Here is a 287,562-nt window from a genome sequence, read left to right on the forward strand (position 1 = left end):
TAATAATATTAATTGGGGAAACAACATGGCTTCTCCCATATAAATGTGTTACCCCCATTAAATAGAAATAATTACAATACAAAATTGGACATAATATTCATCCCACTAACAACTTTTGTCCCAAGATTTGTGGTTCTTGATGATAAATGTGAATTATTAAAGAAACAACCAAACATCTATGTTATGAATGACAGTACACATTAGGATTCTCATCAAACCAATCATCCAATTAAGCTGGAAGCCAAGGATGTCATATTATACTATGAAAATAAAAACAACAACAAAAACAGAAAATTCAGCAGATTGTCAATTTATTTATTTTATTGGAGAAATTTCACATCCATAAAGTCAAGTTCTCAAGGTCTCGCTCATCATTTGAACCCTTCAAGATTTTATATTTTTGTCTTTCTATCTTTTAGAGACTCTTATAATTACCATAATGTCCTGTTCTGTTTTATCATGTTGTCACACATAGCTGATGATTTCTACAATAAAGAAATGTTGGGGAAAGCCCTGACAGAGCCTCATGGCAGGGGCTCCCAACCTGGCTCCAAACTAACTAACTAAATACTACACCACTTAAATGATCTCACCCTGAAAGTTGTTTGGGCTCATGACAACATATTATAGTAATTGTGTGCAAACATTTAAAACTGCAATAAAAAATTATTTATAACATGTTTTGTATAGTTTGTATATTGTTCCCAAATGATGTAGGGGAAGTATTTTAAATGATTCGTTATGATGTCAATGATAGATCTAACATTTGTGCTGTAGTAAATGTTGTAGATGACTGCAACTTATTTCTTATTGTATAGTGACATCTTCTGGCCAAAAGCTATATAGGTCTACTGCTGCTGGCTACCTGTAGGCAGTGTATGCACACACTTATATACAGTATATGTATACAATAAAGCTATTAGTACAGTATGTCCCACCGTTATATTCAGTGATACAGTGGTACACTGCTATGCCCTACAGTCAGCGGTCATCATATAGCACCAATCAACTCCTCTACTCCGTTCTTTTCTTTTCTACATCAGTGATGTAGATTAGATTTTTTTAAGAGTCAAGTGCACTCTCCTAGGAGAAAGCTGTATGGTTATTATAGTGACTTTTTTTTTAGGACAATGAAAGGCACTTATGTCATATTATTTGAAAGCCAAATCGTACATATTTAATAATATCCATTTGGGACTCAGGAGGAGTATTAGAGAGGATTAAAGGTTAACGAGCAGAAAGAGCAGAAAGAGTTTCAGGGTCATATGATTCTCTTAAATCTTAAACCTCCCCAGACTTCAGTCACATATGCTAATAAAGCAAGCCAGCAGAAAACAATGTTGCATTAACACTAGCATAGAAACAATAAAAAATGCTATTTCCATTAAAGCCAGACGACATAACCTTTGCTGAACAGCCCCCACAAGCGTTGATTACAAGATAATGGCACAGTGAATTTTGCCTTAATTTCCTCTTGAGTCAGCTCAAGAAGGGAGGAGAGATGAGAGTGGGAGTTGGATTATTTACACATCCAGCAGACACGGAGCAACATTAGCATTCATTTGTGTTTCTGGCCTTCAGGTGTCCAACGATCACTCTCCTTTTAGCTCTGTTTTGGTCTCCACCAACTCCTGAGAGAAACATCTGTCTCTTTAGCTGCTAAATGCTCCACTGTGTTCACCAGCTGATGGTCTCTAACTGTCTGTCTGCTGCTGAGCTGGCAGTGGACAATGGGTTTCACAGTGACGTCATGCTCTACCCACGCTGCTGCCTGCTACAATGCATATCATGCACCTCCACCTCCAGTGTTTGCACCTCCAATAAAAATGGCGCCGCCCCAAATGCCCGTATGTGTGTGTGAAAGGATGAGAGCGGTGAGAGTGAACCAAAACTGTAAAGTTGCAGCCTGGAAAACCAAAACAAAGAGCTGAAAGAGCTCCGTAGAGCTGAGGAGAGCTGAGGAGAGATGAGGAAAACTGCAGCCCTTTCACATACAGTCATGTGACCCATGTGACCCATTGAAATTAAAATTGATTCCAGTAGTTTTAATGTCAGTTACACAGCTTCTATCTATCTATCATAACTTGACTGGTCATACTAACTGTGTATGACCAATTAGTATGACCAGTATGACAAAACTGGTTCCCTCACTGGTGTCCAGCAGCAACGCCCCTCAGTGTGATGAGATGAAGAAGGGAAGCGTGTTTCTTCTTCTTCTTCAGAACTTACATAGACTGCCTTTAAAGCCACCATGTCACCATTTACTATGTCCACCAGAAGTCTGCTTTCTTATCACCTCTTTCTTTCTCCCCCTGGTGACTTCCTCTCCTCCTTTATGTCCCGTCCTTATTCTGGTGCATCTCCCCTCTCACATCTCCTCCTCTTTTCAGTCTCACAACTGGTCACAGCTCTCTTTCTTTCTTTTCTCTGCCTACTGAATCATTCAGTTTCATCATTTTCTTTCTATCAATCATTTGGACTGTGTGTGTGTGTGTGTGTGTGTGTGTGTGTGTGTGTGTGTGTGTGTGTGTGCATGTGTAGCGAGGCCGTTCTACCTGCAGGAGGCACTAGTAGTAGGTGTACAACCATCTCTCTCTGTTGCCTCCCCCTCTCTCTTCAGTCCACCCCTCTCAAACCTGACCCCCGTTTGGTCTGTGCCTCCCCCCTCAGCCTCCCCCCCACCCCCCTCCATCACCAGCACTGCAGAAGAGGCCTCTTGTCTCCCCCGCAGTCTGTAAGGCCTTTCTTTAGCCTCCCTCTCCCTCCCTCCCTCCCTCCCTCCCTCCCTCCCTCCTCGGTCTCTGTGCTGGTCTCATTGTCCTGGTGTGTGTGCCACCCTGATCCAGATGACCTCCAGCGACATGCAATATTCAGAGGATGTGAAGTACATGATGAAAATGTTCAACACAACAGGACAAGTGTCACCTCCACTAGCACACACACACACACACACACTCGTGCACATTTGTTATTATTATTATCATTTACTCCCCCCCCCCCCCCCCCCCCCCCCCCCCCCCATGGCGGTTGCTGCCAGTTTCCTACGGGGGGCGCCATCAGCGACTCTGCCGCAGCCGTTTTTCCATTACAACCTGCTCACGACCCCCTCTGCCTATCCCTTCTACCTCCTCTCCCCTCTCCTCACCTCCTCTCTGACTCCCTCTCTCTCCCCCTGTTCTCTCCTCTCCTCCTCTCTCCCCCACTGATCCTCATGTGATCACAGCTCAGGTGGGCAAATGCTGAACTGACCTGTGGCCAGTTCAACCAATTAGCTTCATGTTTTGTCTCAGCAGCCTGCACCTCTTTGTGTCTGACAGCACGCACACACACACGCACACACACACACACACACACACACACACACACACACACATCAGGGCCTCGCTGTGTCTCTCCTCCGGCTACAGGGGGCGCCAGTCTCTACACCATCAACTCCCCCCCCCCCCACTCCTCCTCTCCCTTCTTTCCATCTCTCCTCCTTCTTTTCCCTCCCCCCTACACCCCTCCTCAGTCTGCCCCTAGCACTTCCTCCCCCCTTCCTACTCTCCTCTCCTCTTTCCTTCTCCTCCCTTGTGCTCCCATCCCTCTCTGACTCCCCCTTCCCTCCCCCCAGCTCCTCTCCCCACCCCTTCGTCTCCCTCCCCTTCCTCCCCCGTTGAAAGGCTGTTAAGCGCTCCTTCTGCACACAGCACTGCAGATGAGGCCTCCGCCTCCCCCACAGTCTGCCAGGCCTCTCACTCTCTCTCTCTCTCTCTCCTTCAGCCTCCCCCACCACTCCCTCCCTCACTCCCTCCCTCCCTCCCTTCCTCCCTCTCTCTCACTCCTTACAACAGCATAGCAACACTGACTAGCCAGCCAAGGAGAGTCTTGCCTCTCTCCCTCTTGCACCGGGGTAATTTCCCTCCATTTTAGATTCCTCATCCCAGGGCGGCAAAGGATGGCACTTTAATTAAATACTCGGGAGGTATAAAAATATATTAAGTGGATGTACGTATCTGACCTCACTCACTTTACCTGGGTTGGTAGAATGTGATTGATCTCTACTCTGGGAGAGTGCCATTCATCCAATGGTGCACCTCAGCAAAGGGTTAATAATGTAGTGTAGTATCTCCGACCAAGGCTGCTCCTCATCTTATCATTGTAACATGCAGACAGGCTCCATATTGCAGCTCTCTGACACATGCATCACATATTCTGTTTCATTGTGCACATATAGAAACCAGGTTTACTTCAGATGTGTAGCTCATCACATACGTGTTCTGGTATGAGGCTGGACAGCAGTGGGTGAGGTGTTACACATACAGGTGCTGTACTGTATCATCTTTTTCCATTATTTCACAGATATTTGAAGTTATCATGATGATGTCATTGACTCCTCCACCTGCCATCTCTATCTGAAGGCAGCTATCTGTCCTCCTCCATCACACCACAACACTGCTCTGATCATGTGAGGCTACACTGGTGGGAAACTTCAGTTACCAAGCAATGCTGGACATTCCTGTATATGTATTTTTGGCTATTCAAAGACACTAACTGCTGCCTAACAAGTCTTAACTTCACTGTGATCAGCATCCTTTATGTTGGGATGGACAGACAATACTGTATATAGATTAAAGAACTGGGAATACCATCATTCCTGAGTTGATATTCCTCACTCACAATCTCGTTAAGGTGTGCTGATTGATACGGAGGTGGTCAAGATACGTCACACCAATTAGTGAATTAATTATTCAATTGGTTAATTTTAACTGTTCATTACATAAGATTCAATTAGCTTTCTTGCACAACAAATGGGAATACCATCCCACTTTGATGTCAACAAAGGATTGTAACCTACAAAGACATTACATTCACAAATGTTAGAAAAATAGAAGACCAACAGACAGGCATGATTTGTGTTGCTGTATGTAACCATGGGATCCATTTCCTGTAATATACAGTAGCTATTCTAGTCACACTTTAAATTGCCTATTCACCTTGGTAGCTCAATGTAGACACACTTTAAAAAAAAACATAATTTTCTGACCAGAAGGCACGCTTGCCGGTCTTGTCTCTCCAACAGTAAAGAACAAAACCGTCCCTGTATCCCTGATGTCCCTCTGGTTTACACTTCTGAATGACCCCTACTTCTGAGCACCACTGTCTACTCAATGCAACAAAAAAAAAACTGCACTGGTTTGCAGTGTTTTCCTAGTTGAGCATTATGTTTCAACAATGTTCTGCAACAGAGACATTCATTAACATTTGGCCGTTTTGGATATTAAAACTCTAAAACCTTTTCGTCTTGTGACCCTTATAAATGAATCTACTTGTGACCCTTCATTACAGGTTATGGCATTAGGGTGGTAATGGGCTGTAAGCAGTGATCTTATTCTTTCTTGGACTTCGTTTTAAGGACATTTAGAGACCTGAGGCGGTGAAAGATTCCAGCCATCATTGCCCCATGGAGTGCATTTTGCACCATTAGCCTCCAATGACAAGTACTCTAGAGCCCCTTTTCGATCGCACCGGAGTTACTGTGGTACTAGTTAACTAGGACGGACACTTGGCAACAGGATGTTTAACCACTTGTGTATATAACGTTTTGCTATGGTCCCTAGAGTTTTAGTGGGACACTGTTTTAGCATGCAGGGCTCTGCCTGTGGAAGCACAATGTCACAACGGGCTAGTAGATCTAGTAACTCACTCTTTAACTCGCCCGATTGAAAGAACAAATCTTTATTATTTTTTTTCCAGAGCTGATGATGGAAGTAGCAAAGGAGTGAGCGATCTCACTTCCTTCTCTTCTCTGTTGAGAGTTGCACATGTATTTGTATGGTTTCATTAGGTGTTTAGATGTGAAGCATCTGCTATAGCCTGAATACTCACTCACTCACTGTCAACGAGTTCATCTCTGGGGAGAAGGAGGGGGATTGTCACACTATTTACGATATGCAAGAATGTTTGTTGCTTCACATCTGTGACGCACTGTGTCCTTGTTGTGATTCAATAATTGACTTAAACTTTGTTGTTTTTAGATAACCCCTAATAAATAAACCTACATGTATAGGTGGTGGATTTCTGACCCACTTGCCCGACAAGTGAAAAACATTAACCCTAACCCTGGCATGAAGTACATATTGCAGTTTTAAGAAGCAAGTTTAATGAGAAAGTATAAATTTAGACAACAGCTGATTAATAATACTCCTAATCTGAAAGAAATAAAAGACATTCAGAGCTTGTCTAACTAGTGCTCATTTGTGTTCCTTTCATTGAACAAAGAAACTGGCATTGCCATCAGTTCTGTGAGAAGCACAATTACAGCACTTTATTGTTCATAAATGCTTAAGTGAAAAATGAAAACATAAAACAAATACACACATTTTCAAAGAACACAAATTGAACACAACTCTCTTTTTTGGGAAACAAAATTGCTTTCACTATTGTGGAAGTCAGTATGGTGGTTACTGTCCAGTCTTGTGGGGTCAAAGAAACATCATCAAGTTAAAATAGTGAAAATAGAAAGTAGAGTACAGTCAAGGCTAATGAGCATAAGGCTGCAGAAGGTTGATGAAATGCTCCTTTAAACCGAGAGAGAATGAGAACAGAAATCATACAAAAAAAAAGAAAAGGAAATTAAAAAAATAAAATCTAATCAAGTTTAAAGCAAAAACAAAATCAGTTCTGTTATTTCATTTATATATAGATATATTATTTTGCAAAAAAACTAGGTTTTTGTTAAAAAATAAACTTAAACGTACGAGAAAATACCAGCCACCAAAGCGACAACTATCATTAAGCATACCAATGTAGAACATATGAGGCTACCTTACACACAGGTAATAGCAAATATTTAGGGGAACATGTACGGCAACATGTGTCCAAACATGTCTAAAAGACTGTACAAATGTACACTACCCATCTCAGTAGAACTACGTGAAAAATGATGGATTATCTCGTCAGCTTAAAAGCTTTACCTCACAACAACTCAGTATTTTAAGCCACACTTAAAGTTCAGTGGCTAAAGCAACGTTAAGAACTCCTTATCTCAATGTAATAAAGTATATAGAAGGCAAAAAACTTTCTATTTGTTTGGTGTGACTTCTCTGTTGTCTTTGCTCCTCCCCTCCCAATCGGGGAAGAAACATTAAAACTTTGTTCACAAATCTTTACATCAGTCCTAGCTGCTCGTTGAGTCCTGCCTTTAAAAGTCATTGGATGGCTTGTTTTAGTAGAGTTCCCTCCTTCACAGATACCCAGAGTACCTGGGCGGTGTCCTTCAGTCCAGGCGAGGCAGATTTGTTGGCGTGGATCAAATCTAAAGTGTCTCCATCAGTCAGACCTGCTGTTGGCCCAGCTGGGCCCCGTCTCTCCTGCTTCTGGCAGATGATGGTACAAACTTGGGAATAATGATGGGCAGAGGGTCTCTTCCTTTAGCAGCCGGTCTTCCTGAGCCCTCTGTGGGCCCAAAGCCATTCTCTGCATGTGCCTCTTCGTCTTCATCGTCATCATCATCATCGTCGTCGTCGTCGTCCTCATCATCCTCATCGTCATCTTCGTCTGACATGTCGTCTAGATCTGAAACTATCTTGGTCTCTGTCCCCGGCTCCCTTCTCTCCATAGCTCCAGTAAGGAGTTTGTTACCATGGAGATGTACCTCTCCCTCGCACTCCTTGTTGTTGTCCTTTTGCTGCTCTTCCTCATCACTGTCAGAGTCGATGGCGATGGGCTCCGAGAGGTCCAGAGGTATTTTCTGTGGTAAGGTGCTGTTGATTGTCTTGGTTTGGTCTCTGCTGGCACTGTTGGGTTTGGGGGCAGATGGCGTTGCTTTAGTAGATTCCACAGTCCCAGTTGTCTTTCCCTTCCGTGGAGGAGCCACACCGCCATTAGCAGCTAGCTCTCTATGTTTCCGGAGAGCCTGCTCCGACACCCCTATATGTGTCCTAGATGTCCGCCTCTTGCTGTGTCTGCCCTCGTACACGCCATCCTGGGCGAACGCCAACTCGTGACTCACTTTGCTGAGCTCGTGCATACTGAACCCGAGCAACACGCTGGCATTCTGGGCTTCGCAATCCTGTACGCATTTCCTTCTTTTGTTGCCAAAGTGGCTGGAGATGTCCGACTTCCACAGCCATAGACTGGCTGCCAGCTTCTCCACCTCCCGGCGTGTGGGATACGGCGCTTGATTAAAATACTGCGTTAGAAATGCCTTCCTAGATTCGTACGACTCGTTTTCGTGTTCTTTGGGGTCAAGAGCCAGAACTACAGGTTCATCAGGATTTTCTACAAATGCAGATGGACCGTTGATGTCCCGTGGGTTGGCCCTTTCCCCAGGGGGCCTCCTTCGTTTTGGCGCACTAGTGTCAGAGCTGTCAAAGCTGGTCCGTTTTAGAGCGCTGCTCGGGGCCTGGCTCACCCGAGAGTGAGCTGCCCGGCTGTCCTGCCCATTTTGGGATTTCCCTACACCTCGACAGTGCACCAAGTGTAGAGTGATGGTGGAGGCAGTCATGTTACTAGTATAAACCCCCAAGCAGTGAATACACTTGTAGGTCAGTTTTTTTTCTACGGGGTGGACAGTCTGGATAACCTGGTGCCGCTCTCTCAGGTGGTGGGCCAGTGAGTCTGAGATTGGGCCCTTGAGGATAGAGAAGCAAAGAGGACACAGGGTCTTGCCCACATCCCTCTTGTAGGGCACCGATGCCTGTGGAGCACTCTTGGCTGGTGCACCGTCAGCAGCCCCTGACGGTGTTTTGGGCGGGTGCTGAGGCAATAGCCTCTTGCCTGATATTAGAGAGGCAGACAAGGCAGATGTCACAGAGGTGTTGTTGTTCTGAGCATGAAACGCCACCGACTCCTCAGGGGCGTCTCTCATGTTATAAGTAGTGACAATCAACTGAACATTCTTGGGATTGCCCTGCTGCAAAGTGAGGTCAAAGGTCAAGGGAGAATCTGTGCGTGGGCCGACGCTCTCATCGGGGTGCGACAGCCGCATGTGGGCCACCATCTTCTCAACATCATTGAAGGTTGCACGGCAGTGTGGGCACGACAGGCCGTGGATCAACATGTGGTTCAACAACGTGTCACTGGGGAGATAGCGGTTGCAGTAGAGACACTTGCTGGTGAAGTTGTGGATCTTCATGATGTAGTTGGCGACAGCGGGCACCTTCTCCGCTTTGTGCTCCTTCTCAAAATGAGAACTGTACACGTTCTCTGGGAAGAGCTCGTTGCAGATGGTGCAGATTTTCCACTTCTGGGTGTAGGATGTGCCGAGGACTGAGGAGCCACCTTTCTTGGCCGTGACAGAGGCTACAGTAGTAGCTGCCGCCTGGACACGTGAACCCAGAGGGTTGGATTTGAGTGAAGAAGAGGCACTAACCACAATTGGACTCCGCAGGCTGCCGCCAGAAATAAGCTGCTTTGCTGCATGTGACTGCTGGGGGACAGAAACCTGGGCGTTCCCCGGCAGAGTAACCCTCACCTGCTGGCTGCCAATAGAGAAAGACTGGGTGGCCCCGGCCTTTAACCTCACTCCATCATGTTTCATCCCAGAGAGAAGACTCTGAGCGCTGAAGCCCGTCTTTGATGCGATGATAACTCGACCCAGCTGCTGGGAGCCAGGAGACCTGGTCGTGGCCATCACTGCACCTTTAGGGCCCATCCCAATGATGGTCTTGTCTCCCTGGGTTTTGGGGGGGATCATGATGATGGGTTTGGGACGGGGGACGATCACACTGGTGTGCCCAATCATGGCAGTCACCTGGTAGCCAATCCTCTCGTGGTCCTCAATGACGTGTTGGACAAGTGCCTCATAGGTCCTTGGAACAAACAGACACTTCTTGCAGTGAATCTGGTTACTGTTAACAGTGTTTGTGTTGTGACTCTCTGTGGCACCATTCTGAGCGTTTGTCTTGTCTCCTGGTTTCACTATATAGGGCTGGGCCACTTGCTGGAAGTGTTCCCTGTAGATGTGCTTTCGCACAACATTGTACAAAGGGTCCCTGTAGGTGCACTTCTTGCAGTAGTACACCGCCTGTTCCACACTGTCCCCGGTCCTTTTAAGCACCCCGTCCTTCATCATGATCCCACCAGCTCCCACCACCATTCCACCGGGGCCCTGCCGCACAGTGCTGTTAGGCATGTGGAACAGTTTGATGTGCGTTTCCAGAGTCTTCTTGTTACCATTGTAAGTGCAGTAGGGGCAGTTGAGCAGAATGTTGTTCTCAAAATCCTCGCTGTGGACGTTGCGGAAATGGCTCTTGTATGCAGAGAAGTACTTGGATGAAAAGAGGCAGCCAGTGCAGCAGAAGGGCTTGGATCTGTAGTCCTGGAGACACACAGGTGGGGACAGCATTAGCATAGATTTGTACCTTTATACATTTTCTCTGTTTTTGTGGTGTGAACTTAACAATAACAAGAATTCAAAAGAATAGATTCAAATATCAGTGTTGCAGAACCACACAACACAACAGGACAAATATGTAAGAGTTTGTTACACACCTGGACTTTGGTATGTGATGGTTCCCACATGCACACATCGTCCCAGTTAGTATGCTTTATGTACACCTCTGGAGGAGTGTAGTCTTTATAGTCCTAAACAACAAGGAAATTTTAGATTAATACTTGATGATGATGAAACAATCAACAAGGGAAATATACATCAGAACTATTCACGGGGCATAGACTGCCTCTATGGACGCATGAGATACATGAATAAATGGTGGAATCATTCCGGTTTTCTTCCTTTGGGTGATGACAAACTCACGATGCTTCACTAATGATGCATGTTTACGCAGGGACAAAAAAAGAAGGGGTTTCTGGGTAACAACAAGCAATCTCAACTCTCAGTTATTAAACCAAAACTATTTTCCCATATGTACACCAATTACATTACCAACACACCAAACCATTCTCAAACCTCAGCAAGAGATGAAAATGATGGTGGGAATATGAAGGGGTAGTCAGTCATCATTATAAAAACACCAAAGTGTGGTCACGCTCACCTCTAGGTGATCTCTGCAGAACTCCAAGCCGATGTCTCCCAGGACCCTCTTAACATTTTTCCTCGCTTTCCGCAGACTGCCCAGGTTATTGACAGGGAGCTGGAACATTCTGCCCACCTGAACAGAAAGACACAAACAACAGCATGTTATCAACAGGTGTAGAGTACAATTTGAACAGGTGTCTGTTAACTGACCCCCCCCAAGCCAGGAAATGAACAGTTCACTGAAAAGGACCTTTTCCTTGACTTAACTTGCCTGGTAGAACGCTTAAAAAGGGAAAACCCCTTTCACACATGAAATACGCAAAAAAAAAAAAATAGTTGTCTGTTACGTAAATCTTCATTGCCAAAGTGCCTCCTGTTGGCGGGTATTCAGAGCTGTTTAGCGCAGGGGGGCTGCGATGGTGGGGGGGTCGTGTTTTTAGGGTACTGATGACACAATGAAAAACGACCCAGGAAGTCCAGTTTGAGCAACAGACAAAGGAGTTTAAAGGCTCATCAGATGCCAAAACACTGCACAACGGTTTGTGATACTCACAGACAGGATTTAACAACACTGAAGTTATCACAGAGGCAACTATTCATGCATGTGTGCACAAGGACACACGTGCACGCGGGTGACGTGATACACATTCCTACCAATGGTTTCGAACTATTTCACTGATTGACACGCGGCGGTAATGCACCAAGATACACAACAATGCTCCTGCAGACGCAGGCTAGAAGAAGACTGCTGGCTGGTAAACACAGATGTAAACAATGAAGGTTTCTTTAGAGTATAATCACCTGATAATGGGAATCGTTGTGTTTTCGTTACCTTAGAATGAGCCGTTTATATCTACATAGGGAGCGGGTCGTCTCCACGGAGCCGGCAGCCATGTTTCTATAGTAGCCCAGAAGGGACAAACAAAACACGGGCTCTAGTGACGGACATTCACGTCTTCACATCGGCCACCGTAGCTCTCCTACACGCTTGGCACACGGGAGAAGTTTCGTTGATTGCAATCTGCAACTTTGCCGCCAGATACCACCAAATCCTACACACTGCACCTTTAAAAGAAAACTCTAGGGCATCTTTAACTACAAAGTCACAAGCCAGTGCTCAGTGGATTATTTATAATAACTACAGTTTAGTTTCTTTAGTTGCCTGTACTAAAGCTGAAAAAGTGTTGAAATTTGACCAAACCTCACTTAGAGGTCTGGTGTAGAAAGAAGAAAGAAAGGTTGCTCACAGAAAGACAGACCCACTCGTTCCATACGATCATACCCGCTGGTTCCATACGATCATACCCGCTGGTTCCATACAATCGGACCCGCTGGTTACATACAATCAGACCCACTGGTTCCATACAAAATACAGCTGAACCACCATCCACTCATTCATTATGCGTTTATCACTACCAATAAGTTCAGCATTAGTGAAGGCACCTCTTGCCAGAGGAAGCCATAAGGGCTGGTTAATTCACTGTCCAAAGTGTCTCTATTCAAATCAGAGCTCCATGTAGTGAGGTCAAAGGTCACTGATGCAAGGCATAAAGGCAGCTCAGTGACAACAAACGGCACAGTCCCAAACAAACACCTCAGCTCATTTCCCTTCTAGAAAACACAGAACAGAGAGGGGGAACTGTGGGAGTGTGGTTCCACCAACTGTTGGCCTAGTGAAGAGAGAACCGGAGACATTACTGCCGATCCGCCTGGTTGGATGTCTGTCTTGCCTGCCTGTCTGTCTGTCTGTCTGTCTGTCTTTCAGAAATGTGCAAGTGCTAGAGGGAGAGAGAGAGAAACATACCCTTGTCCACTTCCCCTCTCTGTCTCTCTTTCCTGCTTCCTCCCATTACTTGCAGATGGCGCTAGAGAGGAGCTCCATTATGTAAGCCTCCCTATCCTCTGCCTGCCCCCTTTTTCTCCCTGCCTCGCAATACCATCACAGAATGGCGCCTCCTATTGAGTCAGCAGCAGCCTCTACAATATGTCTGCAGTGGAAGGGGAGGGGAGGGAGGGAGGGATGTTGGAAGGGAGGAAGGGGAGGGACAGAAGGAGCTAGAGAGATCAGTGAAGGGGGAGGGGGAGTGTGAGAGAGGATGAGGTGAGGGGGGTGAGGGAGCTGGCAGGAAGGGGAGGGAGAGAGAGGTGGGGGGGGAGCGAGTGAGCGAGGGTAGAGGGAGTGTGAGGGGAGAGATGAGAGGAAAGGAGAGAGGACAGAGAGGGAGCTACGGAAGTGGAGGGAGGGAGGGAGGGAGAGGATGGGGAGGCAGGGAGGTCGGACAGACAGGCTCAGAGGAGAGGGAGGGAGCGAGGGAGGGAGTGAGGGAGGGAGGGAGGGTGAGGGAAGGAGGGGAAGAGGCTGGGGGAGAGAGAGAGAAAATGGAAGTGGGTGAGAGAAAGAGGGGGCGATGGATAGGCAGGGAGGGGAGGGGGGTGGGAGGAAGAAAGGGAGAGAAAAAAAGCCAAGGAGAGGCTGAGTAGGAGGGAAGGGAGGGAGAGAAGGAAGAGGAGAGGGAGGAGAGGCGATAGGAGGCTGCTCTGCTCTGCTGAGGGCTGCTGGCAGAAAACAGGTTTCCTTCCACTGAGGGTGAAAAAAGAGGCCTACAAACCTTCAGCCACAGATCTCCTCCTGCTCCCTCAGTCCTCCACGGGGGACAGGAGGACTACCTATGTCCTGGTTCACACCTCGCTCCTTCAACGTGCAGATGTTTACTGAGGAGCTTCTGGAGACATCTAAAAATGCACACCAATACCAGAAAAGTTTGGGAGGCTTTAAAATGCACTGGGGTTAGATGTGTCAGTACGATCAACACCTGTCTGTCTGTCTGTCGGCCTAACAGTAATAAAGGTGGGGGTCTGTCTGTATATGATGGCTGATGGTAGTAACCATGATCATAATCTGACACTTGTCCTGAGTGACAGCCCTCCTCCTCCTCTCCCCACTGTGAGTGCATCCCAGACCCCGGTGTCACCTGGCTGAACTCTCATCACCTCTGGTTTAGTTATTCAAAAGGAAATCTGACACCATTTGACTAAAGATTATATGAATTATACACCACAATCTGTATTCTGTGTCCTATAAGACACAACTCTGTACAGTAAGTGGGGAGCTACACTTTGACAGACTCATTGAAAAAGGCTTAGGTGGTTTAGCAGCAGCTTTAGCTCTGTGAGGTGAAGTGTCAGTGAATCTGATCTGATCAACATCTGGCCGGATCCAGATCGATAAGGGTTGGAAAGGGACAAAGAATAGGACACACACACACACCGTGCTAAGTTAGCATGCTAAGCTAGCATCAACAACACTAGCTGTTCACAACTAACACTGCCGTTTCTCTCCTCTTCATGTAATAGTACCTTACCTGGGAGGTTATTATAAACAAGCCCGCTGCTTGGAGGAGTTCCGTTCAACCCCCTCCTGACTGTATAAAGCAACATAACGTTACCTTTAACGCTACCGTTAACGTTACAGCCCCTCAGGTAGCCCCGGTAACGGAGAACATCATGACAGACTAGTTTACCTGCTTTCACATCCACAGCTCCCGGCTGACTGAAATGTGTCGCCTCTGGAGGACCGAGTGTGTGGACTCTTCCACGGTGATATCCTTTCAGGTGACAGCTATCTTCGTGGAGAACCAGAGAACCACAGAAGCAGCCACCCCGGGGTAGTCGGTCTACCCTCCAAGCCCGCCTCTCCCTCTCCTGACGCGGCTCTCCTCTCTCCTCTGGTCGGCACACTGGAGCAGAGCGCCTCGGAGCCTCATCAGACTATTAACCCGTCCGTTCTCCGGAGCGGTGAGGTGAGGGCGGCGGACACATGTCCTACTGTTGGGGGACAACCCGCTCTGTCAAACCACACTCCTCTAAAGTCCTAGTCCTGGTCCTCGGCTCGCCTGGCAGCCGACACGGTTCGGTCCCATTCTTCTCTGTGACTCTGACAGACAATACTCATCCAGCACTAGAAGCTGCCCTATCCAAAATGGCGCAAATAAAAGGGGCGGAAGTGACATCTCTACTTGATTAGCATAAATAATCTCATTGTGAGGAGAACCTCGGCTCATTAAAACAAACTCCCTGATTGGCCTGTCAATCAATTTGTCCAATTAAGAAAACGGTCAGTTAAAAAAACACACCAACCTCGTCCGGTGGGTCCTCTGGTTCCGGTGCTCCAGTCTCCTGTGAGGTAAACAACCCAAACCCAGTAGTGACAGGATCTGGCCGGCAGCGGGCGTCCTTCTGGAGTGGGTTTCTAACATTTACGCACATGCGCAGTCTGGCTACATCTGGCGCCCCCCCACCCTCGGATGTACACAGTGCCTCACAGCACTCAGCTGGAGTGGTATCTCCATCACCGGCTGGGCCAACGCTAGGTGGCGCTGTACTACACCAGTACTAGTCCAACTCTCCCTCTCTGGGACTACTTGCCTGCAGGAACAGTGCTGCACTTCATCCAGTGTGACACTGCATGGAAATGGTTAAAAGCCATGGTAACATTTTCCATCAGCTGGGTTGCCCCCTCCCTCTCCCCATCACCATCACTCTTCACCCACCCATCCCATCATCCTTCCTTCCTGCAGCTGTCAGACTCCACAACCAGCACTGCTCCCAGTAGACCACTTACACACCAAAAAACTGACAATAACCTGATATTTTCAGGTGGAATTTCATTTCATTCTCAATGTGCAATATCATTTTCCACTTGTGCAATTTTGTTAATAGTCTGTTTATTGTCAATACTTCCTTCTATTTAAATGGTTCATATTTTGTTACACTTTGTTTAGCTATTTTTTTTTTACTGTGTTAGCTGATGCATCTTGTTTTTTGCACTATCCCCTTTTGCTACTGTTCGCTGCAAATTTCCCCACTGCAGGACTAATAAAGAAATATCCTATCTGGGTTTGCTGCGTGGTTATTTGACTGAACGTGTTCATTTAGGAATATGTAACATATAATGAAATGTTTCACCCAATTGATGCTTTCAAGGTGTCCAGATAAACTTTCACATAAATAGACACAAACCAGTAAACACAACACAATAGGCCTCGAGCTGTCAGGGCCCCCTGGAGGTCTGGGGCCCACTTGGTAATCCAGCCCTGCACACCCATCACACTTTCATTAGTGAAAGGATAAAAAGTAGGATGTTAAATGTCTTTATTACACAGCTGTGTTGAATACTTGATTCTGATTGGTCAATCACGGCATTCTGCGGTCTGCAATTTCTTTATAACAGACCATTGCTATGGGCGTAGATCAGATGTCAGACTCTGGCGGACTGTTTTTTGTGTCAAAATATTGATTTCTTCAGTAAGTAGCCGTGTAATAGGCGGGATAATGTACAGCAGGCGGTCATTGTTGTGTGAAAAAATCCTAAGATACTTTCACAACAATGACTGGCTTGCTGTCCATTATCCCTTACTTAACGATATTTCCATTAGTGTTTGTGAGAGAGATGTACAAGCTGCTACCTGTTGACTGCTACTGTGTACTACACCATGTGCTGGTGAAGAGATGTGGTTGTAAGCTCACAAAGAAGATAGTAAGTGGACATTGAGTCACATTTTTTTTTTTGTGTCAAACTACTGTTTCCAAGGTAAAGAATTAACTTTTGTGTTCAACTAAACATCTTCCTTTGTGGTTGTGTAAGCCTTCATGGTAGTGGTAGACATGATCAGAATCCTCCAGGATGGTCTGGGTCCTCCATCCACGTGGTTTTCACTGAATGCTCCTGCAGGTTAGAGTCTCTGGAGGGCATGTTGGTCCCTTGCACTTGTTTCAGGTTTGATCAATGAGTATCAATAAGAGCAGCTGGTCGCTCTCCGTAACCCATCGGAGGTTTTGACTCATTGTGGAATAAAGATAACAATCAGAAAAAACAGAGCCAATAATACAAACGGTTTAATGTTATACAAACAATCAGAGGTGGACTTAAACCCATCTGACAGCCGTGTTAGAGTAGAGTTCAGTCAGCTGTCTGGAATAGGAATGATTGGACACTATGAGCACTAAGTTCCTTCAGTAACGACTTCTGGGCGACTCCTGACAGGGAATTACTTTATATTGTCTGCTAACAGGGGAGAGAGATGTCTCCGTTGTCGTGTCGCCGTCATGTCACTGTCTGCTTTTTCTCCCATTAACATTCTGATACAACTACTGTATTAAAGACAGAGACTTAAAGGAACTATATGACTGTGGGATGTCCAAACTGATGGCATCACTGATCATGTCGTAGCGAAGAGTGTGACCAGTCCTTTCGCAAATGACACAATCTCGTTCCCTCCAAGTTTGGATTCTCCATAAACTCGATCCACAAAGGAAATGGGTACCTGTTGTTGGGAGGAAGAAAAAGAAGAAGAAGAGAGAATTGGTTTTCAGTTCACTTCCCAGATCATGGATGCAAGGTCACAACGCCTGCTTCTGATTCAGAGGTTAAGGGGAAAGTTAAGTTAAAACTTAATGATATTTCTGGGAAGATTCTCTGTTTTTGCACTACTTAAAGTTGTGTTAAAAATCACATTGAAAGCCTCAACACAGTTTAAAACCCAGGTTGAGAGGTGAGAAACCTTTATCTTATTAATGAAAACAACAAAAAAAGAAAGGGTGATTCAACAGTTTTTTTCCATCCAGACACCATTAGAGCAGCTCTTTCTGAGCTAGACTTGGCCACACAAATCTGAAACTGGCAGTCTATGATATCTTCCAGATTTGATAAGTCTAAGTATAGTGGTTTTAAAATAGACTAATATGATCTGGATGCAGAAAAGCAGGGAAATAGGCCTTACACACTGTTAAAACGTTTACTGGGATTCATGACACTTTTTCACATCTATAAGTGGGGTAGAAAAGGGGACTCTAGAGAAGTACCATCATTTAAGTTTCCTTCAAATCAGAGGCCAACTTCAGAGTCATTAAGGGGTCTACATTATGGAAAAAATGAGTAGAACTAATAAACTATGAGTAATATTCTTCCCAGAAAAGAAACACATAAATATATGAATGAATGAATTAGGGCCTCCTCACTTCTCCGATTGTGTAGTTGAGCTGTCTGGCGCGGACGATCATCTCCATCTGAAAGACGTAGCCTTTGGACACGCACCGCTCCATCAGACTCTCCAACACCACCTTCTTATACAGCCTGATCAGTGAGAATAAACAGCAGGACGGTGAGGAAATGCATCCCCCTTGCACGTTGAAAAGTCAGTGGCACTTATTTCACAACACTCGCATCACGTACCTGAAGCTGCCTGTGAGGTCTGAAGCACCGGGTCTCAGCAACACTTGAGTCAAGAAGTTGGCTCCCCGACTGTGAACGAGAGACGGAGACAGAAGACAGAAAAGAAAATCAAACCTCAGCCTCTTGTCTGTTGTAATCAGGCTCAGTGCTAGACAGGTGAGTGGAAACTGAAGACAGTGCTCTGTTGTTGACTTGAAGCTACCTGATGAGTTTCCTGCGCAGGTCCCAGCCATATACGCCCCCGTTCCCTTGGTAACGAGTACCAGACACCAGGTCGTAGTTACCTTCCTTCTGCTTTCTGTCAAACAAGACCAAATGGCACAAGTTCTCTTCCAACTGTCATTTGTGGCACAGTAGCTACATATTATTGTTTACGTATAAAGAAAGTCATTTTGTGTATATAAACTAAAATAGAGTCACATGATAGGAGGGAAATGGAAATAATTTAGTTACACTTACTCAATAAATTCTGGGATGAATTTGGGCTGAAATAAAAAAGATGACAGAGAATAATCAAATAACGTTCTGTCCAAAATTAAATCACTCACAGAACCTGTTATATGTCACATAATATTGCAATTAAATTAAAGACTAATTGAAACTTTAGCGATGATAGAGAGGAGAGAGTTGACAAAGAAAATACTGTAAATCAGGTAAACTCACGTCTCCGATCCAAATACTACCTCAAATTCAGGAATCAGTTATAGAATTAACTAGTGCTAAAATGATCAGTTGATTAATCAATTAGTCATTTGAATTAGTCGGCAACCACTTTGATTATCATTTATCATCAATTTTTAATCAAAATATCCATGTCTGGCTCCAGCTGCTCGAACCTGAGGATTTGCTTCTTTGTCTTGTGGGACAGTAACATGTCAGTATATTTAGGTTTTAGACTGTTGTTCAGACAAAACAAACAACTTGAAGACAGCATGTTGGGCTTTAGGAAATTGTGATTGTTAGAAATTGTAGATAGTAGATGTAGATTTTTCACTATATTGTGACATTTTATAAAAAAGTAACTGGCAGACTAATCAATAATAAAGTAATCGTTAGCCCTACTAGAATCAGCTTTGTGTGTTCATCTAAACACATAATGAAACAAGCTCCACTCACATGATGGGAAAGATCTGCGTCCATGATGATGATGAAGTTCCCAGTAGCATGCTTCATGCCATGGATGTAGGCAGTGCCTTTGACAGGAAACAGGAGCTCATTAGTAGTTGGCAAAGGTTACTAGAACAAATACACCAATTGTTTCCACTGTTTTGAACTTACCAAGGCCCAATTTTGACGCTCTTGGTCGTAGAAGCTGAAACACAGAAAAGAGAAATTAGAGTCTGCATAAAGATCCCATGCACCATTCATTTAACGTTACTAGAACCAACGGTTACTAACGGGTAGAGAGGCGTGCTAGATAGCTAAACCCAGTGAAAGATACTTAAACAATCAGGTCTCTATGAAGATGTTACAGCATGTTAATCAATTCTAATACTTTATATTGTTTGGGTCTTCTCAAAGGAGGTGTCTGCTAAGCAGTGGTGGAATGTAACTAAGTACATTTACTCAAGTACTATACGTTAGTACAGTTATCAGGTACTTATACTTAACTTGAGTATTTACTTTTATGTTACTTAATGCTTTTACTACACTCCATTTTGAAAGCAAATATTGTACTTTTTACTCCACTACATTTATTCGACAACTTTAGTTACTAGTTACTTTGCATATTAAAATTTAAAGTTTTTTTTTTTTATACAACTAGAACGGTATGATGTATTATCACAGGCTGAGTAACCCAGCAGCATATAAAGTACTTACAATGAGCTCTACCTTTACCAGCTGCAACATTAAAGTGATGTACAAATGCATCACTAATTATAATTCAATAATATAATATATACCATTCTGAAATGGGCCATTCTGCTAATGAGTGCTTTTACTTGTGATAATTTAAGTATATGTTGATGTTAATACTTTTACAAAAGTAGGACTTTGGACGCAGCCAGCTCCATCACTCTGAGGGCGGGAATCAGATTAGTACCGATTCATAACTTACTATCTTGTCCTCTCCGTATATTTTCTGCAGCTGCTCTCCCACCTCCAGTGTCCCATCTGGGCTTCCGTCGTCAATGACGATTATCTCGTAGTTATATCCACTGTAAAAAATACCAACACATTAAAGGTCACATATCATGCTCATTTTCAGGTTCATACTTGTATTTTGGGATTCTAATAGAACATGTTTACATGCTGCAATGTTAAAAAAAAACGTTATTTTCCTCATACTGTCAGCCTGAATATACCTAGTATTTACCCTCCGCTTTCACTATGCAATTATGTCCACTGTACACGATCCTGGAGAAATTAAAGGTGCTCATCTTCAGGTTCATACTTGTATTTTGGGTTACTACTAGAACATGTTTAGATGCTTTAATGTTCAAACAACACATTATTTTTCTCATAGTGTCTGTCTGAATATACCTGTATTCACGCTCTGTCTGAAACGCTCCGTTTTAGTGCATTTCAACGGAATTGCGTTGCTAGGCAACAGTTTGGGTCCATGTTTACTTCCTGTCAGCTGATGTCATTCACAAACACTGCAACAGGAAATAAACTGGGACACATTTAGAATGTTTACGTTTAAAACCGCGTAATGGTCTAAATAGTGTATATTTGTGACATCACAAATGGACAGAAATCCTAACGGCTTGTTTCAAATGCACAATATCTGAATACGAGCTGTGTGTGTTTCTCCATATATTGAGGGTTTTGATAGTTTAACAGTATTTATAAGGCTCTTAAACCTGCTTTAAAATATGACAGACATGAAAATCTCACTTTTTTACAATATGGGACCTTTAAACTGAAAGTTATGATTTGGTTCCATCTCTAACTTTAACACAGACACACACACACAGTTGACGAGTAAATCAAGCGCTAAATTACACACGTGAGGTAGAGTAAGCTAGTTAGTTAGATTGACAATAACCCGTTTCTACTGTAGACACAGTAACTCTTGGAAGTCAACGTTAAGAGCATCGAGCCGAGCTCTGGTTTAGTGACAGCTCATCACTGACCACAGCTAACGTTAGCCAGCACAGCACTAACGTTATCCCGGACTAACTCACCTTTCAGCGAAGTATTTGACCAGCAGCCAGACTATCAGAGGAAGGTTCTCCCTCTCGTTGTAGGTCGGTAACAGTATTGAGTATTTGTCCTCACTATCCCGGTTAGGGGGCGAAGTTTTTCGGCTTGCCATGGCGACGTCAACCCGAACTAACACACACACTGCGTGAAGGTAGAACAAGAGCACCACAACATCCTGTTTAGTATTTTCAAAATAAATTGGTGTAACTATTCTGTAATGCAAATACAGTGGATGTTTCACTTAAAGGACCCATATCGTGCTCATTTTCAGTTTCATACTTGTATTTTGTGTTTCTACTAGAACATGTTTACATGCTGTAATGTTAAAAAAAACACTTTATTTTCCTCATACTGTCGGCCTGAATATGCCTGTATTCACCCTCTGTCTGAAGCGCTCCGTTTTAGCGCATTTCAACGGAATTGCGTTGCTAGGCAACAGTTTGGGTCCATGTTTACTTCCTGTCAGCTGATGTTATTTACATACACTGCAACAGGAAATAAACTGGGACACATTTAGAATGTTTATATTTAAAACCGTGTAATGGTCTGAATATTGTGTATTTGTGACATCACAAATGGACAGAAATCCTAACGGCTTGTTTCAAACGCACAATATCTGAATACGGCTGTGTGTATTTCTCCGTATATTGAGCGTTTTGATAGTTATGATAGTATTATATAGCACTTAAACGTGCTTTATGATATAAAAGACATGAAAATCTCACTTTTTACAATATGGGACCTTTGATTAAATTTTTTTTCAAATAGCCATATTCAGTCTGTTTACATCATCTGTACTGAAACACCATGGAGTACATACACATAGCATAGTTTATGGATAAACAAGGTTTCCTTTATTTTGAAAAATAAATTAACATTTCTGACAAAACCGGAAACTTGACGAAGCCGCTGGCTTCCGGTTGGAAACGTTGGAACTTCCATTGTGCTCTTCAAAATAGACACCACTGGAAACAATTCTGTCTTCACTGATGTTCCGACAAAGGACTATATTACATTATGTGTTTACTCTCTCCAGCAGAGGGAGGCTGGAGGACAGTTAGTCTCAGAGCAGCAGCTCTTGGACATTTTAGCAGAAGACAAGCTTGCTGTCATAGTCCTCCTGCAGGAATACTACACTGAACTATCTTGTCCCTCAGTGTGGTCAAGGCATTTTGGAAGAAACACTTCATCAGACACATATTAATGGAATTTTATTAACAAGATAAAAACATCACTCACTCACTCTCTCTCTGTCTCTCTCTCTCTCACTCTCTCACTCACTCTCTCACTCTCTCTCTCTCACTCTCTCACTCACTCTCTCACTCTCTCTCTCTCACTCTCTCACTCACTCTCTCACATCATGTAATTATCACCCAAACCCCGTTGAAACCAGAAAATGTAAACATGAATTTTCAATATGAATAGTTGCAGTATAAAATATCATACATGAATAACTGTGTTCAGTAAATATAATAAACAATATACAAATTATCATACACATGACAACAGACATTCTCACAGTATCATTTATACCATGGAACAAAAAGAAGCTTTTACACCATGGATTATGCATTTTCATTATCCTTGAGGCAGTTAAGGTTAGAATGGCTAATGAAATATGTAGAAATGTAACACAGACGGCTAAACTACCTGCCATTGATACAGTGCATGAATACATAAACATAATAATAGAAGGTTTCAGTGCGAATATGGTGTATAAAACAGCACTTGACTGATCCCAATGATCCTTTATGATGCTATCTGTTCATCTACTCTATATCAGAAAGCTTCCTACTTACTCATCCAGAGTTCATTTCTCAGACACGTTTTTAATGTCAGAGAACATCGTAACCAGAGGACCGAGAGACGTCCTTCCTGTATTGTTTCCTTTTCTCACACATGATGAAGCTTGTGAAGATTCTTCATCAGTCAGTGGCAAGTTCAACACACCAAACCTCTTCAGTGGTGCTTTTTTTAGCTCCACTCCCAGTCTGGCATTCAGCTCCAAAGGAACCACAGTCCTTTCAAACAGACGGCAGTCACCTAACCGTTGCTGCCTGCTTGTTAAAATCCATTCAAGGCTGGTAGCCATAATACGGGTCATCTGGGGGAAGAGAGCACACACAAAAAGAGTCAACACGTAAGGCCACTGTCACACTGGAGCATTTAGCAGCTAAAGAGCCAGACAGAACCAAAAACAGAGTCAATAGTGGACACAAACATTACGCCAGTGAATGCTAATGTTGCCCTGTGTCTGATGGATTTGTAACTAAGCGACGGTTTGCTAACATGTTCAACTTTATAACACAGTTTATAAGGTCAATGTTGCATTTACAGCTTGTTGCTTTGCCCCAAAGTGGTAAAAATAAATCTATTGGCTGCCTGTAAGGTAGAAAAATGAGTTAGTAAATGTAATGTTAAATGGTTTGTTATAGAAAAAGGACGCCTCAGGTAGATGTTGAGTAATTTACCCTTATAGAGATATAACAAGATTTGTGAAATTCTTTACTGTTACAGAACTATAATGCATTCCAGTTTCTTCGTAGAAGACTTCATTAATCTGGGACTCAGTGTGATTTGCCTCCGGTAGACCTGGATCATCATCATCATCATCATCATCATCATCATCATCATCATCATCATCATCATCATCATCATCATCATCATCATCATCATATCTTAACATTACCAGGCTGTGTGTCTCTTTCCTGGTAGCTAACCTGTTTGCTGGGGCGCTCTGTGGCAGCCTCCACTGCTGTCACACACTCCCGGTGGTCCAATCTCGCCTGGCTGTCCAGGAGATCCGCTGATCCCTGGGGGACCTGGCTTACCGTCATCTCCTTTGTCACCTGGACTTCCCAGCTTGGACTCACCTAGAGGACCTGCAGACGCACATAACACACAATGCACATGCATCATAACCACACATCAGTACAGGGCTGTGAACTATTTTAAATATTATATATGAAATACATGACTCATAGAGAGGTACCTGCAAATCCTTTTACCCCTGTGGGCCCCTCGACGTTGGTCCCTCCATCACCTTTCCCCCCTGGCAGACCTCGTCTTCCTGTAGAGAAGGAAGAGAGTCAAACGCTTATCATAATAATAATATCACAATGGACCCTAAAAATCAGACAAAGGTGGCAAATTCATCATTAATAAATGCTCAGACTTCTGTTTGCTTGACAAACGAGAGAATTTGGTTGAATTATTTTCATTTCAACAAACAAACATCAGCTATCCGGTGTGACGGAGTCTCACCCTGTTCTCCTGGATATCCACCCCTGCCAAGTCTCCCCCTCGAGCCGACACGCCCCTGGGTGCCCCTGGAGCCTGGGGGGCCCTTGGGCCCTGGTATACCAGGTTCCCCGGGGGGCCCCACCGGCTCCTCGATAGGAGCTGGCTTACGACTTATCTCGTTAATGAACATGTCAAGCTTCAACACCTCCTCTGAAAAACACACACGACTCCGGATAAAGTACGAGCAGGAGAAGATGTTTGCATCTGATGAGTGAGTTAATTATATATACAGTATATATATACTGTATATAATATGCAGTACTCACTATGCACTAGTTGCTCACAGGCCTGTGTGACCAGTTGGTAGATCATGGCCATAGACTGAGGTTCCCCCTGTTAAACATCAGCACATTCACCAACCAGAACCAAGGTATTATTATGAAATTTCACTTTTATACATACAGTAATAAGCAGTGGCCAAATGTGACCCACTTCAACGAGAAGACCTCTTTTAGAATGATGTCAGTATTATATATATAACCTACCTTCTCTCCTCGCTCCCCTTTACCTCCTGGCAGACCCTGTGAAGCAACAGATACACCAGTATTAAGATTAATAACAGAGTGACCCATAGGACGCTGGTGTGTGTGTGAAAGAGGACAACATCTGATAACACACAATGTGATCCTTTTTCCATCAAGAGCCTAGCTTTAAAAGCACTCCTTGGTTCCAGGCCTCTGCCATAAAACCAAGTACCAGAGTCTCCAACGGGCCTATTCTGGTGTCAACACTCGGTGTGGAACACGGTGTTGAACCAGCAAACTGTTATTTTCCTGGAGGGTGCACTGAGGTTTTTTTTCCTCAACTGCACCGGTCTGGTATCCATGGTGACCTGCAGTGTGCCCCAGTGGGAGGAGAGGCACAGAAGATGGTCATGGAAGATCCTGCAACATACGGCAGTCCTGGTGCCAGGCATGAGTGCCGAGCAGTCTGCAGGCCGCCTGCTCAGAGCAGGTGGAGAGCTCAGTGCACTTTTGTTCCGTTATATTTTGGTTGCTTTATTTGGTGACCTGTAGAAAACCTCTCTAACATCACATGACCTCCTTCAGTCATGTTTGGTTCATCTTCCCACCTTTCATTCTGGCATTAATGCCAGCCAGACTGCATGAAGATGAATGAGTGATTCTCCAGAGCAGTTAGCAGTACTATACTGAAGGCCTGTCCTTCACTCTTCACAGCCACATGAAGGCAGCAGCTATCTGTTCCACCTGGTGTCTCTAACTGGAGTCAAGCTACGGTGAGGCACGGCAGATCAGCTGGTTACATTTAGTACAACCAGCAGCAGACTGCTGTAACATAACCACAGAACCTCTCTGCTCACGTGCACATCAGACTTGTCATTTTGTTTAATTATTCTACAGTTTCAGTTCACAGACTTCCATGTAAATCAATTAAAAGCACCGTGATGAGCAACATGATGTGATAGAGATTGTTCAGGTTACAATGTGTAGTGATGTACAGTGTTATTTTAAAAATTCAAATTTATTTTTTGGACCATAACCAGAATCATGTTTATGTTACAATATGAAGGTTAAAGAGGAAACTATTTTGTTCCTAGATTGTCAGCAATTATCTTTGCACATAAAACAGTCAAATCAAACTGAATTAAACTTTAAAAAATAATTTCAGATATAAAAACATACAACATGCATTTTAAATTCCATGTTATGGCAGAATGGTGGAGTTTAACTGCAGAGGGGTTATGGTATGGATGGAGATGACAAATAAAATTGTACACTATTACACATGGAATACATGGAGAACGTCAGATCTTCATCGTGTCCAGGCAGAAACGTGAGTTAAAGATTCATCTAGATTCATATTTGTAGCTCTGCAGGTGCGTGCTAGACATGTTTGATGTCATTTACAGTAATAGCATAAATAATAACAGTTCACTCTTAAATATATATCTGGCACGACTCACATGATATGTCCAAATTTGAGTATGGAAACATCTGTTAAAAGAGGTCTAACATGACTCCCTGGTCGCCGCCCCTTCAACGTAGACCTTCGTCATCTCTTCTTCCCTTTTATGCTGCTCTGGCAGCCTGCATGGATGACTTTCCCCCCTGAACTGAAGAACTGGAGTAGAAACGTCTTCACCAAACCAGGCCGCCTCACACTGACCCAGATTCTCTCCCTCTCTCTCCTGTGTCAGCCCGACTCCTTCAGCTCACCCCTCCATGTGCTGCCATCAGTTCTCTCATTTATCTTTTACACGTGGTTATCCTTGTCAATATTCAGCAAGGCATCACATTTTGTGTTCAGTGTGTGTGTAAAGCTTTTCGTTGAAGTTCCCAAGAACTAGATGTGTCTGGTAATATGACCCCTGGTCACTGTGGATAAAACATAACCACATGTGAAGACATACATGGTTAATGACACTATCAGTCTCTCTCTGGTCTTACCGTAGGTCCCACCGGTCCTGAGAAGCCCCTGTCCCCTAAAGGCCCTGGGTGTCCTGGCATTCCTTGGAAACCCTGTAAAATACAAATAAATGGATGGATGTAGAACAGCAGACGAACAAAGGAAGGAGGAGTTGTCCATTCCTGTATTAAACTGACAGTCCCCTTTAGGTTTGGACCACTCTGAGGTTTCATACTGACATATAAAGCATGTGTGACCTGATCGGCTCTAATAAGCACATAATAATTCCCCTTTGTCACCTAAATATCCAGGACCACCACTGAGCACCCCGGTCTCCACAGGACGCTGACCTAGGCCTGTTGTGTTAACACTACATTTCTCACAGTCACCTCACGTTAAAATAACTTTCATGTTTTCCTACGATAGTTTGCATAGTATCCCATATCGCCTGTGTGGACATGTTGTGGCAGGAACATTTGAACAACATTTAGACAGCCTCTCCAGCAGGAACTAAATACTCAGTTGTTTGGTTGACGTAACGGTATGGTGGTGTTGGGGTGAGTCAGGGAGGAAATAACGAATCCAGTGGTGATGCACACAGTACAGGTACATGGAGACACTGCAGGTTGACAGAGATATTAACACTATTACAACTGGGGTCAGAATACACACTTCACAGGTCAGAACCACCAGTAGGTCATTACAGCAGACAATACTAAAGGGATGAACGACATATCCTCCATTCTTAGAAGCCTCACCAGCAGTTGTGCTAACTGTAAAGCTCATTGTTGTGTGGAACTACAGTAACATTGCTTCAAACGTGTTTATTACAGACCAAATCTGTAAATCTTGGGAACACACACTCGGTCCAGTAATGCCGGGTTTGGCCTGATGGGGGTGCTAGAGGAACGTTTAATATGTGTCCACAATAGACTGGGTTCATTCTCAGTAAATGTAATGTGTCCATGTGCCCATCAGATTTTAATATTATTTTGTGTGTCTTGGAGTAAATTGTGCCCCGATGGTGACACAAGACAAAAGGTCACCAGAAACATTTCATCCTCTGAGGACAACACATATCCACAGCAGATGTCATGGCCATTAACATATTAGTTTTTGGACCAAAATGTCGGTCACGGTGGCACCAAAGTCGGCAATGCTCAAATTCTACACATAGTGGCTCTGAAATTAAATCCGGTCTTACCCTGGGTCCAGTGAGACCGGGTCCACCGATGTTCCCTTCCAGCCCCCTGATGCCCTGTGAACCACAGTGCAGAGAGATGAGAAGGAGAGAGGCTCTCTGCTTCAGCTCAGCTGTATGAAGAACTGATGTCATTTACTGTTCTGAGATCAAGCAGCTCACCTGAGGGCCTGGAACCCCCTCTTCTCCTATTGGACCTAGAGGTCCTGGTAAACCCTGTAGATGAGAGGCAGATGAATGGTTTCATAGACAACAACCCAGGGAATAAGATTAAAAGTGTTTCTGTATTTCAGGTCTGACTCACTTGGCCTCCTGGTCGCCCAGGATCTCCCTTCTCCCCTCTCGCACCTGGCGGACCCTAAAAGGGAAAATATGAAAACACAAAACAAGTACATTTTATACAACGTACTAGATTCATAAGTCTTTAGTAAGATATGTACCATGTTTAATACCGCAATACACAAGTACGTATTTAAAGCAAAGAAGGGTACCCACCACTTTACCCTGCATCGCCATGCCTCGGGGTCCTGTGCTGCCCAGGGGTCCAAGACCTCCCTCTAATCCAGACTTTCCTGGAGGACCCACCTCCCCCTAAAACACAGAAGAACTGACTTGAAGACATCAATATGGAGGCATGCCTCTAACCAAAACAATTTAAATTTAAGGAAGAAAGAGCCCTGACCAATAAATACCATGCTATGCTCTAGTTTTCTGAATCTAAGAAATATTTTCATCTCACCTTGACACCTTGCTCTCCCTTCTCGCCTTTCTCACCACGAGGACCTGGCTTTCCCTGGAGAAAAAGAAAAAGAATTAAAGTCCTTGTGTTATCAAACATTAATATTCTGGGTCTAACTGAGCTCTTGTGGTGACATACGGTTGGTCCAGAGGAACCAGAAGCTCCGGGGACGTCAGAGGAACAGGTACAGGTGTAGGCTGGGGCAGGACAGCTCTCCTCATCTCTCTGACAGACACACACACACACACAAACACACACACACACACACACACACACACACACACACACACACACACACACACACACACACACACACACACACACACACACACACACACACACACACACACACACACACACACGCACGCACACACACACGCAATAAAGACATTAAGACAGCTCTTGAAGCCACAAGTACATTTACTATGTAAGGGATAATGAACAGCGAGCAAGACGCCTCTTGGCGTCGGGGTCTTGCATCATCCTGAAGGGGTTTATTTCACAACAATGACCGGCTCTCTGTACATTATTCTGCTTATTACACAGCTACTTACTTAAAAAATTCAATAATTTGACACAGAAATGTTTCACCAGAGACCGACATCAAAACTGCATCCACAGCAACGGTCTGTTATAAAGCAATAACAGACGTTGAACGTTGCCTACCATTTCATGCTCTCTATGATCTTTTCACATCTAAGTTATTGTGTAACCTCTTGATCACAAGCGGCATCTACAGTAACCAAGCCTCTTATGATGATTACAGTCCAGCACAGGAAGCCGATAAGATCACACCGTTGCTGTGTTCTTAAGATATTAAATACGTTAAGTTTTGATCATTTTATTAAATGAATTAAATCTTAAACTCATCTATAAATGCCTACATAACCAGGCTCCCTTTGTGGTTCCACTCAGAGCTTCAGGCTCAGTAACACATGGAGCATCCAACAGGAGACGGAAGGTCTCCTCACCCAAATCCTCATCATTTTAAACTCAAACTGGATCCTGACTGGGATCATTTAAACTGGATCCTGACTGGGATCATTTTAAACTGGATCCTGACTGGGATCATTTGGGGATCAATCGTGAAGTCATGAATGATCTGCTGCTTCTTGTTTTATGGTGTTTTATTATATCATAGTTTGTATTGTTCTGTCTGTAGTTTCTTGTCGAGTTTTGTACGTATTAATTTGTCGAGTTTGTGTTTTGTATGATCTCTTGTGTATTTGTTGTTGTGTTTAATGTACATTAAAAGTCCACCTAGAGATGCTGTGGTGTGTGCAGTAAATCTTGTGTGTGGTTTATGCTAGAGACTTGTCCCTGTACAAATAAACATTAAATAAATACACGTTGGTTCAGCTCAACACATGCCTATACCCAGACAGAGCTGATTAAATGTAGATATAAATGGTAACATAGACTGACCTGTCCAGGCAGGTCACAGCATGTGTCCTCTAGAGCCCACGTGGTGTTACAGACGATCTCAAAGGACTGCAGCTGGAACTGGACACAATGAAGAACACGGCAAACAGCCAGGGTTTTATAATATATCTTCAGAGTGTGTCATTTATCGACAGGACAGATTGATTAAAATCAGATAAACAGAATAAAGAGTACCGGTGCTGATCCACTATTGGGCCCTCTGGTCTTCACCAGTTTGCCCAGCATCTCAAAGCCGTCGGTCGGTAGGTTGCCCAGAGGGCGGGCAGGCCTCTCGCCCACACGCTGGCAGTCCACAGACAGGGACACGCCCACCTGGCTGACAGACAGGTGAATCTGCCAATCACATATATTCATATTAGACCAGGTAGTCAGATTTACTAGGCCCCAAGACCTTTTTTTCAGATTCAGATTCAGATTAAGACAACTTTATTGATCCCAAGAAGGGCAATTCATGTCCAGCTTACCTCATCACAAACACACAGACAACATCCAAAATGTTATGTCAAGCACAGATCAGTAAAACTGACAAACAGAGGTCGGTAAAGGACAGGAGATAAGTTAATAAAATATAATAAATATAGCAATAAAATAGATAAAAAGAAAAAACGAATAGATAATAAATAGTCATTGTTTCGTGATTTGTCATGTAAGGGAACTGTCGTAAAAAATCTCACGTGAAATGACTCCCGTCTGAGTTTAATAACCTGATAGCAGAAGGAATAAAAGATTTGGAGTAACGGTTACTGTGGTTCTCCTCAGAGGTGCCTGATAACGGCGGCCTGGCGGCATCAATGAGAACTCAGGAGACAGAACAGGAAGAGGTTGGCTGATAATATTCTTTGCCTTCTTTACCACCTGATTCTCCCAGAGGGAACACAAGTCAGACACAGACCCGAGATCATCCACTGTATGTGGATTCTATTTCAAACCACCTCTTTCCTTTTATTACATGTCATTGACATGACATGAAATTTCTGTTTTATTGGAGACGTAACGTAGCTCGATGGAAATAATGACATTCAACCTGAAAACATGACATCAATGTTTCTTGTTTTGCTAAATGAAAGTGAATGTGTTTATGATGTCACCTTGTGAAAACTGCCATAGAACAGTCTGTGGACCTCCCGCTGGTCAAAGGTCAGCTCCTGCACTTCTCCCCTGTAGTCCAGACTGAAGTACACCAGATGCTTGGTGGTAGCTGTGGGGGAAGATGCTCAGCGATCAACTTCTAACTCTAAATAATTAATTAATTGATTAATTAATTTTCATCTATTCTTTTGGCTGTTTAAAATGCATATTAACTCATTTCATGTTTCATCACAGTGAAATGATCGAACTTGTTGTACGATACTGAAACTTCATTGTAAAAGCTCACAGATGACTTGCTATGTTTCTTCTAAATCTGAGGTTACATTTACTTTAAATTAAACTAGATTTAACTAATGATTACTTTCATTATTGATTAAAGTGTTGATTATTTTCTCAACTCATTGTTTGGTCCATAAAAGTTGAGAATTACGGTTGCAATTACAATTGCTCACCCAAATTTCCTAATGCCCAAGATCTCCAAATCCCTTGTTTTGTCTGACCAACAGTCCAAAAGATATTAATCTTATCAGTACATCAGACTAAGAGCTTGAATCATAGGCAACGGCTGGTAATGTTGCTTGAAAAACACTGTAAACCATAAATATCAAAATAATCTCTGAGTCTTTTTCTATTGATTACTAATTGATTGATCGATTAATCTCTCAGCTCTAAATAAAACCATGAACCATACTCAGGCAGGTCTCTAAGAAATGTTCAGATGTGACTTCAGAGTGGTCAGAACTCGTCATGAGAGCTGGTCCAGTATCGATGTCAGAACGGGAGACTAAAGGGATTATGAGATGTAACTCACGGTCGAGCACCACTCCCATCTGGGGCTGGAAGTCGTTGTCAGTGAGCTGCCAGAGGGCGAAGGGCTCCCGAGGCGTCTCCTGCAGCACGCGGAAGGAGATGCTGATGGTGTGTTCTGGAGAGAAACCTGCAGGGTGGATGAACCTGGAAGGGGAGAGGGACGTATAAGGTTTCTCTTTCTTTTAAAAATACAGTAAACATGCTGCTGCACAATGGCAGAGAGAGGCAGAGTGTGCTGGAAGATCTTGTCAGAAAAATTGCACTTGTGTGCTGTTTAATATGCGGTCAGCTGATCTGAGGTCTGGTGTGAGGCCGTGTCTCTGATCCTCTTTGACTGGATCCTGTGTCAAACAACATCTGGCTGTTCTCAGGGAACACAGTGGACCCTCTTCTCCCACCTAGAGGACCTGGCTCTTCTTAAATCCAAGAGTCAGACAGACTCAGGAGGATGTATGCCCAACAGACATCAAGGAAACCCAGGTCATGTGTGCACATGCACCATCAACACGTCCAGTTATGGTTGATGGAGCGGTGCTTCACCGATATTAGGAGCATTATCAACAGTGATGGAGCCAAGAAAAGCATCAAAGCCAGGATTAACAAAGCCAGAAGAGCCTATAATTGACTCCCTCCCATCTGGAAGTCTAAGGAGGCTTCACATCAGGGACGTGGGCCTGGATCAGAGTCCACTTGACCCCAAAGTCCAGTTCGTTGATTAGTGTGAACACTGTGGGGGGGCAGAGTGTGGAGTTGGCATATTTTCACATCAAACTCTGTGAAATAAGAGCTTATTTAGACCAAACCAGAGTTGGTGATTGTTGGAAAGACTAACGACGACCGTGTTGGTGAGTTTTATTTTGTTTCTGTCAAGTTTGAATGAAGTGTTTTAAGATGCTCCGCTACTAGAACAGCTGATCTCAACATAAACAAATACACGTGGATGATGATGCAAGTGTACTTGGGTATAGAACAACTTTACTAATGTGAAAGCTGAGCAGCAAGAGAGTGTGTGTGTGTGTGTGTGTGTGTGGGGGGGGGTGGGGGGTGGGGGGGGGGGGCACCGTACAAATCAATAATACCTAATATGAAAACGTCTTAAGGTCAAAGAGCAGGACTTCCAAGAGCAACCTGAAGTCTCTACTGCTGTACGAGTGCTGGTCGATCATTAACACAGAATCCTTAATATGCATCATAAAAACACTCTTTGCAACCTAGTCTAATTTTTCTTCATTAGCTAAAGGCCTTACTTTTCATTTTCTTTTTTTATTCTGCATCCAGAGTATCAAATATTTGTCCTATTCAGCGACACCGATGATCAGTCCCATATCCAGCCTGAGCCTGTACTGGTAGCCTTTCACAGACAATTCATTTAGAGATGTGTTATTGCTCCTTTACATCCATTCTCTTATTTCAGTAATAAACACATTATAAATGTCTGAGTGAGGGCGTTCCCTCTCTTTAAAGCAACCTCTGTAGATTCTTCCTCAGGTGAATCTGGTGTACAGTATGAACTCTTCAGTGGGATTGGATTACTCTGGCCACATGTGGAAGTTGTCATGTAACCATAAAGGATATTTATTTAACTTTATATGCACAAAGCATGACAAACCTACAAACAGCTGGACAAACACCACAGAGACGGTATTGTTACTGTGAGGCTGCATTCATGCTTATTGGTGTATAAACACAAGCAGAAGCCAGAGAAGAAGCAGAGAGTAAAAGAGACGGTCTCACTTGGTGCTCTGTGTCAGCTGGACGTCTCTGAACAGAGTGTAGGTGGGGACGATGTTGAAGACAAAGGGCTCGGCTGCCACGCCGTTCACGGACGAGTGAGCTGTCTTCGTCAGTCCAAACGCTTCCATCATGTCAAACCCTGAGACCACAACCACAGGACAGAAATAAAATGAGACAACATGGGGACAGTCTCTTATTGTTCTAAATCTGATGTTTCAATCCTTCAAAATTAACCTTTTAGTTTGATAGTTACGTGTGAGGCTCTCACCTTTAACAATGCTGTTTCTGATGGTGACTTCAGGGCACACTGGGACACAACAGAGACGTGTTGAAATGTTATGAACAAGGCAGAGATAACATCAGTTTTTTCCCTATGGGCTCCAGGTACTCTAAAACTAATTTACCATTTAAGATTACGTCTCAAGGAAGATGATATGATGGAGGAAAGAACAATATGTAGCTGGGGAGAAAGCAATAAGGAGTGAGAAACTGATTGTCTTGTTGATGCATAAGACTGGAATGTATTATTGCTTATTTATCATCTTTCAGTGGGATCATACTGTAATAATAAGAAGGTATTCTGATGGTCTCATTTACATTTAATGGGTCTTAAAACATGCAAATTTCATTTAAACTGACAAATGAAGCATGACGCCAGTCCTCATGACTATATGAAATTAATTTCACCCACATCACCATAACCAATTGTTACTCACTCTCTCACTGTGTTAATGTCGTGAGGATGAAAGAAATATAGAAACTGATGTAGTCCTCACTGGAGTCATCTAAGGCCCCGTATTAACAAGTCTGCTCAGTTTGAACGGAGATATCTAAAATAAATAAAGTGCTGATCAGACTTTTCTCTACGGAGGAACAGATGTGTGATATGATGGTGAGTCACCTTCGTTGTGGATCGGGTACATCCGGGGATGGATGGGGATTCTGGCCGGAGCTGTGGCTGTAAAAGGAAAGTAAATCCAATCACAACACATTTAACAAACAACAAGAATGTTCAAGGATCATGTACTGTTTGTATCAATCTATATTATAACTACTGACTGATTTGATTACATTCAGTAGAGAAAAATCCTAGAAATAACTGATTACCAACCAACTGCCTTCAACATCTAACATACTGTGTCTGTGTGACAGAGATGAGGTCACACCTGTTGGATGGAGGATGGAGACGGCGGCGCCCTCTGCTGAGCCCAGAAGTGAGTGCACGCTGATGCGATACAGAGTCTCTGGTTCCAGATCAGTGAAACAGTGACTGCTGCTGGACTCATCCACAGTCTCTTCCTTTGTCTGCTTGTCTGTACACAATGCACACACAGACAGGACATGTACAGTACACACCAATGGGTAGATGAACAGTGGTTAGTGTGGTTTCTGAGACAGCTTTATGTGAGTTAGATTCAACTCTACTGTCATTGCAGACTACAGGTACTCTAACGAGAAGTGCAAGAAGCAGTGCAGAGTGCTGTCCAGAGTATATACAGAATACGATAAACAGAAAGGGGTACTAATACACTAGTATGAGCAGTATGAACAGTATCAAAAGTGTGTATGAATACACTAAGATATACAGTATACAGTATGAACAGTATGAAGCAGAGCATGTATCAGTATAAAATATACAATGTTGTGTGGACACATGTATCCTGTTTATTATCAGGTTTTTGAAGTATCCCATTTATGTGTTTGAGCATGTAAACACCATATCCTGATTTACCTGATCCTGTTCATAAGAAAGCTGAATATGCTGTATACACTTTATCCCGGTTATTGTGAATCTCACTTCTAGAGGAAACAGAGTTTTGTCTTGTGGTAATGAAAGAGGCTGCATATGTTCATCCTCCTGTGCGGTGGTATAGTGACAGTGAGAGGCTGACTCAGGTCAAAGTGGAGGACAGTGTTATAATGGGCTCTGAGGAATAGCTCAGTACGTAGTGTGTGTGTGTGGTCGAGCGAGCGAGCAGACAGGTGATGGTGATCGGAGCAGAGGATAAACAAGGCAAAAGTGAGCGTGGCTCACTGCTTGACCCCTACTAAAGTAGGGCCAAAGGTTTTGCCCTTTAGGAACTAATGGAATTAGTCCATTGAGCACAATCTAGATTGTTATTAGCTCACCTTCCTCAAGCCCAGGGCCTGTACAAACAGACTGCAGTAACCAGGATACTAGTGATTATCATACAGGGATATGAATAACCTGATTTCTATGTGTTGCATGTGAACATCATATCCTGAATATGATCAAAACCAGGATAAGCATCATCTACTCATGTCCATGTGACCACTCAGTTACTTCACAACAGGTTACCTTTGACAGACTGGATGACGATACGATATCCATCGACAGCAGACACGGGTCTCCAAGACACACAGATACTGGAGTGGTCTGACCTGACCACACTCACACTGCTGACCCGCAGACTGGCTGGAGGGAGAGACAGACGGACAGACGGACAGACAGACAGTGAGGTAGGTAGATACAGAAGGCTGATACAGACCAGTCGGGGCCGGTATCTATGAAACCTCTATGGTCACTTCAGGCTGTATTATCTTCATACAACTTTAAAACAGTAGTCCTCCTCAACACCTGCAAACTGACCTGGTGGAGAACAACCATTTAAGTGCTAACTATCTGTGGAGGCTAGGCCCAAAACAATGTTTGTACATGATTATCTAATACTTGATAAACATCATCTATTAATAGTTTCTGGTTTTATGAACACACGTAAAAATGAATTTGTCATTTCTATGTTTTCTGATTTATTGTTGCCAAAACTCTTTTACAGCCCAGACCCAGTAGAACTGTTAATGCACCTTTCACCATTTTAATGGATTCATGCTGAATCCAACGTGTTATAAACTGGATGATTTCAACTTGTTGTTGTTGATGTATACGTTGGGATTGGGACAGACCTTGTATCTCTGTTACTACGTTATCATCATACAGTTTTCCTAAATATCTTTTCTTTGTTGGAGAGTGTGTGCCCTCTGCATGTGATGCAGCCTTCTACTCCTGGACTGACTGAGTCACACTTCTGGAGCCCTCTTAAAAAAAGTTGGTGGCACGTTTTCATCATATGGACTGTAGCATAATCAATATTAATAATTAAATATGAACACACTTTTTGTTTGTATTTTAGTTGACTAAACATATCTACATATGTATTGAGGCAATCTAGGTATTTTGTTATATTTGTCACATATGATGTATATATAGATGTCTGAAGGAAACAGAACAAGTGATACTTTTAGATGTTCATTTACCTTTACCTACCTTAAATATGATACTCTTCTACATAAACCTGTCAGTGTGTTACCATTAAATCTGTTTTTAAAAAGCTTAGAAAGCTGTGTGTGTTCTTTCAGTTTGACTCACTGGTTTTGCCCTGAGCTGAACCGCTGCCTCCTTCTCTGTTGCGGTACTCAGCGGTGACCAGGATGCTGTAACGTGTATCTGGCTGTAATGACTCCAGCACCACCCGCTTCTCACCACCTTGGACCAACACCTGTAGACAACAAACCCACCGTTCAAAGAAAATTGTCCAAGTGTTGACACAGCGACAGAGCTAATCTGACCCCTGACCCCTGAGAAGCTTTATGATCTACTGCCCGGCAGGATGAAGAGGTGACGACTACGGCCCACTCACAGTGCTGTCCTGGGACTCAGCTGCAGTCAGTGCAGTGTAAGACACACGGTACTGGAGGACATGCGCGTTGGGAGGTACCCAGCTGACCACCAAGCTGACCGCCGTCTCCTCAGAGACCGATATGCTGGATGGGCCTCCACCAGACACTGCAGGGACAACATACAACAAGCAGAGACATTTAGACTCACTACGAGGAAACGTTTATTGATGAGAGAGATGACAAATATTGCCCTAATGAGGAGAGAGTTGGCCTTCACCCGTGAAACATTAAAATACCCCCCTGAGGTTTAAATGTCATTCATTGGTCAGACTGTGAATCTGAAGGAAATGAAGACCACAGAGCATTTGACGGAAGTTAGAGATTCGGTAATGCACAAATTAGGAAAAGGCCACAAAATAATATGGATCTATAGAATTGTTTTGACTAAATGGGCCCCTTTATATTTCTTGTTCCAGTGGTTGTTAATGCAGTAGCTGACAGGAAGTAAACTTGGACCAAAGCTGTTGCCCTAGCAACAGATTGGCAATGAAAAGGTCTATAGTGAGGAAATGGAAGCTGACTCACACCAGGGCTGGGTATCGGTACTAATAACCCAGTACCAAGTAGTATCAAAACTTCTCCAGTCTCGCAGCCAATCACCACAGGCGTTCTTCGACCTAATGCGACGTGTGATTGGCCCACTACTGCAGCAGCTACAACCCATACAGTCTGTGGTGTGGTGAAGTCCAGCGCCGTGTATTTGATGGAGTTGGCTGTTCAGCGTCCATCTCAGCACGTTGAACAGCCAGAACGTTGGTACAGAACATTGGAAAGTATGGCTATACTACACGCCTTCCGTCTGATAAAAATACATACGGTGGTGGTGACATTTTAGGCAGCTGAACGCTTCCATTCACATGATGGGTATTGAATGAAGTACTCTGATGGTATCACTTTAAGGGTTCTGGTATTGTATTGGTATTTGTACCGTTATCGTCCTTTTTTTAAACGATACCAAGCCCTTGATGGGCATCTTGTTAGAATTGAAGGAAGAATGGATGGTGCCAAACACAAGGAGATACTGCGAGGAGCAGCAGGACAATGACCCCAAACACAAGGCCAAAGCAGCACAGGAGGGATTAAACAACAAGGTCGAGCAGGGCTCCGAGCAGGGCTCCGCGAGCAGGGCTCCAGACTAACCTTTCTACTGGTGTTACCAACTTTCTCGGTCGCAGCAGCACATGACTGGTATTAATCAATGTCATTGGCTCAGTGGGTCGGTCTGTAACAGCTAAATGGATTGTTTCATAAAGTTCTACGCCACTACGTACACGCACATCATGTGCTGGCGGGGGGAACCAATGACCATGATCATCATGCATGAATATGTGACCATTTCTATCGTAGTCTGGACCCACTGTAACTCTCCACCGTTTACACTTCTTGCCCTTTAACAAAGGTCTGACAAGGTGGAAGTTTATATAAGCAGTATACAGCAGTATTCAACACAGGACTGGACAATGTACTCAGTACCAGGATTTTCTCTTAGAGTGTTCTGTAGGTGGTGCTCTTTCTTTTATCAATGATCATACAGTGCATGCTGCTACCCAGTTCTCTTTCTATAAACTCCAAACAACCTGGATGTGTACAATTCATCTTCCCTTGTTCACTGGAGGATTCTCTTTCAGGAAGAGACCCACCAACATAGCAAGTTCATACTGAGTGACAAAAATGACTCTCCAGTGCTGCTGATAGTATTTTATCTATTAGTGTGTGTGTGTGTGTGTGTGTGTGTGTGTGTGTGTGTGTGTGTGTGTGAGACTCACAGGTGCTATAGCGTATGGCCACAGCTTCACTCTGAGCTCCATCTCCATAAAGAGCAGACAAAGAGATCTGGTATTCTTTATCGTCCTCCACCCCCTCCAGGATGGCCCCCTCACTCTCACCATTCACCCTCAGCTAGAACAAGCAGACAGGTCATACAGTATATTAATCATTATTACACATGATACACTCCAGCCATCCTTTAGTCCACCCCCCACCTGTCTCAGGTCTCCTCCACTGAGGGAGATCCACTTGATGAGGTACGAGACGACATCATCGGCTGCAGCCTCCCAGCGCACCGTGATGTCACTGTCTGAGAAGTTAGTCACCCTGAGGTCTGATGGAGACGGCACCTTCACTAGCAGAGAAGGAAATACAGAGACTTTGACCTGATTCTTTTCATTCACATTTAATCCAGTGTTTCTTCTTCTCTCTGCTGTGCTGTTACACTAGACAAAGCAGATATAAGATGATGCCTTCCAGCACAAACGACTGTGTGTGTGTGTGTGTGTGTGTGTGTGTGTGTCTTACGTGTGGTGACGTTGCTGGTGAGTGCTGCAGACAGGCCTTGTGGGTAGTGAGACTGGACTGAAACCAGATATCTAGACAGAGAGGAGAGGTTCTGCACCACCACTGAGTTCAGTCCTGTCACCTCCACCTGGAGACAGATTTAATTATGATGAATGACTGACACCGACTGAGACTGCAACAATCTCTGAACTAAGACTTCCTCTTCTGTGCACTGCTCACTGTTTACAGTCCGAATAGCAACTAGAGACGTGAGACTGGAGTTGGAGTTGAGAGACGACGCGCATGACTGAATTATTTCACAATTAGCCAGTTTACAAGCTCATTTTAAACCAATAACAAGCTAAATCATCGTCAGACGACAGCGATGGGTTCAGAGATTGTATTTCAGCCGATGCGTTCCGCCTCATTTACCCTCCTCACGGACTGTTTACCTGCATTCAACCAAAGCCTGCTCAGACGTGATTGTTCAATACTACTCAGACTACAAACAGAAACCAGAACGTTTCCGGTACCAAAATCTGGTTCCGTTGCTACAGATTCTACACTCATATGCAGATATCTGTTTATAGAGATTATGGCTGCAGTAACAGGGTGGCATTTTGTCCCTTCAAACGTAATAAGTCTTATTATTAAATATAAAAAAGATGTTCCAGCACTTGGGACTAGCGTCGGTTTACTGGTGGTGGGTCTTCTCAGGTGAACAGCTTTTAACGGGTTGGTTGCTCAGTCAAGTTGCATTCATGTGTTATCCTTCAGGAACAATAACACTTCTGACTTTCACAATGTAAGGAGTGGAGGTTAAATAATGTTAAAGTATATTTATACCCACTGAATGAAAGAACAGATTCATAATAGGTGTCACTGTCAGAAAAGAAGAATACTATATAACACGTGTCCTCTCCTGTATGCTGAACATTCACTAGAGTGTCAGAGCTGTGTGTCAAGGAGACACTTCTGTGGTGAAGTACAAAGGACATGTTTATACTTCACGGAGGAACTGAACAATTGCGAACACGCTGTGACTCGCTGGATTTCAGTCTATCAACAAGAGCATATGTGATATCTTATGATCACATTTTCATTGTTTTTTTGGCACCAGTCATTTGTCTGTGCTTGCAGTTGCTTGTGTAGCAATAATACATTATCACACCAGCCACACAGTTCATTCATTTTCATACCAACAGCTTTTTCTGCCATTTCCACCATACAGTTTTTACATTAGGCATTTATATTCTAATAAAGCTCTTATTCAGATTATTAGTGAAATAAAAAGGCTCCATGCAAACACAACAAAAGGACAGAATCCATTCAATTATTTTATTTCTTTGACGAGGTGTTGATGTGCAATCACCATCTTCGTCAATGAGTACAGATCTCTATTAAGCCATGAAGATTTGAATACTAATGTCTCCATTCATCTCCACACCAGTAGTACTGAACCCACTGAGAGGCAAACTCTGCAGCTCTACAGCAGTTTTTAAGCTGCTTTTGGTTTTCCAGTCTGCACATGGACTGTATGGAGTCTCACTGCTCTCATGTCCTCTTTGTTTCTCCGTCTGTCCCCCTCCTTCTCAAAAATACAGCTTTAAAAAGCTTTAATCCATTTGACTCTTCATAATTAAAAAACTAACTTAAAACTATGAAAAGTTGAATGTAAAACTAGAGCAAATAAAATTATTAATGACCCTTCTCACCCGCTGCACCCTGAATGTGAACTCTTACCCTCAGGGAGACGTTATAGATGACCGATGGCTAATAGAAATATCTACAAAAAGTCCTTTGTTCCAAGTGCTGTTAAGGTAATAAATGAGGCTAAGACCATGATTACACAGGGCGGGGCTCCTCGCGCTTTGCTGTAGTTCTTTGCACAGTAGCTTCATTTCCTGACCATTAGTATATTGTGTATATTGTGTATATTGCAGACTTGTGTATAGAGAGTTGTATTTTTCATGAACGTGTACTGCTGAGTCGTCTCTTTTTTGTGTTTTGCACTTTCTCCTGTTTGCATTTGATGTAGGCCTATGTATTGTCGTATGTATGTTTTTATGGCATGTTTTAATGTGAATGCATGGTTATGCTGTATGTTTGCATGTCTTATGGTGAAACCGAAGGCAAATGGACAATTAAGTTCTCATAATCGTAAACCGGACACACTTTGTGAGCAGGTCCTTATAGATGCATGTAAGTTTTAAATTTAAATTTGTGTCTGTGTAATTTAATTTATTCAAAGTGAAACCAAAATGCATTTTTATTTAGTTCTCTGTAACACATGCTTCCTTTTACATTTCTACTCTTTTACTATTTATTATTATTATACAAAGTAGTTTGAAAAGAGATGCGTGAAAAATAAATCTAGCTAATTATTATGGATGTTTGTGATTTGCTGCACTCCGACTGGCTGATATCATAGACTACTGAGGCCTGACGGTAATTATTCACGCCACATGAGAGTCACTTAAAATAATTTAGTAGTTTATATGTTTGTCTTTGAAGATAAAGATGTAATCTCAGTTGCGGGGATGGTTTAGGAGACAGAATGGTTGTAGTTTGGGGGGAAGTTACCTGCTTGACGTCACTGCCGTGGTTTGTGCTGTAGATGATCCTGTGGCCGGGGACGTCCACGGCTCCGGGCACCCAGCTCACCCTCAGCATACTGTGGGTGACCATCGGGAACTGAACACTCGCCGGCGGTGGGAGAGGGACTGTGAAATAATAAGGGAGGGAAGAGGAAGATGAAGGTGATGAAACACAAGTGATTCCTCAGTGGACTGAAGCGATTTATTTGATCAGTTCCATTGAGAAGTTCCTGTGCTGGAGATGTTGATAATAGAGAACATACTTACATGTGGTGGCGACGGCAGTGACGGGGTCGCTGGGATCCTCGTCGTACAGAGCATAGACGGTGACAGAGTAGTCTGTTGCCGGCAGTAACCCCGCCAGCTCCACCACTGTCTGCTCTGCGCTGAATTTCTCCTGCAGAAATACACAAACAAAATGCATACATGGAGTTATCAGTGTGTTAATGTTAGGATTGTCTGCTACCAATCCTTACTGTAAAATGACATCACAATGAGTAATAGGAGAGTTGCGCTTACATGAAACAGAATTAAAGAAGTAAGGAGCCATTAATGGTTTAACAGCCCATTTTAATCTACATTTCACATGATTATTGAAGTGTTTTATGATGTGGTCACCCTTAACAGATAAAGACTGGACAAACAGATTGTCCTTGTACATACAGTATTTAACTAATGATCTAATATGAACTGATGATTCATCATAAATGTATAAATACAGGTGTGTTCTTGTTTTCACCTCTATGTGATGATCAATAACATATCCAGGCTATGGGCTGCCTGGTTTCAGTTGTTTATATGTTATATGATATCTGTATCATATCTGTAATTCAGAGACAGGTAACATGAGGCTATATTATCTCTAAAGTGGTGTACGGTTGCTGATAACATTACAGTTAACACATTGTCCTGAAAATATATCATTATGTGAGCAGACCATGCCTGCTCTACTGAGCCTCATGCATTATGTTGTCATCTACCTGCTTACGTGTTGCTGATGCCCCTTTATCTTATTACTGGCTTGTATTTATTGGCTTATAATTATAAATTCAATTTGTGTAATCTATGTATAAACCTCCATATGTGCCCCTTTCACTCTCCTCCACACACACACACACACACAGAGAGGTCCAGTTCTCACCTCCTTGGCGTCATCAGGCTCTCCGTGGTTCAGGGCTGAGTAAAGGATCATGTACTGTGTTGCACCGGGCGCTGCATCCCAACTCACCCGCAGCGAGCTGTAAGAGGAAGGAGTCACCTCCAGGTGGGCCGGCATGGCCAGGGGCACTGAGAGAGGGAGACAGGAAGAGACAGAGGAGAGGATGAGGAGAGTAGAGACACAAACAAGGTTTTATAAACAAGCCAGAAACATGTTGACTACATTCTGTCATTTACTGGTGACTCTTTGGATGCCTTGTGGATTCAGTTTGCTGCTAGTTTAGTCACCAACAGCAGTGATTGCACTCCATTATAAGCTAATATTCCTCCTTATTTTAACCTGTACTTGTTGGGCCTTCTTAGGTCTAATTTTGGAAATGCTAAGAACAGAGTGAAATGCATTATTTCTCTTGGTGTTGGAGAAGTTTTATGGGGAAACTAATATTGGTGATATTTGACTTAGTCGCAGTGAGTGAGGGCGTGATGGAAGCAGGGCTTCAGTGTCAAGCTCTCATCAATATATTGTGCTAAACAATAAATACAAATCTATTCAAAGGCACAATACAGACTGTTACAAGGACTGAACCTGTGTCCAGCTGAGTCACAGACAAGCTTTCTAATGTTTACTCACCTCCCCTGATCACCTATCATCTAAAACACATTCCTCTAAAAATATAGTAACAACCCTGCCAAAAGAAAGTGGAAAACTAAACACACTAAAAGACAATATTGTATTATAGTGAAAATAAAAATGTGATGCTGTTTTGAGATAGAATTCAAATGTGAAATATAATGATGAATGCCCGACATTAAGTCAACAGAGCCCAGAGTGATGTTGGTTACGGAGTCTGACCAAGAGCCAAAACGCACTATATAATATAATGATTTGTAATCGGCAAATGTTTGGGATTTGTACAAGATAAACAGGTTAAAGGATGAGTTTGGCTATATTTTATATTGTTGTTATCATCCACAAATCCCACGAAAAGACCAAAACCAACTATGTGTATCCCATCCTGTCTGTAAGTGTTCCTACTGAAGATGCACATCTTTAAAAACAGGTCATGAATTATACTTTCATTTTCAGAGGAAATGATGCATTTGTTGGGGACTCTTAGTTACTTAGTTAGTAGGATCAGTTCATTGATGGTTTTGTTCTTTTCATGGGATTTTGTTGAAAATAACAAAAATGGAATATCACCAGACTTATCCTTAAAAAGCTCTGAGATGCATCATCTCAAGTTTCTGCAAGTACATGTGACACACTGACAAACTGATGAAGAAACAAATGGATTCCTTAGATTAATATAATATTTAGCAGTAAGCGGTCGTTCTTACATGTGGTGACCGTTCCTCTGAGTGCCAGGCCGACGCTGTGTTCATACACAGGGAAGATGGACACGTGGTAGAGAGTCTGAGAGGAGAGGCCTTCCAGCAGCACAGTGGACTCTGAGCCGGCCAACACCACCTGGAGACAAAGCAGGAGGATGTAAAACACAATGTGGAGGCTGCTGGAATCGTCCCTGGTGATGGTCTTACATTGCTTATATAACTGTACTTATGTCTCAAACCTAATGTGGTAATATATCTATAAGGTTGCGTTCTGACCTCCTCTGGACTCTGACCCTCGGCGCTGTGGTAGACCACTCGGTACTGTTGGACCGGTTTAGCAGGATTGGTCCAGTGAAGCTTCACTTCTCTGGAGCCCAGCTCAGAGAAGCGGAGGTCAGTAGGACTGGGGTAGGAGAGGGCTGGGTCTGCTGTGGGCCCAGGCTCCATGCCTGGAGACACAAGGAATCAGCACATTAGACCTCAACAAGATATTCATTGTTTGAAAAGCTCAATGTCTGCCATGCATTCAAGTACATGTGTCTGATGAATTGCTAGAACAGACAGAAAGGCAGATAGCTAGACAGATAGACAGGTTACGTTTAGAGATGCCACGGTCCACTATCCTCCCACACAGGATGTGGACCAGTCGTGACACCAGTTTGCTGAGCAGAGGGAAGTCGTTGACGTTGTAGACGTTCAGATCCACCGGCTCCGACGCCACCTGTCTCAACTCGGCCTCGTCAGCATTCTTTACACCTGAATAATACAAAGTCGTAAAATGGTTCAACCCAAAGAACTAAATGCCTCTGAGCGCCTATGAGACCGTAACATAGCAATCATGTGACCACATCAGACTGTAACTGGTTAAACTCTGGTAAGCTGAATAAACTGAATAAGTCAAGAGTGCTGACAGTCCCATGGTGCTAAGAAATGTATTAAGTGTCTACACCTCCTCACCTACAGCGATGATCTCCACGCCAGCATTCTTCAGCCGGTTTGCCGCAGCAATGGCGTCATCCTGAGATTTGCCATCGGTCAACAAGACCAGGAAAAACGGTGTGCCCGACCTGGCGCCTGCCTCGTCCCTCATGTTCTCCTCCATGACGTGGAGCAGCGCCTGGCCTGGGAGACGGATGGTTACACACTGACAGATATACGGTACATGTACTCTACTGTGTACCTATTGTATGGATCATGTGCAGATACACTGATCAGCCATAACATTATGACCACTGAGAGGTGAAGTGAATGACATTGATTATCTTGTTACAATGGCACCTGGCAGTGGGTGGGATAAAGTAGACAGCAAGTGAACATTTTGTCCTTGAAGTTGATGTGTTGGAAGCAGAAAAAATGGGCAAGCGTAAGGATGTGAGCGACTTTGACAAATAGCCAAATTGTGTTGGCTAGACGACCGGGTCAGAGCATCTCCAAAACTGCAGCTCTTGTGGGATGTTCCCGGTCTGAAGCGGTCAGGACCTACCAAAACTGGTCCAAGGAAGGAAAACCGGTGAACTTGCGACAGGGTCAGACCCGAGGCTCATTGATGCACGTGGGGAGTGAAGGCTGGCCCGTGTTGTCCGATCCAATAGAAGAGCTACTGTAGCTCAAATTGCTGAAAAAGTTAATGCTGGTTCCGATAGAAAGGTGTCAGAACACACAGTGCATCGCAGTTTGTTGCGTATGGGGCTGCGTAGCCGCAGACCGGTCAGGGTGCCCGTGCTGACCCGTGTCCCCCGCCAAAAGCGCCTACAATGGTCACGTGAGCATCAGAACTGGACCATGGAGCGATGGAAGAAGGTGGCCCGGTCAGATGAATCGCGTTTTCTTTTACATCATGTGGATTGCAACGAGTTTGAGGTGTTGACTTGGCCTCTAAATTCTCCAGATCTCCAATCGAGCATCTGTGGGATGTGCTGGACAAACAAGTCCGATCCATGGAGGCCCCACCTCGCAACTTACAAGACTTAAAGGATCTGCTGCTGACGGCTTGGTGCCAGATACCACAGCAGACCTTCAGAGGTCTAGTGGAGTCCATGCCTCAACGGGTCAGGGCTGTTTTGGCGGCCAAAGGGGGACCTACTCAATATTAGGCAGGTGGTCATAATGTTATGGCTGATCGGTGTATAGCCAGATGTTAGGGCTCAAACACATGAACAGTATAACGGTATCAAAGGTGATGTGTGTTTACCTGTAAATGTGTTTCCTCCCTTATATCTGAAATTCCTGACTGCCTCCAACAGCTGGTCTTTAGTAGTGAAGTTGTTGAGCTGCCACTCTGTGCGGGGGTCTCCGCTGTACTGGGTTAGACCTGGGACAAAAACACAACATTTAACAAGACACTGGGACAGGCCATCGGGAAAGGTAAATCCATTATACTGTGAGTGGCTAATTTTAAATGTTAGTGGCGTAATTGCTGAAATGCAAGACATCATACATGTCATTATTAGGGTATAGCCCTTAAACAGCCATGACTGGGACAGCAATCGTCCACCGCGTGGCACTGTGTCGACATGAAAACAACCCACAGGAGGGAAGAGAGACACTCTGATCCTCACCGATCTGAATGTGGTGCGGCCCGATGTGGAAGGGCGTCATCAGGCCCTCCAAGAAGTCTCTGACCCGTCTGAAGTTGGTACGTCCGATGCTCCAAGAGCCGTCCACCAGCAGCATGATGTCCGCCGCTGAATCGCTGTCACACTCAAATGGTTTCCTTGGAGACATACCTTAACAAAAAGGAAGCATGATCAGAGTTCTGGAGACTTGTTGATCTGTGCTAAAGAGCACTGAAGCTGTTCTGGAGGCTCATGATGGACAGACACTTTACTAAAGAGAGTTCCTAGTAAATTACTGGGATAACCTTTCACTATTCACACATGCACTATATTCAGGAACATTTCTGTCTTGAGCCTTTCCACACGTCATGCGAATACTGGAATAGCTGGGGAAAGGGACAGTCCAGTCCAGCAGATGGCGGCAATGCAACACTTATGATGCCAACCACTGTAAAACTCAGCAGAAGAAGAAGATGGGGCAAGGCCGGATGTAGGTACTGAAGAAGGCCCAATTCCAAACCCCCCCCTACACCCTCTCCCTACCCACTTCCACTCCGTTTGGAGGGTCCGCCATATTAAGTGCCATTCAAAACCAATCACTAGGGAGTGGAAGTGGGTTATAAAACCCTCCAACAGCGAGTCTGCATCGATGCTGACTTAACCAGCTGCCCTTACTGACAACGTGCAACGCCGTTTAGTGTTCGTCATGGAACACGATCCAATGTCAGTTCTATGTGACTACTGGTACAAACATTTACTGTAAACTGCTCAAACTGATAGGCATTTAATTTATTTTATTTTATTGTCATACAGACGTCAACAACGTAAAGTAAATAGATTATATTTAGGATCAAATATACCTTTGTCTAGACTAGAAAACGGTAGACATGTTCATTAGATTGTAAATTGTTGTATATTGTATATATACACAACATATATTTATTATTTTTACCCCTTTCAGGAGCTATAACCCCATAATGTATTATAACTTCAACTGTGCTATACTGACTTAACAGTGCAATAATTTGGTGCAATAATTCAGCTGTGCAATAATCTGGTTTACTCCGGCATTAACACCGCATGTATTTATACAGAACATTTAAACTAATATTCTTATTTTACACTATTCTTGCTTTTTTATAAATTCATGCATTTATATTATTTGCATAGATCCTATTTTTCCGTATTATTATTTGCACTGTTGTTTGATATATTTCTTATTTATATTTTCTTATGATTTCTCTATTTTTATATATTTATATTTATATTCTAGAAAAATGTAACTCAATATCCGCCCGGGGAACAATAAAGTATTTCTGATTCTGATATTTATTTCCTTGCCGGAGAGAGGGAAGTTTGTCCTGAAGTGCCCGCTGTATTTTCACCCTCCACCTTCAGCTGTGAGTGCGACTTCAAACAGAGTGCACTCCACCACGGACTGGGAGGGTGTAGGGACCGGATTGGAATTGGGCCGACGTCTCTTATTATTTTCAGGAACATGGTGGAGGAACAGGAACACTTCTGTCCAGTTTTTAAGTTCTTGTAATGTATTTAATATTCAACAAGTTTGCAGCGTTGGGGGGAGGTAACGTGTTACAAAAGTAAAAAAGAAAAAACACACTATAAGCGGGTGATTTTAATACAAAGTGAATGGATGAATGGGTGCGTCTAACAGCAGCTCTTGGACGATGCAATGATGGACGACAGATGGTGTCATGCACCCACATCATCCTCCTCCTCGCTCTACGGCTGTCAGACTGAGTGGTGACCAGCTCATCCATTAAAAGTATGAGGCCATGCATCCTCCGGTTGGTGCTCATAGTGAAAAAACAATGTTAAACAAATAGATTGTAGCCCAAATAGATAATAAAAGCAAAGGGGCGATGCTAGTCTATCATACAACGGTGGCTAGAGTGCTGATATACTGTCAAGATATTGTTGTTATAGAAACAAAACCCACGTGCAGCAATGGGGATGAAGCGCTCCCCAGCACCATATGGACACAAGCCATTAGGCTATACAAAGACGCCCACCACTATTTACAATAAACTGGAGCTTCTGTGATTTGATTAGCCGCTAAAACAACTTTACTCTCTCTTCCATTTTAAAACGCCTAGTCGTATTTCTGAGATTATTTTGGTGAAAGTAACTTAAAAGTAGTGTAATCAGTAACACGTTACTCTGCACAGACAGTAATGTTGTAAATACGTAATACTATTACTTGCGAGACAAGTCAAATCACCCGATAAAGCATTGGCGTAAATGCCAAGCCATAAACAAGTCACGGAGTGTTGTGATTGGCTGGCTCGCTCCACGTTAAAGCATCTTAAACCCTTTACGTGCTTTTCCCTGCAATGTTACGGCTTTCATTCATAACACGGGCGTACCGGAACTTGAAATGTTCCGAGGTCTTGAGGTGGAGATTTCCCTGATCAGTGATCCCTGCTCTCATTCACACATGATCCCAAGCAGGACATGTTTTCAGGGACATACTGCATGTGTGAAAGGGACTTAATCGCTTTATCGTGTTTTTTCGTTTCCTTTTATTTGTCACCCATCTGTATATTAGTGTGTACATGGGTAAAAGCATGCTTTTAAATCAGGAAACAGATGGCTCTATGCAGGCAAAAGGTGTGTGTAGGTGTTAAATGTAGGTGTGTTAACACTATGTGCACATGTGTCAACATGGTGCATGGATGAACATGAGCGAGTGTCCATGTATGTGAATGTGTTCCTCTGGATTACGAGGGAGAGAGAGAGAGGACACATGCGCCCTGCAGCTGAACGAGATGGCCTGTCATTATCTCTTTACCTGTCCCTCCCACCTGTAAACACTGTCATCACATGTCAAACCAACACTTACTGCTCTCCAGCCTCATCAGATGATGCTGAACAGACGTTCTTTAAGACAACCTGCTTGAAGGGAGTTGTCCTAATCGTTTCCATCATGTCTTGGTTCATTGTAGATCAGAGTTTTCTACCAAACACTGGGGGGAGTAGAGATTACCTGTAACCGGTTGGGTGGGGAAGGTGGTCTTCCGGGGTTTCTCCTCGGCTGCTTTGCCCTGTGTCGTCCCCTGCTCCTCCTTATTCTCCGCCTTAGAACGATCCCGCTCTTTCTTCCTCTTCCTCTTCTCTTTGGTGGTTTTCTCTGGGGCCTCATCAGGGGGCTGAGAGGGGGTTTCTGTTGCTGGGGGCTCTGGAGGAGAGAGAGCACATGGGTGGGGTTATAGTAAGATAAGCAAAGATCGTTTAGGGACCAGTTGAGGCTGTATGTGACAGGAAATCTACTGTTGACATGAGATCCAACTGACTTCAATTGGATGGAATGGAGAAGTGAGAATTAGACATGATAGTTTTATGATTCTTAGTGGACGGATACAACATGAAGCTAACAAACACCCACCTTCCATCCTGTTCCGGCGTTTGTTTCCTGTTTTACACCTACTGTTGCCGGGCTGTCATTACTGTGTGTGGATCCGTCTCAAAGCTCTTTGGCGTCGGCGTGTGTAAATACAGTATACTATACTTACTGTACATGTGTGTACTGGCTTGCTTGTATGTGTGTGTTGGTAACGTTTCCGTGCCTCGCCCCCCTCTCGCTCAAATAGCGGTATAATGACAGAGGCCATGATGATCAACTTCTGTTGTAGGGTTTTATGTGCCAAACAGACTAAACAGTGGGTGGGGTATTTCTGGTTTGATGCAAATGCAGCACACCTGAGGCCTGTACTACAAAGCAGGATTTAGGGTTAGCTGAACAGCTAACCTGCTCCGGAGCAGGTTATGTTCAAGATAAGAGATCAACTCATATAAAAGCACCGCCTACTGACCAATCAGAGCTCGGTGCGGGGATCGTATGGTAATATTACACAAATATGAAGAAGTTTAAGTCATAATCAAGAATAAAAACAACAGTTTAAACTGATAAATGCAGGAAGGACAGCTGGCTGTATGCTGTGGGTGCTTACTGCTTTGAATTATGTTTTTATATGTATTTGTTTTACTTGGTCTCGAGTCCATTTCACACCGTCAGAAACGGGGACGCAGTTGAAAGAAGGTTGAAATAGGCATACATGCCACATCCTTATTAATGGTCATGAAGTGTAATCCATTCATCCATAACACAATTTACAGCTATCTATATCTAGACAACTATATCTGACTTTTGAGTGTTCCGTTAAATGAATAAATCTGTTGATTGACGCATTCACACATCGGGAGTTTTTTCTTTTGCCAGCTGTTCTTCTTGCATTTGGCAGCTTCAACTGTGTTCCTTTTAGCCTGGATTAAGTGTTTAACTTCTTCGTATTTGTCTATTAAAGTTCGCTCTTCCTTTGTAAAATGTGCCGCTCTGCCTGTCTGTCTGCAAGTCAGTAGACTTGTCCATGTCTGTGATTGGTCAGATGCTGTAAACACTGCCCCGTTCATGTGAACGCGCTCATAACCAGATTGAGAAACCCTGGGTTGATTTACCGAGATGTTAACCACCTTCGTAGGACCGTTTAGCCGGATCTCGTTTGTCAGGGTTAGTTAAGCCAGATAATGAGAAGATACCCTGGGTATGTTGAACTCGCTTCGTAGGACAGGCCTCTGGGCACCTCGTTGTTACGGCTGTATGTGTTTTCTTTGCTGCTGTCCCTTTTCCCTCTCCAGTAGCTCTGCCCAGGTGTGCTGCATTTGCTCAACGAGGTTGGGAAGGAAGTGCTTTAAAGCTCCCGTGCCAGCAGCAGAAGGGAGAGGCTTCTGGTGTGGGGACTGCTGGTTCTGCTGCCTCTCAGTTTACGACTTGATATTGTCTTTTTCATATTTCTTTGTTAATAAATCCTATACAAATGTGGGTTCGTCCGGGAAGCTTTGTTATTCCCCGCTCATGGGCAGCCCTATTAGGGCGAACAACACTCTAACACTGACCTAAACCAAACACAGAAGACACCTTTAAAACTCTCAAATCCATAGGATTTATTAACAAGGAAATATGAAAAAGACAATATCAAAGAACAATCAACAATCAGGAGCTGATGTGAGCGACTGGATTCAACTGCGGTTGAACTCAAAACATCCTAATCATTGGCCCTGAGCATGTCTCTACACTAAATGCTAAGTGCTTGGGTCGATTTTTGACAATGGCCTTAACTTGAATTAAGTGTCTGAGGGTCTAGGGTCCTTTCCATAATGTTATCAGACACTTCTAATAACTATCTGAGCCTGTCAGTGGCAAAAACAAGCACTTTTAGTGAGCAGCTTGTTTAGCGGCTGCCAGTTATGGTGCTCTCCCTCAATACTGGACTAACTTCACAAATAGGTGTCTCCAGTAGTCACTGAGACACAAAAACATGGGTTCAAGTCCAGGCGTGATCCAGCTTCTGCTTTCAGTCTGCTGGCACTGTCTCAGCTTTTGTAAAGACTCGCCTTGTCTGACCACTAGACTTATTTGTTCACATCTTCACAGATTTTTATTTTCCCTCTTGGTTCAGGTGCCATATTTAAATAACTGCTGTCACCACCAGGAACAAACTTCTCAAAATCACACACAACGCCTCTAGCATCATTGGTCTCTGTCCTCCCAACCTCCGAGCTCTCGTGGACACTGCCCTCGTTGTATCATTGTATCGTGTTGCTTGTGGCTGTAATGTTATTATCTACTAGCCTACAGTACCTGTAGTAGCAGCAGCAGCTGCGACGATGGTGGTGGTGGTGGGGTTCGGATACAGAACTGTTGGCAGGTCCATCAGTGCCTCCGTCACATCGTCCAGGTCTCCTGACCCTGACCCGCCTGGCAACATCTTCTTCTTCTGCTCTCGACTACCGCTGCGGATCATTTCCTCCTCCCGAAGACCCTCCACTGGAAAAGAGAATATGAATCACATATGAGTTACATAGTCGATAACATTACTGCCCTGTTGTGCAGCAAATCTGATACCTTCCAGTTAAATCCTATAAAAAGAAGCTACATCAAAATATTTCAAAATCAACTGTAGATACCAATATAGAGCAAATATGAAACACCTTTACCATCTAATAATCACTACCCTGCAGAGCAAACCAGTCCCTCTACATCTATTAAAGGTTAAATAGGTTTAAGCTGGGCTGTGTTCAGGCCAGGACCTGCACCGAAGCTGTGGCAAGATTGAACAAACAGCGAAAGTTTTATAGATACAGTTAAATGATTATTTTCTCCACTGCACCTGTAACCTAACTCATAGACCTATTACATGACCTGCTCTAACTCACACAGGCTAACTCACAAGCACGCATTCGCCCACTGAACTTCGCATAAACGTAGCCGGCCAATCAGAACGTGCATCCATCGGGCTCCACCCTCTGTACCCATAGAGTCCAGTAGAGGGCGGAGCCTGGGTGAGTTTGAACGAAGGTTACCATATTGTAACCCTAGTTCTATAAGCACAGGCGGAGTCCTCTACCGAGAGGGGCCTGTAGCTCTTGGGCCACTCACTGAAAAGGGTGTGGGATGGCCGTATTCAGGTAGGCATGTCCTGATTGGGCGGCTCTGTTGAAGCAAAGTCCAGTAGGTGAATGCTTGCGTGTGATTGGAGGAGAGTATTACCCATTAAGTCCAGTGGAGGGCTCCGCCTGAGCTTCTAGAACTAGGGTTACAATATCGTAACCTTCGTTCTCGCCAGTATCACACACGGATGCCTGAAGTGAGTGCACAAAATTCAGATTTCTCACTGATAACAGACCATATTAAAGTGGCCTCAATCAGGGTCAAATAAAACATTTACTAGTGAGTCTACAGCCACTATATCCTGACAGCAGTGCATGAGACAGATTGATCAGCGGTGCCTAGTTTAACAGTTTGAAGTTCACGAGTTTTGCGAGCAGTGATTTACAGCTGCTGTAGAGAATCCTCAGCTCTGATTGGTTGTTTTCCTTTGGCGCTGTGAAACTTGCAAACGCCGGTATGAGTACAGGAGGACACAGAGGAACCTGATTATCTGTCTCATGAACTTCTGTCAGGATGTAGTGACAGATTTATAAAAATAACTTTCTCATCATATTTGCTCAAAGTTACCAACTACAGCTTTAACTGCTTCACCGGGTCCTGTTGCCAAATCCTTGTCTGGAGTTAACAGACAAGGTCAACAACAACAGCAAGGTAAGGTTTGGGAGGAAATAAATACTGGGCCCAGAGGGGGTTAAAGCAAATGGGAAATACGACGCATCAGGAAGGAATTCCCAGACTGCCATCATTCCAGAGAGACAGCCGGTGTTACAAATTTCCAAGTTCGCATGTTTTTACAAACCTGCCCGGACACGCTCGAGTCGACACAGTAACCTACTATCACCGGCACGGTTCGCAAGCAACCACAGGCTACATCCACATATCATACTATCCAATGTGAGCATCAATCAGAGTCTAACAATAAAATGTCAAACGTCTGGCCGTAGATGTCTGAAATAACCTGAGGGACTGTAAGAGAGATAGATTTGATGGCAATTCCCACTCAGAACCTCATTCTTTGTCTCCTCAGAAATGACCAGTAAACTGCTCGTCCTAACACACAGTCTCACAGTGAGGGTAGAAGACAATTTACTGACTGTGTTATTATATTAGTAAGGTTACCTTTGCAAGAGTTGGTGGGTAGATTTACAACCCAGGAATACACTAAACTCATGTAAGTATACACAGCAACTTCAAACATAACCCACTTTCAGCCTGTAATCCAGCTAGAGTAGTATTTATACCCACTCACTGTGTGTGTGTGTGTGTGTGTGTTGGCCTGATGGGTGGGGACACTTCAGAATGTGAAAAATGCACCCCTTCCCTTCCTATAACAGGACTTTGCTGTCTCACAGCAGATCTTTTTATCTCTGGTCAGTGTGTCGTCCATCACATCATGTTCCTGTTCAACCACACTTACAACTGGAGCTTGTTTTGTGATTTCCAGTTAATCAGAATTAAAATGCAGATAACAAAATTCCTACATTATATCATGTAAGATGGCCTATATAGATATGCATGTTGATGCTCGCTCGCATACACAGACACACACAAACAACCTACCTCATTTCTATCCAATATTTCATGTTTCTGTCTGTCTTTATCTCTCACTGCACAAACCATACTGCTAAGGAAAATTACTCTAAAGGTTTACAGTAGTTTTAAATTTTTTTCAAATTTTATGTAAACTTGGTTACAGACATGATCTGTAAATTAACAACCCAACTGTTAATTTAAGTATTATGCCAAATGATATAGTAAAAAATACTATATCATTTATACAGTATCTTCTTATCTTTTTACTGCATTAGTTTATGTATTTTACAGGAAAATAAAATAAGTAAGTTTTCATCCATAGAACAAAACAAAACATTATATTCATATCATTTACCAGCACTGTAATGTGTCACAATGATGTGAATAGACATTTTAAGTAACCCGCAAATCCATAACGGACAGTTCAACGTTTAAGTAAAGTTCATTGACCATCATCGTCTACAGTAAGACTAGATTTTTGTTCATGTTCACCTGCGATGCTTCATCTTGATGATGATACATTATCTTTTGACACTCTGGCCTTGACCTCTTTAATTTGTTGAAGGTCACCCAGCCTCTGTCCTCTCGGACTTCTCCCATCCACCTCGCTATGTTTCTTACTGGTGAATCGTCGCTTTGCCAGGAGTTTCTCTGTCGTCCCATTGAGCACGAGGACTTGGAGGGCGTATTCCTGACCGGAGTCCAGTCCTGCCACCGTAGCCCGGCCCCGTGTGGTGGTCAGCATCAGCTCTGGCTGTGGCACCTCTGGAAGAGACCAGCATTTTGGTTGTGAAAAGACTACTATATAGGATTAAGTCTAAAGGGAAAATAAGGGTCATCACATAAGGTCTTTTTTACTGCAAAAGTATTGAGAATAAGCAGGAGAGTATTTTAGTGCTGAGTTTATTGCCATCACTACAAACATTGACAGCAACTTTTTGATGAGCTCATAATGCAGAACAGACAAGACAACAATCTACACTAATAAAACCATCACATACATGAAACATAATGTACAAAGAATACAATGAATTTTAAAGATAGACTAAAAACCCTTAAAGTCCTAGTGAAACAGACGTTAGAGCGTCTTGAGGTTCTGTACTGTGAGTATTCCCCAGTAAATATTTCAGTGGTGTACAGTCTCAAGAAGGATTTACATCAAATCCACCAATTGGACCAGTGGGCGGGCTTAGAGTGTAGCATGATATGGAGCTACAGTGACCAGAGACCAAGCCCCCAGGAAGGGCGCCGGGCTTTGAAGCAAATTGTACATAGTGGCCAAACGGCGGTACTACAACTTCCATGTCCGTCACATGATGCCGTTGGGCCCAAAAAGACTTTTTCCTATAGACTTACATTGGGAAAGAGACGTCTGTAACTCAGAGGATAATTTTCTTTTTAGGTAAATAAACTTCTCAGTGTTAACACTTGAATAGTCCTTATTTAAATCAGTAGGTCCTAAAAGTTGTAAAATACACTAATAGCTGAATCCAGAGTTATTTCCCTTCCTCTGTTCATGTGAATGAGACCCAGACCGAGGTTGGAGCGAGGGCTGGGAGGAGGAGTTAAAGGAAACGCTACTGCGCCTGCTCTATGGACCCAATGGATGAGGAAGATCGCCGGATGATCCGGGTACTTTATCACTCGGCAGTTGAGCCAATTTTAGCTTCAAGCACCACTGAGCGAATCTGATAGGAATGAACAGGAGCCTCCAACGCTGTATCCTGTTCTCTTTATACATCCATGCCAAAGAGTGGCATTGTCATTTGTTGAGCAGTAGTCAGACTACCAAACCAAACAGTTAGCACACTTCTCACAGTCAACTGATGTGTAAAACTGGACCAATGCTTCTATTTAAGCTTTGAATTGTTAAAACTTCCAAAAAAAATTTATTGTCTGATGAGCAAACTTTGTGCTTTTGTAAGCTGTGCTTTCCCATTTAGAATGATCAGACATTATAGTGCAGATGACACGTAAACTCTTTCATATTGTCACCTGGTTTTCCAGCCATTTCAAGAGGCAGTTTCCCTCATTTCCCTCTCCTGAAGTCTATGTCTGATTATCTCTTTCGTTTATCCAATATTAAGCTGAAGGCTGCACCATCTTACAAGATCAGACACCTCCCTCCTGTGTGCTGATTCTTCTGATCTCATTTCTAGCCCAACCACAGTTGTACCATCAGCACATTTAGAGATTTCAACAGAGTCAGCATAAAGCAGATTAGTGATAAGAGAAATAAAGCAGTGGAGAAAGGCAGCAACCCTTCTAGTCCCCATGAGTGCTTAACAACATGCTCCAAGTCCTCCAATTACTTCATCATTTTATTCTTTAACTTGTTCTATTGTATTTATGTTTGCTTTAGTTGTCGTCTTGCTCTCATATAATTTGTCACAATTAATATTCAAATGTTGTGTCAACTTCAGGTAAATGCAATTTTAATGTAACATAATATTTTATTTTAAGACAGACAGACATGATAGGTGATAAAGTGCTGATGGCTCTAGTCCACAGTCTACTGGCCCGGGGGGGTCTGTGTCAGATACGCTTCTGCAAACCATTAAAGTTGTAAAAGTCGACAGGTAAGCAATAAATAAGTGAACAATAAAGTCTAAATAAAGGGTCATGCTGCAGAAAGGCTGTATCTCTAACTGGAGTTGTACTCATTTTAAGTCTCTGCAACATTGATTTTTTACAGTGTTATAGATAATATATCATGATCTTTGTTTGATAAGACTGAATGAAATTCTGATCAATGTTAAGAACAGTGAAGGTCAACCCAAAGTAAAATGAGCCTTAAATGCAAACTGTATTTCCATTTTTATATTGCATTTATATTAACTAATCTTAGCAGGGGAACTCACTTTGTGTAATCCCTCTTTCTTCTCCATCTGGTCCTCAACATCTTTTTCTTTTCTATACAAACGATACACAGCTTCCTCTTCTGTCCTCCAAATTGCAATTGTGTGTTGCAAACTTCTGCTACACCCCCCCCCGCTTAAACCCTACACATCAAATCTTGTGTTGGACTGAATTCTTCTATAAGCCCCCTCTGTCTCTTTTAGACGTGCCTGGGCTTAGCTGCCCAGTGTGGAATGGGAGATAGGCTGACAGAGGAGAGGAGAGGAGAGGAGAGGAGAGGAGAGGAGAGGAGAGGAGAGGAGAGGAGAGGAGAGGAGAGGAGAGAAGAGAAGAGGAGAGGAACTAGAGAAAAGGACATCAAGGGAATATGATGATATATAAATAGTTTATGATCAGATTAGAATTGGCCAATCCATTTCATGATATACTTCTAGAAGTGGAATTTAGTATTTCAATGACTTACACAACTTATCTGTTATCTCTAACTAGAATTACGGCCTCGCGGTTGTATTCCGCCTCCAACCAGTCAAGTGTCAGTTTACATCCATGTCTGTCCAAAATAATTATCATAATTGGTATGAATTCTTAAGTTATGGCCAAAAACCTGTTTTGTGAGGTCATAGTGACCTTGACCTTAAGCCTTTGACCACCAAACTAATCTAAACTAATCTAATCAGTTCATCCTTGAATCCAAGTGGACGTTTGTGCCAAATTTGAACAAATTCCCTCCATGTTTTCCAGAAAATGAACAGCCAACACATACAGTATGTACGTTATATCGTGACAGCAGCAAAGTATCGACTAAACTGCTGCAACAGGTCTCACCAAACTCTGAGTCTACCGTCTGACTCTGGTACGCAGAGCCTCAAAGCCTCCAACCGGTCTCAGTATACTTCTGCGTACCTGTGCAGACCCGGTACATACCGAATAAAGAAAAACTCTTGTCCAACCATTCCCATTCAGCCACAAGAATATTCAAGAGGTTGTGCACTGAAGTTGGCTGATAGGGCCTGGCTAACATTTGACTTTATAGTTCATCCCATAGGTGTTGGATGGGGTTGAGGTCAGGGCTCTACAGTAGCATTAACACTTCCCTTAATTGGAATTAAGGGGCTTAAGCTAAATAATATTAACTTCAACACAGCCGGGAAGGTCTCACCTGAGATGGGTTTCACTCGGACCTTGTAGCCCTGAACAGGTCCGTCAGCCTCCTTCCATTTCATCTGCAGTCTGTCCTCAGACAGGACCGTCAGCTTAAGACGACCTTGAAATTCAAAGAGACAAAGGGAAGGAAAACAAAAAGAAAATGCAGGTTTTATAATGTGTGTGTGTGTGTGTGTGTGTGTGTGCGTGCGTGCGTGCGTGCGTGCGTGCGTGCGTGCGTGCGTGCGTGCGTGCGTGCGTGCGTGCGTGTGTGCGTGTGTGTGTGTGTGTGTGTGCATGTTGTCTAGCGCCTGATTTGGGTCCAGAGAGAGAGGAGAGCTTTTCAAAGATCAAAGAAACAAGCTGTGAAACTCTCGTTCTCTATGACGGAAACCCCTCTCGCTTCCATTTCCCCAAAATAAAATCTGCCTCTTGTTTCGACTTCATCTACATAATTTCCAGCAGGGACTTCCCAACAAGAAGTGCCTTTCATGTCTCCATCCTCCAACCCTCCATCCATCCCTTTCTCCAGCTGCCCCTCCATCCATCAAAGCATGCCCTGTCCTCCCGTCTGGTATAGTAACAGGAACAGGACGCTGGTTGGGGACTGGAGGGTCAAAGGTCATGTCAGAGGAACGGCACAGAGTTACAGTGTGTCGTCAGGGTTTAGTATGTAGTATGTGGCGAGGAAGATGAGGGGGGAAGGGGGAAAACGGATGCCAAGAAGACAGACGAGTGGCGACATGAACAGCATGAATCACAGAACTTTGTCTTCAGTGTTTCTGCGGACGTATGACCCTCAGCACTCAACAGAGTCTGTTCTGAATACCATGTATGTGTGTGTGTGGGAAGGGGGGGTCAGGGGCCGCTAGAGGGTCCTCATCCTCTTGGGTGCCTGGCAGAAGATCAGATAGGGTCTGATGGGGATTTAGAGAGACTGAGGTCAAGGTCTAACAGACCCACTAACAACAACAGCTCCTCCACACAGGCGGGCAGATATGCAGACTAGTAGAAGAGCTGTTCTGTGCTCCCTGATGTGGGACAACAGCAGCTGGTTGTGGCCCTCATTCTTTAGTTCAGCACTGAAATAATACGCCCTTTGAGTCTTGTTTCTTTTGTGAAATGTAGTAAAAAGTAACCATGAAATAAATATAGACTGAACTGTGATGTACTGTTGTTATAAACCAGCAGTAAAAAATATAGTTGAAAAGTATATCAGTATGAGTGATTGTTTCAGTAGTTTGTTAATATCTAATCAACTGTAATAGTCTTTACATATTGGGCCTCCATTCTTGTATTCATACCCTAAATCTCTCTTAGGTCCTGTTCAGTCCTGGTATTAAGATGCGTCCACATGCGTCTCCTGTGACCACTTGTGATCGGATCTCACTTTCCCGCTCTATATGCAAATAAACACGTAATAAACACACGGCTAATACAGCAGCAGTTGTGACATAATATTACAGGAAGGTCCGTATTAATATCCTACAGATTTGTGAATTCTGGTACATTGTATTAACATCAAAATAAAAGGTTATTGTACCGCACCACTACTTTTGCCAGACGACAGCGGGGCACATTTCCCAGAGAGCCGGGAAGGAGAGAGAACAGGCGGGCAGACGGACGGACGGGGAGTCGGGTGTCAGGTCGGTGCAAAGCAGCGGAACAAAAACACCGACACATCTCCGACAATATGATAATAATGCACTTTGCGTGCGTCTGATAGTCTGTAGATATGTAGCCTATAAAGAAGATATATTTTAATAAAATACAGTTGTACCGACAGAATAAAGCGCCCCTGTCTGCCTGTTTATTCACCTGAGAAGCGTCTCAAATGTCTTGTTTTGTCCACAACTCAAAGATATTCAGTTTACAGTCATAGAGGAGTAAAGACACCAGAAAATATTCACATTTACGATTTACGTTTACGTTTAATCAATTATCAAAATAGTTGGCAATTAATTTAATAGTTGACAACTAATCGATTAATCTTTGCATCATCAAAGGCTAACTACCGTTACACAACACCATCATCTCTAGCGGTGTATGGGACATAGTCTCCTGTCAGTAGTAATGATGACTACTAGTGGTACTCTACCTTGGCCATGGACCCCCGAGGACAGCAGCAGGACGACACTGAGCAGGAAACACAGCATCAGCCAGAGAGATGATGATGAGGATGATGATGATGGTGAAGCAAGGAGGCGAGGAGACATGAGTGGAGCCTAGAAACAAGAAAAACAACGCTATGAATGTTTCATATACTTCATTTATATTTCTATACATTTTTATGTATACCGATCAGCCATAACATTATGACCACTGACAGGTGAAGTGAATAACATTGATTATCTCGTTACAATGGCACCTGGCTGTGGGTGGGATATATTAGACAGCAAGTGAACATTTTGAACTTTGAACTTTGTGTTGGAAGCAGAAAAAATGGCCGAGCGTAAGGATGTAAGCGACTTTGATAAGGGCCAAATAGTGCTGGCTAGACGACTGGGTCAGAGCATCTCCAGAACTGCAGCTCTTGCGGGATGTTCCCGGTCTGCAGTGGTCAGGACCTACCAGAAGTGGTCCAAGGAAGGTGAACCGGTGAACCGGCGACAGGGTCAGACCCAAGGCTCATTGATGCACATGGAGAGCGAAGGTTGGCCCCTGTTGTCCGATCCAATAGAAGAGCTACGGTAGCTCAAACTGCTGAAAAAGTTAATGCTGGTTCTGATAGAAAGGTGTCAGAACACACAGTGCATCACAGTTTGTTGCGCATGAAGCTGAGTAGCCGCAGACCGGTCAGGGTGCCCATGCTGCCCTAATGTTATGGCTGATCGGTGTATATTTCTATACATTTTTTATGTATTATATATACAGAAGTCAGTTTACTCAGCGGAGTCAAACAATCTGTGTTAAATAGCTCACATGTACGTAAAAACAAACCCTGACAAAACCAACGAGGTAACCCAACGAGCAGCATCATGGTGTGGCTGGCTGGTGTGTGAAAACCAGGTATCTAACCTTGACAATGGCAACAATATATTTGATAATTGATTAATCATTGAAGACATTTTTCAAGCAAAAATACAAAAAAAATCCCATGTTACAGCTTCTCAAACATGAAGATTTTCTGCTTCTCTTTCTTTTCCATGATGGCTGACTGGTAATATATAATAATATCTTTGGGTTTTGGACTGCTGAATTTGAATATGTCAACTTGCAGCATTATTCACTGATATTTTATAAACCAAACCATTAATCAAGACAACAATTTGTGTTGTTTTTACCTACCTGGCAACAACACACGTAACCTGTGACCTTTTTCCCATGGGAACTGTTTTATGGCTGACTCAGACTACAGGTGCTTCAGTGCTGGTCCCCATTACAGACCTTAAACTTCACACAGCTAATGACACACACCAGGCTGTAACATTAACCAAGACGCAGCACTTTAACCGGCCATAAAACCAACACACCTCTGTCTAAGAGCTCCAACATTTACACCAAACGCCTCCGACTAATTCTTGATCATTTGACTGCATATACCACATAATTACAATATTTGACGCTTATTCTTTTATGAAGGAAGATTATTTGAAAATTTGGGATTATATATATATATTCAATATAACAGCTGTTTAGAGTCATTGTTTCCACTCTGCTGCAAAACATCTGTATATAGACAACATGACTAGGTGTCATTTGCATTTGGGGGGTTCATTAATCAAAAGGTTAAATGAGCTCACTGACTCCTACAAGATAAACGTTCTGGATCATTTTGAAACTACAGGAAGATGATTGTAAGCTGTGTAAGCAGATGCTCTTTAGCAAACAAGAACAAAAACTCTGACATTTGTTCTTTGTGAATAAGAACATTGTTCAACAAAATGCAGCGGTGGGTAGCTCAGCGGACCTGAAGAAGCTGAATGTGAAACACTGTCCGCTGGTTAAAACTCTGTCATGTCATACAGAGTAACTTCTACATATGCTGGTAGTCAAGTTTGACATTAAATCTGTCCTACCAATCAAATACTGGACGTTATGCTTTTTTTAATGTTAAATGGATTTATTTCTTTGCTCCAGTCTGATCCTTCTTATATTTCAGACCCTCAGAGAGTTGAAGAGAAACTTCCAGCCCGCCTGAAGGCTTCTCAGACATACAGCCATCATGTGCAGCACGTGACATGACTACAGAGTTCTTTATGTATGTTTCCCTCATGTTCCACATGTACCTGCTTGCCTGGATGTTGCCAGTCTGAGTTTATACTGTACGTGAGCCGCATGTCATGCGTGCCTATCTCCCTGCCTGTCAGACATGAGAGGAAGAGATGTTGGGTATTGTTATGCAACGGATCTACTTGCCCAGAGGATCGTACTCTCCTCTTTTAACCCCTTTTAAGCAGTCAAGGTACTTGAGCAATAAAAATCAGGACAACGGCACACTTAATTTTGGACTTTTTAACTCTGACACTGCCAGATTTACCACCACTGACCTTTAGAGGAGGATACGCAGTTCACTTTGACTGAACAATACAGTAACGGGCCACTATGTTGGCCACAGGGAGGGTCTGTTTTTTCCTCTATGCAATGAAAAAAACAACTTTATATTGGGCTTTTACTTCTAACACCTGTGGATCTGGAATTAACATATCCTTTGTGAAAGATGTAATTATTTAACGCTGACATTGGTCTGATTTCACATACTGTCAATCAAAGTCAATGTCATCATTCACCTATTGATGCATAATAATAATGATAATAATAATAATAATAATGATAATAATAATAATAATAATAATACATAAATGTGCAGTATTCGTTAGACTTTATAAATGTGATTTTATAATCAATATAAAGCTCAATAATGTCATAAATGACTCTTAATGCTGATGCTCAGGGATGATGAGGTGGTAATGATACCAGCACATGACCAATGTTCATTGTGTGCAATATTAATGTCCAACATGTGCAATATTACTTTTTTTCTGTGTTTTTTTTAGCTTACTTTACCTTTGTTTATTTTACTTATCTTATTTACTAATTTTTACTAAATGTTTCTTACTTAATTGTTATTTGTTTAGGAACTGGTGCTAGAAATAGTACTTTTTAAAATTTTATATACTTGTACTTGTATTTTTTAGCAATCTCTGGCACAAGAATTACCTTCGGGATTAATAAAGTTCTATTTTATCTTATCTTATCTTATCTTATTTTATCTTATAAGGAGACTTTAGCTGACTGTAGATGACCATATTGAGTAGTATACCTACACAGTATGAGAGTGATGTTAATATTACTGAGAGATTATGAAGTAATTATCCACTAGAGGCAGAGTTTAATGACTGTTTGATAACTGCGTACATTAGTTTGTTGCTTATAGTTAACTACCAGACTTCACATTTTGATTAAATATTGACCATTATTTGTCAATGTGTATAAGAGGTCTCAGGTGAACTTCCTCAGGTGAACTTCCTCAGGTATTTTACAATAGTTTCCAACAATAGAGGGCAGCTATAGACTTCCTCCATACAGCATACAGTTATTATAGCCTGTTTCAGTGGTTTACCTGAGAAGAACACAGGGCCAGCAGCTCTGATACCACTAGACGTGGTTTCCTCCAGGTGAGTCTTACCTGGCGGTTCGGTGAGTCCTCGTTAACTCCTTCACAGCATTCCAGAGGTGGATGTCAACAAGCGCCAGTTCCGCTAAACAGTGAAGCAGCTCCTCAACATCAGGTTGTATCTGAGTCCTGCTGCTGAAACCCGAGAACCGAGGAACCTCCCGCTGCTCCAGCTGGGCGTGGCTGCTCCAAGGAGGAGAAGGGTAGAAAACCCTCTACAGAGCAAACAGGGCTATCAAACCCCCACCACCACCAATATTAACCCATGATCACATTTAACTCCAGCTACAGTCCACACACCACATACAACTACATCATCCTTTTTTATCAATCATTCTTTTAAAAACATCATCTTTTTATCCATCATTATTTTACTTCTATCTATCTACCTAATTATATTTATTTTACTTTATTTTATCTTATTCTTTTTAATCTTGTCTTAATTTGATTTGCACCCTGACTGACAGCCAGCCACCCTCACTCCTCTCAAGCGCACACACTGTACAGTCACATTATATTGATTTTGCCCAGTTATGTTGGCTTTTTTAAAGTTTTCTTTAATATTAATATTTAAAAAAAATGTTCTCTCCATTTTGTTTTATTCATATTTCATTTTATTTTATTTGTTATAAGAAAAAAACTAAAAACCTTCTCAACTGACCGGGCAAAGGCCATGCTGCCTCCCTACCAGTGAGCTCCTCCTCCATCTCCTCTCTCCTCCCTCCATTGATGACTGCTTATGGATAGAAAAGGGCAAACACCCTGAGCCATCAACCAGGCTCACGAATAAACCTCTACGTCTACGTCAGGGCTACTGATTTAAAGCATGGCCACACCTGCCATATTTACAGGACATAATCCGTGTCACCTGTGCTACAGTACATGTGTGACACGGGACTGTCAAAGTATTTCTGTACACATTCATTTCAGTGTGCGTACATCACTCCATCAGTGGATGTAAGCAGTAGCTGCAGATGAAGACTGTATGAATGTGTGGTGTTGGACCGTGCCCAGGCTCTGAGGCCTGACTACATGACTCCAGGCTGACAGGGTCGGTAGGCTAAAAGAAGAACTCATTTGTATTTTGTGTCTCCATCACAGTGAGCAAAAGCATGGCTGTCTAATCACAGCATCGATACCACCTGTAAATCATAGACATATTAGTTATCCCACATTTATTCTGAAATAAAACGTGACATTTCTTCATTTTATTTTTTACTTTATTTCTCAATATGTTGCAACAAAGCTGCATTTTTACAGAAAAACAGTTCAAAACTTCTTAAATGGCTTTAACCTCAAGTTCTTCAGCTACATAACTACTGGTTCAGGTCTGATGGATTTTGAAAATAGCTCTTTAAAGTGGTCTCCTTGACGGCTGTGACGTTAACAAGGCACATTAAGGTATTTATATAATTATATATATATTATATAATGATGATAAGTCATTTCACATCTTTTCAAACAGTGAATAGAATGGCTGGAGGCCATTACATTCAGATTTAATGAATAGTCTCAGTACTTTGGACTGCTCTATTTTCAGCTAGCAGAGCCTTTGAAGTCAATCAGATTAAAAAATGATCATATTGTGTGTATGATCCAATATTAGCTCATTCACCATAAAAATCACACGCAAAGGGCCTTTCTGCCACCACGCCCGACAATAATTAACTCTTTGGACTTTAAAATTAATAAGCAACTAATCATTTAAATTATTTTTCAAGCACAAAGGCCGAACATTCCCTGATTTATTTGCTTCTCAAATGTGAAGGTTTGCTGCTTTCTTTGTCTTTTGTGATGGTACCTGAATATCTTTGGGTTTCAGACAATACACGCAATCTGAAGATGTGACCTTAGGGTGTAGGATGTAGGAATGGCCATTTTCAATTTTTCGATCAATCAAGAAAATAACCTGCAGATTTATTGATGATATTAATTACTAGCTGCCCTACAGACCTCATTGATATATCTGTATTAAATGGTATTATTAGCTTTGTTAACTCAGCCCACAAAGAAGAGCAGCAAAGACATCTGCAAAAATAGGAATCTGAGGAAGGAGCTATGTTAGGCTACACATCTACTATTGATCAAACAAGCTTAAGGACGTCAGGCTACATTGTTAGGGGAAAGAGATGATGTAGTCTGCAGTTAAAGGGACTATTTGTAACTTTCAGAAATGCTTCTTAACAGCGACACCTGTGGCCGTGAAATCAACGAAAGTCAGCATCGAGCTCGCGCCTGCTCGCTCTAAATATACCTGAACGAGCATCGCTCAAAACAGTGAGGCGACACACGTCAGCTAAAAGCACAACAGCGGGGCTCTGCAGCGTGTCTCCCTGCTCTCTCCGCCCGCAGCCGGAGAGAGCAGAGGAGACACCGGCACCCGGTCGGTAACGAGAGGGTAACGTAACTCTCTGAAGAACTCCGTCACTTCACAAGACACGGGAAACCTCTGTTGGTCTGGAGGAGCTGCAGCATTTATTTCTGCACAAACGTCCCCTGTGCATTCACTAGATATTCTCAGAGCTAAACTAAGTCTTCTGCAGTGTGGAGTGAGCGCGCGTTCACGTCTAGAGGTGGAGCGAGACAGCGAGGACACGCGCGCATTCTGAGTGAAGGAGCGAGCGCGCATATGCGAACGCGCATGTGTGGCGACCCGCTACATTTATACGCTTAAAAAGTTACAAATAGTCCCTTTAAGGATACCACTGCTCCCACTCTGCATTACAGGGATACCAGGACACTTTCAATCCTAGTCGGCCAGACACCTCAGTGAACAGTTTCTACATTTGTCCTTCAGTTTCCTAACAGCATATTCTGTAGGGTGCTCCGTGCCACTTAACAGAATGCTATAAACACACATATGGGTGTTTATTACACGGCTGTGTTGAATACTCGATTCTGATTGGTCAATCACGGCGTTCTGCGGTCTGTGATTTCTTTCTAACAGACCGTTGCTATGAATAACAAACCGTTGCTATGTATAACAGACCGTTGCTATGTATAGCAGACCATTGCTATGTATAGCAGACCGTTGCTATGTATAACAGACCGTTGCTATGTATAGCAGACCGTTGCCATGTATAGCAGATCGTTGCCATGTATAGCAGACTGTTGCCATGTATAACAGACCGTTGCTATGTATAGCAGACCGTTGCTATGTATAACAGACCGTTGCTATGTATAGCAGACCGTTGCCATGTATAGCAGACCTATGTATAACAGACCGTTGCTATATATAACAAACTGTTGCTATGTATAACAGACCGTTGCTATGTATAGCAGACCGTTGCTATGGGTGCAGTTCTGATGTCAAAATTGTGTAAAATTATTAATTTCTTCAGTAAGTATCCATGTAATAAGCGGGATAATGTACAGCTAGCGGGTCATTGTTGTGAAAGATGTTCGCGTCTGGGTCCAGCAGCATCGCCCTGTTGGGGATTCTTCCACAACAATGACCGGCTCGCTGTACATTATCCCTTACATATATAGCAAAGTAAGAAGATATTACCACTGTGTGACATGTGTCTAGCAAAGAATAATGAGCCACTACAATTCAAGGTGTCGAAGTATCCCTCTAACACCGTCTCTCTCCTCATACATCATACTTGGTTGACACTTGGATGTATTCGCTACATTTCTGAAGCTCCCTTAAGGCAAAAGATCATAACTTGTGTCAAATCCACAGGTAATGTACGGCTACATATAGAGGCCCTGTCCCTGGCCTGGAGACATGAAAAGAGACAAGAGTTTCTTGTGTTATGTTTGGGACACACTACCACAACATAACACAATGCTCTAAAGCTCTGACGTCACTGTTCAAACCATCTGATGGAACAGCTGTGAAGGAGTGAGTGGTGTGAAGACAGTCTATGTGATGTCAGTGCAGAGTGATTTCCTGTTCCTCATCTTCGTCGTTGTATTCAGCAGCAGACTCGTCTCTTTCGTCTCCGTTCTGCCGCAGCAATGGCATCTCCAGCTCTGGGCTCTTACTGTTGAGCTGCCTTAGAGACGGTCCCTTATCTGATGGAAGATATCACATAACACACATCATCATCATCTCTTCTTTAAGTCCCCCATCCACTGAACAGTTTTGCTTAGTGTTACTTGACCTGGATGTCTGAGCTTAAATGTGCAGAGAGATGCAGACTGACAATAGAAGAAGATTTATCTGCTGAAGAGGGAAAGTTTCTCCGTTCACCTGAAATCTGATTTTAAAGGTCCCATATAAAAAGTGAGATTTCTTGTTTTTTTATTATAAAGCAGGCTTAAGTCCTATAGAAATACTGTGAAAGTATTGAAAAGCACAATCCACAGGGTAATAAACACAGCCCGTATTCAGAAACTCTGTATTTGAAACGAGCTGTCAGGATTTCTGCCCATTCATGATGTCACGAATATACAATATTTAGACCCTTGACATAATTTTGAACATAAACATTCTAAATGTGTCCCAGTTTATTCCTGGTTGCAGTGTATGTGAATGTCATCAGCTGACAGGAAGTACACATGGACCCAAGCTGTTGCTTAGCAACGCAAATCTGTTGCAATTCCGTCAAAATGCGCTAAAACGGAGCGTTTCAGACAGAGGGTAAATACAGGCATATTCAGGCTGACTGTATGAAGAAAATAAAGGTTTTTTTGAACATTACAGCATGTAAACATGTTCTAGTAGAAACACAAAATACAAGTATGAACCTGAAAATGAGCATAATATGGGACCTTTAAGATGTGTACGTACCAGCAGGATTCTGTAACCTCAACTAGTTTGGAGCCAATCATGGTCCAATGAGCAACTTACACAAGTGGGATGTTGAGAATAGACTTAGCAGTAAAGTCCACTAGTTAACTTTTGAAATGTAAATTCACAGATTCTGGATTCTTCAATGAGGGAGAAGAAATAGATGTACATTTTTATAAGTTTTTGAAAGATCATATCAGACACAAATTATTATTCAAAGCATTAAGCATGGCTGGAGTTTTTTTTTCCTATTCATCCAACTCTTGATATTTTATTGCCAATAGAAATCCTAACAGTATTACGAACAATAACAATAAAATTAACACTTACTTTTGGAATAATATGTCTTGAGTCCCACATGCAATGAAATGCCACAAAGAACCATGACGAATCCCAGCCAATTCAGCATGCTCATTTTGTCTCCCATCAGAGCTGCTGCCAAAAGCAGAATACACACCTCCTACAGGAAACGAGACAATACACGGAATGAAAGAAAGGGTGTATCACATAGGTTTGAACAAGATCTAGTGGTTGGATAGATGGAAAATGCTGCTAACCTTTCAAAACATGTCCAAGTAGATTAAAGTTGACCCAGATGATTAGACCTTTAAATATGTATTTATTGGCTTTACTAACCCCCCCCATAGCTCCCATATCAAACTCAGCAGTGTCAGGTGCTCTAGCTTTGTTGGCTTTTGTTTGACTGACTGTTTCAAAAAGTAAGTCATATCACACACACTTATAAAGTACCTTAAAGATCCCTGATATGGATAACGTGAGGCTGGAGGTCCGGGAGACTAGCAGGAACTCTGAGAAGCCTAAACCAAAGGCCAGTAAGCCGCCAACACTCAGTGTGGCGAGTGAATACAGGAGAGGAGAGAGATTCGTCACCCGGAATAACTGTTCAGAGGCACTGAGGCTCAGCCCTGGAAACAACACAGAGACCAGAGTCCACATGGGAGGGTTACATGTCCATTCATATTTCAGGATTTTCAAGTCAAATTAATTGTAGAACTTATATACAGTACAGAGGTTTTCCAAAAGAAAAAAAAGAAAGACACAACATTTGGTTACTGACTCTGCTAGCACTGCTTCAAAAGGCAAGGGTTTACTTCTAAAACGTGGGGGCATCTGTAGGTGACCATACACTGGAAAAGACAGAAGCTGAGAGAAGCATCTCACCAAAGTTAGACTGCTGTGTGTGTCACGCTCTGACAGAGAGTGGATTCATGTGTTCGTATGGTTAAAATTCCCCTTTGGTAGTGTGACTATAATGAGACTATGCAACATATCGTAATGGAACTGTCCTCACACCGACTACGAACATAATCTCATTAACATGGTCAGGCTATGATGTTTACACGGGCTCCACCTCACTCTCATAACTGCCAAGAATCCCTTTATGCACATTATGGTTATTGGAGTGCAAAAAAATGCAGCTGAGAAAATGTTGTATCTGCAGCTACTTGTTTCACTCATACTATCCAACATGAAAGGACTAAGGCACAGTGAAACTACGGGTCAGTCTCAATACGCCAAGTAGTAGGTAGCTGTGTCCCACCAACATGTGAAGCAAACTATCCTGTACTGCTTCAGAGTGGTGAGGTCCTTTTATCACAGCACACATTTTGACTGGTCACACAGTGTTACTGATAATAACATTTACAATGGCTCTGTTCTGCTCAAGTGTAATTATGGAAATTCTTTATTTGGATAATCTCTTCAGATGCGCCATCTCATTGTCAAGGGGATCCTCAATGACAATAATACAATATAGAGTGTCCCAGTAAGCCAACATAAACAAGCAGTGAGGAGTGGTGCATCGAGTACTTTTATGCTCAGGATTTTTGCCTTTTAGGTTACACACAGGCTGTCCTACCCGTAGACTGTATAAAATAAGGACGTAGTCTCTGTGACGTCACCCAGAGGTTTCTGAAGCTCAAAGAGGGCGGTTCTGGCCATCGCCATCTAGGTGACTTATATAAAAATACACACCCCGTACGGTTGTCATGAACGGGGAAATTAGCTCTAGAGACCAAATCGTTTTTTTGTACCAGGCTGTAAGTAAGGGATAATGTACAGCTAGCGGGTCATTGTTGTGAAAGAATCCCCTTCAGGGCGATGCTGCTGGTCTCTCATCGCCCTGAAGGGGTTTCTTTCACAACAATGACCCGCTAGCTGTACATTATCCCGCTTATTACACGGCTACTTACTGAAGAAATCAATATTTTGACACAAAAACAGTCCTCCAGAGTCTGACATCAGAGCTGCGCCCATGGCAACGGTCTGCTATACATAGCAACGGTCTGTTATACATAGCAACGGTCTGTTATACATAGCAACGGTCTGCTATACATAACAACGTCTGTTATACAGAAATTACAGAGCGCAGAACGTGATTGACCAATCAGAATCGAGTATTCAACACAGCAGTGTAATAAACATGTTTATTTCTGCTGTAAAGTTAAAGTACAGTTTTAACATGGGGGTCTAAGGGGATTGATTCCCTTTTGGAGCCAGCCTCAAGTGGTCATTTGAGGAACTGCAGTTTTCGGCACCAGATGATGCTGCTTGGTCCTACCACTACCACCCTCCGGTGGTGGGGCTGAACTCAGCCTGAAAGGAATACCTGCACACATTACTCAGAGCTGAGAAGATGCTCTACTAATAAATTAGTAATGATGACACAACGTGGCCATCACTTAATAACCAAAATCTAGCTTTATTGTTGGGACTGTGTAAGTCTAAAACTGCATATCTGACATCATCAACATGAATATTAAATATCATATCCTCTTTTATCAGTGATTTTGAGAAAACCGTTCCTAAGTTAAAAATGTTTTCATACAGAGGCCATTGAAAATAATATCATGTTAGTTCTCATCTGCACAGTGAGCTTGACTGAGTTATGTATGTGCACGAGCCATGGTATAGCTTTACTGGTCAAGGGCGCCTAGTGAACTCTGATAAACCTCCACACTGCAGTCTTAACGGGCACTCACTGGCCATACATCACACAGAAAGGCACCTGACTATTTGCTTATAACGTCATTGTGGGTATTTGAACAGACCCTATGTTGACACTGGTCTGTACAGAGAGGTCTATGACATCTTTCATTGAAAACACCTGAAATACCACAGATATAACGTTTAGTTTACTGCACTGATGAGAGATGAGAGACAACACTATACTCTACTATCCACACTATACTCACCTTCATTATACAGGAAGAGGGGAAAGAGGCCGAGGAACATGAGAGGTTGTAGGTGGTACATGGCGTCTATTGGGTTCTGAAGACCTGCAGGAAAGTAGAGCAGGAAAAAGGAGATTGAAAAGGAGGAACACGTGGTAATAAGCTTGCACGACTTTCAACTTTTTAAAATCTATTTCTCACAGCCAGGGCAAAACATACTGTAGATGTCTTCTCTTAGCTGCGTGTTGAATACGCTGTTTTAATCGGGGGGGATATTAAACCACATGTTTATCATTTTCAATATTCTTTGGAGCTCTCAGGAAGCTTATCTACTCATTCAGTCAAAGCGAGAGGATTGCCAAGCGTATCATAAAATGGCTGGAAACAGATCAGATTAAGGTGTTAACTGAACATTATTGAGAAACAATTTTAATTTGTATTCAGAACAGCTGTCTTCAAATGTTTCAAAGGAAGAGGTTTGTTCATCTCAATTCATTGTGGGGGGGATTGCAGCAGATACTCATATTTTAACTGAAGTGTTCATGTGGCTAAAATGCAACTATAACAGGACTGCTCCTCATTCAGTATATTCATCATTTTGACTCAACACTGACCCAGCTCTGCTTTCTGCATGAGGACCTGCGTGAGGGTCCAGCGGATTCCGCCTATGAAGGCCGCCAGCAGCACCATGATGAAGCCCTCGAGGTTGAACTGGGTTGACTCAAATGTAAACATAAAGAGACCGCTGGAGATCAGCAGGACCACCAGGATCAGGAATGGGTTCTGGTCCAAAGGGACAGAAGAGTGAGACGGTGAGAAACAGGAAGAGACAAGAGCTGAAGATGAGAAATGATAGACATGGAATAGAAAATAACAGAAAAAACATGGAAACAAATAGAAGATAAAATAAAGTGGACGCTGATGGATGGAAATAAAGATTGAGGATATGGCAAAATGCATCATTAGTCCCCGGCACTTTCTGATCTGTTGTGTTTTTTTCGGTGCTGTGTCCGCCATTTTCGTAGCTTCCTCTTAGATGCGTGTTTACGATCTGGCACCTGGTTGTCGCCCAGAAATGTCCCGAATACAGCAATATAAGAATCTAGAATTACCACCTTGCGGTTGTATGCCTCACGTATTGTCAGTTTACATCCATCCGACTACGTTGTGGCGGGGTTATAATACATTTTACTGACCACAATGAGAACACAGCCCAGGTTTTAGCACCCTGTCTGACCAGCCTCACTTTCACTGCTACCTGCAGCAAATGTACCTGATTAAAAATGTCCCTTCCTCTGTTACAGCCATCATGCATTTCCTGAAAGTTACTGAACTTTCTGTTCCTCTTTTTGTATAACCGTAAAAAAAACAAAAAACTAGAGGACTGAGCAAAAGCATTTCCTCTTGCGTGCACATAAAGACCGTATGCCAATCACACTACATCCTCTAAATCTGTTGTGTTGTGACAAGGGAACATGAATCTGTAACAATGATATAAATAGCCACTCACCGGCTCCTCTAGTTTAAAGACCAGGGAGAAAAAGAGGATGAAGAGCACTGCTGAAGACTTGGTCATGGTGTACCTGGAATGACACAAAAGGATGGAACAACCCAAAACTGATACAACTTGGAAGTTTGACAGTTCATCTTGAAGTAGTATCCTCTGTTAAAAAAGCCCTTGCAACAAACTTACAAGCTAATGGTGATGAAGAGGAAGCTCCAGTTGGAAAGTCCAATATCCAGGACTGTTGCCAAGGCTGGGGAATATGGACAGAATTTAGGACTTTGAGAAGACAAACACTTTTTAATAAATTACGTTCTTGTCTCACTATGTCGCAACTTCCAATTGTGAATAAGATAGTATATCAACGGTGAAAAGAGATACTTTGTAATATTTCACAATTTCACATTTAACTGATTAACAGTGAAACCTACTAATTTTAGGCTTTAAGCTGGAGAACTGCATGGGATATTTAACAGGAAATGAATAATCCAAAGTGCCTACACAATGAAAAACATTATCTCTAGTATAGAAAACAAATCTGCTCATTTATGATGGTTAATTTCTATATTCCTTTATCACAGGGGTCTCCAACAAGAAGCTCGCTACTTGTGTCTGAGTGGCTCACTAAAGGTTACAAGAATATGGACTTAAATTTGATAACACAAAGTCACATTGTAAACCAGTTTAAATGTCTATTAAAATCGGATTCACAGACATTGCGCCCCCTTCTGACACAAAATGATTATTTGCCAAGCAGCCGACAATTAAACAAGTTGCGCTGCTTTCAAATATCATGACATCAGCGACGCTGTACCATTAGGCGATGTTAGCAGACCAGCAAGCGTACACCAGATTTGACAATGGCTGCAGCAAGTAGCCAGGCCAATAAAACCAAAAAATATATTATTTTAATGTGGAATGGGTCATGACAAATGTGTGCGTCTCATTTGCGGTGCGAGCGTGTCAGTTGGTATAAGATGTAACGTTGAGCGCCACCTCACTAAAGTCCACGGCAACTTTTCATGGGACTTTCCGTCTGGTAGCAGTTTACGAACAGAGAAGGTAAAGGAGCTGAAAACAAGGCTTAAAAGACGACAGTCTCTGTTTACCAAACTGACAAAGAAGGCCAACGCTGCAGCAGAGGCTTCGTTTAGTGGCGCACATCCTAACAAGCCCTTCACCGATGACGGGATTGTAATAGAAGTGATGACTGTGGTGGCTGTAATGTTATCAAAGGACCGTGAAAGTAAGACAGAAATGATGTCTGCTGTTGGCGATCTACAACTTGGTGGCGCTATGTGTAGCTCTCGGCCACTTTCATTTTGTCAAATTAGCTCTCAGAGGAAAAAAAGGTTGGAGACCCCTGGTTTATCAGAATCTTCAAGTATCCCCTCAGATGTGATGTAATGTTTGCATCAATATGGACTTTAGTCAAAGTGCTCTCCACTGAAAGCCTCGTCAGTCAGTGAACATGATAAGAGCTGACTATCAGTCATTGATCTGTTCTCTGAACCCTTTGTGCTGCCATCAGTCAGGTACAACGCTCCACTACAACCTCACCTGTGGGAGCCACTTTATAGATGTAATCTGTCCAGCTCAGAACGATGCGGGGTTTCCCTGTCCAGAACTGCATGGCCCGTCGCGTCAGGGCCGACAGGCAGAAGATGATGGTGAGGTGAACTAACGTCATGAAGAGGGGATAGTGGAAAGCCTGAGAGAGAGAGAGACGGACGGGGTTATCTAGGAGGGCCTGGTGGAGGTAGATCATCCAGTGTCTCAGGGTTTCCTCAGGGTCCTGAACCCTGAGACACTGGGAGATTACCTACTTAATACCTCCTCCAAGACAGAAACACTATATAGGTTAAACTGGTTTCACCATTTCCATTAATCATCCCAAAGAAAACCATGTGCAGAGGGACAGTCTTATTATTACTTTGAAAAATCAAGAACTCCTTCCCCTTACCTTCATCAGCCATTTGTTATAGAAGGTGATGCCTATAGAGAAGACATAGTAAAGGATAACCAATCCAACTGTGCGAAGCCCCCGGCAAAGGAACTGGACAGGGCACGCCATGCAGGGGCTGCCAGGATCAGAGAAGACCCAGAGAGAAGACAGCTAGTGCAGGGAGGTCATCTCCGAACTGAACCTGCACCTCCTCCTATAGCGGACTGCTTTGAGACAGGGAGACACAGTGGAGGAGCAGAAGGGTGAAGAGAGAGAGAGAGAGAGAGAGAAGACATGATGTGTCAGCTTTGTCTACAGAGACAGGGGGAGACAGAGCAACATTTCCTGCTACAATGTAGCAAATATGAAGAAATTAGGAAAAAAATCTTTACAAAAATTAAATGTAAACTCCAATATTTTGATTCCCTCTCTGACCAAAATTAAATACAAACATCTACTTGGAGAAAATAGCATCATCGCCATAGAAGCTGCAGGATATGTCAGTGCATATCACAGCCTAAGAGGCATGTTCTTTTTAAATATCTATATATTGTAATTTGCTTAATGAATTGTATATATGTATATATATGTTTTTGTTTTTATTTTGTTCTTTTTTTTAATTTGTATTTATTATTGAATTGATGCTTTGACAATATTGTTCACCTGACAGTCATGCCAATAAAGCAAATTGAATTGAATTGAATTGAGAGGTTAGGGTCTGGTTACATCTGCGTACAGTAATATTACAGCTGAACAACTAGCTAGTTAGTTAACGTTAGTTGGCTAGTTAAGCTAAGCTTAAAGGTCCAATATCATGCTCATTTTCAGGGTCATACTTGTATTTTGTGTTTCTACTAGAACATGTTTACATGCTGTAATGTTCAAAAAACATTTATTTTCCTCATACTGGCTGCCTGAATATACCTGTTTTTACCCTCTGTCTGAAACGCTCCGTTTTAGTGCGTTTCAACAGAATTATAACGGAATTGCATTGCCTGGCAATAGCTTGGGTCCATGTGTACTTTCTGTCAGCTGATGTCATTCACATACACTGCAACAGGATATAAACTGGGACACATTTAGAATGTTTACGTTTAAAACCGTGTAATGGTCTAAATATTGTAAATTTGTGACATCACAAATGGACAGAAATCCTAACGGCTTGTTTCAAACGCACAATTTCTGAATCCGGGCTGTCTGTGTTTCTCTGTATATTCACTATATTCAATACTTTCACAGTATTTATATAGAACTTAAACCTGCTTTATAATATAAAAGATATGAAAATCTTACTTTTTACAATATGGGACCTTTAAGGTAAGCTTAATGACAACATTAATGTTAGATCAAGTTTGAAAAACAACATCTGCTATCTGTTAAACCACGTCAGCTGGCTGTTAAGATACCCAACCACAGTTAGTCAACAAGTTATTAAACAGGAATACTAATACTAATCAGACAGTATCGGTTAATATTAGCCCATGAACTCACTAAAGTAAAGGTGGCACTCACCAGATGGTTGTTTGGATGAGTCTGACAGGTCCAACTAACCCCATGAGTTGACATTAGCTTGTTAAACCGGCGTTGTATTGTTGATATAAGCTACTGTACACACTCTGCCTCCTCCTGCAGCTAGTGAACAACGGTACGTGTCATTGTCGTGATACTTCAGCCCCATACGGAACTCCATTGATCAATCTCTCAACTCGCAGTTTCCGCGTTTATTTCCCCTTCACAAGTCACATGCGTTAAAACACAAGACCTCGCTTGAATCAGTATGAACCAGTCTTTAATTCGGCGTCCACATAGTGCAACCCAGAAGTATAGTTAATATGATATTTAGTACAATTTGACTTGTCTGGTTTGTTATTGCTCGCTATACCGTGCCCATGGAGTTTTCTACACTAAAATAATAAAAGTGCCAGAAATCCAATGAAAATGTGTCTTAATGAAGTTTATACACACGCCGATTTATAGCTGGTGAGTTTACTAATGTAATTGTAGCTAACTGTTGACGTTTGGCAGACCACAGAGACACGGATGTGTTAAATTGTCATATTTTTGAATGGAGTTTGGTGTGAATTTGTCTCCAGATATTACAGCGCCTGTCAGCAGCAAACACAACACGGCAGAGAAAATGTGCTAATAAAGAAACCTACCATCAGTCATGTTGACTTTATGGCTGAGGGACGAACATGGTGGTGTGTGTGTGATGATAGGTAGAGATCAGTCCGGGACAACAGAGGAGAACATGTGCCGCTAGGGGCAGTGTGTCCTTCTTCTTCTTTGGTGTTTATCGGCGATTGGAAACCAGTATATAGGTGCATTACCGCCACCATCTGGACTGGAGTGTGGAGGAGTAGATTGGCAGGAAAATAAAATAAAATAAAATAAAATAAAATAAAATAAAATAAAATAAAATAAAATAAAATAAAATAAAATAAAATAAAATAAAGTAAAATAAAATAAAATAAAATAAAATAAAATAAAATAAAATAATAATAAAATAAAATAAAATAAAATAAAATAAAATAAAATAAGATAAGATAAGATAAGATAAAATAAAATAAAATAAGATAAGATAAGATAAGATAAGATAAAATAAAATAAAATAAAATAAAATAAAATAAGATAAAATAAAATAAAATAAAATAAAATAAAATAAAATAAGATAAAATAAAATAAAATAAAATAAAATAAGATAAGATAAAATAAAATAAAATAAAATAAGATAAGATAAAATAAAATAAAATAAAATAAAATAAAATAAATTGTATTATTATTATTATTATTGTTATTATTATTATTAATAATAATAACAATAATAATAATTATATATTATTATTATTATTGTTGTTATTATTATTAATAATAATAACAATAATAATAATAACAATAATAACAATAATAATAACTAACTAAAATAAAATAATAAGATAAGATAAGATGAACCTTTATTAATCCCCAGAGGGAAATTCAGGTGTCAAAGCAGCAACATCAGCAAACAGAGTGAAACAAAGGAGAGGTAAAGGTATACAAAAATTATAAAAACAATAATAGAGATATAAAAGATACAGAGTGAATGGGTGAACATAGTGTGTGCAGTCCGTCAATAAATAAATGTAGTATGTGCAATAAATAAATATAATATGTACATATGTGCAGTGTATAAAGTGGTATATAGGATGTATAGTGTAAGTAAGTGTAAAGTGCACCAGTGGTTAGAGTCCAAGATGGTTGCAGATAGTGCATGTTTAAAGTTCTTAAAGTCCTCATAGTTCTCATATGGGGGTCAGCCTTGGATGTGGAGCCTGATGGCAACCAGCATGAAGGACTGACCCAGGCGCTTTGTGTTGTGCCGAGGGGGGATGAGTCTGTGGCTTATAATAATACTAATAATAATTAAATTCTCTCCATCATTCCTGTTGCCCTTAAGTAATTAATTAGAAGATTGTGTACTTTCTTAGATGTCTTTCCTAGCAGATTCCCTATTGTAATATTTCCATCATCTACTCCTGATAGCAATTCCCTTCTTTCTTCGTCATATTTGTTGCACTCTATGAGAACATGCTTGATAGTTTCTAGTTTATTACAGTGCGTGCATAGTCCAGTTGGGTGCTTGCCTACTCTATGGAGTGTTTGGTTTAGTCCTGTATGTCTTATTTTCAGACGGTAATGACCATCTCTTCCCTTGGGCTCCACCAGCTCCTACATGTTTCTGAATACTGTACAGATGTCTCCCTGTGTCACTTAAGTCCCAGTATTCTTGCCAGGTTTGGCAGTGTGTCCTAGGTCCTACAGCTCTTCTTCTTCTTCTTCTTCTTCTTCTTCTTCTCCTTTGAGGTTTATTGGCGGTTGGCAAACAACGAATTGGTGCATTACCACCACCATCTGGTATGGAGTGTAAATCACTCTGGCTAATATTTATTTATTAAAAAAACAACCTCATATTTTTCCAATCATATTAATTTGTCTAAGATACTGAAATAATATTCTAGAACAATCTTTTAGTGAGTTCTTTTGTAGAATATCTATTAAATTAAAGTGTACTTTAATCTCTTTGAGGCCTTGACTCAAATGCCTTCTTTCTTCCTCATATCTCTCACAATGCAATATGACATGCTCCACCGTTTCCTCTTGTCCACAGTAATACATCTACCTGTGTCATGTTTACCTATTTAAAATAGTGTGCTGTTTAGTCTAGTGTGTCCAAATCTAAGTCTTGATATGATTGTCTCGTCTCTCCTGTTCCTTCCTACTACACCTCATTTCTCCCACTTTCCTTTGAACTCTGTTAAACCACCGTCCTTTCCTCTCTTCCTCCCATTGCTTCTGCCACTTTTCCCTCATTTTCTGTTTAATAATGCTCTTCATTTCTGTTTTGCTGAAGCTAACTGTCAAATCGATGTAGTTATTTTTTGTAGCCTCCTTTGCAACCCTATCTACCATTTAATTTCCTTTGACCCCTATATGTGCTGTATCCATAAAAACATTACTGTAAGCCCCATGATTTGAATTCTATATAATGTTTGTTGTATTTCAATCAAAACATCTGGTCTGCTGTCTGAATGGCTGTACTGTAAACCTTGAATGCTTTCTAAAACCTACAGGGAATCTTGTTCCCACAAAAACATCAATAATTTTCCTTTCTTAAATTTATGATGAGTACAACTAAAGCAAATGAAAGTTGTAGTTTGAATATGAAGAAATTGTTTATACTGATGCCTGTATGCTTTGCGTCTACGCACACTGCATTTCAGGACAGACCTGTTGTGGTTATGGCAAAATACGCTCTGCTTTGACATTATTTTAGTTATAGAGCGATAAAAGGAGGGAATTGTAATTAAAAAAAGACTATTAAAGAAGTACTAGTTTGTGAAACTGCAGTTAACAGTTGAACTTTATTACCAGAACAGAATATGCTTGCTGTCAGCTGAAACAGCAATGCTGAAGTCTGCTAAAGATGAAACAGAAAACAGGATGCCATGTCTGTAACCATAGTGATTAATTACTTCATTACATTATTACATGATAATTACGTAATTACTACTGACAAAATGATAAAAGAGATATTATTTTATTAGATTTTTTGCATTCTTTATTAGTATTATTATTATTACTTTTTGTTGGTTTCATATGTTTTACGTTTGTCATCTTCATTATTACTGATAACATTATATATATATATTTTTTTCCCCCTCTGTTGTTTTCATGTGGTTTATGTTTTGTCATTGTTATTATTACACCAAATATTAACAGTATTATTCTGGATATTCTTCTTATTATAATATGTATTACATTGATTATGTTCCTTGCTCATTTATTTATTTAGATATTTCCTTTCCTATGCTCTCTCTTAGTTAACTACCTTTATTACTTATTTATTTTTATTTTTTTCTCTTCTCTCCATATATCCACCCTATAGAAGACATGCATGCACATATACATAGACACACACACAAGCGTCTCCTGGTTCTCACATCTCTTGGTAGATTGTGTTAAATGGTCTGTATTCTCTGTTCTGGTTGTCCTCTTGTTGTTTTGTTAATGTACTGTCTTTTGACTTGCAATAATAATATAAATAGAATCTCTAATGTTCAAACTTCTATTTCACTTTTGATCTTTCTAACATTTTCTGAAGTATACATACAAATACCTATACCTGTCTAAAGTTGACAAGTGCATGTTGCACGCAGATTAACCAATGAAGACATATCTATCTCATTATATAAAAGCCCTACACACTCACAGAGGTGTTTACAATTACACTGATTACACCTCCTGTCAGGTTGAAGCTGGGTGGAGCTATGCTGGGAATTATATGATATCACAAAAACATATGGGCCAAAAAGAATGATAATGATGATCATTTTCAATTCAATTTTATAGTTTTTTTTTCAAGTATTATATTAATTTTATTATTTTAATTCTTTATTTTAATTTTATTAGTGGAAAGATTTTCATTTAAATAGATAATCACTTTCTCTTTATTGCAGTTTGACAGTTTTCAAGAACCTCAAAATCACTTTGGGATCATGCCTTTAACTTTCCCCGAAAAAAGTGGCCTCACGTCCATCCACCGAAGCCTGTCACCCCTCCTATCAGGTATTAAGCTGGGCGGAATCCAGTTCATCTCCAGCTTCTTCTTCCTCACCTGCTCCTGGGCATCTGTACCAGATGTAGGCCTCCTTGAACTTACCTTAGGGGTAGGCCGGTACACACTTACTGAAATAGGTGGGAGAACCGGCTTACTTACTGTCCTCGGTACACTGCCTACGTCACGTTTTGCAGTTGCCTTTGCTGGCCCCAGTACTCTGCATGCTGTACACTTGCTGCTTCTCTTTTCTGGCACCAGAAAAGTGTTCATTGGTGACCCTTTCCTGGATTTAGGGGCCAAATCCTTACCATGTACTAGGAGATCCCTGGTTTTCTTCTCAGTGATAGGTGGGAGAACACCCTTTCCTATCACTTTTGGTACTAACAACAACATCACCTGTTTGGGGGGCTTACTGGATGTTAAAAAATCATGTGAAGGACCTGAGGTTTTTAGAATCGATGTGGGCTGCCATGTTCTTGGTGCCGTCTTGACGTCAGCAGTGGTGCCATCGCGGGGAGGTGGTGCAGGCTTGTGACAAACAAGAACGGGGTGACTCTTAAAGAAAGGGGATTTTCTTGCCACCCCTTCTTGTTTGTCAGAGGCCATTTGTGAGGAGAGCATCTTCAGGGTCTTTAGTAAATCAGCCGACGTCTCTGTCCGGTACAGCGACATTCTCAAGAAGGTTTTCCCTTGAAAAGGCCAAAAACGTAACATTAGTACATAGGTCTTTTTTAAAACATGTGCGAGTGGTGATAAAATTCATTGATCTTTTATTATTTTTAGTGATGTCCCATGAAGTATTTTTGATATGATTGGGACTTACTTGGATATTTGACTGTTTTCTATATTTTGATCACAGGATCTGAAATGTTCTACATAAAACTGTTTAATGTTGTTTTGAAGGTTACTATAAAATGGATTAAATCTTCAGTGCATCTACCAGATTCCAATCTGGCCAACACAACATTTACACAACCACTAACATTTTCTGGCAGTTTTAACACTAATACAGCCACCCCAGCTGCCACCTCAGTACATAAAAAGCTGTGGCTGGTAGGAGTTAACTCCCATATCTGAGTGCAAGTGAATGCAGCAAGAGTGATGAGAGAATATGAATCATATTCAGTCCTTCAATGCTCCTGTGTTGCTATTGATGAAATATTTGTCTGTCTTTTATCAATCTGATAAACCTGAAACTAGCATTAGGCTACTTGACTGATCCTTTACAATGGCCTTGATCGAGTTATCTGGGACATCACAAATTATTACTTAAAATATTATATTTGATATTTGAACAATAGCTTACCTCTGGACTTTAAGAGCAGTGTCTTGGTGAGATTCTCTGAAAGTTGTCAGTTGCTAGTTGTGAGAGTATATAATCCTATTACAGCTCTGGAAAGTTGTTTTTTTTTGCCTTTGTGACGCATTGATTCCATCGCGCACGTTCTGTTCCATGACGTCATCAATCATCACGTCATCAAAAAAAATGTGTGTTGTCATAGAAACCATAGATGTGTTCTATTTTTTGTTGTGCCACTTTTTCTTTTTTTTTTTTGGGAATGTCTCCATCATTGACTGGAAACATTTGACCCTTAAACATTTTAACTGATAATTGTCATCATTTAGAATCTCTAATGTTCAAACTTCGGTTTCACTTTTGTTCGGCCTAATATCAAGTTTCATTGATATACATGTTTCATATTGGACTAAACTCAAAAAGTCAATTTATTTTATAGATGTAGATGTATCTCCAAATTGTTTTCATTTGTTTATTTCTACAATACATATCTTAAGGCATGATTAAATTGCTATGTTTTGGTTCCTAAATACTTGAATGCTTGAATTGCGGATTTTGGCGCTTTTATTTTGAAAGAATAAGACCGGAAGTCGTTTGTGTAGCGCGGGAGTGAAATGAAGAGTAGCAGTTAGCTGTTTGAATGTTTCAGTCAACAGGTGAATTATAAATATTATGAATGTAAGCAAAGATATGCTGCAACAGTAGCAAGCTAAACGGCACAAACGGGTTGACAGTGAATTACTACATTGACCATGTTGACAGAAAAAGCTCCGTGATGGTGTTATGCTAGTTACCGACTAAGCTAACTAGCTATTGTTGTGTAGCTACAGCTCACCGGAAACTGCGACACACCAACCTGAAGTCGAGTATGGATAAGTCCACCTTATTAAACCCAGCAGGTGGAGAGGGTGCAGAGAAATGTTACATCTGCCTGAGCAGCTTTGAAAAGCAAACAGTGGGCTCTCTGGAAAACTGCCAGCACGTCTTCTGCCTTGAATGCATTGTCCAGTGGTCCCAGGTAAACATGCACTTCACCTGTCACTCCTAGTCCAACACAATATGTCATGTCTTAACTATAGGTAACGTCACTTTTATCAGAATAATATTTCCCTTAAAGGTCCAATCTTGTAAAAAAGGGAGATTTTCATGTTTTTTTTTATTATAAAGCAGGCTTAAATGCAATATAAATACTGTGAAAGTATCAAAACACTCAATCCACAGGGAAACACACACAGCCCATATTCAGAAACTCTGCATTTGAAACAAGCTGTCAGGATTTCTGCCCATTTGTGATGTCACGAATATACAATATTTAGACCCTTGACACAATTTTAAATGTAAACCTTCTAAATGTGTCCCAGTTTATTTCCTGGTTGCAGTGTATGTGAATGACATCAGCTGACAGGAAGTAAACATGGACCCAAGTTGTTGCCTAGCAACGCAATTCTGTTGCAATTCCGTTGCAATTCCCCCAAAATGCGCTAAAACGGAGCGTTTCAGACAAAGGGTAAATACAGGCATATTCAGGCTGACAGTATGAGGAAAATAAAGTTTTTTGTTTTTTTTAACATTACAGCATGTAAACATGTAAGTATGAACCTGAAAATGAGCATGATATGGGACCTTTAAATTCAATCCCACTTTGCCAAGATAATAGCGTTACACCAATATCTTTGAACAAGTTGATTTGTGTTTCAAAATAAGTGTAATTATCAAACCTTCATGGCTCACTGTTTAAAGAAAAAGGGTAGTTGCAGTGACATCTGATCATCGTTTAATATCATATCAAAAATACATTTGAGATTAGAGCTGAATGATTAATCACTCAGTAACTATTTTATTAATCAATTATCACTGTTATTCAATTAAATGGTGACACATTATCTGCTTCCAGCCTCTCAAATGTGACGATTTGCTCCATTGTACATGGAATATATTTGGGTTTTAGATTGTGAGTCAGACATAACAAGTAATCTAAGGATGTCACCTTAGGCTCTCGGTTTTTGTAGGCTCAACAATGAATGGATACATTTAGAAAAGGTAATAAAAATAATCATTAGTTGTAGCCCAATTTGAGATGCATGAGCCTCCACTGTGGAACATTACTTTCTCTTTTCTCTGTACAGAATGTGAATCAAATTGTAAAACACTATTATGTCAATCAAGGGGTAATTTTTTCTTGAAATTGAACCATTTTGTTGCCCTGTCTTGTCTTGAATCTCAGACAGCCAACACTTGCCCGGTGGATCGGATCAGTTTTGCTTTCATCCACCAGAGACTGTGTCCTGGAGGGGATGTTCAAAAGAAGGTGATTATTTTGCAGTGAAGCTTGAAAGTGTGTGGAAATATGTGGGCAGTGTTTGGGGGCTGAACTGTTTGTGGTGCTGCTGCAGATCAAAGTGAGGACAAAGAAAAAGGAAGATGATGATGATGAGGAGGAGGAGGGGAGCAATACTGTTATCTGCGAGGAATGTGGACGCAGCGACCGCCGGAACCGGCTGCTAGTGTGCATACACTGTGATTCGGGGTATGGCATTGCGGTGCTGGTGCACATTACACAGTTTTATCTAGCGGTATTTTGGTCTTTAATATTCAGTACATACCAGTGTTTATTTTAGTCACAGCAGTAGCATCATATTGAGTACAATAGTGAGTTGCACTTGACTGACTTTGACCACTCAAACACCTACAAGCTCTGTTGGACTTATTGGAAATACATGTTAAAGGTGCTTAATCACAGAACTGCTGTTGTACTTTATTGTTCCAGGTATCATATGGACTGCTTAACACCATCATTAAATTCTGGTCCTGAAGGTGACTGGATTTGTGCTGAGTGTGCGGTCAGTCCTCAGCATACAGGTAAAGTTCCTTGTCACCTAAAATACAATACAATTTACTTAGTTGTTTTATTATTTTGCACAAGAACTGATTGTGGAAATTGTAGTGTCTTCCTTCTTTAAAGGACCACACTGGTGTTTTTGTATCCTAAGCCCATTTAAATACTGCCAACCAGTTTCCAAAGTTATAATAGTACCTGATGTGTCTCCTGTCTTCCAGGTAGGCATTGGTTTCTGTTCATGTAAATAAAGTATGGTAGTTAATGTTTAACAAATAACAAAACAAACAAACAAAAATGTAAATGTTTAGTGTGATAGCAGTGTGATATGGCTTACCGTGAGATTTTAAGTTCAAAATGTACCTTAAAGGGAGATTTGTCAAGTATTTAATACTCATATCAACATGGGAGTGGGCAAATGTGCTGCTTTACGCAAATGTATGTATATGTTTATTACTGGAAATCAATTGATAACACAAAACAATGACACATATTGTCCATAAACCCTCACAGGTACTGCATTTAGAAAAAAATATGCTCAAATCATAACATGGCAAACTGCAGCCCAACAGGCAACAACAGCTGTCAGTGTGCTGACTTGACTATGACTTGCCCCAAACTGCATGTGATTATCGTAAAGTGGGCTTGTCTGTAAAGGGGAGACTCGTGGGTACCCATAGAACCCATTTTCATTCACATATCTTGAGGTCAGAGGTCAAGGGACCCGTTTGAAAATGGCCATGCCAGTTTTTCCTCGCCTAAATTTAGCGTAAGTTTGGAGCATTATTAAGCCTCCTTCACCTTGTCCTTCCTTAGGTTTTTTAGTTTCATATGATGCCAGTATCTTCACTCTAGTTTGTAAGCTGAGCCCACTACAGCCTAAAAATCGCAAGTTGCGTTTATGCGGTAAAGAAATTAGTTGCATTAAAACAAATTATCGCGTTTTGACAGCCCTAATTTTCATCCCACACTGGCATGAACTGGCACTAGTAGCTGCCTGCCTGAATAGATTCATCCATACTATAGATAAAATATAGGAACATTTCTAAATTTCTCTCTATTTAGAAGTTTTAAAAGGACGACTGCTGTAGTCTCTCTTGCCCACTGTAAAATAGACTATAACATGCTGAAATACTCATTCTTTAAAGTTGCATTGAATCAACATATCATATAAGGAAGGCTATACCAAAAGTGGCCAAAGATAACTATTAAAAAAAGCACAGTTCTTCAGGAAATAAAAGAATAGATTTTTGTAGAATATTACAGTATATTATTTAGTTTTTCCTTTAATGAAACTGTCCCTGCACAGACGGCTCCATGTTGGAGGGGGAGATCAGTGATGGAGAACTAACAGACCTCCTAGCTGAAGTAGATGAAACTGCATCTACCAGCAGTCGCCTTCGGCCCTCCACTGTAAATCGTCCCAGCAGCTCCACTGAACGACGACACAGCCAGAGGATCCAGAGCAGAGCCAGCGCCAGTCCTCATCCTCTGCCCCAAACCTCCTGGGTCAGTTCAACATTACACAGAGAGAGCATCATCTGTTTATCTACCGGACAGCATGAGGTCAAAACACAGACGTCCCCATTCTCAATATGCTGTAATTTGTCGTTAATGTGTGCGTTTCAGGCATAGACTGTATGTTTACCTAAGTTTATTGCAGGTTGTACCTCATTTTCAGTTATCTGATTTACTAAAACAAAATTCAGTTGATGAATTAGGTGTTGCTTTGTACGTTTTGCTTCCCATCTGTAAAAGACAACCTTCCATAACATTGGTGTTAATGTACATAAATTATCTGATTTTTTTTGTTCTTCTTTCTCAGCATGTACCTAAATACCTGTTAGAGGCATCAAGGCCTGCAGTCACCACAGATGAAGTAGCTGCACACCATCACAGTGATACCAGCAGTGCTGCCATCAGTAAGTTACCAACTGTCAGTTCACTTCCCTGTAGCTTCAAGAGTCTGAACATGATTTCACATTTACCTGTTTTTGTGTGTTTCACAGAGTTAAAGACAAGAAAAAGAAAGAAACGTCCAACTTGAGCCCCTGACACCAAGAAGAGGAGATGTTGGAAGATGGTTTGTATCATTGCAAGATAAAGGTGCTCCTGTCAAAAACGACCACATGGTGGCAGCGTTGTGTTATAAACATTATGTGAAGGAACTGACCTGAACCTGTTTGTTTACAGTGATATTGTTTGCTATCCTTTGTTGTATGTTTTTGTTTTGCTTTTGTTAAAAGATAAGATTGACATTATTCTATACTTTTATTACTGTCAATAAATCATAAAGAAATGAAAAGACCAAAACCAGCAATGCGTTAGTCCGCCTCTCAGTACTGTATGATGTCCCTACCAAGTCTGTAGCGTTCAGCACTTTGGTTCCCACTGAAGACATAAATCTTTAAACGGGTCACAAATGTAAAGTTTAATTTTTGAAAACAGCTGTGCACTGTAATTTCTAGTAAACATTACTCAAACAGGACTAAATATGCATTTATTTGGGATTAATTTCAGTGTTGGGTTAGTACACATTGGGTACTATTGTGAGTATTTACGGCCAGGGTGGTGAATGTGGTATTGACCCAAAACTAAACTACAGTGTGTGACCACTACGACTAATGTACGACCTGCTATTCAATTTTTTATTGTCTGATGATCTTCATTAACTGCATATTTTGTTTTTCAAATTAGAAGTGGAACACAAGTTTTACATTAACACATATTTTAAAATTGTAAATGTGAAACAAGACTGAGATAGGGATGCACGATCCGACTTTTTCAGTCCCGATACCAATACCGATACCTGGGCTTTGGTATCGGCTGATGCCGAGTTACCAGTGTTTAATCAATAAGCTGTATGCCTCACTGTGTGGACGTGACTAGGGTCATTCTTTTATGTGTAAGGCAACATCAGACTTGACTTAAACATCGTTTTCCTAACTTTGAAAAACAAAATTTGACAAATAAATACATAGATATACATTTAGTGAATTGATATTTATTGTTCAAATAATAAATTGTAAACTGTAAACCTTTTTAATGCAGCAACAAATTGGTCAAAACAAAATATAATGTATATAGTATATAAACATAGAATTGAATTGAATAGATCGGCCCCCCTGTCACGATACCCGATTCAGTTATTTGAGTCAGTATTGGCCGGATATCGGATCCGGTATCGGTATCGGTGCATCCCTAGACCTTGAGTCTACAGCCAGCGGCTCTGTGAAGCTACTCAATTAGGCACAGCGATGCCTTTAGCTAAAGGCTAACATCGGCATGCACATTTTCTCTAACATGTTGATCTTTAGCAGGTATCATATACCACGTTCACCATCTTAGTTCAGCATTTTAGCATGCCAGCATTAAGTAGCACTAAGCAATAAGTACAGCTGAGGCTGATGGGAATGGTATTAGTTTTGCAGAAATGTCATCTTGGTGGCGCTAGATGAGAAGTCGGGACCTCTAAAGTTATTACAATTCATCCTGAGGGGAACATGAATGTCTTTTCCAAATTCCATGGCAATCCATCAAACAGTACTCAAGATATTTCACTTAAAACCACAAATGTCCACCTCATGGTGGCACTAGAGGAAAAGTGAGGGAATCACCAAAGTCAGTAGGATTTATTCTCTGGGGTACATGAATGTCTGTTCAAACTTTCATATCAATCCATCAATAGTTGTGGCGATATTTCAGTCTGGGCCAATGTGGTGAACCAACAGAACAACATTGCCATCCCTAAAACTGTGAACAGAAAGTGAATGATTATGTATCTTTTGTCTTAATCTAAAGCACCTTGTAAAGTCAGGGTTCATAGTTACTTTGGTACAAGTAGCATGGTGTGGGTGGACATAGACGGTAGGTGGACCTTGACCAAATAAAGTATGTGAGGCAACTGGGGTTTCTGAGACTCCTCTGCTCGTCTGCAGGATTCATTCATCCCGCCTCCCTCAGCATCACTGAGCCGTCGCCTAGCAACACCAGATTCCGTCTCATTTCTCAGGATCTGGTCCAGCTTTACCCGAGAGAGAGGAGACCGCCTCTGTCAGACACCATCAGGTCTGTTGTTTCTGGTCATCTGATATAAAATCCATCCTTTGATGTCCAAACTCAATCACGTGTTGAATCAGACGCCTTAAAATCAGAACTAGTTTGTGAGAGATGGAAAAAAGTGTGGTCAAGAAATCATACCACCAAAATAACTCCCTGCTATTCTAGTTTAGTTATTATAGCTGAGATGTATCCATGTTGATCCGTGTGTGTGTGTGTGTGTGTGTGTGTGTGTGTTATCAGTGTCGTGATTCAGTGGGCGGGTACTTAACGAGCCTGCAGCTCATCTTGCCCTACTTTTCCCCTCAAAACAATGCACAGAAAAACAAGTGCTCACCTTCATCGGCCAGACGTGTTTGCTGAGCAGAATTGTTGAAATGAACAAAAATGTCCAAGCTTAGACGCTGTAAGGTGTGTAAAACCAAGTGTACACAAGAGAGCACTCACAGTCCCTTTGTTGGTTACTTAGGCAATCACCTTAGTATCACTGGAGAGCCAGAATATGTTGATTGCCAATGACTCTCCAAACGACATACATCACTGTTCTATTTGTTCTTGGTTGGGTTTAGGAAAAGCTCACGTTTTGGGTTAAAATAAGTACGTTTGTATGTGTTGTAGTTACATAAGTAACTTAAAATAACTCATGTTTGACTTTTGGTTTCACACAGGACACGACTATCAGTCTCCTGGGGTCGTGTCTAGAGGGTAACACACAAGTTGCGAAACTCTCGCGAGATGATTAAGGTTAGGCATTGACCTTGAATAGTTAACTTGCGGGTTACCTTACCTTCCTTGATCCATCCATCGACCCACCCACCCCAACATCCTCCCTAGGCGGACTTTGATACTCTTTAAACTACTACTACTCAGGTCATAATTACTACGGCCACTAGAGGTCGCCACCTAACAACAAACGTAAATGTGGGTCTTAATAAGATGCTTATTAAAGCCCCGTTTCCACCGCAGGAACTTTCCCCGGAGCTAAGAACCTTTTGAGGAACCCATTACGTTTTGACTGCAGGGACCAGGGTCTAAATAAAGTTCTGGGGACTTTTTACACCCCAAAAAAGCCCTGGTCAGAGGGTAGTACTTTCTGAAAGTACCAGAACTTTGAACGGGGTGGAGTTTGCAGGGATGACCGTCGCTGATTGGTGAAACACACACACACACAGTGCCGCTGCTTCAACTGTACCGCTTCATCCATAAAACACGGAAGTGCTCTAGTATCGATTTAGGACCATTTTAGGACGAGGGGAGAGCATTTTTTTTCTTTGTTTGATAACATTTAAATAAAGTTAGGCTCTGCTGTCGACTTCCTGATTCATTGAAAACAGAGAGAGATCGTGTGAGTGAGCTGAGAGGGTGAGCGGTAGAAGATGGAGAGACAACGTTAACGTTCTAAAGCACAAATAAATGACCCACAAACACTCAGCAGATGATTTACTGTGGAGACCGACGCTCTTAGTTTCATTTTCCTCCTCTGCATCTCATTCATTACATCGAACGTGCATCAGTAACGTTTTTTTTTCCAGCATGATTTTTAGTTGAAACAGGCGGACACACTGAACTGCAGGCTGCAGAGTGAGTTTACTGCTGTGACCACCAGCAGCCCTGTGTCATGTTGCTTTTTCATATGTCAGCAAACTCATTTGCCTGATCTTAGCAGGTCTTTAAACTGTGGTGGAAACAGTGGGGACAACAGTGGGCTGAAGGAACCTTTTATTTACTTGAAAAGTAGTTCCCGGGACGGTGGAATCCCAGCTTAAGACTGTTGCAACCTATACAGACTTTTTTTCCGGTGAGGATGGCTTGGGAGAGAAGTTACTTGCAATCGCTACTATCTGCACTTTTTTGGGGGAAATATGCTTATTCTCACCAGTCTTATGTCCTTTAAATATGAATCTGAAGCCAAGAGACGGTTAGCTTTAGCCTAACAGCGCCTCTCACTAATTAACACATTATATCTCATGTGTTTCATCTTTACAATAACCAATGTGTGAAAACAAAATTTTTTGGTGGTGCTGGTAGGCTTTTTTTTTTTTTGACCTTTTTAATAGGAGCCAGGCTGTTTCCACCGGCATCCAATCTTTATGCTAAGCTAAGCTAATTGTCTCCTGGCTGTAGCTTCATATTTAATGAACAGACATGAGAGTGGTACCGATCTTCTTGTCTAACTCAAAAGTGAATACGTGAAATACGCCAAAATGTCAAACTATTTCTAGGCCTTTTTTTTGTTATTGCAACATCGGGATGAACCGGCTACTTTATTCTTGTGTTGATAGTTTCAGACAAATAATTAATATTTCTAAAGAGCAGCTGCTTTGCCACGCCCTACATGACCTTGTTTCACCATTCACTGAACCCTACCATCCTTACAACCTGGTGTCAAGGATTTGGATTGCCTTTGGGCATCTGAATATTTGATACCAGTCTAGCTGACACAGTAAAACAGGCTTCCTGTACTAGTACTTTCCTTTGTTTCTGTTCCAGCGTTGACCCAGTACTCACCCTATCCACTCTTTATGGGGATCCTGTCACAGTTTCCCTCACAGGAATCACTGACGGGAACCACATACTGCAGAGTGGATAAGGAGCTGGGCCAGTGCTGACGGGCTTTGGGCTGTAAAGCCTGCGACTCCTTAAAATCATTGGGCTCACCCTAACACGATTAATACACAATGGAGCCAAGGTCAAAACTTCTAATGACTCGCTGCTCCAGGGAGCGTCTGTTCATTAGTACATTGTGTTCTTAAAGATTGACATGCTAAGTGACCCGATAGGCTGCTAATGAGTGGGTCACAAATACAGAATTCGTAGAGCTTTAATTCTTCCACACATGTGAGGCCCTAAATGTATTTTCTTCACCTATTTTCAAACCAGATGAGATTTTAAAGGAGAAGTTTGACTTTTTGGGAAATTCGGTGAGAAGCTCAATACCACTGTCATTATTAATAATGGTTTCAATCTGCTCATCGCTCAGAAAGAAAGGGAATTAGTTCAAATGGTAGTTTATGAACGAGAGTATTTTGAACAGGCTGCTCTCGGTTATGTTGTGGAAATAATGTGAACAACACGTCACGTCACATAGTAGCACATGCAGGTTGGATGACATTACATAACGTTGCTTTCTTCCCAACTTGTTTTAAATGACTGAATAATGTTAAATTGGTTAGCAGCATGTGTGGTTCAGTTGCTAAAGTTGACACGCTTGCTAGCTTGTTTTGCCTGCAAAGGTTTGAGGTTTGTGATTCAACTCTGGCTGGAAACAATGGTTTCAAATGTGTGTTGGGCACATAGACAGTCGCCATGTTGGCTTTTGCAACCAGAATTGACACAAGAGTTTTGGAGCTAAGTACAACCAAATGCTGAATAAGAATTTTTTTAGGCAACCAAAATATTACAGTTAACTTTCATGAACTGAAAACACACTGTGAGAGGATTAAAGTTCAGACCCAGACCGGACTACACCGTGGTAGCAACTTGTCAATCAAAAGGTAGCCAAGCCCTAAAGCACACCCTGCTTTATGGTCCATTTGACTCTAAATGGGACCAAAATGTACTAAATGAACATCATGCTGTATTGAAGAAGACTTGAAACTAGTGATTGAGACCATAAACTTGTGTTTACAATGTTTACTGAGGTAATAAATCAAGTGAGCAGTAGGGTCATTTTCTCATAGACTTCTATCCAATCAGACTTTGTTTTGCAACCAGAGTTGTCACCCCCTGCTGACTAGTAGAAAGAATGCAAGTTTAAGGTACTTAAGCATTTGCTTCACTTTTCAGAACCAGAGGTTGCCCACTGGTTGGGCACTGTTGAGAGAGCTGGATAATAATGTTTATGAATCCTAAGCTGGGTCAAAACAGTGAATGGGAGCCCAAAACACTGGCTAAATGCTGGCTAACAGTAACATTTTTTACTTTGCTATATAGCATCGTCTTTTCAAACGCTATGCTGCATTGTTAAGGTAAAATGGATAACATGACATGAAAGGTTTACCTTTTGTAGCGGTAGCCCACAGTGGGTGTGATTAGCTTCGTTAAAGACGCCACTTAATTATATTACTAGTAAAGGAGCTAAAGTATGGTGTGATAAACTGATAAGAGTCAGCGGCAGTTAATAATCTTAGCTAAATCGACTCTAACTTAGAATCGTACATTTAGGTATGTAAAGGTTTGCAAATCAGACTTCCACAGAGAGGAACATATTAGTGTATGGCGCGATCCCTGTCTGTCATATCAGCTAGATCATCACTGAAAATGTCCTGGGAAAGTCATGGAAAATGGTCTCTAAGAAAGAGTGGGAACCATGGTATTGTAGACCTTGTAAGTTTTAAGGGGGTTTCATGGGCTGTGCATTTATTTAACATCATCTACGTCTTAGAGAACCATGAAAACATATAGCTGTATTAAAAGCATGGAATCCCTCCACCTCCACTCCCAAGTTATTTTGCTGATGCAGTGGAACTGATGCTGAGAGTTGCAACACCCCCGCGAGCGAAGCTCAGAGCTGCAGAGCTGCAGAGAGGCACTTTGGCTGAGAGACATTAGCGTCACAGGCTAATGTGCATTGGCGGGGCTGCTAAATAAGTCAGCAGTGATGTTAGCATGTCTGCAAACAACTTCTGGTAATAGGTAGGGGGGTTTCAAACTCAGAAATGTCATGTGTCAAGGGCTTTTGGATGTGACCCAGTATGCAGATCGAGAATATATTTTATTAAAATGAGTGTTAGTATCACAACATGCAGTATCCTTTAGTTCAGTGGTTCCCAAAGTTTTTGTTTTGGACACAAGCTATGTCTACTTGTGACCCCTTCTCACTGGTTGCAAAAGTCTACCAGTTATGACTAGTTCAACCAGAGACCTTGTTTTATTTGAATATTTTAAGAGATATAAGTAATTCACATTGAAAAAAAGCTAAAGATTAGAGGAAAGTCTGAAAAAAGAATCATTATTCGGTGCGACAGAAATTCTGCATTCCTATCCAGTTCATCATCTTGTGACCCTCTGTGGGGTTCCCGACCCCCACACTGGGAACCACTACTACTACTCCAAAGCCCACTAATTAACACATTACATCTCGTTTATCTAATCCGTATCAAAACTGAAGCGTACAGACGGAAATTTGCAGGTTTTTTTATGTTATGTGCCAGACTATTTCTTGGCTGGGACCAGTAACCTCCTGGAGTCTCAACTGGTTGCCTGGCCAAGAAATAGTTCAGCACATAACCCCTCGTAAAATGGAAAAATGTTTTTTTTTACACATCAGTTAACAAGATATACAGTATATATACGTGATAATTAGTGAGCTTTAAGTCCCAGACACACCAACCCGACATCAAAGGATTAGCGTCTGTTGCGTTGCCTCACGTCGCCTTTGTCTTGGCCGACAAGTTGCACTTGAACACACTGCAAAGACTACAGCCGACGGCCAGTTACCACGTATGTTCTGAGTCTGCGTGAGTAAAAAACTCCACACCAGTAGGCGGCGGTAGTCTGTATTCATCATTCAAAAAGGGAATTTGGAAGAACGAGGACGACGGATATAAGCCGTAGTTATGATATGTAGATGAAACAAATCTGCGTTTGCCGACCATTTTCACACACTGAAATCTCACTTTCTCACTTCCGTTTCTCTTCTCGTGCACTGATTCCTTTAAGCTAAACAGCCAATCAGAGGGATTTCTCACACTGACGAGTTCCGTCACTGATTCAACATGCTGAATTGGCCGAAAAACCTCAGACACGGGCAGAGTAGAGCCAACGATGCAGGACACACCTCAAAAACTAGGCCGAGAGACGCTCACCGATGGTCCTAAACTGGCCAACAGCCGACCGTTGGCTTGGTGTGTCAGGGCCTTTCTGAGGTGCTGGAAGATGGATTTTGTTACCTTTGGACAGAGCCAGGCTAACTGTTTCCCTCTGTTTCCATTCTCTGTGCTAAGCTAAGCTAACCAGCTGCCGATAGTCGCTTCATATTTATTAAGACAAGAGTGGTATTAATCTTCTAATTTAACTAGAGAAGTCTGCAGAGCTCTGTCAAAAACATAAACAGTATCACACAAATACTACAATACTATGATGATTATGCCAGCATGTCTCTATACTTACATCCACCTTCTAAGTACACTTTGCACACAGACACACACACACACACACACACACACACATATCACCACTAGTGTGAGCGCAGCAGTCCTATGGCAAGATTAAAATGAATTTAAAATAGACTTGGGAATACATTTTGGAGCGAGTCGGTGCTGAGAAGACATATGCATGCATAATACAGAACATTCATGCAGCTTTTTTACAAGCCTCATTGCTAGTGTCTTGTAGAGGCTTGCACCTGCAGTCAAAAGGGATAACATTACAAGCTGTGTGCTCAGCAGTGCAACTCGCAGCTCTCTCCAGTAGACCAAAGAGGGTAGCAAAAGTAGGTCACCCTCCCAGAGACCCACACATCTCTCCCAGTGATTCCACAGTCACACTGCGGCAGTGCTTGTGTCTGCCATGAGAGGGCCTCTGACGGGAGCAAAAATGGGAGTCGACAGCTCCCTTCCACTCATTTCCCTGCGCAAAGCCAGACGAGCCTCATCTCCGCTCCTGTTCGAAGCCACACAGGAAACAAAAGCAGCAGGGGGTGAACAGTCCATTACTGATACCATAGCTAGGCAGTCTCCACTGTAAATCATTTTGCTGTCAAGCACCCAATTCTGTTCATCATATTACTCTGAATCTGCCCCATAAAACCTCACTGAGTCCCAAATCTTAAAGGTCCCATATTGTAAAAAGTGAGATTTTCATGTCTTTTATATTATAAAGCAGGTTTAAATGCCTTATAAATACTGTTAAACTATCAAAACGCTCAATATACGGAGAAATACACACAGCCTGTATTCAGCCCGTATTCAGCCCGTATTCATTGTGCATTTGAAACAAGCCGTTAGGATTTCTGTCCATTTGTGATGTCACAAATAGACGATATTTAGACCATTACACGGTTTTAAATGTAAACATTCTAAATGGGTCCCAGTTTATTTCCTTTTGCAGTGGATGTGAATAACATCAGCTGACAGGAAGTAAACATGAACCCAAGCTGTTGCCTAGCAACACAATTCCGTTGAAATGCACTAAAACGGAGCGTTTCAGACAGAGGGTAAATACAGGTATATTCAGGCAGACAGTACGAGGAAAATTATGTGTTTTTTGAACATTACAGCATCTAAACATGTTCTAGTAGAAACACAAAATACAAGTATGAACCTGAAAATGAACACGATATGGGACCTTTAAAGGAATAGTTCCACATTTTGGGAAATACACTTAGACTTTTTTGCTGAAATTTACACCCTCATATCTGTCCGTTGAATATGAAGCAAAAGTCAGCAGCAGGCTAGCTTAGCTTAACATAAAGACTGGAAACAAGGGGAAACGGCTAGCCTGGCTCCATCTGAAAGTAACAACATCAGTAACGCAAGGCTGTTTTATGTCTGAACGCCCATTAAGGCACAGCAGGGTTTGAGCTAAATGCTAATGGCTGCATGCTAATTTGCTCAAAACAACAGCAGGTGTAATGTGTACCATGTTCACCACCTTAGTTGAGTGTGTTAGCATGCTAATATTTGCTAATTAGCCCTAAACACAAAGTACAACTGAGGCTGATGGGAATGTCATTAGTTTTGCAAGTATTTTGGCCATATACCAAAGTATTGGATATAATGTATAAAACCTGACAATGGTAATTGATGAAAATTCAAGGGATCACCAAAATTATTACAATTCATGCTAAAGGGCCCCGTGAATGGGATAAACGGTTACAGATAATGGATGGATGCTAAAGGGGGAACATGAATGTCTGTACCTATGATATCATGCGCTGCTGCTGTTAATACAATCCAGAACGCTATAGATTTTATGCATGCTACCAAGTTTGCTCTGAAGTTTCTCCAGCAGTGTGCACTTTCAGATCATTCGACTGCTGACTCAACACATTCGTAAAGGAGCAGTAGGTGCTTTGATCTCAGATTAGTAGAAGGAACTGGGGATGAATCAGAGAGGGAGAGGGGGATGGTGGGGGGGAGTCAAAAGACTGAGGTGCTGTTTTAGTCCCCAAAGCAGCAAAAAGAAAACAGAGGAGCCACCATATTGGTGGAGCACCTGCTTTTTGTGCCGCAGGCTTCTTCTGTATAACTGGTGATAGTCCTGGTGTGGTTTATAATCTCCAGGTTATGGTGGAACAGCTTTTTTTTACCTCCAGCAGAGCTAAAACAAGCTACAGCGATACTTGCAGCTCTGTGAGCCTGGCATTGGCACAGCTGTATGGAGGACCACAAGAGTCAAGGAAATAGTAATAAAGCATTTCATATATTAATAACTATTGTTTTTGTAAATCCCTTGTTTTATTTATTGATGGAATAATATTTCATTTGTAAATTCCTTTTATAATACTTTAATACTAAAAATGCCAAATAATTAATTACTTTGTAATTTAGTCCATTTATTCATAGATTAATAAATCAATTTGTAAACAAATTTATTAATGTTTTTTTAAATTGTTTAACTAGTTATTTATAAATTAAATACTTTATTACTATATCTGCGGCTCTTGTGGTCAGCCATACTGTGGTGCTTTGTTAGCTAAATGCTAACATAAGCATGCTAACATGCTCACAATGACAATGCTGATGCCCAGCAGTTATAATGACTTTGTTCCAAATCGCATACCTTTCCTTTTTACTTTTAGTACGTACTGCAGCTGCCCTTACAAAGTACGTACTGTTGCATGCAGTATTCATACAACTGGGACATACTACTTCGTCAGAACATTGCGCCTTGAACTTTGAACCTCTTGCTCATATATCCACTGCACAGAGGATTGTGGGTCAGAACGGCCATCCTGTGACCGGATGCAGTAGGACCTCCTGGTATTTTTGGCATACTTTGACATGCTATGTATTGGGACATACTAAATCTTTTTCTGGCATACTAAATAGTATGGTAGTACGGGTATTGGAACACACAGAATGTTTCCCATGTTCGTCATCTCGGTTTAACATGTTAGCATGCAAACATTTGCTAATTAGCACTAAACACAAAGTGCAGCTGATGCTGATGGGAATGTCATCAGTTTTGTAGGTAGGTCATGAACAAACTCTTGGACAAATTCAAATTTCGACCTGATGATGGCGCTATAGATGAAAATCACCGAAGTTATTTATATTCATCCTGAAGGGGACATGAATGTCTGTGCCAAATTTCATGGCAATCCATCAAACCGTTGTTCAGACATTTCTCTCAGAACTAAATGTCAAGGTCATTGGAAAAATGGGGATCTCCAAAGTCAGTAGAATACGTCATTTGGGAACCATGAATGTCTGTACAGCATTTGATGTCAATCCATCCAATAGATATTGATATGAAATCAAAGTAGTGGACCAACGAAGTGACATCACCATCCATTGCTGGGCTAAAAAAGCATGTGTGTATTTTTCCTCTGAGATTATGTCAGGGACTGATGGTGGTATTTAGTCAGGACTCTTGCTGAGAGTGGATGAGATCATCTCCATTCATGGCCTGAGCCACAGCCTTTTTAAAGACGGGATCGGAAGGAACAATGGCGCTCTATGAAAACCTGCAGTGAAATCCCAAGCAGGCGCTCTTTCTCCTAGCTTTCCCATTTCCTGTGAATTAGTAATAGCCTTGCTGGGAAAATTGATGCACTTAAGATACCCTCATTTAACAGCGGCATGGGAAAGTAGATAGGTATAGCAACCCTAGGATGTGTTAGAGGTTTCTTTAAAGTGTTTCAGAATCAATCATCAGGCTTTTACATTAAATAGATTTTCACAGCTTGCACAACAGTAAAACAGGATGATCTGACATGGAAAACCACACTGCAGAGGTGTGAAAAAGATGAGAGGGGTGAATCTGACTGTAGGGAGCGTCTCTGTGAAGCAACCAAAGTGAAGCCATCGTGGGTGTTTGCTTATTCATCGCTTGAGTTCACACTCCAGATTATAAAAATACATTCATCCCACTTCTCTGATGAGTAGGTTGCTGAAAGATTAAGAATTATTTTGTGTCTTCGTTGAAAATGCAAACAATAACAGAATGAGAGCGATCGTGGTTATCAGCACAGCAAACTAACATATTTGTACCTGAAGTGACTGAAACTTAAATGTTTTTTTTTGCCGTTTCAATAGAAAACAATAATAAAAAAAAAACACAACTGAATTTCTCAAGGAAATATCTTTCATATGTAGGCTACCGACCTATATGAGATTATTGCACATGTTGTATTCATTCAAATTACGTGACGTCAGCGTTATACTCATTCCCATGCAGAGGGATGAACACGTGTTGCTTTCAAGTGCTATTGGAAATCTTACGAGTTGTGTGCAAAACCATATTGTGCAGTTGTTAAATGACGGAATTTGCTATGATCAGTTGTGGAAAGTAACAAAGTACATTTACACAAGTACTGGACTTAAAGCTGCAGTAGGCAGAATATTTTTGGCATCATTGGGCAAAAATTCCATAATAACTTTTCAGCATATTGTAATTCAAGTGTTCTGAAAGAAAATAGACTTCTGCACCTCCTCATGGCTCTGTTTTCAGGCTTTAAAAAATCTAGCCTATGACTTGAGACTTTGGCCAATCACAGGTCATTTCAGAGAGAGAGAGAGCGTTCCTATTGGCTGTTCATTCAACGGAGGCAGCTGTCAATCACTCACAAACTCCAATCAAACGGTCAAACTAGTCAGCGCTGATCAAATATTAATTCATATTCTGTTACTGTAATGCCTATTTCTCCCCTCAAATGTTTTCAGAAACATCTTGTAGTGTACTGTTTAGCTGTAAAATGAGAAAGTTTGCTCCGGCTGGGGGGCGGTGCTTGGTATTTCCTCAACTGATCTCAACATGGCGGCCGTGTCACAAACTTTCTCATTTTATAGCTAAACAGTACACTACAAGATGTTTCTGAAAACATTTTATGTGAGAAATGCCAGAAAAAGGCATTTGAGTAACAGAATATTGATTCATATTTAATCAGCGCTGCCTAATTTGACCGTTTAATCAGAGTTTGCGAGTGACAGCTGCTCAAAGACGGCAGCTGGACGCTCGGCTCTGATTGGTTGTTTTCGTCCGGTCTGTGAAATCTTGCAGATGCCATTAGGAGCACCGGAGGACACAGAGGCACATGATTTTTTTCAGATTACTTGTCTCATGAACTACTGTCAGGATATAGTGATCGTTTTATAAAAATAACTTTTTTTTAATTATATTTGCTCCAATTCTACCCACTGCAGCTTTAAATACAATCTTGAGATACTTTTACTTTATTTGAAAACATTAAGCAGGTGAAATATAGAGTGATATTGTGGTTTTAGCTGACGTGTGTCGCCTCAGTTTTGAGCGATGCTCGTTCATGTCTATGTAGAGCGAGCACAAGCGCGAACCCGACGCTGACTTTCGTTGACTTAACGGCCACAGGCGTCGCTGTTAACAAGCAATTCTGAGTCTTAAAAACAGTCCCTTTAAGATAAGATAAAACAAGCTGCCCAGCAGTATATAAAGGAATTAAAATTAGCCCCATATTTTCCAGCTGCCACATTAAAGTAATGTACAACATGAAAGCATCAATAATTATAAATTAATCTTATAATATTATTCTGAAATGGGCCAGTTTGCATAATGAGTACTTATACTTTTGGTACATATGTATACTTTGACGCTTATACTTATGTACTTGTTAATTTGTAATTTTGAATGCATGGCTTTTTCTTTATTTCTACATTGTGGTATTTTTTTTTTTAGTACTTTTACTCAAGTAAAAGATTTCCTTCCACCTTTGGCTGTTAAATAGATGTAGTGGATACAAAAGTACAATATATCTCTCTGAAATGTAGTAGAGTAAGAGTATAAAGTACAAGCACCTCAAAAAAGTGTACTCACAGTACTGGAGTAAATGTTACTCTTCCCACTTAAAAGAAAGGCTGCGACGTCGCATGTGGAAAAATCCGAGTTTAGCAGCAGTCCCTGAAGGCAGCACCGTGTCCAGTACTGAGTGAGCAGCTCCGGATGATCAGAGCACCAGAGCGGACTGAGAGAGAGACTGAACCGCAGCAGGAGCAGGAGACACAGCGGCACGATCGGATCACTCTATCGGATACTTAACATCTCTCTAAACCTTTACTCTACACCCGGGACATGAAATCCTCCTTTTAACCGCGTTAAAACTTTAACTCTCCAGCCCAAGATGACGGTGGATTTTGAAGAATGTATTAAAGATTCACCCCGGTTTAGGTAAGAACATGAAACTCTCAATGACAACTTGCTCGGTTTTCTGGCATGTGTGCGGGTTAATTCACATTGTTTATCCCAGACATTGAATGCAACTGCGATGGTTTCCATGCGTCTTCTCTGTTCTGTTGCATGTTGGACTTAAAAATGTCAGTGGGATGATTTTAATACCTTGATCAATGATAAATGGTGTCTGGATTACAATTAGAGGTTTGGAACATCAGTCAGATTTGTGCGTAATTTCACAGCCTGCATGTGTGTCGTTTCTTACAGTAGGCATGATGATGATGAGCAATGCAGCCATATGAGTTGTCACATGGGCTGAGAAGGAGATCAAACACTTATCTGTTGACTGTTGGTCCTCACATTGTCTGAATTTTCTTCATTTTTTAAATTTTTTATATTTAGCAATCAAAGAACCATAGTCCTAATCCAGAATCAATAAAGGTTATAGATGGAGATGAATGACCTTTGTGGGTTTCCTTATATACATGAGCTCCTCCTGCCCAAAGGATGCAGTTCAAACTCGAGCTGCAACTATTTTTTTCTTTCTTTCATAATTGATTAGTTGCTTGTCTGGTCTAAAAACAATGACACAAAAAGTGAAATATTCACCTCAAAATGTGTCTGACTATAACAGTCTAAACCCCAAATACATTTCTTTGACAGAAAACAAAGAAAAGCAGCAAATCCTTGATATGGAGAAGCTGTAACTAATGAATGTTTGGGATTTTTGCTTAAAACTTAAGACTTCAATTTTCTGTCGTTGACTGATTGATGTCGTTCAGACAGTGTCACTAGTCATTGGATCAGAGGAAACTGAAGGCTTCCCCACACAGCCTGCACCAAAGCCCCTGAGCGCCGTGCACCAAAGGTTACATAAATAAGTCAGGAATTTTCTACACCCACATCTAAACCTGGTCCTCTGCTCCCAATAAGTCAAGAGCCTCTCAGGGAGGATTCTTTTAGACTCGCAGTGGTGGAAGATCCTTAACTAAAGTAAAAGCACCCAATACAAACATGTAAAGATACTCCATTACAAGTATTAGTCCTGCATTCAACACTAAAAGTACTGTACAGAAGTATTATAAGTACTGAATACACTGAGAATGTGTAACATAACTTTATTTATAGATCACAAACTGAGAATTCCAGTGGAAAGTGCTTATTTCACATGTCTGTCGACCATACTTGTATATATTCAGTGATTTACAATGGCACACATCCTGTAGACTTCCAAAGAAAAAGTCCCAGAAATGGAGTAGAATCACTTTAAATGTAAATAGACTGTAATTATAGTTTTATTTCTTACATTTCACTGCTACATTTGTGTGTATAAATAGTAAACCTGTTCTATGATCATGTTTTTTTGATTGATCATCACAAAAGATTTGTAGATTTTTATAGGCGTCTGTATAAATTTCTTGTATTTTGGGTTACTGGCAGCTTTATTACTTTGTCGAATTAACAAAATGTCAATGTCACCAGTCAGACTTGTAGCTGAATTTGTGCTGGAAACAAGTAGCCATGCATGTGGGGTAAGGACAGTTTAACAAAAGGTGCTATACACGGGAAAAATTCATAGAAAGTCGGCAAAAATTAACTGCCGAGACAAATATATTTTTATATACAACATCATTAGTTTGTTAACACTGGTGCATCAGTGTATAAAGTAATAATGTCGAGCCCATGGCCCACTGATGAAAGACCTTATGTTTGTAGTATTACGAACTGTGTCTGTGGCGACATTCCTGGGAAAAATTACAAGCGGCATAATGTTTTTTTCCGGTCTCTGTTAGCATTACGAGTAAACGGTTACTATGGCTGAAAACAAACAAAGAAAATAGTGCTGACTATAGATGAGGAAACTTCAAAAACAAGTGCAAGTCCAATGCCAGCTGCCAACTGCCAACTGACTGACGTTACAAAGGCAACACTGACCTTCCAGATTGTAACTTTAAGGTGGAGCTAGATTTAACTACTGTAGGTAGTTCAGTCCAGTGGTTCCTAACCTAGGGGTCGGGCCCCTCTTAAAGGGTCACAAGATAAATCTGAGGGTTCGTGAGATGATTAATGTGGAAGGAAGCCAAAAAAGACAAGTTCTGATACATACATTTGTATTAGTGATATTAATAATTAACGGATATTAATAATTTTAATGGATTAATGCTATCAGTTAAATGGTTAAAAGAAATGATACAGATTAATTAAAAAGCTGAGCAGAACTTTCCCGGACGGGTGAACTGGGGACTCTGTTGTCTGTTTTATACAATGCAGCTTGCGCACAGCTGCATGCGATACACTAATCTTGTCGGTTAGCGGTTAATAATCTGTAAACGAAAAAATTCAAAATTAGCATCCCTAATTTGTATTCATATTTTGGATTTTGCTCAAATTTTTGCTGTTTTTGTGGCATATTGTCTAATTTGACCTCTTAGGACCTTGAACACTTCAAATGAAACCATCAGAGAGGTTAATAGAGGAAATCACTCTTTGGTGGAACTACTAACACCTCAGACATTTGAAATGTGACAAGTTGCCCCAACTGGCTTTATACAATTCTTCTTTAACAATGCCTTGTGTGTTAATCTGAAAAGCAACGACAGCTAAACAAACGTAGTGGAGTAAAAAAGTACAATATTTGCTTCAGAAATGTACTGGAGTAGAAGTATAAAGAAGCATAAAATAGAGTACCCCAAAACTTCTACTTAAGAACAGTATTTTAGTAAATATACTTTCCAACAATGCATTTAAAATACAATCTCTGCTCCCAAATAAATCAAAGCCTTCCCGACTTGGCAGCAGCATCTTAATGACGGCCATCTGGGCTGGAGAAAGGCACATCTCAGGAAGCGCTGAGTGAAGGGTATTTGCACTAACCGTCTCCTTCCTTGTTTCATATGCTAAGCAGCGAGGCTTCAAGCTGCATGCTAAAGAGTCAGCCACCTCATTATTTAGAGCTCTGAGACGCGTTACTGTTTCTTTTTCTCTCTCTCATGAATGGGACGATAAAGTTATCTCTTATCTGACTGGAGCTGTGCCTGTGGAATGAAAATATGCCCCCTCCTCCTCCTCCTCGTATACTGTACAAGTCTTTCTCACTGGCTATAGGAAGATGCTCCTTTATGCTCCGTGTTCAAGGATTTGTTCTGGACTTGTCTTCCAGTTTATGTTAAGAGTCTTTTATCTGCTGCCCAGGATGTTTAAATGACTAGAAGAGAGGCTGAAAGAGACAAAGTAAACGCATGTTCTTGTAGCCACTGAAGCCTGTAACTGTGTTTTTCAGAGAGCATTCAAACGGTCTCCTTTGTGGAGCTAAAAGCAGCGCTATGTTGTATTATGTAACAACCCTGGAGGTGGATGACTGGAAGGACGCAGCAGGCCCAGAGTACAGGAAAATCAAGGCTTTTTCTCTATGAGGGTTGGCATGACACGGCGCTTCCCACACGTGTAAAATCATGCAGGAAATCAGCTCGTAGTTCCAGTTACATGACGAATAACAACCAGTCCTGTTCAGGGCCCGAAGATCTCTCTTTAACAAACTGTATGTATTCTGTGTTTAGTCTCCATGGATACTGCGACTCGAACAGATGTGCGATTGCAACCAGTGATGCTCCACATCTGTTTTTGAGAAAGTGGTCTGTGATGATTACACGGCCGCAGGAACTTATGTGTTTGTGTTTGCTCCGGCACAACAGTGGCAGCACGCAACGTTTGAGCTGTTTTCTCCCCACTGACATGTTAATTTGAGGTCACACTCGCATCCCGCTTGAGGATAATATTGAGGCATAGCAACCAGTATCTTCTGTTGTAGTTCATGTGAAGTATACATTTTTAAATTGGTTTGGAATAGAGAAAACTTTGAGCTCTTTTAAACACTTTATTTAGGAAACCAATGACTGAACTGGTTTTACTTCTAGACACTAGAAGCTTTGTGATGGCGGCTACTAGCAGGGCTAGTGGTGAACTGCTGTAGCTGGCGAGCAAACCATTAGCTCAGTCACAACAGCTACCATTTGTCTTTTGTGGAACAGTTAAATAAATGTGATGGTACAAAACAGCTGATAAGCTAAGCTACGATAGCTACCTCTTATTTGGACTCTCCGGCCCCTCAGCGCTGTCAAGACAGCTTGCTATTGGTCCACTGCACAGATTTGCACTTCAAAGTTCACCAAAGTTGAACTCTACACGGATTATTCGTGTGAATTCATTTTGCCTCGTCATTCAAATCCTTCGATCACGCCGATGAATTAATCAATTTCTTTTCAAATCCTGGTGTTTCCAGGCCTTTAAGCCACCAGCGTACTCCGTCAGAAGTGCATGTTGGATGATCGAATAGAGAATGGGATTGTGACGAAGAACGTACAGTATATTGCCAAGAAATTAAAGTCAATTGTTCGTTCCATTGCAACATCAGCGCCCTGCAGCAAAGTTACGCTTCCGCCATTTTGGACTGAATGCGACTACCGAACGGCAGTAAAAACGTCCACCTACAAAGCGCCGTGCAAAAGTAAACAAAATTATTTTTATTCTTTTGTCATATTCTACCGAAATGGCCTGTGTTGGACAATAAAATATTATAAATATAATAAGCGTTTCAGTCCAAAATGGTGGCAGCGACTTTCGTCTCTTTGCTTCTGTACTCTTTGATCGTGACGTGAGCGGCAGTGAGCAGCCCGAGGCATTGTGGTATTTTTGGACACGGATTGGAAGCTGCGGTAGAGACCGTGTTACAGGCTGTGTCTTGGAATCAAAAGAAGAGATGGGAAATACTGTTTTAACATGAAATAAAAATGACATCCACCGAGTCAAAATGCTTCTGTTATTAGCTTGTTCTTGTTTCCTAATCGCTTTGGCTGTGCATTCAAACGTGCCGTCAGTGTGGAAACCGAGCACCGTTAGCACTTACAACAGAGCCGCTTCACTACACTTGTTAGATAATGTTCCATTACAGTTTTTTTTTCTCTGTTGATTTGCGTTTGTTGTCGCTGTGTGCTCGTGGTTGTAAATTAACAATTGAATATAAACAACGAGGGCTATCCTAAAACATGGCAACCACTACGCAGAATGCAATGTGCCATGATGTCGTTGTCCATTCTCTATAGCTTTGGAAAAGTCATCTCCGGTGTTAATGGCTTGTTTGTTTTGTTGGTGGTTAGCTGACCGGGCCCTGATTAACTTGCCTGCCATCAAAATATGCTTCAAACTGTTTAATATTGTTGTGCATTTCTTCAACACAGATGCAACAAAGTGTATTACCTGCAGCACATGACTGCATCATATTAGTGGTAAAATCTTAGGAGTCTTAAAGTTAGGACTCACACTCTTATATTTAGGAGATTGTGCTTACTCGGGCAGTTAGTAAGTACATTTAGCCTTTGCTTGTTTTGTGATTACGGCTCCTGAACCACCATGAGTGCCTCTAGTATTCAGGCTGAGCTTGAGAAGATGTTTCAGGAACGCCCTTTTTTAGCTGTTTGGCGGGGTTTTCAGCGTCCTTGCTGGCCCGTTCATGTGTCCGACCAGTCCTCCAGCAGAATATAACTATTGTCCGGAGAGCTTCTTGCTTCCGCTGAGAGACAGACTCTTTTCTCTGTATCTGAATGGCCTGGGGCAGACAGCCCAGATGATCCTTCCTCCCTTCCCGTGTGAACAGCTGGGGGGTGGAGGAATGAGGCGAGGCTGACTTCATGGTGATGGGGTTTGTCATTCAGTCACACTGAGCAGAGAGCCCCGACAGGCTGGGAATCCAAGGCCAGTGACCTGTGGCGCTCGCTGCTTGTGTGTCTCCAGCGTCTGTGAGAGAATGACTGGATGGATGGATTTGTGACACAAAGTCAGATGACGGGGTGAGGGGGGGGTGTATGTCAAATTCCAGGAGATGCCTGGTATGAAGGAATGCAGAGCATCTAGTGGAGTGTCTCGCTCTACAAGAGATGAATTAACTACGTATGTTTAGTGGGAGTTTAAGTAAATATCAAGAAATGTAGTTTTAAAATCAATAAATACTGTATATACTGCAGAAATGCATGCAGAGTAGAAAGTTAGGGTTGGGTGATATGGCTGAAAATAATACCACATTATTAGTATGAGTATTTTTCTGATATTGATATCCAGAAGTACAATATGGTAAATGTCTGCAGAATCATGTATAAAATGGTTAAATTGATGTAAAGTGCATGAAACTGGAAGTTTTGTTTTGATAAAAATTTGCATAACCAAAACAGTTAGTCCAGTAATGGATTAGTCAATCAACAAAAACTTAATCAGCATTTTTTTTTTAAATAATTGATTAATCATTTCAGTCATATTTAAAGCACAAAGCCGAACATGACCTGATTCAAGCTTCAAAAATTGATTTTCTGATTTTAATGTAATTGATAACTGAATATCTTGGGGTTTGGGCTGTTGATTGGAAAAAAGAAAAATCTTTGGAATTGTGATTTAAAATATATATAAGATAAGAATTAATCGATTAGTCAAGAAAATGATCGCCAGGTTAATAGATTATAAAATGAATTGATAGTTACAGCCCTATAAACAATAAGGTATTCATCCGAAACCGCATACTATGTACCACATACCCAAATGTGTACTATCGTTTAACATACTTTTGTGTGTTTTTTACTGTCACATCAGACAAATAAATGCCGCAAATGAGAACCTGGAACCAGAGAATTTTTTACTTTGCTTGAAAAATACAACACCCGCTATCCTCAGACCCTTAAATGATGAATTGATTGTCAGAACATTGTCAGATTCATTTTCTGTTTGTGGAAGACTTTCTAAAAGCTGACTCAATCATTTAACAGAAAACAACAACACTATATGTTCATATTGTCATAATATGAACATATAGCCTAATGTATAGAAGTCAAAAGATGATAATACTGAATTATCGCTCAGCTCTATAGAAAACAGTGACTTTCTTACACAGATTTTTCCACATTCAGTATGAAATGCTGAAATTTTTTTTATCTTCATCCAACTGTTTTTGAGCTCCTTTTTGCATACTGTGCATTGTTGAGTGAACTGGAAAGTACCTGACTCCATTGGCCCCTGGATTTGATATATTTCAAGATGTACTCCCATCTGTTTTTATAGAAGGATTACATTAGCTTCATGACTTCATATTGAATACACGTTTACTGGGAGGAGGCCCCTGATTTCATATTGGAGTCTGTTGCTGCTCATGTTTAAAGACCTAAACACAGCTACTGTGCATGTTAAATTCATAACGGTACCGAGAACACCTAAAGTGTCTCAGAGTCACGTTGCCTTCCAAGCATCCGGGTTCATCTCGGTTCACGAGTGTGACTTTTGGGAGGTTGGAGGATGTTTCTTGTGTTTCTGGAAGATCTGCATCTCCAGCTGCGTGGAGCTGGAAGGGGTTTCTACTGACTGACTGCGAGGTCTTGTTGCTTCTGCTCTATTTCAGACTGACCTCCTTCTATCTTGAATCTGTGTCAGTGGCCCTTCTGCTCCTCCCAACAACACTGTGACTTTGGCCGGTTAAGGGTGGGGGGGACGTAGAATAATAGTAATTAGAAAAAACGAGGGGTGGGACAAAAAATTGATTCACCTATGTATCGCGATTTAAATTTTTTTTTTTTTTTTTTTTTTTTTTACTATTTTGAAATCAAGTTCTTAATGCCAGAATCGATATATTTGCTTCATTTGAGTCTATGTGGAGGTAGAAGCAAGTTACTGCTTTTCTTATTGTAGTCAGAATAACCGTATCCATCAACCAAAACAAACCGCAGCTGGTCGCAGCGAGCTGAAACAAAAAAGTAGAAATCAGCTGAGGGTCAACGGGGATACGACCTGCACCCTCACATGTTAAATCCAGCGTGGTAAACACTACACATCCAGTAAAGAATGGAAACACTTCTGGTTTCACACATTGCAGGAAAAGCAGAGCTAGACATCACGGCTAAAGCTGCATGCTAACTCTGTCATGGACAGGAAATGTTATAGCATTGCGGTAACGTGCGGTCAAGCCGGCCGTCACTCACATCTCTGTGGTCAAATGCAGCCAACACTACAACTGCAGAGCACCCATATACTGACATTTATGTTAAATGCATTCAAACGGCCCCGATGGAGCTGACCATGGATGTATAAAGAGAACGGAGCTGACGGGAGAGCTAGAGACGGACTTGGCGAAGTTAGAGGAAGTATACACATGTGACTACGTCCGGTTTTCAAATTAAGGTGTTAACAAAGGGAACTGTATATACAAAATACATATATGGAAATAATATTGATTGGATTATATTCAGCAGGATTATAAAACATTACAAGTCCCTTATACATTAAAAAGAAAATACCACTAATTTGTGAGGGAAATGTCTTTATTCTTTGATTTTTTCAGTTGCTGGAAAAAAAATGTAATAAATAATGCCTGACAATGAGTGATATATTTGACTTCAGGAAATCTCTGACTACATACGTGCTGAAAATCAAACATTTTTACTGTATTCATTTAGATATTTTCCTAAGTGTGTGATCCAACTTTTTCCCATGGTCTAGTGTTAAATAAGTTAACAAAAATCGCAACATGTATCGTGATAGTATTGAATCTGGAGATAGGTGTATCCTCTCTGTTACATCTCCTCATGCAGCTGATATCATCATTTATAGACAAGTGTTCTGTTTGTATATTTAAGGTCTTACCCATAAAGCCTGTGACCTGTTTGGCTTCAATTTAATGACCTCTGCTTGTGATTTCCGCATTACATTTCATTGAACTCTACTACTATCTCCCCCACCCTTGTGAGTTTATTTTCATTTTCATCCGTGTACTTGATTTAATGAGCGAAAGGCTCAGTGGCGCTGGCCCGCGGGCAATTCCACCATCTTGTTAAAGGGCCGTCAATGAGCTCTATGCCCTGGAGCTAACGACTCCAGGTAATGAAAGTGACAGGGATTAAAGCGGCAGTGTGTAGTTTGATGGCCGTGCGTTTTTAATCAGGGATTGGCCCACATTCGCCTGTTCAATCCCTGCGGACGGCAAGGTGTTGCACCTGGAGGATTGCCGTCCAATTTGGTGTCATCCTCCCGATGCGAAGGACTGCAAACAGATCTAATGATACACGGGGCAATATGACTTCTTAATCACAGCGTTGTTGCCCTCCCACTGAGAAGGCGCAGCGCCATTAGCTGGGAAGGCTTTCATCTCTTCAAAATGAGACCAGATGAAGGCCTTTTGCCAGTTGGAGTCTTGGAGCTCACATGCAGGCTCCAAAGCATGTAGGGCAGCTGCACATAGATTATAACAGTGTTTGAAGGGATATACACTCAGTTGCCAGTTTATTAGGTACACCTAGCTAAAACTAATGCTGTCTAATGCAACAGTGCTGCAATAAAGCCTCCCTTCCAACCCTGTCTCCCTACAAAATTCTGTTCCCATACAACTAAACTGCATTCTCAATTACGTTTCGAGGGAAATATATTTTCTCCGGGATTACGGTCACACTTTTAAACAGTTTTAAACACGTGGTTAACGTTGTAAATTGAAACAAAACAAAAAATGCAACAAAACTACTTGGTTAGGTTTAGGCAAAAAAAAACATGAGTTGGTTTGGTTTAGGCAACAAAACTACTTGGTTAGGTTAAAACATCATTGCTTAGGTTAAAATGACTACGAAATTGAAACAAAAATGCAACAAAACTACTTGGGTAGGTTTAGGCAACTAAGCTACTTGGTTAGGTTTAGTAAAAAAACATGATTTAAAATAAGTGAACGCTGACTTTTAGTTTCACACGGGACATGAACACTGGTCTCATGGGCTAAAGCCTGTTGTTTGTTGAACCTTCCACCACCCTGCCATCCTCCCTACACAGAGTTCTGTGGACTCTCATTACAAACAGATTTGTGGTACGCCAAAAACATAATAAAACGTAATTTGTGACAAAATACGTCTCCCTCGAAACATAGTTCACAACGTGGGAACTTAATTTTTAGGAGACCAGGCTATCCCATTTTGTTTAAATTGTTTACGAGGGGTGTTGATGCAACTTAATGATCACTTTGGAGGGCGTAGTTTGTGGTTTCTTTTATTTAGCCCACCCTTGTTGATATAAATGAGGTAGACAAAATAATAGAAACAACCTGTCAGCAATAGCGAATGTTATAACCTTCATGAAGGTAGCCAGGTGTACCTGATAAACTGGTACCTGAGTGTATCTCTTAGCAGTAAATACAAACTCAAAGTGCAATGTGCATCAGATACACAAGTCTTCAGGGTTAGACCTCAAGATACAAAGACAGCTTTTTTCATTTGCGGTGCAGGGATGTGGATTGAGACCACTCGTATGTTTCTCCTGCGAAGCGTATAATAAGGTAGCAGGTCTGGTAGAAGTGGATCCTAAAAACAAAACATGGCTTGTCACTGGATTTGGATTTTATCTGCCGGGATGAATGTGCTCAATCTAATGTACGTTTTTTTTGTCCAAATGAAGCAGATCTTTAGATCTAGTTGTTAAGCATTAGATTTAGTTGGCAACAAGCTTCAGATGGAGTATACTGGGAGCTGAAGCTTTCAGTCATTGGAAATAGCCAAAAATGTCCCAACAAATCTTGCGACCAAAATCCCACTCCCATAAAGAATAGACACTCAGTAGTTTACTCTATAGTGAATCATAATTTTAGACACTTATGAATCATTGTCATTTTGCGCCGTCACTCCCTTGTGTAGAGTAGGGCTGTCACGGTGAAGGAATTTCCCCTGCGGTGATAATAATTGGCTCAACAGCACAATATGCGTTATTGCAATTTTTTATTTTTATTTGGAAATCACTTAATTTATCCTTTATTACAAATAAGCTTTATTATTAGGTATATTGTTGCTTTTTAAATAACAAATATATTAATTAATACTTGTTTATTGTTAAATGCAGAACACAGAAGGGCAATGAGGCGTTTTTTTCAGCTGTGACACATGCGTACATCTGGTCGCTATGATATGGAATATCCGCAGAAGTAAAAATGTCGGCACAAGGTAGAGTACTTGCTCTGGATGAAGGAAAGGCTGAAACACGTAGGGAGAGAGGACGGACCCGCCGGTCTATGTGTATTCATTTCTCCTCCATTGTTGTTGTTCAGCACTTGAAGCCTACAGTACATGTAGGATGTGACGGTTGATGGTTGTGGTATTTGCCCCGCCCTTCCTCCCTTTTGATCGGACGGCTGGGTAAAAACTGACACTGATGAGCGCAGTGTTTTACCCAAAGTTAAACATTTTTCAACTCACGGCGACCAGAAAAAAACACCAAACGTACGGCGCACAGTGCGGAATACCTCGCCACGCTGCTGCCATGGCGCTCCCATTGCAAAGAATTAAAAAAGGAAAAGACGTGAACATAGCGGTTGCGGCGGTTGCTTGCCATCCCCTGCGGTTGACTTGTTAATAGAGTGGCTATTGCGACAGCCCTAGTGTTTAGTCACACAACCGTAATCTTTGCTTCTATAAATGTGGCACATTGCATGATGGGATTGTCAGAAAAATGTAGTGTGAATGCCATGGACATTTGGATTAATGCGAGTGACAAAATGTGGAACTATTTGTAAATAAGGATTGATTTTTGACTCAGTCTATGTAGGAATCAATTAATCAATCAATTAAGCCAAGGCCTAGTGAGAAATTAAGCATCACTCCATTACCGGTCTCTAATAATAATAATAATAATAATAGTGAGGGTAATATTTCCTTTTTGGAAGTCAAAAACAGCAACATGTTATAATTTTTAAAATGATATATCTTAGGTTGTAGACATGGCAGAACAAGTTCACGTGCTGTCACCCATGACATCATGGAACATCTTAATTATTTGATACAGTGCTGCATAAGGTATTATACTGTGTCCATTTACTGTATATGTTCTATATCCAGGAAGTTAATTCATGATTTGTGTAAATGCAGATTATTCCCTGGTGGGATGCTTTGGGATGCAGAGATGACGTCATCCCTGAGCATTTTGTATTGAAGGAGGGGGGATGCCCGCATGAGCCCCGGCTGTCCCTTTCATTTCATTTTAATGAATAGCAAAACGTTTCACACACTGCTCACACAAAGAGCCACGAAAAGCAGGGTGCTGCATGCCGAACGCTGCTAATCTGCTTCTGTTGGACATCCCGAGAGGTGACAAAGCCCTCGATCAGTCGGCGCGCAACCGTCGAGAGAGTGTGAGCAGTTTATTAAGTGCGATGAAATCTAATAGCCAGACCTCAATTCCTCGCGACTCTCTTTCAAATAAGCCGTCCGGTGTTGCCACGGGTTGCGCACGGCAGGCATTGAATCAGCACTATGGCAACATCCTAAGCCCTGAATGACGGAGGAGTTGTAGTAAATTGGCATTAGTATTCCTATCACACGAACTATGGTGAATGAGACCAGCAATGACTAATGCGAGGCAGGGGAGTTTGAAAACAAGAGCTGGGCCAGGGAGTGCAGTATGACACACACACACACACACACACACACACACACACACACACACACACACACACACACACACAGCAGATATTTAACGCTGATAATCCAAGTCTTTTGGTCTAACTGAACAAAATCGCTCACAACCCCGGCATTTGTTTTCCCTAGCAGATTGGATTATGGTAATGGAGAGACCAAACATCTGATCTCAATTCTGTACGGGTGTAGATATCAGATGTCTCATACTGTTCGGAGGAGAAAATCCATTTTCCCCCTTGATATGTAGGAGAAGGCTTCCAATTTGCCCCAGAGACAGACCTGATCACGTGTTTTTTGTCAAGACCAAAACATCTGGAAACATGAGAGAAATGTTGAAAATGTGTGTATTAGAGCATAGCTGACAACAGGTTGCAGGAATCTCTCATATTTGGATTAGTATCATCTGTGCACCTTCAACCCTTTCTGACCCCGAGCGGAGGGAGTTAAGCCTCAGCTGCAACGTGACTCCACGGAGGGCTGTGTGAAATGGGCTATAATTCTGAGGTAATATAAATAGTCTGACTAATGTTCCTGGTGGATTATCCATACTGCAAAGTAGAGCTGTCAGATGTACTGCAGGAAAGGCTTGCGTAATACGACCAGACAGCAGCACAGTTGTTCTCTTCCTCTCCAAGAGAACAAATTTGAATGCATTTTTTTGTTGTTTTCACATCACGATTAGTTTTGGGAAATACAGTAGACTTATTCACTCTCTGTAGGAGAGTTAGATAAGAAGATTGATCCACTCTTACGCCGAATTCACACCAGAGCAGCGGCGAAGTGTGGCCTACGGCGAGCTGCCATGCGATGTCTGTGAAAAGCTGCGGCGACCGCCTCTGAGCTGAACGAACTGCGGCCGTTTGATTCTGCGACGAAGTGCAGCCAAACTAAAGTTGGGAAAAGTTGAACTTTTAGCGGCGAAGTGCGGCCAGAGAGAACCCGCAGCCAATCAGTAAACAGATCCTGTGACTCCTGTGACATGTTGACCTATGTTACAAAGAATTTCCTCCCATCTGAAACGCATTATTACGCCTCCCGGCCGCAGAAAAATGTCATTAATGCGACGAGCCGCACTTTGCTGCTGCGTGGTGTGAATTCGGCGTTACGTCTGTCAGTTAAATATGAAGTTACAGTTAAAATATTTTAACTTTTTGCCGTTCTCAGCGACAGAATTTATAACCAGATGTTACGTAGCTCCCTCACAAGGACAACGTTTTTTAAGTTTGCAGTAGAATATAAAGAGAAAGCTGCATTTTATAGCATAATTGCTATAAAATTCTATCACCGTAGTAACATATCATCATGCGTGTTTAATTTAGCCGTCCGGCCATTTCGTTGGACTGTTTGTTTGCTTTTCCTGTTCTGTCCAGAAGGTGTTGTGTGTCTGCCGTCTGCCGTCTGATTCCATGTGACTGCTGCATTATCGTGGGGTTTTATAAATCTGCTTCTTAAACGTACAGAGAGGAAAAAGAAGAGAGAATAATGGAAACAACCAGTGTTTCTGGTGAGTTTTGAGTTCAGTCAGAGGCTGAGCTGAACACGAACACAAAGGCAGTTTAACTTTTACAGCTTACGTCTGTACATTTAGTAAATTGGCTGATTTTGGACAAATCAACATTTTGGACTGCACAGACATATTTACCAAACAGCGCATTTCTGAAAAAAACTGTTGCTTTATCTGCTTTGAGAGCCTGGATTGTTTGAAATGCGTCCCCGTTCATGAGTGCATGACCTAGAAACATTTCACAGAGGTTCAAGCTTTAAAAAATCCGATTAATCTGTATCAGGGTGCAGCGTGTTTAGTGGACTGTGTTTCAACGGCCGCGTTTTACATTCAAGATAGGACACTAATTGGAAAATACCCAATTTCCTCAGCATATAATGGCTGCAACTCATGGCCCATATCTCTCAGCTGTGTTTCTAAGACTGGGCTGGAGGAGTCAAAGGCAGCATGTGAGGTGAAGTGTCCTCTCAGTGAGACAGCGGCTGGGCTTGGCTCTTTAGTCGTGGCTGTGCGTCATTCCTCGGCAGACTCACAGACTGCAGACACAAATGATCTGTACTCGGTCTTACCACTACACTAGAAAAAAAAGAGAGTTATGACTAACAGATTTCTGCTTAATGTCATGTCTGTGAAATTTCTCCCCTGATGACCAGGCTGCTTGGAAAGCCATGATCTCGAGGGAGGGAAAGTGGCTGGGTAGTTTCCAGGTGTGTCAACATCAGCCCATGCTACATGTTTATCACCCCATGGGTCAGGAAACGGGATGAAAGTGGGGATTTCAGCCATACAGCTGCGTGTTTGTCGTCACCTGGGGAATATAAAAGCGACTGTACGTCCAACACAAATACTGCAGAGATAAAGGGAGAAATCATTGGGCTCCACTAGCACTTATAGCTCCGTCTCCACTCTGTTTTAAAATGCTGAATCACACGTGTACAAGCATCTGTTTTTGATTAGTTCCATCCCTCTCACTCCCTGCCTCACACTCTCCCCTTCTCTTCCCCTCTTCCGTCCTCCCTTGCCTTTCCTCTGTGTGCGGGGGCAGACTTCTGGTCGTGGCTGGGCCAGAACCGGGTCTAGGGACGGGCCAGGAAATGCGTCAGTCCGCACAAATATTAAAAGCAGGTTCGGAGTAAAGGGCAAAACCCCGGGGAGACGATGTGTGCGAGGAGGTTGCTGACTCTGCCCGATATGACACCCGGACCTGAGTCACAACATAAATCACTCAAACAACTTCCGGCGTTAATAAAACTTAAAAGACGGCCCACTGACGCACACAAGATTATTTTACTTCAACATTTCTTTATTCCACCAATTTAAAAAATGCGGTATAAGGGAAGAAACATGTTGTTTACTGTTGAATTAGTGAAATAAAGAAGTATTTTACTGAATGATTAGATGATCGACAGAAAATTTATCAACAACAAATGTGAGGATTTTCAGGTTTTGTATGATTGTATTAAATTGAGTACTTTTGGGTTGTAGAGGTGAAACAATTAGTCAATTAATTTGAATTGATTGGCAGAAAATTTGACAGCAAACTATTTAATCATCTGTTAATCATATGGGGTCATTATTCAAGCAAAGATTAGAGAGATGCTTTCACTGCCTGCAGGTTCCTGGATTGTGGGACTTTAAAGGGGAACACCACGAAAATGAAGAATTCCAATATGTTATTTCCATGGCCTAGGAAAGTTCAATCAATGTTTGTGAACATGAGCTCCTCTGTCTCAAAGCCAGATACCAGAGAAATAAGTCTCAAGCTTGTGATGTCATAGGGTATAAAGCCTGGAGATACAGTAGACAATGAATGGGAAATTACACAGAATGTTTGTTTTCTTTTTTATACACACATGAGCTTTGTTCTATCGTAGTGTTGTCAGCTCTGAAACAGAAAATGTTCCCATATACTCAGAACTTTCCTCTGGGTGCTCTCAGTTTCATATAGATCATCTCTCCCAATCCATCGTCTATGGAGCAGTACAGAACACTTATATACTTGATGACATCAGAAATTTGAGTTTTAGCACACTGGATTTTGGAGAGAGTTGTTCATCGTTACTTATATTTTTGGACTGTCTTAGACCATAGGAATGACGTATAAATTTTGAAAATGGGCGTAGTTCCCCTTTAACTTGTGAGAGCTACTTTTCTCTAAATGTTTGTTTCGACATTTCCTTACCTACGTTTTTTAATCACTAAACAACTAAACGATTAGTTGGTTAATCAATTAGTCGATCAACATAAAAATTATTTTGATAATTAATCGTTTGAGTAACTTTTAAAGCATAAATGGCAGCTGTTTGCAGGAGTATTATCTGCGTTTTTTATCATTGTAAACTGAATAACTTTGGATTTTTGACTGTTTGGTCAAACAAAACAAGACATTTGAAGATGTCACCTTGGGCACAATTTCCTCTGGATAAAATTGTGACGGACATTTTTCATTATTTACTGAAATTGTACAAACTGATAATAGAATAACTAAAAAGCAATCAACAGATTAATAATGACCATAATGGTTAGTTGCAGCCCTGATGTGGATATTCTTTGGTCCTTTGGTCTGCATTTACTATACAGATCATTCCTCATTGTTTTCTCACTGTAGTTGATGTTTGTTTGTTGTGGTTCTCCCTGGAGAGTGTGGTTTTGGGCAAAGAGACCAATGAGCCGTGACTCGACTTCATTTTTTCTCTTGGAAAACCGTATAATTCTTCTCTTTTCCTTTCACACGCTTTAGTCTGGCAGAACTGCTGTAGCTGTAACTCTCCAGAGAGTCATTTTCAGTGCCATGTTTCGGCATTGTTAACTGAGGACAGCTATCCCATGCTTCACTTCTCTGCACTCGTGCGCTCTCCATTGTTCTTTTGCACATCAAGTGGTGATTTTGTCTGCTGTTGTATTTCTCTCACACAGTTTGTGGCTTCACCAAAGACAAATTAGCAAAGGATGGCTGTTATTGTTTGCTTAACTTCTAACCACATGTAAAAGGTCCCATCTCAGGTTGAGCGACAAAACCTTTGGGGTCCCTGTTTTCCCAGTATCCTCCCTGGCTTGTTGTGCTTCCTTGCTGATAGCGTCAGGGTCCGGTTAGCTCTCTGCTGGTTGACACAGGAGTCACATCAACATACAGGTTCATGGACTGATGGGAAGGGAGTCACAGGTCAGTGGAAGTGAGCCAAAGAGTGACGTCAGGGCCGGGTTGCTGACTTCAGACCAGAGGAAACACCTGGGGGAAACCCAGAAGGAAGTGACACCTTCTCCTGTTGTCTTTGTCTTTCAGTCAGCTGATCTGACAGTCACATGACGTATGTACAAGCACCAGCTCCACATGCTGATCTAAACCATGAATTGGCTGTTTGGGCCTGCCGTCTCCAAAGCAGTTGTTCTAATATTTGAGGTCAAATGTAAAACAGCACTTGGAAGTTTTCATGTTTCCAGCCTGTTCAGAGTGAAAGGGACATCAGCGTAATTCATGTGGAAGCCGCTTGAGCTGTTGTTTCGGCGAGCAACCATCCCTCAAGCTTTCAGACAGGAAAAGGAGCTGAATGCTTCACACGTCTGGTATGCCTTTCTAGTGCAAGCCAAGCTGCATGTTTAGCCCACAAAAATGCCGGGAAGACTCCCAGCTCAGCCCCACCACATCACGCCTGTGTAGGGATTTTCACAGAGGGAATTCAGCTATTTCACCAAAATGTCAGGGTGTTACACTGTAGGATTTGCTTACTGTGAGCGGCGCTCTATTCTATTCGCCGCTTTTTTTACCCCGGCAGCCTGGTGTGCTGCCCAGAAAACGGCCGCGAGGAGCTTCACGTCTGTAGGCTTTATTGTCTTCCTCCCTTCAATGGAACATTGTCCAGGCCGGTTCTCACAGCCGAGGCCTCTTCTGGATCCTCTCTCTCTCTCTGTGTGTGTGTGTGTGTGTGTGTGTGTTCTCTTTTACGTCCCGAATATCTTCATTGACATTTTTGTTCGTTGCCGTCATCTCGGACCACCCTGAGTTAATATAAACCTGCGCCGCCAGCCGAGACCTCTCATATCCTGACCTTCCTCTGGCCTTTCTCCCGTTTACCCCCCACCGATCAGCAGCGTGCCTCTCCCCCACCCAGCTCTTACAATGCTGTTGTGACGTCGAACACATCCTCTCGCATCCTATGTTATAATAAACACATGATTCGAGACTGTCCATTCAAGTCCGTTTCCCTTGTGACGGTGCACAGGAAGCACTCGCAGACCACACTCACTCCGTTCTTAACGGGAGGAGTGGTGTAAACGCAACCATTGTCTTCCTGAAAGGGTTAATCTATGTCACATTTCCTCTACATGACCGTCTTTGTTGGCTCCCTGTCTGAAGTGCCATTTCCCCATGGGCTGTATGTATGTAGTGGCCTAATTGCACGACCCCCCAAATCACCATCATATAGCTGATGGGGGATGGATGGAGTTGGCATTGCATTATGCATGGAGACTACACCCAGCTGGTTTGTCCAAAAAGCCTTAACGCAGCCGATATTAAAGACCTTCTCCCTGCTGTGTGCCAAATTGAACAATCATTCAGTGGTAAGACTTTTTAACCTGAGGTCCTCTCCGTTTGGATTGCGCCAAGGTTCAAACTGAAAACAAAAAAAAAAGATCTGGAAGTTACCATACCAACTTACCAACAACTTACCATTTACCATGAAATGGTTACCTTGCACGGCAGCTGGATACTCGCGATGTCACAAGATCACACAAGAATCGCAGGATCTCATATCACATGACAAATCTATCTCGTGGCTTCAAGTAATGCGTTTGTGTCCGGCAAGCCAGAGCATGGACCAATCAGCGACCTGTGGAGAGCTACTGGCAGCTATGGACGGTGGCTTAGGTGTGTGTGTGAGGCATTCTCTTTTCATACATCCATGGTAACGACAAGGAGAGGTGACTGTTGGTTCCAAACAACAATAGGGGCTCCTGAAGAGGTTATCATAGATGCTGCAATAGCATCAGTTATATCAGAACTGGATTTCTTATTGTTATGCTCTGTGCTCAGGATAACTTTTAAACAAACAAATGCACATCTTGAAATAGTGTTTAAAATATTGATGTTGCGTCAGTGCACATAAAAGACAAGGAGCTCTCTCCAACTTGGCCACAGTTTACATAAAAACCGGTTGTATGACTTTGTACTGTAACTGTCACAGGTGTGACCAACAAGTATGATGCAAGATAGTGAAGAAGGAATGTGCTCAAAAACACACCTGGGATTCAATGATTCTCCCTTTCCAGGAAATTGATGCATTTCCTCCAGCAAAGAACAGCACTGAAGGCTTTTCTCAATGGAAAAGATGTTTTCGCTCTTCTCCCGACTGGCTTCGAGTTTGATTGACAGATGGTTCATCCATTCACCTGCCAAATATTTTTTGAAAGCACCTGCCCTTTTCCAGACAGTTTACAAAGACAGCTTCTCAGATGGTTCTGTGTAACAAACCATCTGGTTAATGAAATGGTCCCCAGAGGATGAATTGTTATAACTTTGGTGATCTAGCGCCATCATACAGTTTTACCAGAACCCAATGTGATGTTTCTTATTGTTTTACCCCATTATCACCAAAGACTTTTACAAAGATATGAAACAAAAAAGCTTTAACCAGCTAGAATTTGCTATTTTTGTCTTGATAAATTACTTTATTGGTTGAAGTTATTGTCAAAATTAGCATCAGTTAATCCTCCGTTTATTGAGTAATTAAATAGTCTAGTTATTGTTTAAGTCAGGCGGCAACCTCCGGGTCTGAAAAGTGAAGCCGATGCAGAAGTGCCTTAACCTTGCATTTTTTCTAACAGCCAGCAGGGGGCGACTCCTCTGGCTGCAAAAAGAAGTCTGATTGTGTAGAAGTCTATGAGAAAATGAGCCTACTTCTCACTTGAGAAGTAAACATTGTAAACATGGGTTTATGGTCTCAATCGCTGGTTCATCTCTTCTTCAATATATCATGATGTTCATTTAGTAAATTATGGTCCCATTTAGAGTCAAATAGACCATAAAGCAGGGTATGCTTTAGGGCGTGGCTACCTTGTGATTGACAGGTCGCTACCACGGCGTTGTCTGGTCTGGGAGTTGTCCGTGTTTTTGTCCCAAACTTTAACCCTTTCAAAGTGTGTTTTCAGTTAACGAAAGTTAATTGTAACATTTTGGCTGCCTAAAAATGTCTTATTCAGCGTTCGGTTATACTTCCAAAAAACCAAGATGGCGATGGTCAAAATGTCAAACTGGAGACTTCAAAACGGCAGTCCACAAATCAATGGGTGACGTCACGGAGACTACGTCCGCTTCTTTTATAGACAGTCTATGGTTTCAGTACTTTAAATATTTCTATACTTGCCCTTTAGCAGCTTCCAGATTCTTTCTTAAGAAGAGCAGAAAGTTCCTGTGGTTTGTGAAAAAAATACCCAATCATTTGAATGTGATATTTGGTCAAGTCTAGTTTCAGCCTGTTGCATCACACCAGCAGTGGTTTTTGTTCACACGGATGTTGTATCCATTAAAGAAGTGAGAGTGAAAGCACGATTGTTGTTTCTTCCTGTGTTGATACCAAAGTGGGAGTTGTAGTTTATGGGATTTCCAGAATGACTTCACCGCTGACCCCACAACAACTCAAGGTCTGGGCTAGCCGCATTCCCATTCATTGTCTTTTTCTTGTTTTTTTTCTGGGTGCATTCCTGTTCAGTTTCCAAGAACTGTGCTGACAGCAGGAAGTTCAGGAGGGGAGCAACACATGGCCGCTTCCAGAGTCACTGTAAATACTGTACGCTGAAATTGACGGTTGCATTTATAGAAACGTCTGTGCTCTCAGACTATATTGTTCTTATTATACACAGTAGATCTAGAGCTCTGTCTGGACTGGGTGTCATCACTTGTTGCTAAATGAGCTCTATAATCTCCTGTATCTGTGGTTGCAGCACAGACTGGGGATGTATTAGTAGCTAATAGAGCTCGAACCGCAAAGCTCCTCAGAGGCTTTTAGGAACATGTATGGTTGTGTGGAAAACTGCTAAAGGAGCAAACCACATACAAATTTTATCCTTCAAGACAGAATTGAATTCACAGTTTTTAGCAGAGAGCATCTACTGTCAGATGCCAGGTTGTTCGGCTATAGTCAATTTCACAGCTGACAGAGTTGAATGTCAGTTAACACGTTCATGGTCCAAGTTAGAGCCCCGCAAGAACCAATGCTTTTGTCAGCACTTCAAAAAGTGTCATAAAAGGTGCTTAAAAGTCTGATTGTAACTCCCAATGAAGTTTCAATCCTCTATAGAGGTTTGATTTAAGAATAGGGATCATTTATGATAATGTGACAATTAGTTTTATGATTAATCGGTCACTCTTTTAGTCTATGAAATGTCAGCAAATAGTGAAAAAGGTACATAATAATTTCAAATGTCCTTCTCAAACTAAAAGCCCCAAATTAGAGAATATTCAGTTTACAATTTATAAAACAGAGAAAATCAGCAAATATAAATTTTCTATTCAATAAACTAATCTATTAATCGCTTCAGCTTTATTTAAGAAAATTAAACATATCCAACCAGGGATGGTTGGATCAATATTATGATATGATATGCTGTATAAATACCAACATCATTTATATATTCAAGCATTAAATAGCATTATATCAAACTGATGTTCACTGTACTGTAAACAAATGCCATGAAAAGACCAAAACCAACAATGTGTTATTCTGTCTCTTAATACTTTCCAGCTTCTCTCTCCCATTAGTCCATTTGTTCCTACTGAAGAGTCACATGTCAATCTAAAAGTAGGTCATGAATATATACTAAAATATATATATACTAATAATTTCCAGCAAGTCACTGTAGTCTTTTGCAAACATTACTGAAGGGGACTATTTTCAGATGCGGATTAAAACACATTTGGTGCTGTAGTGAAGTATTTCCAGCAGTAAAACTGTGTATGTGAGATTAAATCTAAATAATCTACAATGTTAGTGTTCATGGTAAAGAAAGAACATGCCATCTTGTGTCATTCATGTCTTTCTAATAGTTTTTGGTCATCAATAGCGCAGAGGAATAAGATATATCAGGCTTTGGATGCACAGGAAACACTTTGGTTTCGGTCTTTTCATGAGATTTGTTGATAATAAGAAAAATATAGAATATCACCTAACTAATCCTTTAAAATGTGGCTTCAAATTAAACTTTCAAGTAATGCTGCATAAAATGTTTTATACCTCTCGGTACACTTGGTACAACTTGCTTGCCATTGGCCTCCAGCCACACAGTTAAGCCTCAATTATAGTTCTGTTTATACTGTCTGCTTGTAGGACGCGTTCCACACATGTGCAGTGGATCCGCGCGGTCACAACAAATTGGGGGGTATGCGAACGAAATTTACACTAGAAACTAGAAAACCTAAGGAATCCATCGATACCAACCATGTCATACTTGCATGTCGCGAAGAGGCTAAATAACGCTCCAAAATGACACTATATACACTATTTTTGGCGAGGAAAAGCAGGCATGGCTATCTTTAAAGGGGTCCCTTGACCTCTGACCTCAAGGTATGTGAATGAAAATGGATTCTACCCGCGAGTCTCCTCTTTACAGACATGCCCACTTTATTTTATGCATATGGTGGTGTGTCTTTACACTATGACAGTTTTCCTAAAATTAGATTTTAAAAAATTTCAATATATCGCCTTGCTTAAAGTATTGCAATATTTCGCAATATATTAAATCGTTAAGCCAATATAGGGCCAATAGACAGCCCTATAGTGGACGTGGAAAGTACAACTTTGGATGTACTAATCACCCACTGATTCCCAGATAAGCCTCAGTCCTGGTCCACTCTCACTGTTTCAGTGACACCCAGGGTGTACCACCAATCAGTCCCTCAGTGACGAACAGAAGAATAATAATAATCTAAACAGCTCAAGATGCTCTGAATAGATGCTTGTCATAAAGGCCACAGGGGAAGATCAACAGTAACTTTTGTGCGGGAGATGTTGCTTTTAGACACTTTGACTCTTTCATCTGACTGTCTTCAGTACTGAAACCCATCCAGCTGCCTGACTACAGAATGAAAGGAGATATTGTGCAGAAGACGTCTGTTCCACAGCTGACCCGTAGTTAAAGCTTTGAAATATTAGTGGAAAGGCTGACACAGGAAAGAAAACCCTCACAGATCCAACTCCGACGTAGCAGGAGAGAGAGACTTCCTGCCACATTACGGGTTTATAATTGTGGAGTTCAAGCATGTGCAGTTCTGCTTTAATATTCAGCTAATAACTCCGGCTCTACTTGGGTCGTGTACCCTTAAATCAATCTGTCTGAGCAGATGCTAAAATTAGATGATCCAGATGTTTTGCCATTTGTCTGCTGCACAAAATCTCAGAACCAGACGAGTTATAAATGGAAACAATGTTATTTTCATTATTTGATACATTATTAATAGATCTCAGTGGGTGACTTCAATGAGAAGAAAGCAGCAGGGTTTGTCACACTGCTTATTTTTTACTTGAAAGAGCCTTTTATCATCTTTAACTCATGTTGAGATGTGTACTTCCTTTATTCCAAATCATGTGGATGTCTTTGTCACCGTGGTGGAGGAAGTATTCAGATCCTTTACTTAAGTAAAAGTACTAATACCACACTGTAAAACTACAAAAAACTATAAAGTACTCCGTTACAAGTAAAAGTCCTGCATTGAAAATATAACTTAAGTGAAAATATGTAAGTATAATCAGGAAGATAAAGTATTAAAAGTAAAGTAGCAAGTAAGAAAAATGTCCCCTGTGACTATTATCCTATTATATATTTACTTGTACTTATACTTGTGGCATGAGAAGAAAATACTCAAGGAAAGTACAAGCATCTCAAATGAGTGCAGTGCAAACCGTCTGGATGTTGTTTTGGTGGATCTGTTGACGCTGACTGCTTTGAATGTGAACAGGCTGGATTTAGAAAAGAGCGGGAAAGACCACTTCAGCTGTTGCTGTTGGTCAGCAGCAGCCTGTCTCTCTCTCTCCGATACGTTATTCTGAAGAATGGGTGAGACGTGCTCAGCTTTTTCTCTGTTGGCAGGATAAGCCACTTCTCCTCTGAGCTGCCAGAGCCTGGACTGTGATCAGACGGGGGGAGCTGAGGGCAGCTGCTCGCTCCCCAGGGGTCGGGTCACACTCGCAGGGTTGCAGTGGGGTCAGGAGTTTGGGTTTGGCAGCCAGTATCTACTGTATGAGTGCACGAGGTGTGAAAGAGCTGCTAGTATATTAACTTTTGGCGAGGAATAAGGTGCAGAGGTTTGTGAACGATCACGTCATCTTGAATGTCTTCAAATAGGCCTAGTTTCTTTTTAGCCATGCTCGCGTTCAGTCCAGACTGCAATATCTCGACAACTATTGGATGGATTGTCATGAAATTTTGTGTAGACATTCGTGGTCCCCAGAGGATGAATCCTACTGACTTTGGTGAGCCCCTGACTTTTCCTCATGGTGGCAATGAGGTTGACTTTTGTGAGTTTAGAGTGAAATGTCTCAACAACTACGGAAGGGATTACCATACAATTTTGTACAGATATTATTATGTTCCCTTCAGGAAGAATTCAAATATTTTTGGTGATGTTTTATTTGTACAATACTTTGGTTTATGACCAAAATAGAGTGCTGCAGAAATGAGTTATCATTTTAGCACTTCTGGTTCCCTCGTCTGGAAGTCAATGTTTTTTTTTCAATGGGTTTTTAGTTAGATGCCTGAAATACGGTCTGTGGTTAACACAAGCTTAAGAGAATTTAATGTTTTATTTTACGACATAAAATACGTCAGTAAAAATCCCCACTTGTGAATTTTGAAGCTGTTATGTGTCTTCAAAAATGAGCTTGTTTATAGCCTAACGTTAGCTTTTTACTTCTGGTTATTGCATTCAAACAAAAATCATAAAAGTGGTGTTCATTTGTGAAGAGTATCTTGCTGAACAAAACCTGTAAGTGTCATAAACGTTTATTTGCCACAGAGCTTATTTTCTGCAATAATCCAAAACTCAGTGGAAGAATCCCATTGGCTTTTCGTCGAGGGAACCCAAGGCGATGCTAACTTCCTTGTTTGCCTTCACAAATATGTCATCCCTGCATCATTCTACGCCTGCAAAACTAACCCCATCAGCCGCAGCTGTCTTTAGTGCTGAATTCACAAATGTTAGCATCCCAACACACTAAAATAAGACGGTAACCATTATCCCTGCATAACACCACCATGCTAGCATTGCCATTGTGAGCATGTTAGCATTAAGTAGCACAGTACAGCCTCACAGAGCTGCTAGCATGTCTGTAGACTCTTCTTCTGTTTTGTGTCATTAATGCAAAGAAATTGTTCATCATTTTGGGAAATACTCTTTCTTGCCGAGAGTTATGAGAAGATTGATATAACTCTCACGTCTTTACGATAAATATGAAACTACAGCCAGCAGCTGGTTAGCTTAACAACAAGTCGTGAGCTTTAGAGGTGCTGGGAGGTGATTTTGTGACCATCGGACAGAGCCAGGCTAGCTGTTTCCCCCTATTTACAGTCTTTATGCTAAGCTAAGCTAAACAGCCGCTGGCTCTAGCCGTATATTGAATGGGTAGGTATGAGTGGCATCAGACTACTCAACTCTCGGCAAGAAAGCAAATACGTTTATTTCCTTAAATGTCAAACTATTGCTTTAATTTGATAGTTTTCACTCTACATTATGAAATGAAAAGTTGTGTTCAAATGAAAATCTGAATCCTTGGACTTTTTCCGTGGACGTATCAACGAACAGTCCTGGCAAGAGTTTTTCACAGGAGTAAGCTTGGCTGCAGAAGTCTTGTTTGATTTGAATGTTCCTGCAGAAGAATGTCTCTCTTTGTTCTCTTCATGTGTGAAGATGGGATTCGTCTGCTCCGATTAAAACGGGAATGTTATCCTCAGCTCAGGGGACTGCCTGCCTGCCCTGCTGGCTGGCTGCTTTTACTGCCTGTGAGACCGTTGGTTGTTGGACAGCGCCAGAACTAATGTCTCGCGCCAAGGGAGGGTCTGAAAATATGCACATGTTGTTCATGGTCCAACAGGACACTTAACAGCCTGATACAGGAGGAGCTTTTGTAACAGCAGGGAGAAGATTTGATTATATTTGAAAGCTTTTCTTTCTGTACTTCGATAGGCAACAAAGTGTGTGACAGTTTGAAAAGACCGTTGTGTTGATGTCTTCTCTTGTGTTCATGAAGGCAGTTTTTTTTTTTAAAGGGGAGTTCCACCAATTTTACACATGAAGATCAGTTTACTCATCACGAGGCGTGCTAGTCAACTTGTGAAAACAGCTGTATAATGTCTCCTAAGGCTTTGCGGAGAACTTATTGGGGCTGGGGGCATGGAGACATGGACATTTGTCCGCCAATGGGAAGATTAAATGAAATGAAAATGAAAAAGAGCTGTTGAGCTGCATTATGGGAAATGTAGGATCCTTTTTTTTATGTCTCTCCGCCGGCGAGAGCCGTGGCCAGAGGCATTATATTTTCTGGTTGTCCGTCCGTCCGTCTGTACGTACGTTTACGTACGTCTGGTCCATTCCTCTGAATGCCATGTCTCAGTAACCCCTGGAGGGAGTACCTTCAGATTTGGCACCAACATCCACTTGGACTCAAGGATGAACTGATTTAGATTTTGGCGGTCAAAGGTCACTGTGACCTCACGTATGTCCCATTCTCGTAAACGCAATATCTAAAGAACGCCTGGAAGGAATCTCTTAAAATTTGGCACAAACGTCCACTTGTCCAAGGATGAACTGATTTAGATTCTGGTGGTCAAAGGTCACTGTGACCTCACAAAACACATTTTTTTGCCGTAACTCAAGAATTCATATGCTAATTATGACAATTTCACACAAGTGTCTAATAGGTTAAAGTGACATTTTGGACATACATGGATACAAACTGCAAATTTTGATGGTTGGTGGAGACATACAACTGTGAGGCGGTAATTCTATTTTGGGGTCATATTAGGAACTAAAAGTCAGGATGTCTCAGCTTCAGCTGCATCAGTTTTGACTATTTATATCTGTCTGTTGTGACTCCCTCAACTTTATGGAAGTCCATTTTTAAATTGCTGGAGTACCCCTTTTCTTTTCTTTTTTTTAAAGTGGCTTTATAGATTTAAATCAAACACTTTTTAATTGATGAATGTTGTAACTGATTCACAATATCAAAAACTAAATAGACATAGCTTCTATCCTCTGCCACACAATGGGATGCAAAATGAGAGATCACAGTCCTGTTGGATACATAAATATAAACCCTGGTTAAAGCAAAATGTTTATTGTTTGCCAATATATCAGACCAATTGTGGCCCTTTTATTTAATATGGGATATTGGCAAGTCATGTGGTTCTATTCTCATATGATTAAGGGTCATTTTCAACCACAGCTACATAACATCAGTCAGTAAAACCAGCAATGAAATGTATTTTCTCTTCACTTTTTAATCATTCTTGGTTTTCCTGGGCAGTTAAAGAGTCTAGTGAAGATGTAAGTGCCATTTCAAAGTAGAAAATTATGGGGGAGACACTGGGCATTTGTAATTTCTGGCATAGGAATCGTCATTTATAAAGATATTTATTAACACTGGCATTAATCAACCTTTTGGTTAAGTATTAGTGGTGGCCTTCAGAAACTCATTAGTGAAGCCTTTATTTTAAACACTTGAAATATGTTTTGCTTCTGTCTGTGGCTTTGTTGGAGAACCCAAACACCAAATGTGTTTTTGACTGTTTTTTTTTTTTGGTGTTCCTGGGCTGCTTTCTGAGGAGACGCGTCAAACCCTAGGGCCGCTCTTTCCGCCAGGATTTATGTGCTGCGGTCTGTGGCGTGCAGAGAAGCATCACACAGCCAACCCATGAGCATGTAGCAGGGAGGGTTTGCAGGGGTGTGGCAGGGGCCGAGGAGTAGGAGGAGGAAGAGGAGGAGGAGGAGGGAGCAGACAGGCAAAAGTTCACCCACAGCAGGCGGACTGGTCATCTAAGGTGGAGCGCTCAACCCGCCGCCAGACTAGATATCTCCTTCAGTTAGAAAAAACATCAGGGTTGTTGATTTTGGAGAGGTCGTGTGCAGCCAGGAGAGAAGACTATGTATTGTCAGCCAGACAGACTCAAGCTCCTCCTTTTCCTCCTCTTTCAATCTCCTCTTATGTTTTCCCCTCCAGTCCAGACTGGATGAGAGATGTCCTGATGTTACGGTACATTAAGTTCAGCTGCAGATATTGTAGATTTCTGACATCCTATCCCAGTTCAGGCTCTGTGTAAATCCTTACAGAGAGGACACGGCAGCCTGAGGTGAATGTTTTCACAATTTCAGACCTTCAGCTTTGGTGGACTGACACCTTGTTGAGTCTGTCGTTATGAAAAATGTAGTCTAAATACTGCACAGACTTGGCTGCCTATATGCATGATGGGTACACTTTGCTCACCTGGTATGACTAACAGGTTCTCCTCCCACCTCGTCATATACTAACGCCTTGTCAGTACTGTCCCTCGCAGTAAACATGTGCTTAATGTTGTGAGTTAAACTTGTTTAGGATTAGGCAACAAAACCACTAAGGTTATGTTTAGGAAAAAACAACATGGTTGGGCTTAAAATGACTATGTTTGTACAGTGAAAATGCGACTTGACGTTGTGAACACGGAACATGAGCGATCAGCTGATTGTAAAGTGAAAATGAAACAGGACACGAACAGCGGTGTTCCTCTTTTTCGCTCTTTAAACTACGTCACCACAAGATTTTCCCTGTGCATTTACTGTTGTTGCGGATGGGTTTACATTGTAGTTAATGGAAAGCCACTCTAAAGGTTAGCCTTGTGTGGCGATATCAAACACAGACGGCCGTGACAAAGCATCGGTATTTGACGCCCCGGGAATGAGAACGGGCTGGTACGACAGCTGCAGTGTCGCGACTGCCTCTTCCCTCTCAGATGATGAGGAAAAGACGATAGATTGGGAGCATTTCTATTGCCTCCACACGGCTCTCAACATGGCGACAGCTAAACGGTGCTAACAGTGAAAACAAGACGACAGTGCTGACAGAGCTAACAGTGTTAACCTTGGGGGGATCTGGAGGGTGGGTACTATGCTTCCGCGTCAACGCTGTCGGTCGGGACAGCGTTATCAACGGTAACCGTTGTATGAGCGCCATGCAGAGCGGCGGCCATGAGCTAGCCAGTAGGGCAAAGCATGGAGAGGCTCGGATTACAACACACACAAAGAGAGAGTGACTTCATTCTCTGCTCAGGTAGACATTACTCCTCTATGTCTTTACATAGACAATAGTTGTATGTTGCTATATTAATGCTCTGGATATTGTATATAGAACCTTTAGTATGCATGTAGAAAATTTTAATTAATCCTAAAGATAACTGGTGAACCGTCTAATCTTGTTTTGTGACACAAGTCCCTGATGTCATTTCTTGTGAAAGCTTCAACTCAGTTTTTTTTGTTGTTATATTTCCTGATACTTATTATCAAAGACAGACCATAACAGAAACAAAGTCTGCAATGATCACAGTATAGTTCAGTGGAAGTCTGCTGATCCAAACTGAACTTCCAGTGGAGACTGAACAAGTGAGATGCACGAGTGATTTAAATGCTGGAAAAATTGCTGCTGAAAATATGAAACATGCACACGGATCTATTTTGAGACCGTCTCTAATCCAATTTGCATTTCAGAGGCTTCTCGTCACATGCAAAAACAAAAGTGTGCAGAATTAGCTGAATAGAGTTAATTTTAACGCTCCTGCATTTTTCTATTTCAGAATGTCTGAGTCTCATATAAATGTAGTTCTGGTGGGTAACTTTTCATGCAGACATAGCTGTCCTTGAGCCTCTGTCCTTGTCAGTGATTTACGAGGTGTTTCATTGTTGTGAGAGAGAGAGGGTACACATACGCCCTCCTGCTAAAATAGACCATTTTTTGGGTGGGCTTTTCCAAACTCGGTCAGATGGCCGTTGGCCACATTGGGCAGTGAGGGGTTCGGCTTTAATCCTGGCAGATTTAGATGACACAATATCGGACACATGCTCTAGTAGTAAGATAATGAAAATAATAATAATACGATTTTATTTTTGTCTGATTAAATGGTGAAAGAATTCAGCTTTTTTTTGAATCTTTCCAAATCTGAGAGCAGTTTGATTTGTCTGTTCTGTTTTTGCAGTTTAATTCATGACTGCCTCATATAACACATTATTATTATTACTTCTGAAGACAAAAGCAGCAGGTCTATTCTCTTCTGAATGTTAAATAGAGCTGCAAATATCAATTATTCTCATTTTTCAATTAACCAATTATTTTTTTTGATTACTCATCATATACAGTTGAAACATTTTGTCAATTTATCGACTGACAGAAAGTTAATTTGTTAAAATGGAAAGAATTCACTGGTTCCACCTTCTCAAATGTGAATGTTTTATGAAAGTTAACTCAATATTTTGGGTTTTTTGGACTGTTTGTCAGACAAAACAAGACATTTTAATGCATCACTGTGGGCTCTGGATACTTGTGATGGGTATTCTTTTTCCTATTGTCTGACTAAATGATTAATCACTTCATTGTTTAATCCAGAAAATGTCCAAAAATAGTGAAAATGTCCGTTATTAAGACATTAACAAATGTTTTGTTTTGTCTTAATATCAACGGTCCAGATTTGGAAGGTCTTAAATTTACAATGACATTAAATTAAATTATTAGTCCTTATAAGTCCACTGACAAAAAATTCATTAGCATCTGTTTTGATTATCATCATAGTCATTTTTCAAGTGAAATCCGTGACAAAGCTTCTCAATCATGATGATTGTCTTATGTGTTTGTAAACTGAATAATTTTGAGTTTTAGACTGTTTGTCAGACAAAACAAGCAATTTTAATACATCTTTTTTATTATTTTGTAACATTTTGGAGACCAAACAATTGATCAAGGAAATAATCGTAATTAAAACAATCATTGGTTGCATCCTTACACATTATTATTATTACTGATGACAAAAACAGCAGGTCTGTTCCATTCTGCTTGTACAATAAGTCTGCACTGAATGTTTTTTCATCAATCAATATTGTTTTTTTTCCCGGTTAATCAATAAATTCTTAAAATTAAAATGTCAAAAGTTCCCAGAGCCCAAGGTCACATCTTCAAATAATTTTTTTTGCCCAACAAACTTTACAATTGAGAAGCTGAAACCAATAAATGCTTGGCATAATGCTTGATAAATGCCTTAAAATGATCACTTATCAACATTGCAATCAATACATTTTCTTTAGATAGATTTAATGTGAAACCATGTGACCCTAAAAAAGGTTCAAAGGTCCCGTCCTCCCCTGAACTCAACACCAGTCTGTTCACAGACTTGGCAGAGACCAGACACATGAGGCCCCTGTGAGGAAACAGTTTGGTTGGGAGTGTTGGTGGTCTCAGTATTGAGTCCACTGAATGAATGAATGAGTGGGTGGGCTGGGAGGGTTTGTCTGTCTGCGAGGGTAAATGAATGTTGCCGTAGAAACGGGGCTCGGTCAATGGCTGCCACTCAGCTGTTTTAGCTACACACAAGTATTTGGCACTGAGCACTGACCTCCACTTGTAGAAGAGCGAGCAATCTTTAATATACTGACAGCACCTGTCCTGAGACATACATGTTAACCCTGTGATGGATAGCACACATCCAATACATACTGCTAAATCCATCGCTCTGGCCTCCAGCATGTTGTAGTCGAAGCATAAATGAGTAATTATTGCTGCGGGAGACGTGTCACTTCTGTGAAGCCATTAGTGCAGATGTGTGTTGTTGAAGAGGGTTTGAGGTTAACGCAGCGACAGCAGAACACTCGACACAGTCTGGTGCAGAAATGTGAGCGTTGTTTATAGTGCGGCCGAGCTCTCTCTGCTCTTTCAGAACAGAAAGCAGGCCCGTTTTAAGTATGAGGAACGCATCTAAGCTTTCAAGTGGAGATAAAAGCCTGGGCTTACGAAACAATAGTCAGGGCTTTGAACACATGTTGGGGAGGGTATTACTGGAGACATCTGAACTCCCTCTGCACCTTAAATGCATCAGGATTGGGTTACGACAGATTACGGGGCGGTGTAATTCGTAAATTATTAGGATGATGATGTGAATGCGGCGCCAACTGGATGAGTGCAAAAGTTTCTTTGGAGGTCATAATGAGCCGTTGCAGCAGTAATTGACTGTTCGCTAAGTCCCTCCCCCGTTAGTTACCGTTGCTATGCCCGTCAAGCTTTCTGTTCTCGCACGTCACATTATGCAGTTTACAGTGATAACAGTGGCAGATTTACCACTTGAAATTCTTAGTAATCTTTGAAACAATAGGTATTTGATTCCAGACGGAGGAAGACAAAAGCAAACTTGTAATTTCTTACTATCAACCATTGATTTCAGATTTCATCAGCTATATATATGGAGCAGCTCCAGACTTTATACTTGATGACATCACAAATTTGAGACCGACTTCTCTGGTTTCTGGCTTTGAGAGAGAGTCGCTCATGTTCACAAATATTGATTCAACTTTCCTAACCTATGGAAATAACATATTGGAATTCTTAATTTAGGTGGTTGTGTTGCCCTTTAAATACTTACTCATATTTTCAAACAGTATGTTTTCATTTTATTGCTACAAGAGAAATGGCTTTGAGGATGAAGACCGACCACTGTGTTTGGTAAATGTAATGCTGCCGTCTTGGGTAACGTTGGCTGCGGTTGCTGGAGTGTAAACTAGCCCAATTTTTGCTCTTTATTTTTGGTTTTGGAAAAGCTAAAAAAAGAATACATCACCGTCCAATATTTTTTCTAAATCCAAAGCTTGACAGGCCTGCCGTGCCTAGTTACGGATAAGTGTTTTGGTGAGGTAAGATATTTTTGAGTGACTCTGAAAATGTACTGGGTTGGAGTGCTAGGCATTGCATAGCCAGGGGTGCCTCCTTGACCCTGCATTAGTTCATGTGGTGGTCTGGAGGAGGAGGAGAGCTTGGCAGGGCGGGGGGGCATTAGGAGCTAAGAATAACCCGAGCTGCTGCTCATCGGAGCTGAAGGGAATCTGCTCAGGGATCCCACCCCCCCTCCACAGTCAGCCATTCAGCCCTGCAATCCAGCCTCAATTAGGACACTAAAGCAATCAATATTCTAACAAAATGCTGCCATTTCTCCAGACAGGAAGTGGCTTTGTCACAATGGGACCCTCAGACAGACAGGGGCCACCCCCGTCTCCAACCCCAAGTCCCCTCCTCCACCCACCACCTCCTGTGTCCTGTGTAGCCTCCCAAACACTCCACCCTGATGAAACCTTCCGTGGCAGGTTTTGAATTAAGATTAAAGATGCTGAAGAGCAAACAGCAGATTGATATCAAACAGTCTGCTGATTGCTGAGGATCACTTGAAGCGAGCATGTAGTCTGCTCTACAGCTGTTCTCATTTGTATGCTGGCAGAGAGACGAGAGCGCGCTGACATCGCTGCATCACTCATTGGCTAATTCGCTCTCCCCAGCGGGCCGCAGGCTGTAGGTTTAGGCGGTGTGCCTCAGCTGGCGGGGGGGTATTTTAGGGGTCACTACCTGGACCCTGTGTTAGCTCTCTCCTCAGCATCCCACCTGCTCGTTCTCCATCCAGCCCACCAGGCTGCTCTGCTGCGCGATTCCCCCTCAAAAACACAACCCTCTGGGACATCAGAGAACACACCTGCATCTCTCTCAGCCTCCAGCTCACACACAGCAGCCAGGCCACAAGCATTTCCATTTCATGCTATTTTATACTTCTACTCCAGCAAATAGAGAAAAATATTTTACTTTTGAACTCCAGCTTATATTTATTTGACAGCTGTGTAGTTACTGGTTCCTTTACAAATCCATATAAAACCTGTGATGAGCTTTAGAAAATGTGATGCATTGTTATAAATTAAACAACTCAACAGTCAAAAATAGCCTCAACTTGACCAACTACAACCAGGCCATTGTTCTGCATTATAAGTACTTTTACTCTTAAGTACATTTAGCTGATAACATGTACTTTTACTTGAGTAGATCTTTACCTGTAATTCAATATTTAAACAAAGTGGTGCACTGGAAAAAAGGCCACTTCCAAAATAAGTAAAGAAAAACAATGAATACTAGGTGTTTTTTCTTGTAATATGTAAGAAATAGAGATGCACCGATCCGACTTTTTCAGTCCCGATACTGATACCTGGACCGATCTGATATCAGTGTTTAATCAATAAGCTGTTTGCCTCACTGTGTGGAAGTGACTTGGATCATTCTGTTCTGTGTAAGGTAACATCAGGCTTGACTTAAACATTGCTTTCCCAACTTTATAAAACAAAATGTAACAAATAAATATACATTTACTGAATTGTTATTTATTGTTAAAATAATAAATCGTACTCCAGCAACTTGGTAAAAAATCTTAAAAATTAACAGGAATTGCAATTCAGGTGTAAACCTTTTAAATGCAGCAACAAATTGGTCAAAACTTAAACAGGATATGAAATGCCAGTATATAATGTATATAATATATAAAGAAAGAATCCAATTGAATAGATCAGCCCCACTGTCAGCGATACCCGATCCAGCTGTTTAAGTCAGCATCGGCCCGATATCCGATCCAGTATCGGCATCGGTGCATCCCTAGTAACAAAATCTGCCCATGGAACAAGTGGAAATTTGCTTGGTAAGATTTCTTGAAATGAGATGTAATATTTAGTCCTTTCAAGATAAAGATATATCTTGAATTTAGCTGGAAAAACTCATTTTCAACTCATTTTTTCCTGTAATGCTAAAAAGTTGTATTTTTTCCTTAAAAAGATATTCAAGATGCATTGTCTAAAACAAGTCGCTATATCTCACTGAAATGTTAATTGTCAGGGGGTTGTGTCTTATATTAAATGTTATGAGAAATTTTGACTCGAGATTAGAAAAATATACTAAGTAAGATTTTGCGTTTTTGCAGTGTATTGCTACTTTTACTTAAGTTAAAGGTCTGAATACTTTTTTTCACCACTGCTTTCTGGAATAATGGAAACACTTTATCTGAAATGATGCTTGCAGAGCCTCTAAAAGTCACAGTTCACACACAACAACAAGATGCCAGCTTGGACAAAATGTTGTTCGTTATACTGTTTCAAAAGGCTTTAACCTTAAACATCATGTGAAACTAGTTAAGAGGTGCGGCGGTTCATGAATTAAAGAGAAATGGAGGTGTTCTGCTGCGACTTTGGGCCAGTAAACGTTCCTCTGGACGCCCCGTCAGCATGTAGAAACCACCAGAGCTGCAGCTTGCTCAGCACAATCTCACTGTTAATTATGTTTTTACACTGCTGCTTAACTGCGCTGTTCCATGTCACATAAATGATCCCAGGCTAATCCTGCACACAAACTGGGGCATGTAACCTCAATCTGCCTTGACAAGTTATAAACTTATAGAGTTGTTGCTTTACTGCTGTTTAATAGTCTCCTGATGAAGTCTTAATGGTCATCTCTTGTCAAAGTAGCCGTGTTGTGAGTCATGTTATTATCTACTTAGCTTCTCCGCTCCCCCGTGGTGTGAATAAGGGTCAACTCACAAGCACATCGGGGACCTCTCCGGCCCACTTAGGAGACGGTTGCCGTGGCTACGGGCCCGGGGGAAACCGTGTGCATCCATTATGGGAGGCATGTGCAGTGAGACAGGGCAGTGGGGGGTTACAGCCTGGAGGTGGGGTTCAGCGGGAGCAGCTGTCCCACGAGTCGCACATCTGGAACAGCTAGCTGGGCTGTCACTATGTTGAGCCACGCTGGTTCGGTTGCATAGCAGTATTTCTTTTAAATGTAGCCTTTTTATTGCCAGTAAATTAAATGTATTCAGTGTTTGTTCTGCACTTGGCAAGATGTAAAGCCTGGAACATAATTTACACAATCGTATCCTTAACCCCACACGCACATAAAGCTCTTTATTTGTGACCATTTTACAGCCTGGCAATGCCGACTGGAGGCTCGTAACACGTTGTCTATGAACTGTGAGCAATTTAACCAAAGAGTGATGTTTCCCTGTCATATTGTCTGAAGCTCATAGAGGTAACTGTCCAGTGTTTCACAAGGGACAAAGACAAGTTAATAACATTTTGGTGTAGTTGCAATGTTTTGTCTTTATTATCCAACCGAAAAACCCAGCCCAGTGTTGCCAACTCTTTTCCAGTGATAGTAGTTAGCAGCACTGGCTCCAAAAGTCCCTAAATCTAGAGAGGAAGTTGCCAAGTCGTGATTACTGTCAACCCGTCCCGTCAGGCTTCCCTCCAAAGACACTGAACGTGAACATAGCATAATGAACGAAGGGCTGTACCTGAATCAGAATTTTTTGATTCGACTTGGATTTGGCTGCTCAATACGAAGATTCAACTATTTACTCTTTTTTTTCTTCATATAGACTGTCACTTTCATAATGAACCAAAGCTATTTTTACACTTCTCAACCAGTGGGGGCTGCGCAGTCTGCCCGGGGGATTCGACTCGCAACTGGCAACTGGCTCTTGACTTGAAAAAGCCCGGGGTGGAAGTGGCTCGCGGCTTCGGCCGTGAACTTTACAGCACCACCTCGCCTGGACCTCGCCACTTCCAGGGGCCGTGGACAAAGTGCTGGCTGCGCCCCGTCTCTCCCTGCGGGGATGGACAGGGCTCTACCGAGACCAGTGTTGAAACACGGACCCTGTCTCGTTTACCATGCTTGGGGGTGTGACTTTGTGTCATCACCATTCATATCTATACAACCAATGTGTTTATGATTAATTTGTTTAGAGGAGCACAAAGTTCTTTATAGATCTGGCCTCTTAAAAACAGAATGACGGCTCGGCTTCAAGAATTTCAAGTCGACTGAGGGGTCACCGACGATGATTCGACGCAGCCCTAAATGAACGTAAACAACGAACATGGCTGTTAGTACTCTAGCTGTCACTCTAGCAGTTTGTGTAAGACTCTGGTGACGCACAATGAGTGCAGGTCAGAGTGCGGGCAGACAGGCAGGTAGCTCATCCAGTCATTTCATTTGGGCCGAATGAAATGACTGGAAGGGCTTATTACAGTCCTGCGACAGCCACAGATACCGTATTCTTTTCAATTTTTGGGGGGGTCAGAGTGTTTGATTTATTGATTGCTATGGGGATGTAATGAGAATTTAAATAAATAACCAAAAATGTTTTTGAAGAAGAATCTGAAACCAAATCTAGCTTTAACTATAAAGATTCACATGTGCTGTTTCTCAAAACTGAGACATTGGTTCTAGTAGGAAAGTGACGTAACTATTCTTCTAAAATTAAATATGAAGAAGAAAAGAAGAAAAAAATTATGAAATAAAATATAAATCTGAGGCTTGGAAAAATTAGTGAGAAGTAAAAAGAAAAAATACAGAACCTCGCCCTTTTCTGAGCCCGTATACATTTTTTTAATCCCTTAAAAGGATAGAGTGAATTTGATCTTCCACGAATAATCTTGAATAACTTTTTAACACATGTCTGAAGTATATGCACGTTGATATTTATGCCACAGTGAAATGAATTGAAAGCAGGAAGATCAAATCACTGGTGATATGCTTTGGAGAATGTGCTGTCAGTAAGGCAACACACTGTATTTGATTATTGGGTGTTGTCCTGGAGGAACCTTTGTCATGTCAAAAGTGCTGCGGACAACGCTGCGGTTGATTTTTTTAGAAAATATGTGTCTGTATCTGCTTTTTGCTCATTTAAATGGGTCATTCACGAAGGTTTCAAGATCAGTGAGGCTGCTGCTGAAAGACGCGAAGGGAATGAGCCTCCTGAAAAGCGAGAGGCTGCTGTAAGCTCTGCATTATCACACAAAAAGGGCAGTTTCAAAAATGACATCAGCAATGAAAACAGCTCGGCTCACAGCAGCGTTATCCCTGGGTGTGGTTGGCTGAAGGCTGTCCAGCAGGGGATCAGTTGAGGTTACAATAACACACGTCCATATGTGGAATAATATGGTATTGATTATTTTAGTAATGTATGTTTCCGTTCTGCACGAGTCGGAGCTTTTGACAGATATTTCCTCTCTGGAGTATTTCTCTCCCCCCTCACTTCCTCAGATCATATTATAAAAGGAGATGGTGAGGGCATAAAGCTGTGGGGGTGGAGAGGAGTACGAGAGCACGTGCCATCCTCCGTCCCCTGAGCTCGCTGCAGCCTCGGCCAAGCAGGCTAATCCACCCAAGGCCAGAGAGAAAGAGATGAGACGGAGATACAAGTTTTATATCCTGCCAGCCGTGGCCGATATATGCCACAGATACTCTCATCACGGAGCTGCTGTGTGTGTGTGTGTTTATAGTGCTGCGATTCGTTTCTCCTCGATATCAAATGGAGAACTAGGTTGAAGCTGGCAGTATGCTTCTTCAGAAGTGCTTGTCCGATGTTAATTTTGTCAACGAAAAAGATGACGAAAAATATTTGTCGACGACCTATTTGTCAAGAGTAAAACAGGACTAAAACTAAATAAAAAGTAACCACTGAGGATGAGAGTTGTAGCGAAATGTATTAAATTTTTCGTCAAAGAATAAAAACTAAACAATAATGTGAAAGATAGACGAAATGATTCTTTTAGATTCTGATAGACATGATATGATAGACAAATTAACTAATTTACTGTTTTAAAGTTTATTCAAAGACCTGGCCTAGCTTCTTGCAGCAGATGAGAACAACACTTGTAACCATGGTAACTGTATACAACAAAGATGGCTGTAGCCTAAAAATGCTTAGAAAACATAAACATTCAAAATGCATGACAAAAATTAGACTAAAATTTAACCAATACAAACAAGAACAAACTAGACCACTAGACCGTGTCAGCATGCTTATTAGCACTAAATAAGTACAGCTGAGACTGATGGGAATGTCAACGTCAATGTCATACGCAACCTCCGGGTCTGAAAAGTGAGGCCAATGCTGAAGTGCCTTAAATTCTTTCTAATAGCCAGCAGGGGGCGACTCCTCTGGTTGCAAAAAAGAAGTCTGATTGTATAGAAGTCTATGAGAAAATGAGCCTACTTCTCACTTGATTTATTACCTCAGTAAACATTGTAAACATGAGTTTATGGTCTCAATCGCTGGTTTCAAGTCTTCCTCAATACAGCATGATGTTCATTTAGTAAATTATGGTCCCATTTAGAGTCAAATAGACCATAAAGCAAGGGATGCTTTAGGGCGTGGCTACCTTGTGATTGACAGGTTGCTACCATGGTGTTGTCCGGTCTGAGAGTTGTCCGTGTTTTGGTCTTGTCTTACAACTTTAACCCTTTCCCAGTGTGTTTTCTGTTCATCAAAGTAAATTGTAACATTTAGTCGCCTAAAAATGTCTTATTCAGCGTTCGGTTGTACTTAGCTCCACCGTCTTGTGTCACTTCTGATTCCAAAAAACCAAGATGGTGACGACTAAAACGTCGAACTTGAGGCTTCAAAACGGTAGTCCACAAACCAGTGGGTGACGTCAGATCAGGGTGACTACGTCCAACTTCTTATATACAGTCTATTTTCATACACCAAAGTCAGAGGATCTCCAAAGTTATTACAGTATCTTCATGTCAAACCATCCAACAGTTGTCAAGACATTTCACGAAAAGCCAAAAATGGCAACCTGATGGTAGCATTAGTTGAAAAGGCAATGTGTCATGGCAATTCATCCAACAGTTTTTGGGATATTTCAGTCCGGACCAAAGTGGTGGACTATCCGACATTTCCATCCCTCAGGCTATTGATCATATTTATACTCCAATGAAGCCACGGGGTCCCGCTGTGCAGCAGGAAGCAGATAATGGCATGATGAGCAGCAGGCTGGTAGATATAGATCTGTTCATTATACACACGCTCCTTATTGACATCAGCATGTGGAGAAGCTGGGGAGTGGTGCATTCAGGGGGCTACGTCATGTAGCTGTGAGCCCCTGGGTGTAAATCTCACCTCTCTCTGTGGTGCGGTTGGGTGTGGTATTAGTGGCGGCGGTGTTGACAGTGAAAGTGGGTGGACTGAGGTTCGCGATGTGCCAGACAGCCAAATATCCCCCTCACCGTGTCGAGACCTCGTCTGTCACTTTGTTTTGACAGAGCTGAACTGCTCCCAGGACGGCGTCTCGCTCACTTAAAGCACCCCCGAACTTTCGCCTGTTGCCGCTTGAACATGTCTGGGCTTTGACTGCGTGCAAAAACTCCATCTGTCACAGATTTATGGAGTGTGTTCATGCTTTCTGAGAACGTGGGAAATCACACGCAGATTGTTGAACGGCTGTTTTCCAAACAAGATAAATGACCTTAATAGGATTTCTTTCAGTCATCCAGTAACACATTATCACACGTGCTTGAACAGCTTCTCTTGCTTGTGTTTTTCAGGGCAAATATCGATGAGGTGGAGACAGATGTTGTGGAGATCGAGGCTAAACTGGATAAGGTAAGACATTTGATATTGTCATTACCAATGCACTTAATCTTTTTTTTTCCTTCATTTTATGCCTTTTTATTTTAGTGGGTTTCCTATTCTCTTCTCTCTATAAAGCATTTTGTAACTTCAGTTTTGAAAAGTGCTATATCAATAAACTAAATTGTACTCCAAAAAAAGAACTCATATTAGATAGGGTAGCATATTCTAACATATCGTTCAAGCCAACATTTAAAGTCATTACAACCACTGCCATTTCTATTAAGGCATGCCAGCTCACGCTGTTGCTACATGCTTTTTTTCGTGCTCTACAAGCCGACAGTTGAGATCAGTCCCGGTGGCATCTGCTTTTCTATGTGCTGATTTAGCCCAGCAGTTACAACTCTCTGCCAGCCTGGTTTTAAAGCACCTGAAGGCAAAACACCTGCTATGACATCACTGTTTGAGGTGTGGCCAGAAGTTTAAAGAGCAGAACAGTGATGATTTTTTTGCCATTATGGTTTTGTATAAAAATTCCACAAACGAGAGAACGGATATTGACACATAATGCCTAAATATTACATACTGTATATGACGACCTGTTCAGTGACTCAGGTGTGACTATTGTATAAGCCATGTTCTTTATGTTATAAATACACTAATTAATACATTTATATCTTGTGGTTCTGCTCCTCTGCATATTTGAAAGGCTTATTTAAGTCCTAAAAGTCCAACTAGTCTATATGCCAAATATCAGTCCTTATTTATGCTGCAGAAATAATAATAAAAGGCCTTAAACAGCCCTTATATCCCTACACAAACAAATTTGGGTTTGGATATTTGCTGTAAGTATAAAAGTCTGCCTCTCTTCTCCAATAACGCATAACGGACGGCGTAATGTCGCTCAGTCCTGTCGAACAGTTCAGCTGAGGTTCGCTGAAACGTGACGTGGCACTCACGCTGGCTTTCAAAGCATCCCGTTGTAATGAGGCAGCCAGATGTTTTGCCTGTAATGCTCGTGTCACTGGTCCATCTGCTCCTTTTTGACATTGAATTACAGTACGTGTTTGTGAGAGCCAGGATTAGTCTGTTCTTCTTTTACTGCCGTGCCGTCAGTGTTGGAAAGCTCCACTATAGTTCATATTCCGGTCAGGAGGTCATCGTCACTGTTGATTTCATTAATTGATTTATTCCTTAATCAGAGTGTATGTAGCCTCTTATATCCATGAAAAAAAACTGGATAGAGGATAATTTAATAACTTATATTTATACATGTCTTATTCATTAGCATCTGGATTTGATAACATCTGTAGGCTGGGATCACTTGATGATTTTTTTTCTATACTGATCATGAGTGCTTCTAATCTTTTTTTTTTTTATTGTGAGAAAGTTGTGCTTTTCAGACCATAGGGACAAACATACATACCTACAGTATATGATATGAATAAAGGTTGATACACTTTGGAAAGTTGATATTTCTGATCATTCTAATTAATTATGATCAAAGTCACAAATTAATTTAAAAAGGAATTTCTCACCTTTTTAGCTAATTTTAAATAATAAATGGTCTGTTTGTGGGTTTAGAAATTACACCTCCTTCACAATAAATGTCCCCAAAATTACATTTATGCACTCACATGTTTATATCTTAAATTATTTTTACTTCCTGCTGGTGCACATTTAATAATTAGTTAACTGTTTACAAGTACTTTAGGTACAGTAGGTAGCAATATCATAGTCAGGAATTTAAAAACCCATTGCCATATCCCAATTTTTTAAATGACAAAATGACAAGAATGGTGGTGTTTTGTGGGATTTTCACTTCAGAAAATCATGTTTCCTTTTCGAAAAAGACACCTGTCCTGGTTGAATTTCATTAAATAAACATTTTTACATACGTGACAGTTTAATATTAAGTTCGAGGAGTTTGTGAAATTTAAAACACATTTGAACAGTCCCTTTCTAAGTTAAATTGTGGTCACTTTAAAACAGATAAATTAAAATCCGCTTTCATTGTGTCCTCAAACAAACCGTGACAACAAAGGACAACAAATGCAAACATTTGCTCACGTGTGTGCATTGTTCACCCAGCTTTATATTAAAGATTAAACATGATTCAATCACTGAGCTCTCTCCCTTTTGCATCAGGATTAAAACCTGTTTCACAGAGCCCATTAAACCCATAGCTTCTCCATGGAAGGGCTGCAAACAACAATGGACTGATACAATGGCAGCGTTGGACGTCAGCTGCACTCAACTCAGGAGGACTGTGGAAGAGTTTAATGAGTTTAACATTAGATCATTAAAAAAGCTTTTCAGGGATCCATATTTCAATTGATTAACTAATACCCAGCTATTATATGTTCAGGAGCTTCTACTTACATCACACATTGAATGCCAAATGCTTTGTGTGCGATTGTCAGTATACACTTCTCGCGATAGCAGACTGAACAGGTAGGCTTACAGAAGGGGCAGATCGAGGGGAGATTGTCCACTAGGTAATCGATCGCGGAGGGCGTCGTTCTCTCCGACAGATGAAAAATAAAAAATGCTAAAATGGGTCGCCAAATATACTTTTGCGGCCATTAATATACCCAGGAAGCCCGCCCAAGTAAAGTCTGTGTAGGAAACACTGGGTACCGACCTTCTCATCTAAATGAAGGAACCGATTTAAGCGCCCCTTTAAACTAATTGAAGTGCTTATGTCTGGTTAGCAGATGGGAGAACGTGGGACTTCAGTGGAGAATAAAGGACGCTTGACAAAAAAACGAAAGCCTGGCTGGTTGGAACACAAAATATATTTTCCTCTCATGAACCCTAGAAGCTAAATAATACAGGCTTTATGGCAGATATCACAAATTTTGCTGACAGCCGCAGAGAAAAGTAACAGAGTGTTCACAATAGGTATCGTGTGGCATGCTGATGGAAGGGGGGGTGGCGTGGGGGGGGTTGACATATGGACCCCACCTGAGAATGCACCCACTACCGTATGTTACCACAGGCGACAACTAGACAACACATACAAACTGTATGATGATACATCCTGGTCTGTGTGCGGTAATGTACTGAAGAGAAAATGTGGAGGGTTTGATCTGGAAACAAAAGCTTGCATGTTGCGGCTGAACATATGAAGATTTCTATTTCACCAGACCTTGTAACATATGAAGAGACAATATAATCTCAACTGACATTCAGGACTGTAGTCAGGATTTTAGACCAAAATGTCATGATACCAAATTCCCACATGCGGCACAACCTTAAACATTTTATATCTGTTTAACTGTTAAAATGTCTCCCTACATAAACTTCTATAGCTGAGTTTCCACCGACTTTTAGTCCCGGGAACTACTTTTCAAGGAACTAAAAGGTTCCTTCAGCCCACTGTTGTCTACGTTTCCACCGCGGTCTAAAGACCTGTGAAGATCAGGCAAATTAGTCTGCTGACATATGAAAAAGCAACAAGACATGGGACGAGGGCTGCTGGTGGTCACAGCAGTAAACACACTCAGCAGCCTGCAGTTCATAATGCCTGCCTATTTCATCTAAAAAAACGTATGGAAAAAAACGTTCGCTCTCTCAACTCCATCGCACGATCTCTCTCTTTTTCTCTCTGTCTTTTTTTTTAAATGAGTCAGGAAGCCGACAACAGAGCCTAACTTTACTTTAAATGTTATCAAACAAAGAGAAATGCTCTCCCCTCGTCCTAAAATGTTCCTAAATCGATACTAGAGAACTTCCTTGATTTATGGATGAAGCGGTACAGTTGAAGCAGCAGTGATGTGTGTGTTTTCCGGTACTTTCAGAAAGTACTACCCCCCAACCAGGTCCTTTTTGGGAGGTAAAAAGGCCCAGTAAAAAGTCCCCAGAACTTAATTTAGTCCCTGGTCGCTGCAGTCGAAACGCAATGAGTTCCTCAAAAGGTTCCTAGTTCTGGGGGAAAGTTTCCTGTGGTGGAAACGGGGCTTTTGCTCTTGCAGACGCCTCCTCAATGCTTGGAATTTTGTTGCTTAAACATCTTCAAACAGCTTTGATTGGTAACTCTACTGCACTTTTGTTTCCTTTTGTAACATTTAGGGAAACTTTTAGAATCTCATTTTATTCTATCTTATTGGATTTTATGCTTTTTTTTATTGCTTATTGTTTTTAAATGTCATTTTAACGCTTTTCGTTGCCTTTGTAAAGCACTTTGAATTAGTTCTGTTTGAAATGTCCTATAGAATATAAAAATTAAAAACAAAATGCCCCCCCGCGACCCCTAACGGGATAAGCGGTTGCAGATGGATGGATGGAAAAAAAAATGCATATAAAAAAAAATCTCTGTAAATTAAAACCCCCAAATTCCCAGAAGCAACACAGCGAACATGTTCTCAGTGTCCTCACTGATGGCCACAGCCCTGCTAACGTAAACATGATGTGTGTGGTGTCTCTGCTCCACAGCTGGTGAAGCTATGCAGTGGGATGATTGAAGCAGGGAAGACGTACGTCAGTGCCAACAAGCTCTTCGTCAACGGCATCCGGGATTTGTCTCAGCAGTGCAAGAAGGATGAGACGATCTCGGTGAGGTTCTGATGAGTCCTCGTCATTTCATTGAGCAGCTCTTTATGAACCAGTATACCCTTTATTGTGGTTTTATTTGCCATATTTTTCTGACGATTAGTGGATAGGACTGTTAGTGTAAGTGTCTCATGGAATGGGGACTTTCCTCTTCCTCTCTGCGTGTTAGCCATACAGCTCTGAGTAAACCTGATTACTAACAGATTAGTAAGTGAGCATCAGATCCGGTCTGGAAACTTACTTCTGGCTCGGCTCGCAGCACCAGCGTCTTGGACTATTTTCATTGCTGCTGACATTAAGTACTATTAAAAGCCTTCTTGGCTTCAACCGTAGGACTAATTGAGAGTTTCTTATTAAAGTCTTGTTCGTATTTGTAGTTTCCATTGTACAAAAAAAAAGAAAGAAACTGAAGCAGCCCTGCAATTAGTTTCTTTTCCCGTACAAGAGAAGAAATCCTCCAGTGTACCTCGAGTGACATTAACCAGCTTCATTTTAGGATTGTGGATCTTTTCATTTTCTTCCATTTAGAATTAAAATACATTTTGGTTTTAGTTTTTGACATCTTCTTTTAGTCTCAGATGCAAATACAGCAGCAGTTCTGAGAATATTTCTTTATGTATTATCTAGTTAAAGGACGTTTTTTCTTTGCAGGAGTGCCTGGAAAAGTGCGGTGAAAGCCTCCAGGAAATCATCAACTACCACATGGTAAGTCAGCCTGCTCTCCAGAGTGTCCCCATATGCTCCACTTCAGTGGATTGATTGATAGCACAATGATATCATCCAACATTAAGGCCTCACGAGGGACCTATATTCCCTTTACAACAACACAGAGGGTCAAGCTGAGCTGAACTGTGTGTGTGTGTGAGAGTTGCTGTGTGGATTCCACGTGGATTTCTTCTTTCACACATCATCGTCTATCTGTCTGTCTGTCGCGGTGTAACTGTCAGTATACTGTACCTGTCAGACAGAGCTGTATCACATCTCAGACGGTCCCACAGAGGGCAAAAATGGCAAAAAGAGACACAGACTCTGTCTTTCAAAGACGACTTTATATTAGCAGAATGCCTCATATGGTTCATTACCACTTACTAATAAGGCAACCTTTAAAAAGGGCTCATAAAATTTAACTTATGGCTAATAAATGCTACTATAATCAATTAAAATCCATTGATAAAAACAAATGCAGCATTGCCAGGTTGTGAAATCTCCCATTGGCAGGTATTCATCATTTATTTTTGTTTATAAATGTTGGTAGCCCATCAATAAACACTCTCTTACTTTCTAATAAGCAATCACTATCAGCAATTTAACCCACCCCTATTTATCATTAATAAGAAGTATATACATATAGTATATAATAAATTGTTTATAACACATTATATTGGCAGTATAAGCAGATATAAGGACTTTTTGAGTGTTAATTAATGTATGGTATTTTCATCAATTATCCTATGACGACATATTTTGTATAATTCCAACTGTTGTATTATCTACATGTTTATATCCAGCATTAAGCTGTGGATGCGTCACAGGAAGAGTTAAAGTTGACACTTAAATCCATTTATTGAATCCCTCATCGAATCTTATTACTTTTATATTTCAAAATTTTTAAGTAATAAAGGTTAAAATAATTACAACTTAAAGAAGTCTGATCAGCTTTTGTTTCGCTGAGAAGACAGAAACACCACAGTTGTAATTTGTAGTAGTCCGGTAGCCACAACCTGAAAATGAGATGAGCAGCAGAAGATATGAAGTGTGCATTAACCGCTCTGTTGGTTCCTGTTGGACTAAAAGAACACACCGCCCCACTCGTGGTCGTACGGTGGTGTTACACAGTGAAGTGTCTCTTCACTCACAAACAATCTTTGGCTGAACCCAGACACCGGCTGTAGAGAGCTCATTAACCAGAGAACAGTCAAACCTTTCATTTTAGTCTTTATGGAATTAGTTAATTCAGCTTCAGCTCATCTAATTTGTCACCGGTTTTGAATTTAGCACTGGCTAAAAATAAGAAGCTGTTACCTAAATGTTTTGTACACTACTCTTGTGAGGAGACATAAAAGGTTTCATAAGAGGTTTGTTAATGTGGCAGCGTAATGAAGTTTAGTATTTTGCTGACCGGGAACCAGAAATATTGACCCAGATATCAGAATCTATCCCCTACTTACAACAACATTATAGTGTCTTATAAACCATGTTTTAAAGCTTTATATACTGATTAGAAATGCAAAATCGTGGGTTAAAATAAAACGTTACAAAAATGGGAGATCACAACCAAAACATGCTCTTAGTAGTTTCCCATATATCTGATCTATAAAGCATTAGTAAATGAGTCATTAACTCTTAATAACTCCATTAGTTTCAACTCACAAACCCTTTATAAAGGGTCCCTTATTAGAAAGTGGTACAGTAAAGCCAGTTTGTGGAATTTTTTGTTTTCAAAAGCAATTATCTACAAGTATTTTAGCAATCATCTAAAGGCCACCTGATAAAATTCCTGAGAATCACAACCTTGAAAAACAAGAACATGATTTTCATTAATCTGCATCTTCCCCTTGACGTTAAACAGCACTTCTGCTTTACTGCTGTGTCGTTTCCCCTTCCCGCCTCCTGACCCTCCGAAGGCCCTTTGAAGTCCATTAGCTTGAACCCGTTGCGTGCTTGATGATGCTGTAAAGTACAGAGCTTGTGTGTGTGTATGTGTGCGTGTGTGTGTGTGTGTGTGTGTGTGGGCATCACATTCCTTTCTGAAGCTGCAACAAAGATGTGTCATCGCAAATCAGCCACTCCCTCCACCTCATTCACTCCCAGTCTATTGGTAGAGAGAGAGAGAGAGAGAGAGAGAGAGAGTGAGAGAGAGAGGGTTAATGGGCCCGGGTCACTCAGCCAGGCGTGGATTAGCGTTAGCCGCTGGACAGTAGTAACCCTGTATAACCTTGAATGCGTTACATATGGTCGGGCATGTGTACAGTATGGATGTGCGTGACTGTCGATAGCGTGTGTGTGTGTGGGTGGTGGGGGGGCGTTACTGTACTGTAGTGAAGGTTGTAATCACAGCAATGAAAAGGAAAACTTTGTCATCCTCTACTGCTCCAGAGCCAAAAGACAGATCGAAGACAAGCATGTGCATGTACTTAACAAGACAATAAGGCTCTTGCCAAATTGTTGTTGTTGAAAGTAACAGAGATTAGATTCAACTTTATTGTCATTGCACATACTACTGCAAGTACTACTAGAACAAAAAGATACACACTGCGGGTAAAAGTACAAGTAATGGCAATATATAAACAGAATAAACATCTGAGGGCATGATATGAATACGGTGTATATATACACTATAGGTCAGATATATACAGTATGGACAGTAGTATAAATATCAGAGCACCTTGTTAGCCGAGTGATTACAGCACATGCCATATAACCGCAGCGTCCCGGGTTCGATTCCAGCCTTGGGACCTTTGTTGCATGTCAGAGACAAAAGAGAGTGAATATTGGACTTACATTCATCAGGTGGACACAAACATGACAACAAATGAATCAAATGACTATGTTGCTCCCTAACTGCTGGATGTGTAAACTTCCCCATATCGACTTTATAAGGTGACAATGTGTCCATGTTGTGTTTGCAGCTTGTTTCTGCGGCCAAAGTTGCCAAAAAAATCAATTAACGCAGGTTTTAAAAAAGCAGAATTTAGTACCGCGAGCAATCACACATTTTCTGTGTGCTTTTTACTTTTATTAAACAATTACAAATAAAATACAAATTATTAATATATTTGAGAGCTACTGATCCCTAAAACACCTGCAAAATATAATGCAATAATCAAATGAAAAGCTGCTTCGTGAAGCTAGTATTGTTCATTTTTTCGTTTTATCGGAAAGGCGTTCTTTTTTCTTTGCTGGACTTTTGTAAATGTGTTCATATTAGAGCTTTGTCAGTTTTAGGTCTACATGCTTCCTCTCAGACGCAGACTTCAGAGCTCCCGTCAGTCTGTCAGTGTTTCTGTCAGACTGACAGATCCTCTGTTTGTCTGGTTCAGCGTGCCACACTTTAGAGACCACAAGAGAGTGAGGGTCTGGCCTGGGACCAGCTGGCCTCTGCCACTGTAAGCTCAGCTGGGTTTTCAGCCCTCGCCCTCCCTCCTGTCCATTAGAGCCAAGAGTCTGACTGGACATTAATATGATTGGCTCTCAAAGGTTTTCTTTGTTAGTTTGATGTAAAAGCAGAGCAGAGCAGGAGGGGGGGGGGTATGTAGCGATAAGAGGGATTCCCCTGAGATGAAAGATTTCACAGGAATGATAATATTTTCAACGATGTGACCTTAACGCCGCCTTGTGATCCACTGATATGAAAGACCTTTATTAACATTTTATGTTGACATCTTTTACATATTCACTATTTTAATCAGGAGAGACACCATGTGCATTCAGCGCCCCTGTAGCCGAGGGACTCCAGCAGCGCTCCAATGAATAAGACATGATGATGGTTATATCTGCTACTTGTGACGGATGTCCCTCTGCGTGCATGCTTCCGCCACGCAGCTGCTACCGCGCCTCAGAATACGAAATGGCACCGTACAAATGGGGCCGCTGAGTGCCAACTGCCCTTGTCGCGGCCATGCTCGGATGCCTTTAAAAACCCGTAAAATAAACACATAGATTTGAACGTGTACAAGGACGTGAGCTCAGACAGGCAAACGCACAGATCCAGGAATGTTATAAAAGAGTCCTGGCCCTCGCTTCCCTCCGTTTCCTGATCGCTTGGCTCTCTCTTGCCAGTTCGGCACCACACAACAGAACAAACAGGCTTTGTTTGTATGAAGGTCAAGCCAAGTATAGCTCCTTTTTTTTTTTTTTTTTTTACTTTAGCTCCGAGCCTGTGCGTCTTTTTGCCTTCCAAAGATTTCACAATATGGGCAGAAATCAGGCCAAGATTTTTAACTCTCTCTGTTTAACTCAAGCATGAAACTCCATATGAATACTCAATAAATTATTGACTGATGTTTGAGTCTCTGAACATCCATTAGAAATGAGGGGAGACTGACACACAGATGCAAAGAGAGACGAACATCTGAGCCGCTAAAGGCTATTTACAGTAGAGAGAGAGGGAATGTATGGAAGGGAGGAATTTAGGTTGTAATTACATTTTCAGCTACATACATACAATTACCCGATTTAAATCATTTGAATACAATAGCTATGCTCATGCAGAGGGCTGTACATACTGAATGAGTAAATTCCCATGTGGTATGCCAACGCTAGTGTCTCTCAGTTATATTTGGAAACAAAGAAAGACGCAGCAGGAAGGCATTTCTGTCTGCAGTTGCAATCCTTCTCATTCCTTACAGACTACAACTGTCCTTTGTTCAGAGAGTAAATATATATTAAAATGTGTGTTAAAAAGGGAGCACAGTGGCCTGACAGAGAAACTGATACCTAACTAAACACTGTCCTAACACTTTGGTGATATTGTGTTTCTTAAAATACTTCATATTGACAGCCGGTCGTTGAGCTTCTGGATGATAAGATTAGGCTTGAAGCCCTTGAACAGTATGAATGCTAGGAATTTTGATCTGCATTTGCTGAAGGACAGATTCACCACACGATAGATCAATGGACAATAAAGGCAATATAGGCAATAGGTTCCACGTTATTCTAGTGTTACATTGCCGTTTCTCCTTACATACACACTTTGTGGCCACTTTATAGGGTATAATCTATTACAATTCAATACAACAGCCCTGCCATAACTTTCTTTACAAAGGTTATAATGTTCATGTGTAACTTCAAATACATATTCAATATTGAGGCTACATTTAAAGGAGATGTTGTCGTGGACTACATTATATTGGGAGGTGTTTATTTTGTTTGTCGTTCCTATTCATATGTGGGCCGTCAATCAATCAATTAAAATGGTAATTAATCGCATGATTGTCCATAGTTAATAGCGATTAATCGCAAATTAATGAATCAAGATGTACCTTAAAGGGAGATTTGTCAGGTATTTAATACTCTTATCAACATGGGAGTGGACAAATATGCTGCTTTATGCAAATGTCTGTACATATTCATTATTGGAAATCAATTAACAACACAAAACAATGACACATGTTGTCCAGAAACCCTCACAGGTACTGCATTTAGCATGAGAAAAATGCTCAAATCATAACATGGCAAATTCAAGCCCAACAAGCAACAACAGCTGTCAGTGTGTCAGTGATTATCATAAAGTGGGCATGTCTGTAAAGATGAGACTCATGGGTACCCATAGAACCCATTTTCATTCACATATCTTGAGGTCAGAGGTCAAGGGACCCCTTTGAAAATGGCCATGCCAGTTTTTTCTTCGCCGAAATGTTGCGGAAGTTTGGAGCGTTATTTATCCTCCTTCCTGACAAGCTAGTATGACATGGTTGATACCAATGGATTTTTTAGGTTTTCTAGTTTCATATGCCAGTATCTTCACTCTGGCTTTAAAACTGAGTCCGCTACAACCTAAAAATTGCAAGTTGCGTTAACATGTTAAAGAAATTATTGGCGTTAAAACAAATTTGCGTTAACGCGTTATTGCATTAACCTTGACAGCCCTAATTCATTTAGATGAGGAATATTAGAAACTCTCTCAATATAATGTAGTGCAATATAACACCATTACTCACTATGACCTCAATGCTAAAATATATAACTGAATTAACATCTGACTTTATGGCAGAACAGTTGTATTGAATTGCATAAGATTACACAGGTCAGGTGTACCTAATAAAGTGGCAGTTGAGTGTATACTTCAGTGTACTTTCTGTTTTGGTTTAAAATAAGCAGAGTAGTAAATCCTGTTCTTCTGATGCTATAACCAAAGACCGTCTGACTGAATGAAGCAGGGTTTGTCCAGGTATGATCAGACAACCTTCCTGGATATAAAGTCTAAAAACAACAGTTCTTCTTGCCACATTTGACATTTTGACATCTCATTTGACAGTTGTTTGCTTACCCTTGTGCACAGATCAACCAATTTGGCTTAAGATAATTGCTTGACTGCTTTTATTAGATCCGTCTGTGTCCCAACATGTCTGTGGAATGAGAGGCAAACTGGTAGACAGTACAGTAGTCCATTGTGAGGGTGTTTGTAGCCGTCTCATTCCTCAGCTCTGATATCAGGTCATGGAAGATGTGCCAGATATCCCTAATGTATTTACTTACTTACAACATGTTTGACAGTTGTTTTCTTCGTTTGACCACATTCCAACTTTATTATGTGTGTTGACCTGTCTGTTAAATGTGAGAATAAAATGTTATGATAGTCAAATTTAAAAATCACAACAAAAAGGGATCTCATTCATAATTTGAACATGACTGAAACAAAGTCATGAGCAATAAACCTCTGGGGACCCCGAATGTCCTAATTTCATGGCACTGCATCCAATATTTCAAGATATTTCACAAATGATATGACCGTCAGACCAACAATACTCCTTTAGGCATATTGCATTCCTTTAAGTGGTGCATTCTTAATCCTGCTGTCCGGGTAGTTCACATCAGAGACACCCTCTGGCATCTTGTCCAATGAAAGTAGGGTGTCAACTTGCCACAAAGGCAGCTCAGGAATGCTACAGGCTACACTACCCCCAGAGCCAGGAAGTCTCACAGCAGTTTTCCTGCCACCACTCTGTCTCACACACGCACTCACGAACCTTGTGCTTGTTGACTTGACTGCTTTTAAAGATTGGTGGTTTACATTGAGCCTCCGTACACCTCAGTCCTGTCTGCACGGTGCCCAACTTAATCTTACACCCGGGTGTTTATGGCCGCTGCGCGCCGCTGCCCTGCTGGTTCTGTTTTGAGTCCTTGCGTGTTTGTGGGAGACCTCGATTGGTGCTCAACTCACTTGCGCTTTTTAAAATGCGTCCAGGAAAACAGATTGACCACACACACATGCACAATCAAACCCCATTGCAGTCAAACCCGATGGTCTTTGAACATGGCACTCTTTATTCATTGGACTACAAAGGTTGTTGGTCACCTGTTAGTGTCTTACTGGCGAGGTTGGATAAGACAGCGTCTGCTGCAGCATTGGAGGAATTCCTTTGCTGGTCAGTAAAGTGGATGGTTTCTGATGTGATGGAGCAACAAACAGGATGGGAGGGCTGCTTCGTTGTTCCACTCTCACACTTATTTGGACCCAGCGGGTTTATAGAGCAGTAAAATGAAGCCTTAACCCACCATCAAAACAAACACGTCTCTTTTAGAGTTGCTTGCAGGAATGGGATGACCACTTCCCTCACAGCCACATTTTTTATTTTGAAGCCTGGTCAAGTCAAAGTGCTGGTTAGTGGCTCCCTCTGTACACCGCCTGCAGTGGCAGCTATAGAGAAGTGTCTTACTCATCATCAGCGCCTGTAATCCCTGAGTTTAAACGCCAATAAGCTTAGTTTTATAGGGCCTTGCAAATCTTCTTATCCACACACACCCAGTTGTATATCCAATTATTCAGACCGGATGAGGGTTCAAACCCTTTAACCAATCTAGCTGCTCAGTTATGGCGATAGCACGTGGGCACCGACAATTCGTCTGAGTGGGTTTGCAGCCTGCGTCGGATGCAGACTCCGCAGTGTCACATTGTACCAAAAGCCTCCTTTCCTCTCCTCTCCTCTCCTCCCTCTCACTCACTTCCTCCCTCCCTCTCTGCCCGAGTGACCTATTTAGCAGCAGCAGCAGAAGCAGCAGAAGCAGCATGGCAGGAGCGATCACAGAGGATGTGCTCAGAGGGTGAAAGAGAGGAGGAGGGATCTTGAATGTAAAACACCTAAAAGACGGCAGAGTGTTATTGTGTTGCAGCGGGTGTAGCTTGAGTCGGAGTGACATTCCTCCACCGTTCATTCCAACAGGCATTAAAGGCTAATTTGCATTGTTTGCATGCATCATGTGGGGAAAATAAAGCGATGTGTTGTCGCCCTCTGTTGGTTAGAAATACACTGTAGATGGTTTGACTGCAGCACAATGTCGTTTTCCCTCCAAAAGTCGTATTGCTTTGAATGAGATTTGGCAGAATTTTTTTCCCAATTTTTTTGTGCTATATTGGTTGAGTAAGTACTTAATCAAATAATAGTTGAGGAACTACATCTTTATTTGTCACACTAAAAATCACTTTAGCTAGTATAAATTGGTTGTTTTGACCCTGTGTTAATTTTGTATATTACTGTTGGGTCAGTGGTGGAAGAAGTATTCAGATCCTTTACTTAAAGTATTAATACACTAATGTAAAAGTCCTGCAATCAATATCCTACTTAAAGGAACAGTGTGTAACATTTAAGGGGAACTATTTGCAGAAGTAATTCAGTTGGTTGCAATCTCCTCACCTCACCGTTAGATACCGCCAGATCCCACACACTGGACCTTTAAGTAAAAGTAAAGAAGTATTATCAGCAAAATGTACTTGAGTATCAAAAGTACAAGTACTGATGTAACTGATATATGCAGTTAGATATTGAAAAATGTGAGGGATCATGAGATGATTAACGGGGTAGGAAAGAAGAGACTTCTTTTATTCATTCATTGGATTCTTTTTGTGAAATACTGGATAATTTGACCCCTTTGGGCATCGTGCATTTATTTAGAAGAGACCAGAGAAATTTAGAGGGAAATGTCTCTTAGGTGGAACTGCTAACAAGTCAAATGTAATGATTTTTTATTATTATTTCAATATTGATTAATCTGCTATTGTTTTCTTGATTCATCTTTTAATTGTTTTCTCTATAAAATGTTAGAAAATTGTGGAAAAGCTTGTTTTTATCAACCAACAGTTGGAACCTAAGAGATTCAGTTTTCTATCACATAAAACAATGAAAAGCCTCATATTTGGGAAGCTGGGATTGGGTATTATTTGTCATTATGCTTGAAAAATTACTTGTATTAAAATCAATCAAAACAGAAGTCAATAGTAATTGACTATTCATTACAGCTCTAGTTTTGATATGAATGAAAACCAAATCTGTTAAGGGTTTGTGTACAAAGTCTTCTTGCTAATCTCTTCTTCTCATCTGTTTCAGATCCTGTTTGATCAAGCTCAGCGGTCTGTAAAGCAGCAGTTGCACAACTTCGTGAAAGAGTGAGTAAACCTGCTATTCACGGTTCCCCGGTCAGGTTTCCCTGCAGAACTTTAAGATGTATAAAAGATTCAACACAGCTCGAAAAAGCCACAAAGTCCTGAACCTTTAAAAAGCATACTCTTGTTACCCCCGAAAACCTTTTTGCTCTTTTATAAATATTAAACAGCACAACCTTTTTCAGCCCAGATATGTTGTCACAGACGTATCATGAACAATGCAGTGTAACCTCCCGGTTACCTGTGAGCTCACATTGACATTGTGATGGCTTTAAATAATCCAACAATCTGTAATTCTGCTGTCTTCTGAGCTGAGCTGTAGAGTGTTTTGTGATCCAGTGTAAAGTTACTGATGTCTCACTACTCATCTGTGTCTGTCTGTCAGAGATGTACGGAAGTTCAAGGAGACCAAGAAGCACTTCGATAGGGTGCGTGAGGATCTGGAAATAGCGCAGGTGAAGAATGCTCAGGCGCCGAGGAACAAGCCTCACGAGGTGGAGGAAGCCGCCGGCACGCTCAGCATTACTCGCAGGTGCTTCCGACACCTCGCTCTGGACTACGTACTACAGGTTAGACTAATGACTCTATGAATCCTTGTTTGACAATATACAGCATGTTCCTAAAGGTACAATTTCATATATACAAGGACGTTGTATCTTCCTTCACGTACACGTGAACTTAGCTAAAGCTACCTGACGGAAACATAAACGTCTAGACGGTAGTTATGTAAAGCTAGTCTGTATCTGTATTGTATCTATATCTGTTTGTGTCACAAAAATATCGATATTTGGATGTATACTAAATGTGGGACAGGGTCTAAACTGGACACCATCAGAAAAGCAGAAAAAAATCAAGTCTTAACTAAGCCCAAAAAAAGAGACCAGGAGACCAGTGTTTTGTTTTGTAAGCTACGTTGGTGACGTGTTTTCCGTATTTATGTTACATTGTTTCTGTACGTATTTTACTTAGTTTACGTACTTATTTTAAGGCGAATCATGACGTTTTTCCTAAACCTAACTAAGTGGTTGTATTGCCTAAACCTAAGTGAGTGGTTTTGTTGCCCCCTGCTGGTACTGCACCTTCATACGCATTTGTAATATTGATGCCTCGGCGAGGCAAAACGTGACACTGACATGCTATGCTCTGGTGGACAGGCGGGTCTATTACACGTGTGATATTGGGTTTGATAAGACGAGGCCCAGGTGAATGTAAAGTTAGGCAGAAGAGTCTATGAAACTAAAAGCTATTGACAAAAGCGATCTTGGCTATTTTGCATGCACTTTTGAGACGGTCCCTAACTTCAACTCCTTAGTTTTCCGTCTGCTGTTCAGTCACCAAAGTAGCAGGCTTCAATATCGGATCATGAGATAAAAGAACATCCGTTCAACACAAGCCAAGCTTTGTCCAGTACTGCAAAACAAATCTGGTGATTCAATGACTCAATTAATAGCTGATTATTGAATGTCAAACTATCCTCAATGTTTTAAGCCTATACAGTAGCTTCTTTGTTTACATTTTGCCAAATCTGCATCATGGAAAGTCATGGTGCTTTGGTGACTAGCAGTTCCTTTTTGCACTGTACAGACAACAATCACCTGGATTACTTTGATACTGAAGGAAAAGTCTGAATCTGATGACTATGAGCCAAGATTGCGTTACAAACAGAATCAGTTCATACGACGGGTTGTCCGACCTCCTCGGAAAGTGTTGATACCTGTTTCAAAGAGACACACATGAGGGCAGAGTGAAACGCCGGCCTGTCGTAGAGAAGTGGCTGATATTGTTTAAATATGGCGCACATTTTCAGACGGTCTCTCGTGGGAAGCTTTCATAGTGGTGCACTCATTTTTTCACGTGAGAGGTGACAGAAATAGTTGTGCAGAGGATGAAAAAAGAGGGCAGACCCTGGCTTCTGTCTCATCTCAACGCACAGCTGACCAATTACGGAGTGAAGGGAGTGTAAATGTCGGATTGTAGGTTTCTGAAGAAGCATACTGGCAGTTTAGGGGGTGCCTGTTTTGTTTGGTTTCTACACAGATTTATGGACATTATGGATGGATATTGGAGAATATTGATACGACTGTAAAGAGTGATTGCACACATTGTAAACACTGATTGTAGCAGTGTGTGTGTGTGTGTGTGTGTGTGTGACGTCTGTGTGTTTCTATTTAACTGAAATAGCGTGACGTTTGTGGCAAATAGTGTGAATTGGGTGACAGATCAGTGGGGGGGGAGGGGACCAACATTACTGTAAAATGTTTGGATGATGTTCAAATTTGTTCATATATTCGTTTACAGTCCGACTAGACAGACGTATCTCGCCTGTACAATCGGGGGAATGACCGCGACGTAGCCCTTTTAGCCTGCAGCGATGTCTGCGTGCATCTTCCTTCCTGTGTGATTCATTCTCCACTCCGTTCATATGCCGCCACGCAGTTTATTTTGCCCACAAGTTGTAACCTCCTACCCATGAGTGCCCGCGGGGGGAACAAAGAGACTGATTCAGTGTGATCGCTGTGATGGCCTTGCCCTCTTTTTCCATTCTTCGTCCTGTCTGCTGGCAGCTTCCTCTCACTGCTCTCAGACACGTTACCCTTTTGAGTCTTAATTGAAAGTGTCTCAAGGCAGAAAAGATCAAAGCTGTGGGGAGATGCGCTATATGTATAAGTGACCTCTTAAATGTAGCACAAAATGTTATTTGCATCAGTTAAGATGTACAATGCAAAGGCTTTAACTCAGGGAATGCCATAGGCACTATGTGTGTTTATGGCAGTGTGGTTTTTTTCCACTTCTACTGTTCACATGTAATGGGATTTATGGTGGTTTGCAGTGGTGGAGGAAGTATTCTCTACTTGAGTAAAAGTACTAATACCACACTATGAAATTGAAAATGTTACTTAAAACAGTCACTATATCCTGACGGTAGTGCATGAGACAGATAATCTGTAAAATAAATCATGTTCCTTTGTGTCTTCCTGTGCTCATAATGGCAGTTTGCAGGATTTCTTTTACAGATTATCTCATGCATTACTGTCAGGATATAGTCAGTTTTATAAAAATAGCTTTTTATCATTTTTGCTCAAAATTACCTACTGCAGCTTTACGTAAAAGTACTTAAGTATAATCAAGAAAACGTACTTAAAAAAAGTCAAAGTACTCAATGCAGATAAATGCCCCCTGTGGCTGTTATACTATTATATATTCTATCATTAGATTATTATTACTCATGCATTAATGTAAAAGCAGGATCTTTACTGTGGTAGTTGGTTGAGGTGGAGATCATTTTGAAATAATAACTTATGATTATTTTCATTATTGGAATAATCTGCTGGATATGTTCTCCATTAATTGATTCATTGTTTGGTTTGTTAAAACTCTGAACATAGCGGGAAACGCCGTCGCAATTAGAGCCAGAGCCCAAAGGGACACCTTCACAATGTTTATTTTGTCCAAAACCAACAGTAAAAACCTCAACATTATTAAAAATACATCATATTTGATAAGCTCTTTGTATGTTTTGTATGCAGAAATCTTAATTTGCAAACTAACTAAAGCTGTCAGATTAATGTAGTGCAGTAAATGGTACAATATTTCCCTCTGAGATGTAGTGGAGTAGAAGTAGAGAGTGGTATGAAAAGAAAAGACTCAAGTAAAGTACGAGTACCTCAAATTTGTACAGTACTATAAGTACAGTACTAGAAAGGCAAATATTGTCCACTAGATGGAGTTATCTCAACAGCCTGTAGGTGTCAAATGTGTTGTATTGTTGTGGATATCATCAAAACAATAATCAAAACTCCAGACAGTCTAATTTATTATTTACATCTAGAAACACATGTCTGTCTTCTTTTTTTTTGCAGATCAATGTCCTCCAGGCAAAGAAGAAATTTGAGATCCTAGATGCTGTAAGTCAATGCAGACACACACAAACATCTTTATAATGTATTCCACACACAAAAAGAGAGTCATCCGCAGGGTCGTAGCACTTCATAACGTTGCCTCTGTCCCACCCAGATGCTGTCCTTCATGCACGCCCAGTACTCGCTGTTCCAGCAGGGCTACAACCTGCTGGATGAGATCGACCCGTACATGAAGAAACTGGCTGCTGAGGTGAGCAAAGCATCTTCATCACCGCTCAGCTGAGCTGCGTCACTTCCCCAGGCGCTCTGTCTTCATTTGAACTGGTTTGATCATCATTGTTGATCGATACGTTGGATTGTTGATGTGATTTTGTGGGGTGTATTGTACCGAATAAAAAGCTCCCCCTTCGCATTCAATAGAAAGGCTTCATTATAGTTCAAAACAGTGTTTTATGGGTGCACAAACATGTTATTGTGGACTAACAAGCAGGTTGACTGCTGCAGGAGAATCGATGCTCCATTATAAAACACTGACCTAACATGTCATTGGAGGCTTAGCCTGTGTTTGCAAGTGGAAACTGTTGCAGTCAGCTTCTCTGAATCACCCTTTGCCTCTCTGACAGTGCCTTTACTGCTATATATGTTAGAATTATCTCACTGCAAAATGGAGAGTTTCACCGGATGTACCTTTGGCTGGATGTCTCATCAGAGACACTGAACTTGTTTTTCATATTTGTCTCTGGACGGACTTTCAGCTGGATCAGCTGGTGATTGATTCAGCCATGGAGAAGAGGGAAATGGAGCATAAACATGCAACCATTCAGCAGAGGGTGAGTTCCTGTTTGTTTTATATCTACTAAATAAAAATATAAAGAATTCCACCAAATATTTGCAGGTCTTGAAAAGCCTAAATTCGGTTTCCTCAAAAAGGAGGTCCTAAATTTAATTTACAAAATTGTTGTAGGCAGAAACGTTAGTTTTAATGTTTTTGTATCCGATTGTGTGCTGTAAAGAGATGTTATTGTCTCATAATGAACACGTGTCAATTTGAGCTCAAATTTAAATGAACTGGAATATGAATGATATGTTTTAATTTGTTAATCCATAAATCTATTTTCTGCTGCTCATCCCGGTCCATGCTGTGTTGATTTAATTAATTACATCATTAGGAATTATTGTTATATGCTGGTGGGAAGGACTGAATAAAATGTGATATAATAATAATTAATACCAAGCTATACTGTCATACTTTGGCCGGTTTGAAACAGTTAAAGTTAAATTGCGTTCTATGTGGTGTTAAAAAGGTCGTAAAGGTCTAAATTGTAGAATCCTGCAGAAACCCTGATATGGCTTCACTATTTTCTTTCTCATAGGAAAAAAAGTAGATACAAAAATAATCAATTTATTACATGTGAAAGAAATATGATAAAAAAAAGTTAAGGTTTCAGGCATAGCACCATCGTCAGCACAACTTCAGCTTGTGAGGAGCCTCTTCTAACTTTTTGGTCAGTGTGCAGTCATTATTTCCTATGAGATGTTAATCTTGGCTACACACACCTGACGCCACACTACTTCTTGAAAACCCTGGACTCAAGAGTGCAAACCCTTTCATGTTTATTTGTCTTTAGTATTTCCCTGCAAGCAAATGACTGGGACAGTTACACATGCAGGTTTTTGACCCTGAAGAATCTCCCCTTTGTCCGTTCAGTTGGTATGTTGATACTGAGCTGTTCTGAGAGTCTAACAGGGCGTTAATGTGCTCACATCTCACCTCCAAGGCCCAGTCTGCCACCTGGCCCAGTGCATCTGTTGTGACTGGGGAGGGATTAGACCTGGGCAGCTGGGAGGTGTTTGATTAATCCCCCCTAACAAGGTCCAGGCATTGATTTAAGCATTAAATCAGGTGGAATTAAGTGTTTTTAAGAGATATTAATCCCACTGTTGTCTGATCGTCAGCACGTTAGCTACTGTTTGTGCTGATATATAAGCAGGAGCCTCTCTAAGTGCTCTTAGTCTGGCAAAGTGCTGACCGTATGGTTTGTTGAGCATTTTTGGCAACTGAAATATCTCGATAAATATTAATTGGATTGATGTCAAATTGTGTAGAGACATTCATGTTCCCCAGAGGATGCATCCTACTGACTTTAGGGATCCCTTGACTTTTTGTCTTGCACCACCATGACTTCATATTTGTCGTTTTTAGTGAAATATCTAAAATATTGGATGGATTCAAATAGGCTCTGTGAGTATATTTTCTCTTGGTGCTCAAATACATAAAGGGTAGGGTAGGGTGCACTCCCTGTCTGACATCTTGTTAGTTAATAATTCAGAAAGCCTCATTTCCAGCGCCAGGCCCGCGTCTGGCTCCCGTGTACCCCAGGATCAGTGACCATCTGTCAGACAGCTCCGGTCAGCGCTCTCCCTCCGGGCGCTGTGGATAGAGCCACGGGGAAGGGCCGGGTCACATGTGGGGCCAGTTATTGATCTGTTTTTGCCAGAGCTGTTAGACACTAAGCCTCATGCACCATCCATCACCAAGGGACGTGTACTGTAGTAGTAATTTAACAAGGTCAGGGAGTTGAAGCCACATTAAAATCTGCAGGGTATGAAAATATTGTGGTGGTGACGCGTGATGTTTTTTGTCGGCAGCTTCATTGCTGGAAGAGCAGTAAGGAGGATAATCAGAGGTGCATTGAGGCTGGAAGATTATTGTATTATCCCCACCTAAACTAGTGTGGTGGTCCTAACGCTGTATTTGTCTTTTCTTCTGCTCATATGTTCCCAATGCCACCATCTCCTCTCCTCTCAGACCCTCATGCAGGTGAGTGCTCCTACATTTGTTTTCCCATCTGAATTTTCCTTTTTCCTTGAAAGGTGTCTTTGGTTTCGTGTGTTGGGGGTGCGGGAGGGTGCAGCGTAGCCCACGTTGGTGTTAGTACAGGACATTAACAAACCCCTTTGAAGTTTTCTTCAAGCTGTAGTCGGACTCCAAAAAGCCTTGAGGGCGAGCTGAAGTGAAACGGGGCTTTGTTTGATTGGCCTGTATAGAAACCGTCTGTTACATCACCTACTGCCAGTGGTGCAAAGTAACTAAGTACATTTACTACAATCCTAAAATATTTCCATTTTATGCTACTTTATACTAGCAAATATTGTACTCTTTACTTCACTACATTCATTTGACAACATCAGACAGTTATTTACTTTGTAGATTCACTATTATTAATACAAAATATAAATCAACTAATGAATTCTGATATATTATTACTAGGGCTGTCAATCAATTAAAATATTTAATAACATTAATCGCAGGATTGGGGCTGCACGGTGCAGTGGTTAGCACTATCACCTCACAGCAAGAGGGGCCGTTCTGTGTGGTGTTTGCATGTTCTCCCCGTGTTAGCGCGGGTTTTCTCCGGGTTCTCCGGTTTCCTCCCACAGTCCAAAGACATGCAGGTTAACTGTTGACTCTAAATTGCCCGTAGGTGTGAATGTGAGTGTGAATGGTTGTCTGTCTCTGTGTCAGCCCTGTGATAGTCTGGCAACCTGTCCACTGTGTATCCCGCCTTCGCCCAATGTCAGCTGGGATCGGCTCCAGCCCCCCCATTTGCACATTTTTTATCTGTTCAGAATGTACCTTAAAGGGAGATTTGTCAGGTATTTAATACTCTTATCAACACGGGAGCGGGCAAATGTTGCTTTATGCAAATGTATGTATATATTTATTATTGGAAATCAATTAACAACACAAAACAATGACAAATATCGTCCAGAAACCCTCACAGGTACTGCATTTAGCATAACAAAATGTGCTCTAATCATAACATGGCAAACTCAAAACCAACAGGCAACAACAGCTGTCAGTGTGTCAGTGTGTTGACTTGACTATGATTTGCCCCAAACTGCATGTGATTATCATAAAGTGGGCATGTCTGTAAAGGGGAGACTCGTGGGTACCCATAGAACCCATTTTCATTCTCATATCTTGAGGTCAGCGGTCAAGGGACCCCTTTGGAAATGGCCATGCCATTTTTTAACTCGCCAAAATTTTGTGTAACTTCATAGCGTTATTTAACCTCCTCAAAATTAATGGCGTTAAATCAAATTTACGTTAACGCGTTATTATCGCGTTAACTTTGACAGCCCTAATATTATTATAGATTAAGCTACCCGGCAGTATATGGACTTGTACTTTTACTTTTAGTACTTTAAGTATATTTTAACGCCAATATTTTGTTTGTCTTACTTAAGGAAGAGTTTGAATGCAGTACTTTGACTTGTAACAGAGTATTTCTACACAGTGGTATTGCTACTTTTACTTCATAGATAGATAGATAACAGTGTAATTGTTCATCTCATTCTATTTGCATTACAATTAACATGCAATTTTTCTGAATCGGAAATATTACATGACAGATTTGAGATATATTTTATATTTATTCATGCACAGCATGTCATTGTATTTTGTAGTTTTTAACCTTCGCTGCTTCTAGAACAGCATGGCCTACTTTGTTATTCTTCTCTCCTCCCTTTAAAGATAGATTCCCCCCCACCCCCCCTTGCTTCTTTTCTTCCTCGGCACATCGAGCATGTGCAATAAGCCTTGTGTAAACTTACACAGGGCAAACGGGCAGCCTTTACTCAGTACAAGCAATAAAAAAAAAACAGGAGAGTAGAAAGGGAAAGTGCTTCAACTGTCACTACTGCGGTCTGGGCGCACGGTGCAGCGAAAAGCATCTAAATGCCAGAACCATTCATTTTTAACCACAGATTTAATGGAGAAGTCCTGTTCAAGGCAGTCAGTTCATCCCGCTATTCTATATTCCTACGTTTACATCAGCAGCGCAGCGCTACGTGCCGCCCCTCGTGTGCGTCACTGGAGTTATTTTTACTGCTTGAAACGCCAGATGAATGTTGTAGTGAAAACATGATTGAATATGTTTGTTTGTGTGGTGCGTTTTATGATAGACAACAACAGCACATCTCTATACAGATGTGAACATTCAGGAGATATACAGTACAGTACATAAATAAATGTATATACATAATGTAAGTATATATAAAAAGATTTTGATAAGATTTAATGCTGCAACTAACAATTATCTCTTTATCGATTCATCAAAATAGTTGCTGATTAATTTTCTAATTCATTTTTTGACTAATAGCTGCAGCTCTAAAAACATTATATCATCAGAAAAACTTCCCATGACATTCCCTGTGGAGAAGCCAAAAGCCGCCCCAGAAGTTGTTTGAAATATTCTCATTCTTCAGGAGAGAAAAAGGAGGTGCAACACTTGCTATGCAGACGAACAACACATTTATTCATAAAATCGTGACGTTTCAGCCCTGGGGCCTTCGTTAGATGAGGTCATCAGAGGAAGAAAGGTCTGAATCTCCTCATCCTCAACATGCCTTTTGCACTCAAACACAACTCATTAGAGGAGTCAGAGAAAACCTTATTTCCAGCTGTACACAGAGAGAACTGTGTCCAAGTGAAGTGCTCGAGTAGCCGTCGATCTGTGTTCACATTTGCCCCCAAGGACTGTTGCTAAATCTCATTGTTTAATTTAAGCATTAAAGGGATAGTTTGGGTGTTTTGAACTGGGGTTGTATGAAGTACTCCTCCAGTAGATGACGGTCGGCACGCCCCCAGTTTGGAGAAACAGACAGGAGTTACCGCACAGACCCAAACTATCCCTTTAACTTGAGATTGTCCGATCACCACAGTTTGTGCTGTATGTTGTTGAATCACAGAAGACCTGGCCCTCTTTGTAAAGCCTCCTTGGGTTTCTTGAAAGGCGATATATAAATCCAATTTATTATTATTATTATTATTACTAAGACTGTGAACTGTCTCTTATGATCAATGCCTAGTATTTGAAAAGACTTTCTCTGGGCTTTAGTAACTTTTCTAGTGAAGTCGACCAGGTCTGTTGAGGTTTAGCTGAAGAGCAGATGTCAGGCAGGTATGTTCAGCAAGACGGCGCAAAGCCGGTCTGCAACAGATGAAAGCTTGTAGCGATAATGAGACGCAGACGGATCCTGTAGAAGATAAACAAACATCACAGCAGTAATCAGTGCTACCAACTGGGCTCAGCATTTGGCGTTGGCGCTCTGCAGCATACAGCCTGCGGGTCGACCTGCGTTACAGTACGGCAGCAGGTGGACGAAGCATCAGGACATGTTGTCTGCATCATCCAGTGTTTCTGCTGCTGCACACGACACAACACAACAATTTGCTTACTTGCTTCCAAACATTTGGAAGCCGCTGTTTCCCAGCTTGTTCAATAATTCACTGATGTTCAGTTTTCGTCTGCGTGACGTGGCATCATTAAAAATAGATGGTCTTTGTTGTAGGCTTGAGAGATTGCAGAGTACCACCCAGTGCACATCTTGTTTCAGTGTTGCCTTGCATGTTTGTGATGTTGTATTAAAAAAAAAAGAGAGAGGCGTCTGACAGCTGAAGGTAAGCTGCATCCACTTCTTACAGATTCAATACTAGTTGTGAGTAGAGAGTAAATCAAAGCCCTGAGTAGTATTTGTTTGGTGATGTGGGCAGCCTGCCAGATAGATTCCCTCTGGGTCAACAGGGGACTGAAACTCCCACCTTCCTCAGCGAGGGAGGTGTGTTTAGGGAGTTGTAAAACTGAAGTGTCAAAGCTTGTCTTTGGGTGGAGAGTAGCTACAGTACTACATAGTGTAGTCCACTATTCTTCCACAGCACCCTGCCACGGATACTTTGGCAGCTGTATGCTAATTTGTCCTAATCCCAGAGAGGCTCAGAGGGCGACAGGCAGGCAGCTGTAGTGGACGGCACACATGTCAGTGTTGGAATTACGCACCGCACTGCAGTGAAACGATGCGTTAACCTCCGCTGTGAGAGAGTGAAGGCAGACATGCTTCTACTCTGAGACATCTGCTTTTCAGGAGTCGATTTATATTTATTTTTTTTTGCCTTTTTTGTGCTTTTCGATGTTGCTGGAACACACTAAACGTTTGAAAATGAAGATCCTTTGCCGTTGGGACCACAGTTTGGTGGGTTGATTTGCATCACATTGGATTGTTTGTTACTTTAGTGCATGTTCTCGTTTTGGTTATCATGATATTTAACTTTATTCTAGGAGTGATTATCTTTCTGATTATTTGTTGTCATGCCTTTAGAGAAACGTGTAGGGGTTGTAAAGCAAGAGAAGTTGTACTGCTGTAACTGTTAAAGGCTTTCTATCACAACTATACTTACTCTCTTCATTTCTCCCTCTCTGACTCCCTGCCATTACTTTCCCTCGGCACAGTCTCTCTCTCTCTCGTTGAAATCCGAAAATGTTTGGAGTTCCCAGGTGTAATGCTCGGTGACGCATGTGTACATTTTAAAATAAGTGTTATCTAATGCACACTGGTGGATAGAAGCAAAGGAAAATGCAATCATGTGGACAAAAAGGTTGAATTCCTGCATATTTTGTGTAGTATTGGACTTTTTACTTCATATTTCCGTATCAGGACTTGATTATATTGTTTCTTTTTGTTATGAATAGGTGTATAATTTGTTTTTCGTAAAGGTTATGAAGATAACAGTTTGGTTATGATATTTGGACTGTTTATTGCCTCCCCTTGCACCTTTTTTGAACCATCGATTATTTTTGCATCGCCAATTCTTTTATAGTTTAAAAATCTTAGGGATGCACCGATTTATCGGCTGAACACCGGTATTGGATGGTTTTTGCTTCGTTGACTGCAATCGGCCTATCTGCAAATAAGATGTTGCATTCATTTTGTGCCTGCTGATTTAGTGACATTTCATTTATGTTTCACAAAATGTTTTTGTTGGGCTGTGTAAATACTGAAAACTGAATTCCTCTCATTGAGTAGGTAGTTGTATACAGGCTTAAGGGGCTTTTGAAGCAGTTATTTTTCATGTGAAAAAAGGTAATATTAAAGCTTGTTTCATAAATGATTTAATTTGTGCTCATTCAAGATATTAATGAAGGGCTGAATGACTTTTTTTATAATGAAGATGTCTTTGTTTCCCTGGCACCAAAGGGGGAATAAATGACAACAAAATAAATACCAACAAAACATCGGTTTCGACTGTCGGCTAAAACAAATGTTATGTATCGGCCCATAATTTTGCAATCGGTGCATTCCTCCTTTCATTTGTATTCAGCGGTTTCCGACGTGTTGTTTGTCTCATTTTAAGGATATTTTTGTTGATTTATTGATGTGCCGTTTTAAGATTTAGTCCCTCATTTTAAAAGATTGTTACGTACTTATACTTAAGTATATATAGTATACTTCCTGTTTCAAATTGTAGATTTGATGCCTGATGAAGGTCAATGACTAAACCGTTGTGTCTCTCATATGTGCTGTAATTCAACCCTTTTATTTTTTGCACATGTATACAAGTTAAAATGATGATATGGTGGAGAGCAGCGAGTCGTTCTATTATTCAAACATGCAATAAGTAGTTAATGGTGTGCTGGGAGCTGCTGTGTGTGTACACACACACACCCTGTTATGAAACAGGAGAGTGAAATGAAGATCAATTTTTATTTAGGTCACTCCAGCAGACACTTTCATATATTCTCGGGTAAAAATTGTTTATGTATGATACATCTCTGCATTTTAAGCGTGCAGCCGGAATTGACTCTGGTGGGAAGACAAGGTCTTTTCTCTTTGCTGCACGCATGTGATGTTGAAATTAGATTTTGGATAAGTTAATGTTCTGTCCCTACCACATATTATATTACCTCTGAAATATAGCTTATTAGTAGTCTCAGGACATTCTGTCTCATACTTCCTTCCTTCCTTCCTTCACATCAAAACACTGATGTTTTATTGTGTTTCCTAAAGACCTTCAATTTAGGAATGACTCTGCACTTGTACCACTTTCTGTTGGCTAGCATTAAAGTGCTACATGTCATGTTGGAAGTCATGAAAAGGTTGGAGGCTAATTTCACATGAATCATACTCTGTTTATGTAATAATTTGCGTCACACTCGCTGCATCTGTTGAGTTACGAAATGCCCCCGTGTGCCACGCAGGGAGATGGCATGCAACTCCTATGTATACATGGACCAACACGTGAGCGTTACTCTCTACATGATCGCACAGTGTATGATGATTTGGTTGGTTAATGCACTGTATGTACAGTACGGTACAGTGCACATCGAATGCTGCTGGTATTCCAGGAACAGCACGCATGCAACCTCTTTAACTGCAGAAAAGGGTTTTGTTTTGTTTGACAATTAAAAGGTTAACAACAACTTTTGTATGACAGTCAGGGTTAATATTGGGGGTCTAAATGTCTCTCTTTCTCTTCTCTTTCAGGACTTTTCGTATGACGACTCTAAGGTGGAGTTCAACGTGGATGCTCCTAACGGTGTGGTGATGGAGGGCTACTTGTTCAAGAGGGCCAGCAATGCCTTTAAGACTTGGAACAGGTAAAAAATATACTCATTTTCACACAATACACCGCATCGTGCTGACAAAAAATAGATAGTTTAGAAAGTCTAGAAATATATTAGACTTTATTGATTGATAAGTTTGAGTATGTGGGTCAAGGTATGCATAATAAGTACACTTTGTTACAAGTGTTGTTAGTAGCATTAAGTTTGTTTTATATACTGTTTTTAGAGCTGGTTTTGTTTTGTATTTCCTGGTCAAAAATGGCACTCGTTCTCTGAATCATAAATAAGAAATCTGAACACAAAGACATGATATGCATATTTTTAGATTCGGCATATTATTAATAGTGCCAATTTGCCAAAATGTAAACATATATATGCAAAAAAAAAAAAAAAAACGACAGCTAACTGACTCCATGGCAACGTTGTACTTCCTGTTGACAAGCATGGAGTTGGGGTTGATGTCAGACTTTGAAAACCTCTGCAGTAATAATACAATCTAAGGAAATATAATACAAATGCAATGCATGGAATATAATAATGTAAAAATACAATTTTACAATATTACTACAATATAGTAGTACTATTATTATATTATATTATTGATATAAGTAATATAATGCAATGTTATATGATCATAAACTGTATAACAGAAGTAACATCACCCATTGGTTTGTGGACCGCCGTTTTGAAGCCTCGAGTTCGGCATTTTGGCCTTGGTTATCTGCAACCACAAGGGACACGAGAGGGTGGAGCTAAGCACAACTGAATGCTGATGAAGACATTTTCAGGCGACCAAAAAAAGGCTATAATTAACTTTCATGAAGTGAAAACACACTTTGAAAGGGTTAAAGTTCTAAGACGAAAACACGGACAACTCCCAGACCGGACAACGCTGTGGTTGCGACCTGTCAATCGCAAGGAAGCCATGCCCTAAAGCATCCCCTGCTTTATGGTCTATCTGACTCTAAATGGGACCATTATTTACTAAATGAACATCATGCTGTATTGAAGAAGACTTGAAACTAGTGATTGAGACCATAAACTCATGTTTACACTGTTTACTGAGGTAATAAATCAAGTAGGCTCATTTTCTCATAGACTTCTATACAACCAGACTTCTTTTTGCAACCAGAGGAGTCGCCCCCTGATGGCTATTAGAAAGAATGCAAGTTTAAGGCACTTCAGCATTGGCTTCACTTCTCATACCTGGAGGTAGACCACTGAATATACTGTAATATGTATAATAATGTATAGTATGGGCTATTTCCTCAGTGTCTCATTTGTTGGCAGCCTATTTCTGTCCCTCTCTGGCAGGTTCGGGAGGTTAGTGAGGCTGTGATGTGAAACAATGTTATAAATTCATCTCACATGGTCTCGATGTTGTGTTGCCAAGAGCGAAACCCATTTCACCCTCACCTTTGCTCCCTTAAAGATTGGAAGGATATCCATCTAAAATAAGTTATTTATCCTCCCCTCTCTCTCTCTCTCTGTAGACGGTGGTTCTCCATACAGAACAGTCAGCTGGTCTATCAGAAGAAGCTCAAGGCAAGTCCATATATCCTGCAGCTATCAGCTTTCCCGGGGGTAAAGTGGGCTCTAAAAGGTTAAGTGCAACTTTAATGGAGGGGTGGCGTTGAATGTTTTTTAACCTTATGTGGATCTTCACTGAAATCCATCATCACTCAGCCGACAGCGTGTTTGTGAGCCAAGAGATCTCTGCTGATATCCGAGTACTCAATGTGGAGCTGACAGTGTTGCTTTCGGGTCATTTTTCTCTGCTTGACAGCAGACTGTGTAAATATCTAATGGTAATGTACTCGGAGGCTTTCAGCTGCCACGGGGGAAAATAGTCTTATCAAGGAGGAACAGCTGTTTTATGTTTGTGTTGTGTTTAGGGGCCTTTTCGATAAGCAGAGAAATGACAAGTTGTTTGTGTGTTAGCAGGATTCCCTGACGGTGGTGGTGGAAGACCTGCGGCTCTGCTCTGTTAAACCGTGTGAGGACATCGAGAGGAGGTTCTGCTTCGAGGTCGTCTCCCCCTCTAAGTAAGACTTAACTATGGGATGGATTAACAGGATGAATTTGGATCAGAAATTCATGTTCTTCAGAGTGTGATTTGTAATATCTGCATTAATCTATCCATCTATACAGCATTTGTTTACACTAGATTATGCAGATCTGTACAGAAGGTACATTATGATTTATGATGGTAACACTACTTTGGTTTGTCTGTTTCACAGGAGCTGTATGCTTCAGGCCGAGTCTGAGAAGCTAAGACAAGCGTGGATTCAGGCAGTTCAAGCTAGCATTGCGTCAGCCTACAGAGAGAGTCCAGACACCTACTATATAGAGGTAAGTCGCAGGTCTGGGACATAAAGCACGTACAAGTACGTTTTATATGTGTTGCATTGTTGCACTTGTGAAAAGTAACAGTATACATTTATTCCAGTACTGTATTCAAGTTTAACTATGAGGTACTTCATTAGAGTATTTTCATTTTATGCCACATTTATCTATTTTTCCAATTCAAAACATTTTTGTTAGATGATGTCTGTACAGTAAATTTGAAGCTACAACCAGCAGATGGTTAGCTTAGCTTAGCATAAAGACTGGAAACGGGGAAACAGCTAGCCTGGCTCTGTCCAACTGTGAAAGGAATCTGGCTATCAGCATGTCTAAAGCTCACTTATTGACATGTTACACCTTGTTTGTTTAATCCGTACAATTTGCAGGACTTTTATTTGTAATAGATTATTTTAATAGTGTGGTATTATTTTTGTGATCCTAATGAAAAGCTTTTTTATGTGTTAATGTTTAGCATCTGGACAGAACGGCGTCTCCGTCCACCAGCAGCATCGATTCGGCCAGTGAGCCGCGGGAGCGCAGCGTCCGAGGGGAGACCATCCTGCAGCGGATCCAGTGTCTGCCGGGGAACGAGCAGTGCTGTGACTGTGGCCAGGCCGACCCTCGCTGGGCCTCAATCAACCTGGGCATCCTGCTGTGCATCGAGTGCTCCGGCATCCACAGGTAGAGTCCAGAAAAAAACATTTGTACCTTTCAGATTAATCTAAACAAAATCCAACAGGAATCATGACTGTGGCAAATGAACATTTACTACAGGACTGCACATAGAGTTAGTATACTGTAGTTTTGAGGTTCTTGTAATTCACTTGATCCCTTTTCTACTTCTACTCCACCACGTTTATCTGATTTCTGAAGATACTTTATAGATTTCCATGCTGTAGTATTATCTGTACTTTGATTCCTTAGTCTTATTTTCTGAAAACAAGTGGAAAAATCTGCAATTGTAGTGAGATAATATCAACCTGTTTTAATCGAAGTCAACTTGAAATCAGTACAGGTCTTGGGGAGTACTACTGCATATGTGTAAAAAGCCTTTTCGTGAATTCTAATGAATTTACCAGAGGTCAAGTTGCATTGTGGGCCATGTAGGCTCCTGGTTTTGATTAGGAAGAGGGACTGTGTGGAGTAAAAAAGACGATATCTCTTTGAACTTTGAATGCAGGACTTTTACTTACTTCACTTTTACTAATGGAGTATTTTCACGCCGTGGTATTGATACTTTTACTTAAAGGAACAATATGTAGTACCGACAGCTAGCGGTTAAAATGGGTAACAGCAGTCCTAATTCAAAGTATTGGAGCCGTGGCCCGTCCGCTCCTCTGGTGTAACTGATAGCAGCGCACGTTTTTGCAATTTGAGGGTTACCTAATAGACACGACCGCATATGTCGGAATCACTTCACTGGCTGTGTGTCTCAAATACTCGCTGCCTTGATAACCCAGCTGCACACGGACCACAGAGAGATTTGTTTGCTTGCTTCCATGGCTCCAGAAGGCTGTTTTTTCGGGCAATTTGTTTCATATGTGGCAATAGTTGTCAAAATGGGAAGTGGACGGGATCACACAGCCCAAAACAAAAACAGACGTTCTGGACTGGAATACAAATTTCAAAGGAGAACGTACTGACTGTAGCATTGATGTCGGAGACGCCAGTAAAATATCTGAATACTTCTTCCACCACTGCCAATGTTGCGGTGTGGTGTACTGGCACTGAAGACGGGAAGTGGTGCCAACTATCTGTTACTTTGGCCTTACAATGTGCTCTTAAAGGCACCAAGCACGTTCTGCCACACACACACACACACACACACACACTGCTGAAGGGATTAAAGTGCGGTACGCTGCTTATTGGATCAGGCTTTGATTGAGAGTTTTCATTGAGGGAGGTGAAGTGAGAAGAGAAAGACGAGCTGCAGAGTTGAGACGCACAGTGAACAAGCCACTGAATAGCTTGATTCAGCATCAGATCCTGGTGAACATCCGCATCCAGATCTCATGTTCTGTTACGTCATACTCACTGATGTGAGTTCTCAAGCTCCCGGTTGGAGAAAACATCCCTCAGGAGTTGTGTGTGTTGCAATTACCACTGCTGATGTAATCTCAGTGTGTGTGTGTGTGTGTGTGTGTGTTTGCGTGTGTGTGTTCCCACCTGTTGAATATTCATGTTCCCTTTCGGGGCTTGTCCTCTCAAAGTGAGATCACACATCTTGTTACAATGCAGGGCGATGAAGAGGAGACACACAGTATCGGTGTTTTTTCCAGTGTGCCACTGTTGCCTGGATACCAGACAGCTTCCTCGGTGGAACGTAGTGATTTGCATGACATTAGGAGCGGTTCCTCTCATTTCCCTCAGGATAAAAACTCTTGTGATGTTAGATCCTTGCAGCTATTCTGACCAGGTCACCGGCATAGTGTAGGATTTCCTGTTAAAAGAATATAAACCGCTCTTGTTTTCTTTGCGTTGGCCGCCACCTGTTGTCTTATATTCACAACAAAGTACAATTATGTCACTTTCCCCTCTGAATTATTTACTGCAGAAGATAAAAACAGAATCATTTTTTACTTGAAATTTTCTTTTTTTGTTGCAGGAGTCTCGGAGTTCACTGTTCCAAGGTTCGCTCGCTCACACTGGACTCATGGGAACCAGAATTATTAAAGGTACAGTTTGTCTCAGCAGCGCCCTTATTTCAATATGAAGCTACAGCCAAGAGGCAGTTAGCTTAGCTTAGCATACAGACTGGAAGCAGGGTGAAACAGCTAGCCCAGCTCTGTAAAAGGTAAAATTATAAAAAAAAAGATTAAAGGACTTATTGATAACTTTTTTATGTAGACGAATCAATTAAAAATATAATACATCTATAGAGCCTTTAGAAAGGTGACGAATAAAAGTATGGCTTTTCCTGAAAAAAAATTACTATGATTGTGAATTAATCATTTAAAAGTTTTGGCAGGTCCAAAATTAATGTTTTGTTTATCTATGTGGAAAATATACAAAATATACAAATATACAAATATACAAAAAAAGTGAATGAGGATATTTCCCAAAATGTTGGACTATTCCTTTAAGTCCAGTCTTAGTGTGGAGACCATTAACATCATGTCTCTTTGTCTTTTCTCTGTAGTTAATGTGTGAGCTTGGAAACAGTGTCATCAATCACATCTATGAAGGCTCATACCAAGAACAAGGTCTAAAGAAACCATTACCGTCCAGTTCAAGGTGGGAGTTCATAAAATATGGCTTGACTATGTAAATATGATCTTGTGCATTATTGAAACCTGTTATCTTTGAGCACTACAAAAATCTACAAATACGTTGTGTGGTCCATTTCAGGCAGGAGAAGGAGGCTTGGATTAAATCAAAGTACGTAGAGAAGAAATTCCTGAAGAAGCTGGGCTCCACAGAGATTCTCATCAACGGAGAGAGGAAGTCGGAGCGGCGGTGGAGCGTGAAGAAGTGTCGGAGACACAACAGTGCCACCACGGTACCAAAAACACGACGAAGATACCGACAAGAGCCTGGAAGCACCTCCCCGTCCACCCTCTCCTCAGGTACTTCAGTGAATCTCTGTCTGGACTTACGTCTGTTAAGAATGAAGCTTTCTAGTGATGTGATTAATTTAAACATTCAACCTTTTAGCTCCAGTTTGTGCCTCTAATGTGTTCAAGTCAGTGTTAAATTGGGTTATGGAGGTTAAGACAAAGATACTGCATGAGGTGAAAGAGACAGGAGCATGCTGGTGTTCCAAAAACTATAGGAAGTAATAGAAGTTATTGTAGTTTGGCCTCTGATTTGGCCAGTTTATCAACACGGTCAGCAGATGGAGCTGCAGCAGAAGCTGTGTCCCACAGATCATGGAGGCAATTAAATGCTTGTTTGCCAAAGTTTGTATCAAAAATTGTACTCCTTCTCTGAGTCCTACTTCGGTCAAATCTGAACATACGCATACATCATTATTCTGGATGTCCATCATGAGTAAACATCCATAAACCCACTTAGAAATCAAAGGAAAAGGACGATACTTATACCTCCAGAACTTGCCTGAGAATCATCACGTTTTTAAGTTTTATTAAGTATCAACGTGATCCAGTGATAGTTGTCTGTACATGCAAGAGCACATTACAAACAGGAGCTGCTATTAGCTAATTCGGCATACTTTTAAGCCAATTTGCCAAAACATAAACAAATATAGGCTAAAAGATGGAGCTCAGTTGTAGCCCACAACCCACAGTGTAACTTACTGAATCTAAAGCAACACTATGACGATGACTATTTGTGCACATACCTTCAGAACCGCGGTAAAGTGCTTAACACTGTTGATATATGAGAGGCACAAACTGAGGCTTAGCGTATTATATTAGACAAAATACCTTTTCTTTGGTGTTCTCACCAGTTACCTGTGTTTGTCTCACAGCAGCTGCTAAGTTCAGACGAGACTCCCTGTTTTGTCCCGATGAGCTGGACTCTCTCTTCTCCTACTTTGACACAGGATCCGGCCCTCGAAGTAAGCGACTCACTGTTTTGACGTTCTGTTCCCAAAAAAAACTGGCAATGTATTTACTGTTCCACTCCAACACACTCAAGCCTTTAACTGTAGACTATCAGATGCTTGAATCAAGTCTCTGTTTTGCATGGTTCTGTGCCTTTTTAAACAATACCGATCAGCCAGAAAGAGGCAGCGGTAACTAATGTGTCCATGTTGTGGCGTCTCCCGGTCCGGCAGGCCTCAGCAGTGACAGCGGGTTGGGAGGCAGCACAGATGGCAGCACGGACATCCTGGTGTTTGGCTCAGTGGTGGACAGCGTCACAGAGGGTGAGTCCAGTGCAGGAATGCGCAAACAGATGGTCTCTTGGGTATTATGTGCAGTGGGACATTGATGTCACATGAGTCTCCTTTATCCTGTCCTCAGAGTGCGAGGTGTCGGAGGACTCGAGCGGCGAAGCAGAGCTGGAGGCCGAGCCGGAGACGTCAGACCCGGAGGACATGAGGGACCTTCATCCCGGAGCGCTGCTCTGCAAGGCCTCGAAAGCCCGCAACCTGCCCGTCATGGCTGAAGCCCTGGCCCACGGGGCGGATGTCAATCTGGTCAACGATGAGGACGAAGGAAAGACGCCCCTCATACAGGCTGTGATCGGGGTGAGTCAGTTAGTCGACTGAGCGCTGCCAGAAATGAGTCACATCTCAGTCATTGTTTTAGTAACACAATAAAAAGACTTGAAGACATGAAGGTCAGTTATAAGCACTTCTCAACCTGCGGAAACAGTCGTTTAACCTCTTGAGGAAGTCTGCAGGAGCTTTGTCAAGTCTGTGACAATATCCCTGATGATGTCATAGTGATGTCATCAGGGTTATTTCAGCTTGAGCTTAGAGATTTAGAGACATTTTTCAATTTAAAGTCTGTGTTACAAACTGGTAGTGAGCGCAGAGTTTAAAGTTTTTGGGGATTTACCAGTCAGAGAGGGTGTTATGTACTGTGAGATGCTATTGAGTTGCATTATGGGAAATGGGCTTTGATTTTGACTTTTCTTTTTTAATCTGTTTCCCCAGCTTTATGGAATCAAAATACTAAACTATTGGGATACTCCTTTAAATGAAATACCTCGTGCAAATTTTGTAGTCAAAGTGATTAAAAGAGGTTTAGGATTCTGAACTGAATTGATATCTGTAGCATGCAGGAGATTTAGCTTAGTGTAACACTACAACATCGTAATATCAAATTTATTTATTTAAGTAAGTTCATTTAGGGAACATTTTTCTTATATCTTACATAATGCAGGGAAACAAGATATTTGTATTTGACCTTTCTATCTCAAAACAGCAAGTTACACTCTGATCGACTCGTTCATGAATGACAAATGTATGTATTTAGTGTTTTCTGGACCGTTGGCCAATAAGGGACGTTTTTAGGGTTACGCCCCTCATCTGGATGGATGCCAAAGAGGAGGAAGACATTTTTGTAATTCATTTCAGACGCCCAATAATACTTTTAAAAGTGAGAAAGAGCAGCAAGCAGGAAATTGTTGTTTCTGCATCTGTTTTAGGGACATTTTGAAGGTGAAACACGCATGTGAAATGCTGCCGTTGGTTGAAACTTCAGTTATTTTGTTTGATGCTGAAGTTGAAAAGAGTCAGTCTAAATCTGCCACAACAGATCCACACTGACATCCAGGTATTACACAAAATATTGTAGGCAAAATAAATCCCAGGAACGGTCTGTGGCAAGTTTTATTTTTTTAAATGGAGGGCTACTAATTAATGAAAGAAATAATCCCAAATTAAAATCAATTAAAATCAATATTGGACAATATGATTAAATATTGAATATGATTAAAACCTGGATAAGATGCATAACAGGGGCACTCATTGACACACTGTGTTGATGAGTAGTTGGCACAAACCAGAAGTTTGAATAAAGTTGAAAAGTTAAAGTGAATATAAATTTTAAAAACCCATTTCTGCCAAAATCAAGAGCAATATTTACTTGCCAGCGTCAAGTAAACTGGTGTTATTACTTTATTTTAGGGTTCGTTGATCGCCTGCGAGTTCCTGCTCCAGAACGCTGCTGACGTCAACCAGAGGGACGCCAGAGGGAGGGGCCCCCTGCATCATGCCACATATCTGGGACACACGGGGTGAGTCACGAGGCAGGAAGTAGCTGTTTACTGCAGGCTGTAGCGTTTGTGACCACATCTCACATTTCAATAAAACGTGCTTTGTTAAAGGCACTTCATACGAGGTTGTGGCATTCACTGACCAAGTGGTGGCATTTGTCGAGTTGGGAGTGAGAATGTGTTGTCCAACTTTATGTCAAATCATTCTTTCTTTACATCTGTCACATTACATCATTGTCAGCTGTAGCTTATTTTTCATATTGTCTTAATATTTCGGGGTCCTTTAATATAACTTCTGACAGTGCTAAACTTGTTATCTTTTTGTCAGCTGATGTCCGACTGCAGGACTAGAAACTTAGAATTCTTGTTTTTTTACTCTTCGGTAACATTTCTGTGAATGAAACTTGCTCACAAACGGAGCAGATTAGGCAGCCTCATATGGCAATTTTAGGGCGCGTCAATTATGCTAATGATCAACTCATAAACGTGCACCTCCTCATGAACAGGTGACATTCATCAGGCTGGAACGAGTGATTTATGACCAGTTTGTGGAGCACTCGTACGAGCAAACCTCACAGAAAAAAGTACGAGAGATTTAGGAGAAGAATACAAAAATGTTCTTGCATGAGGCCCATTGTCTGAAGCTGCCTCTTTAATGCCAGTGAGCTAGACGTACTGTATGTAGCACAGACCTTTGAACATAACGATCTGATTGGATGTCAGTTTGCTGTGATTGATCTTTGTTTCTCTGGTATTTTCAGGCAGGTGTGTTTATTCCTAAAACGCGGAGCTACACAGAACGATGGGGATGAAGATGGCCAGGACCCTCTGAGTATAGCTGTACAGCAAGCCAATGCAGATATAGTCACACTGTATGTTCATTTATATACATACTTTCCATAACGTTTTTAATGAATTCTCCAGCTTTGATGATTTTTTAACACCCCTTCCTTCTTTCCCTTCAGGCTGCGTCTGGCCAGGATGAATGAGGAGATGCGGGAGTCGGAGGGACCCTTTGGACAGCCAGGTCAATACCCAATAAGCAGCCCCACTGAGCAGCAGTATAAGAGATGCATTCAGGAGTTTATCTGTATCCATATAGCAGAGTGCTAGAATCCAGTCCAGTCAGGTTTTAACTACAGTGTAAAACCAGTTCAGGGGGTGCCAGTAGACATGTGACTGACTGAGAGACGGGGAGCTTCAAGCTCGTCTCCTCCACCAGATTATCTTCTTCTCTACATCAGATATATATCACAATCATTCATCTCCCCAGCACAGTCTGCTGACTTACAACCACAGCAGTAAGCTCCTCACTCAGGATCACACAAGAACTCAGTATTAACTTCCTATTAATGATGTCAGATTTGACCGACTGATGATGAGCTTAGTCAGGTGCTCATCAGTCTAATCACAGCACAGTGGAGAAAGCACTGCCAGGGAAGGTTAGCCACATTTTTTTTTAACAGATTATCCAGCAGCACTTTTATCAAGCAATCTATAGAGTCATCAGCAGTGTATTCAGGAACAACTTTGCCCTTTGATTTGGAGGTTTTCAAGGGTACAGGGTGCTCTGAACCAAAGACCTGCCACAGCTCATTTGTCCCAGCAATTCTACGTTTAATTTCATCATGTGACTGAGTTGTTATTGTTGTGCTAAGTGGAAAAGAGCTGTTTCGGGCATTCCTTGTTCCGGAAGTAAAAGTCATTTTTCCCATAGACAATGTTACGTGACCACTTCTACAGCTTGGATCGGCATCAAACTCTCCTGGTTAAATCATCAGTAGTAAGAAGTATCTGGTTCTTTGATTAAAAAGTTGAAGATACAAGCAGGTTTACATAAACAACTACGACTCCCAAGGTGCATTTCAGCAAGAAACATCCAATTTACAATTTGCAAGCTCACCTTTAATTTCTGGGTCACTATTTGGATGTATTCAGCAGCTATGGCGCCGTCTTTTGTTTCCAACTTCAACGACGAAGCGCTTTAAATTCATTTCAGCTCTGGTTTGTGTCTCTAGCTGGATTCTTCTCCATGGCAATGGCAGCCGAAGCTCATTGGTGTTGTAGTATTTAGAGCCGTCTGCTATAACAAAAGGAAGGAAAAAACTTGATTAATCAGAAACGAAGTAGAGATAATTAAAACTGGTGGTCAACGCATAAACTACGGAAGCCCTGAGAGGCAAGTGAGAAAAAAAATTCTGGTGATCAAATCTATGTTTTCTCTCCTGTGTTTATGACTTAAGAAGAGGTGAAAAACAAGGTTTTGCCAGGATAATCTTTCTAAATTCCTTAAATATAATTTTTTTTCATCTGTGAAACAGGTGGGGAAAAAAAGTTTTGTCAGGATCATTTTTCTATGTTTTCTGGCAGTTGAAAAAAAAAATCTAGTAAGGACGAAAAGCTTTCACGTTTTCTTCCAGGAGTGTTTTAATTTACATAACTTCCTAACACACAATATATATGTACCTGTACAGTGCATGGAGAAATTAAAACTCACCTGGGAGGAAACATGAATGCTTTTAGTCCTATTTAGAACATGGAGTCGTGGTGCACTTCAGCCTCTTGTGGCTGAAATTAGTATTACAACAACAAACACTTAGCAAAAACATGACAGCTGCCAATTTTCTTTTTTCCTGTTTTCACAGATGAAAAAAATAAGGAACGATTAGAAAGATTATCCTGGAAAAACCTTGTTTCACCTGTTATTAAGTCATAAACACAGGAGAGAATAAACTTAATAATTAATGATATAGGGGATATTGTGTAAAGACAATGAATACAGAATGGGAAAAATGACTTCCGGAACCAGCAGCTCGTCCGTCTTGGTAACTCTACACAGTATTCGTAGTGCAGATGAATCGGGGGAGTAATGCCAAACTATCTTGTACAGGGTGGAACAGCCGGTTCAACAGGCCTGTTCAAGGTCAATTAAATCTGAGCTGACTGTTCTTTTTTAATAACCTGAGGATCTGTGCCGGTGCACGTGTGATAAAACGGTGGTGGTTGTGACGGTCATGAGGAGAAACTGTGCGGCTGCGATAACTGTGACTGAGAGTAAATGATCACAGAAGGAAGTATCATTTCTCTGTATTGATTGAGAGATTGATCAAGGAAAGCTTTTATGTTTAATTAAAAGCAAAATTATGCACTTTTTTCTTACCAACGGTGATTTTAATTTTGTTTTTGCTCTTATGTCGTTGTACCGTCCTTCCTTTTTCATTTTTATTTTTTCGGAATAGGTTCGAATGCATTTGGTTTTATTTATGACGAAACATCCAGAGCAATAGTGCAATGATTATTTCAGTACAGATAATCTGTATTTTTTGTATTATGTTTGACAACAATGCAGATGGTATTTTTTTAAGCTGGATATATTTTGTTAGATTTTATTTTGCTGAGCACTTACACACACAGCGCCAGTATTCTATTCTCATTATGAGAAAGAGAGCCAATACTCCACAGTTTCATAATATATAATCTCTTGGAGTAATTCTGCAGTACAAACTGCAGTGGAAGATGGACATTTTTTAATAAATCACAAACATGTATTGCTGTATATACAGTATTTGTATGTTAAAATGTTTGTTTATGGTATTCTAATGTATCACAACTAGGCCTATATTAGATTTGTTCTTTGTTTATAGTGCATGGGTGGCTGTTGCCCAGGTCTTCCTCAGCCCTGTTGCTTTTGTTTACTTCTGTGCCCAGTGTATGTGAATATTTGACATTTAGTATTGTTGAATAATGTTGATATCCATATTATATACTGCCAAATCATTACTACAGTGCATGGAACAACATTCATGACAGAAATGGATGCAAACAGACTTCTCTTACTGTCTTCCATTGGCTGGTTAGTGCAAAACGCTTGATGACAATGAACAGGGCAGCCTGGCCGCTGGCCAAAACTGTATTTAATGATCCATTTTATGCTCTAAAATGATGTCAAGTCTGACGAGTACTTTTTGTTTGACTCTTGGTAGCTCACTTGGTAAATGTCAGTGAGCCAGACACTGTTGGTTAAAGTATTGAGCGGTTTCGTATGAGACTGACCACTGCGGTTTTCACATGTTATCTGAGGCAAAATTAGCCTCAAGACAAATATTTTCCCAAAGATGTTGCTTGTCTTTGATAGATGCTATGGACTGTTGGGGTTTAGTTGAAACCAAAGACCACAGACAGTTTTCAGAGTGCCAGAAAGTGGCTTTTTTTAACCATTTTCTTTTTCATGGTAGGTCATGAATCCAAAGGGACGGTATGAAAATTATTTTTTGGGGGGCGGCTGAACCTTATGTTTGTCTTTTTTTTCTTTCTTTTTTTTAAGCAAGACCCTGCCCGGGGCTATTAAGACTTAGTTTGGACCCTCTCCTTCGCTTAGAAAAATTGCAAAACCCTTCCCCCCTAATTTCTCAACTCAACCCTGATTTTAAATCTAAAGAGTAACTTAACACCCCCTGAAAATCTTTGTTTTTGCTGACCTCTTGCGGTTGAACTTCTCACCTTGCTGCAGTTATGTACAAGTGTACTCCAGGACCTTGAGACATCACTGTTGGCTGTGGTTACAGAACGCAACAAAGCACATTTCTGACGCACATTTCTGACCATGAAGTTGGTTGTGCTGAAAATGCATTATATTAGGCTACAGGTTACCTTTAATGCTGTTCTGTTATAATGTAGAACAATGTGAAGGCAACTGTTGGCTAGTGAAAATGGCGTGCACGAGTTTTATTGAAGACTAAAAAAAAAAAAAAACTCTCTTGCTAACTGTCACTTAGCAATCTCGTTAGCTCGGTCGCTAATGGAACAATAAGTTCACACAGTTTATTCAATAGATGTATTTGTACCATAGATTCCTGTCTCATAACTGTCTGCAACCACTCTTTTTAATGGAGCAATTTATACTCCCAACAGAGGTTAAATAAAAGTCAATGGTGTGACACAGCTAATAAGCTATGACATCTGTTCCCTCATTGGTCAGCATGGGTGAGACAGCTTGCTATTGGTCAACGGCGTCAATTCGCGAGTTTAAGTTCACCAAAGTTGAACTATAGCGAAGATATTTGCGCGAATGCACTCTTCCCCCTGCGAGTGATTCCATTGAAATTAATAGATTTTGCCACAAAATGTCACCATTTTTTTTTATTGAATTTAACCTTTGAATTTTAAAGAAATGTCAGACCAGCAAAAAGAAAAAAATACATAACCCTCTTTTCTGACCCCACCTTCCTCCCTAATAATTTTCATATAGTCCCTAACTTGAGTCGGACACAAGTCGGAGCCCTTCAGCAGTGAAATGTTGGTTTTTTTTACGTGGCGGCGACAGAAAGAGCAGCTCACTCTCCCTTCTTGCTTTTCAGTGATAGATTCAAAGCACTTTGAAAATCCAGCCTTTTCTTATTGTGTGCAGTATTAGCGTGGTCGCTTACAAAAGTTAACAGGAAGCAGATTTTACCAGATGATGTCACCACTGACCAAACAATGATTTGCATCAAGCCATTGAAGGATTATGTGTTGTACAGTATGATGTGTCTGTTGACTGTTGTGTATATAAACTAAAATCTATTAACACTTTAACTGCTTGCTTCTAACATGCATTTTTAACTTTTCTGTATTTTTTCTGTCTCTGACTGTTAACTGTACCATTTCTTTGAATATTGTAAGAGAACATGTGTCTCTGAATATACTGTACCTGTGCATATTAACACTAACTGCTACCTAGGATTGGTTTCAACTCCCTTTTTTTGTTCAATAACTCCTCCCAGTGTCCTCTGAAATGAAAATAAATGGAAGATGTGACTAAAAACTAACCTCTCCCTTCACTTCTTTCTTCTTTGCTTTGACAGCCTTTCACTACATCTAACAGCATTAACAAACTGCTAACATCATGCACTGCTTGTGCACTAATAATGGATCAAATACCTCTGATTTTCACAGCATGACATTATAACATATTTATAGCGTAAACTAGAATATGAATGACGAGTATGAATATGCATGGAGAGAGATTAACATTTGAGTTTCAAATGAATATGTTTTAGCATTTATAAGCAGTATATATATTTTAATAAATGGTTTATAAATAGTTGTAAATCAATATAAGAACTTTTTTAGTGTTTATTAACGTATTTGTCAGCACTTATAACTCCTGTGAATCATTTTTCACTATTTTCTGAAATTTTCTAGACAAGACAATTAATCAAGAAAATGCAGATTAATTAGGCAGATTAATCGATAATGAAAGTAATCGTTACTCGTAACACTAAATTAGTTACTACAGCTTTCAGATAAATTTGGTGGATTAAAAAGTACCGTAATTCCCTTCTGAACTGAAGTAAAGTAGAAGTATAAAATAGCATAAAATGGAAATACTCAAGTAAAAGACAAATACTTCAAAACTGTAGGTTAGTACAGTACTTGAGTAAATATACTTGGCAGTGGTGGAAAGTCACTAAATAATTTACTCAAGTACTATTACTATTACAAGTACAGTTTTGAAGTACTAGTACTTTACATGAGTATTTCCATTTTATGCTGTTATACTTCTACTCCACTATATTTCAGAGGCAAATATTGTACTTTTTAATCCACTACATTTATTTGAGAATTTTATTTACTAGTTATAGTTTGATTCTGATCAATATTATAAAATGTAACCAACAAATAAATTATGATGTAATCTTATAGTTAAAGATACAACTTTATTGATCCTCAGGAGGGGAATTCACAAGATACCCGGCAAAGTAGTTAAAATGAGCTCCACATTTACCAGCTGCAACGTTAATTGCATCAATAATTAGAATCCACAATAAACATTATTCTGAAATGGGCCGTTCTGTATATGAATACTTGGTACTTTAAGTATAATTTGATGCTCATACTTTCGTACTTTTACTTAAGTAAAAAATTGAATGCAGGACTTTTTACTTGTAACAGAGTATTTGTACACTGTGGTACAACATCTGAGTACTTCCTCCACCACTGGTACTTGGTAACTTTCCACCTGTAACACATGATTCACAGGAGGCTGATAGTTGTTGACAAATACATTAATAAATACATAAAAATACTCTTATATACTACATTATAGTGTGTTATAAAGTGTTACCAACAGGCCATATCTGTCTACTATGAGGCTTGTACTCAGTGATCTCTCCTTCTCCTTCTCACACATCACACAAACAGGGAAAGCCAGGAATGTTCATTCCTCCTTTTTTTTAATTAGCCAAGCCTGGAAGCTCTCATGGGACACAAAAGAGTTCAACTGCTTTTGTTACGCCTGTGGATTCAGAGGTTACCATGGCTACGAGAAAAGTAAAGGCTCACAATTTGGAAAGTTGAAAGAGGAAAGCTTCATGGTGCCTCAGCCTGTTTCTGCCCTTCCATTCATTCATGCACGGGGCTTTTTCCTTACACACAACTTCTCTGCTTTCTGTCTCCCCTCACTGCTTGCATTCATTACTTTTAGATGTTTTGACTGTTCAAGTGGCATCATTTTCACCACTGTTTTTCCCTTGTTTTCTCCAGCAGGAGATGCCACATACCTTGACATCTTCCGAGAATTTTCCCACATGGCATCCCACAACCCGGAGAAGCTGAAACGAAGGAGTGTGCACTTCCGACACTCCTTCAGGTAGTCTGCCAATAAGAGTCTGGAGAGGAACAAAATCATGTACTTTAAAAGTGCAACAGACACTTTCCATATATAGTCACAATTGGGGTTACATCACAAGAAAACCTGATAGAAAAAGGATCTTATTTTATCATTTAGTCAGTTTTATTCCACAGCAAAATAATCACCTTTAAAGTGCATTAAAATGAAGAAATCGTGGCAATTTTTTATGCTGTTATTCATTATCATTACATTTTTACAATAGCTGCATTATATCTGCAAGAGTCTTGTGCTGTTCTTAGATCAATCGTTTATTTTGAAATGAGGATTTGCTGGTCTTTTCCTCTTAAATGCTTTTATAAATAAATATAGCATTGCTTTTGTACAGTGTTAGATGAAACTTTCTGGATAAAATGCCAAGCACTTGTTTTGTTAATTTTCTTTGATTTTGTTGGTATAAGTCATTTGTTTGCTGCATCAGTTTCATTATTCGGATCAACATGTTTGATTCATTGAAGGATTTTTCTTCTGTGTGTGTAATGCATGCATTTACTCCCATTATATTTCATACTTAAACTTGAATTCAGCTTGTATGGATAAAGAGTGTCATATCATCATTAGTTATCATCATCAACAATCTTGAAGTCGCAATGTTATTTCTCTTGATGAGCAGTTTATTTTGTTATGAAATGTGTTGTTTTTTTCTCATTGGACTATGCTGGTATAGTCTTTGTAATGTTTTGTTTAAATGTACTTTGCAGTACCACTATGAAATGCAGTGCTTATGTTACTGTATACATGCTGTAGAAGCAAACAAAATGCTAATATATCTGAATGAACAGGAATGCAGATAAAGGATGGATGAAAAATAAACATTGTGTTTACACATACAGTATGCAGTGAGAGATCTCTTAAGTTTGCCACACATCTGTATCACATCTTCATGTAGCTAAAACAACAGCGCTCTCTTGTGTTGAAATGTGAGATCAGTGAGTTAAAAAAAAAACTGCATCCTGCATGAGAATTAGTATAACAAGGTTCAAGGTTCTTTATTTGTCATTTAATTCCAGCAAAGCGGTCATTGACAATAAAGATCTTTAGTCTCATGTTCCTTCAACAATGCCCATTAAATATATATATATATATATATAAAAAATATATTATTTTAATACATGTTTATATTTATTATAAAACTAGTTGGTCTTATGTCTTAGAGCTAGATGATTGTTATCCAGATTTATTATACTCACACATCTTATTATATTCTACTTTATAGACTTCCTGTGGCGTTTATAATTTTATTTAACAACCATATCATAAAGATATGATATAATGTTATTTATCCAGAGGGAAAAGTGGGTACGAGTGCAAATAAATAAATAAATAAATAAATAAATAAATAAATAAATAAATACATAGGGTGCAAGTCCAAAATACACAATGCTGAAAATATAAACAGGTAAGGATCATTCTTGTGAGTTGCATATAGATTCAAGATTCAAGATGTTTATTGTCACGCCGGTTATACAAGTACAATCATGTGAAATGCTTTTTGCTGGGAAGCTCCATTAAAAATAATAAGTTATATTACAATAATAAAAGGAAATACTTTGTACAAGGCATATTAAGAACAGTACATACAGTATATACAGTATAAGATATGTGTGAGAGAAGTGACATACAGCTTTGTATGTGCAATATTAAATCTCAAGTACCGGTGTGTAGCCTACTTGATATATTTTCAATGATTATGTCAATAATATTGCACGAAATGTACCATAAATCAGAGTTGTAGTGAAGTAGAGCCTAATCCACACATCTTCTGGATGAAAACCTGATGAAAAACCTACAATATTCCCTCTATACTTATTGTATAAACTACAATTTTGATGCAAATATTGTTTTTATTTTTATAAAAAACATTTGTATTTTTATTTTTTATTGTTTTTTAAATATACTTGGTAACTTTCCACTATTGTTTTTTCCCCCCACTGATTCAGCTGCAGTTACACTGATTCACGTTCCTTAAAATAGATATTAGGTGCTCGGAGTGAAACACAGTGAAGAATAGACGATCTTTATTCTCTATCACTGCGGCCTCTGACGTCCATGACGTCACGCCGTTACGTACGACGTCCTCGGTAGAGAGTGCGTCGAGCAGACAGACAGACAGCCCTCTGGAGATGATGGAGCTCTGTCTAGTCAACAGCGCTCACTATGATGCTATCTGACATCTCCAGTGACATTATGCACATTTCGCTCGCTTGACTCGCGATGTGACTGCGGATCAGAGTCAGGTATGACTCGGCTGCTGTGTAGCTTTCTAGCTGGCTGTTAGCTGCTCCTCTCCTCCATCATCAGTCTGCTGCGGTCAGTCAGAGAGCTCCAGCAGGCGGCTAACAGCTCCAGCTGATCCGCTGCAGCACAACACACAGCCCGGCGAGGAGGAGGTGGTGATGAGGCCTTAAATGACAGATCGGAGACGGTGTGTTCAGTCATCAAATACAGGTATTGTCTCTCGTGAATAGGTAAAGCTAGGTAACTACCAGGCATCAAGTAGCTTTGATTGCAGTGGCGTTCAGGGACACTTGAAGGGGCCAAAAGCAGAAACTCTGACCCCCTAATGTGTGATCAAGGTGGGGCATCATACAGTAGCAGGTAGACATGGTGGGAGCACACTGTCAATAAACTGTCACAGGTGTGTTATGCTGTTTTTTTTGGCTCAAGGGATAAGGGTCATTAGTATACAGCTGAGACTTAATTAGTTAATTGATTCATTAATTAGTTAATTGATTCATCAATTAGCGCTGTGACATTTTTCCTGTGCTTTTTATGTACCTTTTTATGATTTTATGATATGTTATGTTTTTATCCCTGTTATTTCCTGATGTTATTGTAAAGGGCTATACAAATACATGTTGATTGATTGATTGATAATCAATTACTTAATGAGTTAATTGAAATAAATCTGTTTTGTTAATTCATCAATATTTTGGGTCATTTTTTTTTTTCAAGTAAAAAAAACACCATCCATTCTCTGGCTCCATGATATCTTATTTCTCTGGGCCTTTGTTGACCAAAATGTATTTTATAAACACTAGTTAGTAAGCAAGCAAATGTCAGAATGGATAGATGAAAGTATTAGATAAATGGTCGGAATGAAATATCCAGCTTCTGTCACTCTCAAGTGGTGGTAGCAGAAATGCAAACTTGACCAAAAATGAGACCAAGCACAAACATCTGCAATTCCAGGATCACTATGTTTTAATTGAAAAGAAAATATTGTAACAAATAATGTGCAGTTTTTTAAAAATTTTTATTATTATTTTTTTTTTATCGATTAATCGCTTGGTCTATAGAAGATCGTAAAAACCATCATAATTTCCCACAACTTCATCTAATCACTTGTTTTTCCAGAGCAGCAGTCCAAAATCTAAAAATATTACATTTACTTTAATACAGGACAAGGAAAATCAGTAAATTCCTACATTTAAAGCTTCAGTGGGTAGAAATGGAAATGGATTAAAAAATATATTTTTATAAAACTGTCATTATATCCTGACAGTAGTGCATGAAACAGGTAATCTGAAAAAAATCCGGTGTCCTCCTCCGGTGTCCTAATTACATCTGCAAGTTTTCACAAACAGGAGGAAAACAACCAATCAGAGCCGAGCTGGAGCCTGTTGTCTCTCAGCAGCTGTCAATCACTCTCGAACTCCAATCAAACGGTCAAACTAGGCAGCGCTGATCAAAAATGAATCAATATTCTGTTACTGTAATGCCTATTTCTCGCCTCAAATGCTTACCCCCCACTTTAACAAGCATTTTTGCTTAAAGAAATTACCTAAAATTCATTATCAAAATAGTTACTGATTAATTTCCTGTCAATCGGCTACTCAATTATTCGACTAATTGTTGTTTCATGTCTTGTTTGCATCATCATCAGTAAATAACATATTCTTAAATCCACCCATGTCTTGTCTCTGTTTTTTTTAGACGTCCTATTGATGGTTGCTGCTGATCTTTAATCCGCAGACATGGCGTCGCAGCTCCAGGTGTTCTCCTCTCCCTCCGTGTCCTCCAGTGCCTACTCTCGTTCGAAGAGGCTCAAAGTGGAGAACACTGCCTGGGATGTGTCCAACCAGCTGGGAGATAATGGTTACTACCAGCAGAGCCCCACCCAGGGAGCTGCACCCTCCACTTCTGGCTCCAACTTCAACCCGGTGTACAACTCCAACCAGACGCACCCGCCGACGGCCGGCTCCCGGGAGCAGACGGTGGTGCGGGCGGCGGACAGCACAGGTAGCGTTCGCGGACCCCCCTCCTCCTCTTCCTCATCCTCCTCCTCCAGCCGCCGCGTCAAGGATGCGGAGTCCTCCTCCCAGCCGTGCGACCTCTACCACAAGCAGTACAGCTTGAAGCGGAAGAGCGAGGAGGTGGACAGCAGCGACAGCGTCCAGATCCTGGAGGAACTCTCGGCCCCCGTGGTCTCGAACCGCACCGGTGGCGGAGGGGGAACCACCACGGCTCAGTCCATAGCACATTCCACTTCTACCACGAAGAGCAGCAACTCCCACAGCGAGGGCGACTACCAGCTGGTCCAGCACGAGATCCTGTGCTCGATGTCCAACAGCTACGAGGTGCTCGAGTTCCTGGGACGAGGCACCTTCGGCCAGGTGGCAAAATGCTGGAAGCGCGGCACAAACGAGATAGTTGCAATTAAGATCTTGAAGAACCATCCCTCCTACGCTCGGCAAGGTCAAATTGAAGTGAGTATGTTGGGTTGAAATGAATAAAAACTCCAGGGTGGACAGACAGAAAACAGCTGATAAACATCCATAAATCTGCTTAGAAATCACAGAAAAAAAACGCTCCTTGCCTGATAATTATCTGGTTTGGAATTTTTCTTCAGTATTAAAGTAATCCAGTAATAGTTGTCCGAACTAGGCGGCAACCTCCGGGTCTGAAAAGTGAGGCCAAAACCGAAGTGGCTTAAACTTGCATTCATTCTAATAGCCAGCAGGGCTCCTCTGGTTGAAAAAAGAAGTCTGATTGTATAGAAGTCTATGAGAAAATGAGCCTACTTCTCAATGCATTTATTACCTCAGTAAACATTGTAAATCATACCCCCCCCCAAACCTGTTTGTCTCCGTTCCATAAACTATTGTTTCACCAGCCTGTTCCCTTTATCTCCCCATATTTGGAGATCAACACATAACGGTATCTCAAGTTTTGTTTCTTGGTAAATCCTCCCATGTCTACCAACACCATTCTAATTTCTAAACCTTCCTTTGTTACCTGCGCACACATGGCCTTGTGGGTTAGAGATACAAACTTCTCTCCTCCGCAGAGAGACAAGTTGAGAAACAAGTTCTAATCATTTCTCTGTCAGACTGACAAAACAAGAGTGTATCATAACCACAGAAATCCCCCCATTCTGTTGGTTGACCTTCACACACACACACACACACACACACACACACACACACACACACATAGTAATAGCACAGATCAATGCTCCAACACTGTATATAGATATTATAGAATATAAGCAGTGAAAACAAAAACTAAGTGTGTAAATGAGGCGATTATTTCATGCTGGAACTACTTAATCGTCGGTTATGCATTATCACAGAAAGTTAGTAAAAAGGGTTAAGATACAAAACATTATTAGCTGGTGTTTTCTTCATTATTTATCTATTAATTAACACAATTCATGAACAATATCTTTATCTTCCTCCCTGTAGGTAAGCATCCTTAGCAGGCTGAGCACAGAGAACGCCGACGAGTTCAACTTCGTCCGCTCATACGAGTGTTTCCAGCACAAGAACCACACGTGCCTTGTGTTCGAGATGCTGGAGCAGAACCTTTACGACTTCCTGAAGCACAGCAAGTTCAGCCCGCTGCTGCTCAAGTGCATCCGGCCCATTCTGCAGCAGGTCGCCACGGCGCTGATGAAGCTGAAGAGCCTCGGGCTGATCCACGCCGACCTGAAGCCTGAGAACATTATGTTAGTGGACCCTCTGAGGCAGCCGTACAGAGTGAAAGTCATTGACTTCGGCTCCGCCAGCCACGTGTCCAAAGCGGTTTGTTCCACATACCTGCAGTCCCGATACTACAGGTGAGTACATCAGCCTAAAGAGCTTTGAATAATATGTGAATTACCTGCTGTGGTCATGTCAATTTCTTCACTTTTGATGTGTTTGCAGAGCTCCGGAAATCATTCTGGGCCTTCCTTTCTGTGAAGCGATCGACATGTGGTCGTTGGGATGTGTCATTGCTGAGCTGTTCTTGGGATGGCCCCTCTATCCTGGTGCCTCTGAGTATGATCAGGTCAGCCGCAGCACTCTCATATAATCAATACTCAACACTAATAATCAATAATCAACACTCTAAAACACCAGCGGCAGCACTCACTGTTGTGTGTGTGTGTGTGTGTTTTTAATAATTATTATACAGAACAAGCTTATAGCTTATGCATTTATAAGGGAATGGAGACAAGAAGATGAACAGAGACACGACACCGACCGCGCGGTCTCTTTTCATGTCAACACACAGAGGCAGAAGAATGATTTTTTACCGTAGTCTTTTCCTCGGACAGACGACCTTATGGCCGTTTTAATTTTGTTCTGAAGGCTGAACGCACGCTCTGCTGTAACACCGTAGACTGGAATTACCACACTCTCTAAACGTGGGATTTCCGCATCTTGCAAGCACTCGCTTCACCGGGACGAAATCCCGTAGCATGCACTCTCTCTGCACCAGCGGCGCAGCAACATCAGCACCAAACACAACAAACACATCTTTCTCTCTCCGTTCTCAGCCCTTCATCCAGACTAAAATGGAGGTTTTCTTTCCCCCACAGACGTCTGTTTTCTGAAACTGTCTCCAGAGTGTGTGAATGTTAAAACACCAGCTTGGTGCTTCAGTGTGTGTGCAGAGGAAACCGAGCTATTACAGAACTATGACGACAATTGTCAAACTTTTTTGGAGGAGGAGGCGCTCCAAGGCCTCCTCCAGTACGTCCAAATGTCAGACAGCCTTCAGATTTTCCCGTAAAAATTCAGTCAATGACGGAAAATATTTGGTTAGCGTGACCTCTGAAACACAGGTGTAATTACTAACATTAATTGTGGCCCTATTCCATTGAGGTGTGCCAGGCTCCTGGTATGGTGTATGCTGGCTTACTGGAATGGCTATGATACACTAAATAGAACGGAACCATAATAATTTGATCTATTACACCTGTGTTTACCCTGCTATGTTAGTCAAAGTGGCTGCTGTGAAAAGGGCGTATAACTTACAGAAACATTGCGTGCAATAGTCGACCTTCCACCTTCTCTTTCTCTCTCTCTCTGTTATTCTCTCTCTCTTAAACACACACACAGCGAGCGCCCCGAGGCTCACGCCGAATTCACACCAGGCAGCAGCGAAGTGCGGCAATTATAAAATTTTTCTGCTGCAGGCAGGTTTCACTTGTTTCAGGCAGGAAATAATTCTTTGTAACATAGGTCACAGGTGTCACAGGATCTGTTTACTGATTGGCTGCGGGTATTTTCTGGCCACTAAACTTAAACTTTCACCAACTTTAGTTTGGTCACACTTTGACGCTACTCTGGTGTGAATTTGGCGTCAGTCCTCAGCTACATGTATTTTATTTCGGTGAAAATGACAAGTTATTGTCATTAAAGAAAGTTGATTTAATAAAAAAGACTTATTAATTAGTTACTTATTTAATCTGATGAATCACTTTATTCAAATAGATTGTTTTAGGGTGATAGACATTCAGAGCTTCATTCAAAAACCTCAAAAGAAGCTTTGAATGTAAAAAAAAGAAAAGAAAAAAAAAGACCTTGGGTGCAGCCCTAGTAGTCAGTTCATTCATTCATTCATAGTGTCTTTGTCAGGGTGTCAGACTGATTTTAATACTGTTGTCACTTATTAATAATTCAACATCTCAAAACATGTTTGAGCACATGTGACAGTTCAACTAAAATAATAATTAGTGTTTGCACATCAGTTTGGCAAGTTTTTGTGTAAACCAACAACACCTCCTTCAGAGGCCTTAAGGTGATAATTACTGAATAAACTGACTCACCCTAGCAACTGACTTTTTTTATTTTCAGATTCGTTACATTTCCCAGACCCAGGGCCTTCCTGCAGAGTACCTGCTGAGTGCAGGAACCAAGACCAGCCGCTTCTTCAACAGAGGACCCGACTCAAGCTACCCCCTATGGAGACTCAAAGTATGTGACTCCGCAGAGATGGAGATTTATCAGACTTCTTCTTATCAGATTCTGTCATCAAGCGTATGTACAGTACATACTGTACACTACGACAGCATATTAGGGCCAAGAAAAAACTCAGAATTTCCAAGATGAAGGTTGTAAATTTACTAGAAAAAAACTCATAAATTTACCATTAAATCAGTATGTTGTTTTCTGCTGAATAGGCCCAATTCACGGCGATGTCTTTTAAAAATGTCTGGATGCTGTGATAATGAGGTGATTCTGGGCTAAAATCACATGTATTTCCTCCGCAAGTATAATTTCATTAGGTCATCCACTGCAGTCATAACATGGACTGTATATGAGAGGTGGATGTAGTCACCATTTGTGGACTGCTATTTTGAAGCCTCGAGTTTGGCATTTTGGCCGTCGCCATCTTGTTTTTTTGCAACCAGAAGTGACACAATTATATGACACAATATTATTGACATATATTATGCTGAATAAAAAATGTTTAGGTGACCAAAACATTTTACAATTGACTTTGATGAACTGAAAACACACTGTGAAAGGGTTAAACCAGACAACGCTGTGGTAGTGACCTGTCAATCACAAGGTAGCCCCGCCCTAAAGCATCCCCTGCTTTATCGTTTATTTGACTCTAAATGGGACCATAATTTACTAAATGAACATCATGCTGTATTGAAGAAGACTTGAAACCAGCGATTGAGACCTTAAACTCATGTTTACAATGTTTACTGAGGTAATAAATCAAGAGACAAGTAGGGTCATTTTCTCATAGACTTCTATACAGTCAGACTTCTTTTTGCAACCAGAGGAGTCGCCCCCTGCTGGCTGTTAGAGAGAATGCCGGTTTAAGGCACTTCAGCATTGGCTTCACTTTTCAGCCCCGGAGTTACCCACTGCATAACACATGGCAAGCGGTGGCGTCTGTGGGGTGATGAGGTTGCTCCAACAAAAAAAAGTGTTCTTTTATCTCGTAAATTTGCGAGATTTTATTTCTTTTTCTTTGTAAATTTACGACTTCAGTTTTTTTTTCTGAATATTACCCCCCTGCTCCGGCTCCGTAATTGATTATTTTTTTTACCTACTATGGCCCTGATATGTGGTCGTAGTATACTGAGGTTCCGCTGTGGTTACTTTTCTGCAGACACCTGCAGAACACGAGGCAGAGATGGGCATCAAGTCAAAGGAGGCAAGGAAATACATCTTCAACTGTCTGGATGATATGATGCAGGTGAGGGTGAGGATGAAGCCGTCTACTTTCAGATCTGCTCCTGCAGTTGACAGAAATATTGTTGCTAGAACTGGTTTTGGAACTGGTTATTTTAAGGGGTACTAAGTGGGACACCCTGGGTGTATGTATAGGCAAATCATTTTGGGTGTGTCAGTTCACACTATTACCAGACTTCGGATGCGATGTCGTTAGGTGTACCAGGATGCGGTTTGACAAACAGAGGCTTGCTGTCGCCCTGCAGGTGAACATGACAAACCTGGAGGGGACAGACATCTTGGCAGAGAAGGCTGACAGGCGGGAGTTCATAGACCTGCTGAAGAAGATGCTGACGTTAGACGCAGACAAACGCATCACGCCCATGAAGACGCTGAACCACCCCTTTGTTACCATGACTCACCTGCTGCACTTCCCTCACAGCTCACAGTAAGTGCAGCTGTGGATTTAGCATCGCAGTTAGTTTTCAGGGTTCTATTGTTTGTTTCTGAGCTTTTTCAATTTTTATTTTACAGCGTGAAGTCCTGTTTCCAAAATATGGATATATGCAAACGCAGATGCAGCGCCTTTGAGAATGGAAAAAATATGTTTGCGAGCAACAATACCCCAAGTACAGCCACCAACCTCACCGTCACCTTCAGTAGCCAACTAAACCAGCACAATCAGGTGAGAACATCGTCTCTGATCTGCCTCATTGAGTCTTGTTGATCTCATTTTCATTCGTTGCAGGTTATATCAGTAGCTTTTTAAAGTGATGAAGTGATGACATTTTGGACAGACATGGATGTAAACTGCAACTTCACTTGTTGGTAGAGGCATACAACCACGAGGCGGTAATTCTAGTTTGCCTGGTCGGGCAAGTGGGTCAGACATCTACTGGCCCGAAGTCAATTTTTACTTGCCCCAATAGAAACTGTTTTATTTATTAGCAGTTATCAAGTAACAACAAAGACTAAAGTTAATTGTAAAGTATAATCTTTATTTAGGTAAATTAATCTGGAGTTTCGCTCACATCCTCTAACGCAGGGGTGCCCAATACGTCGATCGCGATCTACCGGTCGATCGCAAAGGTAGTGTGGGTAGATCGCATGGCATTAAAAAAAATAAAAAAATAAAAAATAATAATAATTAAAAAAATTTTTTTTTTTTTTTTTTTTTAAAAATAGACGTCAGCCAACAAATTGCAACACTGTTTCACCTGAACTCATCTGGAGTGGAGGATGAGATTTTGACACTACAAGCTGACATTCAGCTTAAGTCCAGGGCTCATGGACAGTTCTGGAACTTACTCACAGAGGAAAAGTACCCCAACATGAGGAAATGTGCTACCTCCTTGACTGCATTATTCGGCTCCACTTATTTATGCGAGTCAGCCTTTTCCCACATGAAGATTATTAAGTCCAAATGCCGTTCCACCTTGACTGATGATCATTTGGAAGTGTGCTTGAGGCTGGCTATCAGCAGCTACTGTCCGGACTATGCATCCCTGGCTGATTCCATTCAGTGCAAGTCATCAGAGTAAGGTAATGACAAAAAATGTACAGTTATATTGTACAATATGGGTTCATGCAGTTATGCAAGGTACACCAACATATATTGTACATATAAAGAATACTCAATATATTTATAAATAAATATATGTTTTGCATTTTTATAGTAGGTAGATCATTTTGACTTGGTCATTTTATAAGTAGCTCGCATGCTGAAAAAGTGTGTGCACCCCTGGTCTAACGCCACCAAACCATATATGGCATTCATGTAAGTGAGCCTATACATGCACGTGCAGGTGGATGTAGAACAGGTGAGATTTGCATTAAAGCCCCAGGACTTTCTTGCAGAACTCGACTCATCTTTTAAGGCGTCGATCACAATGTTGTCTGCCTGTTGTGTCTTCCAGATGGCCTCGACGGGAGGCCAGTCCCTGTCCCTCAGCAGCAACGTCCCGTTGCTGAACTACCAGCCCGGCCTCTACCAGCAGGCCACCATAAACATCCCTGGCCTGACCCAGCAGGGCGTGCCTCTGCAGACCAGACCCACCCAGCTCTGCGCCCAGACCGAGCCCTTCCAGCAAACGCTCATAGTTTGCCCTCCCACCATCCAGGGTGAGAAAGCCAGATGTTAGTGTCATGTTCCTTCAAAGAAAAGAAATCTTTTGACCAACCAGCAAAAAATGGAAAGAAACTCCATAATCCCTAAATTGCTTTTGTTATCTTTTTTATACATAATATCACCTTCCTCCACCTTTTCCTTCCAGGTCTTCAGACGTCCAACAAGCCCTCTGGTTATCCAGTGAGGATGGACAACTCCGTACCCCTAGTTCCTCAGAACCAGTCGTCCCAGTCTCTTCACCTCCAGCCCAGCATGCTGGCACAGGTAGGACTCACTGCATGACCACTAGGGTTGGACTTTGAATCTGATTCCAGTATTGAATCAACACATCGATCGAAAGGTTCAGCACCAGCAGTGGTGGAATGTAACTAAGTACATTAACCCAAGTACACTTTTGAGGTACTTTACTTGTGTATTTCCATTTTATGTTGCTTTATACTTCTACTCCCCTACAATGCAGAAGGAAATATTGCACTTTTTAATCCACTGCATTTACCTGACAGCTGTAGCTACTAGTTACTTTACAGATTAGGAGTTAAAATAAAAAAACATAGGCCTATAAAAGGAGTTCTATAAGATTAAATCACCTTTTTGGCTTGTGGCAACTAACAAAAAAGCAGTGTCACATTTCAGATGTCTATTAGTAGTTTGCAGTTCCACTAAGGAGACATTTCTCCTTTACACTTATATAATGGTTTCATTTTAATAATGTTTCGAGGTTTCAAGAGGTCAAATTGTTCAATATATCCGAAAAAACATCAAAGATTAGAGAAAATATGAAATATAAATGATTTTAGTAGTAGAACTTTATTTCTTCTTCCAGTCTTAAACCCCGAACTGTTGGCAGACTCATCAGTGCCACCCCGATAATTTCAAACATGTTTGATATTATGGAGTTTAAATCTGGATGATTACGTCACCACAGATATTGCTTGTGTTGCGATAATCTTAATAATATCCTGTAGTGTGTGATGCGCCATTATTTCCAAATCTTGTAGTTTGTGCATGTTTGAGATTAGAGAGAAGGACATCTGTGAAGATGCTCTTTGTGTGTGTGATGCAACCCGATTTCAAAATCGGTTAGGATTTTAAAACTCCTGTAGTCTGAGCCCTACTTTACTTGTTATGGTACTTTTCCCTAATACCTAGTTCACACTACACAACTTCTTTAGCCCTTATTTTCCACCCGCTGACAGGTTTTGGAGCTCCTTGACAAAAGCCCCAGATCAGAGGCAAATCCGCGTTGGCTCGGCGCTCGCACATCGGCGCTCGAGCGCCACGTTTGAATGGTTCAAAGACGCCGATGCCTCGCAGACACATTCCAGATATCTAGCATGCTAAATAACTGGAGGGGTCGCCAGTAACAATAGGAACTTACTGTATGTGTTGCATTTGAAACACGGATCAAAGTTGTTGTTGCACCTAGGGTGTTGGATGTTTGAATAAGCTTAACACAGTGGCTTATCTACATCGGGGAAATAGTAAGCATGTGTGCCGACGACAACATCAACAAGCATGACTACGCCCGTGTCACTTCTCGCTTGTTTTCGTTACCTCATCGGGGATTCCTCCTGGTGAAAGATCTTGTAGTGTGTGACCTCCATTCGCCGGACAGTCATGTAGTGTGAAAACCCTGACTTAAAGACTCCCGATTACAAGACAGCAAGTTGTGTAGTGTGAACAGAACAACGATCTGACAACTTTGAAAGTCTCGTAGTGTGAACTTGGCTCAAGTAAAATATTTGAGTGCAGACTTGAAACTGTCAAACAGAGAAGGCAGAGAAACACAACAGCCAAGTTTTATTTTGCCATGAATATATCCATATGATATAATTTACCACTGGTGACATTTGTCATTTAAAGGGACTATTTGTAACTTTCAGAATTGCTTATTAACAGCGACACCTGTGGCCGTTAAGTCAACGAAAGTCAGCGTCGGGTTCGCGCTTGCTCACTCTAAATAGACATGAACGAGCATCGCTCAAAACAGTGATGTGACACACGTCAGCTAATACCACAATATCACTCTATAGTTCACCTGCTTGGCAGTAATGTTAGCTGACCAGATGAAGGTCTCTCCATGATTCAATGCTGATCTTAGTGTTGGCTTTTCCGGCTGAAGCAGACGATAACGTTTCTCGCTGCGGAGCCCCGTCACTTCACAAGACATGGGAAACCTCTGTTGGTCTGGAGGAGCTGCAGCAGTTATTTCTGCACAAACGTCCACTTTCACTAGATATTCTCAGAGCTAAACTAACTCTTCTGCAGTGTGTAGTGTGTGCGCGTTCACGTGTGGAGCGAGAACGAGCGCGGCGTGTGAGTGAAGGCAGGCAGGCAGTGGAGCAGAGTACAGCAGAGACTCCGGCCCAGGAGACCAAAGATACGGTCTCCCTCTCGTACTACGACCGCGGCCAACAATGTTCTGCAAGACGGGCTTCACTAGATATAACTTTGAGGTTTTGGTGCTTCTGTGTAGTTTGTGTTTGAGTCTGATGGTCGGTGTCCACAGGGAGTCTGAACAGCGTAGCCACACGCGAGCACGCAAATGTGAGCGCGCATGGGATACCGACCCGGTAGATTTATACGCTTAAAAAGTTACAAACAGTCCCATTAAACCAGTGAAATTGACGGTCAGTGTCGGGTAAAGATAGATAGATAGAGAGAGACAAAAGGTTCAATAAGAGATTAGTTATCCTCAGAGCTTAGTGAATCAACCAGGAGCCAGATCCAAAATGGAGCCATCTATTGGGACCTAACCCCGATGACCCCGTGCATCTGTGCTTTGGTTTTTGTGTGTGTTGATTGGTCATGTATGTTTGTTTATTCTCCACTCACAATGATTCAGAATATCAGTATTGTGTAACTGATCCAAAGCAAAGACTCCCTCTTCTTCTTTAGGATTCACTAGACTTTGGAGCCGTTTCTATTATGTGTCCTCTCAGTCTTATCACCTCCCCTCACACCTCCTCCCAGGCCTCCCTCGACCCCCTGCTGGTAAGCAGCCTGTACGCCTCCGTGGCGGGAATGTCGCCTTTAGGCTCGGTCCGGCTGCCAGTTGGCTGCAGGGGTACGAGCCTCGGTGGCTTACTGGATCAGAGTGCCTCAATGCTGGTAAAACACCATCATCACAACTGGTTGAAATCTCTTCTTTCTCTCTTCTTCCTTCTTCCTCCTCCTCCTCCTCCTCCTAGCACATGTGTGTAAGCGGTGTGCAGCAGAACGTGGGACGCATGTGTAACTCACCAGTCTGGTTTGTGCTTTTGCTTGCAGCTTCGGTGGCCAGATGCTTAAAACTAGATTCCCGACTAAAACTTGGAACAGAAAAGTGCATACGCATATTCTTTTTTGGCGGATCTATAAAGCTGCAGATACGCATGGTTCTTTTTTTTATAAATCTCAATCATTGTGGAGTTTTTCCACTCTCACAGTTTACCATAATGAATGTAGAAACACCCTTAAACATCTGTTTTCATATCGATACGTGAGCCTCCACCACTCTTTAGACGTGTCCATGAGAAGAACGGCAAAGAAGAAATGCAGTTGAACCGATTGTGGGCAACAGCGGGGTTCTCCAACAGCACCAGAGCAGCTGTCATTACGCACGGCTGTGGCTATTTGTAGCGCCCCTATTACCAATTCATCACATGTACCTGTAAACCATCTTCATCTGTGATATCTCATTCATCATTATTAACCCTCTGAGACCCACAATAGACCCACTTTTGTCACTGAGTAAACAATGAACCTAACCTGCATGTCTTTGGACTGTGGGAGGAAGCCGGAGGACCCGGAGAAAACCAATGCTAACCCACGCTAACACACTAACACACTAACACACTAACATGCAAACTCCACACACTAGGGCCCCAAGCCAGATTCGAACCTACTACCCTCTTGCTGTGAGGCCTCTCTACAATGAAATGGACACTGGGGACTAACATCATCACACATGAATACAATTGGGCTCAAGACTGTTTAGGGACCCCAGTATGCAGAAATAACACATTTATACTGTATTCAAAAAACTGCATGGTTTTTGACCCAAATTGCATGGGCTTATCATGAAGTGGGCATGTCTGTAAAGGGGAGACTCGTGGGTACCCATAGAACTCGTTTTGATTCACATATCTTGAGGTCAGAGGTCAAGGGACCTCTTTGAAAATGGCTACGCCAGTTTTTCCTAGACAAAATTTAGTGTAAGTTTGAAGCGTTATTTAACCTCTATCCCGACAATCTAACATGACATGGTTGGTAACAATGGATTCATTGCGTCGTCTAGTTTCATATGACACCAGTATCTTCACTCTAGCTTTAAAACTGAGCCCACTACAGCCTCTGAAAGACAGTAAAGTCAGCCGGGAAACGGCTGTGTTTTTAAAGCTTTAGAAGCTTCCGTCACTATTTAGTTTTGTTTAAAAAAAAAAAGTAATTTCCTCTGTTTTTCACAGCGCTGGACTGCTTGGAATCAGAACCTGAATTAAATGTTGTGTTTTTTTTCTCTTTCTTAAAGCTTGGTTAGGTATTTGCAGCTCTCTGCACAGGAATAAGTCCGGATGGAGATGGTGGCCGTGCGCCATCACTCTCGAGCTTTGTTCAGCTGTCAGTGTGTCAGGGTCTGCTGGATGTCTTGGTGGTCTATAACCTGCATGTGCTCATCATGCCTTTTATTTCAGTGTGATTCTCTAAGAAAATAACTCTGACTTCTATTCTACTACGGTCGACACACTGCACTTTGTCCTCTTCTTAATGTGTCACCGCTGAAGTTTAAGGTTTTTGAAAAGTGCAATATTTGAACGTGTGTTTATGTATGTGTGCGTACAGCAGGGCTGGCCAGCAGGAACACAGCAGATCCTCATCCCTTCCACATGGCAGCAGATGCCAGGCATGGCCATCCACAACCCCGGGCAGGCGGTGGTGCCTGACTCACCCATGGGAGCCCCGATCCCTGACAGTCAACAAGCTTCTAGCTGGAGGTGAGTTTAGTGTCCTCACGCTGCATTTTAAAAGCTTCAAGTCAGTCTAATATTAAAACCATAATGGAAAGTTTAGTAAATATAAGAGCAAGTTAACTGTGTCCTTCCTTTTCACAGGGGTCGTCATGGAAACCAATACGATGGCGTCAGCCAGCAGGACTCTGGTGTTGGCCGTCACGCTGCCTCCCAAAGCCACAACTCAGGGGCCGCTCACTCAAGATCCCAACAGGGCAAGAGGTCAAAGGCTCGACATGCAGAGAGCAGAGCAAGGTATCCTGTCACACTGTCACACAGTCACATTACCTGCGCTGTAGTGTTGCTACTTCAATCCCTGGCTTCTCCTGTCCACTTGTTCAGACAGTAGGGCAGCAGCAATTTTCATTAAACCTTTAATCTACTGTCAGAAAATTATGAAAAATGACAGTTTCCCATGAAATACACCATCCTGCTGCCACAAATGCTCACTAGAGCACCAAATGTGGATTAATCGACCACTGAAATAAGTAGTTGAAATCCACAGTGCCCAGCTGTTTTAGGAAATGTTTGCAGCCTTTTATAAAAATGAAAGTTTATATTCATGACCTGCTTTAAAGTCTTCAGGAGGAACCAATGTGCTTGGGGGCTGAGAGCCACATACAGCGTAGGGAAGTTGGAAAGTACTGAGAGACGGACTAACACATTGTTGGTTTTGGTCTTCTTAAGGGGATTTTTTGACAATAATAAAAATAGAGATTAACACCTTGGGCTTAAAGAACAAAGCTGGTGCCATCAAACTGCTTGTTTCGTCCAACCAGAAGACCAAAACCCAACGATTATTGTTTTCTATCACATAAGACAATGGTTTATGGTTTTTGCTTGAAAACAAACGTGGACGATAAATTGATTATCAAACTAGTTGGCGATTTCATTTTCCGTTAATAAACTAACTGATTCATCGACTAATTGTTTCAGCTCTACAAGACACTGAACCCCCAAATTGATTGTGTTTGCAAAAGTAAAGTTCCTTTGGACAAAAGCGTCTGCCAAACGAATGTAATGTAGTGTGATCCTTTTATGTGCTCTAGTAGTGTGTACTTTATTTTATAAGGCTATAAGAACGTACAATTATTTAATATTTAATATAAAAATTTATGAAAATTAATGTTATTTGAAGCAAGAACAAGCTGTTAAGGAAATGAAAAGCAACATAAATAGGTGGCAGGCTATCTCTGCTGCTTAAAATCTTTAAATAGGTTTTGTATTTGCAATAAGACAGTGATGGAGCATCTTCTTCCCCTCCAGGCCCGTGTCGTCGGCAACCACCGTGGTCCACAACACTTCTGCTTTTGCTGGTGACCAGTCTCAGCCCATCGTCATCTCGGACACGCCCAGTCCCGCTGTCAGCATCATCACCATCCACAGCGACTCGGAAGACGAGGACGACAGGAAGTTCCCTGCTGCCTGGTGAGCTCATTTCCTGTCTGTGGAATTTGAATCTTCACAGAGAGAGGTTTTTATTTTTGCTGAAGGGTTTTACTCCTCTCTTAAGGCCTTTACACACCGGGGGGCATGACGAATAAACGACACGAAAGTGCGAAATATTGTATGTTTCGGGCTTTTAATGTCAAGGTTGAAAGCGGTAATAAAGTTTGCCATCTTGGTTCGGACGACAGAGCCTCCATGTTGTTGTTTCATAAATATAGACGCAACTCAACCCGTTCCGCACAACGTGATTGGTTGATGCCCTTTATTAGCGACACGAAAGCTCAGAAAATCGACCTCATTCCGAAAAAAAAGCATTTTTTCTGCATAATATTCACGCTCTGTGTGAAAGTACTCATGACTAAAACAACAGTTCAAAAAAATATACTGACGTACAAATTAATTGCAGGAAAAAATGCCCCACGTGTGTAACGGCCTTTATTCTCTCCTGCAGCTCTGGAACAAGCCAGAGGACCAACGTGATCAGCTGTGTGACGGTGCACGACTCCCATGACTCCGACTCCTCCACCAGCAGCCCCCTGAGCCCCAAGACCACCTCGCAGCCCGCCAAGTCTCTGGCCATCGTTTTGCCCTCTGTGAAGAGCCAGCCGGGGGAGAGCACAACCCACAAAGCTCCGGCAGCTCCAGGTCCTCCAGGGCAGAGATCCTCTGGTCTTCATATATTCATTTTATTTAAAATAACTGGATGTGGATCCATTTTAGTTGCACTAATAATCAGCTCAGCTCTTAGATTGACAGGTTAAACTGATCCATTTGACTTCACTTCTACTTCTTAATGCTCATAGTATTCTGTCTGGTTTTGCACTCGTAGATCAAGCTACATGTGGCTCTGGAAAATCCAAGAAAGGGTCCACTCAGCAGTCCAGTCGGGCGGGAGATTCCAACACCGATCGCCATCAACGGGCCGCATCCAGCAGATCTCAGCCTCTCAACCTGAGTCAGGTAACAGCTTTTGAATGTAGCTGATGTCTGCCCAACAAGGTGAACCCATAAAGAGTCTGCTTCTGTCCCAATGACCAACATTTATCTAGCTGTAGCTACTCTGGCCATTACTTGCTATGCTTATAGAAGCTAGTCGATCTCCTGGAGCGCCGCTAGTTTATGTGAGTCGTAATGTTAAATTGAGAAAGAGAGCATGCATCACAAAATCACTAAAGCACTAACAGTTCAGGTAGGTTTGATTAATATCGTGATATTACCGTTTATTGTGACATTTTTTGGCCCCAAAAATCGTAGCAAGAACCTGTGATATCCTTAATTTGGACATGAATAATAATATTCATGCTGAATCCAACACAAACTTAAACGTATTCAAGTCTGTCTTAAAGCAAGCCTATAGGCAAGGCAAGTTTATCTATGTAGCTCATCTCAGCAGCAAGGGAATTCAAAGTGCTTTGCATTAAAACATCAAAAGCATCGAGACAAAATGCAAAAGAAAACATTATAAATACAATTAAAACCAGTCATTAAAGAGCCAACAGAATAGAAAATATAGACAAGCTAAAATAGAACAAGACAGGTATAAAATACGAGAATGAAAGTTGCAGTGCAGTGTAAGAAATGAATAATTATATGATTTAATAAAAAGAGAGTTGCAGCAGACCTGCAGTTTTCTGGGAGCTTGTTCCAGATATATGGAGCATAAAAACTGAACGCTGCTTCTCCATGTTATGTTTTGACTCTGGGGACAAAAAGCAGACCTGTCCCAGACGACCTGAGCGGTCTGGATGGTTCATAATGTAGCAGAACATCAGAAATGTATTTTGGCCCTATATCATTCTAGGCTTGATCCTTGTGAGTGGATTCTGGAAGCAGTGACGAGCGCTCGGAGAACTGGATCACTCAAAGCAGGGTTCAATCAAAATGTATAATGAAACATACAAGAGTATTTATGACAAACTATTTCCATGAAGCTCGAGTAGGTAGATGACGTAAGGTTAGATAAGAAAGAGGCACTGCAGAAAGGAGGATAGTTCTCAGCCTTCACACAGATAAGGTGAGCTAGGGAGTGAAACCGGTGCTACAAACGGAAAGGACAAGGTCAGGGTCTTCTCAGCAAGGAGTATAACAGATTATTCACAACCACGGCCAACAACTGAATTGTGGGATACGCTTGGGTCTGAACACTGCTCTAAAAAGTTCTGAGGATAAGTGTACCTCAAGTGCGGCTCAGGTGTACTGCGTGTTGACATGGGACACACTGAAGTGCTAAACGCACTAAAGTGTACGTCTGTCCCGATACCCACACTTGCAGTGTTGTTTTTGTAGTGTGTCCCATGTTGGGGAAAATACCAACACACAGTGCACTTAAAGGTACAGCATGTAGGATTTGGTGGCGTCTAGTGGTGTGGTTGCAGATTGCAACCAACTGAGTACCCCCCCATGCTCACTGAGGTAACGTGAGCCACCGAGTGCAAAACCGTGGCAACGCCGTTCACCTCACTCAGAGGCCATTCTTACCATAATAACGCCACTTTAGAAGCAATGGAAGTCAGGCGGTGGCTGGCGGTACCACGGTTTTGCACTCTGCAGCTCATGTTACCGTAGTTTCACAAGCGTGTCTGAGAACTACAGTGTAATGTTACACACTGTTCCTTTAAATTAGACTGCCTCACTCTAATTGTTGTGTATAAAAGAACTTGAACTTGTGTCCCACTGAGCTCTGATAACCTTCCACATGCTGGCGGTCTTGTGGCAGTCACCAGAAGAATACGACACACAAGTGGGCCCTTGAAGTGTTGGTATTCATGACCCCTCTCTCTGTTGTTTCAGGTACAGCAGTCTGTGATGTCATCATCCCACGACCAAACAGGAAGCACTAGCTCCCTGAGGCGGCAGCCCACGTACCCCCCTCCCGCCTCGTCCCACTCATCCTACCGGCTTCACGAAAACACCCTCTTCAGCTCGACCCCGAACCTGTACGCCTACCCGGCGTCCGCCGCCCTGGCCTCAGTGTCCCAAGCTGTGGACCAGATGCAAGGTGGCTCATCCCGCCACGGCAGGGCGAGCGGGGCTTACTCTTCCCTGGCGTTGCTCCAGAAAAGCGGCAGCCTGGTCCTGGGAGGGTCTGCTCCGGGACAGTACGTCAACCACCACCACCAACAGCAGCAGCAGCAGCAGCTGGGAGTGCAGCCTTTCCACCACGCAGGTGCTACTTACCAGCGAAAACTCAACCAGTATCCCTACCTGTAAAGACTGAAGCGCTGCATGAAGACCAAATGGAGACCGAGACTAGAGACGAGCACAAGCTCACCACGGGCGGCTGTGATTACTTTTAATTTTCCTTTACTGTCCAGTCCTTATTTTTACAACTTTCTATGATTATTTTCTCCAAAATAATCATAGAATGTATTTATATTTTAATCATGGTCAGTTTTTAAAAACATCTATTCCGAGTTTTTTTGTGTCGCATACAGCAGGTTAACAGCGACAAACAGTGCGGTCTGTATGTATCTGAACCATAGACCATGTTTAACCATATGTATATAAAGATGGACGACGCTTCTCCTCTTCCTCCCACTGTACAGAAGTGAAGCCAAAATATCTCGAATACAGGAGCTGCCATCTTGAGATTCTGACATCATTTGGAGCCAGAGTCTGCGCAGTAGTGTTCGAGCAGTGGAGCCGCGGTATCGGTATCTAGAAGCCACAGAAGCTAACAATTTAGCAAGCTAGCAAGCGAGTAACATAATGCAGGAAATGCAAAGTAATGACAGAAGGAAAAGATGAGGCCGTTGGGAATATCAACATTTTCCTCAAACCTATTATAAAATTACGAAGATTTACAATATACGACTAAAATTGCGATATATTCACTTATTATGCACCAAAAAATGAACTTCCATGGCCTCTGCCATTTCTGACAACATCAACAAACACGTCACAACTCATGAACTCAGAGCTTTAAGAAACTTTCCACTTACGATGTCATGAATACCACAAGGCTCATATGGACTCTTCTCGTGAACACGGTAAACACGACCCCATTTGAAGGCACCATATGACCTATACTGCAGCCAGCCACCAGGGGGCGATCGAGATCTTTTGGGGAGCTGTCATGTTGTCCTTCTTTATATACAGTCTATGATATGAACAGTGACACATTTCTTGTTGTGTTGGCTCTGTAATTCAGTACATTCGATTTTGAAATGAAACAATAAGTATGAGGTTTAAAGTGCTGAATTTCAGCTTTAATTGAAGGGTGTTTACATCCACATCAGATGAAACGAGTAGGAATTGTAGCCCTGTTCATACACAGTCCCTAAATTTAAGGGACCAAACATAAAGCTGAAAATTCTACTATACAGACTGTAATGTTAAGTTGATTTTTAACATGTAAAGCCTTTTTTCATTTTATTTGAGGACTGAGTATTGAGAAGAAAGTGGAACTTGACCAACTATTATGCTGCTCTCTATTATTATTATTATTATTATTATAATTATTATTATTATTATCTTCATAGCCAGAAACTTGAAATAATTGTTTAAAAGTTGCATTTACGTACACACAATCGCCTTACTTATTTACATCAGTTTCTTTTGTTATTTTAAACCTTAATATGTCAGCACATCATGATAAGTTAGATGTTGTATGTTTCATTTATGAATGTACTATGTGTATGTATCTATTATAAAAAAAAAAGGATAAAGTAAGCTACCGGTATGTACTGTATAATGATGTGTCACTGTATTGTTTTCCATGTTAATTCTGTTTTAGTGCTGGCCATTGACTTGATTCTAATTATATGTTTAGTATGTTGAATGATGCAGTACATTTCAGTGTAGAGTAAGGTGGTATTTAGAGGGATCGATGTGTTTTTTACAGTTTTAAAGGTATTCTTAAGGTCGCATGTGTCTGACATGGAGTAGCATTCAGGAGAGGTTCGTAAAAACTGCAGCTGCACTGATTTCCAGCGGCGTTCGCAGGCGGATTATTGATGTTACGTTTAATTTGTACGACAAACACATTAATGATATTGGGGAACATGTAAAAGCTCTTGTCTTGTGAAGTGGTGTCTGAAGTAAAAAGCGTGCACATCTGATTGGGTATCACACTATCATGTCAAAGCCATTTAGATTGCAATTGTAAAATTCACAGCAATGCGTTTGAATTGTGAATAATCAAATCTGACAAAAGATGATTTATAAAAAATATGAATTGATGTTGTAACGGCTTCTAAACAAATCATTGGTTTGGTGAAATGGTGGTTGTTCTTACACTCCTGCTGTGTTGTGAAGTGTTACATTACATAGAACACACAATGAACCTTAACCCGTATATACGCAATAAAAATCTGCTCAAAACAGAATCTGGGACTCATTGATAATTAAAACTGAAGAAAACTGTCAAAAATGTCCATATTTTTTTCAAGGTGACGTCTACAAATATATTGTTTTGACCGACCATCAGTCCAAAACCCAAATACATTCAGTATTTAATGATATAAAACAGAAAATCCTCACATTTTGAGAAGCTGCAACCAGAGAATGATGGGCATTTTTACTTGGAAATTAATCTGATATCAAAATAGTTAAAATCAATAAATTCTTTAATCGATCGACTTCTGATTGCAGCTCCGATTTAGAGAATCGAGTGTTGTACAGTTTTGTTTAAACGGCCAGTACTTGAAAGCACAGATGACAAAGGGCTGCTGCTACAGTCAGACATTAGTATGGATATATGAGTGTGTAGCTGAAAGAGGGTAAAGAAAAAGTACAGAATTGCCCTTTTCAACCTCGACAGGAAAAGACAGGTGTGGAAAGTGAGGAGAATAACGAGACCCACCTGTGAGCCGGGAGAAGGGGAAAAAACTAACAATGGAAAGATGCATGCAGGAGAACAGAGTGAGACACTAAAAGTTTGCAAAAAGGAAAAACAGTGATTATATATATACAGTAAAAGTAAACAGAGTGGCAGATGTTGTTGGATTTCCCAGACTTCCCTGGGCAACTGTGTGCTGAAGCCCAGAGCAGGCTTTGATTGAAGCTTGTTCTGTTATCTCTGTGACCTGCACAGATGTAGCTGTGGACTTCTTCGTCTTTGTTGGGCCCACACAAGTTACAAGATACAGTAAGTCTCCTTCCCTGTATGTCTCCAGGCTTCTCATGTTCTTCTGCCTCCATGTTAATGTGCATCATATTCTCCTTTAGCCGAATCCCCTCTATCATTGTTATCTGGAATCCTTATTCAATTAATTTGATTAAGGGACATTTCAACTCTGAATTTGATCTGTGCTGATTTAATGGACATTTTGTGAGCGAGAGACGTTGTTTGATTAACGGTTTGATTCGATTTGAATTAGTTTTGAGTATTATTTGGTTTATTTGATGATGAAACTGAGTTAATGGTTTATTTTTGAATTTTTTTTTCTGTGACCAAATTTTTATCGGTTTTTAAGCTAAAGTAATTTTAAGCCTCTGGTACGATAGTTTAACATTTCCCATCTGGCAACGCTGAACCGACACATCAGATTATTTTAATTGGCAGACTTATAATAAGCAAAACACTAGGTTAACAACAGATATCTGCAATAATAGTTATCTTAATCATGCTATCACAATGTTAAAATAAACCAAAAACGACAGTTTATCCAATTTAGTTTAATAGCCGACTTCAGTAACTTCATAATCCAAAACCAAGAAAAAAAGAAATAATGTTACATATAAAATAGTGTGTCAAACTCAGGATGAAGAGAAGGAACAAAAGGGGGCGGGGTTTTATTCTGGGCCCCAGCTCCATAAAATGTGTGTGCACGTCCCTGCTTGGAACAAAAAAAAAATTCCATTCTTATACTCATTCCAGTTTGTGATTAAAAAGTTGCACTTTTAAAGTCTATATTTCATATTTTGTTTTTTTGTGATCATTTGCTAATCTACCTGTGACAATTTGAACTCTTGATTGGACAGTTAAAGGAGCAATATGTAGCACTGACAGCTAGCGTTTAAAATAGGTAAAGCAGTCCAAACTCAAAACATTGGAGCCGTGGCCCTCCGGTGTAACTGATAGCAGTTAGTGCACTTTTTCGCAATTTGAGGGTTACCTTCTATAGTGAAGGAACTGGCCTTCTACCTCCAAGAGGTCAAGGCCCAGTTACGTGTTGGTTAATCTTGTATGACAAAGAGATTTTCCAAACAGACGGGTTAAAGCATAATAATACAATTTATTCCGAACAATCAATGTTGCATAAGTAAAAATAAGAGTTTACAGATATCTGGATCCAGTCTACGTGTCCCTGACAACATACAGTGCATGGGTCAGTTCGTGAAGTCTGAACCCCGAGCTATCCCTGATCCAGCGTTTTATGGTTTACACAATATTAATATTCATGAGTTATGGCACGTGATGTTTCTGCTGCATGTCTTCTTCTTCGTTATCTCCTTCTGGCTCCGTCCTCTCCTTGACCTTGCAAAAGAAAACAGCACCTGCCACCTCCCTTTTCCTCACAATCACTCTATTCATAACAAATCCAACAGTCAGGTTATTGTAAGCATTCTTGTACATAATAAATCCAACAATAGACACAACCACGTTAACCTCTGGCCAACAGTAGTCAGAATCACTTCACCGGCTGTGTGTCTCAAATACTGGCTGCCTTGATAACCCAGCTGCACACGGACCACAGAGAGATGTGCCGAGGCTTTTCGGGTCGAATAGAATCTAACGCTATCGTTATCTCTGTTGATCCAATTTGTTCGCTTGCTTCCGTGGATGCAGGAGGCTGTTTGTGTGCCAATTTGTTTCATATGTGGCAACGAGGTGTTGAAATGTGCAGTGGATGGGATCACATCGGCCAAAACAAAAACAGATGTTCCGGACCGGAATGGAAATTTCAAAGGAGAACATGCTGTCTGTAGCGTTGTTGTCGGAGAAGCCAGTATTTCAATTTAGCGTGTATCCTTAATCTCTGGTGACATATCATGGTCATTTTATGATTTATTACTATTACATATTGGTCCTTTTAATTATTACTTTGACAAAGGTTTAGTCTGAATATCACATCTTTATTTTTATTTTTTTTGGAGATCAGTTTAGCACAGGAACACACATTTGTTTTGAATGGCATAAATCATCAAACATATAACATTAAATTACTGCTTTGTTGACAAACAGGAAAACAAAATCAAATAATGTAATGATGTGAGGAGAATGATTTAAAAAAATAATAATAATAGATAAAAGCCATCAGAGGACTGTGAGAATGATTTTTTCTAATTATACATTAGTCTGCAGGAAACAAAGTGCAGTGGTTACAATAGAAGTCATTTGATGTGAAAATTTAGCTTGCGTTATTATGGTATGATGGTAAAAATGTTAATGATATGCAAACATTTATACTGTGAAATGTATATTTTTACACACCAAATAATCATGTAAAGATGTAAGATCATGGCAATTTGAGACTATGAGTTACTAACCTGCAGTATATATAGCTCTACGTCTACAAATAAAATCAGCACTCAGATAATGAAAAGAAATTAAGTGATTAAAATTCTGAAATTATTTCCAAATTTTTTTTTCATATGTTCCCGTGTGTGGGAGCTTCTGGAGGGTTCCTCTGTGGTTGAACCACATGGAATTGTGACCACTCACTAGAACATGTTTGAAAATGCCCTTCCAACTAGTTCAATACCTCCCACTATGATTTTACCAACTGAATATAATGGATTTACCTCCCTGAGCTGCAACCTATCTTTTTCATGCCGTTCGGTTATTTCATTCAACCTGTTCATCACCCTTTCGTTCTCCTTTCGCTCTGCTTCTCTCTCTTTGTAATACCTCTTTCTTTCCTCATACTTTTCCTCCCTCTCCTCCGCTCTCCGTCTCCACTCCATATCTCTCTCGTCCTGGAATTGCCGATTCATTCGATTCATCTCTTTTTGATATTGTTCCCAAAGCTTCCTCTCCAGCTCCTCTCTTTCTTTTCGTATTTGCTCTTTGTCTTTCAGGATGCGTTGCTTCTCCTCTTCGATTGCCCTCTCGGCCTCTTGGAACATGTCGTTGGTGTAGTGGCTCCCTCCGTTCCTCTGGACTATATCTCTGATCTTCTGGAGCAGCTCGGTGACCTGAGAGCGATCCCTCAGCTTGTTATTGAAGACATGGTACTGGCCGTCGCATCTGGCCACGAGTTCTTGAAGCTCTGCGCTTTCATCCAGGAAGTCCTCGATGGTGGTGTCTTCGATAAGGTCACCGTGAGTAAAGAGGACCATGCTGTACGTGTCTGCCGACTGGCCAAAGATTTCTTGAACCCTTTGCACCGTCTGCTTTTCCTCTTCGGTGTATCTGCCCAGCTTGATGACCACCAGGAACACGTGGGGTCCAGGAGCAGCGTAGGAGATGCACTGGCAGATATCTTTAGCTGTTTTATCCATGCCAAACCTGGTGTCAAACAGGCCCGGGGTGTCAATGACGGCAACCTGTTGCCCAACCACCTTAGCTCTGCCCTTAGAACAGTCTACAGTCAGAGACTTTGAACCGAACTTTGATGGGAAGCACTTTCGTCCCAGAATCATGTTCCCAGTGGCGCTCTTCCCAATTCCAGTCTTCCCCACCATCACTATCCTGAGTTCCTCTTCATTTGTTTCGCTACACCCTGTGTAAGAATGAGTGACAATGAATAAGAGTCATGATGATGCAATTTATACAAAAACAGGAGAGAAGAAACATCTACTCGGTTGCGTTGAGGGGAGCCAAAATGGCGTAGAAAGTTCACATTTCTTTGGTTGTGTCTAGAAGGTAACCCGCAAGCGACAAAAAAACGTGCGAAAACACTCACGAAATGACCTATCCTAACCACAGACTGTATATATAGATGGACGACGTGTATCCACATCCTCCCGCTGTACAACAGTGAAGCCAAAATATCCCGGATACGGAGGCAGCCATCTTGAGATGTGGCGTCATTTGGAGCAAGAGTCTGTGCAGCATTGATCGGGGGGCTGGAGCCACAGTATCAAGGTCCCGCCCACACACACACCTGAGCCAATCACGAGCCAATCACGGTCACAGATTGTTAGCGTGAGCCACCTACCTACAACTTTAGCACCATGGTAGCTGTTTGGCTAGAAAGACACAACAACGAACCATAATATCTCTATAACTACATTTATGATCAAATTGACTCATGTTCTATTACACAGACTTGTGACAGTTATGGAAAGTTAAAGTTACATCTCCTCTCTCGTACAATTCAGAGCCTCTGGCTCCGCGATTACTTCACTCAGAGCAGCTATCAATCACACCCGTTCGATCATGACGTCTCACCCCCTTTTTTTGCATTAAATAACTCATTAAAACCAAATTTATTAGAAAAATGAACACTTGAACACACATCAGCGTGATAAGAACTACCTAAAATGACAGAAACCTTCTTTGGGATAAATGTATTAGACGTGTACTTTGACTTTTTATTTGGCCTATATCCCATCCACTAACATGGAAGGGCAGGATTTATGACCCATACTGCAGCCAGCCACCAGGGGGTGATCAAGATGCTTTGGCTCCACTTTTGGGGAGCCATCATTTCGTCCATCTTTATATACAGGTTACGTTTCCAATCACATTTTTTTTTTTACAGTACATACTGCAGCTGCCTTTAAAAAAGTATGATGCTGTATACATGTAATTGGGACATACTACTAACATTGCACCTTGAACTTTGACCCTCTTGCTCATATATCTGTTGTGATTGTGGGTCAGAACAGCCAGAAAAGCATGCTGGCTTGCATACTGCAAAATGCGACTAAATGTAGTAGAACATCCTGATATTTTTGGCATACTGCATTTGTCATACTTCTGTATGTATTGGGACATAATAAATATTTTTCTGGCATACAATATACTATGGTAGTATGGGTATTGGAATGCACAGACAGTCTATGATCCTAACCCTAACCATTCGATGTCAATGCCTAACCGTAACCATCTCATTCAGTTTCGCAACATGGGGGTTACCTTCTAGACACGACCGATTTCTTTTGCAGACTCTCAGTTTGAGACAAATTAATACAGTATGGTTACCCCGCTGTCAGCTGAAAGTGGAACAGCACTGGTCCAGACTGCATTTGATATGTTTGAAGATTTCTTAGATTGTAAAAATAAACATAACAGTTTAATTATGTTGTTTCTCAGCCAAATACATCAGACAAAAATTAAGCTGATAGCACATCTTATTGTAAAAGCACATCTCCCAAACCTCCCTCCAGAAGAGGATTCAAATTCTTTAGAACAAAAATGACATTCATCTCAAAAACGCGTCAAATCTTTAACATTTTCCTAGTGATCCATGAAATCAAGCTTTTTAACTGAAAAAAATCTTAAATGCATAAACGTACTCTAGAATTTGTAGTCAGATGATCTTGGAACAAAAGCTTGATGATTTGTCTTTGCAGTAGTAGTATTAGTCTATAGGTTACATAAAATTAGATTCAGCCGTGATCCCTGGAATATCACTGTGAAATAATCAGACTGGATACTGGATAGAGGATCATGACTTACCTGAGTTGCTGGCCATGATTGGGTTAGAGAGTACAGAGTAGATCCTGCAGCTGAAGTGAAGATGCAGAGTTCAGAGTGTCGGCTGCAGCTCCTTTTTTTTAAATGGCCCTATGCACCAAAACACACCCTACGAAAGTGAAACTAAAGCTTTATGTGGAACCAATGGATTCCTTAATGGATCGCCTGCGTAATGGATCACCCTGCCTGAGGGTTGGGAGTAGTTTATAAAAACAATAAATGTATCTCATTAAAAATGCAAATTTATTCAGTAACGTCCAGAATCTAATGCGTTCATGTACTCTGTAGTAGGAAGGGGAAGTTTTAATATGGAGGTGCTATCATATATTTTGAGTTATTGTGTTCGCAAGAGTGTGTCAGCACACAGAGTACTTTAAAACCTTGTATATTTATTTTGGACCAAAAGTATTGAAATTGCAGATAACCTTGTTTTTTAGCTTTGCGGTCAGAGAACCATACTGATATGTTTATTTTTTAAGAAGATGTCTGTGTCTTTAGGTGGGGTGGTCGTCCAATATGGGTCAACTCTGAGGGCCCCTGTCTCCTGAATGGTTGGTCATTCTGGTTAATTAAACCATGTTCTAATAAATACTCTCTCAAAAATACTATTTCTGATGGAATGCCCCTTTTGTATCATGTGTTAACGCTGGGACTTCCTATATCCACGTCTGTTTAATTTCTAGACAGTCGTGTGTTAACTGTATACCTCAAACTGCGCTCAAACTGTTCTCTCATGATTTAGAGGAAATGGCAGATCATACTGCTGAGCAAAGTGGCCCAAAGCTCCCTCCTTAAGTATTTACAAGAAATGGCAGCAGTTCTTTTCAGCTCCACATAATGCTGTGCACTACACACACACAGTCATATAGCGCCACCGACTGGTAAGAGGAAGCAAGCCCTATGTGACACACATTTGATTTCTATCAGAGAGTGAGCTATCCACTGTGACCTACACATTTGATTTCTGACCTGTGACCTACACTTGATATACAGAAACATAATGTATAATCAGTGCATGTTCTCTAGGCCACACAGTGGACCCAGGAAGTGATATTTAACTCCTTCATGCAATGTCCAATATTCATGAAAAATAATACAAATAATACAAAACTAATAAATGATGTAATATTATATATTAAACTGCTCGGCAGCAGGCTATATGAACCAGTTGAAATTAGCTCCACCTTTACCAGCTGCAACATCAAGGTGATTTACATATTAATGCAATATTAATTATAATCCAATAGTATATGTATTCTGAAATGGGCCATTCTGCATGAGTACTTTTACATTTGGTAATTCAAGTATATTTTGATGACAATAATGATGTACTTTTACTTTAGTAAGATCTTGAATGCAGGACTTTTACTTGTAACTAGAGTATTTCCACTTTTACTTGAGTACTTCTTTCACTATTATGATAGTTAACTAAACATCTTGGGTTTTGGACCGTTTGTATGGACAAAACAAATCTCCAGTGGACATTTTTCACAAATTCCTGACATTTTGATGACTTAACGATTAATCTGTAATGCAATGAATCGTAATTTGCAGCCCTAAAAAGAACTAAAACACTAAAAAAAAACAAGCGCTGTTTAATTGATAAGAAATATTTATTGTTTACCAGTATATTTGCAGTACATTTTATAAAGCTGTGTCAGATTCTGTTATCCTAAATACTTATCTTACAATCCAAACGGGACCGAGGACAGGGAAGCGTGTAGCAAGATCCAAACACTCCATCAAATTGAGGAATGTAATGTTTGCCCATGCATTTGAGAACAAGGTACCTGTGAAATTGTATGGATTAACCAAAATCATTCAAAATTTAGCTAACTGGTAAATATGACGGAGAGTGAGCTATCCATCCTTTTGTGAAGAAGGACACCAAGACCAGGCTCCTACAGCAATTGAGCAACAAGAACAAACCTGTGATGTTCTGCTGATCCAAATTACACCGGTCAAATAAATAAATTCCTCTTTATCCATCCATCCTTAACAAGAGCAAGGATTAGATTGCTTTTAGTCAAGAACAAAACAATACACCTTTACATACAGGAGACATTTTGACCTGAAACACATACACAGGTGAAACTAATTATGTTTACACGTGTACTTTTCCTTCAATAAGTCAAAATGTCAGGCAGGAAAAAGGCACATTGTTCTCATATATTACTCTGGCAATAAATTGTTAATGAAAGTCGGTGCGAAGAAGGATCACTGTACGTTATTGAGGCAGCTTTTAAAAGTTATACTTTTTTTTTTTTTACCCTGTCGATAAGTAGGACGGATGCCATCTATAATGGAAACTACTGGAACTGTACACAACTAATGAAAAAAATCGCTTTTTAATTTGGAGGAAGTCTGGAGCGCGTCATCAATAAACTCTTTATAATGATATCTCTATAAGGGTTTTTCCTTGTAGCAGCATTATAGTTATTTTTTCAGCTTTTCTCTCTGACGGAGGCATATTTACACTGTGTACAGACACGCCAGCTAAAAACGACAGATCCTGCAGAACAAATGGTAATATCGCCTTGTCTCCCTGCGCCACTGCGCCTGGAACGAAAATATCTATAGTCGGGGTTAAAATTCCTCATATACACACATTTCACAATATCACACAAACACATTTGCCCAACATTTAAAAGTCCGATGGAACACAGAAGGCAGACCATGTTAACTCTGATGGCTGGCAGACAGTCCAGGGCTGAAGGAAGGATGTATTAATTGGAGTCAGCAGTGAAAGAGGCCGTTGAGGCTTTTAAACACAGAATTGCACACTAGAACATCCTATCATTAATTTGCACCCCCCCCCCCCCACCCCCTCACAACCCCTCCTCCCCCCTCATCTGGCTTGTCCCTGAAGCAGATGTAGGATGTCGCTCCTGCTTTGCCGAGTGGACTGAGAGGGGGAAAGTGTGTCTTCAGAACTCCTCGTGAACATTTCTGGCGTAATCCATGAGCTTGCTGCCCGTGAAGTATTCGCTATACTTGAGAATCTCGTCCAGCTCCAGGTTGTGATTCTGGTTTTCGTCCGCGACGGCAATCATCTGCCTGGCCTCGTTCAAAGCGTTGTGCTCGTTCATCGGGTCCATGTACTCCTGTACGCCGCACAAGAAGACAGCAGAAGAAAGGGGGGAGAAAAATGTCAGTCAAGTTTGGTAAATGGACTCGCATTTATATAGCACTTTTCTAGTGTTCCGACCACTCAAAGAGCTTTACACTACATGTCAGTATTCACCCATTCACACACACACATTCATACAATGATGGCAGAGACTGCTATAAAAAGGAGCCAACCTGCCCATCAGGATCTAATCTAAATTCTCATTCACACACCGATGGCTCAGCCTTCGGGAGCAATTTGGGACAAGGACACTTCGACATGTGACTGTCGAACCGCCGACCTTCCGATTGGTGGGCGACCCGCCACAGCCGCCCCGGTTTGAAGTTTGAAGTCTCATTTGTAAAAAGAAACCTTTGTTTGCATCTATGAAATGGATGATTGCACATTTACAAATAAATTAGTTTTTTTCTTGTTGACGAACTTAAAATACTTCAGTAGATACTGACTCAAACTTCAGACAACAAATGTAAAGTATCAAAAAATAAATATTAAACTAGAATTACTGCCTCACGGTTGTATGCCTCCGCCAACCAGTCAAGTTGCAGTTTACATCCATGTCTGTCCAAAATCACTTTATCATTTTATCCTATTAGATATTTGTGTCAAGTTGTCATAATTAGCATATGTGCATATTCAATTTGACATCCTGAGATCGCGCTCACGAGAATAGAAAGACGGACAACCCGAAAACACGATGCCTGGGGCCACGGCTGTCACCGGCGCGGAGGAATAAAAAAGGGATCAATCAAACAAGACGTCTGCTTTTTCATTACTTACCTCCAGTTCCTCCATGGTTACAATGCCATCACGGTTTGCATCAATGACGTCCTGGAATTCCTTCTTCCTCTCTCGAACCCAGTCATCATCGACGTCCTGAGCCTGCTGGTTCTCCACGGTGCCCACCGGTAGAGAGATGAACTCTGACAGTGTCAGCTTCTTATCGCCGTCCTGGTCTAAAAGCAAAGCAACAATCAACATTGGATTTTTACCTTGTATCTGTTAAAATACACAGAGCATACTCAAATACACATGGGCATTAATGTAAGGTAAAACATGAAATATACAGATCCACTATTATATTTATTACATAAGTGGACATATTTGCCGATAGTAACAGACCTAGTACTGCTTGTCCCCATGTTTTAATGGAAATGTACCAATAATGGGCTTTTGTCTAAGGGCGCTTTCACATACCCTAGTCCGTCTGGCTAGTCCAAATCAGAGTGAAATTTAAACTTTTGGTTAGTTTTCTGTTTGGTCTGGTTCGGTTTCACAGTGCACAAATCAAAGCGGACCAAATTAAAAAAAAAGAAATCTGCTGAGGGGCGTGTACACAGCAGCAAATGTATTGTTCTCATCCCAAGAGCTGCCACTTCTATGCAAGGAATCACGGACTTTCATATATTGCTGTCGAAATGTTTGCACTTTGACTCAGCACTGATCTACTGTCTGCACGAATCTCTTCTTCCAGTTTATCTCCAATGACTTTAGAAACTTCACTATTTTGTGGACATTATTTAGCATATAGAGTTCTCTTCGGATGCCAAGCAAACATGTCCATCTCAACAAATGCCTGCACAGGCAGCCTGTGTTTTTGTTCGCTTGGAAGCGGTCCCGGACCGGTTGTTTTGGTCCCCACCAGAGTACGATTACTGTGTTCACAACCGCCCACACAAACTGCACCAGGGGTTGAACCGTACCCGAGTTCAATTAAAGCAAACTAAATGTTGGCTTGTTAACGCACCCTTGGGTTCATTTGGTCCAGACCAAGGGATAAAATTAGACATTGTTGCATTTTACTTCTGGTCTTGTTCACACTGCCTTTTTAAAAACGAACCAGAGGAGTAAACATCAAGTTATACAGACTGACCGGTAATTCGTTGTTTGGACAGTTCTGGCGATTATCACCCTACATCATCACCGACAGAAGTTTATGCAGCACTTTAATGCTTCTGATGTGTGTATTTATGGTCTTTAGCTTGATATTAAGACTCCAAATCGAAAGCATGCTATGCTGAATAATGGAATGTACAAAAGCCCCTTTGCGCGCTCCCAGATGACCGCTGCGACCGCATAGTGAGAATGTCAGAGAGCACACGGACACGCGCATTAGGGATCGCTGTTAATGAACTGACAACGAGAGTGCAGAGTTGTTTACAAGTACAGCAGTTTTAACAGCTTTTGACCTATTCATCAGGGAAAACTGAAGCGCATACGTGTTGATTTGCATAAATAGGTTATATACATGGCCTTATACAGATCAATAAGATGCTTCCTGAACAGATTTCACGATCAGCAGATGGATTTATTAGTAGTTTAGCTTTTGAAATTATGCTAAATGCTAGCATAAAATCCTGTTTGTTTGCTTTCACACCACAAACGAACTGCACCAGAGTCCGCTTGGAAACGGACGGAGGCCCAACTTTTCAGGCAGTCTCGGTTCAGTTGTTTGGCTCACACCAGGGTTCGATGGACAGCTTTCACACCAGTCCAAATGAACCGTACTAACCGGGAAAATGGACCCGAGTTTGTTTTAACCAAACCAAACAGATTAGGTGTGAAAGCACCCTAAGATGCATACTAGAGCTGAAATCTAATGTTGCTATGTATCTGCTGGATGTGTAAATAAGTTAATGTCAACTTAAAAGGTGACGACATGTCAGTGTTGTGTTAACAGTTTGTTTCTGCTGCCTACAAGTGGCTAAAAAAAATTGTTAACACGGGTTTAAGACAATGATGCTCATGATTCAGGGACTAGGTAAGTAAAATGTACCTAAATCGCGCACAATCTCCTTGACCATGTATTGGAGCATGCCTCTGCTGTGCTCAGGATGGAGGAAAGACAGGAACTCCTGCTCATTCAGCAGCTGGTCAGCTGGGGGGTTGTCAGCCTGAAACCAGCGGTCCTTCAGGCTCTCCAGAACCTCCTGAGCTGCAACGACGAGAAGATTCAACTCAGTTATATTTTTACCAGGATATCTGCAGCACACATTCTGGGATATTCTTGAAAAGATCACGACATATTCCATATAGTTCTATACTTACTTTCCTCATCCAGTTTCAGATCTTCATTTTTCTTCATTTTCTCAGCAATTTCCTTTTCATTGAAACCTTTGCTGCCCAGGAATTTGACTTTGTACTCATCCCATGTCACGTGACCTACATGGACAAAGCATGAATTGAGAATTTGGGTTTTGACTAAACAGAAAATTTCCATTAGTTTATGACGCACTGCAGCCTGACAGTCGGTGTGCTTTGAATTATAAATGGATGTGATTTTCTGCACGCTCTCTCTCACCGTCCAAGTCTGGGTCAACAGCACGGAAACTGTTCTTGTTCTCCTCCATGGCCTCCTTAAAGTGCTCGTCCGTCTTCTCCATAATCCAGCGCTGCATCTCCTTGGCGCTAACACTCTTGTCCTTGTTGATATCAACTCTGTGAGGATGGAATTAAAAAAAAAAGAAATTAGTTACTCATTTAGCTTATTGAACATTAACACGAGTCATTAGTCACAGAGTCATTAAACTACCAAGTGTATACTATCGGCTGTAATGACCCACATCATCTGTCTGGCTTGTGTCCAGTCTGGTGCTTTTGTTTAAACTGGCCAAGCACTAATACCTTTTAACATTGACATTTCTTTACTATCTAAGGTTAAATAAAAGAAGAAGGAGGGGGTGGCCTTTTTCCTCCGTCGTCATTCTCTGGTATAACAGTGGCACCTTGCCTTGTAAATGTATACTATGCAGAGAAACATTTGCACCGCTTGTCTTTCAGCTTCAGTGCATTTTTTTTTCTTCAATACAGGTAATCTAATGTATTGTCTCATGTTTGTTCATAAAGGAACAATATGTAGTACTGACAGCTAGTGTTTAAAATGGGTAACAGAAGTCTAAATTCAAAACTTTGGAGCCGAGACCCGTCCGCTCCTCCAGTGTGACTGATGGCAGTTAGCACAAGTTAGCAGTTTGAGGGTAAAGGCCCCGACACACCAAGCCGATGGTCGGCCGTCGGCCAGTTTGGGGCTGTCGTGAGCGTCTGTCATCCTAGTTTTTTCGGCTCTAGTCTGCCTGTGACGGTGGCTTTTCGGACAATTCAGCATGTTGAATCGGCAGCAGAGCCCGTCGGTGAGAGAAATCGCTCTGATTGGCTGTTCAGCTTAGGCGAATCCGTGCACAAGAAGAGAAACAGAAGTGAGGAAAGCAAGCATTTTTCATCCTCATCTCATCTGATCATTCCCATAAACGGATATTCTCACAACGACATGGCCATCTGGAATGAAGCTAAGTGGTGAGTGAGAGTGGTGTGAAAATGGTCGTCAAACACCCCTTTATTTCATGTACGTATCATAACAACGGCTTGTATATCCGCCGTCCTCGGTCTTCCAGTTTCCCTTTTTGAATGACGAATACAGACTACCGCTGCCTGCTGGTATGGAGAGTTATTTCCTTATGTAGGCGCAGAATGTTCGTGTTAACTGGGCGTTGGCTTGTAGTCTTTGTGGTGTGTTCAAGTGCAACTTGTCGGCAAAGACAAAGATGACGTGAAGCGACGCAACAGTCGGCCTTCATTGCCGCTAGTTCTTCTAGGTGGGCTTGGTGTGTCCGGGCCTTTAACCTTCTACACACAACCACGTTAGCCTCTGACCAGCAGTAGACAGTATCACTTCACTAGCTGTGTGTCTCAAATACTCGCTGCCTTGTAACTCAGCTGCACACGGACCACAAAGAGATGTGTAAGCCGAGGCTTTTCAGGTCAGGTAGAATCTAATGTTACCATTATCTCTGTTGATCCAGTTACTTCCATGGCTGCAGAAGGCTGTTAGTGTGCAAATTTGTTTCATATGTGGCAACGGGGTATCGAAATGGGCAGTGGACGGATCGCACCGGCCAAAACAAACATAGATGTTCTGGACCAATATAGAAATTTCAAAGGAGAACATACTGTCTGTGGCATTGTTGTCGGAGAAGCCAGTATTTCAATTCAGCATGTTTCCTTAATTTCTGATGACATATCATGGTCATTTTATAATTTATTACAGTAAATATATTACATATTGGTCCTTTGAGTGAGAGGTTTTTTTCCATATCTGGATTTTAAGGAAAATGGGGTTTCACAATACTCAATTATTTCTCATTCTGTGTGTTTTGCAATACCATGTTGTTGAGAGACACCTTCAACTTGTCATAACAATGATAAGTATAATTGTAACAGCATGTGACATCATTTTCCTAAGGGCTACGCCCTTCTTTGCTAGTCTCTAGACTTCAAGCCGGTGATTTCTGAAGAACCTGATCACTGATCAGCTGCTACGCCCCAGATCAGGAATGCTGCAACTCCTAACTGAGATTCAAAGGCTGACGAGCAGCATGTCTTACTTGGTGAAAATATCAATCAGCTTCTTTCTGTTCCTCCTTGGCTCCGAGTCCTCCTCAAACTCCTCGATCTCTTTACCCAGGAAAACCTCCTGGTGGAAGTCCTTATTGAGGTGGCCATCCATCTCCATCTTCACTCCATTCAGGTGGTCTTGGGGGAGGATCTCGTTGTCGTCCTTGCTGGCTGGAGACTTCTCTTTTGCGGCTGACATGTTGGCTGGCCGTGCGTGAACATCCATGGTGTGGAGCAGGATGTAGAAGAGCAGAGACACTGCCAGGAGGTTTCTGCACCACAGTTTTCTCCAAACAGCCATGATTGCCTATAGAAGGGGTAAAAGCAAAAGTTCTTGGTTATTATGTGAACTAACTCTGAAAAATAAAGATATCAAGCCAAGTTGGCTAAAACAAAATAAGGCTGATGTACGTCATCAAGCACACTGCCTCAACTTTAATGCCGCGACAGGCTGCTCCACCCAAAGTGTGTGAAGGAGCACTATCGCAGGTCCTTCCTTCCTGCAGCTGTCAGACTCCACAACCAGCACTGCTCCCAGTAGACCACAACCAGCACTGCTCCCAGTAGACCACTTACACTTAAACACCAAAAACTGACAATAACCTGATATTTTCAGGTGGAATTTCATTCATTCATTCATTCATTAATTCATTCTCAATGTGCAATATCATTTTCCACTTGTGCAATTTTGTTAATAGTCTGTTTATTGTCAATACTGTATATACTGCTCCTATTTTTATACTTCCTTCTATTCAAATGGTTCATATTTGGTTACACTTTGTTTAGCTTTTTTTTTTTACTGTGTTAGCTGATGCATCTTGTTTTTTGCACTATCCCCTTTGCTGCTGTACACTGCACATTTCCCCACTGCAGGACTAATAAAGGAATATCTGATCTTATCTCTTATCTCATCTTATTATTTTATCTTCACGTCACATCGGATTTTCTGCGATTAAATCACTCACACTGGAAAATCCAGTTCACATCAACCGCATTACTGTATAGACATCTGTGGACGATTTTTTGTTTAAAATCAGACCAGCTACAATAAACAAATGGCTTAAGCATCCAAGAATACTTAAATATAAGCAGGCAAACGCAAAATAAATTACCTTAACCTTAAAAGGCAACTAAAAAACATCAAATTAAACCTTTAGACGTCAACTCACCGTGATGTTGATGTGTACCGTGAACGCAACACAAGTTACATCGACCCTTTAGCTAGATAGCTGTCAAAACACTGACGTCGTTACTTCACGTTGATGTTCACACTTTAATATCATTATTACGTGCTCATGAGTCAGCGTTTAGCTCGTCTAATTTAGGCTCGTCACGTCATTTTAATTATTTACACCGCAGTTGAGTGTTAGCTAAGCTAAGTGGCTAACACCAGCAGGCTAATAACACATTAAAGGTTATGGTTACTAGTATAAATAGAGACGATGCGACCAACCTGTCAACACGATGACTCTTAACAACAATGTGTGGGAGTTCAAACGACTGTGGGTATTGAGAGATGATGGCTAGCTGCAGTGTTAGTAAGCAGCTGGCTAATATTAGCTGGACTTCCTAGTCACACAGACCTGCAGTAGTTTCCAGTCAGGCGAAGCTGTCAGGCTCCAGTTCCTGTACACGTGGCTCCACACACCCGACTCCTAAAGGTGGGACGGATCAGTGTAAAACTAAACACTGAAGAGACACGAGTCAGGTTGTAAAAGTCCTTTCTGATGAACCAGTTAGTGATTCACTCAAGCTGTCAGTTGAACTGCTTCCTGGCTAGTTGCTAACGTCGCTGTGATAATTTAATGTTAAATTAATCACATTCACACACGTGTAGTTTCCGGGCAGCACTTTCAAAGTAAAACCGTGTTGTGGAGCGGTTCTGCTCTCTAGCCAATGGTAGCTTTCTTCTACAGTGGGTCTGAAATTAACCGTTTTCCTCAGCTGCCACTGTGGCAGGTCACTGAACATTTCTATTAGCCTCTCATTTTTCTAAATCTAGGTAGAACACTTTAATATTGTAAACAATGAGTCAGTGGTACCAGACTGTAGAGTTATAGAATATAAATCATGTAACCTTAATCCATGAATATATTTGGTAACACTTCATTTTACAGGTCTGCAAATTTCATGATAATCAGATGATAATTAGAAAGTTACCTGTTGGAAATTTCTTTGGAATTACTGCCAAATTACCCCATTTATCAAATATTTACCTCCAAAACCAAAAACTAATAGAAGACACTTTTGATCAGACACAAATCTCCCCATTGTGTGACTTATTGTCCACACAAATGTAACCTGGTAGCTGATGTTATGATTCAGGGAGTTTTTAAAGAAATATTAAAGATATTTTTGCTAATTATTATTATCTACAGACATGGAAATAAAGCAGATCAATTAACTTTGTATTCTTTTCCTGGAAATGTCTTAAATAAAGTACCAGCTATTTGGAAATAGCGGCATATAATTATTGAATGATGTTTATAGTAAAGTAGTTTTCAATAAATGTTAAGGTAAATATTGGGGTAATTTGGCAGTAATTCCAAAGAAATTTAAAATAGGTTACTTGCTAATTATCATCTAATTACCATGACATTTGTGGACCTGTAAAATGAAGTGTTACCATATATTTAATTAAGGCTTTAGAATTGCATTGTAAAAATAATATTTGTTAATATAAGGAAAACCTGTCTGCCATGGTGGCAGGTGACCTGACATTTTCACTTCAATTTCATTCCCTGGCCAGGAGGTATGTGGACATATTTTGGAGTAGCTCAACTAATTTGAAAACTTAGAAATTATTATTTGAATGAATAAATTCGATTGAAACCAATAGCTGAATGTAATGGTTAAATTGTTAAAATAGACAGTAACAGATATGGTTGAAATGCAGGTAAATGTTAACGGATAACGTTACATGTTTAAAATAGCTCAAAGTAATGGATATACAGTTCAAATAGCTGGCTAAAAGTAATGGATAAATGTTTAAAATAACTAAAAGTGACGGATAAATGATTGAAATCGATAACTAAAAGTAATGGATAAAAAGGTAAAATAACTGAAAAGAAATTAGTTAGCTAGCTAGATGTATGTAAGCTAGTTAGCTAAAATAGTAAAGTAGCAAAACAGTTTGCTGAAATTAATGAATATGTTAGTAGCTAAAGTAATAAATGGTATTAACACTAACTACACTGTTAAGAATTTCCCAGTAAAATAACAGAGCTGGCAGCAGGGTTATCTTTATGTTACTGTAAAATTAACATTATTATACTGTCACTGAAATGTACAGCTTTGTACTGTTAATGAAAAATACTGTTTGAACTGGTTGTTTTTTTATTAATTTCACAGTATTTTACAGTTAATTTCTGTTTAAAGATGCATTATATAGCTGGTTTTTTTCACCTTTCTTTTACATTATCTTACTGATTTGTTTTAATGCACTATTTAGGTTGTATTTTTTACATACGTTTTAATAAACATTATTTTTTGCCTAGATGAATAGAGTTAGCAGGTTACAGACAGGAATAGTCACACTAAATACAATTAAAGGCACTTTGTTAGGAAAAAGGCTATAATAGACTTGACACTTTTCCCCAAATGTCTGTCTCTAGCTGGCTGCAAGCACAGAATGCAAACCATAACAACATGTGAGTGAAGAACAATAAAGCTATTTCACTGATTTTACAATCATGTACAATGTACAAGCCTCACATGTGCAGATCAGGTCCCAGAATTCAAGAAATACTACATGAAACTGTTACTGATGATACTTTAGACAGTTGATCAGCAGTAAAGTGCTGTTTTTTAAGAATGCATTATAGTTCAGTTAAAAAACGACCTATGAGCGTAATTTAACAGGTTTTCTTTTGTATTAACAGTAAAGCACTGTTTTTAGCAATAACAGGTTAATACTGTTGAAATCCTGATTTAAATTAACAGCAATTGTTTACAGTGTAGGGACAAACTGAGATGCAAAACAGCACACAACACACACACACACATGCTATAAAAGCAAACATGCAATCGTTTTATTGTTCGGAAAAAAAATATTAAACTTCTTTATTGTTATTCTTTTTTTTTCCACAATATTGAATTTTCAAAATCAAACTACAACACAAAAACAGAAATTACATGAAAGCAAAGACAAACAGGAGCAGGTCACAGACCCCAAGGGTTGGAAAAACAGAAAAAAACAGCATGGTATGTAGGTCTATACATTACATGAAAAGACATTATGCTGAATTCTCAGGGCTTGGATATATTATACAAATCAGGGAATACACAGCCAAGGCAAGGCAGTTTATTGTTATTCTAATAAATGCATTCTGAATTTCTCTCTTATTTTGTCAGGCAAACTTGCCAAGTATCCGGTTTGTTGTGTTTCCTGGTGGTGAGCTTGACGCTGTTGGCTGCTGCTACCTGCTACGTCTTCAGACAGACGTGCCAACGTATACAGGAACTAGGATGGAGCCATACTGGAAAGGTACTGGTGAGTTGTTTGTACTGCATGCTGCTGCCTCTGGGTGGCACTGTGTTCAAATGTAATAATATCAAGTAGAGGAAAAAGCAGTCTAAACATGCAAGTTGTGAAGTTAAAAAAAAATATCTGGTAGCTAACATGTTATTTATTCTAATAGGAGTATGAGAGGGCTGAATTCCTTTTAGACAAATGAGCTGATTGTAGGAATACCCAGACCAATAATTTGTTCACATCAAGCACATGTTATTTACTGAAACCTGCAATTTACAGCACTTGAAATATAAGTACTTAATTCAAATCTTTTCCAGCACTCAGAAACCTCCTGAACATCAGAACAGAATAAAACAAACATGTACGCGCTGTTGTAAATGGCACAGTCAGGGGTTCATTGGCAGGTTTTCAAGCAGCAGATTACACAAGATAATGCCTTGAGGTCACAAAAAAAGTACATTTCTATTTCTCGCTTGGATGTAAACACAGGGCTTTGGTAGAGTAGGCTAATATTGAGCCAAAATGACAGACACTCTCAGACAGACACCACTTTTATACACATCACACACACACATGACTTGTCTGCCAAAGAACCTCTTCAGCTTGAACATTTCATCTATGAGATAAAACAGAGCTGAATAAGCTAGTAAGGTTGCCAATAGTGGAGAGGGAGAGAAACAGAGAGAAACAGGGAGAGAGAGAGACAGGGAGAGAGAGGGGGGAGAAAGGGTGATGATAAAACTTCACTGTGAGCCCTCCTGTGAGCTCAGTCAGAGCAAAGGAGCAACTGAGACCAGAGGGACAGGGAGTGCAACGGCAAAAAGAGGACCTACCGCACAACAACAAATCACTGCTCTCTGACGTGACACTTGCACGTGGTCTTGGACTTGTTGGGAGAGTTAGCAGGGAAGCACCTGTGTTGTGTCAGACAGAGGCAGAAGAGCTACCTGTAAAGTTTTGTGATAGCGGAGAGGAGAAAAGAAGAAGGCTGAGCAAAAGATCAAAACTGGACCTCATCCATCTCCTCTTGGGCTTTGTTCTCTCTGCATCCCCCACGGGGTGCACAGACAGATTGATCTGAACACTGAACTGCATCTTCTGATGAAAGCCCAACTTTTGTGGATCTTGCAGCTTTTCCAGCAACCACACAACTTTGCTGGAGACTGGATCCACGGCTCAGTGTGAGAAACAGCAGGAGAGAGTTGTGGGGGGGGAAAAGAGAATATTGCTATCCATCTCTAGCCCCCACAGCCCACCCTCAGCTTTGGACGCCCCTCCTCTCTGCCTCTTCTTTTGCCCCCCTGTATCCCCCCCCCCTCACCCACCCCCTCTACACCTCACCCACCAACAGAGCAGAAAGCGTGAAAAATCTCACTAATGGGTTTATTTGCTGTCAGATCTGCGCCGATCTGTCATTCCCGTGGACCATTCTGCTTGACACATTTCATAGTTGAGTAAGCCTCCCTAGCTTTCTGGCTAGAGTTAACAGTGCCCCTGCGACGTTGCTCTGGCTGAGAGCTCATCAAGAGGAGAGCAACGGCGGCAGCAGTCAGTCTGACAGTGTCTTGGACAGGGAGTCCCTGAAGCTGCATTCCTCCGGTCTCCTTCCCCTCCACCCCCCCGTTGGGACTTTGTGTTTGTGAGCCTTGTGGGCATCCTCAAGTTTTTCTGTCTAATCACACAGTCCTCCACAGAAGATCCAGGCTGTTTCTGCAGGGATTCTGGTGCTGATTGAGAAATTGTGTGAAGATGCGGTGTGGGGCTGGGCCTCTGGTCGTGGTGGCTGCAGTGTTTTGGACTCAGTGTGTCCTTCTGGATGGGGTGGATGCCAAGAAGGAGAGGAAGAGGCCGAAGGAGGCCACCCCACAACACACAGAGACCTTCAATGCTACTATTTCCAACAGCGAAGAGGTCGGTGGAAGCATCAAGGTAAAACTCTCTAAATGTCAAAATGAAATGACATTCATTTTTTATTTATTTTTAACATTTTATTACATCCATGAGCTATTTCCTTAGGATGATATTGCATATAGAACAACAGTAGTGCAAAATGAAGTTTGAAGTCAACGTGCAGATATGTAAGATATGTGCAGATTTCTTGTCAGCACAGGAAATATGCAGGGCAAATAAATTGTGGCAAAGGTAGAAGCCAGGACAAGGACAGGTGTGCCCTTCTAGGTCAAGCTTCAGACGGTGAGACGGACCAAAATGTGTGAAACACTAAATGGATGTCTTCCGGAGGTATGCCAGGAATGTGGACATCTAAAGGCTGATCAATGCATCAATTAGCACGCGCTGCGGGTGTCTGCCACCAATTTTCCAGCCTAAGTGAACAAATGTGGATTTAGGAAAGTTTCATGTATCAGGATGAAGGAGATGAGATAAGATACAATAAGGTGAGATAAAATACGCATAACGTCGTCTCTGCAGCAGGAAATTAAGTTATAAACAGAATAACTGGAGAGGAAAAATAAAACATTTATAGTAGCTATTTTCTAGAGAGAATTGTTTCTATGACGAGAAGTGAAAAAACTTCATCATCTGTAACTGAAGACCAATGTTTTCATTAGAAACCAAAAAAACTGCATAACAGTGGTACAATTCAATTTTCAGGAGCAACCGTTGGCCCTTGACTCTGTTATTTATTGGTTTATTGCTGGTGTTGCATATTTGGGAGGGTTTTCCAACAGGCTATTTGTTTTGCTTTCAGCCCACCCATTATGTTGGCATTCTCATATAACTCTCACTGCCCTATATACCAGCCTTCATCTCCTACCAGCCTGCCAGTCTCTGGAATCCTAACCGTAACCTTCGCCGCCTTTTTTCCCCCTCCTTGAAACCAAGCAGTGAGGTCTCCTTTGTATCTTTTAAGAACACATTGTAGGTGGTTGTGGCCCGGTGGTGTTTATTTGACTTGGTTTGCCCTGTAAAAGCAGAGGCTATGAAGGATGACCTTGTGTCAACCCTCGAGCCTGCTGAAGATTGCACCCCACTGGGGTTTCACTCCTCTGTCTCGTCCCACGGGGAGCCGAGTGTCTTCACAAACACTGTTTCCCCCCGAGGTCCCTTATAGGCCCGCTGCCATGATGTAACTCCTGGGAAAGTTAGGTGGGCAGATATTTAAAGACCTTTTGGCGATGTTGTTCCCAGCCCATTGATTCTGTCATTCACAGGCCTAGCCTGACTCCGCTGTGTCTGGGACATCCGATAGGGGCGGTGCGGCCCCGAAATCTGGGGCAGCATGCCGTGTAAGCCCCTCACAAAGCCCCATAGAAAGGGTCCTGAAAGAGAACACCTCGGTGAGGATTAGCCCCCTGTGCCTCCCTCTTCTAACATTCTTTTCATCTCATCTCCCACAATCAGAGGGTAATGACATAATCACTCTTAAGATGCAGTGTTATGCCAGATAGTGTCTTTGCCAAACATTGTCACCTCTGATGAGAACCTGAGCTTTGAGCTTGACATCTGTGGAAGTGGTTGTATTCAAGGTTGCATTTGTTGGTGCCACCCTATCCGGGTTTCTGTTCAAGAAAAGAAAAAAAGAAGCATGCCACACACCGTGAAAAGTGGTAAACTTGCTTTCCTTGGGTAGTTTGTAAGTTTATCCTATTACACATCTGTTAGGTCCCAGAGAAAACAACGCGTCCATTGGAGCCTTCTTGGCAAGAAATTTGTGTTCTCAAACAAGCCAAACATTTACGCTCCACATTTACATGTTTTTCCCCTTGTGCCCTGTGGAAACAGTGGAAAGACTTTCTTATGATGGCATTCGCTTTCTATCTGACCATTCCCGTGTGTGGGCTGCTGGCAGCGGGCACTCGTACTCTGCATTCCTCGGGAGATTTTCCATTTGAAAGTGATCACAATAGTGAGGTGTGGAGTTGTGCTGTGAGTTTTTTTTTTTAAATGAGATAAGTGAAGTTCATTTCAAACATCTCTGTGAACCATCACGTTGTACAATTTTAGAGCAATATGTCAAAGGTGCATGTGTGTAAGCCTTATTGCTCTCCTCTCTAAAGATGAGAGGAATCTGTCATTGTTGAGAGCAGTGAGGGATCCGTGATGGCTGTAATTGAGGGAGTCAAGTCAAACATCACGCCTGGCGTGTTGAGTAATGGCTGGGTTTAGCCCGAGGCGAGGGTTTTTGTTTCCTCTCTCTCATCCCCAGTGATGATTAATGCAGCGGTGTGTGGGACCTTTTGGATCAACCGTGCACGTAAGAGACAAGACCGAGTCCCACAGGAAACAGCGCCACTGTGAGAGCACACACCTCTCATACACTACTGATAATGTGAAATACCTATAGTCTGTGTTGCATGATGGTGAACTCTGCTTTCAACATGTTGGAAGACTAAAAAGGTCATTTGACATTAAAGGTCATCTGAAATTGAGTTAAAAAATAAACAGATAATAAACTCTTTTGTCATTACATCTGAAATCTGCAAGTAAAAATAAACCGCACAGTGTTATGTTTTCACCACGCAGACATAGAGAGACTGTTTTATTTGGATTTAGTTTCATTTATAATAGCTTCAGATTGATGCCAGATTTATAGAAATCCTTCTAATCTTGCCTGATACTTATCATGCGCTGGTCATGTTTCTAAAACCATGATTTCAGAATTATTGCTACACTTAACAGTATCACTTAGTCAGCTTTGGCTTCAAGAAAAACAACTATAGTGCTGACTAGTCTACATTTTATTTTGTTATTAACATGGAGGATGGATGTGCAGTTGTACGAAGAAAATCACAATAATACTGCATTAGAGAGTGATGACAATGTTAAATATTCAATGTATCATCATACAACGGTTTGTATGATATCTTACAAAAAGATTTAGACTTATTCCTCATTTTTCGTGTGTTTTCCTACGAAAGTCCGAAACAACTTTGTTAGGTTTAGGCAACAAAACTACTTAGGTTTAGGAAAGGATTGCGGTTTAGGTTAAAATAACTTCAGAGGGGGTGTAACTTAAGTACGTAAGTTATGTGTCAAATAACTCAACGTTGAAGTCTGGTTTCACATGGGGTAACAACACCGGTCTCCTCTGCTGAAGTCTTGTGTTTTTTGATCCAACTACCCACCACGACCTGCAATAAAGTTAGCAATAAATACCAAAAAACAATATATTTATTATATAATATATAATATATATTTGCTTTTAAACGAATAGTTTACTCGCTTTCTTGCAGAGAACAAACAATACAACTTTCTTATCTGCACAGTAAATATGAAGCTACAGTCAGAAAATGGTTAGCTTAGCTTAGCATAAAGACTGGAAACGGGTGGAAACAGCTAGCCTGGGTCTGTCTGAAAATAACAAAACCCGGGAGATATCCATGTCATCCAACTCTTGGCAAGAGAGCCAATTAGTGTATTTCCCAAAAAGTTTAACTATAAAATAAATGTCTTTTGGCATCTATCATATGTTGTTTTTAAAATACACGTGTACAACGGTGTTGCAGTTTCAGTTAATACCCTGTACCCTGGTCACCACCTATCATATTTCTCCAACCACTTATAAATTGTAACGCAACACGACAGAGGGCAAATTGGTTGCGTAATAAAAGTAATAAAAGAAAAAATGCACCATTTACACTCTGTACTTACGTAACATAATGCACAGGCACAAAGGAATCATATAAAAGGAGGAGGATCTAATGACTTCTTACCTGAAACGTTCTGCCCACACAGTCGAGCCACGGGGCAAACCTGTGTACCTGAGATGGATCTGGATCACTGGTGCTTTTCATCAGCTCATTTTACCTACCACAGGGAAAATGAGCACCCACTCCAATTTCAAAGCTATAATTCGTACACAAAACAGATGTCACACAGCGTTCAAAGTCTCTTTCAGCTTATATTGCTTTTTTATATCGAGACGAAGCCAAGATTGTCTTGGGTGATCTCTTGAGCGTAAACACAAATTTATTCACTTTCTCTCACGCATAATAAATGTATACACACCTTTGTTGGGACAACAGTGATGTTAAAATCAGGCAGTATAACTATATTATTATATAATAGCTATATTTCATTTACACTTCCAAATAGTGCTCCTACAGCATTTGTTGAACTAATAACAGCATGCTCATGGTGTGATAGAGTAATTGTGTTATGGACACGGTGCTCGCCAATTGAGTAATAACATAGTGAGACGAGAACAGAGTCAACATTGCATGCCTGTATTTAGCTCTTCGGCGATAAATCCTCAAGGCAATCTGTTTCTGTGAAGTGCAGCGGTGGGGAACTCAGGGGTGGATGCATGACGACTGGGATGCACGCAGGTTAACAGGATCCCCTCGTCCCACACAGCCTGGGGATCCCTGCCTCGCGGGGTGGGATCGGCCCAGCGTCGGGCCCGTCCACCCATGCATGGATGACTGCACAGGGAGCAGTACGGGGATGTAAAAACAAGGGATTAAAGAAGGCTCTCCATCATCCTGTCTAACCTCAAATCAGCCTGTGCCACATTTTTTATCAGCAGCAAAAAGTTTCATGTCGTCTAGTGTGTGCAAACAGGTAGAGAAACCGATAACGCTTAAAAGAAAATAAGATAAGTTCAACTCTACACATGGAAGAATTCAGGAGCCGCCTGGATGGAGTAGAGTTTCAGTATCTGGTTGCAGCTCCAGAGACATGTTTTAACAGTTGTGTTTGTGTTTTTGGTGGCATGCTGCCCCAGGGAAATATTTTCCGTTTTATTGCTTCAAATAAATTCAACCTAATTTTCCCCAAACTACATGACAAACACACTTAGAGCTGAGCACGTAAAAAGAATCATCCATGCAAACCTAAAGTTTTCTTTTCAGGGTAATAAAATCTCACGAGGCCTCAGTGACTGATCAACAATGATTACAACTGATTCACTAATTGATCCAAAAAACTCCAAACTCACTGCTGTAGGCTAATAAAACAAACTCACTTTTGTATGCCATGGGTAGACAATAAAGTAGTGGAGAGTAACTCAGTATATTTACTCAAATACTGTACTTAAGTACAATTTTTAGTATTTGTATTTGATTATTTTCATTTTATGCTATTTTATACTTCAAACGCTCTACATGTCAGAGTTAAATATAGTACTTCTTACTGAACTATGTTTATCTGACAGGTACAGTTATTTTTAGCATTAGTTACTTTTTATTTTACATAAAATGCATATAATAAGCCTATAAAATACAATGCATATTTACAGATTAAACCAGTGGTTCCCAACTTTTTTGGCTCATGACCCTATATAAAGTAACGTCTTCTTGAGGTCCCTTGTTCTGTTTCAGATGTCTCTGAGCAGTTCCTCTAAACTACTCAGATTTAAATAAGTGTTCAAACCCCAAAGAGGTAAAATGATGCAATATTTCACAACAAAGCAAATATAAGAAGTACAAAAATGCATGCAAATTTGTGGTGCAGAACTTTGTTTTTTCTTTCCCTCTGCCCCATTAATCATCTCATGACCCCTCAGATTTATCTTGTGACCCTTTGACGGGACCTGACCCCCAGGTTGGGAGCCTCTGGACTAAACTACTTAACACAGAAGTTAAAGGAATAGTTTGACATTTTGGGAAATACACTTATTTGATTTGTGGCTGGGATTTTTCAACAAGAACATAGATACCATTCTAATATCTGTCCGTTCAATATAAGGCTCCAACTAGCAGTCTGTTAGCTTAGCATAAAGACTGGAAACGGGGAAACAGCTGTCTTTCGTTCTCATATATCTCTCTGCCAGAAGCGAATGTGTATTTCACAAAATGTCAAATTATTCCTTTAAATCTAATTCCCTCTCACCCAGCTAGAACAGTAAAATGCCACCCCTTGTGTTTCCAAGTGGTATTATTTTTGGCTCTGATGTCGCAAAGACGACCGGATCGCTTTCCGTTTTTTCTCGGAGCCTAGCAACTACCAACAACACAGGACACACTGCCTTTTGCTTTCCACAGCTGCTTTGGTTGTTCCACCATCCACCATTTCTGCTCCTGGGGATAGTAACTGCAAAGAACTTAGATTGATACTCTTGGTAACTGGGGATAGCTACCATTAGCTAGCGAGAAAAAAAAAAACGCCCTTCCTGTTTTGGTTGCACAATGATTGATGAACTTCCTTTGTGCCATAAATCGAGCCTTTATTTTCCCTAGAGATCGTACACGGTGGCAGACAGATTAGAGTGCTGCATGGATGACATATTCTTGTAGGCCATCCCGGAAGTTAGCATAGCTCCGGTTCCCTCAACAAAAAGCCAATAGAATTTTTTTCCTTTGGATTATTGCAGAAAATAAGCTCTGTGGTAAACAAAGTTATGATACTTGCATGTTTTGTTCAGCAAGATAATCTTCACAAATGAACACCACTTTCATGATTTTTGAAGTGTGAAACGCCAGAAGTAAAAAGCTAACGTTAGGCTATAAACAAACTAAACCACAGCCGCATGAGCGTGAGTACAAACAACGAGGCTGTAAAGGCGGACGAATCGGCGTGATGCCGTTTTGTAGTCTCATTTAGAACCGCCTTGTTTAGGACACGTAAAAGAATCAAAAGTCACGTGTGGGGCATTTATTGATGTATTTTTTATTGTCGAAGAAAATGTTAAAATCTTTTAAGCTTATGTTAACCACAGACCTTATTTCAAGCATCTAATTAAAAACCCATTCAAAAAAACTATTAACTTCCAGACGAGGGAACCAGAAGTGCAAAAATGCTAACTCATTCCCGGGTTTTAGGATTCATTCCTGCAGCACTCTATTGCATAGCGAACCAGAATCTATATATAATATAGAATCTAAACGCCGATGGTTTCATTATTCTATAGCCATTGCATTGTATAATCAACATTTATAGACAAGTTTTTTGCTTTAACTTAAGTACATTTTGCTGATAATACTTCTGTACTCTTACTCATGTAAAACATTGAATTTCTGGGCTTTTACTTGTAATGGAATATCTCTACATTGTTGTGTTGGTACTTGTACTTACTAGGATGTGAAAACTTCTTCCAAACCCTGGACACAATGCGTCCCATTCTTAGCCTCGGTAATGTGTCATGATTTAGAGGCCCATCAACGAGGATAAACACTGTCTAGAAGATTTAAAGTTTCTCACCTTTAGACAGAATACCTGACACATTCTCTCGGTCCGTGCTGGAAAAGGCGTGCGCTCACACCTGCTGACAGACGAGGCCACTTTGAGGCACTCGCACTTCAGCGGTGATCAAAGCCAGAGCCCTGGTGTTCTTCATCAGCTCTCAGACTGATAGCTTGGATCTGCACCCTCCCCACTTTGTTCACCAGTTGTACGTGCTGATACAGAGCTATGCGAGGGAATCCGTAGTTTACTTTACGCCACAGTCAATAGCAGCGAGTGAGAGATTGAACGCTTCTGACAGATCTTTCAGTGTCATCAAGCAATATGGTTTTCATGTCTGCTGCATGTGTGGAGTCTTTGATGTTCTCAGTCCAGACAGAGACTCACCTGCTTACAATGAATCAGATTTTCTTTTGGCAAGTTGTGTGAGCCATCCCAGCTGTCCCTATGTAGTGTATGTTACGCTCTGACAGTGCACATGCTTAAAATAAAAACACAATCTGTTTAATGGAAAGAGTTGAGCATTCCTTAAGCTGATGATTAGATTATTTATACAGTGATTTGCTGTTATTTTTTAGCTCAGAAATGAAGGTAATAATTACCTTGGTCATAGCCTTTCTTCCTTGAGCACAGAAAATCCTCAGGGGCAAGGTTTTAATGGTTTAATTACAATGGCGTGTGTTAAAGAGGATAACAAGCTCAGAGTATGGCTGATTTCCTGGCAATGATATGCGTCTTTTTTTATTATTATGTAGGGAATGGCTAAGATGTATAATTACAAGTCACATGTGTGGGCCAACCTGCACTGTTTCATATCCCTGGAAAAGCAAGACGATGATCTATGACACTGATATAAACACAAGAACAAATGTGGAGCTTTGACTTTTCTTAGAATTAGCACCCACTGACTCTCATAATTGGGTGGGTGTCTTTTTATATCATACTGAGCTGTCTGAGGTGATGATTCACAGTTTTACAATCAATTCCAGTGGAAATATACTCAAACTGCCACAGGCAGGGAATACCAGTACACCCCCAGAACCACCCCAGCCCCCAGTCGTCAACGTGTTAATATTTGTTTGTGGCTTACAGGATTGGTATGTTAAAGGAATAATTTGACATTTTGAAAAAGGTCATGTTTGTGCGGTAAATACAAAGCTACAGCTAGCTGCTGGTTAGCTTAACACAAAGTCTAGAAACGAGGAAGCAGGTAACCAGGCTCTGTCCAAAGGTAAGAAAATGTAAATGCACATCTAAGTCTCACTAATTAACATGTTATATCTTGTTTGTTTGATCGGTACAAAAACCAAAGTGTAAAAACAGTGTTTTGATTTTACTGGAGGTTATTGCCAGCTTTCATGTCATCTGACAACTCAACACTTGTATGATTACAGAGCTGGTTGTGTGAGCAATAGAAATAAAGCACATTGACAATATAACTATTATATTTGAGTTTACATTGAACAACGCTCTTTGGCTGATGTGAGGCATCCGTGTTGGCTTGATTTTCAGGCACTTGTAATTATGACTTGGATGTTGACATGAACTCTGGGAAGTCACTGCTCCCAGCCAAGAAATAGTCCCAAACATAACCCTCGTAAAACCACAACGTGTTCTTTTTACACTTCAGTTTTTGTACAGATTTAAGAAATAAACACAGTTCAGTGAACTTTAGAGGTGCTGGTAGGCAGATTTTGTTACCTATAACAGAGCCAGGCTAGCCGTCCCCCCCCCCCCCCGGTTTCCAGTCTTTATGCTAAGCTAGGCGAACTAGCTGTTCATATTGAACAGACAGATATGAGAGTGGTATTCTCATCTAAAGCAGCTTTTAACATAATTTAGCATCTAAAGAGACACACATTTTCATCTGGAGTTGGTGGAGACCAAATCGGAGCCAAGAGAGAGTGAATATTGGACTTACGTTCATCAGGTGGCCAGAAACACAACTTCAAATGAATAATAATGTTTATCTGTAACTGCTGGATGTGTAAATAAGCAACCATTTGCTAACAGTTTCAGTTTTTGTACAGATTAAGAAATAAACAATTCAGGGAGCTTTAGTAGTGCTGGTAGGCAGATTTTATTATCCCCCTTCCTTCCAGTCTTTATGCTAAGCTAAGCTAACTAGCTGCTAGCTAATAGCTTCATATCGAACTGACAGATATGACAGTGGTATCGATCTTCTCATCTAAAGCAGCTTTTAACACCATTTAGCAGCTAAGTAAACAGATATTTTCATTAGGAGTTGGTGGAGACCAAATTGGAGCCAAAAGAGAAGGAATATTGGACTTACATTCATCCGGTGGCAAGAAAACATAACTTCAAATGAATGCAACTGTTTGCAAACAGCTTCCCCATACCAACGTGTTTCTGCTGCTCCCAAGTAGCCAAAACAGTTACAGTATTGCAAGTTGGAGTATTTCTCAAAATATCAAACTAATCCTATAACTCTTACAGCACTGGTATGTTAATGACTATGAAAATTTGACATGTCAAAGGAAAAAGCAGTTTATCCAACAGGCTCCCAGTCTTATGGAAACACTATTGAGTAGTGTGAGAGTATTCTTGTCTTGACCAAATCAGTCTTGCTTTTATCTGTTTCCAAACCTCAAAATCACAACAAAAACACAGAGCGATCCAACACGCAGCCGGCGCAGCGCCTATTAAGTTGTTTATTTTGTCTGCTGTCAGAGAGAAAAAGTCAGAGAGAGAGGGAGAGGGAGAGAGAGAGGCTGCTGCTAATCCCAAATATATAAAAAAATATTCCAGTATATTGAAAAGACAAACAAGGAGTAACTTTGTTGTGGTGGAACTAGAGGCAAGTCTTTAACAGTGAAGAAGGGGTCATGTTGGTTTTGTAGATAAGTGATCCGTGTCCCGCTGCCAAGCCTAAACAAATTCCATTTCAGGCAGCTCACCTCCATGGCTTGTCTTTATCTCCTCTTCTATCTCGACTGAAGGCACTTGACATTTGGGGAAGGGTTAGGGTAAGATTCAAGCTGGAATTCTTTCAGCTTCACATTTTAGCAAAATGAAAACACACCAGTTGTAGCATTGTGGATTATAAAAATGCTGCTTCCAGAGGTCTTCTTGGACTGTGTTTCTTATCTCCCTAACAGATCCCAGTCTCCTACACAGTAATTCATTATAAATGAGTTATTTCAGATAAGAAAATCTTTCAGTAGGAAACAGACTAACAATCTTAAATCATGACTCGCCCTGGTATACATACTGTATATACATTTGTTATCTGGTTTATTAAATTTTCCATCATTACATTACTCAAACGAGCAGTATTAATAAAAGAAAGTACTAGTATGTCTTATGGTGACGGAGAAAGTGTTGGCCATTTTGACATGTTGTTATAAACTACAGTAATTGAGGTCTGCAATCCACAGAATCTACATCACACATACATGGGGCAGACTCATTTTTCACCAGAGCGCTCATGGAAATTTTCATGTGCTGCAAAAGAAATCAAGGTTTGTTTACATTCATCCAAGCACATTGGGCAAATAAGAACTGACGTGGCACCTGAGTGAATTATCTGGAATGAAAAAATAAGCATAAGGTGAAGTTTAAAGAGAAGAATGGCAGCTAAACTTAGATGGTACATTTAAAAAAAAAAAAAAAAAAGCCTCTTTTTAGGAATTGCGGTAGACTGGGCAGGAGAGACAGAAAGAAAGAGGTTTCCCTGTGTGACCTTCCTTGGTGTCTGGCACCATTTAATTGTATCTTAGGGCAAGATTTTCCAATGATGGTTTTCAAGGAAGAAATAATGACTCATTGGATTTAGTTCTGTAGGTACCCTCCTTTGCATCATGCCTCATTTGGGCAACATTATTTAGAAATAAAACATATAATTAATCTGGTAAATAGCACTTTTTAAAGGCTGTAATTATTGAACGAGAACAGTGTGGTGGCTACAGAGCAAAGTCTGCGTCTGTGAAAAATGTTCCTTGTTATTAAAATCTTCCTTTCCTATATTGAACAATGTATATACGTTGTTCTTTTACCCTGTTTTATTTTTTTTAATGCAATTTACAACACACTTTGTATGAAATGTACTATAGAAATGAATGCCATCACTTCACCACATCATTATTGATGATACTGTCATTTTCCTTGATTTCCTTGGTTAAAGGGTGGGTCCATCTGCGTTCTGTTCCGTTTTGTTTAAATGCAAACGCCCACTCAACCGTTGCAAAAAACAGTGACGTAGGTTACCAAAGTAAGCTAAGCAAAGCTAATTGAATAATGTGAATGCTAGCACAAACTGAGTCAAAGTTAGCTGTGCTACGTTTGGAAATACCTGAAAGGGTTGGTTTGAATTTTTTGAAGTGGGGTGTTTATACTACCGTGTTCTGAAAGCTAAAATTACTGCTGTGGACGGGAGCAGCAAAACAAAAAGTATTTTAGCCACCTAAAAAAAGAAGCAAAAACTATAATTTTACCACGCAGAACACGTGAGTTGCTGTTCTACCGCTGCATCGATCGATTAGTTTGTTTGTGTTATTGTGCGACTTTCGGTTCCGAACTAACATGGCGTCCACCCAGCAGTACATTGCTTAGCTTCTGTGCCGTTACTCCTGTCTGCTTTTCCAAACTAGGAGCGTGCCGACCGCCATCTAAGTTACCGTATGTAACTTTAATACACTGACTATAAGGCTGTATATATACTGTACATTTAGCAGCAGCATTATGCAGAAACTTATGTCATGTAACGTGGGGAAAAGTTTTTAGAAGGGCTTGGAAAAATAGCATTTTGGTGCTAAAACATACATACTTTACCCTACATTTGAATGTGCAGCTTTGAATTCACAAGCAACACCACTGGGAAAGTAAATGATATAAAAAGAAAAAAAAAAAGAAAAAAGCATAATGGACCCGCCTTTTAATACTCATAATGGCCTATTAATTAATTACTTCTTTGTGTTTTTGTTTCTGCTGCAGATTACGGACAACCAGAGAGTGGATCCGCTGGGATCATGGATGGACTTTGTCAAAAGACCGGTTGGCAACTTTCCTGGAAAGTGTCGCAAACGCAAACGACCCCTGGTAAACCCAGTAGATACTAGACTGTGTGTCTTGCAGTTTTTCAAACATTGTACTTGTAGATAAGGATTGATACATTTTCCTATGTACTACAGTAATTGATGAATAAGACAAACCTACATAATGATTTTCAGATCATGTTTGATGCATGACACTGTTTTGTACATCTTTCCGCCACTAGCCGGGCCCACCTGGTCCCCCAGGTCCTCCTGGCCCACAGGGACCTCCTGGCTCTCCTGGAGCTGAAGTGACCCAGGACGTTCTTCTCCAGGAGTTCAAAGACATGATTAAAGGTAGAACCGTGTTGATTTTCAAGCCCAGACACATTTCAATTCGTCATTCCTTAATTTTGCAGAGATAACCTACAGCTACAGGAAACATTTGGATATGCACAATTTTATGTTCACAATATTATATTTCATCACATTATCATGAAAGAATCTAAAGAGTTTAAAAATCGATGTTAACTCATTCTGGATGTGTTTCTGTCAGAGGCTACGGAGAGGAGAGCAGCAGCACTGGACAGACAGACCAGCCCCAGCCAGTTACCTACAGCTCTCCTCACCCTGGAGGGGATGACATCCTACCGGCGAATAGAGGAGGCTTTCCACTGCAAGCTCAAAGGACCTGTGGTGGTCGACAAGAAGACTCTGGTGGAGCTCCAGAACTTTCAGACAGTATGTTTGTTTGAAACCAAGTAAATGTTTATGAACTTGTTCAGCCGCGCTCAACTTTGCATGGCTGAAAAAGAATCGTTTTGGCTAATCCTCCTCTGCATGGTTACACACTTTGTTTCTGACCCATTTGCTCCCCTGTCTTAACTGTGTTTGAAAGAGCGAGTGTTTGGTAATCATCGCTTAGTTTGCATATGGGGGAATTACAAGAGGATCATCCCCTCACTGGTAACTGGCACTGGCAAAGCATGCACTGCCACTCCGAGACTCAGACTGGCTCTTTGGTCAAAAATATCTACTTTTTCAATTCTACACATCACTCTCTGGGCGGCGTACAAAAGGCACTCTGTCTCTGACTTGGAATAAAGTGTGGAGAGGACAGAAATAAACACTGTTTGAAACAGCATGCTGTAGTGGAAGAACTATGCCATGTTGGGATGGGCTGACGAGGCTGGAGGAGGGAGGATTAAGCTTTGCCGAACTATTTAACATGCTAACACAGCACTATGTAAGAATAGGCGTGTTAGCTATGGCTTTGGAAAGGATATTTTACGTGTTTTTGCAGAGTCAGAAGTAAAGAGAAAGACAATGAAGGAGGACACAAGGAGGCAGAGGATTACAATTAAATTGTGTATGTAAATGTGTAAATGTTCTCAGGATTGTAGATCATTTGAATTTCAATCAACATTGGAATCTCTGTCTGTGTGTCCTTTGCATATCTCGAGAATTGTTCATCTGATCTACTTCACACTTGTTGGGGGTATTGCTGGGGACCCAAGGGAGTGCAGTGTTGAATTTGGTGCAATTTGGACATGCGAGACACCGCAGCGCATTGACTACAGTTTACTTTTGCTGCTGGACGCGGGATAGTAAAACGTTACAACCAAGTTCTTCTTCACTTCCCTGGAGTCAACAAGCAATGAGTGGTTATTAATAATGCTGCAAACAGCACTTCTGGGGGCCAAGCCATCGTCCCGCTCCGAACGGCAATGCACTCTGAATGGCCACGCGCTCCGAATGGCCATGTGTTCCAAATGGCCATGCGCTCCAAATGGGCACATCAATGACAATGCTGCAAGCAGCAATACCAGGAGATAAGCCGATGCATTATCGATCTAAAATGTAAACATATTAATTCAATGTTTCTGTGCTTTCAGCCACCGGCTAAAGGGGCCTTCCTCAGAGGGTCAGGAATGGACCAGTCAACCGGGAGATTCACAGCTCCCATCACTGGGATCTACCAGTTCTCTGCTAATGTCCACATTGGTAAATCACAGTCACTGAAGCTGCATGTCCCAGGCAATACCTTCACCCATTGATCATTCATTTAGACGATATGGAAATAAAGAAACGGCACTGTTCTTGTATTACAGTGTAGAGCTAGTAAAGCCTAGTATTGTACGTATGATATGGAAAAAGTGAAAGATCAGACTAGTTTGTTCTAATATAACTCTGGTTGCTTAGCTTAATACACACTTGTTCGTATTTTAATTTTTAATGTTACAAGAGAAAAGGCTTTAAGGATGAGGACTAACCGATGTGCTTGGTAAACGTAACACTAACTCAGGTTACTAATGCAGTATTAGCAGATAAGGTTATTACTGCAGGAAGCAAGCTAGTTAGCTGGATATGCAAACTAAGCTTATGTCAGAGCATATAAACACAGTTAAATCCATTCCTTACTCTTTTGCTCTGGTGTTTTTGGTTTTGGAAAGGCTAAAAAAATGCACCACCATCTAAACTCTTATTGGACAATCCCTGTTCAGGGGAGGGGCTTTAGTGAGCGAGGAATGAATATTTGTGAGCGATGCGTGAGTCAGTATCTTCATGTGATTGTGAACATTTTTCCTCCTTACAGACCACAATGAGGTGAAGAGGAGTAAGAGTCAACTCAAGGCCAGGGATAATGTTCGGGTGCTGATCTGCATTGAATCGCTCTGCCACCGATACACGTAGGTATTCTGTATTCTGTATTCTGTATTCTGTATTCTGCGCCCTAGTATCCCAGTTTTGAGTCTTATACTGGTTTTGACTCCTGATTTCTATTGGAGAACTCCAGGTAGCATATCCAGGCTCTCAAATCCGGGAAAAGGCCAGGTTTCTGAAACATAACCAAGAACCTGATCATAACAACAATACTAGTGCTTGTGTAAACGCCATCATTTCTACTTAACACTCTTTGTTACCTCAACAGATTGTATCCATGTGGTTTTCATTTGTTATGGCTAAAACACATGCTGGTCAGTCATACCACCACTAAAAGTTCATAAAATTGATCTCGGGAAGTAACTAATCTGACCGCAACAGCCACACTTCGCATTCTTGACGTTCTTGTTTGGACAAATTGTTTACTTTCCCTGTGTAACAGTGGTATTTTATTGGTGTTTAATGCTGCCTTAACTGTCACCAGAATTTATGAGCTGTTAAAGGTGTTGTCTGTTACAGTTTGTGTGGAACCAGTTTGGCATTTCCTGTATAAAAGCAGAGCAGGTCTCTTAAAGGAAATGTCCTCTCACTTGGAGCTCTCGTCCCTGTCGCCTAACTAATCTTTATAGACTCACCTTTGACACTTCAGGCAGCCTGTTATATGCAGCAGCACAGCAGTGAAATGCCCTTGTTTGGGACGTGGGAGACAGATAATGAAGTGTTTGATGCAGCGTTTCTACATGGCGAAAAAATTACAAATCCAGTTGTGGAAGGTTCTGAGTTCTTTCCAACATTTCAAAATTTCTATTTACATAAAGTCAGTGAAAAGTGCAGAAATGAATTGCTCCCTAAAGTCTCCCCCGGACTGTGCAGAGCTCCGCAGCCTCCCCTCTAGCTTGGTACAATGAGGGGAACGTATAAATAATATTATTATGATGGGTTACCTAACCCAAAAGAGTCCTTGGCTTTAGCTTTTTTTTCGAGCCAAAGCCCCAGCCAGTCTCGCCCTCCCACACATGAAAATGCAGAGAATGTGAAATGAGGCTCATTGTGATGGCAGTTGGAGTGAAGACAAACATGATTGATTTGCCATAAAAATGTAGCATTTTCCACTTAACAGGAGCCAGTGCTCTCACTGTGTGGTTAAAGCCTGCAGCGATGTTACAACCATCTATAGACTCTGAGGGCACTGAGTTGTTAAAGAAAAAGTTTGACATTTTGGGAAATGAGGTTATTCTCTTTCTAGCTGAGTGTTAGATGAGAAGATTGATACCACTGTCATGATTGTATGCTTCCTGTGAAGCTACCAATTGTATCTATTTAGCTTAAGGCTGGCCCACACTAAAAGATTTTTCAAATCTTAACAGATGGTGAAAATGTGAGAGACCCCACACAACGACATGTTATGTTCAATTTAATAGTTTTGTTCCTATTGTGGGTGGTGAGCAACGATTTGGCCAAAACAGCACATCACACCCAAACCGATTCATTCATCAACAACAAGAGTCCCAACTAAAAAAAAAGAAGAAAATCTCGCAAAATCTCTCGCGATCAAACGTGACTTTAGTGTGAACAAACATGGCAGACGATGGACAGGAAGAATTAGCGATGTTAGTGTTACAACCCAGAGGTGGTGTAGGGGTAAAGGAAGTAACATATAGCTGGTGTTATCAGGCAATCACTTGTTTTTATTTCCGTGAATGAAATTAAAGCAAAATAAAGGGTACAATATTTTTGCACTACTTTGTACTGAAAATTGACAAAGGATCGAGGGATGAAGTCATGGAGACACGTTAAATAAACACTTGTGGTGTTGCCACAAACCAACAAGTTGGTCCTCCATTTCTGAGGTCCATCTTACTACTACTTCATCCCTCGCGTTTTGCATTAGCCGCAGCCGCCATGACGCCAGTGGTTGTCCTTTCGTTTCAGACAGCTTGGTTCTCAATTAGCTATTGTTCTTTCCAACGTAACTGCATCATCGGCTGTCCTCGGGGTTCACCACACGCAATAGGATATCCGATCGTAAATATTGAACATGTTTAATATTTACGATTTGAGGGCCGAATGGGGGATGTAAGAAACGCTCTTAAGAAACCTCACACCACAGGAGTATCTGGAAAGATAATCTTTAGAACCATCAAAAAATCGGGGCTTTGTTGACAATTGTCGGGAGGTGGGAATCGGGCCCAAAATCGTCTTGATTGTCGTGTAGAATAGTAAAGACTGGAAACAGGAGGAAGCAGATAGCGTGGCTCTGTCCAAATGTAACAAAATCCCACAGGGTTGTATGTGGTAAAAGTGTTGTTTTTACACTTTGTTTTTCGTACGAATTAAACAAACGAGATATAAAGTGATAATTAGTGAGGTTAAGGTGCTGGTACGCAGATTTAGACTGAGCCAGGCTAGCCGTTTCCCCCTTTTTCCTGTCTTTGTGCTAAGCTAATTTGGCCAGCTGCTGGTGTTAGCATCCGTATATATACATGAGAGTGGTATCAATATTCTTCTCATCTAACTCAGTAAGAAAGCAAACATTTCTCAAAATATCGAACGACCCCTTTAAAATAAGGCATTTTGCACTTTAACAAGGTCTTAAAGAATGCAAATTTGACACAAATTGTTGAAAACAATATTTATTCAAATTTTCTCTCTTCTATCTTTTCTTTTTAAATATGATTGCAGCTCCCTGGAGATGATTGTTGGATTAGAAAGTAACAGCAAGATATTCACTGTCAGCGTGCAGGGGCTGCTGGAGCTACAGGTGAGTAGCACACTAAGAAACACACAAACATTAAATATCTGTATTTGTGCGAAATATTTCCTGCATCAAAGTTGTGTGTTTTCCTCTTCAGGTTGGGCAGTACACCTCCATATTTGTGGATAACGCAGCAGGCGCTTCCATCACAATACAGAACGGTTCAGATTTTATGGGCATGCTGCTTGGCGTATAGCCTCACAACATGAACAGGGCTTCATCGAAGCTATCCACTGCTGCCGTTTTCTTTCTGAGTTTTCTTTTTTAACGGACTGCTTATGAGCACCATCACACAGTACCAAACCACAGGGGAGGTTTGAAGGAAGGAAGTGAGGCTGACATGGACTTGACTGCTTGTCAGATGGTGAAAGGACAGTGTGAGGAACTCAAGGACTGAGTTTGTTTTTCACAGTGCATCACTGCCACTTCCCTGAGGAACTTGGATGCCTGTTGCTTCACCAATACAATAAAGCAGTGAATACGTCTGTTACAGTATATTTTTCGTGGTTGTTGAAGACCTTTGCGGTAAACCAAAAATATCAGTTTTTTAATGTTCTCTGGATAGATGTTGGAAGCGCTAGGGAACACGAGAAAGTACATTTGTGCATTTAATGTATATTGACATGTTAATGTTTTTTTTGTCTACATGATCTATTATGTACACACTCATGAACTATAGCTATATTTTATCATGGATTAAATCTCACATTTATATATGTTATATGGTACATAGACTGTGAGTACACTGGACAATGGAAACATGCTCAATAGACAGAATAAGGCCTCACATGATCTTATCCTTTATATGTAATTACATGTTTTGTAACATAACTATGGAGTGCTACAGGAATTAGTCCCAAAACCTGGAAATGAGTTAAAAATGTTGCATTTTCGGTTCCCTTGTCTGGACGTCAATGGGTTTTTAGTTGGATGCCTGTAATAAGGTCTGTGGTTAACACAAGATTTTGATGTTTTGTTCGATATAAAATTAGTAAATATCCCACTCGTGAATTTTGAAGCTTTTATGTGTCTTAAAAAAGGCGGTTGCTAACAAGTGGCTAAATGACACGTCCACCTTTACAGCCTCATTGTTTAAACTCACGCTCATGCGACTGTGGTGTAGTTTGTTTATAGCATAGCGATAAAGTTAGCTTTTTCTTCTGCCGATTGCATTCAAGCTTCAAAAATCTGAAAAGTGGTGTTCATTTGTGAAGATTATCTTGCTGAACAATACACGTATCGTAAACGTTTGTTTAGAGCTTATTTTCTGCAATAATCCAAAACCCAAGGGAAAAATCCCATTGTCTTTTTGTTGAGGGAACCAGTGCGATGCTAACTTCCTGGATGGCCTACAAAAATACGTCATCCCTGCACCACTCTATTACTGCATTTTTAGCCATGCTAGTGGCTTGGCAATCTCGGACATTCGGTCCATGGTATTGAGTGAAATATCACAACTATAGGTTGGATTGGCATGGAATTTGGTACACGCATTCATGTTGAATAATTGTAACTAATGCTAGCATGCTAATACGCTATACTAAGATGGTGAACATTAAACCTGCTAAACATCAGAATGTTAGCATTGCCATTGTGAGCATGTTAGCATGCTGCTGTTAGCATTTAAGAACCGTTGTGCCTCAGTACAGTCTTATAGAGCCGCTAGCATGGCTGTAGACTAGCATGGCATATTCACATTATAATGGAAAAACAACGGTCTTGCGTTCCGCGTTGGTCGGTGCTGTTTTTACCATTCCGCGTGTCCTAGTGGTGCTGTACCAAATGGCACCACCTTAACTACGATGCCAGTGTCGCTAGCAGTACATCGCTACATTTTAGAGGCTCAGTGTCTTTGTAATAAAAATCTCGTTGCTGCATGTGTATGTTGATTTTTCGCCAAGCAAATATCTGTTTTGTCTGGTCTCAATTTGATGTAAACTTTATTATTTTATACTTCTGGAAATTCAAAGACACAAGTAATTGGTTTTCCATCTTTCAGTTCAAGCATTGGTCAACTGCGATTGGCTGCGCTCACAGATGCCTGTGTAGCTCAGGTCAAAGTTCAACAAATCTGAACTTTCCGCACACCACAGGCATCCTCACAGAGCCGTCACAACACGCCACAATAATGGAGATGGGGCGTGCAAAAGCTGTTTTTCTGCGATAATGTGAATACGCCGTCAGTCTTGTTTAAATGTGTCAGACAAATTGACCTTTTGACTAAGAGAGCTGCAAGAGAACGTTTTGTTAACTTTAAGATTATTTTTTACAGTCTATTTTGTGTTATCATTTATCATCTGTGTATTTTTTACCATATTTTATTATTTTCTTGACATATAGATGTTTGTAATTTATAATAACTAATACACCAGTAACATTGGAAAGCAATGAAATTTGATATGGTATTTATGTTTGAGGAAATGTAAGAATCACTTGTTGATTGACACTCTCGTGGACTCTCGTGAAACCACAGATTATTGCAAGAATAAAATTATATCTTTTTGCTATTTTTTTATTACCCATACTATGCTGTAATTTGAAATTAAACTTTTAAAAAATGTTTCTATTTGGTATCTCTGTACATAAGGATTGTAAAAGTGCAAAAGGAGCTCAAACAGAGCGTTTATAAAAGAGGTGCTGCAGCACAACAACCGGTATGAGAAAAGTAAAGCGTTTTTTTGAACATTAAAGCATGTAAACATGTTCTAGTAGAAACCCCAATTATGTATGAACCTAAAAATAAAAGCATAATAGATCCTCTTTAAACACTTTGTTATCTTTTGCTCAGGGGAGGTAATATCTAAACTGTATTGAATAGCTTAGATCAGAATTTCTTTTTTTCTCTCTAGTATCTCAGATTTATTTATGAAAATGTCCCCTGGAGTTCAACAACACTTAACATTTCTCTGTGCCATCATTTGAATTGCAAAATACCCAGAATACCTCAAATACCTTTGCAAACACTGGCAGACTGCCAAGTGAATTCATGACTACCTATAAAATATTACCAAAACATTTTGGTGTTTGAAATGAGACCCTCTGTATGTCAGGATCATGTGTTCAGGGAACTAAATCTATATTACCTTTTGTCCAGGCTGTTTTCCATGTATTATATATTTCTCAAGTTTCCAGTTTAATTAAAACTGAATAGCTGTTGTCCATCACAACGTACTGCAGTCCAGTAAATGGGACTTTATTGCTACTCTTTGGAGATGATTAGAAATTCTTTAATATCACTATATTGTTTCTTGGGTGGTCTCACAAAGCACTACTAAGAAGGACTTTATTGCACAAATGCTTGTCCAGCCAGTAAAATGAGCTTGTTAGCATCATTGCATGAATGCTTTTATAATAGACGCTTCTCATGGAAGCATTGCTGAGATGCCAAGTGTCACATACTGTACCCAAGAACCAACCACAAGAACATCGCACCCACGTGCTATTTCAGCCACCTACTGTAGCACACATTTCAGACGGGAATGGGCTGCTTGCTGAAAAGCCAAAATTTGGAAAACAAACATTGCTTTTTTTTTATTTTCAAATGAACTGCCAAACATTTCTAGGTACCAGTTAATATTATGTTCTTATTTCCCCACAGCTTAGTTTTCACATAAACTACCAGTCAAGAGAAATGTTTTGAAAGTGACAAATGAAAATAAAGACGTTGAAAATAGCTCAGCCAGAATTTATAGTGTATATTGGGTGAGTGGGATTTCTAAAGCATATTCACTTTCCCTTTTTTTTTCATAAGCTGCAGTCTTTCAACATGTTTAACAGTGCGGGGATGACAGACGATACACGTTTACATAATATTTGCCTTTTCATTGCTCAAGAAGCAGGAGAATGGCACACACTTGTGAGTTTTGATTGTCTTATGTTTTTTTCTTTCCAAAATGTGTTTAATGACAGCTATGTGAGCATGCCGTAACGCATTCGCTGCCCTGCAGTGGAACACGGAGCCTGCCAAAGTGGTTGCGAAACCACCCTGCGCCACGACTCTGACAGGAATTTCCCATCGCCCCATTATCAGCATCAGACAAGCTGAGTGATTGCAATTACATCTGCCGAAATGCTAAGAGCAACTGCCTTTTCTCTTTTCCTTCGGAGAAGTGAGGTATTATGAATGGCCCCATTGTGGATCTGTGAGGTTTCTGTCTGCCCAGTAAACCAACATAGTTGTGCTGTGTAGCTTTAATGAGGCCTTAATTATGAGATTCCTCTACCTTAGTGACTCATTGGGTGACGGCTTTAAGCAAATCCCCCTGTTCACAGGCGTCCCTAAGACAAAGGGAGACTAAATGTGACATTTTTAATACCTTATGCTTTGTTTACAAACTCAAAAGTCATATAAAGCAGGGCAGCCAATCCAAATAACTTCTCTTTATTATTAAAAGTGCTCTCCAAAGTCTCCAAACACACACAATCCAGCATGGTTATGAAAGGTGACCATAGTTGGAGCCCAAATATGAGGAGGATGTGACATTTTGGCGAGAAGCCAGCCACCGGCCCGGACCCCAAGCATTCTGTCTTTCTTCTCTGTTTGTCAGCACTTCCAAACATGGCTACCTGCAGAGAGGAACAGACAGTGAGACTCTCTCTTAGGGATGCCAGGCTCCTGTATATTATGTTTTTAGCATGCCATGGATTTTTTCACAGCAGCCTAAGTTACTCCAGACAGAGCCGAGCTGTCCAAGTCCTGCTGATACGGAGGCGGCCCTAAACAAACCTGTTGCTGTGATACCGTCCCAAGTGGACAGGAAGATGAAAGATAAATGCGATGTAGTGGAGCTCATTACTTGCAGTTTTTCACACTAAGATTAATGTATTTGGGTACCACTTTCTAATAAGGCACCTTTCATACAGGGTTTATCAACTGTTATTAATGGCCTTAATGTTAAATAAATACTAATGTTTTATAGATCTGTTATGAGTAGGGCAGTCAATCGATTAAAATATTTGATCATGATCAATCCCATGATTGTCCATGATTAATTGCGATTAATTGCAAATTAATTGCACATTTCTTATCTGTACAAAATGTAGATTTGTCAAGTAATTAATACTCTTATCAACATGGGAGTGGGCAAATATGCTTGCTTTATGCAAAAGTATTTATATATTTATTATTATAAATCAATAATAACAACACAAATCAATGACAAATATTGTTCAGAAACCCTCACAGGTACTGCATTTAGCATAAAAACATATGCTCAAATCATAATATGGCAAACTGAAGCCCAACAGGCAACAACAGCTGTCAGTGTGTCAGTGTGCTGACTTGACTATGACTTTCCCCAAACTGCATGTGATTATCATAAAGTGGGCATGTCTGTAAAGGGGAGACTGGTGGGTACCCATAGAACCCATTTTCATTCACATATCTTGAGGTCAAAGGTCAAGGGACCCCTTTGAAAATGGCCATCACAGTCTTTCCTCACTTTCCTCATTTATCCTTCTTTGCGACAAGCTAGTATGACAGCATTAAAACTGAGCCTGCTACATCCTCCGAAAGATCGATTGCGTTAATGCGTTAAAGAAATTAGTGGCGTTAAAACAGTTTTGCGTTAATGCGTTATTGCGTTAACTTTGACAGCCCTAGTTATGAGCCATTAATAAGAACAGCTTTTGGGTTTCCAGGTTGTGCAAAATCCTCCTCCAATCAATATTTTTATGTTGGATAATGGATCACATAAGTATGTGAAAGGAGTCACTCGTAGTGACGGACCTATCACCTACAGCTCTACTGAGCTTTATAGCGTTTTTTGGGGTAATTGTTTTGGTTTTCTGGATGGCAACTTCACTGTTTTGGTTCACTTTCATCACTCTCAAATAGGCCTAGCTGTTTTGCAGCTGTTTTTAGCAACAACAAAAAAAAACTCTAAAAACCAACTGCACACTATCTGTTCAGCAATAGAAGGCAGAGAAACACAGTAAGTGACTAGCTGGTGAACATAGCGGAGACTTTAACAGCTAGAGAGCCAGATATTTCCTGCAGGAGTCGGTAGAGACCAAACGCAGAGCTAAAAGGAGAGTGAATATTGGACGCACATTCATCAGATGTCCAGAAACATGACTCTAAATATAATGGTGTTTTGTAACTGCTGGATGTGTTAATAGGCAACTGTTAGTTATTAAGTGTGCCATAACAACTTAAAAGATGAAAATATGTCAGTGGTGGTGTTCACAGCTTGTTTCTGCTGCCCCCAAGTGGTCAACATTTACACTAACTGCAAACTTGATGGATAACTGTAACAAACATTTATCAATGATTTTATATTTAAAACTGGCAGACATGATGACTTATTAGAAAGTGGTAGACATGTGACCCTGTGTTAATGATGTACTTCTACATTTATGACCACAGTGAGGAGGAAGATTTTCCACAACCTGGCAATCAAAAAGTAGTTTTCTTAATGGCTTATAACTGACGCAGAATGATTTATTAAACATTAACAAAGTCACAAGTTACAGCTTATCCCTTTATTAGGAAGTGTTGCTGTTATCCCTTTCTTACCTTCATTGACTTACTGTAGGCTAGGCCTACTTATAACCCTTTGCTTCATCCTATTGAGAGGCTTTATCTGCGTATAGGCAGTGTGCAAAATGCACCTCAGTGTACCTTATCATGAACACAGCCTTTGAAAAAACTGTTGGAAATTTGAAGGCTACAAGGGTAATTTGGGTATTTTTCAACCTGGACCCTATTTTTTCATGGTTTTGTGTCTAACTGATTAACAACAATTTCAGAATTTGGTCCACTATTGAGGGATAACGCTGCAGCTGCTCACGGGCTGCAATATGGTGCTATCGGAGCAAGCTGGCCACGATCACTTTTCTGTAGCCGACGCAAACCGAATATGTCATATCTTCATCTGAATAATCTTGTATTAATGGTGTCTGGGCGGTTTCAAAATCAGACAGCAGCTATGTAAGTATTTTCAGCAATTTAGTTCTCAAATTGCGGCTGTCAAGTGCAATTGAGGCTTCCCTCAGTCAAGCATGGCCCCTAAAAAGATTTTTGTCTCTCTCATGTCTCTGTCATGTCTACATCTCTGCACCTTTACAGGTTCACTCAGCAACCTCTGGTGCAATTACACAAAAAGTTATATGAGGACAAGGGACACATTAGAAACACTGGTCCAGCTTGACATCCACGCACACACACACCTCACAGCATGGACAGGCAGCAGGAAAGAGTCTGGTGTAGTTGGAGTGGAGACGGTGGGTTTTAATGACACAGTATCTCTCAGAACGCTGTTCCCATAATTACGCTCTGTCTGACGTGGATCTGTCATTGGTTTTGATTGTTTGTCCTGATGCCCACCTCCTCGGGGAGAAAAGTGTCTGAGTGTAGAGGGGAGGGAGGGTTAGGTGGATGTTTGGATCCCCTCGAGCTGGACAGGTTGCATTCAGGAGCCCACGGGAGGCCCAAACTGGAGCCATTGGTGAGATTGGTATCGTGTTAATGGCTCCACAGGCTCCAAGATACATAGCAGCAAAACCATAAGAGGCACTGGAATGTGGAGCTCCCTTGAATTATTGTCATAATTAGGGACAATTGCACACGCAGACCCAAGACCTATTGTGCTCATTTGGAACCTGCTTTGTCTGACTTATCTCAAGCCTCTCTCTACACTGCTTGTGTTTATGTGTGTTAAAGGAATAGTTTGACATTTTGGAAAATGTGTTTATTAGATATTTTTCCCGACAGTCAGATGCGAAGATTGATATCACCCTCATGCCTGTGCCTTCAATATGAGGCTACAGCCTGGCGACAGCTATCTTAGCTTAGCATAAACACTGGAAAGTGCACAACCCCGTCTCACAGGAAGGCGTATAAATACCACAACATTGCACGGACATTCCGCGTGTCATGAGTACGCATTTTAGTGTTTTTGCGGGTCATTTGTACGCCACGCAAACATCCACAGCTAGGTTTAGGCAAGGAAACCACTAACTTATGTTCAGGCAAGAAAACCACTTAGTTAGGTTAAGGGAAAACATCATGGTTGGGCTTAAAATAAGTAAGCAAAACTAAGAAAACACGTGTGGAAACATCACCGGAAAACGCATCACAAACGTCAATAAAAAACACGTGAAAAAATGTCACTGACGTATCTTACAAAAAACCCAACAGTCAACAACGGTCTCGAACACAGGTCTCTCGGTTAAAAGTCTGTGGTATTTCTCGCATTTTATACTATGTCACTAACTCTTACTGTAGCATTTTTACACAGATGTGTTTACATTGTTATTTGTACACGATACATGGCATACAAAAGACATTCGGAAATCAAGAAAGGCATACTCATTGCACGCTAAACGCATTGTGCATTATCGTGGCATTTATAGCCTACGCCTTTTCGTGCAAACGGGCTGCTGTGCAACTTGTTGTTTTTACACTTGGATTTTAGTACGGAATAAACCACAGGTTTTCAATGTTTGACACTATGACCACAATTGAAAAACAATTTTGAGACAAATTTAATCAATATTGAGACACCTGCGCCTCCGGACACCTCCTGTCACATCCTGTCACATCCTGTCACATCACTTTACATCTGTTTGGGTTTTGGAACTACGGTTCCCATAAGGCTTTGGGGGATGTAAACAGGAAGCACTGTCCCAATAGGCCTTTTTCATGGAATACATTTTAGCTTGTCATAGTAGAAAAAGCACAGGTGTAAATAATGAAATTAATGACGGCTGAATTTCATTTAGTATTTACCTGGTATTGTGCATTCTGGCTCACTGTCACTCTCACTGGGACACTTGAATAGAACAGAGCCATCGTTAGTGTTATTAGTAACACCTGTGCTCTCCCTACTATGACAAGTCAAAATGGCTGCTGTGAAAAAAAGGCCTAGACGTTACATGGTGGGCTACAACTTTAGCTTATATTTGTTTACATTTTGGCAAATTGGCACCATTAAAAGTATGCCGAATTAGCTATTAGCAGTTCCTGTTTGCAATTTACCCATAGATATACAGACAACTACCACTGGATTACTTTGATACTGAAGAAAACTTAAAAACGTGGTGATATTCAGTCAAGTTGAGTGCCTTTTTTCTATGATTTCTAGATGGACATTGGAGATAATGATATCCTCAGGAAAAAGTAAGTCAAACTACCTTTATGAATATGTGAATCATGTATATGTCTGTTCAGATTTGAATGCGTTATGAGTCCGACGGGGTCAGATTTTAAGTACCTTAAAGGGATTTGAGTATTTTGAAGTTGGGTTTTATGAGGTACTTCCATAGTACGTGTATTACTTACAGTAGCTGACTGTCTGCGTTCAGTTCCCCATCTGAAAGGAGAAGGAAAGGGCTGTATGATGGCAAGATAAAGCGTGAAACCATTCTTAATATAGCATACACTTAAACAGTTATTGTTTTATTTAAGTGAGCCTTTCTTTTAGGTGGCTAAAATGTGTTTTTCTGCCGTCCACAGCACTTTATTGCTTTGCTCCGGTGAGGGTACTCATGTCTGTTTCTCCAAGCTGGGGGCGCACCGACCATCATCTATTGTAAGTAATACACCTACTATGGATAAGTACCTCATACAACCCCACTTCAAAACACCCAAACTATCCCTTTAGTATCCCCAATGAGCTGTTTGTCAACCTTTGCTGCTGCTGCAACTGCTGACATTGTAAGTGGGCCAAACTACAGTTACTACTACCAGTTGTTTTCAGATCACCTGTATGCACCTGTCCCTTTAACCACATGTAGCCTTTCTTTGCTGCCTCATGTACCAGATTTAACCTCTAACTAAAGTCCATCTGTTTAAACTTACAATTCCTCAAGCCTCCAGTTACAGCAGTATGTTCTTAGGGTCCTTTATGCAACAGCAGTTGTTATGAAAAACATGTCAGATATCCAGTGTAATACACGCATCTCTGTATGACAGATGATTAGGCCTTAAATAACACTATTGACACTAATAAGGGCAAATATCCCTCATTATCTTTTCCCAGAGTGATAGCAGGAGATAGAGCGGGGCGGTGCCGGTGAGGCGACTCAGGCGTGGGGGGCTCCTGGGAATAAAACAGCAGACCTGGTCATGTTGTGGGCCGGTAGCTCATGTCTGAGGGTGCGGCTAGTCTGAGGTTGATGGTGTGGATAAGATAAGGTCTTGCAGAGATAAGGCTGAGGGGCCCCAGAGTGATGAAGCAGACGACACACGAGTGGCGTCACTACTACTTGAGGAAAAACTTATGTTTAGACCAATTACTCCACAACTCCAGCTCGTATGACATATTTTCATCTTCTGAAAATGGGAAATTGGCCGATGCTATATTTCTTGATGTAACTATAGCACTTGATCTAGTCGACGTAATGCTCTTAATGATACACTTTGTTAGTGGACTGTCTTGATCCACTTTGCTTTGGTTTCATTCATTTAAAATTCCAATAACAGAAATCAGTATCTTCTATTAAATGGCTTGAATTTAGGTAATATAGGGAAAGGTGTCCCCCAAGGACTTATTGGCTGCTATTATTTAATATATAAACAATCGTCTATCAGTCTGCTGAGTGTAGTGCTCATCAGTGAGGGTATGAGACCATTATTTATACATCAAAATCTCATGTTAATAAAATTCAGTATTCACTTCACATTTCACAAGTTCTTCATATGTTTTGTATACACAAAAATCTTAATTTTAAGTAAAGCTGTCAAATTATTGTAATCAAGTTAAAAAAATTCCCTCTGAAACGAAGTGAAATAGAAGTAGAAAGTGGCATGGAAAGAAAATACTCAAATAAAGTACAAGTACATCAAATTTGTACTTTGTTACATTCCACCTCTGGGTGTAAAAGCTCTTGAACGAGTCTGACACTCATTTTATGTGAATAAAATGGGCCCGCTGCAGACGACATGCTCGACTCAATCCGCAGAGCCCTGAAGCACCGCTCCCGCTGCTGCACAAAGCGCTGCTTGCTTGTTTATTCAATGTTTATTAATATTAAACGTGTTACTTGTCCAAATTGCACCAAATTCGACACTGCACGTCCTTGGGTCCCCAGCAATACACCCACCAAGTGTGAAGTTGATCGAATTAATATTTCATGAGATATGCGAAGGACACACACACACACACACACACACACACACACACACACACACACACACACACACACATACAGAAAGTCCTAGCTTCGTAGTTAGATGATGATGCTACAGCACTACTTATTGGCCAAATGGTACCAAATTTGTCATTATCACTCAGACATCATCTCTGCACATCTCCGCCAAATGTGGTTGCAATAGAATAAAGCGTTCAGTTGATATAGAATATTTTGTAATGTAAGCTTTGCCCACAGCATTTTAGCTAACTTTGAGGGCGAGCTATAAAAAAAACTGAACAGAACATCAAAAATCCAAAAAAGTAACTAGTCCAGAGATGTTCTTCAACAAATTCTGGGACGATTGCTCAAAAACAATCTAGACACAAAGTGGGCTGATATGAAATTTTTGTTTGGGGGGGGTATTTTGATTTTGAGACTTACGGTTCAAAAGTTACAGGCCGAAACATAAAATTTGTTGATAAAAGTGCCACCATTTGGCCAAATTGTACTACATTCGACACTGCACTCCTTTGGGTCCCCAGCAATACACCCGCCAAGTGTGAAGTAGATCGGATGAGCGGTTCTAGAGATATACGGAGGACATACGGAGAGACAGACAGACAGAGATTCCTCGCTTTATAGTTAGATAAGTGAAATGAAAGTTAAATGTAAACTTGCAGAGGAACAAACTTCATAAATAGAGGGAATCATAACTCAAAAACGTGTGAAAGCAGCAAAAATTTGTAATGGCTGTCTCTGATCTAATTTCTGTGTTGATGGGAAGCAGCATGTTAACAAGAAACAAGATTTTGTTTCATGTCATCCCTTGATAACCCTTTTTCTCTCTCTCTCTCTCTCTCTTTTCTCTCTATCTCATCAAATATTGTTAGCGTGTTAATGAACTGTAAACCTCAAACCTAGCCACACCCTGCCTCGCTATCATCCACCGCATCTATTCGCCCACAGTTCTGGTGAATCCACTCTCGGGTATTGATGGTGTCTCTGCCCTTGCTTGCAGGCTTGAGGGAAGAAGCTTCGAAACCTCTCTACCCACTCCTCCCCCTGCAGCTCGACTCTCTGAAACACCTCAGTCGGTGTCAGACCAGCCCTTTCTCACTCTGCAGGGAGAGCCGGTGTGGTTTTTCATTACGCAAATCAAGACTGTCAAACGATTGTGTATATCCTGGCGGCGACTGATCCAGTAGGCTCATAAATGCCCAGGCGTCTGCCATCCATTTGTTCACATGTGTGATCTCATATATCACACTTGTCACTCCTGGGCAGCTATAATCTCCCAGAAGCTTTTAGTAGAAATCCCGCTGACAGTGTTATTTGAAATGCCCCGTGATTATTCATTATAGAGTTTACACATTTGGGGAAAAGATTAAGATACACAGAATAACCGTAAGTACAGAAATAACCTAGGAAATAATCAAATACGTACTCGGTCTTTCACTTTTTTTGACTTTTGCTGAGACGGTTGCATAAAAAGCTGGTGTATTACCACCTTAAGACGCAGGGATAAAATGAGATGGCATGTGGGAAGAGGCGTTCAGTATGAAAGGATAAACACAAAACAGCAGTGTACTTTCACACAGTCCACAGACTGCAAACTATAATCTTCCAAATCCTGTCAAAATCCCAGGGATGTATGTTTCAGTAGTAAATATACACACTCGCAGTATGTACCTTCTTTCTCCCACTGCCGTGTGATTAGATGCATTTGAATGAGAAAGAGCATCTCTCGATGTTTTGGCAGGGCAGTAAAACCGTTAAAGAAGTAATATTTGTGGACGTAACTCTTCGGCCTTGAGACAGGTTTACAGTCTTGTGCTGGCAGGATGGATTCCTGAAATAAACTTTCCAGACCCAGGGAGTGAAAACAACTCCCTTTCTTTTGTGAGGGAGACGAGGCTCGGCCCGATATTCATCAGTGGGGATAACCTCTGACCCCAGAATCATATGACGCTGAGTGCTGGAGATCCCGGTGCAGCCAGACAGTCTGTCTGAGACGCCATCTCTCTCTCTCTTCCCGACACTTTTCTCTCCCTTTTCTTTCTCCTCGTCTCCCACTTTTCCTCACCTTTCCTTCTATCTTAGGGACTGTGTGAACATTGTTAGGGTGTGGAGGGGGGCTGAGAGTCCACAGAGTTGTTATTAATGTTTTCTTTGGACCCTCTCCTTGTCTTCTTCCCCCAAAACAGCAACACCCTCCCCTGCATGTCAAAATAATGCAGCGGTAATGAATTGATTCAACTCATTTCATTATTAATATCTAAAAGAGGCTAAGAACAAAGAATGTAACAAAGAGGGTGTACACCAGTTTAAACAATAATGTCTTAATGACAAATGTACATTTCTGTAACTTCTGACACAGTGCAGTAAATCTCTTTATGCCTCCGTGTCGACGACAGCCATTGCATTGTGTTTCGAGTTGTCCATCCGTCCGTATCTAGCTATCTATTTATCTATTTATCTATCTATCTATCTATCTATCTATCTATCTATCTATCTATCTATCTATCTATCTATCTATCTATCTATCTATCTATCTATCTATCTATCTATCTATCTATCTATCAGTGGTGGAATGTAACGAGACAACTAATTTCGGAAACCAGTATTGTACTTTTTACTCCACTGTATTTATTTGATAGCTTTAGTTACTTTGCAGATTTAGATTATTAGTATAAAATACAAATCAACTAATACATTGTGATAGATTATTATAGATACAGTACATTTGTACTTTTACTTAAAGGTCCATTGTATAGGTTTTAGAGGTATCTTGCAGTGAGGTTACAGATTGCAACCAATTGAAATCCCCTCAGCTCACCCCTCCATTTCCAAGCTTGTCATAATATATATTATACATAGTTATGAATATTATATTTCAATGTTTTTACACTGTAGTATTGCTACGTTTACTTAAGTAAAAGTCCTGAGTATTTATTCCACCTCTGATGTATGTAACCCCCCTGATAATGCAGCCCGATATCATGCCAAAGCGTGTGATACACCCGCCTGTCCGTGAATATTAAAGGTGTGTATGAACGTGCAGTACCAGCATGGGGCGACAAAGCCACTCACTTAGGTTTAGGCAAACATACGGAAACAAGTTACCGTAAGTACAGAAAACACGTGACAACTGTCACTACAAATTATGTGGCAAACATCAGTGACATAACTTGGAAAACAAAACACCGGTCTCATGTTTGAAAGTCCTGTGTTTGTTGGACCCATCCACCTCCCCACCTGCCCACCGTAGGTAGTCTTTCTCACTTTATATACTATGTAACTAGCTCTGAAGTTAGACTTCCATCACTACACAACATCACACCATCATGCAGGCGTGTAATATTCACGTCTTGGCGACACAAAACGTGACGCTGACACGCTTTTTTCCGGTGGACAGGCGGGTCTATTACATGCTTTGCTGTGAGACAGCGCTGGATAATGTTCATACAGTCCCTTACTTGCCCACGTTTCAAATATGCATCCCTACGTCTTGTAACACCGTATAAACTTTGTTTTCTAAGCTGAGGAAATCTGGGGGAAAATAAGAAATATCTCCTCTATAACAGCCCCCCTGTTTCTCCACTCCCAACCCCTCAGATACCAGCATGCAGACAAGACGGTGGGCTCTCACCGCTCCAAACAATTACCATTAGGTAGGCCATGACAGAGCTTTTCCACACCGTGCGACGGACTGAAACAGCTGCTGACAAGCCCATCTCTCCTGAGCCCCGCTCCAGTCTGCTGCGATGCTCTGATTGTGACACTGGTTTTCGGATAAGGTACTCTCAGGACATACCTCAAGATGACCGCCTGATAAACAAATACCTAATGGGCTTCCTACAACATTTGATTTAATTTAAATCGAGGTCCAGGAACTGCTTAATTGTTTCCATCTTGCAGCACCGTACTGTAGCTAATTATCGCTGCTTATCAGGGCGATCGCAGGTTTTAACCTTAACATGATGCAATGGATGTCATTGTTGATGTATTGGAGTTTTTTTTTTTATATATATATTTATAATCGTTCCACGGTAATTACAGAGCAACTATGGATAATTCTCAGGGTAGGATGCATTCATACTTTCACTAATCCAGACATGGAGTCTCTAAACATATAATTACCTTATAAAAGAGGTATGCCCCATTTACATGCACTCAGATCATTCAACAAAATGTAAAGGCAGATAATGTGGTGATTTTCACAGCGATAACTACCGGGATCAGGTGTTTATGCACTAATCAGTGTTGAAGCATGTTGCGCAGAGCCTACATAATGAACTCGAGCAATTATAACTGTAATTTAATGTTCTCGTCTGCAGACGATTACCTCATTTTTATTGCGCTGGTGTTGACAGTAAATAAAATACATGCACTGATGATGTATGGTGGCAAAACATGACGGTTTGTTTTGATGAAAAAGGGGCTCACAGGTGGGTTGCAAGTGGCCGCGTCGAGTCCACCCCCCGCCCCCATGCTTACAGGAAAAGGCCGCCGAGCCCCATGCATACATTTCTGTTCACTTCATAATTTGGCAACCGTAATGTTTGAGGCATTTCACTCAAGTGAGTCATGGTTTGAGTGGAGCCCCGTGCCAAAGAGGTGTTTGGTTTGAGTGCTGCGGTGTTCAGAATGAGGCGGAGAGCGTGAGGTGACATGTTTTGCTGGTATAGAGGATATGGGAGATACTCCTGTAATGAGTGCTTTGTGAGATAATGGTATGCACGAGCCTGCCTCCTGCTATGTCTCATCACTCAGCTCCAGAGGCAGAAACGGCAACAAGAACAATGCCGAAACATGTCATGTAGACAAGCTCGGGACGCATGTAGCGCTTGAGGAGTGGTTGGCGGAGCGTGTTGCCAGTGTAATCAGATTTTAACATGGCACATGATTGTGTTGTATAGAATAAAACTCCAAGTACTCCTGACAGCTGTGAAACTCTATTACACCTGAACCAAAATAGACATTTAGCAGTTTCTCACTTGTATCTCCTGTACGTGTTAAAGGATACTGTAGGTTCACAATTTTCAAGTCTGTCTTAAACTAATGGTCATATGCCCATATGTACATTGAAGCACTTTTTGCTTGCCGTAATCTTTCCTCCTGTTCATACTGGCTATCCACAGTCTACACTCTGTGCAAAAATACTGTTTATTTTAAGGCAATACAGTATAAGGCATATGAAAGTCACAATCATGCGGCATTTAGTGCGCAGGGCATTTAGCGTGCAATAAGAACAATAAGCCTTTCTTACTTCATGGCGTGTCATTTATATGCCATGTTGTCTGTAGCGACTGTAATGTAAATGCATCCGCATAAATATGCTACGCTCAGAGATGAGACGTGAACAAAAAGTGAGAAAGACTGCTTATGGCGGGTGGGTGGGTCCAACAAACACACAACTTTTAAACAGGAGGCGGGTGTTTGAGACCAGTGTTTTGTTGTTTTGTAAGTTACGTTTGTGACGTGTTTTCCGTACTTATGTTACTCATGTTATGTTGTTGCCAAATGTTGCAGATTGATTGATGGATGGATGTCATGATATTATTGGTTGAAATTGGTTGGTTCCAGCTTAAAGGATGATTGGATTTTGATATGAAGAATTTAAAGAAATGCATTTTTTGTACTTTATTTTTTGCAACCTGTCAATCACAATGTAGCCACGCCCTAAAGCATCCCCTGCTTTATCGTTTATTTGACTCTAAATGGGACCATAATTTACTAAATGAACATCATGCTGTATTGAAGAAGACTTGAAACTCATGTTTACAATGTTCACTGAGGTAATAAATCAAGTGAGAAGTAGGGTAATTTTCTCATAGACTTCTATCCAATCAGACTTCTTTTTGCAACCAGAGGAGTCGCCCCCTGCTGGCTGTTAGAGAGAATGCAAGTTTAAGGCACTTCCGCATTAGCTTCACTTTTCAGTCCCGGAGGTAGCCCACTGGGAAGTGACCTTTTAATGGCCAGTATCAGCAGGAAAAATATACAGCAATTAAAAATGGCTTCATATGGGCATGTGAGTACTGTTTTAAGACAGATTTGGAAAAAATGTGCACTGATCCTTTGAACTACTTGATATAATACTGTTTGTGGATGCTCAGAAAGGCTCGTGTGCGTAACATCATGCTGCAGAGAGCAGCGTCTAGACCTGGGAGCAGTATGGCTAACAGCTGTGTGCTCCTGTCCAGGGACAACTGGCTGTGACGGCATTTCCTTGGATATTCTCTCACATACTGTGTCTTTATTTCCAGCGGTCAAGCTCTCATTGCAGCACCCACCATGGATAAATGCTGCTTTTGTCAAGAGTTTTTACCCCTCTGAGCAGCTGTCCACAGCCCCTCGGGCACTCTTTGCTCAGCAACCCAAGCAAGCGCATGTCGGCTGTCAGGCCAGTGAGAAATGAACATTCGAGTTGAGAGACAGTTTTCATTATAGCGCGTGGCCAACTTTAGATATCATGTTGAAAAAAATATTTCTCTCAAGAAGCCTTTGTATGCAATGAATTAAAACAAGACACAGTGGTGTACTGTGCGCACTTGATGTGTGTACATAATGCATACCTCGATGAAATCTGGCTTGGATACACCTCACACCTCAAACCATTTCACAATTCCTGGCAGGAGCATGACTCACTGATGCTCCGAGGATGTTCCCAAAAGTTGGTTTGTAGTCACACTAAGCTGTTAACTTTCCAAGATTATGTGGCCAACAACACAAACACAGAGATCCGGCGCTTGAATAGAATTAAAGTTGGAACATTTTTCACTGAACACTCAAAGAAAAGAGTTATCTAAAATGTGGCTCTTAGCAGTTGATTAAATAAAGGAGATGCCATGAAGCCAGGCAGAGCAAGTGTGTCACTAATAAGGCCTTGACTATTACCTGGACTGACAGCCAGAGAATGGGAGGAGAAGGGCTGGCTCCACACTGCTCAGTCAGCCAGAAAGCCCCCAAACGGCAGGGCTAACGCAGGTCAAGTGATTTGGCGCCTCGGGTGTATTAAAGCTATTTACAAGGGACTAAAGGATTTACGTTGCTTCACCCATTTGGTCTGCGCTTTTATACGACCTGGCACCGGGCTGCTAAGTTTTCTCTCAATCAATACGAAAGGGTCATAAAGAATATTGCCTTTAACTGGTGTTTGGCTTTTTGTTCAGTTGCAGAGGAAAGGAGGTTTTTTATGGGTGGCTCCTGACGCCTGGTGTGAAGGCAAACGCGTGAGATTACATGAGATCCTCTGCACTCTGTCATGCACGCACACACACACACACACACACACACACACACACACAAAGAAACACACAAAAAAATGCATGTATACTGTTTTCAAATTTAGGGCAACACTTTACTTTAATCCCACTATTTAGCATTTATAAGCATAAACATTTGATAAATGATTTATAACACAATGTAGCTGTAGGCAGATATACGGACATTTTAAAGTGTTTATTAATGTATTTGTCAATCACTATAACTCCTTCTCTGAGTGCCAATAAGTGTATAAAACAGATAATGAATGAGGATCTAGTGAAACACAGTTGTAATAATTTAAAATATGTCTTCATAAGATAAATTATAATTGTTGTCAAACTTAAAAATGTCCTTATAACTGCACAAATCTATATTATAGTGTGTTATAAACCATTTATAAGATATTTATGGGCTTATAAATACTAATTAAGGGTGTTAAAATAAATGTAACGGTATGTAATATTCTGTGATAGTCTGAAATATTTTCAGTTTTTCATACATGATAATCCATCTCTGACAATGTTTTATTTAAAAGAAAACTTTTTTAAGGACATTCAGTTATTTTTTATTGAGGTACATATTTTACCCCTAATGTTCTTATGCGCTATTTAAGAGCTCAAAAATATGTTTTAACAGCTTGATACTTCATTACTTTTTTTCTATATTATGAGCATTACTCCTCCTAAATCTCAAATAAGTCTATTTGGATTTCCGTTATTGGAGTTTTATAACAGTTTGATCATAACCTGGTCTACCAGGGAGTTCAACCTCTCTGTATATATTTGTAATATTCCTCTTATCGTCTATTCATACCAACCGTTTGTGGTAGTTTTGAATACACACTGAATGACACTATATTTGTCTTTTATTGACTCTTAATCTTTGACACAGTGTATTTGTCTTTCAGTGACTCTTGTTGCCCCCTAGTGTCTGGCTAACCTGTGGCACCCATCTTATTAACTAAATGAAACGATCTATTTTTTTGTTGTATTTTTAAGTTTTCTTTAATTTATATATATTTGTATATATATGCCTCATTTCCTTCCCGTGGGTATTCGCCTGAGAAAGATGTGTAGTTAGTCAAAACATCACTAATAAAATTAAAGGGTGGTGTAAACCAGTGTGCAGGTACTCCTTGATTTTTTTGTATCTGGCACCTCTACAACTGAGGCTTCATGGGTTTTGCGATTGATTATTGTTTTTACGATTCTTGTTATTATTTTTTACACACAAAGCAGTGGGACTTCAAAAAATGAGGAAGTAAAGCCAATTCCAACAAAACACAACTGATAACACTTCACCTCTGGGGACACATTTCGGATCCAAGCCACAATGAAGCTGAACACATTCACCGCCAGTGGTGGAAAGTAAGAACATTTACTCAAGTAGTACTTTAGTACAATTTTTGAGGTAGTTGTGGTTCCTATTTCCGTTTCCTGCTACTTTATACATCTAATCCACCACAATTTAGAGGAAAATATTGTTCTTCTTACTTCACTATTTCACAACTATATTACTATAGCTACTTTTCAGATCAATATTGCATATGAAAAGCTTACAAAATGTGATACACTGTTAAAGATTAAACCAATGGTTCCCAACATTGGTGTCTATTAGGGGCCTCTTGTTAGCAGTTCTGTCAAAGAGTCATTTCCCCTCTAAACGTCTCTGATGGTTTCATTTAAATAACTGTTTGAGGTCCAGAAGGGTGAAATTATTCAGTATTTCACAAAAAAAGCATAAATTAAAGACCCAACAGTCCCAAAAATTTGGAGAGTTTTGAAACAGAACTTTGTTGTTTCTTCGTTTCTTCCTTATTAATCATCTCACGATCCCTCAGATTTATCTCATGACCCTTTGGAGGGGTCCGACCCTTAGGTTGAGAACCACTACACTAATACATAACTGCATCAAAGTTATTCATCTATTAAAACTAGCTCTACTTCAAACATTGTTTAATCTGTATTAACAATATAGTATGTGAAATATAATAGTGTAAAATGTGCCATTTTTCAGTAGAACCAGTACTTTTACTTTTGATACTTTAAGTACATTTTGTTGATGATACTTTTATACTTTTACTTAAGAAGGATTTTAAATGCAAAACTTGTAATAGAGTAGTTTTACATTATTGTATTTACATATCTGAGTACTTCTTCCACTGCTGTTCACTACTGACTTTTTCACATAAAGAGAGATGCTGCCATCTTGTGGATATTTTTGCAAAGGAACCATGCACACTAGTGCGTTAGTGCAGCTTGCCACAGGACATGTCTGTCTTCTGTCCCCTGAATAAATTGAATCAATGAGTCCCACCCTGAAACGAATGTCTGAGCTACAGTTACACCCTTTCATTGCGCACCAGCCTCGAGCTAAAAGGTTATGAGGCTGCAATATGCCGATGTTTAGTAGAACATAATGAATCCTGAATGATGCTTTACCCTTTGATCACATCACACTACTCAATGGTGCAATTAAGCCGGTAATTAATAATAGATTAAAAAATCCACAATGAGTGGCAGGCCGTATGAGACGCATGCTTCAAATCGATTTAGCAAAATGGAGGAAAAAAAAGGGATAAAACTGTAATTACTCACATCAATCAAGAACTGTGATTGAAAAAAAAACCTCTGGGGCATAAAAACACACACACACAGACACACACACGTAAACACACAGGGTTTTACAGCCATTGGCCTGTCAATGCTCTCGCCTGCCAGCTCCAGACAGGCAATGTGTTCCAGATTAGATCAAACTCCAGGTTGCCCATTTCAATTTTCTAAAAGCAGCTGTACGGCACTTTGTTACCATGACGACCCTCAGTCTGGTCTGCTGTCATAAAAATAGACAGGGGGTTGTGGTTCAGTTCAGAACTTGATGAGATGATAGTGGGCAGCAGACAATCAAAGAAGAGCATGATTAGAAGTCAGTCATTAGGCTGCTGGAGCATCTGGCAGCGGCCCTTAATCATGATGATACAGCAACAAGTGGCGAGCATTCAACCTGAACTTCCCTGACGTTGTGGTTTGTTTCCTGAAGTGTAAACAGCGTTCACGGTTTATAGTTTGATCTGTTGTGACAGGGGTTAAACAGGGGTGGGGCCAGACGGGCGGCAACCCAACACTCCTCACCTACCTACCTAGTCAGAAGGTAGTGAACAGACCGACCAGGTAAAGGGCCAGGGGCTCCCGGACCAAAGCCTCTGTGTGACGTGACTGTACATTCACGAAGAGATGGAAAACGACTAATAAGAAATGCAAAACGACTACAAAGAGCTGGAAAACAAATAGAAAGAGACACCAAATCACCTCAAAGACACACAAAATGACCACAAAGAGCCACAAAACAAATAGAAAGAGACGCAAAATGAACACAAAGCGACGCAAAACAACCACAAATACACGCAAAATGACAAAGGGAGGCAAAACAACTAAAAGGAGACACAAAACGACCACAAAGAGGCGCAAGACAACCAAAGAGAGATGCAAAAGGACTAAAAAGAGACGCTACTTATGGCTGCATCATTTCGAGTGGTTTGGTGTCTCTTTCAGTATTCAGTATAATCACCACAGATAAGTAAAAATAACAAAGTGACACAAAACGACCACAAATACCCGCAAAACAATGACAAAAAGACACAAAACTACCACAAGGTGACATAAAACAAATAAAGATGCGAAATTACCACAAAGAGGCGTAAAACAACAAAAAAGAGACGCAAAATGACTAAAAAGAGACACTAAATGCAGCTGCATCATTTGTAGTCATTTTGTGTCTCTTTCAGTATTCAACAACATTACCACAGAGACGCAAAATTAACACAGAGACACAAAACAAATAGAAAGAGATGTAAAATGACCTCAAAGAGATGCAAAACAACACTTAACGACCACAGAGACGCAAAACGATTACAAAGAGACACAAAATGACTAAGAAGAGATTTTAAATACAACTGCATCATTTGTAGTTTTTTTTATGCATCTTATGCTGTGTTCACACTATGAGCCACACAGCAACAGGCTACAAGTCATTGTCAATGGAAGCCGGTGCCACGAAGCTACAAACTGATGCCCGACATTTGTCGCTGCGTAACTAGTGTGACGCGCTGAAGCGTCAAGCAATCATATGGTTTTGTTTCGCCCAGTTCCGTTCCATCTAAACAAATGTCGTTTTGTGGTTAAACGGCCAAGCGTGGCCAGCTACATTGTCACCAAGTTGCATTGAAGTTTTGCTCAAGCGCTCGTTGATGTAGTTATGTGGTTAAATAGCACTGGGAACTGGCTAACGGATTTATTTTAGACGGCACAGCATTACAGTGTGGCTGTCTGATGGGGAACCTTTTACATCTGTGTCCAGGGGCCCGTTGTTTTATAATCTGTCCACGTCTGTGGGCTGTATGGAGTTATTCAAACGTTTCTAACGGTCTAAAGGTCAGGTGTTGTCAGTCAGTGTGATCGCCTGTGTAATCAAACCCTCATGCACTGCTGCCCCTGCCGTGAGGATAATCTACAGTATACGCTGTCGCCCACATCAGAGCAAAGCAATCTCCCTCCAAGCAGCAATGAAGTGTTATTGACTAATTCCAGCTGTCAATGTGCGAGGGGAGCTGTATGTTGGAACCACTAAGGCAGCTCAACCGCGGGTACCGGTGAAGCCATAAATGTCCAACTCTTGTTTAATGGAGCAAATTCGCCACTGCAAATGCTTTTCCCTTAACTTTTTAATAAGTGGAGTTTGGTACAGTTTTCTTTCACCGAAAAACACTTTTATTTTTATAGAAATGCATTTTTGGACTTTTTTCTCCAGGGTATACTTTCTTTTTTATTCTTTTTTATATTTCTTTTATTTAATCGCCTTTTATTACCTTGTGTGGTTTTGTTCTATTATGATGATAATGATCTATTCATCTGTTTTTGTGTGTTGTTTGAACTCTATTGACTGCGTTATTTTGTCTTTTTCCTTCCTAACGTACAGTTTGAAGGACTGGAAGCTCTGGAAGAAAATTAGAGACTTTCAATCAGAGCAGATTCACCTGCAGCCAACACCACAGAAAGAGCCACCACGGCAGGTTCACCAGAGAGGGCGAGATGGGTATGAAGCACATAATACAAACACAATGTCACTATATGACCTCAGGGTAGTAACACTTTATTCTGTATGTATTCTTTTGTAGACTTTATTTAGCATATTCTGTGGGTTCTCTTCGGCCCAGATGTCAAGCAAACATCGGACTTCTGCAGAAGTCCAGGTCAGTCCTCTATCACTCGTGTTAATCTGTTGTTTACCTGTGTCCATCTCAACAAATGCCCACACAGGCAGCCTGCGTTTTAGTTCGCTTGGAAACAGTCCGAGACCACCTCTAGCAAGCGGTCTCGGTCCAGTTGTTTTGAGTATGATTACTGCATTCACAACCACCCACCAGGGGTTAAACCGCACTAGAGTTCGATTAAAGCGGACTAAATGTTGGCTTGTTAAGAAAGAAAACCCTAAGAAAACATGCTAAGTTGAAATACTGGCTTCTCTGACAACAATGCTACAGCCAGTATGTTCTTCTTTGAAATTTCCTTACCAATTGGCCGGAGTGATCCCGTCCACTGCCCATTTCGACACGATGTTGCCACATTTGAAACAAATTGGCACACAACCACAGCCCTCTGCAGCCATGGAAGCAAGCAAACGAACTGGATCTACAGAGATAACCTTATGGTCAGACTCTACCCGACCTGAAAAGCCTCAGCACATCTCTCTGTGGTCCGTGTGCAGCTGGGTTATCAAAGCAGCCAGTATTTGAAACACACGTCCGGTGAAGTGATTCCGACTACTGCTGCTGGCCAGTGGTTAACGCCGTGATGCTGAACACATGCTAACTGCTATTGAAGGAGCGGACGGGCCACGACTCTAATATTTTGAATATGAACTGCAGTACCCATTTTAAACACTAGCTGTATGTGCTGCATATCGCTCCTTTAAACAGTGTCATTTCCCCAATTTTTTTTTTTAAATCGAATATCCTACTTTAATTCTCTTTCCCTCCCTCCAGCCACATTCCCACTACCCCAGACCCTATCATTGCCATAACATGTCTACTAGATACCCTCAGACTTTTCCCGTCTTCCCCGCCCATCTGCTCACCTGTATCCTTTTTCCCTCATCAGGCCTGCGGTATATATAACCGGCCCATTTCCCACCCAACTTCGTTGAAGTTGCAAGGCTGCTCATCCTTTGCTATCTGACCTCTGAACCTCGCTACCTGAACCCTGCCACAAGTATCTGGATCTGGATGGACCTGCCCGTCTGCCAGAACATTTCCCCTGCCCCTTGGCATCCTGTGGACTGATTAGTACTCTGTTTGGACTTGCCAGTAAGCTTCGTTCCCTATCATACCTTCAATAAATCCCACAACTGTTCCTGTCTGCGTTTGAGTCCTCCTCCCTCTGTTGCCTGTACTTACCGGCCGTGACAGGCAACATAAATTGCAGTTTTCTGGACTGTATCACTGCAGTTATTAAATTCATTTAAACTGTGTAAGAAGTAATAGTCCACAGAGCTGCTTAGTTCTGTCTGTATTATCCCTGCTTACGTGCCTGAGACAGTGTGTACAACGTGTGCAACAAACACCAACATGCACGCTTGCACAGAGTTGAGTGGAGCGAGCAGCACATTCACTTTCTGGGGACAGAGAGGGGTAAGAGGCACAAGGCTCCTCCCTGAGAGTTTGTGAAAACATTCCAGCAAAGTGAGAGCGGTCAAAGAATTGGAAACTCTCAGAGCGGCCTCTTGCTCGCTCTCTATCCTTCTCACCTCTTTGCAGAGGTAGTTCTACTGTATACAACGTATTTATAGGTCGTGTGAGGCTCTGAGGACAGTTCTGGGAGAGGAAAACCTGAAGAAGCATCTGAAATCTTGACAGACAAAGAAACTCAGCTGTCCCCATTGATCGGCTCACAATGAAGCCGGTGTTTGTCCTCCTTGTTTCCACCGCCTGGGCTTTCACTGGAGCCCAGTATTACTACCAGGGGCTGATGGATTATCTGGAGAACAGGTTGTTGGCTATTGAGGTAAGAAGCAATATCCCTTTAAATGACTGATGATTGATCAATGTACTGTAGTTTTCCACGAGTTAAGGGACAGCATAGATTGCCCTAAATCAGGTATTATTACCAAGTAGGTTTACACATACAAGGAATTTGCTTTGGTGTCATAAGAATAAACACAGTAAGAAAAAAAAAGAAAAAAAAAAAAGAAAAAGTCAAGAATCATACATATAAAATTTAAAAAATAAATACAATAAAAAGTAGAAAAAATGTCAAATATATTCTGCAAATTATTGACCTGTGTGCAAAAATGTACAGTATAAAGAGTATATGCAATATGCAGAGATAAAAAAAAAAAAGTGCGTTAATGTAACTCGTTAAAGCAACAGGAGGCAGAATATTTTTGGCATCATTGGGCAAAAATTTCATAATAACCTTTCAGCATATTGTAATTCAAGTGTTCTGAGCAAAAACTAGACTTCTGCACCTCCTCATGGCTCTGTTTTCAGGCTTTAAAAAATCTAACCTGGGCCGGGAGACTTTGACCAATCACAGGTCATTTCAGAGAGAGAGCGTTCCTATTGGCTGTTCATTCAACGTAGGCAGCTGTCAATCACTCGCAAATTCCGATCAAACAGTCAAACTAGGCAGCGCTGATCGGAGTTTGCGAGTGATTGACAGCAGCTCAGAGACGGAAATGCTTCAGCTTTGATCTGATTGGTTGTTTTCCTCCAGTCTGTGAAATCTTGCAGATACCATTAGGAGCACCGGAGGACACAGAGGCACATGATTTTATTTTATTACCTATCTCATGCACTGCTGCCAGGATATAGCAAACGTTTTAAAAAAATAACTTTTTTTAATCATATTTGCTCCAATCAGCCTACCACAGCTTGAAGTCAGATGTCTGAAGTAACAGTCGTTAAACATTTAGAAATACAAGTGGATATTTTATACTTCCAGACTACCTCTTTTTATGTGAATTGAATGTCTCAACTAATGCAGTCTAATTAATGCAATCTCTGCCCAGCTCATCAACTTTGCAGGGGCCCCTGAGGGAACATCAGTCGATGAATGCAACATGCAGGTTCTGTCCGACAACATTACCTTTTCTTCAGCGTTTTAAGACAATGACACTTCAGTAATGAGTACAAGCTCAACCTTTGCTGCCATGGTGTGAAACATCCCAACATCCTAATAGAAAGATGTGTTCTGCAAAGGTAGAATGACGCTGTGTTGCAACAAAGTGCCGGAGGGTAGGAATCAAATTGCTGAGAGTTCAGTATTGTGTTTTGATAGGGAGGTTATGAGACAGCAAAGTTTGTGTAAGGGAAGGCTTTTGTTGGCTTATGATATGAAATGCAAGAGTATTACATGTCTGGTTGCCTCGGTGAGTAATTTCAGTGAACTCTCATTTAAATAATTTTTTTAATGTATTCTTTTGGAGTATATTTTCAGAGTCGGATATTTCCTTTTCATCCTCCGTACGGCTGCAATGCACAGAAAGACAATCTTAAAGCTGTTATCCGCATGAAATGAATCGTCTATTTACAGCTAAATCCGGCTCTCTTCAACCCCCTGTGGTTTCCCTCCAGTCTCAATTCCAATATGCTGGTTCGACTTCTGCATTGATATCAACACGGCAATTCATCAAGCATGTTTTCATTGAACTTTCATTTCCATTTGACCACAGGCCCACAGCAAGCAAAGAGAGAAAATGAATCTGTGGCGAAAGAGACTGTGGAGAAGGCCGTCAGTTATTACATCTTGCTCTGAATAATTTAGCTGTCACTATGACTGTGTCAATCACTACGCTGAAGAACTGTGTGCTGTTCGGTGATGGTGATAATGCTTTAGTAGGCAACAAGACTAAGGGCTTTTCTCATTTCTTTATTTTCTGCCTTATTGCTCCTCGATCCTCCGTCTTGTGAACCGGAAATCAATCTCAATGCTCTATCTTGAAGGATGTCCCGATTTCTAAAATGCTTCTCGAGCAAGCCCCCAGGAAGAGTGCCAGGCTCTGAAGCAAATTTGACATAGTGGCCAAACTGTGGAATTACAACTTATGGGTCCATTACGTGATGCCATACCAAAAAGACGTTTTCACATTGCCTTACATTGGGAAAGAGACATCTGTAAATCAGTAGATCATTTCTTTTTTAAGTAAATCGACTTCCCAGTATGAACTCTTGAATAGCTCTTATTTAAATCATTAGGTCCTAAAATTTGTAAAATGCACTAATAGCCAAATCCGGAGTTATTTCTCTTTCTCCGTTCTTGTGAACGAGCCCTAGACTGAGACTGGACCGAGGGCTGGGAGCCAGGGTTAATGCCCATTTCACACTACACGACTTTAACCCGGATTTTCCGCTCCCTGACAGTTTTTGGAGCTCTCCAACAAAAGCCGCCGATTAGAGGCAAATCGGCGTTGGCTTGCCGCTCGCACATTGGCGCTCCGCTCGTCATGTGTGAACTGCTCATAGACGCCTTGCAGACACAGTTCACATACTGTATCTAGCATGCTAAATATCTGGAACTGTCAGGGACTCCGGCCACGAGCTACAGCCAATGAGAGCGTAAGACAGAGGTTGAGGGGAAACCTGGGGGAGGAGGGGTCGCCTGTAACAATAGGTACTTACTGTATGTGTTGCATTTGCAACACGGAGCAAAGTTGTTGTTGAACCTAGAGGAGTAAATAGTAAAAAAAAGAGTGTAGAAACTGGTGGAAACAGGCTATTTTGTAAACACGCGCCAACAACAACATCAGCAATGTGTCTCACATATGGTATCACGTCATTTACCGTGTATTTCTCGCGTGTGTTTTCGTGACAAAACGTAGTTTGGAGACCTCATCGAGGATTCCTCCCGGTGAAAGATCTTGTAGCGTGTTACCTCCTGTCTCCAGTCAATCATGTAGTGTGAAAATCACGAACAACTTCAAGACTCCCGATTACAAGACAGACAGCAAGTTGTGTAGTGTGAACACTACAGCGATCTGCCGACATTGAAAGTCTTGTAGTGTGAACTTGGCTTAAAGGAAACGCTAGTGCGCTTGCTCTACGGGACCCATGGATGCGGATGATTTTATACTCTGAAGTAAAATTTTCATGGGAATGAACGGGGCCCCGTCTCTGATCTCGGAGCGAGGAGGCTTGCTGGAGGAGCTATAAGTGAGGATACATCGGTGTATCCTTTGTCTTTTCGGCATGTGACGTATAAAAGCGGCATGACAATGGACAGCTGATATAGCAGTGCCTTACGTCAAATGAAAAGGATGTCTCATTTTGTTAAATGCCCGTTGAGGATGTACATACTTGGAGATGGGAAAGGCCCTTAAAAGTCTATGGCCATGCCATTGGCTCTGTGAGGCTGTAATATGAGCTAAATGCTAATATCAGCATACTACCAATGATATTGCTGTACAGTAGCGGGTTAACTACTGGATGTATTTTTCTGAAATTTGGTACACCCATTCATGTTCCCCTCCAAATGACTTGGCATACCTTTTGGTGATCCTTGACTTTTCATGTAGCGCCATTATTGGGTTAACGTTTTAATGTGTCCAATACTTTTGTGTATGACCAAATACCTGAAAAACTAATGACATTCCCATCAGCCTCAGCATGCAAAGCCTAGCACACTAAACTAAAATGGTGAACATAAACATTATACCTGCTTAACCAACCCCAAGCGCCGGTATTTTACGAGTTGGGAGTGAGAATGTGTTGCCGAAACATCAGCATGTTAGCGTTGTTAATGTGACTATGTTGGCATACTGACATTAGTAATCAGCGGTCAGGTAGTGGCTTTAGTAAAAACCAGCAAAAAAACTCAGTTAATTCTAACACTTGTTTTGCTGTGCTCACGTCTGGTTAGGACCGCATGCTGTTGTGGCACGGACAATCCCATCGCTACCACACGGAGCTGCTGGATTTCAAAAAGCTGACTGCTGAGGCCATGGATGGGCTGAGAAATGAGTTCAGCATGATGTCCAAAGACCTTGAAGGAGCTGCGGTCCGAGTGGACCGGGTGGAGCGAGAGATGGACTACGTGGAGACCCAGACTTCCCCTCGGGCGTGTGCGAATAAGGCGGACAAGGTGGTGGAGCAGGGAGCCTGGGGGCTGGAGGAGAGCAGAGGAGAGGAAGAGGAGGAAGAAGACTGGGAGGAGCTGCACTCCAGAGTCTCTGGTGAGCTGCAGGGAAGTACATACACACTTCAGACAAACGTCCTCTGCGGGATGGCTGCTTTTGATCTTTAATTTTCATTCATGAAGGAGCTCTGGCACAGTCAGAACCCATGGGATATATATATATATAGGTTGTATGCTCTACAGTAGTTTATAGCATCAAACATCACACCAGGCAAATAGGCTACCACCCCCTTTGCAGAGTTGCTGTCTTGGCAAAGCCATGGCTCTGGAAAATGGGAAACAAACACAGCGCTGTTACAAGTCATTTAACGGAGTGCTTTGAGTCAGTGGGCAGTCATGTTTTCCAGGAGAAATGTAGCTTGATGCAACTCATTTATTTCAGCACAGCTACTCCCCTGCTTACACTGTTTGAGCACAGCATTTGTCTTTATAATCTTCAGGTCCCAAGGCGTGCAGCCACAAACAATGCTGAGATATAACTGCTGCACTGAGTCATTTACTCTTCATAATACGGGGACTTATAACTCTTTTTTAAAGCGTGATGTGGAAAGTTGTGAAACGCACATTTGTAATTCCATGGAACACTTCAGACTTTATGTCGTCAGCACTGAATGTGCACATTAAAGGGGCTGTAGGCAGAATGTTTTTGGCATCATTTGGGCAAAAATTCCAAAATAACCTTTTAGCATATTGTAATTCAAGTGTTCTGAGAGAAAACTAGACTTCTGCTCCTCCTCATGGCTCTGTTTTCAGGCTTAAAAAATCTAGATAGTGTTCCTGTTGGCTGTTCATTGCTCAGAGACGGCAGGCTTCAGCTCGGCTCTGATTGGTTGTTTTCTGTGAAATGTTGCAGATGCCAACCCTCCCGATTTTCACAGGAGACTCTCGTTTTTCATTGCCCTCTCCTGGTTTCCTCCCGGGTTCACAATTCTCCCACATTTCTCCAGATTTATGGCAAATTTTCACACTTTTTTTCCTTTTTCATTATCTCGACCTGGCACTGTACAGCTTGTATAAGCACTACTGTTTCCACCCGGGCGGCAATAGAGCTAAACCAAATGTTTTTTCCCGGCGAAGGAGAACAGTCTGCGCTTGCCACTGGGTTCAGCGTACATCGCAGCGTGCAGCGCTCAAAGTTAGGCTTTGCTCGACGCAGCGACAAGCCATTCGAAATAACGGGTTTCAGAGCGCAGTGGTGCAGTTGTCGCGTTGTGTCTGAAAGGGCCTTCAGTGAGTGAGAGAAGGAGAGGGAAATGGAGAGTACTAAGAGAAAGAAATACTCCAGCAATGGCAAAAAATTTATGAAAACTGATGAATATTAGTTTATACCAGCAATTCACATGCCAAAGTTTTCTTTCCTGAGAATTAATGGTAAAATTAAAAGTTTAACACTTACTACTACTTACTACTATACTTACTTATTATTTTGTTATTTTCATTCTTTCTAAGTCACCAGAATGTAGGAAACGAAGTCTCTGAAACTGGCTGTTAGGAGCACCGGAGGACACTGGAGTAAACAGAGGCACACGATTTTAATAAAAAAATAAAATCACATTTGCTGCAATCTGCCTACTCAAAAGATCTATATTTATAATTGGTTCTAAAAGCTCAATTCCTTTGGTACCATTTACTCTTCTCGCAAAACCAAATGAAAACAATATTGATTTCTTTATTATTCACGCTGACTTATTAATAAGACAATCAATAACTAAATAAATTCAAGAATTATGTAGTAATATCAGAACCGCCCTGCTCAGAATCATAATGCCAGTCATGCTGTGGATGATGGTACAATGCAGAGCAAAGGCTTCTCTGTTAGTTTATGTGTGTAAAATCTCCTGTGCAATCTGGGGCTGTGTCTCTGCAGAGAGGAGGGACAGGAAGCTGCCCTGAGGTCAGCGCCGTTACTCTCAGAGCTCATGTTCGCCCCGCACAGTGAACCATTGTAAATGTCTGTCAAGTGACCCAAAACGAACTTTGCCGCATTGTGGCGACCCATTTCAGATTTGTGAGCGTGATGTTAATTTCGCTCCAGGACACATCGGGAGGACATCCTTTTGTTTGTGCGCTTTAGTGAAAGCATTGTATTACTCTTCCTTTTGACATCTTCATGCTCTCTGTGTGCTGCACTTCCTCTCATTACGAGTCTGTGTGTCCAATTTCCCCCTGACTGGTTTGAATTTGCCTTCATTTGGAGAGCCAGATATTGACTGCTGCAGGCTGCTTGATGTTTTCTAAATGTTAGGATGCAAATGCACATTTCAGCCGAGGAATGGCACCGTACGGAAACGTGCTAATGGAACTAATAGTGCCAGCTGGAAGATGGAAATCTAAATTAAATTATGAAAATTAGATTACCTTCACACCTGTGGAATTTTTTTTATAATAATTGTCCAATTTTTCCAACAATAGACAGGTAATTAATCTGAGGTGCAGCACCTGGTTGCAACACATGGTTTTCCCTTGTTGTTTCCTCTTAAAGCTGCAGTTGGTGACTTTTTCTTTTAGGTAAATCAACTTTCCAGTATGAACACTTAAATAGCCCTCATTTAAATCGTTATGACCTAAAAGTTCTTAAATTTGCTAATAGCCAAATCCACAGTTATTTTCCTTGGCATAATAAACGTGTATCAGACCCACAAGATTGCACTGCCCTGCACGTTCACATGACATATCTGGTTCTGCCAGCTTCCTGCTAGGTGTATGCAGCTGTAATAAGGGATATATTGGCTGTAATTCATCACTTTATGATCTTATAATACACCCATGGGCTGTATGCTGTAAGCCTGTATCGTGTTGGATGTATAAACGTCCCAAACAACCGGCTATCGGCCAGTAGCTAGTAGTGCTAGTAGCATGACATAAACAGAATTGAATGTAGTTGTAGGCTATTTACTAACACACAGGGCAAAAGCACAGGACACAACCTCTTATACTTCCATGGTCTGTGGTCTATTGGACATCTATTTTGGATCCTTGACATAAAAAAGTTTGATATCGCTCTCAAAATCTGTGTGCTGGATTTTTCTAACTTCCACTCATGTCCATCGCTCACTTTATGCTCCTCTGGGAAGTAGTTTGATAAATAAATAATCTATTATTCTATTATATAATATAATTATTTATTAAAATATATTAATAAATAATAATAAAAAAGTAAATAGTTATAAAAGTATGCATATTTATAATATTTTTATTGTTCAACACAGGCCATTTCGGTAGAGAAATAAAAATTATGACAATAGAATAGAAATAATTTTATTTTACTTTTTACGGCACTTTGTACTGTAGGCAGACGTTTTACAGGCGTTCGGTAGTCGCTTTCAGTCCAAAATGGCAGAGGAGTAGCTCTGTAGCTGCACACTGATGTTGCAATGGAACAAACAATTGACTTTCACTTCTAAGCAATATAAGTTCTTTGCTACCACTCTGATTCCTGCCTCTCACTGGTTTCTTCTCCATCCCAATGGCAAACAATGCTCATGGGTATTGTAGTATTTTGAGCCGTCCATGCCAAAATGACAGACAAAACGTCTTCTCAGAAATGCAGGTCTGGTGGCCATAACATAAACCTAAGGGATCGTTACATAAGCTGGAAGAGTCCTGTGTTTTTATGATAAGTAACATTGACGATATCATGTGACAAAGGAAAGCTCGACAGTACAGCAAACTGTTACTTTCTTTAAGCACAAAAACATTCTCTCTCTCTGTTTTATCTCGTTGCAGATTGTGTGGACATCATCTCTGGCATCAGATCAGTGAAGATCCTGAAGAGAGTTGGCAGTCCCAAGGGCATGTGGACCAGAGACCCCAGGTCGTCCAAGGTCTACGTCTTTAACGGGACATCAGGGGACAACATCTACCAGTTCAATTCTGTACGCGACTTTTCTCGCTCTCCTGGCGTCACCGGCAGCCGACAGATCAAGCTTCCCTCTGAGTGCAGCGGTCCTGGCAGCGCCGTCTATAACGGCTATTTGTACTACATACAGCAGGACACAGATACGGACGTGCAGGTGGTCAAATATGACCTGCTGAGTGGCTCGGTGACAGATGCCGCCATGTTCCCAGTGGAGAGCCACGCTACCGTTTACAACCTCAACCCAGAAACCGTTGCAGACCTCGCAGCAGACGATGAAGGTCTCTGGCTCCTGTACGCCAGCAGTGACAGTGAGCCAAACATAAACCTTGCGAAGATGGATCCCGCCACGCTCGATATAGAACAAATCTGGGACACCCGGTGCCCACGGGAGAACGCAGAGGCGGCTTTCGTAGTCTGTGGGACCGTCTATGTCGTCTACAACACCCGCCTGGCCAGCCGCTCCCGAATCCAGTGCCTGTTTGACGTCAACGACATGGTGGTCAGCGAGGAGGCCCCCCTGATCTACTTTCCCCGGAGGTATGGAGCCCACGCCAGTCTGAAATACAACCCTGAGGAGAAACAGCTCTACGGCTGGGACGATGGTTACCAAATCATCTACAGACTGACCATGAAGAGGAAACTCCTGGTCTGACAGCAGGGAGGCGGTGTCATGTTTTCAAAGGCAACGATAAAGAATAGGCGCCGTAAATTTACGCATGCTACGCCAAAAGTCTTTCAGTAGCGTGCAGACTCTTCATTCACGGTAGATTTAATAAAGATCACTCATAACATCACACATTTTAAAGCTCTGACGGCCCGCCGGCGGGCCCGGCCACTATTCTGTCCTTCAGAGGTTGTTGCAGGCTGAATTTTCAAGCAAAAGTGAAGATACTGGCGTCATGTCAAACTACAAAGCCTGAGGAATCCATAAAGGTATGAACCATGTCATGCTAGCTTGTCGGGAAGATCGCTAAGTTATACAAAATTTTGTCTGGAAAAACTGGCATGGCGATTTTCAAAGGGGTCCCTTGACCTCTGACCTCAAGATATGTGAATGAAAATGGATTCTATAGGTACCCAAGAGTATCCCCTTTACAGATATATATGATAATCACATGCAGTTTGGGGCAAAAACCATGCCGTTTTTTTAATGAAGTATAAATGTGTTATCTTGCGTATTCTAAAATGGTATATTTGAATATTGCTGCATACTGGGGTCCCTAAACAGTCTTGGAATTACATAAATTGGGTATCACTGTAAAGCTGGGTCTCTTGTGGATCCAATGAGCCAATGGCTTTTCCTAGGTAGATTGACAATAAGGGGGTTTCTGAACAGTTTCCAGAACAGAAGTGCTCGCCATTCAATCGCCGAAAATTGCAATTCTTGCAGATATCTCCAAATGTCAAACGTTTTTGATATGAAATCACAGCATGGCTTTTTCTGTGGTGTTCCTCGAGGTTTTGGTGTCTTAATGTGGTATTTTGGAGGGATTATTGATCGTTTTACTAATAAAATGTATAATTCAAAATTTTGCACCAAATCTTTGTTACAAATGGTATCAATCCCAAAATTGCTGCAACAATTTATGAAACATAATAGAGCATGGGAATGGCCATCATCATGTTCTACGGCCTTATACACAATTTATTTTAATTGTTAACTTATTTATTAATTAATGTTTATTTCTTATTGATGACTACAACAACTTGACACACAGTGCTGAGCTGCATCTCAAATTAATCTTCAGGTTCTCAGCTTTCAGATGATGTACACCACTTCTATGTGACATCTACTGTGGACTTTTTTTATCCACCCCTGAACATCCCCTACCCCTCTAAAAAAGAGGGTGGAATGGTAAAGGGTTAAGCAAATGAAATAGCCATTGAACTATTATTTATTAATTAGATTATTGTCTTTTGTTTATTAATGTACCAAAACAAACATGAAAATGGCACGCAGCTTATTAGAGGCTGTGAAGTCTTACTGCTTTGTGGTGTTTTGTGTCCTCCCCTCATTTAATTTGACCATTTGACTCTTCTTCCTTTAGGCCCGTTCCTGCTTGTTAAGCCACTGGCTGTGTGTTGTCATTATATTCCTTTTTTCATTGCCACGTACAAAACTCACAGTGCGGTGGAGCCCATTTTTGCATAAGTCTTTTAATCAAAGAGAAGAAAATCATATCACAGAACTGATAACACATCACACCCCATGGAAGAAGAAAAAAACCCAACAAACTCTTTTTCTGATTTTCAGACTTGTTGAAACAAAAGAATGAAACAATTAGTGGCTGAAATAATGTCTGCCATCTCAGTTAACTTCATTACACACTGGGTCACTCATATATTGAGAGTCTTGATAATGATCTAGGAACTCATAATAGACTTTTTGCCTCAACTAACAACTGTTGATGTCAATCACCAGAACATTTTCTCAAACATTTCTATTATTACAAATACAAAATGTTTAATAAAAAATTGGAAATTCAGTGCTATCATAAACAGTTGGAAGGGATACAAGATCATATATCAAGAAACGTTACAATATTAGGCAAAGCTAGAAGGTCTCGAAACAGTCCATAAACTGAGGCAATTGATTTAACAGGTTTCTTCTACCATGAAAACACACCACACTGTCAGAGAAATATATGACCTTTGTAAAGCACATGTAAAAAAAAAAAAAAAGAAGAAGAAAAGGACGTTATTATTCAACCACTTGTTTCAACACTAAAATAAGATATTAGAAATCCACGAATAATGCCATTAGGGAGGATTTTCACCATCAAAACAACTGTGTGAATGAGAGCAAATTTCAAACTGTCACGTCTGCAGAGGGGTGTAGATGCTGTGATGGATTACTTCAAGCACGAACAATAACGCACCGACTCGTCTCGCTATAACAAGTGCCAATTAGAGAAATGCCACTGCTCTGTAGACGCTGACCTGTCCGCCCATCAGCTGCCCCCGCGCTGTAGTCTCACAAACACACACACAAACACACACACACCGAGGTACTAAACGGCTCGCTCTGGGTACCCATGAAGGAAATGGCTAAAACAGATCTGCACTGGGTCTGCTGGATGCATCTGCTCATGTCATGATGTCTGGCCCCCGATTTCACAAACTCTGTGATATACAGCATGTTCATTGTGCAGTAGTATGAGCTGTAGTATCACTTGTCCTCCGTTGCTGAATGAGGCACCAGAAGTCTAGTCTAGTCGAAGCCACGGCCAAGAACGTTGTCACATATCCGATTTAAGTTGCTGTTTGAGATAATACGGATGCTATTCAGTAAATAGTCCTCGTATCGAAAAGACACCATCGACAAGCCGCACCTAATATAATCTGTGAATGTTTCTTGGCAGTTTTCCTGCCTGGTATCACACTGACTCAACATTTCCCGGGCCATACTGATGATATCTGTGCTTGCCAATTACAGCAAAACAAAACTACTACTGGATGGTAACTGGAGGAAAATCATGTTAATAGAAACCAAATTGTTATGTTTTATTCTCATCACAGAGATATATGGAAGCTCCATTCTATAATATTTGAATAAAAGCTATTGATGCATTACTATTTTTCATCTGAACAATTATAGCATCAGTTAAGTAAGGGATAAAGTACAGCGAACTGGTTGTTGTGAAATAAATCTCGACAGGGCGTCGCCCTGAAAGAGGTTTATTTCACAACGATGACCTGCTTGCTGTACATTATCCCGCTTAAGTCCGACATCGGAACTGCGCCCATAGCAACGGCCTGTTATACATAGCAACGGTCTGGTATAAAGAAATAACAGACCGTAGAACGACATGGTTGACCAATCAGAATCGAGTATTCAACAAAGCCGTGTAATAAAAAAAAAAAAAAGTAATCCAGGCCTTAACTGAAATATTGTGCATTTTTCATCTGACTGAAACTTTAAGTTATTGTAAAGAGAGCAAATAATATGCAAGGAATTCTGATACAACAGCGGTGTTGCAGTCTTTTTTTA

At 41.2% G+C, this 287,562-nt stretch overlaps 11 protein-coding genes and 3 long non-coding RNA genes across 40 annotated transcripts; 7 read left to right on the forward strand and 7 right to left on the reverse strand.

Annotated features, from left to right (window-relative positions):
* Positions 1-6,280: 6,280 nt before the first annotated feature.
* adnpb (activity-dependent neuroprotector homeobox b) lies at positions 6,281-15,239 on the reverse strand. Of its 5 annotated transcripts, none has more exons than XM_074643251.1 (5): positions 14,485-15,019; positions 13,573-13,696; positions 10,980-11,096; positions 10,477-10,569; positions 6,281-10,303 (listed from the first exon to the last, which is right to left on the reverse strand). In XM_074643251.1, the coding sequence occupies exons 3-5, from the start codon at positions 11,085-11,087 to the stop codon at positions 7,316-7,318; spliced, it is 3,189 nt and encodes a 1,062-aa protein (XP_074499352.1). In that variant the 5' UTR covers positions 11,088-11,096; positions 13,573-13,696; positions 14,485-15,019; the 3' UTR covers positions 6,281-7,315. The 5 variants fall into 5 exon arrangements, with proteins under 5 accessions (XP_074499352.1, XP_074499353.1, XP_074499349.1 ...); XM_074643252.1 differs by lacking the exon at positions 14,485-15,019 and adding an exon at positions 14,326-14,444; XM_074643248.1 differs by lacking the exons at positions 13,573-13,696; positions 14,485-15,019 and adding an exon at positions 15,101-15,239.
* Positions 15,240-16,840: 1,601 nt separating this feature from the next.
* On the reverse strand, positions 16,841-21,506 carry dpm1 (dolichyl-phosphate mannosyltransferase subunit 1, catalytic). Its single transcript, XM_074643254.1, has 9 exons — positions 21,326-21,506; positions 20,254-20,353; positions 19,473-19,506; positions 19,311-19,387; positions 18,654-18,679; positions 18,397-18,492; positions 18,195-18,263; positions 17,981-18,095; positions 16,841-17,286 (listed from the first exon to the last, which is right to left on the reverse strand). Exons 1-9 carry the CDS (start codon positions 21,454-21,456, stop codon positions 17,182-17,184), a joined length of 753 nt encoding a protein of 250 aa, XP_074499355.1. The 5' UTR covers positions 21,457-21,506; the 3' UTR covers positions 16,841-17,181.
* Positions 21,507-22,538: 1,032 nt separating this feature from the next.
* LOC141772360 (collagen alpha-1(XX) chain-like) lies at positions 22,539-65,429 on the reverse strand. Of its 2 annotated transcripts, XM_074643257.1 has the most exons (42): positions 65,279-65,429; positions 61,748-61,874; positions 59,666-59,770; positions 56,269-56,412; positions 53,305-53,490; positions 50,653-50,844; positions 47,649-47,816; positions 47,282-47,401; positions 46,048-46,212; positions 45,688-45,846; positions 45,367-45,539; positions 45,097-45,226; positions 43,742-43,887; positions 42,868-42,997; positions 42,587-42,726; positions 40,025-40,151; positions 39,712-39,851; positions 39,496-39,628; positions 37,690-37,835; positions 37,419-37,548; positions 36,351-36,467; positions 35,197-35,343; positions 34,932-34,988; positions 34,299-34,337; positions 34,031-34,169; positions 32,298-32,440; positions 31,486-31,595; positions 30,572-30,730; positions 30,380-30,457; positions 29,093-29,179; positions 28,955-29,008; positions 28,711-28,806; positions 28,520-28,573; positions 28,378-28,431; positions 28,219-28,272; positions 27,056-27,127; positions 25,133-25,168; positions 24,914-24,980; positions 24,609-24,797; positions 24,337-24,414; positions 24,065-24,226; positions 22,539-23,448 (listed from the first exon to the last, which is right to left on the reverse strand). In XM_074643257.1, exons 2-42 carry the CDS (start codon positions 61,863-61,865, stop codon positions 23,420-23,422), a joined length of 4,773 nt encoding a protein of 1,590 aa, XP_074499358.1. In that variant the 5' UTR covers positions 61,866-61,874; positions 65,279-65,429; the 3' UTR covers positions 22,539-23,419. The 2 variants fall into 2 exon arrangements, 1 of the variants encoding a protein (XP_074499358.1); XR_012594891.1 differs by lacking the exons at positions 22,539-23,448; positions 24,065-24,226; positions 24,337-24,414; positions 24,609-24,797 and adding an exon at positions 26,572-26,983.
* Positions 65,430-66,472: 1,043 nt separating this feature from the next.
* LOC141772361 (solute carrier family 35 member C2-like) lies at positions 66,473-78,958 on the reverse strand. Of its 6 annotated transcripts, none has more exons than XM_074643260.1 (12): positions 78,807-78,958; positions 76,666-76,871; positions 76,263-76,413; positions 74,892-74,955; positions 74,709-74,781; positions 73,813-73,981; positions 73,220-73,303; positions 70,755-70,930; positions 70,335-70,464; positions 68,511-69,286; positions 67,970-68,374; positions 66,473-67,420 (listed from the first exon to the last, which is right to left on the reverse strand). In XM_074643260.1, the coding sequence occupies exons 2-10, from the start codon at positions 76,774-76,776 to the stop codon at positions 69,144-69,146; spliced, it is 1,101 nt and encodes a 366-aa protein (XP_074499361.1). In that variant the 5' UTR covers positions 76,777-76,871; positions 78,807-78,958; the 3' UTR covers positions 66,473-67,420; positions 67,970-68,374; positions 68,511-69,143. The 6 variants fall into 6 exon arrangements, with proteins under 6 accessions (XP_074499361.1, XP_074499360.1, XP_074499363.1 ...); XM_074643259.1 differs by having other exon boundaries at positions 67,970-68,320; positions 68,476-69,286; XM_074643262.1 differs by having other exon boundaries at positions 67,970-68,320; positions 68,476-69,286; positions 76,666-76,874; positions 78,807-78,938.
* A 3,652-nt stretch (positions 78,959-82,610) lies between these two features.
* LOC141772062 (uncharacterized) lies at positions 82,611-84,341 on the reverse strand. Its single transcript, XR_012594839.1, has 2 exons — positions 84,051-84,341; positions 82,611-83,433 (listed from the first exon to the last, which is right to left on the reverse strand). It is a non-coding gene; the product is annotated as an uncharacterized LOC141772062 (long non-coding RNA).
* Positions 84,342-84,554: 213 nt separating this feature from the next.
* LOC141772359 (PHD and RING finger domain-containing protein 1-like) lies at positions 84,555-89,168 on the forward strand. Of its 2 annotated transcripts, XM_074643255.1 has the most exons (8): positions 84,555-84,697; positions 84,872-85,059; positions 86,266-86,349; positions 86,435-86,568; positions 86,809-86,900; positions 88,187-88,386; positions 88,703-88,799; positions 88,887-89,168. In XM_074643255.1, exons 1-8 carry the CDS (start codon positions 84,682-84,684, stop codon positions 88,922-88,924), a joined length of 849 nt encoding a protein of 282 aa, XP_074499356.1. In that variant the 5' UTR covers positions 84,555-84,681; the 3' UTR covers positions 88,925-89,168. The 2 variants fall into 2 exon arrangements, with proteins under 2 accessions (XP_074499356.1, XP_074499357.1); XM_074643256.1 differs by lacking the exon at positions 84,555-84,697 and having other exon boundaries at positions 84,779-85,059.
* Positions 89,169-102,991: 13,823 nt separating this feature from the next.
* On the forward strand, positions 102,992-189,031 carry LOC141772362 (arf-GAP with coiled-coil, ANK repeat and PH domain-containing protein 3-like). Of its 8 annotated transcripts, none has more exons than XM_074643266.1 (25): positions 102,992-103,242; positions 143,616-143,673; positions 148,078-148,197; positions 148,846-148,899; positions 158,238-158,296; positions 158,679-158,862; positions 162,154-162,198; positions 162,308-162,403; positions 162,909-162,983; positions 164,963-164,974; positions 171,478-171,590; positions 173,051-173,102; positions 173,502-173,602; positions 173,798-173,909; positions 174,376-174,584; positions 176,509-176,578; positions 177,043-177,137; positions 177,252-177,469; positions 178,336-178,422; positions 178,633-178,731; positions 178,829-179,055; positions 180,442-180,551; positions 181,292-181,402; positions 181,496-181,557; positions 188,058-189,031. In XM_074643266.1, exons 1-25 carry the CDS (start codon positions 103,196-103,198, stop codon positions 188,162-188,164), a joined length of 2,523 nt encoding a protein of 840 aa, XP_074499367.1. In that variant the 5' UTR covers positions 102,992-103,195; the 3' UTR covers positions 188,165-189,031. The 8 variants fall into 8 exon arrangements, with proteins under 8 accessions (XP_074499367.1, XP_074499370.1, XP_074499366.1 ...); XM_074643269.1 differs by having other exon boundaries at positions 178,642-178,731; XM_074643265.1 differs by having other exon boundaries at positions 102,993-103,242; positions 178,333-178,422.
* A 1,199-nt stretch (positions 189,032-190,230) lies between these two features.
* Positions 190,231-211,492, forward strand: hipk1a (homeodomain interacting protein kinase 1a). 7 transcript variants are annotated; one of them, XM_074643276.1, is made up of 17 exons: positions 190,231-190,647; positions 192,136-192,908; positions 193,887-194,260; positions 194,349-194,472; positions 196,266-196,385; positions 197,539-197,631; positions 197,867-198,048; positions 198,135-198,285; positions 199,517-199,721; positions 199,874-199,992; positions 202,702-202,839; positions 204,550-204,701; positions 204,819-204,971; positions 205,983-206,144; positions 206,617-206,810; positions 206,995-207,125; positions 208,956-211,492. In XM_074643276.1, the coding sequence occupies exons 2-17, from the start codon at positions 192,177-192,179 to the stop codon at positions 209,373-209,375; spliced, it is 3,450 nt and encodes a 1,149-aa protein (XP_074499377.1). In that variant the 5' UTR covers positions 190,231-190,647; positions 192,136-192,176; the 3' UTR covers positions 209,376-211,492. The 7 variants fall into 7 exon arrangements, with proteins under 7 accessions (XP_074499377.1, XP_074499375.1, XP_074499379.1 ...); XM_074643274.1 differs by having other exon boundaries at positions 192,175-192,908; XM_074643277.1 differs by having other exon boundaries at positions 190,232-190,647; positions 197,539-197,625.
* Positions 211,493-214,080: 2,588 nt separating this feature from the next.
* Positions 214,081-217,693, reverse strand: LOC141771966 (GTPase IMAP family member 7-like). The gene is made up of 3 exons (XM_074642517.1): positions 217,678-217,693; positions 214,978-215,773; positions 214,081-214,087 (listed from the first exon to the last, which is right to left on the reverse strand). The coding sequence occupies exons 1-3, from the start codon at positions 217,691-217,693 to the stop codon at positions 214,081-214,083; spliced, it is 819 nt and encodes a 272-aa protein (XP_074498618.1).
* Positions 217,694-219,275: 1,582 nt separating this feature from the next.
* Positions 219,276-220,013, forward strand: LOC141772367 (uncharacterized). The gene is made up of 2 exons (XR_012594892.1): positions 219,276-219,415; positions 219,448-220,013. It is a non-coding gene; the product is annotated as an uncharacterized LOC141772367 (long non-coding RNA).
* Positions 220,014-220,107: 94 nt separating this feature from the next.
* sdf4 (stromal cell derived factor 4) lies at positions 220,108-228,018 on the reverse strand. Of its 2 annotated transcripts, none has more exons than XM_074643281.1 (7): positions 227,797-228,018; positions 226,204-226,520; positions 224,124-224,260; positions 223,871-223,984; positions 223,599-223,757; positions 221,603-221,778; positions 220,108-220,799 (listed from the first exon to the last, which is right to left on the reverse strand). In XM_074643281.1, the coding sequence occupies exons 2-7, from the start codon at positions 226,512-226,514 to the stop codon at positions 220,623-220,625; spliced, it is 1,074 nt and encodes a 357-aa protein (XP_074499382.1). In that variant the 5' UTR covers positions 226,515-226,520; positions 227,797-228,018; the 3' UTR covers positions 220,108-220,622. The 2 variants fall into 2 exon arrangements, with proteins under 2 accessions (XP_074499382.1, XP_074499383.1); XM_074643282.1 differs by having other exon boundaries at positions 227,667-227,808.
* A 3,436-nt stretch (positions 228,019-231,454) lies between these two features.
* On the forward strand, positions 231,455-252,475 carry c1qtnf12 (C1q and TNF related 12). Its single transcript, XM_074643283.1, has 8 exons — positions 231,455-232,616; positions 244,725-244,829; positions 245,008-245,119; positions 245,319-245,503; positions 246,658-246,766; positions 247,359-247,452; positions 250,109-250,187; positions 250,279-252,475. Exons 1-8 carry the CDS (start codon positions 232,437-232,439, stop codon positions 250,375-250,377), a joined length of 963 nt encoding a protein of 320 aa, XP_074499384.1. The 5' UTR covers positions 231,455-232,436; the 3' UTR covers positions 250,378-252,475.
* A 7,163-nt stretch (positions 252,476-259,638) lies between these two features.
* LOC141772063 (uncharacterized) lies at positions 259,639-274,946 on the forward strand. The gene is made up of 4 exons (XR_012594840.1): positions 259,639-259,714; positions 273,501-273,617; positions 273,700-273,774; positions 274,567-274,946. It is a non-coding gene; the product is annotated as an uncharacterized LOC141772063 (long non-coding RNA).
* A 98-nt stretch (positions 274,947-275,044) lies between these two features.
* Positions 275,045-285,128, forward strand: olfml3a (olfactomedin-like 3a). Of its 2 annotated transcripts, none has more exons than XM_074643284.1 (3): positions 275,045-275,584; positions 279,437-279,749; positions 283,439-285,128. In XM_074643284.1, the coding sequence occupies exons 1-3, from the start codon at positions 275,474-275,476 to the stop codon at positions 284,221-284,223; spliced, it is 1,209 nt and encodes a 402-aa protein (XP_074499385.1). In that variant the 5' UTR covers positions 275,045-275,473; the 3' UTR covers positions 284,224-285,128. The 2 variants fall into 2 exon arrangements, with proteins under 2 accessions (XP_074499385.1, XP_074499386.1); XM_074643285.1 differs by lacking the exon at positions 275,045-275,584 and adding an exon at positions 277,785-278,730.
* Positions 285,129-287,562: the final 2,434 nt, after the last annotated feature.

Source organism: Sebastes fasciatus, chromosome 8 (assembly GCF_043250625.1).
Source record: "Sebastes fasciatus isolate fSebFas1 chromosome 8, fSebFas1.pri, whole genome shotgun sequence".
In the NCBI taxonomy this organism is placed as follows: Eukaryota; Metazoa; Chordata; class Actinopteri; order Perciformes; family Sebastidae; genus Sebastes; species Sebastes fasciatus.

Bases quoted from the DNA above. Each gene is read 5' to 3' on its own strand.
- adnpb (XM_074643248.1), bottom strand. From the start codon at position 15,229: ATGTGCGTAAATGTTAGAAACCCACTCCAGAAGGACGCCCGCTGCCGG. The intron at 11,097-15,100 runs GTTGGTGTGTTT...CTTTCTGTTCAG, and splicing joins CAGAGGACCCACCGGACGAG to GTGGGCAGAATGTTCCAGCT. The intron at 10,304-10,476 runs GTGTGTAACAAA...GTGTGTCTCCAG, and splicing joins CATCACATACCAAAGTCCAG to GACTACAGATCCAAGCCCTT.
- dpm1 (XM_074643254.1), bottom strand. From the start codon at position 21,456: ATGGCAAGCCGAAAAACTTCGCCCCCTAACCGGGATAGTGAGGACAAA. The intron at 19,507-20,253 runs GTAAGTTATGAA...TCTGTGTTTCAG, and splicing joins TATACGGAGAGGACAAGATA to CTTCTACGACCAAGAGCGTC. The intron at 18,264-18,396 runs GTAGCTTCAAGT...TCTCGTTCACAG, and splicing joins CTGCGCAGGAAACTCATCAG to TCGGGGAGCCAACTTCTTGA.
- LOC141772360 (XM_074643257.1), bottom strand. From the start codon at position 61,865: ATGTCTCCTCGCCTCCTTGCTTCACCATCATCATCATCCTCATCATCA. The intron at 45,540-45,687 runs GTAACCTGTCTA...TTGTGTCTCCAG, and splicing joins GGACCGTGGCATCTCTAAAC to GCATGGAGCCTGGGCCCACA. The intron at 24,981-25,132 runs GTAGGTTATATA...GATGTTTAACAG, and splicing joins AAGGGGAGCGAGGAGAGAAG to GGGGAACCTCAGTCTATGGC.
- LOC141772361 (XM_074643260.1), bottom strand. From the start codon at position 76,776: ATGGCGTGCCCTGTCCAGTTCCTTTGCCGGGGGCTTCGCACAGTTGGA. The intron at 76,414-76,665 runs GTAAGGGGAAGG...TCTCTCTCTCAG, and splicing joins ATAACAAATGGCTGATGAAG to GCTTTCCACTATCCCCTCTT. The intron at 70,465-70,754 runs GTACTTTATAAG...CGTTTCCTGTAG, and splicing joins CCATATCAGGGATCTTTAAG to GAGGTGTGTATTCTGCTTTT.
- LOC141772359 (XM_074643255.1), top strand. The intron at 86,350-86,434 runs GTGATTATTTTG...GTGCTGCTGCAG, and splicing joins GAGGGGATGTTCAAAAGAAG to ATCAAAGTGAGGACAAAGAA. The intron at 88,387-88,702 runs GTCAGTTCAACA...CTTCTTTCTCAG, and splicing joins CTCTGCCCCAAACCTCCTGG to CATGTACCTAAATACCTGTT.
- LOC141772362 (XM_074643265.1), top strand. From the start codon at position 103,196: ATGACGGTGGATTTTGAAGAATGTATTAAAGATTCACCCCGGTTTAG. The intron at 143,674-148,077 runs GTAAGACATTTG...TCTGCTCCACAG, and splicing joins TCGAGGCTAAACTGGATAAG to CTGGTGAAGCTATGCAGTGG. The intron at 177,470-178,332 runs GTACTTCAGTGA...TTTGTCTCACAG, and splicing joins CCCGTCCACCCTCTCCTCAG to CAGCTGCTAAGTTCAGACGA.
- hipk1a (XM_074643274.1), top strand. From the start codon at position 190,608: ATGACAGATCGGAGACGGTGTGTTCAGTCATCAAATACAG. The intron at 197,632-197,866 runs GTGAGGATGAAG...GTCGCCCTGCAG, and splicing joins ATGATATGATGCAGGTGAGG to GTGAACATGACAAACCTGGA. The intron at 206,145-206,616 runs GTGAGCTCATTT...TCTCTCCTGCAG, and splicing joins AGGAAGTTCCCTGCTGCCTG to CTCTGGAACAAGCCAGAGGA.
- sdf4 (XM_074643281.1), bottom strand. From the start codon at position 226,514: ATGGCTGTTTGGAGAAAACTGTGGTGCAGAAACCTCCTGGCAGTGTCT. The intron at 223,758-223,870 runs GTAAGTATAGAA...TCGTCGTTGCAG, and splicing joins TCTGAAACTGGATGAGGAAA to CTCAGGAGGTTCTGGAGAGC. The intron at 221,779-223,598 runs GTACATTTTACT...CTTTGCTTTTAG, and splicing joins GGAGATTGTGCGCGATTTAG to ACCAGGACGGCGATAAGAAG.
- c1qtnf12 (XM_074643283.1), top strand. From the start codon at position 232,437: ATGCGGTGTGGGGCTGGGCCTCTGGTCGTGGTGGCTGCAGTGTTTTGG. The intron at 245,120-245,318 runs GTAGAACCGTGT...TGTTTCTGTCAG, and splicing joins GTTCAAAGACATGATTAAAG to AGGCTACGGAGAGGAGAGCA. The intron at 247,453-250,108 runs GTAGGTATTCTG...ATATGATTGCAG, and splicing joins TCGCTCTGCCACCGATACAC to CTCCCTGGAGATGATTGTTG.
- olfml3a (XM_074643284.1), top strand. From the start codon at position 275,474: ATGAAGCCGGTGTTTGTCCTCCTTGTTTCCACCGCCTGGGCTTTCACT. The intron at 275,585-279,436 runs GTAAGAAGCAAT...ACGTCTGGTTAG, and splicing joins ACAGGTTGTTGGCTATTGAG to GACCGCATGCTGTTGTGGCA. The intron at 279,750-283,438 runs GTGAGCTGCAGG...ATCTCGTTGCAG, and splicing joins GCTGCACTCCAGAGTCTCTG to ATTGTGTGGACATCATCTCT.